Below are 288,358 nucleotides of genomic sequence, written 5' to 3' on the forward strand. Positions count from 1 at the left end.
CAGCTGAAAATGTGCCACAAAGATGCAGATGTGTACTAATCAAGTCTTGCATTATTTCCATAAAATAAAAATAAAGCACACCTAGCAAATAAAGAGGGCATATGCAATGCTAAAAAAAGTCCTTCAAAGCTGATGTCAACTATTATATGACACGGTCTGATTGTTCAGTTTAATACTGCATGTTAGCTAATGCAATGATTTGTTGCCTTTACATTGTAATTGTCCTGAGTCATTCTCATCCTTCTGTTTTCTCTATCCTCTCATACCTATCTCCTCATTCTTGAACTTTTTCTTCTTAAATATATTTAGCTAAAACCATTAAATACTAGAAAATTCGGGTTGCTGAAATTTTTATTATAATTGGCTATATTCTATTCGCATATTTAAAAACTCAATTTAGGCTTCAATATTTTAGAACTGATTTACCCAAAGTGAGGATAGAGGAATAAAAATGAAACATCAAATTTTGCTTTAAAAGAAGACAAGAGATGATAATGTTCTTAGATATTCTTTTAGTGTATAATATATATAGTTAAGATAGTTCAGGTATGGGGCGCCTGGGTGGCACAGTGGGTCGAGTGTCTGCCTTCGGCTCAGGTTATGATCCCAGGGTCCTGGGATCGAGCCCAGTGTCAGGCTCCTTGCCCAGGGGAGAGCCTGCTTCTCCCTCTCCTCCCTGCTCATGCTCTGTCACTATCTCTGTCTCTCTCTCTCTCAAATAAATAAATAAGATCTTTAATTTAAAAAAAGGTAGTTTAGGTAAATGCCAGAAATTTATGGTCTGTTATTTTAAACTATATTTTAAGAAGTCTGAACAGTATTTTACAACTTTTGTCTTCAGATATCATATTTTATTGACTGTTACTTTCTTTACCAATCTCCTTTTAGTTTTTCATAAAAACTCTAACTTAGCAATGTGATTTATGTGTGCATTTTCAGAAATACAGGTTATTTCATAAGCTGAGAATATGTGAAATAATGACCATACAGTTAGGCAATATTTATAGTATACAGAGTCTGAAGCTAAAATACCATAATTAGCAGAATTTTAATTGCTGGGATTGTAAAAGAAAGAGAAGAAATCTGTGCTACAGAATATCCTCAGCCCCACAATTACCTAAAGCACGACTGACGAAATTCTAAGAGGAGAAAACAACATACAAGTCCATCTCCATAGTTAATTAGATATTCAAAGGAGTCACATTCACTCTTTCAGGCCAATGGGGGAATGATGCAACTAATTCAAGGAATTACTGTCCATCCTAATGGACTAAATGGGCAGGGGGGAGGTTATATTTCCTCTGCTTTGTATTACCAGGAAGTTTTAGCTAGAGTGCAAATCTATCCAGAACAGAAAACTTGTATCATTATGTTTTAGGTAGGCTGGAGGCAACAAGAATTTTTTTTCTGAAGGCAAAAAAGTGATGTCAGATGCAAAATTATTGTTGGATTTAATGAGCTGAGATGACCTTAGGAAGGAGAAATTAACAGTTTCCGGGACCCAAAGAACATCTACCTCTAAAAAGCTGAACTATGTAAGTGTTCACTGAGTATGCTCCTCTCCATCACCACTCACCATTACGCTTGTTTTGACACCAGCCATGGATTAAACGATTGACCTTTGAAAACCCATGGTTATTTGAAAGCTGAGGTTTCTGTCTTATTAATGCCAATTTACCTAATCTTAGATGAGATAGGGGGAAAAACTGGCTTTGCATATAAAAGCTACATTAGCTAGAACATTTGCATGTTTATGTCTGAGTATAGGCATCTATCAAGGATTCAAACCAAAGTGGAACAAGAAGAGTATTTAAATCATGCATGGATCTTAGAGACAGAGAGAGACATCTACTGGTCCATTTATTACCAATCCCAAGCACCTCCCCCTCCAGTGTAATTAATGTAACGTTTTCTCTCTTTACAGCTGACAGCCAAGAGCATAATTAGAGTCTAATAAAACACGGAAAAGTCACAAATGCAAAGTGGAATAAACAGTAAACAGTGAGGGAGGCGAGGATTGGGGAATGTGACGGCTGGGTAATGCCTCAGATAAACTGTGTGCACATTGACACTGTCACGCTCTCGGCAGCCCCAAGTGTGCTGGTAGCCTGGTGCAGACAGACAGCTTGAATTAATCCCAAGAGGAGCGCATGACAGGCGAGTGAAGCAGACAATTAGAATGAAGGAGGAAATTGGAAATGGCAAAGGTGTGAACATATGTCAAATTACAACTAAATGATAAATTACAATTCTGTCATTGGAATAAGCGATAATTAAGAAAGATTTCAGCTCTCCCTCTTGAAAAAAAAAAATAAGAGAGAATCACATTCCCCCCCGCCCCGCCCCGCCCCAGTTTAGGTTTGTTGGTTGAATTGTTTCCATCCATCTCACACATGGGGCTGGATCTTCCTGACTTTGGGGCTGCATTATTTGTGTACATTAAGGATAATTCTTTTCTTTCCTCTTCCCCATTTTCCAGACTGGCAGAATGATAGTGTCAGAATGAACAGGAAGCTGATAGTATCTGATATAAAAACCTGCACTGAGGTTTAAAAAAAAAATGAGGCTTGCTGCTGAATGTGCTGCCGTGCTCTAATTATTTTAAACAAGCACTGCACAGTCCAGCTGACAATTAGGAAAGTCTGCTTTATGGCTTGGGGGATTCGCATGAAACCTCATAATCACTGTATACACGTCCTTTTCGTTTAGACAGTAATGAATGTGGGTGGGGTTTCTTGGCAGTTTTCGGCCACTTAACCACAATTTAAAACAGCTGTGTAATTATCATGAGTTTTTTGAATCCAACGTCCAATTCCAATTTAGAGTTTGTAACACCTGTGGTTTGTTACCACCGCCAGGACCAAGGCAAGGGACTGACAGAAGCAAAAGTGCAGAGCTGGCGCAGGAAGCCCTGGAGATGGCTCATCGTCCCACGGGGCCTCTACGTGCCAAGACACGGCTGAGGAAGACATCGTCACAAAGGCAAATCTCGCATGTAAACATGAGGGGCCGTGTGCAAGGAGCTGATCTTCAGCAGAGTCAAGACAACGTAGACTAGTCTTCAACTCCTAAAAAAGCAGACATGTTGGAGAGTTATATCATCCTTACAAACTATGAAAAAGGTGGGAGGGGGGCCGAGCATGCCCATGGAAAGGGTCATACAGGTCCTGTACCCAAGGGGACAGTCTTTGATTATTTAGCATATCTCAAAGCAGATGCAATTTCGTTTGATGATCAGTTCCCTATTATTTAGTGAGTACTTACGCATTAATTTTAGAAATGCAACGACATTAATAGTATTAATAGTAGTAGTAATTTACATGAGGATTTGGATTGAATTAAATTTTTTAACATGTAAGTGAAACATCCGCCACATGTTATTTATAAGATAACTCTGAATTTTCTGTGCATTAGTGATGTTTTTGAAAGTGCTTGTAACACGAAATAGTTATAGTTCTACACTCACAGAACAATGACTAAGTACAATTATCTAGTGTCTGAAAAGGAAGATTGAAATAATGAAAGCTCCTCTTAGAACAAATGCAAATATTTACATCATTTCTTTCTCACCCTCCTTCTAGGGCAAAAAAGGAGACAAATATCCAAAAAGCTAAATAAAATTCTCCAACAGAGAGGTCAGAGGGTCCAGTGATCTTCCGGAATAAATCAATCTCTAACTGCTGTGGCCAGATATTGTAGTTCAAGGCCTTGAGAGCTTAATTGGGGAAATATGTTAAAAGTTAAAGGGCCAGAGTCATGTTAATTACATGAGGTTTTTCTTGTAGAAAAGCTGCCCAACACAATCCCACCCTCCTTCTTTCTTAGACAGGGGTATGATCCCACACCACACTTCTGTAATTTGACAAGGTTTATTTTAAAAGCAATTTATTTGTAGTCATGTGTATGCTTCACAAGTAATAGAGCCTAATGTGTTCATTTATTATATTCTTAGTACAGTTTGGATTAAGAAGTCTCTGACACTGCATGCCAGAACTTCAGAAGGGTTTAAATATGGAACAAATTAAGGGCTGAGTTTCAATTCTTCCTTCTTTTGAAAAGTAAGGGGTGAGAAAAAAATGAATTATAATTGTTGCTTCAATTCTGTTTCCTTCTAGAAATAAGAGTTCTTTTATGGAAACATGAATATAGGAGAGTAGCCAGAAAAAATCTTGGACTTTTACTCTAACCAGAGAAAAATGTTCATAAAATATAATCGGGCAAAAATATCGTTAGATATTTATTATAAACAACCTAATAGATTAATTAATAATCTATATAATAAAAGTTGAATGGATAATGACATCAGTCCTCATATTTGGTATTTTGTAAATATAGAGACAAGCAAATATGAGTATTAGAAATCATTTTCCAGGGGTGCCTGGGTGGCTCAGCCATTAAGCGTCTGCCTTCGGCTCAGGTCATGATCCGTGGGTCCTGGGATCAAGCCCCACATCGGGCTCCCTGCTCTGCAGGAGGCCTGCTTCTCCCTCTCCCGCTCCCCCTGCTTGTGTTCCCTCCCTTGCTGTGTCTCTCTCTCTGTCAAATAAATAAAATCTTTAAAAGAAAAATAAAGAAATCATTTTCCAGCTATATAATGTTCCACATTTAACTTATATTTAAGATACATTTTTTACATTCTACTAAAGCTGAATAGCTTTGAAGTTAATAGTAGAGCACCAACTTCTTCCATGAAATAATGTGGTATATAAAGTTGGTTCCTGGATATTATGATTTTTTTAAATAACAGGTTAAATCCTCATATTTGCCACATCAGTTAACTTTCCAAAAAGAAGACTTTAATAACCATAAGAGGATATGGAAATTATTTGATTGGCAAAGGACATGTTGATTTAATATATACTTTGCATATGGAGAACACTTTTCAGAAGATTCTCAACCTATGGTACACATAAGCTTGGGGTGGGTGGGCACAGAAACCTGCATTTTGGACAAGCATCTCATGTAGCTTTCATGTGAACTTGGACTCTGACAGAAAGCTTCTATGTTGCTTAGGCCCAGGAAAGTTCTTAGCACCAGAGTGAATACTAGAACAAGATAGCTGGCAATAGAGACCGGTTTTCTGATCTCCTATCAACCTCCTTTATGAAATTATATTGAAATTATATTCTTGAACAAGTTACTAATATATAAATTAAAGTGACCAAATCATGTTCCTAATTTCTAAGTTCAATTCTATGCTTGAAATTAGGAAGATTTGACAATGATGATTATTGTACATTATTTTCCCTATAGGTTTCAATGTTAGGGCTTTAGCAATTTAGAAACACATATTAAGAGTCATAAGCACAGCGCTAATTTTAGTCTATATGGAATACTGAAGAGTAGTGAAATATGGAATTATGTAAGGAAATTTTACTAAGAATTAGGTCAAGAGTATCTATAGTTCATAATATATTCATTCAAATACACGGTTTTCCTGAAATATTAAGCCCTTTTAATTTTTAAACTTTCCCTGTACAAATTTTGGTACAGTTGCATATTTAACAGTTATACATTCAGGTAATGATACTTTAGATATAAATGCACGCTGAACACATTCTGAGTGTCATGGTGAAAAATTATTCAGTGGCCAATAGTCAATGACATAAACATGGTAAAACATTCCACAAATCTAATCTCAGGATATCTGACTAGAGCCTTATTTAAAATTTAAAGAGTATAATACAAATAATACAAAATTATATAATACATAATATACATAATACATAATACAAAAAATATATAAGTATTAGTCTCTGTCCCTGGATTCTGCCACAGAGCTCCTAAAATTCTTATAATTTTCTAAGTGTTGAAAATATTAGGAGAATTTTTGTTCTAATATTTGTTCTTTGACCCTGGTTCCTGACACAGTTCCTAAATCCCTTAGAATTTCCTGGGTGATACCAGTATCTTTTGTTCTAATGTAGTGACTCTTGATGGGCTTCTGGATGGAGGCTAGTCACCAGAAATATCAAGCCATGAGTAGAAGCTTGGAATTTTTAGTCCCACCCCCCATTTTCCAGAGGGGGACAAAGGGCTGGAAATGGAGTTAATGATCTATCATGCCTATATGATAAGGCCTCCATTAAAAAAAAATCTCCAAGATATAGGGTTCAGAGAGTTCATGGACTGGTGAACGTGTGGAGATGCCAGGAGAGAGCCATGCCCAGAGAGGGCATGGAAGCTTTGTGCTCTTACCCACACACCTTGCCCTAGGCATCTCTTCCATCTGGATGTTCAACTGTATCCTTTATCATATGCTTTTATAACAAAGTGATAAATAGTAAAAACTTTTTGCTGAGTTCTTTGAGCCACCGCAGCAAAGTAATCAAAGTCAAGAAAGGGGCTGTTGCAACCTCCAATCTACAACCAGTCAGTCAGAAGCACAGGTAATGACCCAAACCTGTGATTGATATCTGAAGTGGGGAGTGCAATCTTATGCACTGAGTCTTAACCTGTATAGTGTCAAATCCCACAGGTTAAGGGCTCAGTCCTAGGTAGATAGCATCTGAGTTGAGTTAAATTGTGGGACACCTAGCTGGTATTGCAGAATTACTTGATGTGGGAAAAACCCACACAGATCTGGTGTCAGAATTGTTGTGAATGTAGTAGTCATGTAAGAGTAAAGGAGAAACCCAGGAGATATACATGTTTTCTCAACAGACTACTTTGGGAAAATGTTAATGAATTTCCACTTTCAGTCTTGATGGATTAACTTGACTAGAGACAATAGAAAATCAAAGACACTGAAAGAGGAGCTTTATTTATTTATTATTTTTAAAGATTTTATTTATTTATTTGACAGAGAGAGAGAGAGAGTACAAGCAGGCAGAGGGAGAGGGAGGTAGAGGGAGAGGGAGAAGAAGGCTCCCTTCTGAGCACGGAGCTTAACATGGGGTTTGATCCCAGGACCTTGAGATCATGACCTGAGCTATAGGCAGATGCTTAACCAACTGAGCCACCCAGGCACCCTGAAAGAAGAGCTTCAAAGTACTGAAATGAAAAATAATTTTGAGGCCATATTTTATATCCAGCAAAATATTCAAAAACTCAGGTCAGATTTTTCACAGAAACAAAAACTGAGAGCATCAGTGACTAGGAGAACTGCACTGTTAGAAATATAAAAGAAAGTATTTGGGGTGCCTGGGTGGCTCAGTTGGTTAAGCTTCTAACTCTTGGTTTCTGCTCAGGTCATAATCTTAGGGTCGTGGGATCAAGTCCTGCATCGGGTTCCACTCTCAGCAGGAGGGAGTCGGCTTGAGGATTCTCTCTCTCCCTCTGACCCTCCCCCACTCTCTCTTAAATAAATAAATAAATAAAATCTTTAATTAAAAAAATATATAGGGCACCTATGTGGCTCAGTCAGTTAAGCGTCTGCCTTTGGCTCACGTCATGATCGGAGGGAGCTCCTTGCTCAGTGGGGAGCCTGCTTCTCCCTCTCCTCCCTGCTCTTGTTCTCTCTCTCACTATCTCTGTCTCTGTCTCTCAAATAAATAAATAAATCTTTTTTAAAAAGTAAAATGTATAACACTGCATTTTTTAAAACTAATAATCTTTTTTTTTCTTTAGTAATCTCTACACCCAACTGGGGCTCGAACTCATGACCCTGAGATCAAGAGTCACAAGCCCTTCTGACTGAGCCAGCTAGGAACCCCATCTTGCATTTTGATAATAGTAAAATATACAGACATGTGATAGTCAAAGGATGAAGGAGAAATGAAATCATAATGCATATTGTTATATAGTATATAAAAATATAATAAAATTTTCTTACCATGAAGAATACTGTGATAAATCAGAGTTTTAATTTCTAGGGTAAAAGTAAAATGATAATGCAAAAATAAAAACAAAGGAGAAATTAAAAGAAACACCTGGAAAGATTTTATTAACTAAAAAAGAAAACAGGAAGTGAAATGGACAACTAGAAATAGCAAGAAAATTGGGGTGCCTGGGCAGCTCAGTTATTAAGCGTCTGCCTTCAGCTCAGGTCTTGATCCCAGGGTCCTGGGATCGAGCCGTGCATCGTGCTCCCTGCTCCGCGGGAAGCCTGCCTCTCCCTATCCCACTCCCCCTGCTTGTGTTCCCTCTCTAGCTGTCTCTCTCTTTCTGTCAAATAAATAAATAAAATCTTAAAAAAATAAAATATCAAGAAAATAGACCTGAATCCAAACAGATGAACAATTATATTAAATATAAATGGATTAGAGCCTTCAATTCAAAGGCAAAGATTGTCAGACCTAATTTGTTTGTTTGTTTGTTTTTTATAAGAAATGAAGCTTAAATACAAATACAAAGATAGGTTGGAAGCAAAATAGTGGAAACATTACTATGAGGATAATAAGCAAAAGAAAAACTAGGGTTGCTATATTAATACATGTAAAATACACTTTAAAACAGGAAGTTATTATCAAAGGGAGAGATCAAACATCTCATTAAAGAGCAGTCCATGAGAAAGAACATAACATTTCTAACTGTGTATGAAACCCAATAACATAGTTGGAGAATTTAACACCATTGTCTTTGTAATTGATAGAACAAGTTAAACATTATTAACAATATTGGAAATTTGGACAATACTACCAGCAACTTGACCTAATTGATATTACATTACATTACAACCAGTAACTGCAGAATACATATATTTTTAAGTGTGTATGGAATGTTCTAACTGGTAGATCCTGTGCTGGCTCACAAAACAAATATTAGCAAATTTCAAAACATTGAACTGCTTTTATTCAATTCCATTGAATAAAATAGTAAATATGTCATTTATGCAAAATAGAATTAAATCAGAAACAAGTAACAACAAGATATTTGGAAAAACTTCAATATTTAGAAATTAAATCACATATTAATAAATAAATGAATCAAAGAAGTAATCAAAAAAAAAAAAAAAACATTCCCCCAAGATCAGTAAAAAGGCCTGGATTTTTGTTTTGTCACTTCCAATTCAACATGAAGATCCTAACCAGGGCAAAAATGCAAGAAAAATAAATAAAAATCATAAATACTAGAAAAGAAAAAGTTAAACTTTTTTTTAAGATTTTATTTATTTATTTGACACAGAGAGAGAGAGAGACAGCAAGAGAGGGAATACAAGCAGGGAGAGTGGGAGAGGGAGAACTCCCCGCCGAGCAGGGAGCCTGATGCGGGGCTCGATCCCAGGATCCTGGGATCATGACCTGAGCCGAAGGCAGACACTTAACAACTGAGCCACCCAGACTCCCCTAAACATTTTTTATTCACACACAAGATGGTCATTGCAAGAAACAACGTACATTAGTTTTGTAGGAAATGCTAAGAAACACACAAAAATACTGCTAGAACTAATAAGTAAGTTTTGCAAGGTTGGAAATGCAAGATCAAGATTTCAAAATTGTATTTGGAGAATTAAATTTTGTGATTTCTTATAAAATCAAAAGATATATGTATAACCCCTCTACTGAAAATCCTGTGAGACCTAAACTAATGGAGAGATAAACCATTTTTATGAATTGGAAGACTTAATATTGTTTTTTTTAACATAAGTGTTTTTTTTATTTTTTTTTAAGATTTTATTTATTTATTTGACAGAGAGAGAGAGCGGGCGCATGCGCGAGAGCAGGAACACAGCAGGGGGAGTGGAGGAGGGAGAAACAGGCTTCCTGCTGAGCAGGGAGGCCGATGAGGGGCTCAATCCCAGGACTCTGGGATCATGACCTGAGCCGAAGGCAGACGCGCAACGACTGAGCCACCCAGGTGCCCCGAAGACTTAATATTGTTAAGATAACAATTTTCTCTAAGTAGATTTGTAGATTAAATGCAATCTCCATCAAAGTCCCAAAAAGTTTGTTAATGTGTGTGTGTAAACTGACAAGTTATTTCTAAGATTCACAAAGAAATACAAAGTTCCTGAAGTAGCCTGGAAAATCTTGAAAAGAAGAACAAAGTTGGAGTACACACACTGTCTAATTCCAAGTCTTATTATAGAGCTACAGTTATCAACCAACATGATACTGATGTGACAATATATAAACTAGATCAACTGAACGGAATATAGAGAACAGAATTAGATTCACATATATAGAATTAGATTCACAAGGTCCCAAGGTAATTCAACGAGAAAAGGAAAGTCTTTTCAACAAAGGGTGATGGAAAAGAAATAGATTAACATATTGAAAAGAATGAGTATCCACACCTACCTCATCCCACAGACAAAAATTAATTCAAGTTATCATAGGCCTGTATATAAATGCTGAAACTCATTGGAGAATATCTTTGTGATTTCTTAAATAGGACAAAGACTTCTTACTATCAATTGAAAAATTGATGAAATGGACTTCATCAAAAATTGAAACATGTGCTCATTGAAAAAAAAATCACCGTTACGAAAAATAAAATATTTGTAAAATATAAACCTGGCAAGAGATTTTTGTCCAGAATATATAACAAACTTTTACAAACGAATAATAAAAAGGACAGACCATCCATTAAAAAATAGAAAACTGATTTTGAACTGACATTTCTAAACAGAAGAGATAAGAATGACTATTAGTACATGAAAAAGATGCTCAGCATCATCAGCTGTCCTTAGTTAAGGACAAAATAAGATATATTCCACACTCATTAGATCGACCAATATGAAAGTAGACTGACAAACTTAATTTTGGTGAGAATATAGTGCAACTGGCACTCTCAGTCATTGATTCTGGGAATGTGGAAACTGGTGGTTTCTTATATAGTTAAATACATACCTACTTCATTACCCAGAAATTCCATTCCTGAGTAATTACACAAAAGAAGTGAACTTATACTCGCAAAAAGATTTATAATGTTTAGAACAGCTTCATTCATAGTATTAGGAAACTAAACAAACAAACAAAAAAACCAAAAATCCAAATGTCTATCATAGAGGAATTAAAAAACCAAAATGTGGTGTATTTATATGTTGGAATACCAATCAATAATTAAAAAGTACTACTGATATGTACAAAATCATTTATGTATTTCAAAAAGATTATGTTGCACAAAAGAACTTCCCCTCCCTCAAAAAAATTGCATGCTATTTGATTCTAATTTTTAGAAGGCAAAAACAGGCAAAATATAGCTTTGATGTTAGAAAACAAAAGAGTAGTTACCTTTGAGATAGGGGTGCAAATTAAATGGAATGGGACATCAGTGAACTGGATATTATAAAAGTTTACCTTTATTAGAATGGTAGTCATAGAAGTTTGTAAAACCTCACTGAATCATACCCTTAAGATCTATGTATTTCACAGTGTATAAATTTTACCTCAAATTATAAATCAGGGCTTAAACAGGGCCATTGTTAATTAGAAAGTCTCTGTCACATATATGCAATAGATAATGAGTCTACTTCTTCCTGGAGTTTTAAATGTTCCCCTGAATACAATCAGGCACTTTGGACAAAGCAATTAACTCTTTCTGGTTACTGAGTGCTGGTCAATAAATTGCTGTTGATTTGCTCTACTCTATCATACGGATATAGTATTTTGCTTACTGGCCTGTTAACAAGACTGTGACTGTTATGAACATAGCAGTAAGACATCATTTTACATAGTAACAATCATAACACCTAAGAGTTGCAATAGAATCCTGTTTAAATGAATACAATTACAATATCAACTTTTTAAAAATAACAAACCGCTTAAACACCCTAGCCATAACACTTATTTGTTTTGCTTTTCTGATGTACATATTAAATATGTACACCAGAAATATCACTGTACAAGTGATATTTATAAAATAAATAAAAGATATCTTGTTTGGCAAGAAAATTCTCTACAGTGTCACCATTGGAAATGAATCTATACATGATGGATATTTTGATTAAGATTTCACTCGTTTTTCTCTTCTTACTAGAACACAGAGTAGACATTTATGATTAATTGAATGAAATTAAATAGTATTATAATCAGAGAAATAAATATAAATATAAGAGAGAAAGGAGGAGGGAAGGAAAAGAGGCAGATAAATATTTACTATAAGTCCTAAAAGTTGTCAGTGTTTGGTTTTAAAATACTTTTACTTTGGTTATCTCAGAATTGCAATAAATGAAGAAATGGTATTAGCTTGTTTGCAAAGAGCTCAGTTGTAGCATTAAAGCTGACAATTATTTATAAATGCTGTTTTGCCTAACTGACTTAGCAATGGCTGTACGCGCAGCTACTTGACAGAGATTCAAGGACTATGTTCATACCGACTGACCGGAAACCAAACATTTTATAACCTCTACCTCAACCATGTTATTGTCACATAAATCAAAAAATATCCTTGCTACTCTCCTGTGAAAAACAACCTGATTAATTCTTGGACCCACTGCTAAACACAAATATTGAAAAGAATACTTGTTAAAGTGTAATAAGAATTTTTGAAAAGAGATAAAGATGTATCAAACACATTATGGTATAAAGATATAATAGTATTTTTCAAGAAAGAGTTAAAGTCTTAAAAATATGCGTATTTAAAACAATTTACAGATCAGTATTTTTTGTTATTACCAAACAAAACTTAAACTATATCTACAAATGTAAGCTGGTATAGCCACTCTGGAAAACAGTATGGAAGTTCCTTAAGAAGTTAAAGATAGAGCTACCCTATAACCCAGCAATTGCCCTACTGGGTCTTTACCCCAAAGATACAAATGTGTGATCCGAAGGGGTACTTGCACCCCAATGTTTATAGCAGCAATGTCCACAATAGCCAAACTATGGAAAGAACCCAGATGTCCATCGACAGAAGAATGGATGAAGAAGATGTGGTATATATATATGTGTGTGTTCATCTGTTCATACACAATGGAATATTACAATGGAATACACACACACACACACACACACACACAATGGAATATTACTCAGCCATCAGAAAGGATGAAATCTTACCATTTACATTGACATGGATGGAACTAGAGGGCATTATGCTGAGCAAAATTAGTCAATCAGAGAAAGACAATTATATGGTTTCACTCATATGTGGAATATAAGAAACAGTGCAGAGGATCATAAGGGAAGGGAAGGAAAACAGAATGGGAAGAAATCAGAGAGGGAGACAAACCATGAAAGACTTAAGTATAGGAAACAAACAGAGTTGCTGGAGGGGAGGGGGGATGGGGTAATAGGGTGATGGGCATTAAGGAAGGCACGTGATATGATGAGCACTGGGTGTTATATGCACTGATGATTAACTGAACTCTACATTTAAAACTAATGATGTACTATATGTTGGCTAATTGAATTTAAATTTTAAAAAAGTAAAATAAATAAACAAAAATAAAATAAATTATATCTACAGAGAGGAAATAAGCAATAGAGTTCAACAAGACAGTAACTTTTTTTTATTTTAAAGAGATCTGGATTAAAATATAGCAATTTTAATATTTCTTTGAGCTATTTAAAATAGAAATATACCTACACAAAATATACCTTTCCATATCTTTCACCTTAATTAATTGACTTTTTTTAAGGTAAGTTTTAGGTTGCAGAAAAATTAAGCAGAAAGTACACAGATTTTGATAGAACCTCTCACCCACCCTCCTACACACAGTTTCCCTGTTATTCCCTGTTATTAACATCTTTCATTAGAGTGGTACATTTCTTACTGTTGATGAGCCAATATCGTAAATTATTATTGACTAAAGTCCATAGTTGACATTAAAGTTCACTTTTTGAGTTATATAGTTCTATTGATTTTGACAAATGCATAATATCATATGCCCACCATTACAGTATCACACAGAATAGTTTCACTGCCCTAAAAATTTCCTGTGCTCTACCTATCTCTGCCCCTTTTAGTCTTCTACTCTAAGCCCTGGCAACCACTAACCTTTTCACTATTTCTATAGTTTTTCTTTTTCTGGAATATTATATATTTGGAATCATACTATATGTAGCTTTTTCAGACCTGCTTATTTTCATTTAGCAATATCCATTTAAAGTTCCCCCATATCTTTTTGTAGCTTAGTAGCTCATTTTTTTTTTAATTTTTATTTAAGTTCCAGTTAGTTAACATACAGCGCCATATTGGTTTCAGGAGTGGAATTCAGCGTTTCATCACTTACACACAACACCCAGTGCTCATCACATCAATTGCCCTCTTTAAAACGCATTCACCCATTTAGCCCATCCCCCACCCACCTCCCCCTATCACTCCTCAGTTTGTTCTCTATTGTTAAGAGTCTCTTATGGTTTGTTTTGCTCTTTCTTTTTCCCCCCTCTTATATGTTCATCTGTTTTGTTTTTTAAATTCCACATATGAGTGAAATCATACAGTGTTTTTCTTTCTCTGATTTATTTCACTTCATAATACATTCTAAATCCATGCACTCTGTTGCAAATGGTGATTTCATTCTTTTTGATGGCTGAATCGTATTCCAAATATACATACATATATATATGTGTACAATTTGGAATCATACAGTATGTACCTTTTTTGGACTGGTACATACTGTACAATTTGGAATCATACAGTATGTACCTTTTTTGGACTGGTACATACTGTACGATTTGGAATCATATAGTATGTACCTTTTTTGGACTGGCTTCTTTCATTTAGCAATATGCATTCAAAGTTCTTCCATGTCTTTTTGTAGCTTAATAGCTCATTTCTTTATTTTCTTAATTTTTAAAACATTTTAAATTTAATATATATATGTGTGTGTGTGTGTGTGTGTGTGTGTACCAAATCTTTATCCATTCATCAGTCAATGGACATTTGGACTCTTTCCATAGTTTGGTTATTGTTGATAATGCTGCTATAAACATCGGGGTGCATGTACCCCTTCAAATCTGTATTTTTGTATCCTTTGGATAAATACCTAGTAGTGAAATTCCTAGATCATGGGATAGTTCTATTTTTAACATTTTGAGGAAACTGCAAACTGTTTTCCAGAGAGGCTGTGCCAGTTTGCATTCCCACCAACAGTGCAAGAGGCCTCCCCCTTCTCTGCAAACTCTCCAACACCTGTTTTTCTTATGTTGTTAATTTTAGCCATTCTGACAGGTGTGAGGCAGTATCTCATCATGGTTTTGATTTGCATTTCTCTGATGATGAGTGATGTTGTGTATCCTTTCATGTGTCTGTTAGCAGTTCATTTCTTTCTATCACTCAACAATATTCAATTTCATAGATATCCTATAGTTCATCCACTCACCTATTTAAGGACATATTCTAATATTTTGGCAATTATAAATAAAGCTATTCTAAACATTCATGTTTAAGTTTTTGTGTAGACATACATTGTCAACTTAATTGGGTGAATACCAAGAAGTATGATTGCTGAGTCATATAGTAAGGCCATCTTCAACTTTGTAAAAGGCAGCCAGTCTTTCAAAATGGTTACACCATTTGGCAATCTTACCAACAATGAATGAGAGTTCCTTTTGCTCCACATTCTAGGTAGCATTTGGTGGTGTTGATGTTTTGGATTTTAGCCAACTTGATATGTATGTATGGTATTGGTATCTCATTGATGTTTTATTTTATATCTCCCTAATGACGTAGGATGTTGAGCACCTTGTCATATGTTTGTCCTATGTATATCTTCTTTGATGAGATGTCTGTTCAGAATTTTGCCCATTTATTAATTCAGTTGATTGATTTCTTATTGTTGATTTTTAAATGTTCCTTGCATATTTTATACAGCAGTTATTTATCAGATAAGTGTTTTTAATATTCTCCCAATGTGTAGATTGTCTCGATTTTCTTACTAGTAGGATGGAATAACTACTGCCAAACTTTTTGTATGTTGGACCAGAAACCAGAAGTCTCTACATATCATTTACTCTTTTTCAGCTTTACTGGGGTATAATTGACAAATAAAATTATAAGATATATAAAGTATGCAAATGATGATTCAATATACATACATATTGTGAAAGGATTTCCCCAATAGAATTAGCAAACATATCCATCACCTCACATGTTTCCCTTTGAGTGTGTGAGAGAGCACTTAAGTTCTACTCTCCTAGAAAATGTCAATTACACAATACGGTGTTATTGACTATACTATTGTCAGTGCAAAATGAACAAACCTTTTAAAACTTTAAAGAGAAAGGAAAAAAGTTTGATTTGAGCCAGGTTAGGACAGCTGTTTGGAATACATAATCTTCACAAAGAAGAGAGTGCTCCAGGGAAGGAACGTTTAGTGCAAGGCAAATATGATTTATACATAAAGAGTTACAAGTCATCATGACAAAGGACATTCCAGAAAGTCACAGACTTTATTGTATGATATTAGTATGTGCAAGGCTGTACAACTTAAGCTTATGGAAACCAGGGAGTTTCTTTTTCATTTTTCTCATCTTTATGTTTGCAATGCTCCTTTTTGGTTATTTATTTATTTTTTTAACAAAGCAGACATACAATGTCCAGAGCAGAAATGGAGCCCGTACTTAGAGGTTTTGTGGAGTCATTTTGACCTTGGTAAATATGGAAGTATAGTTTCTCTTGGAGCCCAGGAGCAGGGCCCACAAACATTAAAAGTTGGAAATTTCCTTTATTACCATACATGTTATATGTTATATCTTCAGACGTTATACTCATTTTAAAACTGAAAGCTTGTATCCTCTTACCAACCTCTCCCTGTTTCTCCCACTCCCAGCTCCTGGTAACCAGCATTCTACTTTCTGTTTTTATGTGTCTGACTTCCTTCATTAATATTTTAGATTCCACATATAAATGACACTATGAAATAGCTGTCTGTGTCTGGCTTATTTCACATACCTTATTGCCCTCCAGATTCATCCATGTGTTTACATAATGGCAGATTTTCCTTCATTTTTATGGTTGAATAATATCCCATGGCATATATAAAGACAGTATATATATAAGACACATTTTATTCATCCATCCATCCATCCACCTATCCACTGATGGACACTTAGGGTATTTCCATTCCATGGCTATTGTGAATAATGCTGCTACAAACTTGAGAGTACTGATATCTCCTCAAAATAATGATTTCCTTTTCTTTGAATATGTACTCAGAAGTGGGATTGCTGGATCATATAGTAGTTGTATTTTTAATCTCTTTAAAAACCTCCCTATTTTTTCCATAGTAGCTGTACAAGTTTACATTCTCACCAACAGTGCACAAGTGTTCCCTTTTCTCCAGGTCCTCACCAGCACTTGTTATTTCTTGTGTGTGTGTGTGTGTGTGTGTGTGTTTAATAATAACAATTCTAACAAGAATAAGGTGATATCTCATTATGGTTTTGATTTGTATCTTTTTAATAATTAGTGATATTGAAAATCTTTTCATGCACTTGTTGGCCATTTGTATGTCTTTAGGAAAATCTTTTGTCCATTTTTAAATTAGATTATTAATTTTTTTGCTGTTGAGTTGAATGGGTTTCTTGTATACTTGGTACTAACTCCTTATTGGATATGTGGTTTGCAAATATTTTTTCCATTCCATAGGTTGCCCTTCCCACATATCTTTTTTGATGTACTTTTTCAACTTTAAACTTTTAGAACCATCTAATTGTATTTTTTAAAATTTTTATTTAAATTCTAGGTAGTTAGCATACAGTGTAATATTACTTTCAGGTATACAATATAGTGATTCAACAATTCAGCACAACACCCAGTGCTCATCACAACAAAATGCAGTCATTAATCCCCATGACCTATTTAACCCATTCCACCACCCACCTCCACCCTGTAACCATCAGTTTGTTCTCTATTGTTAAGAGTCTGGGTTTTTGTTTGTTTGTTTGTTTTGCTTCTCTTTTTCCCTCTTTGCTCATTTGTTTTGTTTCTTAAATTCCACATATGAGTTGAATCATATGGTATTTGTCTTTCTCTATTTCCCTTAGCATTATACTCTTTAGCTTCATGCATGTTGTTGCAAATTGCAAGATTTCATTCTTTGTGATGGCTGAGTAATACTCCAGTGTGTGTGTGTGTGTGTGTGTGTGTGTGTGTGTGTCTGTGTGTGTGTGTGTGTATTTATATATATATATATATACATACACCACATCTTCTTCATCCATTTATCAGTCAATGGACTCTTGAGCTGTTTCATAATTTGGTTATTATAGATAATGCTGCTGTAAATCAGAGTGTATGTATCCTTTCAAATTGTATTTTTTATTCTTTGTGTAAATACTTAATATTGCAATTGCTGGATTGTAGGGTAGTTCTATTTCTAACTTTTGGAAAAACCTCCATATGTTTTCCAGAGTGGCTGCCCCAATTTGTATTCCCACCAATAGTGCAAGAGGGTTCCTTTTTCTCCAGGTCCTCGCCAACACCTGTTGTTTCTTTGTTGTTGATTTTAGCCATCCGGACTAGTATGAGATGATATCTCATTGTAGTTTTGTTTTGTATTTCCCTGATGATGAGTGATGTTGAGCATCTTTTCATGTGTCTGTGACCACATGGATGTCTTCTTGAAAAAATGTTCGTGTCTTCTGCCCATTTTTTAATGGGATTATTCGTTTTCTAGATGTGGGGTTTTATAAGTTCTTTTTTTTAAAAGATTTTATTTATTTACTTATTTATTTGAGAGAGAGAATGAGAGAGAGAGAGCATGAGAGGGGGGAGGGTTAGAGGGAGAAGCAGACTCCCCACTGAGCAGGGACCCCAAAATGGGATTCGATCCCGGGACTCCAGGATCATGACCTGAGCCGAAGGCAGTCGCTTAACCAACTGAGCCACCCAGGTGCCCTATAAGTTCTTTATATATGTTGGATACCAACCATTTATTGGATAAGTCATTTGCAAATATCTTCTCCCATTCCACAGGTTGCCTTTTAGTTTTATTGCCTATTTCCTTCACTGTGTGGAAGATTTTTATTTTGATGAAGTCCCAATAGCTTATTTTTGCTTTTGTTTCCCTTGCCTCAAGAGACATATTTAGAAGGAAGTTGGTATGACTGATATCAAAGAAGTTACTCCCTGTGTTCTCCTCTAGGATTTCTATGGTTTCAGGTCTCACATTTAGATCTTTCATCCATTTTGAATTTATTTTTGTGTTTGGTGTAAGGCAGTGGTTGTTTCATTCTTTTGCATGTTGCTGTCCAGTTTTCCCAACAGAATTTGTTGAAGAGACTGTCTTTTTCTGATTTAATATTCTTCCCTGCTTTGTTGAAGATTAGTTGACCATATATTTCTGGTTTTATTTCTGGGTTTTCTATTCTGGTCTATTGATCTACCTGTCAATTTTTGTGCCAGTACCATACTGTTTTGATCACTACAGCTTTGTAATATAACTTGAAGTCCAGAATTATGATCCTTCCATCTTTCCTTTCTTTTTCAAGGTTGCTTTGGCTATTTGGGGTCTTTTGTAGTTCCATACAAATTTTAGGATTGTTTGTTCTAGCTCTCTGAAAAATGCTGTTTTTTTTTTTTTTAAGAAATAAATCTTTTTTAAAAAAAGAATTTATTTACTTACTTAATTGACACAGAGAGAGAGAGAGAGACAGCGAGAGAGGGAACACAAGCAGGGGGAGTGGGAGAGGAAGAAGCAGGCTTCCTACCGAGCAGGGAGCCTGATGCGGGGCTCGAGCCCACAACCCTGGGATCATGACCTGAGCCGAAGGCAGTTCCTTAACCAACTGAGCCACCCAGGCGCCTCACTGGTGGTATTTTGATAGGAGTTACATTACATATGTAGATTGTTTTGAGTATTATACACATTTAACAATGTCTTTCCATTTCTTTTTTTTAATTTTTTATTGTTATGTTAATCACCATACATTACATCATTAGTTCTTGATGTAGTGTTCCATGATTCATTGTTTGTGCATAACACCCAGTGCTCCACGCAGAACGTGCCCTCTTTAATACCCATCACCAGGCTAGCCCATCCCCCCACCTCCTCCCCTCTAGAACCCTCAGTTTGTTTTTGAGAGTCCATCGTCTCTCATGGTTCATCTCCCCCTCCGACTTACCCCCCTTCATTCTTCCCCTCCTACTATCTTCTTCTTTTTCTTTTTTCTTAACATATCTTGCATTGTTTCAGAAGTACAGATCTGTGATTCAACAGTCTTGCACAATTCACAGCGCTCACCATAGCACATACCCTCCCCAATGTCTATCACCCAGCCACCCCATCCCTCCCACCCCCACCACTCAGCAACACTCAGTTTGATGTGTTTCAACATCTCAGTTTCCTGAGATTAAGAATTCCTCATATCAGTGAGGTCATATGATACGTGCTTTTCTCTGATTGACTTATTTCACTCAGCATAACACCCTCCAGTTCCATCCACATCATTGCAAATGGCAAGATCTCACTCCTTTTGATGGCTGCATAATATTCCATTGTGTATATATACCACATCTTCTTTATCCATTCATCTGTCGATGGACATCTTGGTTCTTTCCACAGTTTGGCTATTGTGGACATTGCTGCTATAAACATTGGGGTGCACGTACCCCTTCGGATCCCTACATTTGTATCTTTGTGGTAAATAATTGCACCCAAAACCATAAGATACCTAGGAATAAATTTAACCAAAGAGGCAAAGGATCTGTACTCAGAAAACTATAAAATACTCATGAAAGAAATTGAAGAAGACACAAAGAATTGGAAAAACGTTCCATGCTCATGGATTGGAAGAACAAACATTGTGAAGATGCCAGTGCTACCTAGAGCAATCTACACATTCAATGCAATCCCCATCAAAATACCATCCACCTTTTTCAAAGAAATGGAACAAATAATCCTAAAATTTGTATGGAACCAGAAGAGACCCCGAATAGCCAGAGGAATATTGAAAAAGAAAAGCAAAGCTGGTGGCATCACAATTCCGGACTTCCAGCTCTATTACAAAGCTGTCATCATCAAGACAGTATGGTACTGGCACAAAAGCAGACACATAGATCAGTGGAACAGAATAGAGAGCCCAGAAATGGACCCTCAACTCTATGGTCAACTCATCTTTGACAAAGCAGGAAAGAATGTCCAATGGAAAAAAAACAGTCTCTTCAACAAATGCTGTTGGGAAAATTGGACAGCCATGTGCAGAAGAATGAAACTGGACCATTTCCTTACACCACACACAAAAATAGACTCCAAATGGTTGAAAGACCTAAACGGAGACAGGAGTCCATCAAAATCCTAAAGGAGAACACAGGCAGCAACCTCTTCGACCTCAGCCGCAGCAACTTCTTCCTAGAAACGTCGCCAAAGGCAAGGGAAGCCAGGGCAAAAATGAACTATTGGGATTTCATGAAGATAAAAAGCTTTTGCACAGCAAAAGAAGCAGTCCACAAAACCAAAAGACAACCAACAGAATGGGAGGAAATATTTGCAAATGAAATATCAGATAAAGGGCTAGTATCCAAAATCTATAAAGAACTTATCAAACTCAACACCCAAAGAACAAATAATCCAATCAAGAAATGGGCAGAAGACATGAACAGACATCTTTCCAAAGAAGACATCCAAATGGCCAACAGATACATGAAAAAGTGCTCAACATCGCTCGGCATCAGGGGAATCCAAATCAAAACCTCAATGTGATACCACCTCACACCCGTCAGTATGGCTAAAATTAACAAGTCAGGAAATGACAGATGTTGGCGGGGATGCGGAGAAAGGGGAACCCTCCTACACTGTTGGTGGGAATGCAAGCTGGTGCAACCACTCTGGAAAACAGTATGGAGGTTCCTCAAACAGTTGAAAATAGAGCTACCATACGATCCAGCAATTGTCTTTCCATTTCTTTGTGTCATCTTCAATTTCTTTCATCAATGTTTTATGATTTTCAGAGTACCAGTCTTTTACCTCTTTGGTTAGGTTTATTCCTAGGTATCTCATGATTTTTGTGCAATTGCAAGGGGGATTGATTCCTTAATTTGCCTTTCTGCTGCTTCATTATTGGTGTATGGAAATGCAACAGATTTCTGTATATTGGTTTTGTCTCCTGCAACTTCACTGAATTTGTGTAACCTTTCCAGCAGTTTTTTGGTAGAGTCTTTCAGGTTTCCTATATAGAGTATCAGGTCATCTCCAAATAGTGAAATGTTACTTCTTCCTTGTTGATTTGAATGTCTTTTATATCTTTTTTTGTCTGATTACTGAGACTAGGACTTCCAGTACTATGTTAAATAACAATGGTGAGAGTGGACAGCCCCATCTTGTTCCTGACCATAGAGGAAAAGCTCTCAGTTTTTCCCTATTGAGGATGATATTAGCTGTAAGCTTGTCATATATGGCCTTTGTTATGTTGAGGTATGTTCCCTCTAAATCTCCTTTGTTGAGGGTTTTTATCATGAATGTATGTGGTGTTTTGTCAAATGCTTTCTCTTCATCTATTGAAAGGATCATATGGTTCTTATACTTTCTTTTATTAATGTGGTATATCACGTTGATTGATTTGTGACTATTGAACCACACTTGCAACACAGGAACAAATTCCACTTTATCGTGGTGAGTGATTTTTTTTTTAAGATTTTATTTATTTATTTGAGAGAGAGAGGATGAGAGATAGAGAGCACGAGAGGGAAGAGGGTCAGAGGTAGAAGCAGACTCCCTGCTGAGCAGGGAGCCCGATGCGGGACTCGATCCCGGGACTCCAGGATCATGACCTGAGCCGAAGGCAGTCGCTTAACCAACTGAGCCACCCAGGCGCCCCCGTGGTGAGTGATTTTTTAAACGTAGTGCTGGGTTTGGTTTGCTAATATTTTTTTAAAGATTTTTATTTATTTATTTATTTGACACACAGAGAGAAAGAAAGCATGAGTGGGGGAGGGGCAGAGGGAGAGGCAGGCTCCCCGCTGAGCAGTGGGACTCCATCCCAGGGCCCTGGAATCATGACCTGAGCCGAAGGCAGATGCTTAACCAACTGAGCCACCCAGGCACCCCAGGTTTGCTAATATTTTATTCAGAATTTTGCATCTGTGTTCCACAGGGATATTGGCCTTTTTTAGTAGTCTTTATCTGGTTTTGGAATCAGAGTAACACTGGCCTCATAGAATGGATGAATTTGAAAGTTTTTCTTTCCCTTCTAGTTTTATAATAGTTTGAGAAGAATAGGTATTAATTCTTCTTTAAATGTTTGGTAGAAAAATGGCAATAAATATATATCTATCAATAATTACTTTGAATGTAAATGGACTAAATGCTCCAATCAAAAGGCATAGGGTGTCAGAATGGATAAATAAAACAAGAGCCATCTATATGCTGCTTACAAGAGACTTATTTTAGATCTAAAGTCACCTGCAGATTGAAAGTGAGGGGATGGAGAAACATTTATCATGCAAATAGATGTCAAAAGAAAGCTGAAGTAGCAGAACTTCTACGGGACAAACGGGACTTTAAAACAAAGACTGTGAAAAGAGACAAAGAAGGGCATTATATAATCATAAAGGAGACAATCCAATGAGAAGATATTCCAATTATCCAACTCCCAACATAGGAGTGCCCCAAATACATAAAACAATTAATAGCAAACATAAAGGAACTGATTGATAATAACATAATAATAGTAGACTTTAACACCCCACTTATATCAATGGACAGATCATCTAAGCAGAAAAATCAACAAGGAAACAATGGCTTTGAATAACACACTGGACCAGATGGACTTAACAGATATATTTAGAACATTTCATCCTAAAACAGCAGAATACACATTCTTTTCAAGTGCACATGGAATATTCTCTAGAATAGAGCACATATTAGGTCACAAAACAGACCTGAACAAATAGAAAAAGGTTAAAATCATACCAAGCACCTTTTCTGCTCACAACACTAGGAAACTAGAAGTCAACCACAAGAAAAAATTTGGAAAGCTCACAAATACATAGAGGTTAAACAACATGTTAGTAAACTATGAATGGGTCACCCAGGAAATTAAAGGAAAACTTTTAAAAATACATGGAAACAAATGATAATGAAAACACGATGATCTAAAACCTCTGGGATGCAGCAAAAGTTGTCCTAAGAAGGAAGTATATAGCAACACAGGCCTATCTCAAGAAGCAAGAAAAATCTCAAATAAGCAGCCTAACCTTACACCTAAAGAGCTAGAAGAAGAACAACAAATGAAGCCTAAAACCAGCAGAGGGAAGGTAATAATAGAGATTAGAGCAAAAATAAATGATATAAACTTTAAAAAAAATTGAGCAGATCAATGAAACCAGGAACTGATTCTTTGAAAAAATTTAATAAAATTGATAAACTTTAGCCAGACTTATCACAAAAAAAGAGAAAGGACCCAAATAAATAAATAATCACACATATAGAAAACTATATGCCAACAAATTGGACAACCCGGAAGAGATGGACAAATTCCTAGAAATAAATAAACTACCAAAACTGAAACAGGAAGAAATAGAAAATTGAACAGACTGATAACCAGCAAAGAAATTGTAATCAAAAATCTCCCAACAAACCGAAGTCCAGGGCCAGATGGCTTCACAGGAGAATACTACCAGCTAATTATATTAAATATATTTACAAGAGTGATTTGTAAATTATTGGAGTCATTTGAGGGCTTGAAGTTACCTAATATTGATTAGACAGCAAGAGGAAAAAACACAAGAACTCTGAAAAATCAGAAATCATGAAAGAAATATATAGAATTTTTTTTAAAGATTTTATTTATTTGACAGGGAGAGACACAGTGAGAGAGGGAACACAAGCAGGGGGAGTGGGAGAGGGAGAAGCCGGCCTCCTGCGGAGCAGGTAGCCCGATGTGGGGCTCCATCCCAGGACCCCAGCATCATGACCTGAGCCGAAGGCAGATGCTTAACGACTGAGCCACTCAGGCGCCCCATGAAAGAAATACATAAAGGAGCAAGTGGAGATCCACAATCAGGAGACAATACGGAAAGATTTGAAGGAAAAATGTAAGCCACAGGTGTAAAGTTAAAGGAATAAATTACTGGTGAAAAAAGAGAACATCTATGTTTGCGGTGTATTTAAGGACTATTAATTCAGAAAAAAGTAGTGGCACCTATAGTTTTCCTACAATATGTCTCTCTTACTTGTTCTTTTTGTCAAAGACAGCTGACCCAACAGTTTTAGAGACATAAATTACTAACTGGAAAAATTCCTGAATCAAAAATGACCTTGACAATTCTACCAAACAGCAAGTTCAGTTGGACATGTTCTAATGTTTAAGAGCTTTGGCTCTGGATTCTGGATGTGAAACTCAGTTCTCACACTATATTAGTTGGGATACTTATTGGATCGCTGAGAGAGTAAGAAAGAGGGGGAACTCTGAATACAAAAGCATAAGCAGGCAGTTTAGACAGCTTAGTTCTCTTTCATGTGAAAGTCTGGGCAAGCCGTCCCAGTCTAGCATTGCAGGCTGATACTATTGGGCTTTCAGCCTCCCTGCGTCATGTTGCTTTGTCACACTGAGCGCAGAGCTTTCAAACATGTGGCAAGTAAGTTCCAGTCCCTTTATAGATAAGACCCAGAAGTTGCAAACAACATAGTTTGACTCAAAACTATTAACAAAAATGTATTATCATGGCATCACTAACTGCAAGAGAGGATGGGAAATGTGGTACCTTGCTGGCATTTAAAACCCTGTAGCTAATTCAAACTTAGGTTTTTTATTACCAAACGGAGAACGGAAGACAGAATAATGGGGAGCAAACTCGCAGTCTCCAAAACACCACTTAACTTATTGTATGACAATAAGTATAACATTTAACCTCTTGACTCAGTTTCCTCATCTGTAGAATAGGAATTCTGATCAAACACACACCACAGAGTTTTACTAAACACTGAGGAGGTGTCTGGCAATGGGTTGGGTGCCAGAGGACGTTGGTTATTAATATTCATTTGTAGGCTTCATTCGAACAGTTAATAGAAGCCTCAGTGGACATTTCCCTCCATCCTCCACTACTAATATAAGGACAAATGTTTTCCCAGGTGACATTTCCCATTGACATCACTGTTTCTGCTGATTTTTATTGGCTAAAATACTTTCATTCATACTTTTAAAAATGAATCTGTAGGTTCTTCTTTTTTTACCTATGATTTAAGGATAATAGCATTTAGATCCAGCCTCTCTCAGATTCTTACATGTTCCTAGAAAAATATTTGTGTAGACCCACCAAATAATCCCTATGCCAAGAATTTACACTAATGTAACTCGACACTAAAAAAAAAAAAAATTAACATGACCAAACTATGGAAGCTGAAGCTATTATATTTATATATTTTAAAATTTTTAATTCAGCATTGAGATCAGTTAAATCACAATTTCCAACAAGCATATTTAGCCCATAGAAATAAGTTTTCTTTCTTTGGGAAATTATAATCATGTTTAATTACCATTCATTTTATTATCTCATTTAAGATTTGCATAGGACACTAAAAATATGCCAAGTATTTCAAATACAATTTTTACTTGAGTGATGACTATTAAAATTATCCCAATACAAGCCTCAAATCACAACAATGTCATGTCTTCAGTGACAACGATTCACTTACAAATATTCCCTGCGCTCTGACAGAATTCATTACTCTAACCAATAATAACTGGTCCATATTCGATTGCATCACTGTACAGAATATAAGCCATCTTTGTACATTGTCTCAGGCCTTTGTGGTTTTACTGAAAAGTATATTGAGGTTCCATTGTGAAAAGTAAATCTATGAAATAAACCACAATTGATACACACTTGAATTTGTATATATAATTTCCAACTTAATTCAGAAAGCTGCTTTTTTTTTCCTGTAAAGACCCGTCCTTCCCTCTCAGTCCATCATCCATTTTCTAGAGATGCCAATATAGGAACTTAAAGGAAAACCCAACACAGCAGAGTATTTTACTTTCTAAATCCAGGTCTCAAACTCAGAAAACAAACTATTACAGCAAGTTAGAAATGCAAAGGTAAATAGATGGTAACTTCTAGGTTATAAATAAGCGAATGTATAACTGTGGCAAATGGTGCACCTTCTTTATTCTACTTTGCTGCGAGATGCCTTATCTAGTGCGGCACCATTCTGCTTACAGTTGAAGAAAATTCTGTACCTGATATTGACCTTTTAAAGAAACCAAGGACAGTCTTTTTCACAGATTAAAAGACCATAAAAGTGCTAGTTCTGCCATTGCCAGAAGCACTAACCGAACCTCTAAAGAGAATTATTTGCCAAAAGGAAGAACAAAAAATGGATCTAGACAAGTTTCTATAATATGCACCATCCTTAACAAGGGAGCTAGAAAAGAAAGCATATCGAATCAGTTATTAGGTAGCAGGAATTAACACGAAAGGCCTGATGTGTTCTGAGTCAGGCAATGTTGTGTTATGGTTTTACCTTAAAAATTTTTCTTATGTGTAGTCAGCAGGACTCTGGCCTTTTAACTTTTAACATGCTTCTGCAGTTAAGCTGCTCTGCTCTACACTCAAATAGCTGTCCACAGCTGCTGCAAATTGATTTATCCCCAGATAATGGCTGCCACTGATGACCAAAATGTCACTGTGAAACTCTTTAGCAATTTAAGGTGTGTTTGGCCTAATATAACCTGATTTTAACCCTATTTTTAAATGTATTAATATCTACACAGATTCTTAAGGGAATGTTCAAGTTGTATTTAATATTCAACTTATTTTTTTTCACCTAAGAGTGGCTGGAAGTTTTTCTTTTTGTTTTTTCTTTTAGCAAAGCTTATGACATAGCCCTCGAAGACTATAGAAACCACAAGAAAGATACCATGGTGTCTGGAGCCGAAAACATCCAGGTTATAGACAATGCCAGAGCTAGATTTTGGCAGAGAACACCAATTCAGATCACATTTGAGACTTAGCAAGCATCACAAAGGTCCTCACAGTACCAGTAAAATAGGCTAATCACAATGAATCTGGACTAAAGCAAAACAAAAATTATGTAACTATTCTTTATAAACTTTAAACATTACAAATATATCACAGACCTGTGTGTACAAGAGGTGAGTGGTGGTGGAAATTTATGAACAAACTGGTATTTTTGAAAGTATGAACATATATATTATTTTTTTCATTTCTCACAAAGTAGAATACTTTCAGCTCAGGTTGATCTCAGTATATGGGTCTTAAGGAATCTTTACTGAAGAGATTTTTCTCATATACACAATCACGTGCAAAGTGGAATCAAATTGATTAAATGTTTATCACTTAGACCATTTCAGGTCTCAAGGAACTTGTTTATGAACTATTCACATATGACTGATTTGGGTCCAATGAGGACTTTCTAAGTAAGATGTAACATGTAACTGAAGATATTAATCCAACTTGGTAAGAGGGAAATTCAATATAGACATCAAAATCTCTCTGTGAGAGTTTTCAATAACATTTACTACAATTTCCTGCTTCTGTTTTTAGGCAACAATTTATAGGCTACCATAAAGAATTTAACTATTAACTACCGAAAATATAAGACAAGGTCATTAGAGTATTACTAACACTTAATTCACAAAATCACTAAGCAATATTTAGTGCAACATGCATTAAAGAAAAGTATTATGTCCGACCTATATGTATAAACCAACATTTTTTTTTATTTCTAGGTGTCCCTAAATAATGGTTTCTGGGTGTCCCTAAAATATTACTGGCTGATCCAGTTTTATACATAGGTGGAATTCAACTGCTATTAATGCCAAACTAATTTTTTGTCAGAAAGATCGCTTTTGTCAAGAATCTTCTCTTTTTTTCACATGTGCATGCTTGCAGTCTTCAGAAGATGAGAATGGCGGTATCATCAAAACATTCTACTGTAGAAAAATTGTAGCAATTCCCTAAAAGCACTGAATTAATTATTTCAGAACTATTTAATATAGACTATTGCTACATAGAGAGTGTCTCAAATATAAGATGAATGACTTGCCAGCTGATAAGACCTATAGAAATTCCTAATCCCCATAATAGTAAAAAATAACCACCAGGTTTCAGTCACTTCAGTAAATAAAAAATGTAAAAGGCAGGTATAAATGAAAGAAATATCTGCAGTGATAGATGTAAAGTAGAGAGAAAATTAGGTCACTAAATAGAGACGTGTAATAAATCATGTGATGTCATATGTAGAAGAGATTCAGTGTTTACTGAAAAATGATTTTTAAATGGAAAGTTCATATACAAAGCATTAGTTTTCATCTGTGAAAAATAAGTGATTCTGTCATAATTAACACATTTACATGAAGAGCAGATTATAAGTCATTTGGTGGGCATGACTATTCACAAATATCGTGTGCATTGAATTACAGGCTATATATCATAATGAAGAAAGGCACATTTCTAAGAATCAGGCACATTTCAAAATATAGACAGCTGGACAGAAGAAACTCATACACCTGGGGGAAGAAAGGATTTCTATAGATAATCTAAAGGTTTGTTTGTTAGTACTCCCAGATAGCTTGGAGGCCACAAATAATTGATTGTGGGTTTAATTGGGTAATTGCTTCGTTTGAATTTCAATATGTTGAGAAGTAAATCACTGTATGTTTTGTTATACATACAAAAATCTTTTTTTTTCCATTTGGATTATAAACTAACACGAACCTCTCATCAATCAGTGATCAACAACACCTTTTACAGAAAGATAAGGTCTTTAACTTTTAAAGTAATTAATTCGTTTCACTCTATAAAGACCATTTCACTTCATTTTTGGAAGCCAATTCACTAAAATCAGGAATTGGGTGGAATTTTGATAGAGGAGTCACGTAAGTACAAAAAAAATGGTTTTAATGTTTCACTTGGAATTACACTCTTTCCTTTGTTACCCAAGTAACGTTTAATTGAAGCAAATGGAAGGAAGTTTGCCTATGAAAAACAGTAAAATCTCAACTGTGTTTTGTCACATTGTTTTTTCCTCCTCTGGCTTATAAAAGGGCAGGCCTAGAAAAATCCCTTGTTTCCTGTTCATTTAACAAACATATTCACCTCGAAAATGACTCCATCCCCCCCCCTCGCCATTTGTGTTTCCCAAGATGGCAGAGTTCATGCACATGAGCATCGACACCTGAGAGTGACAGGGGCTGATGTGTGTCTTCTCGCGGACGCAGTGCTCATGGTCATGAGGGAATGGATGTGTAATGCTGTGCTGATACCAGCCAAGTAATATAATGTGGTGCCGTTAGGAACATTATTCATAGTTGATGAACACATACCTTTTCTAGTGAAACACATACATTTCAGAAAGAAATGCATAGATCATTTACTGAAGCACATTTATTATAGCAAAATGTGTACCTCAACTAATGAAACACATAGATCATAGAGTAAAATGATTATACGTATATTGAGAAGATTTAACCATTTATGGATGTTTTGGGGACCAAACAGTTTGGGTTAGCAGGCCAGAGCTGAATGTACAAATAACAAACTAAACATTTTTATGGATTACATTTTTATTAATATTTTGTATTTCACTTGCCATTGAAAACAAAGGAATTCTATGAGTCTTTTAGCTCTTCAGTTTCTTCCACAATTACTAATGTACAATTAACAGGATTTATATCTTTTAACATCCTTTGGTATGTTAACCAGCACTAAACATGAGTAACAGTGAGAAATTGAAATATGATGTTTAGGGAAGGCAGGGGGTATTTGGGGGTGCCAATTTATTGCTCCCATTCAAATAAAATTGAGCACTTGCATTTTGACACAATTGTATTCCAGGACGAGCAGCACATCTCGACACAATCTACCTTTATCTGCAGTAACAAATGCCAAGAAAAGCCAGAAATAGGATGTGAGTCAGTGCCCCTGCCCCTCCAGGGTCAGCAATAAACTATCAATTCCCACTGTATAAATTCAGTTAGCTCAGGCTCTCCATTGCCCTGAGGAATAGAGTGGGTCAAACACTTTGTTTATGACTAAGGAATCCCTCAGTACACCGGGCTTTGACCATAACCCTAACTCACCAGTGCTACAAATGGATGTGAATTCCAGGCCCTTGCTTTAGTGAGAACATAATTCATGTGGATGAACATTGCACTGAGAAACCTTGTGAAATTGATCTGATTTGTATCATTGTTCTGTATTGTGTGTGAAAGTCTGTCTTTGCTTGAGCTTCTGTTAAAACCTCACAGAATGGCCTCTACCAGCTCGTGACTTTCCTTTAAAAAGCAAAACTAAGTTAAAGAATTCTCTTCTCCATTTTGCTTCTCTTTCATCCTATTAATACATGCGTGAACAAAGGTACAGAGAAGTAGAGGGGAAAAAAAAAGTCAAATGTGAAAAATGATCCCCAAGGGAAGGTAAGCAAAGTCTTTATATATGCATAATTTAAAATAAATATTTTTGTTTTTCATTATTCAGTGCAATGAATCAATCCCAATTTCAATTGCTTATCTACATTTAGAGCGAACCAATCTTAATTTCATCTCTTTCTTTTTAGGATCTTCTTGAGATTCAGGACAATCTTCATTTTAGAACGAGACGTTGCCCTTTTGCTATTTGTAGCTGGCTTTAGAACTGACATCCTTTCCAACATTGACTTGAGAATTCAGCTGTAGATGTGCACTGTACTTGAAAGTTTTTATTTTTGAATGTAGTTAGAGTACATTATCATTCAATATTGCATTTATTATTTGTTTGTTTGTTTAGTCCCCTTGCTTCCTAGTGTGCCACCTCGATTCCTTGGGCACAAGAGGTGTAGGAGATAAAATTGGGTTAAATGGAATATTCAACGTAATGCACAATGGATTTTTCACCGAGTTACTCTACTTTTCCTTAAGTTATAGGAGCTCATTTCATTATTCAGTGAACCCTCCAGTGACCCTGGGATTTCACTATATAATTTATGTTTCCTGATACAATTCAACAGTGTAATCTTATGATTTATGTGCTTCATTTATAATTTGATCATCTCAGTATAATGCATGTTTTTCTACATGATTTATGTACTTTATCCCATAATATATGTGTTTCCCTGTATGATATATGCATTCATCAGCTATGTATTATGGCCCTGGTGGCACATTCCTAGAAAAGAAGGTAGAATACCCCAGCCTGAGGGTAAGTCCTGAGGTTAATTGCAATCAATTCACCTTCCACACAATTACACTTCCATCTGCAGGAGCTTGTGAAGTGAGCATGCTTAACACGGCAGCAGCAGGGAGGCAAGTATGCCCGTTTCTTTTTTTCCCTAGATCTGAGAAAAAGCAAATTTCAGCAGCAGATTAGGGAATCAGAGTCCCTCATTTCAGTTTTCTCTGAAAAAAAAATTCAGGCATTATTAATCACATTTCCATCTTCCTGATGTACCCTGATTCAAGCCATAACAAACAGACTTTTACAGAAAGACAGGCAACAACTAAACTTTCATTTCAAATAATCAGTTTTTAAAAATAATTATTATTTAAAAATCATATTGAAACAACTTACAGAAAATTCTCCACAAACCATTCTTTCAAAAGAATGTTCATGGAACCCATTCATTTAACAAACATCACTGGGTTCTAACTACGTCAGGCATTTTCACTTTTTTTTTTTTAAGATTTTTATTTATTTATTTGAGAGAGAGAGAGCACAAGGGGTTGGGGGGGAGGCAGAGGGAGAAGCAGGCTCCCTTCAGGGAGCCCAACGTGGGGTTCCATCCCAGGACCCTGGGATCATGACCTGAGCCGAAGGCAGACACTTAACCAACTGAGCCACCCAGGCGCCCTGACATTTTCACTTTCTGAAGTCTTCTCTTTTACATTGACTCATCCATTCATTTATTCAACAAATATGTGTTAAGCACTAAATTTGTTTCAGGCAAATATAAAACAGATCAAAATCCCTGTCTTCATAAAGTTTGCATTCTATGCGGAAAGACAAACCATAAACAAAACAAGTAAGCAAAGCAAATAATATAGTAGATTTTTTTAAAGATTTTTTTTTATTTATTTGAGAAAGAGAGCACTAGAGAGCATGAATGGGATGGGTGGTGAGGTGCAGAGGGAGAGGGAGAAGCAGACTTCCTGCTGAGCAGGGAGGCTGGCTCGGGTCTTGATCCCAGGACCCCAAAATTATGACCTGAGATGAAAGCAGACACTTAACTGAGCCACCCAGGTGCCCCATAATATAGTAGCTTAGAATATGACATGTGACATACACCAAAATAAAGCATGGAATAAGAGCTCTTAATTGGGGTGGAAATATTTTTAATATTAAGTAAGGTACTTGATAAAAGCCTTACTGAGAATGAGACATTTGGACAAACCTGGAAGGAGATGAGGGAGACAGCTGTGTGTGTATCTCAGGAAACAGCATGTGCAAAGAGGAGACCATGAGGTTTCAATGTAACTGCTATGATCTAGAAAGAATGAGGTCCATGTGACTATAAGAGAGTGAGCAGGGGGAAAGGTGGGGAAGATGTGTGTATGCAGGTGTCAGTTAACAAAAAGAACATACAGGACCTTGTAGACCATTGGAAGTATTTTGGATTTTACTTTGAGCAAGTAGGAAGAACTGGGAAGGAAAACAGAGGAATAATATGAACCGACTTCTGTTTTGAAAGGATTATTCTGGATGCCATGCAGACATGTCTATAGGCAAGGAAGGAAATGTGGGACAAGGGGAGAGCAGTTAGGGGCTACTGCAATAGGCCAGGATACGGATGATAATGGGATGGTTTATGGTGATAGTAGTGGAGATGGAAAAGTAGTCGCATCAGATTCTAGATATATTTTGAAGTTAAACTGACAGACTTTCTGAGAGAATAGATGGGGAATGTAAAAAAAAGAAGTCAACTTACAAGCAAACAAAAGAGGAAATTAAAGCAAATATTTGAGTATTTATGAATATATTTGCTTCACTTGTAAAATAAATAAATGGGGACTGGGTTACATGGTTATTCCCATGGCAAATGATATTGGTAACTAGAGAATGACTAACCAACTCATTTAGGCTCACCTTTTCTTGATACAGACTCACACCATCTGAAGTCATTTTCATGTCTTTGTTCCATAAGCATCACATGCTTCACATCCCAGTCTGGATGTACTCTCCAAACAGGTTGATTTTTATTATTATTATTTGATGGTTATTTTTAACTCAAGAATACAAGTAAAGAAAAATAGAATGGGTAAAAATAAAACTGGTTATTATGACTATTAGTCTGGTAAATTGATATTATTAAAATAATTCTGTCCATATTTTGTGCTTTTATTTTATCAGCACATACCTCAAAAAGCAATAACTTATGATATGAATAAGATTATGTTCCAGTCTACAGGGCGCCTGGGTGGCTCAGGGGTTAAGCGTCTGCCTTCGGCTCAGGTCATGATCCCAAGGTCCTGGGATCGAGTCCCACATATGCAGGAAGCCTGCTTCTCCCTCTCCCACTCCCCCTGCTTGTGTTCCCTCTCTCGCTGTGTCTCTCTCTGTCAAATAAATAAATCAAATCTTAAAAAAAAAAGATTATATTCCAGTCTTCAATGACAGCACAATAGTAAATAGACATATAAAGGGAATTATGTTAATTTTTTTCTACCTAAAGTTGAATGCTATTTACTTAAGAAATTAAAAATATTTTCAATATATTTGTATACAGATGCTTCTTAAACCGCAAGTGACATTTATTTTTTGGCCAAGAAATAAACCAAAAATAATGATATCTAATTTGACATTTTCATCTAAGTCAAATTTATTTTCAGGCCAATTATAAATTCTACTGATGCCACTATTGATTCCTACACTCTAAAGATAATATCAAAATCAAACATTTCCTAAGTCTGAAAAAGTTAATTCTATAAATGTTTCAAATCTGGACTCCAAATATGAAATTCTCATCTTCACAAAGGCTATACTCAGCATTTTAGTATCTATGAATAGATTTGAGAAAAGGAAAGGATGAGAAAAATCTTGGCCAATGTTTCAGTAAGTCATAAAATTAAGCAGAACATGTCTTGACTAAGACAATCACTTATTAGAAAACAGACTTTAAAAAGCAAAGTTACTAATCACTGCTGTCTGGGGTATCCTTTAAAATTATAGGTTCTTTGATTCAAAAAAATCAATTTCCACATGTTTCTAATGATAAAAATAGTTTTCTTAAACTTTGGAGGGTTGTGAATTTTAAAAGTGAAACGTATTACTAATAGGGTTCCAAAAGCATTTCCCAATATTAAATAAAATACTCAAATCCAATTATAAGCTATCCAAAGGATGATCATCATTTTAAACTAATTATTAAAGTTACATTAATTAGTATGTTAAAAATGGAATAACAACCAAAACAAATTATGTAATATATGGTGATTAACATAACAATAAAAAATGAATGAAAAAAATGGAATAACAGATAACAGGTAAGAATATACTAAAATACTCATCATTTCTCTGTTTCCTTTTATTGCCCAATATAAAAGTGTGCTTTAATGTAATTTGAAAGGATAGTTCTATAACTGTTGTGTGTATGTGTGAAACCATTATAACTAAGGTTTTGAGGATTCCTGGTTTTGCTAGATCTGAGGATGTAATTTCTGGGGCCCAGGCCTTACCCCACCCGTTCTACATGACCTGGGGCACATCATCAACCTCTCTGCTTCTTTACTTATAAAATAACAAAAAAACATGGGGCACCTGGGTGGCTCAGTCATTAAGCTTCTGCCTTGGGCTCAGGTCATGATTCCAGAGTCCTGGGATCGAGTCCCACATCGGGCTCCCTGCTCAGCAGGGAGGCTTCTCCCTCTCCCACTCCCCCTGCATGTGTTCCCTCTCTCTCTGTGTCTCTTTCTGTCAAATAAATAAATAAAATCTTTAAAAATATGAAATAACAAAAAAACAAAGACAAAACATAAAATGTAGTTTATACAGACAGGAAGTGATTTAATGGAAAATCCTTGTGCTCCTTCACCAAGGAAGATAATTAATAAATCTACAAAGAAAGGGTAAGGCATCCAAGTTTCCATTCAACAAATAGAATTTGAGCACTTATTGTTTACTAATTACCGTGTCAGTTTTTCAAGGGGTCCAAAAATGAATCCCTACTCATAAATAAGAATCACATACCAGGGGGTATAGTTGTTTTAAGACAGCGTGTTAAAAGCTATGACAAATAGGGAGGGTGCTGGAGGGTATGAAATGAAGGCACCAAGTCAGCTTGATCATGTGGGAGTGAAAAGAAGAATTTCATGACACTTCCTGGAAACAGTGGCCCTGGGAAGGAGACATAAGGTTGATAAGGGCCGACTCAGAAGAAATGAAGTGCATTCTAATAAAGGGAATTAAAAAAGTAGAGGCTCAGAGGTTATTAAAAAGCGAGGGCTTTAAATGCCTAAATGATCGAACAGTTGTTAGGAATTAACCTGGAAGGGTAGACAGATCAAATTCCAGAGGATTTGGATTTTATCCTGGAGGGGGCAGTTTTCCATCCCTTGTGCTCAGATACATGGACGAGCTGCCAATCGGTTACACCTGTGATCATTCCAGCTTCCACATGGCGGGAGGGACCTGAGTTAGCCAGCTGCTCGGCATGAGTCACCTCAGACCTTGAACTGCTATGCCTATTTTTCTCACTATATTCTATAAAAATGATCATTTCCTGTAACATTGTGACATGTAAAAGTTAGGAATCTCACTATAATCCTAGGCTTTAAATAGTTCCTGCCAAGAGGTAAATCTGTTTTAATCAGACCTTTCTGCTCAGAGAAATACTCTCCCTACTAGCCAAGGACTAAATCTCTCCCTGTTGCTAGAGAGAACGCAGGGGCAGCAGAACACGGACCCTGGCTGAGGATTCAGTCTGTGCCCAGAAACTCCACAGCTGCAAGGCCACACAGCCATCTCTGGGGTAATGAGGGAAGCTGGCAACCAGAATTCTGCACAGCCCATTGGAAGGTAGCAAGGCCTCCATGGCAATGCCTCTCATAAGAACTGGGCATTCAATGGGAACTTAGAACAAATGCATCTGCTAAGAAATAGCAATGAGGGGCATGAAATAACAAAGATCATCCCAGCACAAATCAGCATGGTGCAATCAGAAGAGGCCCCGGAGGACTCAGAGAGCTTGAGGAAAGGAGAAATCTAGATGAGCCAGGACAGAAACCCATCTCTCAGATCTCTCAAAGGCTTTCTTCAGTTCTCAGGGGTGAGTAACTGTGTATTCATATTGTATTCAATTAATGTGAGTTAACAAACACTTTTATAGTATTTACAAGGTTCCAAAAGCTGTTTTAAGTTTTCGTTTTTGTTTATTTTACAAATTTATTTACACCTCAAAACAACCCAGTGTGAGGTAGGACCAATAGAGTCTACAGTTATCCTGATTTTACAAATGAAGAAACTACAATTCAGAGAGGTTAATAAAAGTTCCAAGATCTTTTGGATCTTTTGGACCCAGGGCACCTGGGTGGCACAGTTGGTTAAGTGTCCAACTCTTGGTTTCCACTCAGATCATGATCTAGGGATTGTGAGATCCATCCCCACGTTGGGCTCCACACTCAGTGCAGAGTCTGCTTGAGATTCTCTCTCTCTCTTCCCCTCTGCCCCTCCTGCTCATGTTATCTCTCTATAAAATAAATAAATAAATCTTTAAAAAACAGTTCCAAGATCACACTGCTATAAAGTGTTAAAGATTCCACCCCCCAATTTGGCTCCAAATTCTTAACAACTAAGCTCTTAGTTGTTAGCTCTTAGAGCTTCACTGACTATAATCTGTGATTGTAACATAACATGTCATAACATACCATCATGATAACATCATATATAATTCGACACACATATGTTTAGGTGTACAAAATCTATATAGCTTTTGTTTTCCGGTGTTGATTCCATCTTTTTGCTCCCCAAAATGAATTTTTACATAGCAATAGAGAAAATGTCCTAAAATAATAATAATAATAATAAATAACAACAACAACAATAATAATAATAATAATACAGATCACGCATTACCTCGCATGAAATCCTTCTGCGGTTTCCCACTGCCCTTAAAATAAAATCCACAGTTGCTATGGTGGCTTACAAAATAATCCTCCCATCCCAAACTCTATCTCCCATCCTATAACTCTCCTTTTATGACTCAAAGCCCTCCTGTTCACTTGTTTTCTTTCTTCTCCAGACTCTGGTGATTGGCTCCTTATCATTCAGATCACTCCTCTCATGACTTTCCTCAGAGAACTATTCCTTGACCACTCCATCTAAGGTAGATCCTGCCCAGACCTTTTGTGGTGTCATCTTGTTTTATTGCCTTCAAACTGGACCATTCCACAAATCTCTTTTTTTATTTGTTTAATTTTATTACTATCTCCCATGTCCTAGTAGAATATTACCACAATGAAGACAGGCACTTTTCATGCTGTTCACTTCAGTTTGAGGCATGCAGATATCTGAAACAGTATGGCATTACCCAGATAACTGGTGCTCTGTACATTTTGAATAAATAAATAAATAAATGGATTATCCAAGAAAATAGATGAGCTAAAAGCTTCCATTCAGTCAGTTATAAAATTCTGTTTACCTTCTGAAGAAAAAGCCAGTCTAATGGCTAGCAAAAATCAGTGATTTATGAGATTTCCTAATCTTTAGCGAACCAATATAACATAATGCACAGAACTTTGAAGTCAAACGGACCTGCTTAGAATCCTGACATCTTTAATTACAAGCTTTATGAACTTGGGTAAATGATTTGATCTAGTTATGCCGTAGTTTCCTCAAATTTTTTTTTTTTTTAAAGATTTTATTTATTTATTTGACAGAGAGAGAGAGACAGCGAGAGCAGGAACACAAGCAGGGGGAGTGGGAGAGGGAGAAGCAGGCTTCCTGCAGAGCAAGGAGCCCGATGTGGGACTCGATCCCAGGACCCTGAGATCATGACCTGAGCCGAAGGCAGACGCTTAACGACTGAGCCACCCAGGCGCCCCAGTTTCCTCCAATTTAAAACTAGAATAGTCATAGTATTACCACATAGCACTGTATGTAGTCTAAATAAAATCACATATATAAAACTCTTACCATAAAACCTGGTACTCAATACATGTTAACTCTTATTATTACCATTATAAAGAAATTAAAATAAAAAATCCCCCTTTCACATTGAATCAATGAATAAAAAATGAACAACCAGCACTGAAGATTTCAAAGTAAGAATACATATATACCTGAGTCGTTCACTTATTTGTCTAAAATATTATTTATTAATTATTTTGGTTAAGATAAAGGAAAAAAAGTGTTTTGCCACACTATCACTTGACACCTTCTCTGAAAATGTGGAATAGGAATGAAAAAAATAATTGCTTAATTTCAAATAATGAGAATTATAATCTAACCAGATTATAATTTTTTGGGCAATGTTAAAATGAGAAGGAAAATAAATTTATTTATTTTTTTTTTATTTTCAGTTAGCAGTAAATATGTAAAAATTAGCCAACATTTTATTTTGGCAAAAACTATGAAATCCATTTTATAAAATTTCCAACATATTCCTATTTGACATATTTAACACAGCAATACACAATTATAAAAATACAAGAGGCAATACACAATGTATAATACTAATGTCATGCACCCCAATTCTATTTGTTGATCTAATGGCAACTGTATGTATGGCATTGTTTTGGTGACATTGCAGTCATATAAATGGGGTACACACTTTGTATAAAGTATTAGTTACCCCATCTAAGTAAAGTGACATACTGTGATACTATTTAGCTGTTTTAATAATAACATTTAATAGCTATTATTATTAATAATAATGTAATGTTCAGAAAACATAGAAATTACGCTTCTATGGCCAATAGCCAACAGACTTGGAGGTTCTTTTCTAATCTGTGTTACCAACTGCTTGTATTCTTTTCCATAAACATCTAATTGAGCAGTTGTCCAATCCTATATAATAGGACTAGAATTTTGTCTGACAATTTTCTGAACTCTCTCTTTTTCAGCTTGGAATCAATTGCCACCCCTCTCCCATCCCCCCAAACCAAACCAAAGCAAACCAAACATTTCTTAGTTAATTCTCCCCAAACCAAAATCTTAGATGAATTGCAAGAAGAAAATCCCAGGGTATTGAATGTGAAATATGCATTGATTGATAGTTTTCTAGGTCTTTTTATAAGAAGTAAATGCAAGGAACTATTTATTTTTCAGTATAAGCAATAATAATAACTATAATTCTTATGTGATTGTACTTAGGAAACTCATCAAAGCAAACCTCATCAAAGTCAGGTGGCAAAGATCTCAATTTCGGTATAATGACTAAGGTCTAGCTGGTCTGGTGGCTTTCTCTGTTAGAATACATATTATTTGTATTTCTGTAGTTACAAGAAGGAAATTTTTAGAGTAAGTTAAGATTTCAAAATTGAAATAGGAACTGGCTTAGAGTAGACTGTACACTTTCCTGTGGTTATTAGTCTATTTGGGGAAACCCATGACATAAAACTGAGTAGGCTAGCTGTGTCTGTAGCACGAAATTCCAACGGTCCATCTAGGAGGCACAGTAATGAATGAATACAAGGGGTCCCCAGCCTTTTTCAACATTTTATGACTGAGGGACCTTACCTTCAACTTATTCCTTGACTCTGGGATGCATGATCTTGCTCATCACAAGATGAAATGCTACTAAGAAGGAGTCTTCCCACGTGGAAATTTTTGTTTCCAACTTAAAATCCCCAAATTGCATATAAAATGTTCTGAAGGAAAGAAGAAAGAAAGAAGAAAGAAAGAAAGAAAGAAAGAAAGAAAGAAAGAAAGAAAGAAAGAAAGAAAGAAAAAGAAAAGAAAGAAAGAAGAAAGAAAGAAAAAAAGAAAGAAAGAGAAAGAAAGAAAGCAAGAAAGGAAAGCATGTGTTTAATTTCTTCTAGAAAAGAAGCAAACTGGAGGGGGAAAATGAAATAAATTAGTCTGGAAGATGACAGTTATCAAACAAGCTATGAAGACTCTCAATTATAAAGCCCACTTTGCTCCTCCTGGACTTCCCATGCTGGCAGCTCTGTGGAGCTTAGGTTACTCTAAAAGCATCTAGATTTTCTTTCATCGATCAGATTGCCCTCTTTTCCTTTCTAGTTTTCATCTGATTAGAAGTGAATGTAAAAAAGAAGTTTTATGGAGGCAGCCCAGAAAGGGGGCAAAAAAAATTTAAAAGCCTCAAGCAAACAAACTGTTAAACTGTAAGCAACGATATACAACACTGCTCTCTTTACACGAGGCTTGGGAGACATTTTACTGAACTGTCTGTGAAAGAGCTATGTAAAGCTAGGGGATTGAGGGAGTTGAAGTGAGAAGGCACAAAATTGTAATGCTTCCCAGAGTGGTCGAGCTCAGCTCCATCCCCCAAGGCGCCTCTCCCTCCCCCTTCCCCCATCCTTCTCTAATGAGAACACATTAAGCCTTTCTCAATGCCCTGATGTGCTCTTACACTGCAGAATCCTTGCATTGCAATGCACAATGCAGTCCAAGGATTTCTAACATTATAAAGAGAGAGAAAATGCTTTCTAGACAGCTCATCCAACCCCTCCCCAGCGCTCAGCAGGGATTTAAGTGTGTCTACTTCTACTGAAAGTAAATGCATATTTTTGCCCCCAACTAAAAGGGACTTTTTCCCCCCTTTCCTGCTCACAAAGGCATCTGTATATTCTCTCTGCATCTTACCCTTACACTGTGGACATTGTCAGAATTTGGAATTGTAGACCACACACACATAGTTTATGCTCTTGGTTTATAATACCTTCACATTTTATTTCCTTACGCAATTGCCCATTATTTTTAAGCTCTTCATGGAGATAAAGAAACTATTTAACCCAGGCAGGCAAACGGGAAGCCCAACTTAATTTTAGGAATAACCACATCACTTAATTTCTATTTTATTTTTATACCCTTAGCTATGTAAGGATCAGGGATTACACTCTCAAAAAATCATCCAAAGAATTCTACCACCCTGCTTCTTTTGACTTAGGTGAAGTTTTCATATACATGATTAAAATTAGGGTGCCTGTTCCTTCAGGATTGCCAAGATTACATAGAATATTAAGTGAATAAAAACTCTGAATTTTCTCCCCCTGGGAAAATGCTTTCCAAACACCTGCATTCCGCTGTTGCTAAGCCTAAGGATAGTTTCTGAGTCACCCAGCAGACACTACAAATGATGGCCAGCAGAATGAAGCCTTTGGTCTGAACAGGGGTTAAATGCTGGTCGGAAACCAAAGGAGCTCACAAACCCTGCCAGTGGCCGAGGCCCCTCCCCTGCTGGCAGAGTTTCACCAACATTTGTAATAAAAATAAATGCAACATAGTGACGGCTTTAATAGGAGGAAGCTTTAGGAAACTGGTGGAGGGAGGCTGCGTCAGGGTTTCTCGTTTTCATTTTTTTAGGTGATTCTTTTGTTGTGGTCGTTCCCAGGAATTTAACAGGTAACCTCTCCCATGAGCAATTCGTCTACTAAAACAAGCTCAGAGCTGCAAGTGGAAGAAATGTTCAATTTTTAAACTTTCATCAGGACAGATAGCTAGCAGGGCTGGGTGCCAGATGGGATTATATGACAGAGAGATATGTACTGTGGACTCAGGGTGAAAAATGGAATGTAAATTGTTAAGTGACACCTGGGCAGTGGAACTCCAGTCCAATTCTGGAGATCAACCATCGATACTTGTACTTTCCTGGCCCTGGACTAATGTTAGCTTGTTTCTGAGGGAAAATGTGCCCCTCCCCCTGCAGGCAAAAATGAACAGCTTCATCAGTCTCCGACTGCCTACCTCACACACAGACGCAGGGGCAGTTCAGAACAGAGCGCAAGGCAGAATGGAGGGACACCTTAAAGACAGAGCTGCTGGATGAATGACTGGTTATTTTTGTTTCGTTTTTGCTTTTTTTTTTGCCAAACATGTTTTGGTCTCTGTGCCCCAAGTATAATTTCTATCTAATATCATGCCTTCAAGTCACCTGATATTTATGGACTCACATCCATGTACAAGGAACTTAAGAAACGTGCTGACAACTGGGAATGGTGGGTGATACCATAGGCTGGGTCTCCTGGTCATCCACGTGGGGGGTTGGATTTTACCCAGCGCTGTGATAAAGGCGCTCACTCCCACACAGGTCTCTGGGTTTCTCCGCAGATATGCATCCAGTCCTGAGTGTGTCCTTGCTTTATTTCAGGCTTCTTTCAGGCTCCTAGGTTCAAGATTGCCTGCTTCTCTTTTTCTAACCAGGAGACCTCTCCCTCAGCCCAAGCGCATGCCCAGACTGACAGTCATTTATTCTAGAAGTTGGTAGAGCCTGCAGAGTTCCTGAATAAGGGAGTGGCCACTGCCGCCAAGGAAGAGGGATACTTGACCGAAGACCTGATTTAGTCTTTCTTTGGTCAAAGTCTACCTTGGACTTTTTTAATCGGTGATCATGTACCCTGTCATCAGCACCTGCAAAAATAACTTAATTATACCAAACGTGCTATTTTTGTGTGATAGCAGTTTAAAATTCAACCAACTTCGTGGAGTGAATACGCACACATACACTCTCTTGTTTTCCGAAGGAAGGAACTTGTAACTTTATATAGGGTACCATTCCTTTTGTTTTGTCAACTAGCTAGCTGATCCAGTTCCCTCTGGAATTTCTACACCTGTTTCCTTTAATCTGAGTGTTTTGGTACAATCTCTTCAGACCATAGTGGTTTGAGTGAGAGGCTCTCGGGTTTTTCAGCACCCAGGTACTTCTTAATCTTATAATTTCTCTAGTAGCTAAGAGGAAGCATTGTTTGTTCTTTCAGTATACTTGTAATTCCACAAAGAAACTAAAGTAGGAAGTAAAATGTTTTCGGCTAAGTCTGGTTTTGAGGCAACAAGATAGCCAAGCATTTCTGACAGGGGGCATTTGCCCACAGCAGATCTTCATGCAACTTCCCAAGTTTTTAAAATTGTGTTTGAGATTTCATTTCTCTTATTTCTCTCCCTTTCCAAACTTAGTGGCTCTCTTTTACGGCTTGCGCTCAGCTTGAACATATCAGAAAATAAAATAAAAATTAACGTATATCATTGGAGACAGTCCTGCAAAATGAATCTGAACGTTTGACACATTTTAGTTAGATAATCTGACAGGCAAAATTTCAGGTTTTAATTTGATACTTTAATTATTCCTTATTGGTAAAACAAATCTTTATTACTAAAAACAAAACTCAAATTCACCTTTTCCTTGTAATTATTGTTATATTTTCAAGGATAAGTCATGATTGCTCATCCCCACACTTTTCTTCTTTTCCTTTTTTTTTTTTTCAGTCTTTTATGCTTGTTTGGGATGCCAGAGAAAATAAGTTGGATTCAAAAGGCGCTTCACAGATGTAGTTATTTTTTTCCCCCGATTATTAGTAATCATGGGAACTTTTTATAGAACACCTACAATTTAAATGCAGTCTAGAGGAAGACAATACGCCTTTGTGTCTGTTGAGTGAAACCTCCTATTTCCCTTTGTTGTCTGATGTATTTCACCCTTCTGTCAAAGTGTGTCCCCTCTAACCTTGCCTTTCCCACTGCTGGCATCTCTCCAGTCTCCAAAATGCCCGTTTGACTCTCCTCTGACACCTTCATCGGATACAGTCACAACACTTCTTTGCATAATGAGCAGGCATTCCCTACCCATCAGAAAGGTAATTAAAAAAATGTTTAGATTTTTGTTTTCATAGACGTAACAGTATAAATGCAACTTCTGCTCAATTAAGCCCCAGTGTCAGAGACTGGAGGGGAGGGGGCGGGGAGAGGGAGGGATGGTTGTTTTAATAAGACCAGGTTTTATGCTTATATCTTAAAACTGGAGATACAGGTTTGTGATCTTCCCTCCCCCACGGAAAGAAATCTTTAAATAAAGATGTCTTCATCTGAATTGACCACCGTTTATAAAAGCAAATCTGGTCGGTGCTCTGCTGCTTATGCTCAAGGAACATTCCTCCCCATTACAACGGCATTTGCACATTTATAGGAGGAATAAAGAAAAAGATGCATGATACATGTGAAGGAGCCTTCTCTCTGCCATCCAGAGAAAGAAGAACTAAAAGGATTATAAAAGTTCAGATTAAAATGATATAAAATCTAGCATTTGGCTCCAACACTAGTGCCTTGGTCCTCGGAAGCTAATCTGTATGCACTCTGTGACCTCCTCGCAGCGAACCCTGCTAAATATATTATTCCCACGGGGGCTTTCACTGCTGCTTGGTGTCAGAAATCAATATGTATGAGGCGCGTGGATGGGAATTTCTAATAGATCTGCCTGGCCCTGTGCTGCTTTTCAATATCTGCCTTGGACTATTAGTGCCGGCTCGGCGCCCGTGAAATAACCGAGATAATCTTTTAAGGTGCACTGTTAAGGTGGAACCTAAATGTTGCCGTTGCAATTAAAACAAAAATTATATTCATAAATCCTTCAGGGCTGTGGAACCTTGTGTAGTCACTCCAGAAGGCTGATGAGAAACAAGATGGAATGTAAGGCTTTCAGGAGCGAAATGTTCTTTTTAACTTCGATTTAGAGTTGGGAGAAAGGTATTGTATTTAAAGGCTAAGGATGTGTTATTTGGGGAAGGGTAGCAGGTCACAAATGAACTTGAGAAAGCTCAGAGTTCTGTAACCCGATTGTGTTTATTTCTTTACTATACGTAAAAGAGAAAACACAAGAGTCATAATATATTGAAGGCCAAGTCATTTTTCCTGCATTAGATGAGAGCACATTTGGATATAGTCCTTTTCCATATAATTTATTCACACTAAAATTATTGCATGAGTGATTTTTCTTTCTTTCGGATAACTGCACAAATTAATGTTGTCACCATCGTGCAGTGATATCATGCCATTATTCATATTTACATCTGTACAGGTATTTGGAGATAAAAGTGGGCAAGAAAGTGGTTCATTAAAGTTCCACGGTCCCCACCCTCATTGATGAATATCCTCCTTTCTTCAGACACAGCGGCCTTAGCACAGTGCAAAGAGGCTTAGGTCTGAGCTGTGCATGGGGCACACAGCGCCAGTCTCTTGATTCTGGTAGTTTCCCTCTTTGTTTTCAGGCTAGTGCTCAGAGGAAGCTGTTCCAGCTCAATGCACAGAGATGCAACACACAGAAGCAAGGAGCTAAGGTGCTTCATCATTATTATTAGTAGTAGTATCGTTATTAGCATGAATGGGGAAGAGGGAGGTGGTCTGTAACCCACATACACATTCCTCTGGCAGTTCACACCGCAAGGCTGGGTTCAAATCCCTGTGAGGTGTGGCACCAAGAGAGGCCTCACCCAAGCGCATCGTTTTTTTGGCCACCTTTAGCTCTGTTGCCTTGTGAGGTTGTCAGCCTACCAAAGGTTGAGGAACTGGTAGAACTCTTTTTTTTTTCTTTTCTTTTCTTCTTTTCCTGCACAGTTCACTTCACACAGCACAATCCACCTGACAACCCTCCACAACCGCTCTGACTGCTTGTCGGGCCTTTCTCTGGATTGTGTGTGAGGCCATAGCGTAGGATCAGGGATGTGTGGCTCCACACTGGAAATACCAAAAAGGAAGCATAAGGCTGGTAACCCTCAGGTCATTAGGAAGCTGCCTTTAAAAAAATGTCCCAATCTGGTTACGCTTTATTTATAGTCATATTGAAGCAATTGTTTGGAAAAAAAATGGGGTGTGGAGGCGCATGTGACCCACTCTCCTTAAAAAAATTTTTTTTCCAGGGCTCCTGGGTGGCTCAGTCGTTAAGCGTCTGCCTTCGGCTCAGGTCATGATGCCGGGGTCCTGGGATCGAGCCCCGCATCGGGCTCCCTGCTCAGAGGGGAGCCTGCTTCTCCCTCTCCCACTCCCCCTGCTTGTGTTCCCCTCTCTCGCTGTGTCTCTCTCTGTCAAATAAATAAAATCTTTAAAAAAATAATAATCTTTCTACTTATCTATTGAACTAAAATATTTTAGTAGAAATTGAATTTATTAAGCTCTGAATATACTCCTCAGCACAAGTTTCCTAGGCAGCATATAAGAAAACTCTCTTTGAGACAGTTTCTCTTGCACGCTTATTTTGTTTTAGAGATGCCAACTGACAGGTACATTTTTATGTGACCTGTAACTGCACTTCAGAATTATTGAAGAAAAAAGTCCAAAGCACAAGAAACCAAACCACTCTTTGATTTCTTTGTTGAAGAAATGGAATCCTATGTACTAACTGTATTTAAAATATCCCTAGAACCCAGAAATAAAATGTAAATGTTTATAAAGTGTAGTCCCATTTAGAGCCACTTCTTTTTTCTCCATCATCCAGCGTGGAGAAGCCAAGGCAACCAACTTAGATTTCAGCTGGGTATATAACACAACAGTTGTGATCTAACGTGAGAAATCCCCAGCAGTTTAATCTGTCTTAAGTCCTTCCCCCTCCAAATCCCTCCCTCTCGACCCTTCAATTACAGATTGTGAAAACAAACAATCTTATGTGTTTTCTGCATCTCCCAGGGAGGTGTAATGTGGTGAAGTGGTGGCTATAAGCATTCAGCAAGAGTAAGGGGAATTATGACGGAGTTTTAGAAATGAGGACTTCTAACAATTTTTTTTAAAAGGTGGGGCAGGAGGATAAAACCAACCACCCAGGCAGTAGTGTTGAACTGTCTGTTTCTAAACTGGCTGAATTAAGAGTAACGATCCCTAAGAAATTTCACTAAAGGTAAAGTCAGGGTAAAAAAGAATCATTTTTGAAGGCAACTTCCTATCGATATATTATTGGCTTCTAAACCTAAGCCAAGTGAAGCACATAGTAAAATAAACGATAGCCAATAACCAATATTTGATAAAAGAACACAGAATAACAACAAGTAATAACCAAACGTGTGATAAAAATGAGCAGAGGCATAAGAATGTTTATGACAAGAAGAACAAGTGATAATATTTCTTGGTTCATATTCTTGCCCTGTAGTTGGAAAAAAACACCCTGCTGATGAATTTGCATCATCTTTTTTTTTTTTTTTTTTGGTATGTCACCACAATTATACCTAACGTGGAATACCTGTAGGGTTATACTGTATAACATCCTTATCCTCATTAAATATCAATTATTTCTACAACAGCTGGAACTCAATGTGAAATAACTAGTGAAATCTCTCATGGATCTGTCCATCTAGCCAAGAAAATGAAGAATTTTTCCTTTCATAGATTCTCCTACATAGTAGTTAAAATACCCAAACCTTTATTTTACAGTCAACATCACTGATATAAATTTCGCCACCCAGCCAAATAAGAATAATATACATTCAACCGTCCCTGCTCCTCCTGGGACTAGAGACAATTCAAAACATACTGTCAGACCAATATACAAGAAGTTTGAGTTCACCTCATAAAAGGGAAATTTCATATCTTGACATTTTGTGCAAATCTAGAAAAAGGGCTTTGTTCCACAAGTTTTGTGCTCTTCCTTCCAATGAGATAGAAATATCCTACCTAGAGATTTAAAATGCAAAGTTATTTATTCTGGTCTGCAATAGTTCTGTTTATTTCTTTCCCATTTTTCTCAGTATTTTGGTTCATAAGAATACAGTATGAGACTAAATAGATCACAAGCACAAGGAAGAAGGAAGAGTAGAAGAAAGAGAAGTAAAAGGTAAATGGGTTGCCTCTCCCTATGAAAATATAAACTGCTTGAGGACATTGAGCCCAGCATCTTGACCATTTCCATGGATCCAACTAGAAAGCTCTTTGGGTACCTTTAAGTCTCTGTCAGTGTGACAGGCTCTACAAATAAAATGACTAGTAGGGTTCATTGCCCACATAGAGTTTATACTCTAAAAGAGGACAGTGACCTGCAAACAATATTTAAAATTTTAAGGGCAGGGGCCGGGGAGAATGGGGGCGCAGGGGGAGGCACCTGGCTGGGGTTTTAAGTTCGAGCGCCATGTTGGGTGTAGAGATAACTTAAAAATAAAATCTTTAAAAAATAACGAAATAAAATATTACATGTGAAGTTCAACGTTTCCTCTCGTTCTATGAAGTCTGGCTTTCAGCGTGTTTGACTCACCAACGGCCCCCGTGCACAGTCGTGCTGGAACATATAATTAGTCAATCAGTCAATGTCCAGTCAGGAAGAAGAAGGTATTTCCTGGAGAGAGGAATTTAATGTCAGGAACTCATTAAAGGGAGTTAGAAGAGCTGTAAGAGCTAAAAGAAGAAAGTTGGGGCTGGTGAAAGAATACAGAGAAGAGGATTACCCAGACACCAGGGAGCTGCCCTTGCCCCCAGGCTGAAGCCAGGAGCCTGTGCTCACCACTGCTCTAACCCTGTTGGAGCTGCATCCCATCTGCAGCAAGAGGCCCAGGAGCATGCACGTGTGCTCATGCCCCTGGGGGTGCTGCTGCTTCTGCTGTAAGAAGCCATTGTTGGAGCAGGTGCTTGTGTCCTCTGCTGTGCGCCACCACCGTGGGAGCTGGCTCCTGGGGCTGGGAATGGAAGGGGCAAGCTTCCTTTTTTCTTTTGTCTTCCAAATTCCTACTAAGGTCTCCCATTGGCAGAACCTAACTAGAAGCGACTGACAAGGGAGTCTAGAAGAGCAGTTTGTAGGCTTTTAGCCTGCTGGGATACAAAGGAGAACAGGAAGGGTGGAAATGAAGCTGAGAAGCACGAGGCGAGTAATTGGCACAGAAGCCTTGCAAATAACATTTGTCGAATGCACAATAGACATATATGAAATGTGCAAACGTGATAGAGAAAAGACTGGTAACTCAGCCTAGAATCCTGTTTGACTCCAGCAATTTCCACATGTTTTTGGCAGCAAAACCATTATTTTTTTTAATGAAATTTTAAAGAAGCACGAATATACATGAAGTGTCCAAAGCAGGCACGTAATTTACAAGCTCCGTAGACATTATAATACAAGTTACTAAGAAGGTGTTGAGAATAACTAAAGCTGTTTTGATAAAGAAAAACTTTTCATACAAGGGATTCTAGATGACACTTGCCGTCAGAATCCAAACACTGCCAGATCAATTTTAGGAGATTTTCTGAAGCATCTCTACAGAAGTCTAGAGTTTCAAAGAACATTTAAAAATCTCTGTTTTAATCAAAACTGTACATTTGATAGATATTCCCAAATTAAAAGTTATTAAAAAGCCCATAGCACTAACACTATTTCACTAAAGTGAATCTGAATTTTAATATATTTCATCAAAACAAATATATTTATACCCAGATGATATTTAGTTTGTTAAAACTTAATGATTGCATGCAGTAAAAGCTTTGAAATAAAAAGTCCCATAGTAGGGAGTCAATAAATTTTATTTATCTACAACATTTAGAATACTTCATCTCTCTTTATAGGACCTGATAAGATAAAGAGTCTGGCTTTGCCCACATCACTCCTCTGCTCAAATAATTCCAATATTTTTCCACAAGATAAAGCAATAAATGCCCAGCTGGCCTAGAATTCAAGAACTTCTAGTGTCTGAAATGAAGTCATATTCCAATCCAATCTGTCAAGATTTATTTACTTGAATCCTCTACTCCAAGTTATTGGTCTCTGCCTATTATTCACATTGTTTTCCTTTTCTCCTTCAATTAAGTCATTCTTTTTAGCAAAGTGTTCTCCTTATTTACCAGAACACCCCCCAAAAATCCACACCTAAATAGACTGTGGTGGCTTTCACTGGAATTTGTCATCTAACTTGTGTGTGTTTTTAAAAAAATTTGAATTGGATTTGAGAGTACTTTTTACCAAAATTCAAATTCAAGTCAACTTTAAAACACACACACACACACACACACACTCACACACACTCACACACACTCACACACACTCATACAATGACAAAGCCATGAAGCCATAAAGGCAATCATGGTGTCTATTTCACTCACAAGCACCGATTACATAGTTTACTACTTAGTATTTGAATTAATAAAATGAATTTTTTTCTTAAGTTCCAGACTTTCTAAAATTTATAACTTGTAATTACTCTACATGGATGGGCCTCTGTGTCTCTCTCCCTCACCATGGACAGACAACAAAAACTAATCAAGACACTTTTTTTACACTGAATTCAGGATTACTTTCGTAAACCTCCTCAACACAGTAGCTCCAAGCTACCATTATTCACCATCAGAATGGGACAGGAGATAATTATTTGCTACCTATTGACACCCAGTTGGTCTTCTGGTATGGCAATTAATGTTTTCATTTAACACTTAATGTTAGTTTAACATTTTGCCCACCAACTGGAGTATAATTTCTGTGAAGACAAGGACCAAATCCATCTCCCCAGCCTACGCAGGGCTCCACACATACTGGTAAATAAATATTTGTTTAAAATTTGTTAGAGGGGTGCCTGGGTGGCTCTGTCATTAGGCGTCTGCCTTCAGCTCAGATCGAGCCCCACATCGGGCTCCCTGCTCAGCGGGAGGCCTGCTTCTCCCTCTCCTGCTCCCCCTGCTTGTGTTCCCTCTCTCGCTGTCTCTCTCGCTCTGTCAAATAAATAAATAATCTTAAAAAAATAAAATAAAATTTGTTAGAAATTCCAAGGTATTCTGATTCATTTCTACAATGTTACCATACCCATGAGGGTGCTCAGGAGAGGCTAAAAATTATGTTAAAAATGTTCCCATTACTGAATGTGTGGCTTCTATAGAGCATGTTCAGTTGAAATTCCTGACACAAACCTCCTGAGGATCATAGTCAAATATAAGCCCATTTGGAATGGTCGTAAACTCTCCCGCTGCTCCTCCCCCTTTACCTCTAAGCTATTCTACAGTTTGAGATTTCTTTCCATGTGGATAAAACGTAGCAGTGAAAGACAGCATTCTTTTCCTGCAAAAGTCACACACATGTTGCCCAGTGTTGCAGCTGATGATGTGATCAGCCTTATAAAAATCAGGCTTATAAAGATAAGCCTTCATCAAACTAAGCTATAACTAATTATTAATATAAACAGTGAGGCAGGGGAGAGTGATATGAAGTTTTCCTGCCTTTTACTCACAAAGATCAGACATAGGATTGGGTATGACTGGTACAAACCCAATCACACTGTCACCAAACAAAACACTATCGTTTAGCTTTGCATCTAGGACTCCCCCATTTTTGCAGGAACCACAAGACAATAGCAGGGCACTATGACCGAAGAACTCTATTCCCATATGCACTGGAAATGGCACATCTCTCTTAGAAAAAAATCCAATCTTTCTTTTGAATCATCTTTCCAGGCTGTCTCAAAAAAAAAAAAAAAAAAAAAAAAAAACCTGGAAGAAAAGGGTTGACTTACGAGTGTGGAACAGAATATTTCTCCAATATTCTTTCCTTCGTAGAAATAATGAATTTGATAGCAGTTAAAGTATCAAGATGAATCCAGCCAGGATCCTTCCAGCAAACTCTCATTCATCGTGGCTGTTTTTTCTATCATATCTTCTTGTAGCTAGATAATCCCTTTCCCATTTCAGTTCAAAGAGGTTTATGCATACTACCTCATTAACTTCACAAAGGGCTGTGGGAGCTGGGGAGCTGGTCCGTCAACCAATACAAGACCTGGGAACAGGTTGTCAAGTGTTAAGCCATGCAACTGAGTTCATAAACCAAGATTTCTGATGGTTTCTTTTTCCTCTTACCTCTGTTAATGACTCCATAGGTTCTCATATAAATGTATTGTCAACAGTCAAAATTAAACAGGAAGTGGACCAATTCTCTGGGAATTATCTTTATCTTAATTCTCTAGGAATTACCTTTATCTAGGAATTATAATATACCCTCAACCAGGATAATTCCAGCAAGAATAATTTGAATTAACTAGCTACTTTGGCCTAGCTTTTTACCAAATAAAGTGAGATAAGTAGCAACAAGTCAATATCAAACTGGCTATTTATCTACATGAATTTACCAGATAACTGCTCAGTCCTCGAGATGACTTCTCTTGGGTGATTCAAACATTTTGAGACATATTTTCATCTGTAATTAATCTTTATACTTGATACAGTCTCTTTACTTCATTAGTTAAGCTCAATATCAGGGAAAAAACTTTCTGACAGATTCATAAATATTCAGAAATATAATATCAGGAAATAAATATGTTTCCAAAGTTTTATATATATATATATATAGAGAGAGAGAGAGAGGGAGAGATCTATATCTCTATCTAAATATGTTTTAATTTATATATATGTATTATATATGCATACATATATATGGGGAGAGAGAGAGATCTATATCATCTATCTATCTATATCTATATGTGTATATATAGAGAGAGAAAACACTGGAAACATACCATAAGGAAGAATCCCACGCAGGCCCATAGAGAGATAGAATATGTGTCTGAGCTTACTTGCTAAGGTTATGAACCATATTATTAGAATATTGGCTATGGCACAACTATAAAATGGAAGAAGTGAGCTTTAACCAAATTCCTGCACCGTGTGTATTAACTTCCCTAGATACCCTCTAGTACACTTAATTTTTTTTTTCCCACTCCACTGAAATAGTCAATCAGATCTAAGTGAGTGAATCACTCCATTTGGACGAGTAATGAATATGCATCAACTGGGCTCTGTAATAAGTACAACATGGGGACCAGAAGTTGAGGGATACAATGTACTACAGCCATCAAAGAGTTTGAATCTTGAGTTCATCATCTATATCTCCACTTTTCAACCTATCTCTGCTCCTTGTCTTAACAAATACTATTATCATTACCTATTCAGTTGGCTCAAGCTTGAAACTAGTGACTCCCCTCTCTTCCTCATGGTCCCTCACACATGGTAAAGTCCTAATTATGATGCCTCTTTATCAGTTCTGGAATCAACCTTACTGCCATTACCCACATTTGCCATTGTCTACATTAGAATCTGAATTGTTTAGCTTTAAGCTGCCTCACCTCTTTCCAATCCATCTTAATAGCTGTATACTAAGATGTCAACTCAAAGTCCAAATATGATATTGCCATACTTCACCTCGAAATTTTTCTCTAGCATTGCATTTTCTTTAGGGTGAAGTGTAAACATGGAATAAAATGTCCTTCATTATGTCCTATTTTGACTCTCCAACCTTGTCATTTTTTATTGTACTACCCCCACGGATGGCAAAGGCTGCCCTATGTTCATGAAAACCCATTTAGGTTTCAACTGTTCGCAGAGCTAGACTACATGTCCCAACATCTTTTACAATTAGTGGTACCCATATGACCAAAGTCTGACCAGTGGAATGTGAGTAGGAATGATATGTCTCTTCTGCATCAGAGTAGTTAAGACATGGGTGTGTCTTTCCCATGGTGTCTTTTTTCCCTCTGTCTGCTAAGTGAGGACTTAGAAAAAGGTAGGCATATAAGACAAGGGAAGCGTGGATCCCTGAATTATTACATTGGAAACTGCCCAACCAGGAACACTGGAAGTGAATTAGAAATTGTGGTTTCTCTTTAATGGCAATTAGCATCCTCTCAGTTTCCACGTAATTCCATCAACTGACCCCAGCTACCTACTTCTCCTGGAAATGTTTCAGGTGCTCACTCAGTTCCAGGTTTGGCACATGCTATTGAGCATCTAGAAATCTCTGCCCTCCCTGCTCCTTACATTTCTCTCACTCCTGATCATCTGTCAGTTTTCAGATTAAACTCCACTTCTGAAAGCTACCTCTCCCAGAGGCCGTATCTGTACTAAAGTGTGATCTCATAACATCTCGTACCTACCTTATTTAAGCACTTACTAAACACACAGTATTGTAATTGACTTTTTATCTCTCTCTTCCACTAGATCTAGCGAGGTACCCTCTCAAAAAGCAGGTCTGTGACTTGTTCACTGTTGTGTATTTAGCAGCTTACATAGGGTCTGATATAGTAAGCATTTATCTTTGAATCAATAAATGATTATCCTGTTTGTTTTCATTCAGTTCACAAAAATGCATTGACACCTTATATGCTAGGCTCTATACTAGACAAAGTGGATATAGTGGTGAACAAAATAATTAAAGTCCCTGCCCTCATAGAGCTTAATGGATAGTGGGCAGAAGATACCAATTGTGAGAAATGCCAAGTAGGAAAATTATACAGCAAATAGGAGTGTCAAGGGTGGGAGGACTAATTTGGCTTATATAGTAGACCTTCCATGGCCTTGAATTCTGAAATACAGTTTGCTCTTATTCTGTGGGCAAATTGCCTCCATTATGATTTGTGAGTGAGAGAACAATGTCAGTATGACACAGAAGTTGCATTGGTTCAGGCACAGTTTTTTTCCCTAGTGTGTTGATATTTTGTTCCTCCAAGTTCTCGCACAGCTGAACCCAGCAGGAGTGCACAGGAGTATCAAACAGAGCATGATGGCCATTCACCCCATGCTCTTGGTCTTAGCTCAGTCTGGCCACATGTTCTGTCTTGGAAATAGTATTGCATGTTTTCCCTGATGGGTGTGCATTTTCTCATTCTCTCTATAACTCAGCAACCTCAACATTTTGTTAAAATCCTTTCTTGTAAGCCTCTGACTTTCGAAATTTCTTAATTTCATGGAACTACCAAAGTTTTAAGTGGTCTATCCCAAACCCATCCTCCTGTGCACCCTGCTAATCTTCTGTGAATGTTATGAAACACATGGGTTTTCAGAGATGGGTTTTTCACATGGGTTTTTCTATGTTCCAGCAGAAATCCCCCTACCTGGTGTTCCAGCAGAAATCCCCCTACCTCCCTTCCTTCTTAAACTGCTTCTGTGGAGCTTCCTCTGGAAGTTAATAGGTGCTCTGCTCTTCTTGCCATACACCAAACATTGGGCTTGTCATTTGGTTCCATCTGTGTACAGAAAACCTGTCCAAATCTACTTGTCTAACTGTGAACTTGGCCTCTCCACCCAACTTGGTAAGAGTTTTCTGTACAAGACATTTCAAACTGTATGTACTGTCACTAACAGAAATGAAATGTGGAGAAGACAATTCAGCTTATCATCTTGCAGTGGCAGAGCTCTGTGCCTGGTTTCTTTGTCACACTGGGTAATGCCACTATATCAGCAGCTAGCCACGCAGGAAATCTTGGAGTAATTGTCAACTCATCATTGTCCTTTGTTCTATAAGATCCATTTTCTCCAGCTCTTGCTGTAATTGTACTTATACTCCCCAAATATGGTTCTTCACTCTGCTTTTACTTTAGTCCCTTATTACATGTTTCCTATTAAAATCCTCTCATCATCAGACTTTGTGTGTCCAGTTACAGTGTAACACAGGAAAATGAATGAGTTCTGGGGCCAGACAGTCCTGCAGCAAAACTTTGCTTTGTGGGACCTATGGCAGATTATTCGACCTGTCTGAATCTCTATTTTCTCACATGCAGAGTGGGAATAATAATGCATATAGTGCGCAATTCTTATGATATTTGAATGACTACATATACATTAAAATGCACATGTCAAAAACCTTAAATAATCAGATTAAAAATAATTGGACAAGTCTTTGCTAAAAAAATAAAGACAATATTATATTTAAAAACAAGCTGTTAAGAAATTGGCTGAATGCTCAGTAGAAAAATAGAAGATATGAATTGATACCTAAAAGACTAAATAGAAGATACTAAAATTAGGGAAATCATACTAATAACCAGACACATGCCAATAAAATATCTATGAGATACTATTTTATTATAAAATCAGTGAAGAATAAAATAAGAAAACCCAATATTGTGATAAAGGTCTATTAAGCAGAGACCTTAACTATTAGGAGTTTAATTAGTACACACTGTCTTGAAATCATTTTTGCAAAATTTATCAGAGCATTTGCTTTTCTAAAATTTTGACTTAGTAAATACCTTTCCAGAAAGTTCATACCACTGGCATTCTTAGAATTCTCTTTTCCTGGGAGAAAACATAAAATAAAATATAGGGCAATCTTGCCAAGAAATTATGATATATGGGGTCATATAGCTAAAATAATTTCTTGGCTAGTACCCTTTGAAAATGAGAGCATTTTAAATAGACAGCATGCCTTGGTCCCACTTTATGTGATAGGTTTACTATGTACAAATCAATTAGAATCTAACTATGAGATGTTCATGCATTTATATGCATGAAACAAACTCACTTTGTTTAGCAGATAATCAGGAGAATACTGTTCAAATATGTACTTTTAAGCTAGGTTACCAGATGTGTAACAAAAGAAGAAAATGTCCCTTATGTCTGCCCTCACACCTTTTTTGCTGCAATATTCTCAAACTTTTAACATCTAGAATGTTTGCTATTCTTTTACTTTCACTTTTTTTTCAATTTTTCTTTCAGTGATTTAAAATTTTAAGCCAATTATCTTTGCTAATCCATCTCATTTCCTAGGGTAGCCCCATTCCAAGAGTTCTTTGAATCCATTACCAGTTTGATCTACTGAATTTTTACTACCCATAATCCACTCACGTTCCCTTTCCCCTCAACGAGCTTAGATTCCATGTTACATCATTAAAAACACTACGTTACATAAACTCCCTTGCTCCATCTATCTCTTCACAGTTCTTTCCTGCTAAATCTAACTCCCTGTTTACATTAGATTCCACACCTCTGGTGAACATGGATGGTAGAAAACTCACAGCCATCTTGACAGGTTTTACTTTTGATCAATGACCACAGACTTCAAGTGAGGCTTCACCTTGCCTGAAAAGCCTAGTACATTTTCCCAGTCAATTTACATTCCTTTTCTCTGAAACTACTTGTCTTCATTTTCCCTCCTTTTTCTTCCAATCATCAACACCTCTTCACTCCCTGAATTTCAGATTATGACTTTGTTCCCTATACTAAGAAAATAGAAGCAGTTGGAAAAGAGCTTCCTTATCCTCCCCCTACTAAATCTGCAACTAATTTGATGATGAAGGATTCATTTTTTTTTCCTCAGCAGCAGAGTGGAGCAGGCCCACATGATGAGTCTACTTTTATTCAATCTGTTTTCTTAAAGTTTACTTCAAGTCTTCGGCAAAATACTCAGAAATTGGCATTAGGACATGGCATTAGTATAAATGCTTTCCTGATTAACTCGTTTCCTTTAGTAAATCATGAATCTATCCAATGGTTTCTGTGAAAGTCAGCCATAAAGTATTATATCACGGTACCATCTACCTAATACGAATATTCGAGTGTATGGGTCATGTTGCATAATGCATAGCATTAACATTAATCTAAGGACTCTTATCTCTGCATTTTTCCTTCACAAAGTCTTTCCAATTCATAGCCTTAGATTATGATTCAGGAAACGACTAGAGAGATGTGAAGCAGGAACCTGGTACAAATGCCCTCTTCGGTTTCCAAATTAGTTTCAAGATCTATACCCTTATGTAATGCTTAACTGTGAAGCTGTGGCAGGATAGACCAGTCTTTAGAGCCCTGGTGCTTTCAGCGCCGCCCGCATGTGGTGCATGTGGGAGACAGTCACAGGAGAGTTGAGGAAAGCCTCCCGTGGCAGTCAGGGTAAGTAGAGAAAATATAAAGTAAGTTCAGGTGAGGAAAATAAAAGCATAAACAGGTTAAACAGATGAAATTTGAAACACAGCTTCAACCATGTAAAATAAATAAAGTGGCATTCCTCAACATAAAATGTCTTCAACAAGGGCACATTATAAAGGACAGACAGACATTTTCATCACTAGAGCCATTTTTTTATGGCTCCCCAGAGTCCTTTGTCTATATTTTCTCCTATTTATTTCTTGCCTTATGTTTATAAATATTGCTAAAATAAAACAATAAGAAGGCGGTAGGATATGCTGGAAAAGAGAAAAAAAAAGGTTTGGATTCTAGCCTCATTGGTACTAGTGTGTGGTGTTGTGACCCTTAGCTTAACTATCTAAGACAGAGTTTCTTCATTTGTGAAATTAGGAAAATAAGATGTCTATAACCTCGCTATGTGGTACACATCTAATAAGTTATATGAGAAATTGACTACAGATATGCTTAGCCTACTCTGAAGACTATATACCTCTATTTTTAAGTCATTACATAAACGTTGCTCATTCTGTCAAGCTCCTTCTCCCGAGTGTTCCCAACCATTACTGTAGCAGCAGCTACATTTCTTGCGTTGATGCTTAAATCTCTATCGTGGGTCCAGAGCCCTCTTGTGCACACTCCAGTTTCTACATGTGTGTCCCACAAAAAGCTCAACCGCAAAGCGAGCTTTCTTTATTATTTTATCCCAAAGCATACCTTTCCCTTTCACTGCAAGTCTCACGAAATGGTGCTACCAACCACCAAGCCAGAAGCCTGGTGATCATCCGAGGACTCTTTATTTTTTTAAGATTTATTTATTTATTTATTTATTTATTTATTTATTTATTTTAGAGAGGGCCCCGCGGAGGGGCAAAGGGAGAGAGAATCTTAAGCTGACTTGGCACTGAGCCTGATGGGAGCTCCATCTAAGGACACCGAGATCACGACTCTGAGATCATGACCCAAGCGGAAACCAAGAGTCTGTCGCTTAACCGACTGCACCACCTAGGCACCCCTAGGGTTCTCTTTTTCTTCCGCCTCCATTCCCAATACATGGGCCAGTTTTATCAGTACTATCTATTTAACATTTCTTTGTGTTGTTAGTGTTTGAATTAGTCTCTTGCTTCTTCCCTGCTTCTATCCCTCTCTGCGTCTCTAGTTGTGTTCTCCTTCAAATGAGTTTCACTATCACCGAAGCGCTCTGTCTGAAGACAAAATTCATTTTTCCACTTTGTAGGATACAAACTTCTGTGGCTCCCTATGACATACACGATGAGGTCCAAATTCCTTAGTGTGGTGTATTAGCTCCTCTAAGATCCTCAGACTCTTCTAGACTCTCATGCTCCTGTGAGCTCTGGTGATCAGGAGTTTGCAGTGGTGTGCACAGGATAACTTCCCAGGCTTTCCTGCTTCGCTAGCTCTGTTCCTTCATCCGAGAATGGCCTTTCTGCCCCAGCCACAGCCCAGCCCTTTCATCAACCCGTTGATAACCAGCTCGTCTTTCCGGGTACCACTCAAGCATTACTTCAAAAAGCCCTTTCCGATACCCTCTTCCCAGACAGTACCAATCACTTTCTCTTCTGTATCTTATATCGACTTCTATCACATGTCCTATAATTCCCAATTCATGTGTTTACAGGGTTGGCTCCGTTTCTACAGTTCTCGTTCCTTAAAGGCAACAACTGTATCTAATTCCTTGTGGTGTACTCGAAGTCTATGTCGGTCAGCTCGGAACACAGATGCTACACTCCAAGTTTGTAATTTGAGGAGTGCCCAGTAATGAGACTTATTTCAAGGGGTGTGGCAGGAACCTGGGGGACCGATAATGGCTACTTCAGGACTGGGAAGCTAACTTAGACGAAAGCCAGACTGGAGGACGGGGGCGGGGTAGCAATTACAGAACCCAGAGTGGGTAGTTCTCTGGAGAGGTCTCCTGGCCCAAGAGCTGTGGCCTTGGCTACAGGGATACCGTCAGTCAGAAGCAAATCCCACAGGGAGAGGACTGCGGTAATAAATCCTTCCTCTTCAGTGTCCTTCCTACCTGCCAGTGTCTCCTATATTCTGAACCCAACCCCGAAGCCGGAGGGAAATGAAGCCCATTGATGAAGTCTGTACAGTTAGCTTTTGCGGCGGCTCGGAGCACACTAGAACAACTGAGAAAAAGTATATAGTGCAGGGTTTAAAGAGGTTGACAGATGCGAATTGCTTGAAAAAGTGTATCTTGAGTGAAAATTCATGTGCCTTTGTACAACTTGCACGCAACGGACAGTGAAGAGTTAAACACGAATGCTCCGAAATAGCAATTCTGCCAGCTTTATACAGGATTATGTTGTGCAGCCACTTAGCTGCTTCAGCAGAGAAATGCTTTAAAGGGAAAGAACAGGAAGCACTGGAGAGAAAGGTTTTGTCCTATTTCCTGGGGGGAGAAATGTATTCCTGGGGGTGTTACCCAGAAGGTGGTCCTTTCGGGCAAAATGGGGATGTTTATGGAGCATAGGTGCAAAAAAATTAGGAAAGCCTGCATATCACCGCAAATAAACAAGCGACATAACAAGAGTGATGTCTGAATGAGACTGCCATCAGCACGGGGATAAAGAGAAGTGAGTTTTGGTGATAGGTGGAGAGAAAAGGCAGCCATGTGACTAGAAAGGAAGGAGAAAACAGAGAAATGAAGTGAGATAATAAGGATTTACTGCAAGGAAAGTGGGCAGTGGTACCAGCAGGAAAATGAGGTATCTGCCGAAGGAATCTGTAAATCTCCCACAAAACTCATAACAACTGTGAGAGCCTTGGAATAGCATGTCTGCTAGCTGGGAAAGATTGTCCAAGAAATGACAGCCTGCTCAGCCTGCTCAGCCAGCAGGATCTGCAAGGACAGTGGAGGCTCTTCAAGAAGACAAGGAAATCAGATCAAAAGAGGAGAAGCTCTGGACCCGGGCCGTCCAAATATGAACTGGTGCATTTTCAACAGTTAGAGATATTTTTCATTGACTGTACACGTACAGATTAATTCTTTGCTGAACTATCATTTTTACATTCTGTGTATATGGAACCAGTTTCAAACACCTCAGGTGATTAAGGATCTAGTCATATGATGTCAAAATATCCTGCCCAGGTATTGGTGTATGACAGAAATGCATGACTTCATAGCGGCCAGCAAGGAGAAATTCTATGAGGCAGTGTGACACAATACTTAAGGACGTGGACTTCACATCAGGCAGATCTTTAGGCTAATTCTTGCTCTACCAACGAACAGTTATGTTAACTTGGTTTCGGTCTTAGTTTCCTCTTCTGTACAATGAGGATAGTGCTAGACCCTTCTCTACAGGTTTCTTATGGAGATTAGAAGAGTTACGGCATTTTAAGTTATACATAGCTAATGGACGTTAACACAATGCCTGGAACGTATTGTATGTTCAAATCCTAAACCATTATTACGTCTAATGGAGCCGACTTTTACTCGATTTGCATGAGGTTGAAAGGAAACTTATAAAAATTATTACATTTTGAAGATTGTAAAATAGCACACAAGTTTAAGATGCCATCATTATTACATATAATTATTTACAGCTTCGGGGAGTTGCTCTAAAATAGATTTTGAAAGTAGCAATTTGTAGTACCTCAAAATGCCACACCTATATTGGATTGTTGGATATAACATAGCTTTACAGTTATAGTGATAGATTCATGCAAAATATTATTTTATGAATCAACTATATGTTAATCACTATAATGCCATAGTGTCCCAGTTTTTTAAATCATATTTTTCTTGATTTATATGGTTTTAACAAATAACACAGAGAAACATACCATATTCCTATCATCTAAATCCTAGTCTCAAGAGTTATTCCACTTTACAAATAAAGCAACTATGTGCGTTTAACACATAGTGGGTGCTTCATATTGAAATTTTCCTGACTAAATGAGATGAGGTTTGATCAAAATTATGGTATAAGTCAGGAGTCAAACACATGAAATAAAATCCTAATGGTTAATCATTTTTAGTAAAATGAAAGTCTTTATAAATATAACCAATATATCTAGCTAAAACATGAACAGGTTTTAAATAGTGAATTAATGAGTTTGAGCCAAGAAAAACATTGTAACACCCTCCCTATTCGCTCACCACACTTCCCAACCACTTCCTCCCATGAATGAAAATTGCAGGGAAGCCAAAGTCCATTCTCGCTGGTTTTATTTATCATTGTGGAATTTATTTGCCATAACTTAAAAATGATGATTTTTGAGTTGAAACATTGTTTTTTTTCCCCTATTCATTTCTATTTTCTCTTGATTCATTGTAGAAAAACAGTTTAAAAACAACATGTTTTTCACTAGGAGAAAAAGCAAAGGAATGGATTGATGATGGAGTCCTTCCTAGAAGTCATGGAGACTGTAGTGTGCCCAGAACTGCGAACTAGTTCTTGTGAAAAGTTGTAAGAAGAAGAATATGATATTTAATTTTCATTAACCTAAAATTTGTTGAGCACTTACTACTCTGTTAGATACTTTTCCCCCTCTCTGTTAGATATTTTTGAATGCTTTACATGTATGGTTTCATTTTTTTTAAAGATTTACTTATTTATCTGAGAGAGAAAGAGCAAGCTAGCCAGGAAGAGGGGCAGAGGGAGAGAATCTTTCAAGCAGACCCAGCATTGAGCTCAGAGCCCAGGGTGGGGCTCGATCCCATGACCCATGAGATCATGACCTGAGCTTAAACCAAGAGTCAGACGCTTAACTGACTGAGCCACTCAGGTGCCCCTATATGGCTTCTTTTGAAGTTCATAACAACCGTAAGAGATTTCCAAGCTTACATGTGGAGTGCCTAGGCACAGAAAGGATGAAATCCTTGACTAGGATCATATAGCCAGTTACTAAGTGATAGAACCAAGATTTACACCTAGGCTGTCTTCCTCCAGAGTCCATACTCTAAACCACAATCCTGTGTTGCACAGAAAATGTATTCTGGCTAAAATATAAACAAATCTGATTTTTTTTTTAAACCTAAAGTACATAATTCTGTTGCTTTACACCACCATGTTCTTGCTTATGCTGCCAAGCCTGTCCCTCTGTTTTCTTTCCTTGTCTGACTGCTGTTCATCCTCCCAGACTCAGCTTGGTCACAGCCTCCTTTAAGACTTCCTTGGGACAAACAAAAGGCATCTGCTCTGTGCTCCCAAGTAAACCATTGCATAACTGCACTAGAATTCTTTATTCATTGCTTCTCTGACAGTTCTCACGGCTACCTTGTGTCAGGCTCTGTGCTGGGTATATGTATCATTTAAAACTGGTTGTTTTAAGAATCTCTATCTTTGAAGGCAAGCCTTATTCAATTTTGCATCTCCCGAGCCTGGTAAAATGGATGGCACATAGAGTGCTTAATATTTTTTTAACCAAAATAAAGATTAATATGCTGTATTTAGTTACATCAATATCAATGATCCATAACAACAGATAAGGCTTGTTGAAGACGAAGAAAATGTAAGTAGAGATTCAGACAGGATTGCAAACCTTTGCTATAACCAGCTTCCAATAATTTGTTCCACTAACATGTTCAACATTTTAAGTGCTTCTATGTGTCAAGCCCTGTGTTAGGTACTGAAAAGAATATGTATATCAAAAAAGAATAAGGTTTATTGCCAGCTCACAAGAAGCACATGGTCTACTGGGAAAGGATAGAGTATGGACCAGGGCATTTAAAATGAATGTGATAATGACGGCTTTAATAAAGTTAGAAAAAGAAAGCACTTTGGACTGGAATGATAAGGAGTGCTCCCAAGAAGAGAAGGCATCCAAATTACAACTTGAATTATACAGAATTCCAATTAATAGCAAGAAGATCCTAAACAGAAACATTGTAGAGGAATAATATTTTGAGATATTACCTAAGATTTGCCTCTTGAAATTGTATTTCCTTTGACTCTTTGACTCCTTCTTTATTCCTCCTCTCTTATTAAGGGAGAGATAGGATATCACAATATACAAAGAAAAACCTTTGATTAAAAAAAAAAAAAAACCCAAAACCAAAACCAAAACAAAAAACAAAAAAACCTTTTAATCTCAAAAGGCAAGCCTTTTTGCAGTGAAAGAAACTAAGCCCTGAACCTTTTAAGGCATAAAGTTTATGCCATAAACAAGGAATAAAGAACCAGACCTCCCCACTCAGACTACATAAAGATTCCACAGAGTGAGAAAAATGGAAGATAACCCGAAAGGAAGCTCGGGCTTAAATTCAACATGTTAGGTTCCTGGAAAGGGCCCTGAACTCTGCCACCACCACCACCGCCCCCTGCTTCAACTTTGGAAGGTATAATTAAACACGTAGGATTGAGATACCAGAAACAGGATTGGATATAATCAAACCCAAGGATAGGAACAGTAAGAGCCAGCCTTGATCAGGCACTTAATAGGGCCAGGCATTATTCTTACCAAATTTTGAGTCATAACCAGCTTAAGAGGGATTTGCCATTATAGTATCACCATTTTACAGATGGCACAACCAGGTCACAGAGAGTTTAAGTAATTTATCCAAGTTCATGCAATTGGAAATGGCAGAGTTGGTGTTTGAATCCCCGCAGTCTGATTCTAAATAGTGCTTATAACCATCATGCTATCTAGGGAGACACAGAATTACCTAAGATTTAGTTTCTAACACCAGCTAGGATTAGGGATGGACTTGAAAACAACAAGTTCAGTTACAGAAAAAGAAAGAAAGTTGCATTTTCTGGAATGACTGAACTGTGAACATCATTATCATCATAATGGCAGCTTTCATGTGAATGATCTCTTTTAATTCTTCCAGTGGCTATATGAGTGCAACCATTATTACCAATTTAAAGATGAACAAGTGGGCAATTATATATATTAACTTGGCCAAGTTACCATAGTTAGTAGGTGGCCCATCAGTATTTGAACTCATGCAGTCTGACTCCCAAATCCATGTTCCCAATCATGCCATCCATTTATTCAGGAAATGGCTACTGTGATGCTCATGAAAATGCTTAGATCTCCTGCTATAGGATACGTGAATGACCGAGGCCCCAACGCCGTCCCTCTAGGTCTTCCTCCACATTCACTCTAATGTTACACCTGCTGGTTGCTCTTATCCGTGACCGAGCATGGCAAGGTAACACGTGGGACTTCTCCAATGTGGACTTTGGTTCAAGAACTACCACTAGCCTAACCAAATCTTTATTAGAACTGTCCTGTGGTCTGAGATTCTTCCTACCTAATTCCCCATCCTGCCTGTGTTCTGCCACAGCTGTTAAACCTGTATCATGAGGCAATGCTTACCCTCACTGATTGCTGCTCCTTTCCCCAATGTCTCTTGCATCTCTAACCTTCTTTTGACATCTGCTTCTCTGCAGATCCCAGCTGTACAAGTGTAGATCTACTGTACTGAGAGGGTCCAATAAAATGAGTGGTAAGATGGGGATTTAGATACAGCTTATCTTAACCACTGAGTCTGAATGGAAGGTGGTTAAGAGAAAGTCCCTGGTACAAGGCCCAATTGCTAAAGATTTCACTGGGTGATGATCTGTCTTTCAGGTATAATGGTTCAGGAATTTGAAAGACGGTAGAGTTGGCTGGTTACTGCTAAATTGTATTGACATTGACACCCTACAAATGGTGAGGCACCAAGGACAATTAACAAGTAGTTAATAAGTATGAAAGCCAGAGAGACTCTTGGTAATCAACAAAAAGCTTTTGACTCCTGGAATGGAAGAGCAGAACACTAAACAGCAGATCAAACATTTGATAGAGTCACAGAGTTCCAGAGACCTTAGAATGCTCAGAAAAAGCAGATCTGTAATACCAAATTCAGGGTCCTGGTTGGGAAAACCAGGGATCTTGAAATATGGGATGAGAGCACACAGATGGATGTTCTTGAGCATGTTGGCTTTGCATGGACCCTTAGAGCTTGCAGAGGTGGCCGACAGCTCTGCCCCCCACCCCCCCCACCCCCGCCATGGTAGAAGAGGCTACAGAGGCCACTATTCGGCAAGGTAGCAGGTGTCTCCTAAGGACCTAGTGTCAGCACTTCTCCTGGCTTCTAGGACCATGACTAAGGTTAAATCCCAGAATTACCCAGCTGAGTGTTGCTTGATAAGGGAGGAAAAAGACTATATTCAAATGTATTTGTAAGAATTAGCAGGTACCAGCAAGAGCCCGGAAAGTAGCCCTGGGGTTGCATTTAGAAAGCGCTTGATCAAGAGGGCCAGAATATAAGACTGGATAAGGAAGAGTTCATTGACTTGGGGAAAGGGATGCTTTCTTCAGACTTAACTTTCTCCAGATTTAGCATTCTGACAAAGGCCCTCAGGGAATGGGCAAATTCACTGCTTGCATGGATCAGCCTAAGTAGATCTTTCTTGGAACTGTGTGGCCATCCAACATTCATTCCACCCAGCCTTCAGTCCTGCACTGTCTCACACAAGCATCACACACCCTTTGTGTCCTGAAGGTTCTCTCACCTTCTCCTGCTCCTTCCCATAATAAATTTCTTGCACCTATAATCCTGTTGTATTGTCTGCTTCTGGACAGACTTAGACTAACACAAAAAGGAAACACAGCCATAGGTTTTATTGGAGCAAAAATAGAAAACGAGGTTGAAAACTAAGGTCTGGATCGGATCATGCACCTAAAAAACCAGGCTGAGAAATCGTGTCTTAATCCCCCAGTGAAGTGCCATAGTAAGTAAACTGATGAAGATTTATAGTAAGCATTTAACATAAACCAATGGGTTTATGGGTATAATAATTCGGGACTTAGGGTGAGAAAAGAAAAAAGGATTAGGAATCAAACATTTGAAAAATCATTTAATGTTTTTTTAAATGTGAGGTCATAATGCATCTATGCTTTGTGTGGATGGGTGGGGTAATTATATTAAAATGCTTGACTAAGAAAAAGGCAAATAATAGAAGATCAGTAGGTTCCCCTTTTCATTTTGCCTTGGAGCTATCCTAGAAACCCAAAGGCTGGGTTAGGAGGCTCTGTCATTCACCCTTAGCAGATCTCTGGTAAAATAAGAGACACGACAGCGTCCATTTAAGAAAGTGCTACCTGATTAAATATGAAAGGTTACTATCTCTACAAATGAATGCATTTCATTTACAAATGAATCATCACATGTACTATTGACATCTGATAAAAAAATCATTAAGTTATTAAAAAGAACTCTGTCACCAGATGAAACAGTGCTTCCAGGACTGAGGTGGGGGAGGAGGGAGACCTCAACAGAGTAGGTTTCTGTCAAAGTTGCTCAGGATTGTTTAGTTTTGTTCTCAGTACTTCCCGCTTTTTGAAATACTTTCTTCTTAGAAAACAGAAAATAATTTGTAAGGATATCAGTCATTCCTTTAAAAAAGTAAAAAGATTTTAATGGACTCCTGTCTCACATTTAGGTCTTTCAACCATTTTGAGTCTATTTTTTCTGTGTGGTGTAACATAATAAAATTAAATTAAATTTTTTTAAAAAAGCAAAAAGAACTAAAATAAATGTCATGCTGATATTGTCAGCATCTAATATACTTGAGGCTTATTGAAATGTATGTTTGGAGTCTACTTTAACTGTATACTTTTTTTCAGTTGGAAGCTTTTGAAAAATGTAGTATTTTATGTAACTGCATACGTTTGTGACCTATTGGTGACATTAACTCTAAAGAGTTACCTTTTTATGAATGACCTGAGAAGAGGATCCATTTAGAGAAGTTGACTTTCTCACCCTAAAGAAGAGATATGCAAATACGTGATTGAACATAAACATATGGTAAATATTATAGAACAATAAAAATGGTAGTAGTTATATTTGAACTATCTACTATCAAATGACATAAGAATACTTTCTGTCAACTAATCAGTTAGACTTTGAAATATGTGAATTTACCAATGCTATCAATGTTGTAGACATAAATGTCTTGCTTTTAGGATGAATACCACCATTTTAAAAAAATGGTGTTTATTATATGTGAGCATGTATTCTACTAATGACTCAAGAATAATAAATAATTTGAAAATTCATAAATATGGATAAAGACTCATTATTAAGCCTAACCATTTATTTTAAATAAGATGTTCCAATTAGATTGAAAGCATTCATTGTCATAAATAAAAGAAAGCATAATTAAATTTCCTACAAGCATATTTAAATGTCACACTTCTCAGATTTTACAGCAGTGCTCCTGGATCAAACTTTTCATGTTGATATCTGTAATAAAGATTTTTTTCACAAATAAATATCAATTTTTAGTCCAAAAAATTATCTTACTAGTCAAATATAAAGAGAACCCTAATTCAGGATTTTATAAATTATTCTTTCTTAACATTAGCTATTTTAGGTGTTTGATATTTATACATCTATATTTTAATCTCTACATGTTTATATCAACATAGAAGGTCAAATTATCCAAAATTTTATCATTCTTTTCTTCTATTCCAGATTGGAGAGCAAGAAGAAAAACATATATGTATAAGAATCAAATATAGGCTGTATAAAGCAAACATATATTTAATTACGCGAAGATTTTTTTCCATGTTGAATGTTTCATGTTTCCCTGTTAATGAATAATGAGAATTGATTGTAACTAAAAACCTAGTAACAGGCATAGCTGAATCTGTGTGTTTAGGAGATCTTGTTAGATGTCTTTTTCTCTGTCTCCAATCTAGGCTTGAATCTGTTTAGTTTCATTTTCAGGAAGATTCCCACTCTTGGGAAGGAGCAACATGGTCACCAGCAGTTTCAGTCATACCATATCCCATTTTGGCAACCTTAGCAGAAAAAAATATTTCACTTTCTGCAGTGGTTTCTGAGAGAGAGAAAGAGAGGCCCAGAGAGAATCCTGGTTTTACTAGACATGTGTCTTGTCACTATCCCTGAATCACCAGTCCATATGTTTATTAATCAAGATGGGCTCGTGTACTCCCTTCCTCAGCCCCAAAGCTACAAGTGTGGAGTCAGTCTACCTGAACCACAGAGACAGAGAGGAGAGGAGGATCTCTCACGTGTTGGCAACAAAGAGAGTATGGATTCGAACACTTAGGAATACTGCCTGTTTCTCTCACAAGATTATAGGCCCCTCTCTCTTACTGTGTACTTCTTCCTTCTCTAGCTAAGAGATTAAAGTGCAGGCAATGATGAGAGTTTCTATTTCTCCATGTAGTGGACAGTTATTTCATTTACCTGCCCTGCATTTACTCCCCCATTTTGTGGTTTTGACTCCACTTTTCCTCTGACACAGATCCTCCTCTCCTCTCAGTAAAGTTTAGAGTGCTACATTTCCTAGTTCTCCGTATTCCTAAGTGGAAAGTCCTGTATGCAGGATTTACACTTTCCTTTTCAACAGAGAGCAAGCATATTAAGCTGTCACTACGACTCATGGTACAGTTTCTTCAAATGTGCCATCTTTGTTTTCATACCAATGTTCTTACAATCATTTAAGTGTTTTATGATGTATGGTTTTACTATTTGATAAAATAATAGCACAAAATGGGAAATGTGGCTCTGCTGTTCCTAGGAACAGCAAATATGACTTTTGTCATGAGCGTAAAGTAATTGAGCCCGAGATGAAAAACATTTAGTAGGCTGAAACTAGTACACCTTTGGCTTCAGTCATACTCATTGTACTCATTGGGCCAAATCTAGTTGAGATGTAGCTTCAGTGATGAGGCAGCAAATACAATTAAGGAATTTGTGTGAAATGCACGTTAAAGTTGGTGGCTAAAATCTGATCTGTATTTTGAGATTTTGTGATCTTGTCTGACTTCTCTGAAACAAATCATCTCATACATAAGCCTATAGCTAATCAATATTTGCACACATTTCTGTAAAGCAATGGGGTTACTCATGGAGACCCACAGACATAATGTTGTTGCGTGTGCCTGTGTGTTGTATGTGTGTGTTTGTGCATATACATGACTAATTAATAAAAATGGATCTTTCAAGTTAACCAAATAGAGTTATCACACAATTATACAGAAATTAATTATCCTATTAGGATTCCAGTGAACATCTCTGTTTCTCTGCCTCTTCCCTCCTGCTTCTTCCTTGCCCATTAACCCTTCGATAAAACATCATTTGGCAGACACTAGTCATCATTTCCTTTTCTTTTCTCTCTCCTTTCCTCTCTTTCTCTTACTTTCTCTTCCTTCTCTTTCCCCTTATTTAGTCCTTCCTTGCTACTCTTCTTTCATTCATTTTCTTTTCCTTGTCCAATGTCACCTTTTTGTTTATGGCAGTCACGCTCTGATTTGCCCTGGAGAACTGCTATTCTTTTATTCTCAGTAAATGTAGTTAGAAAAGTCTATCTCCATTCATTTGAGATCTTAAGCATAGCCTAAGGTTAAGCAAAACTTGTATATTGCATTTGCATAAGGTTACCAAAACTTCTCTGCTTAACAGTGACGGGCTAAGTGTGGGGCACATAATCTAACTTAGGCCAACTGAATCTGCCAAGAAATTCTTGGGTTTTTGCTGGACATGTCTGGAAAGAAAAGTTTTCCCTATGCAAGAATTCCTAGCAACGAAAAATAAACATTTAGAGGTAGTAGAGGCCACAAAAACAGATGAGGCCTCAGAAGAAAGCTGACAGAAGAAAGGAGTACTATGGAGGAAGAGAGAATAAGATAAAACAGTGTGATCCTTGCTTTAGTCTTCTCAGGACCTTTCAATTTGCTGAGATAATATATTCCTTATTATTTAAGCCATTGTGAGCAGTTACACTTTCTACTTTCTTTAAGGAGTAGATGACTCTGAAATAAAAGATTATGAACAGTGCCATTCTCAGAAACAGGAACTTCATTTACTCTTCTAGAAAACAGGAAGGCTAATTATATTGAATCTAATCACCTGATTTGGTGGTTCTAAGCAACTCAAGCAAAGACTGAGAAAGTTGGGAATAAGGTTATGCAGACATGCATACATTAGTTTTGTTATATTATCTGTTATTTATTTGTCTCTCCTTTTCCTATCCAGCTCTGCTGTACATTCTAATTTGACTGTGAGCATAAAGCAAGAAGTGACACAGTTTACTTCCTCTTAATGCCTTAGGATTTCCATTGAAATGTCTTCTCAAATTATAACCCATTATTTAAAAACCTGTCTACCCGCTAGTCTCTGAATTTAACCAGTAAGTAGTGTAGAAGAAGTCATTTTTTACTTACCTTTCTTTATAGAAGTAAGTAGATAAGACAATCGCCTACTATACAAGTAGCAAAATGATCAAAAAGGGCTATTCAGGGACACCCCGATGGCACCAAAGAGCTTCACTGCCTTAAAGTTCACAGAATAAGACATAGTAACTTCATGCCGTGAATAAAATGCAAATTTATCTTCCAATTCCAATTGATATTCTAGAGTTTACTATTGGTGGCAGCTGTAGGGACAATTAAAGAATTCTAATTAAAGTTAGTTGAAGCGGATGAAGCCTATACCAGATTCTTCCATCTGATGCAGTTTCTAACTCTTAACGACAGAAAAGGATCAACAGTCATTTTAAATCTAAATCAGGAGCAGGTTTATTTACCTATTACAAGCCACTTCCACTAATAACATAAGGAATGCATACATAGATTATGTAATGGAGGATGGAAATGTACAACATTGGCAGCATGCATGATGATTACTGACAAGAATTAATCAGCATTCCTCATGCCATACACAATGCAGTTAGAATAGAAACAGCAAATCTGTTCAAGTAATGCAAACAAGCTGCATAAAAGGCTAAACAAGTAAAAGTATATCATCAGCCATGACTCAAATTACATCTTTAAATTGTGTGCCAGCTTACTTCAAATTGGCCATTTAAGAACTCAGTCTCTGACAGACTTTATAAACTGGAAAGCACTACATCTTCTCAGGTCCACAGTTTTGTTATGGTGTGGGAAATACATTTAATAATTCAGCCTGTAAATTAGCCCGTACTTGATACAACAGATAGAGTGATGTGGATCTTTATGTGATGTTTCTCTTAGTGATGAAATCGGTTGGTAAACCTCGGAAATTCTATATCCTCAGTGACAATGTTGCCCACGCTCCCTAAAGAAAGTATAGATTGTGGTCGTATTGCTGAATTATTTTCAATTTTTTTTTTATTCATGACATTTCATAAAAGCCTCAACATTCTCTACCAAACTGTGAAATCAAGCATTTCAGTTTTTGTTGTAGTCATTGCTCATTTCTTTTTTTGTTCTGGATATATTGAGGTTCCTCAGGACTTTAATGGACTGAAATAATTACCATTCAGTTCTTTCAGATTTGGAGCTACTCATTGTTTAGTCCTCAGAACTCTGGCAGAAAGGATTCAATGGAAAACTTCTGGTATGTAGAAATTTCTGTCAAATGGTAGGTTTGAAACTGAAACTCTAGTCTAAGGAGATCCTGGTACAAAATGCTTTCTCTTGCATACAAAATACAAAGACACACTTCTCTCTTAACCACTCTCCCTGCAATTCATTTAGGCTATGAATGAAAACATGCATGACTAACTCTGTGATTAATCAATGGTAAATAACAAAAATAGTACGTATTTGAAATTTCCATTCTAATATTTTTGTACTAATGAGCCGACTTCTTCCCTTGTGAAGGAAAGTTTGGGCAAATTTGAAAATCTTATTTCTGTCTCATGACTAGGAGTCAACCAAATAATCTCAGTTCTCAGTTTGTGGTTTTAACATCTATGCACTTTCTGTTCAAACATTTTGGTCCCTGAGGTGTTAAATAAGAGATCCTAATTTCATCTCCTTTAATGGAATCACTAACAAAAATTTAAGAACACAAAGATAAATTACGTTCGACCAAGTATAGTAAAACTGTGCTTATTTTTTTATTGCACTAATTCTGGTCAACATCAAACTCTGAACTTGATGTATTTCTCTTTGTGTTATGAGAAAAGTCATAATGTAATGATGGCATTAGAATGTGTACAGATAAACATAACCAGTGAGTGCAAGCTTCTGTGTGCAATGGAGATGGCATAAATTGAGGGGGATGAAGGCTAAAGACTGGGTTAATTCAAGGTTAAAAGAACATGGGTCACCGGGAAGAGGGGGAAATGAAAGAATGTATCTGCAGAATTTGTCCTTGGGTTTCCATTTCTTCTCTACCTCGGTCAGTGTGGGAGATTGGCACCAATCCAATCATGGCTACAATACAGGTCAAGTACCACTGTGACAGGTGAGTCCAAGATCTCCGTCCTTGTCCTTACCTTCCCTTACCTACCCGGAGTTTAATAATCTCATTTAGGCTCATTATTTCCCTTTAACGATTTATTTACTTGATAGAGACAGAAAGCGCATGCACACATATGTGCACGCACGCGGAGGGGCAGAGGGAGAGGGAGAGAATCAGCAGACTCCCTGCTGAGTGTGGAGCCTGAAGCAGGGCTCATTCCCAGGACCCGGAGATCATGACCTCAGCTGAAATCAAGGGTCAGATGCTTAACCGACAGAGCCACGCAGGTGTCCCGAGGGTCATTACTTTTAAATACCACCTAGAAGCCCATCCTATAACCCTACCTTGAACTCCAAGCCCATGCCAGTTGTATGCTTGACACCTTTATTTGAATGTCTTGAGAAACGGCTTAAACTTAATAGGACCAAAACCAAAATTCAGTCTTCCCCATCTCAGTAAATTGCAACTTCACTTTTCCAGTTATTCACATCAGAAGCCCTGGCGTTATTATTAATTTTTCTTATTTACATACCTAAAGCCCTACCTGTCTACAAATTCTATTTCCTATAATCCAAACTAAATGCTGAATTCAACTGCTTTTTACAACCTATTTTACAACCTGTTTACTTCTTTGTTTTGACAGAATGTAAATAAATTCTATGAGGACAGGGATTTTTGTCTTATTTGCATATGCATATATTCTAGTTGCCTGAATGACTGACGAGCACATGGTAAATGTGTAATGTATATTTACTGAATGAATTAATTCATTAATAATTCCTAGGAAGAGTTACAAGTTACTTTAAGGACCTATAATAGGTGAATTTGACATAGTCACAAGAATTAGAACTTCCTTTTTAAAAGTGAAGCTTTAGTTAAGTTCTGAGTAATGGAGAGGCATTATCCAGGAGAATAAAGAAGAAAGAACATTCTAAATATTAAAAACAATGTGGGGAGGAGCGGAGCAAGATGGCGGAGGAGTAGGAGCCCTGGATTTCGTCTGGTCTCAGGAATTCAGCTGAATAGGGATCAAACCATTCTGAACACCTACAACTCAACAGGAGATCGAAGATAAGAATAATAACAACTCTCTGAACAGAAAAGCGACCATTTTCTGGAAGGTAGGACGCGCAGAGAAGTGAATCCGAGGCGATATTCGGGAGGATAGACGGCGGGGGAGGGGGCCTCCGTCGGCCACTTCTGGCAAGTGCTAGAGCCGCGGAGCACAAAATCGTAACTTTTAGAAGCCGGCCCCACTGAGGGACGTGGCTCCAGTGGCTAAGCTGGGGGTGGAACCCTCGCAGGACAGTGTGGTCTCAGGACCCTCGGGGTCACAGAAAGACCGGGGGTGCCTGAGTGCGGCAGAGCTCCCAGGTATCGGAGCGGGGAAGCCAGCTGCAGAGACGGAGCCGAGGCGCGGGCTCTCAGCTCGGGGTGGCCATAAACTGTGATCCGCGGCCCAGTTGGGCCACTGCTCCTCCAGCAGGGACCCAACAGGCGGCAGATCCGGGGAGACTCCCCTTCCTCCCCCGGGAGGAGCGGCGCGGGAGCGCACCGCAGGGATCTGCTGGGTTTGGAGACACCACACGGGGTCGGGTGCCAGACATAGAAATGCTCGATCACAGGCCGGGTGAGCACGGAGTGCGGCCGGAGACCGGGGACATGAGAGTGACTGCTTTTCTCTGGGGGTGCACCGAGGAGCGGTTCCCCAAGTTCTCAGCTCCTCCGGGCGGAGATTGGGAGGCCATCATTTTCACCCTGGTCCTCCAAAGCAGTACTGAGAGCTTGCAGGGAACAAAAGCTCCTGAGATCAAACCCGAGCAGCTTGCATAGCCTGGACTCACAAGGGCAGGGCAATTCAGCCTCCGGCAAAGACATTTGGGAACCATGGCAACAGGCCCCTCCCCCAGAAGATCAGCACGAACAGCCAGCAAGCCAAGACCAAGTTTACCCATCAAGGAGAATGGGAGAACTCCAGCGCTTGGGGAATACTGCACATAGAATTCATGACTTTTTTACCATAATTCATTAGTTTTTCAAAGTTAATTTTTTTAACTGTTTTTTTTTTTGAATTTTTCTTTTTCCCTTTTTCAAACAACATCTTATCAATCACTTTTCTTAAAAAAAACTTTTTATTTTTCATTTTTAGAGTCATATTTTTATCCCTTCATAGTAGTTACCCTTATTTTTGGCATATATATATATATAAGTGGTTCTCTCTTTAAAATTTTGAGATAAATTTCTTCTAACAGATCAAAATATACCCTAAATCACTAGTGTATGGCTTTGTTCTATTCTCCTGCCTGATCACATTCTCTCCCTTTTTTTTCTTTTTTTTTCTTTTTAAATCTTCTTTCTTTTTAAAAAACAACTTCTTATCAATTCCTTTTATAAAATTTCTTATAATTTTCATCTTTACAGTCATCTTCCATTCCTTCATTGTATCAACCCTTATTTTGTACATATATAAGTCTTTCTTCCTTTAAAATTTTAGCAGGCACTTTCTTCTAACAGACTAAAACATGCCCAAAAGCTAGTGTGTGGCACTGATCTATGCACTAGCCTGATCGTATTTGATCATATTCTGTTTTTTTTTGTTTTGTTTTGTTCTGTTTTTGTTTGTTTTTATCTTTTTCTTTTCCCTTTTTTTTCCTCTTCTTTCTTTCCCTTTCTTGTCCCCTGGTTTCAGGTCTTTTCTGATTTGTATAGAGTATATTTGCTGGAGACATTGTTAACCTGTTAGCATTCTGTTGTCTCATTCATCTATTCTCCTGTGGACAAAATGACAAGACAAAAAAAAAAAAATCACCTCAGCAAAAAGAACAAGAGGTAGTACCGTCTGCCAGGGACCTACTCAATAGGACATTAGTACGATGTCGGACCTAGAGCTCAGAATCATGACTTTAAAGATACTAGCTGGGCTTGAAAAAAGCGTGGAAGTTATTAGAGAAACCCTTTCTGGAGAAATAAAAGAACTAAAATCTAACCAAGTCAAAAGCAAAAAGGCTATTAATGAGGTGCAATCAAAAATGGGGGCACTAACTGCTAGGATAAATGAGGCAGAAGAAAGAATCAGTGATGTAGAAGACCAAATAATGGAAAATAAAGGGGCTGAGAAAAAGAGAGAGAAACAACTACAGGATCACGAGGGCAGAATTCGAGAGAGAAGCGATATGAGAAGATGAAACAATATTAGAATAATTGGGATCCCAGAAGAAGAAGAGAGAGAGGGGCAGAAGGCATATTGGAGCAAATAATAGCAGAGAACTTCCCTAATGTGGGGAAAGAAACAGGCATCAAAATCGAGGAGGCACAGAGAACCCCTCTCAAAATCAATAAAAATAGGTCAACACCCCGACATCTAATAGTAAAACTTACGATGGGGCGCCTGGGTGGCTCAGTTGGTTAAGCGACTGCCTTTGGCTCAGGTCATGATCCTGGAGTCCCGGGATCGAGTCCCGCATCGGGCTCCCTGCTCAGCGGGGAGTCTGCTTCTCCCTCTGACCCTCTTCCCTCTCGTGCTCTCTATCTCTCATTCTCTCTCTCAAATAAATAAATAAAATCTTAAAAAAAAATAAACAAAACTTACGAGTCTCAGAAACAATGAGAAAATCCTGAAAGCAGCTCGGGAGAAGAGATATGTAACCTACAATGGTAGAAACATTAGATTGGCAACAGACCTATCCACAGAGACCTGGCAGGCCAGAAAGGACTGGCATGAGATCTTCAGAGCACTAAATGAGAAAAATATGTAGCCAAGAATACTATATGCAGCTAGGCTCTCATTGAAAATAGAAGGAGAGATAAAAAGCTTCCAGGACAAACAAAAACTAAACGAATTTGCAAACACAAAACCAGCCCTACAAGAAATATTGAAAGAGGTCCTCTAAGCAAAAAGAGAGCCTAAAAGCAGCATAGATCAGAAAGGAACACAGACAATATACAATAACAGTCACCTTACAGGCAATACAATGGCACTAAATTCATACCTTTCAATAGTTACCCTGAATGTAAATGGGCTCAATGCCCCAATCAAAAGACACAGGCTATCAGATTGGATTAAAAAACAAGACCCATCAATATGCTGTCTGCAAGAGACTCATTTTAGACCCAAAGACACCCCCAGATTGAAAGTGAGGGGGTGGAAAACCATTTACCATGCTAATGGACACCAAAAGAAAGCTGGGGTGGCAATCCTTACATCAGACAAATTAGATTTTAAAACAAAGACTGTAATAAGAGATGAAGAAGGACACTATATCCTACTTAAAGGGTCTATCCAACAAGAAGATCCAACAATTGTAAATATCTATGCCCCTAACATGGGAGCAGCCAATTATATAAAGCAATTAATAACAAAAGCAAAGAAACACATTGACAACAATACAATAATAGTGGGGGACTTTAACACCCCCCTAACTGAAATGGACAGATCATCTGACCAAAAGATCAACAAGGAAATAAAGACTTTAAATGAAACACTGGACCAAATGGACTTTACAGACATATGCAGAACATTCCATCCCAAAGCAACGGAATACACATTCTTCTCTAGTGCCCATGGAACATTCTCCAGAATTGATCACATCCTAGGTCACAAATCAGGTCTCAACCGGTACCAAAAGATTGGGAACATTCCCTGCATATTTTCAGAGCACAGTGCTTTGAAACTAGAACTCAATCACAAGAGGAAAGTCGGAAAGAACTCAAATACATGGAGGCTAAAGAGCATCCTACTAAAGAAAGAATGGGTCCACCAGGAAATTAAAGAAGAATTAAACAAATTCATGGAAACCAATGAAAATGAAAACACAACTGTTCAAAATCTTTGGGATACCAGCAAAGGCAGTCCTGAGAGGAAAGTATATAGCAATACAAGCCTTTCTCAAGAAACAAGAAAGGTCTCAAATACACAACCTAACCCTACACCTAAAGGAGCTGGAGAAAAAACAACAAATAAAACCTAAACGCAGCAGGAGAAGAGAAAGAATAAAGATCAGAGCAGAAATCAATGAAATAGAAACCAAAAGAACAGTAGAACAGATCAACGAAACTAGGAGCTGGTTCTTTGAAAGAATTAACAAGATTGATAAACCCCTGACCAGACTTATCAAAAAGAAAAGAGAAATGACCCAAATCAACAAAATCATGAATGAAAGAGGAGAGCTTACAACCAACACCAAAGAAATACACACAATTATAAGAACATATTATGAGCAACTCTCTGCCAGCAAATTAGATAACCTGGAAGAAATGGGTGCATTCCTAGAGATGTATCAACTACCAAAACTGAACCAGGAAGAAAGAGAAAACCTGAACAGACCTATAACCACTAAGGGAATTGAAGCAGTCATCAAAAATCTCCCAACAAACAAAAGCCCAGGGCCAGATGGCTTCCCAGGGGAATTCTATCAGACATTTAAAGAAGAATTAATACCTATTCTCCTGAAACTGTGCCAAAAAATAGAAATGGAAGGAAAACTTCCAAACTCATTTTATGAGGCCAGCATTACCTTGATCCCCAAACCAGACAAAGACCCCATCAAAAAGGAGAATTAAAGACCAATATCCTTGATGAACATGGATGCAAAAATTCTCACCAAAATCCTAGACAATAGGATCCAACAGTACATTAAAAGGATTATTCACCATGACCAAGTGGGATTTATCCCTGGGCTGCAAGGCTGGTTCAACATCCGCAAATCAATTAACATGATACAATACATTAACAAAAGAAAGAACAAGAATCATATGATCCTCTCAATAGATGCAGAAAAAGCATTTGACAAAGTACAGCATCCTTTCTTGATTGAAACTCTTCAGAGAATAGGGATAGAGGATACATACCTCAATATCATAAAAGCCATCTATGAAAAACCTACAGCGAATATCATTCTCAATGGGGAAAAGCTGAGAGCTTTTCCCCTAAGGTCAGGAACGCGGCAGGGATGTCCACTCTCACCACTGCTATTCAACATAGTATTAGAAGTCCTAGCCACAGCAATCAGACAACGAAAAGAAATCAAAGGCATCCAAATTGGCAAAGAGGAAGTCAAACTCTCACTCTTTGCAGATGATATGATACTGTATGTGGAAAACCCAAAAGACTCCACCCCAAAACTGCTAGAACTCATACAGGAATTCAGTCAAGTAGCAGGATATAAAATCAATGCACAGAAATCAGTGGCATTCCTATACACCACCAAGACAGAAGAGAGACAAATCAAGGAGTCGATCCCATTTACAATTGCACCCAAAACCATAAGATACCTAGGAATAAATTTAAGCAAAGAGGCAAAGGATCTGTACTCAGAAAACTATAAAATACTCATGAAAGAAATTGAAGAAGACACAAAGAAATGGAAAATCGGTCCATGCTCATGGATTGGAAGAACAAACATTGTGAAGATGTCAATGCTACCTAGAGCAATCCACACATTCAATGCAATCCCCATCAAAATACCATCCACCTTTTTCAAAGAAATGGAACAAATAATCCTCAAATTTGTATGGAACCAGAAGAGACCCCGAATAGCCAGAGGAATCTTGAAAAAGAAAAGCAAAGCTGGTGGCATCACAATTCCGGACTTCCAGCTCTATTACAAAGCTGTCATCATCAAGACAGTATGGTACTGGTACAAAAGCAGACACATAGATCAATGGAACAGAATAGAGAGCCCAGAAATGGACCCTCAACTCTATGGTCAACTCATCTCTGACAAAGCAGGAAAGAATGTCCAATGGAATAAAGACAGTCTCTTCAACAAATGCTGTTGGGAAAATTGGACAGCCACGTGCAGAAGAATGAAACTGGACCATTTCCTTACACCACACACAAAAATAGACTCCAAATGGTTGAAAGACCTAAACGGAGACAGGAGTCCATCAAAATCCTAATGGAGAACACAGGCAGCAACCTCTTCGACCTCAGCCGCAGCAACTTCTTCCTAGAAACGTCGCCAAAGGCAAGGGAAGCCAGGGCAAAAATGAACTATTGGGATTTCATGAAGATAAAATGCTCTTGCACAGCAAAAGAAACAGTCCACAAAACCAAAAGACAACCGACAGAATGGGAGGAAATATTTGCAAATGACATATCAGATAAAGGGGTAGTATCCAAAATCTATAAAGAACTTATCAAACTCAACACCCAAAGAACAAATAATCCAATCAAGAAATGGGCAGAAGACATGAACAGACATTTTTCCAAAGAAGACATCCAAATGGCCAACAGACACATGAAAAAGTGCTCAACATCGCTCGGCATCAGGGAAATCCGAATCAAAACCTCAATGAGATACCACCTCACCTCACACCCATCCGAATGGCTAAAATTAACAACTCAGGAAACGACAGATGTTGGCAGGGATGTGGAGAAAGGGGAACCGTCCTACACTGTTGGTGGGAATGCAAGCTGGTGCAACCACTCTGGAAAACAGTATGGAGGTTCCTCAAACAGTTGAAAATAGAGCTACCATACGATCCAGCAATTGCAATACAGGGTATGTACCAGAAAGATACAAATGTAGGGATCTGAAGGGGTACGTGCACCCCAGTGTTTATAGCGGCAATGTCCACAATAGCCAAACTGTGGAAAGAGCCAAGATGTCCATGGACAGATGAATGGATAAAGAAGATGTGGTATATATACACAATGGAATATTATGCAGCCATCAAAAGGAATGAGATCTTGCCATTTGCAACGACGTGGATGGAACGGGAGGGTGTTGTGCTGAGTGAAATAAGTCAATCAGAGAAAGACATGTATCATATGACCTCACTGATATGAGGAATTCTTAATCTCAGGAAATAAACTGAGGGTTGCTGGAGTGGTGGGGGGGTGGGAGGGATGGGGTGGCTGGGTGATATACATTGGGGAGGGTATGTGCTATGGTGAGCACTGTGAATTGTACAAGACTGATGAATCACGGATCTGTATTTCTGAAACAATTAATGTAATATATGTTAAGAAAAAAAAAAGAAGAAAAGATAGCAGGAGGGGAAGAATGAAGTGGAGTAAGTCGGAGGGGGAGACGAACCAGTAGAGATGATGGACTCTGAGAAAGAAACTGAGGGTTCTAGAGGGGAGGGGGATGGGGGGGTGGGTTAGCCTGGTGATGGGTATTAAAGAGGGCACATTCTGCGTGGAGCACTGGGTGTTATGCACAAAGAATGAATCATGGAACACATCAAAAACTAATGATGTAATGTATGGTGATAAACATAATAAAAAATTATTAAAAAAAAAAACAATGTGGACAAAATGTCTTGAGGTGGGAAGAAAAACCCATCTTGCAAGTGTAAGGATTAAAATAAAAAGTTGAAGCAGCTGGAGTATAAAGAGAAAAAGAGATGACATGAGATTGCAGAGCCAGATCACAAGATCCTCACAGATGACATTTAGGTTTTTATTCTAAGAGTAATGAGAAATTACTGACAATAGCATGGAATCACATGAACTCTGTGTGTGATTTACTCACTTCATGTTTCCATGTCATATTTGGTAATCCTCAGAGTATTTCAGACTCTTCTATTATTATTATATTTGCTATGGTAGTCAGTGATCTTTGTTTATTACTAGTGCAATTTCTCTGGGTGCCACAAACCACACCCATATAGGACAGTGAACTTCATAGATGAATGTTGAGTGTGTTCTGACCCCTCCATTTGCCACCCATCCCCGCATCTCTCTCCCTCTCCTTGGGTCTCCCTATTCCCCGAGACATATTGAAATTAGGCCAGTCAATAACCCTACAATGGCCTCTAAGTGTTCAACTGAAAGGAAGAGTCACATGTCTCTCACTTTAAGTCAAGAACTAAAAATGATTAAGCTTAGTGAGGAAGGCCTATCAAAAGCTGAGACAGGCTGAAAGCTGGACCTCTTGCACCAGTCAAATAAGTTAGTGAAGGCAAAGGAAATATTCTTTTTTTTAATTTTTTATTGTTATGTTAATCACCATACATTACATCATTAGTTTTTGATGTAGTGTTCCATGATTCATTCTTTGTGCATAACACCCAGTGCTCCGTGCAGAATGTGCCCTCCTTGATACCCATCACCAGGCTAACCCATCCCCCCACCCCCTCCCCTCTAGAACCCTCAGTTTGTTTTTCAGAGTCCATCGTCTCTCATGGTTTGTCTCCCCCTCCGATTCCCCCCTTCATTCTTCCCCTCCTGCTATCTTCTTTTTTTTTTCTTAACATATATTGCATTACTTGTTTCAGAGGTACAGTTCTGTGATTCAACAGTCTTGCACAATTCACAGCAGTCACCATAGCACATACCCTCCCCAATATCTATCACCCAGCCACCCCATCCCTCTCACCGCCCCCACTCCAGCAACCCTCAGTTTGTTTCCTGATATTAAGAATTCAAAGGAAATATTCTTGAAGAAAATTAAAAGTGCTATTCCAGTGAACACATGAATGCTAAGAAAGTGAAACATTCTTATTGTTGATATGGAGAAAGTTTGAATGGTCTGGATAGATCAAACCAGCTACAACATTCCCTTAAGCCAAAACCTAATCCAGAACACAGCTCTCACTCTCTTCAATTCTATAAAGACTGAAAGATGTGAGGAAACTGCAGAAGTTGGAAGCTAGCAGAGGTTGGGTCATGGGATTTAAGGAAAGAAGCCATTTCCATAACATCAAAGTAAAGTAAAGCAGCAAGTGCTGACGTAGAAGCTGCAGTAAGTTATCTGGAAGATCTAGCTATGATCATTAAAGAAGGTGGCTACACTAAACAGCAGATTTTCAATGTAGATGAAACGGTATTCTGTTGGAAGAAGATGCCATCTAGGAATTTCATAGCTAGAGAGGAGAAGTCAATGCCTGACTTCAAGGCTTTAAAGGACAGACTAACTTCCTTATTAGGGTCTAATGCAGCTGGTGACTATAGGTTGAAGCCAATGCTCATTTACCATCCCTGAAATCCTTGGGCTCTTAAAAATTATGCTAAATCTACTCTATTTGTGTTCTATAAATGGAACAATAAAGCCTGGATGAAAGCACATCTGTTTACAACATTGTTTTAAGCCCACACTTATTCAGGAAGAAGTTTCCTTTAAAAATATTACTGCTCAGTGACAATGTACCTTGTCACTCGAGAGTTCTGACGGAGATGTACGATGAGATTCATGTTCTTTTCATGCCTTTTAACACAACATGCATCCTGTAGCCCAGGGATCAAGGAGTAATTTCAACTTTCAAGTCTTTTTATTGAAGAAATACAGTTTGTGAGGGCATAGCTGCCACAGATAGATAGTGATTCCTCTGATGGAACGGAGCAAAGCAAACTGAAAACCTTCTGGAGAGGATTCACCATTCTAGATGCCATTAAGAACAGTTGTGATTTATGGGAAGAGGTTAAATATTAACATAAACAGGAGTTTAGAAGAAGTTGATCCTAACCCCAATAGATGACTTTAAGGGGTTCAAAACGTCAGCAGGAAAAAGTAACTGCAGATGTAGGGGAAACAGCAAGAGAACTAGAGTTAGAAGTAGAGCCTGAAGATGGGATTAAATTGCTGCAATCTCAGGATAAAAATGGATGAGGAGCTGCTTCTTATGGATGAACAAAGAAAGTGGTCTCTTGAGATGGAATCTATTTCTGGTGAAGATGCTGTGAAGACTGTTGAAATGACAACAAAGGATTTAGAATAGTACATAAACCTTGCTGATAAAGCGGCAGCAGGATTTGAGACAACTGTCTCTAATACAGAGGTCTACTGTAGGTAAAATGTTTCATACACCATTGTTTGCTACAGAGAAATTGTTCATGAAAGAAGAATCCATTCAGCAAACTTCATTGTTGTCTTATTTTAAGAAATTGCCACAGCCACCCCGACCTTTGGCAACCACCACCCTGATCAGTCAGCAGCCATCAATATGGAGGCAAGACCCTCCACCAGCAAAAAGATTACAACTCGTTGAAAGCTCAGATGATGGTTAGCATATTTTAGCAATAAACTATTTTTTAATTAAGGAATGAACATTTTTTTTGACGTATTGCTATCCCACACTTAACAGACCACAGCACAGTCTAAACATCTTTTAAATGCACTGAGAAACCAAATTTGTTTGGCTCGACTTATTGCGATATTTGCTTTATGGTGGTCTGGAACTAAACCCACAATACCTTCAAGGTATTCCTGCCATCCCAATGAGAAATGACAGCAACTTGGACTAGGTTGGTAGTATCTCTCAGGTCTTTTGAACTTTGTCTTTTTCTTTCTTTCAATTCCAATCTCTTTGGCTCACTACTGTACCCTCGGGTTTTACATCCCAAGGATGTTCGAGCCTTGCCCCTTCTCAACTGGGAAGAATGTGAAGTTCAAGAGCTTCACTCTATCTCTTCTTGCCACTCCTCTACATGATGCCTGCTCCATTCACATTTTCCACTGTTTTTACTTATTTGTATATTTATTTCAACCATTTGATTGAGTTCCATGGTGATGGTAAATGTGTCAGGAATCATGTTTTATTCATCTTGATATTCCCAGTAGCTGGCACATTGAAGATACACAATAATACTTGTTGAATAGATGAGGAATTAAATCAATTGCTGGTTTGCCAACACAAAAAAATATTCCCAATATTCTTCTTACTGCCGCTCTGTAGACATCATGAATTTTGGGGTGGATAAAGGCATTTCCATATGGTCAAAATATATAAGCTATGGATTAAGTCATCCATTAGCTGTTGGATGTGTACTTCATCCTCAAATATACATACATATAAGTAACTGAATAGTATACAAATATACCTACAATGTTAAAATTATGTAAAGATTAATAATGCATTTGGGGAGCAAACTGTATACATAATTTTCCATACGGTCCCTTAAATGACTCAAAGTAGGACATAGTGAACTGAAGGAAGAGAACCTAAAAAGCCCAAAAGATTCCACGTAGGTTCTCCGAACTTTCCAATTCCCAGACAATAGGTTAAATATTATAAGATGCTCAGTCATCAAATTCAATTGCAACGGCACAACAGTGACCAAATCTTAGCCACGAAAAATGTTTAATAACCCACACTGATCCTTAGTTATTGTGGGGCATGATTTAAACTCTGCTGACTAAACACACACACATACACACACACACACACACACACACACACACTGAGATCAATCTAGCTACACCCATACACACATATTAATTCAATATTAATAAATAAAATTACAAATATCAATAAAATTTATAAATAAAATCATAAAGCAGTTCATGCAAACATGAGACAAGCTCTCAAAGGATACAATGGATACAGACTTTCAGCTACATGTTTTATGATGGTATCAAAACACTACGGTTTAACTGTATGCTTTTCCACCTTCCCTTCCACTTGTGCGGTTTTCCTGAAGCCATATGATTTTAGATAGATCACTTTTTAGAAAAGTCATAAGCAGATCATAATTCAAACCAGGCAATCAGATTCTCCTACCACCTAAATACTGAAGAGGTCATGTCATGCAGTCCTCTATTAAAAATGCTTTACATGCAGTATTTATACAGGATTAAGAGTAGCATTTAAAAGTACTGTTCTTGGAAAGAGGTCTGTATACTGTTTCCAATTTGTGATATTATAACACCTGTTAACCAGAATGATTTTTGTCATAAATAGTATTTATAAACAGAGCATTGATTTAGACTAAAAAGATAGTTTGGTTGATGTTTAAATATATATATATGCCTTAAAATTGGCCCAAAAACTGAATTGCGAAGGACACAAGACAGATCTTAAGCCAAGATATTAAAAGAAAGATTAGAAATAAAATCTCCAAATACGAATAAATTTCTTAGGTAACTATGCTACTTATATAGTGTATGCAAATAAAACCTTAAATTTGTGTTCATTGTGTTTACTTCAAACAACATTTTTTCACCACTAAAAAGAGACAAAATAAAGACGAGTAGAAATAAAATGGAGAATAGCTTCTGCATAAAACATGCGAATAAAAACTCTTGCCAATAAACAAATTGAAAAAATACATGATTTTTGCAGAAACCATATGAAATTATCGGACTCAATGTCTAAATAAGGTATAGAACTCGTCCCCTCTCCCTTCTTGGTTAATTCAAACTATTCTGAATTATTCTTATCACTACAAATGAACCTCCAAGTACTTGTATACTTGAAGATTTCAAATAAGGAAAGTTAACTTCTATGAAAATCCAATTCTGTATTTTTGCCCTATTGTTGCTTATACCACAATATAATAAACATAGCAACTCACCTGAAAAAATTGCTGAGGATCCAGGAACTCCCATAATTCAAGTTACCTAATTCTTCTTTCTCAGACTATGTAATCTAATTCTGTTGCCATGGCCAAGACATTTTATGTTTGTGATATTATACTAAGAGAACACATCCTGAAATTTCTAAAATTTATAAAAATCTTCTAATGTGGTATGATTTTCTGTGGACATGGACTCTCTCAATTGTCTGAAGTCCTGGGTTTGCAATCATATTAAAGATTTCCAAGATATAAAATTGTGTTCTACGTTTCTTGTAGGTTATGAGGCATCAAAAAAATGAGAGCTTTGTTCTGAGAAGCAGTGAAGTAAGTAAGGGTTAAGCACTTTCACCACCAAGTAATAAGCGGCATGGTTGGACCACAGTATTCCATAATAAAAAAAGTGACACAATAAAAATTTAATCTCAGAGAATTGCTGGGAGGGGCTGAAGATAGAATTCCAGTGTTGCTCATTTCTTCATGCACTTGAAGGCTTTCAAGTATTACCACCAGGACGTTTCATTCATGGAACAAGGCTTTCATGGGATGCTTTCTCCTGGCACACTTAAGATGGAGAAGGAAGGAGACAAGTTTGGATACATTCATTTCTTCCTCTATTTTGGTGACCTTTTAAAGCTTTCAACAAAGAATATATCCTTTAGAAATGTGAAAAGAACCGTGTTCTTCTTTTTTTCTTGTCTTTAAATATATGAGAAAGACAAAATCTATGAGAAAAACAAAATGAACAAAACTGGCATATTTTATGAAAGATTTATATACAGTATTCATTCTGCTGACATAAGGGCAAGTGTAGAATTATAAACTTTTTTAAATCATAAACAAAATTAGATTTTCAGGATATGTTCATAACTTCAATTCCCACAAATAAAAATTTGTTCATGGAAAAATAGAGATATTTTGAATACTAAAGTCCTTTATTCAACATCACAGAAATTTCACAAAAACAACTTTACTGGGCAAATTGAATGTGTTTTTTTTTTTAGGGTTTTTTTTTTTTTTACAGTTTTGTACATGCCCCATAAGTAATTTTCTTTAATAAATACACTGTTTTCCAAAACTGCTTTTTTATAATTGCACAAGCATACATACACCTTTACACAAATATCTATTAGAAAATTTAATAGATGACTGCACAGTTCAGAATAGGAGAACGTTGTGAAAGGAGTACATTTTGTGGCCCATGTTCCTGAACTATCTGACTTCCTTGTCATTGTGAAAATGGAATCCCTCCTCACATAGTAGCTGTCTTTTATTCACTAGGAATACAGATCTCAGTGTGAAACTGCCAAATTTAATAAAAACAAAATCTGAAACATTTAGCTGTTACATGAGAACCAACTGTTTGATATCACTGTGAATCTAACCATGATCAAAGACCCACTACAGCTTTTTGCTGAACGTGTTTGACCCTGAATAGTGTGCTCATTTAACTGCTTTCCTTTTTTTCATTATTTGATTACAGATACTATCGGCTTAAAGACTTTATATGCTTTAGCATTAATTGTACAACTTACATGCCAGGGGTTCTAAATGAAAGGAAGGGAATATTCCTTTCTGTTAGTGACTGCTTAATACTAATTCACGGGAAGCCCATCATCTCTTGCTCCCTATAAATGTGTTTAGAAGTAGGAAGTTGGGTGTTGGGGAATCAAGCAACCAGGAGATGTTTTTGTATACTCTTACACTGGAGAAAGATTTTACTGTTTTCTTTCCTAAGGATGGATACTTTTCTTGTTTGTAAATATGCCTCCTCTTGTACACAGGCAGGCAAAATCCATCAGAAAGCCACTTTGGTCTGAAGGCCTGGAAAGAGGGAGGTTTGCATTATGAGGGTCTTGTAATGTTTAGGGTGCTGAGTGACAGCTGACAAGGAAATTGGTTCACTGCACTTCGTACTAACACCCCTCGTATTTTCCAGCTCTCCCCAGCTGCTGACAGAATGTGGCATCTCCTTGTCTACGCCTCGAGAAGGTAAGAATCCTGTGTATGTTGACCTCCCTTACAAAGCTTTTAATGTGGCTTCTCTGATATGTAATTTTTAAGTTGTATAGTCCGCCACCATCTATATTCTGATTGTTATCTTCTGATTTTTCTTGGTACTGAATGTGATACGTACAGTGAACAATTTTCAAAAGTTACATTGCATTGGTATTTTAGAATCATGAAAAATGTAAACCTTTAAATCACTCCCTTGAGGTTATAATGATATGCTTTACAAGTTCTCAGTATACGGACTTACGGAGAAGAGAACCAAAGGGAGACTGGAAGAGTAACATCTTTCTTCAACATCACCAACGAGAACTTTATATGTACCCTACATTATATAAAGAGTTTTACCAAAAACATAAAAATTGGGTGGTGTAAAAGAACAATGTCAAGAACAAAAACATATAAAAGAATTAAAGAAAAGCTGTACTTTTCCATTTCAATAATCAACAGATTTTCTTTCATTAAAAAAAATTGAATTGACATGTAAAACACCACATTTTACAATATACAGGTTCATTAGTTCTTTAAGAAAACAAACAAAAACACATCAAGACACGCAATACTAGCATGTATTTTAGACTCTCAGTACATTGTCATGAGATCTTTACATGTTACTGTATGCCTAATGCAGCTTGAATTGACGTTTGCTTCAATTCTGTAGTAACAATCATCATTTTCCAAAAAGCAAGGCAAACTTACCATTCAAGTGTGAAAGTAAGTTTTCGCTTACTTGTAATTAATTAGCACACTGGCTTAAAAAATAAGTCAAATCAAATCAAAGTGGACAAGAAAGAACTCATATAGTTCTCATTGGTCCCACAGCAGAAACAGAAATTCTAACTAGAAACCCTCAAAGGAATTATACATCAAGCAGAAAGCTATCTCAGAATTAACATACAGCACATTTTAGCTTGCGATTATTTAATGATCTTCTTGAAACATGGATAGGTGTAATATAGAATCAGTTTTCCTTAAAAAGCCCATTTGACTGTAACTGGAGGCCTTGCGTTCCCACTCTAGCCAGGTTCAGTCACTTGCTTTTCACATTGGAGTGTGCAGGTACCTTCTCCACCCTCCCACCCGGACTCATGATGAAATGCTCCTTCCGTGTTTTTTAAAATCTCCTGTCATATTATTTCCCATTCACAACTACAACTAGCCTTTTAAAATTATTAATCTGCTAGTCTTTCTAAAACTTTACAGCCCTTTTCATCACCCTTTCTCAAGTTATTTTTCTTTGCATAATCCATCTTGCTAACATTTTTCAGCAGACTAGTGGATGTCACAGGCTAAAAGAGCTGGCTAGTGGATAAAAAACAAAAGTTACAGTAACATGGCAACTTCGATACTCCATGTATTTTTGCTAAACTCTATTTTATTCCTGAAGATGAAAACTGTCTTTATGATCTGGCAAGAAAAAGAAAATGATATAAACTTCCTAGGTATCATGTTATCACAGATAATATCTGTCCTATTGGGACAGCCTTAGGAACCTTGACTGCCATAAGAAAACCAAATCCTACATGAAAATATAGCACAGATCCTATGAAGCATTAGCTCCTTTGTGTTTGGGGCTGTTTGCACTTATGGAATTCCACAGAATGTGGCCCTGCCTTCTCAGGAATGAAAGCGTCAAGTGACAAAAATGGGAACGGGAGCAACGGAACATTCCACTGAGGGCCTAGGGGAAGGCCACTGGTCCAACTGGGAGGCTATGAGAAAGGAAGCGAAAAAGAGATTTAAAAGCCTCACCTTTATGAATGTGTTTAATTCTTTTTAACTTAAAAATATATCTAGTCATGCCTCAATGCGGGAGGTCTTTATGTATTCAAATTTTAAAACAAACTACCCATTTCATAACATACATTGAATTAAAACATTTGGGTACATTTTATTAAGTGTTTTTTTTCCTACCAAAAAAAAAGCAAAATATAAACAAACAAAAAATACATATACCCCATGTTGAGCTGAGAAAAAAAAAAGTCAATCATGAATTTCTCCCCCTAAGATATGATACTTTTCTCTGTATCCTAGAAAACACTGTTTTTTTTTTTTAATTTATACAACTGATTCTGCATGTTCCCAACTACTCTGAGTACTCCGCCTTACAGTGCAACCCAAGACAAGTCAACTACACTAAGTATTTGGGAGGTATACCCTTCTGTACAGCTTGTTTGTAAGCAATGCAAGTGCATAACCACTACTCTAATATAGTGCTCAAAAGATTAATTGAAACTTTCATAACATCTTCCCCTCTTATAACAATACAACTGAAGGTAATTGCTAGATGCATCATAATCTTTTAGTCTTGTAAAACTTGGCATCAAGTCTCTACGGAAAGATGCATGGCAAAACATGCCCCTGCTGTTGCTGCTTCTAGAAACAACTGGCAAAAAATATTTAAAGCTAAAATTTATTGCTCCAGATTTAACTCGCAGAACCATACTGTTGTGTACAAACTGTTAATCTCCATAGATGCTCAGACATGATTGTCTCCTTGTGTCTAAACACACAAAATACAAGCTGCTATCTGTACAGTTTACAGTACTGAAACACATATATTTGAAAATGAAGTATAGATATGTACTTTGTAAAGATACATGATTTTACAGCAGGGGTTTACCCAAACTTATTTTTTACAGCCACTTTCAAAATAGACAACAACTTCACTAGTATAGCTAAATTACATCAAAGAAAGAATCAGTGTATTGAAAGTAAATAGACTGGCCAATTCCCCAAGCTCCTGGATTATTTTTATATGTCTTTTTTCTTTTCTTTTCCTTTTTTTTTTTTTTTTTGGAAGAAACCCCTATACATAAAATGAAAATAATATCTGGATATTTTCTTCAGTGGTGGACTAAGCAGTTTCTTAAAACAAGACATTAGTTTGCCCTTCACTTCCAAATGCCTTGAAAATAAGATACACTACTGCTTTAAAAGAACCATCGGAATGCTTCAGCGCTGGGAACAGGTGTTCTCTATAAAAAAAGAGCAAGAAAACAAGTTAAGCTTTCTTTCTATGCCAATATAAAATTAGATTTTTCTCCTTTACACTTCAGCAATATTTTTAGTCAGCAATACACAACATAATGACTTGTATATTTCAACATTTAATAAAAAAAAGAAATGTTCAGTCTTAGAACATTACAAAAATTAGGATGTTGACTTTAACGCTAATTTACTGAATATAATGATTAAAACACATTAGTCTAAAAAATACAGGGAACAAAGCCTAGAACATGGATAACCATCAGAATAAAGGGGGAGGTTCAAACTATTAGCCAGTAGTAGCAAGTCCAGCCAGAAAATCTGTATCTGCTGCATACATATGCATCCTATATAAGGTGGATATTTAGAGAATTCAGAGAGGTAATTTCTTTATTCTGGGGAATTTCATTTATGACAGGACAACAAATATTACATTGATATTAATTCTATCATTTAACAACTCCTAATGCTAAACATTCCTACAAATAATCTAATGAGAACTATACTGACAATATATGCTACTATTTGAAAGTCTGCATTTTCAACAAATTAATGTCATATGTATGAAACAAACTTATACTAGCCAATTATACTCAGTGGAGCATAACTATCTTTTTGCGCCATAAAAAGACTGTAGTTTTCTAAAGGAGTAGTAAGTTAGCACCAGAAGTATGAGCAACCATTTTAACTAAATGCTTAGTTACGGTGGGGTGTTTTTTTTTTTTTTTTTTTTTTGGTGGTTGTTTTTTGGTCAGAAAAACGGTAAAGTATTGAATATTATACTATACTTGTATTCTTTAAAAAACAGAATCACATGAGAACATATTGAAGGTACATAAAAAACAATAAGCTAAATTTTCCTATAGGGGCAAATGAAAGAGGGTTGATTTTATTTCCTTAGACCAGTCCAACAATCCTGTGTAGAATAAAGATGTCTGCCAAGAATAAGTAAGTAAGTTGGTATATTGAATGTTACTAAATTACTGGGTAGGTAGAGAGCACGAACACACACACATACCTCTTATAAACACATCTTAAGACAGTGTTATAGCACTTGAATTTCATATTTCAGAAAATACATGAAAAATTCTACTCTAAGTACTCTTTAATGATTGAGGTTAGCTTTATTTCCTTTCTCACATTTGACTTATTTGGTTCACACAGTCCTAGTGTAACAATGTCATCTAAAAATAAAAGTGTATTAGTTGGTTAAAAATGTCCATGAAATTTAAATGGAAAAAAATAACCATTTTGGAAAGCAAAGCTACTTTTCATTATTTGCACTAAAAAGAATTTTTAAAAACTTGTCCTCGCAGTCAATAAATTTCAAAAGAATGTGTAAGAACAAACTAATGATTTTTTTTTAAAGTAAAATCTACTCCCAGTGTAAGTCTCAAACTCATGACCCCGAGATGAAGAGTTTCATGCTCTCCCAACTGAGGCAGCCAGGCACCTGAAACCAATGATTCTAATGCAAGTTTGTATAATGTATATACAAAAATATTTAACTTGTGAAGTATTCTCTAAAAATGCAAACAAGAAAGTCCATTATTCCTGCATAAATAGTACTTATTAATATTTTACTCTTTACTCCTCATGGTACAACGTTTTCTTCTCTCCAGCTCACTATGAATACCTGAAGTCCCATCATTTGATTTGGTTGATGAGAAAAACCCCTTTAGCATTTTCCAAAATTAACTTTTGAATGATAAATGTAATTGTATATGCTCATTACATTTATTTAGTCATTATTAAAGGAAGTATATGAAGTAATAAACAACATATTCATTCTAATATTCATGCTTTACACACACACACACACACACACACACACACACAAGCAGTAAATGAAAACTTAGACGTTTATACCAGATGCTAAGCTTGCTGCCTGATGCCAACTAAGAATAAATTTTATATAAGTATGCATACTTATATAAATGTAGTCATTTTTAACAAGATAAGTTAGATCCAAACATATCCATGCAATTACAGATTCACATATGAAAAATAAACATGTGCATATATATTCATATATATTCACATTTACATGTATAGAATATGACATAGAGATGCCAATTTACTTTCAGATGCCAACTGGAAACAAGACTGTAAGTATATACTTAGATAATCTTGTATCTTGATAAACATATATGTTTATGAAGATAAACATAAAAATGTATGGAGTACATTTTTTAAATGAGGTGAACTCCTTATGTCTTGGATACATTTTGAAATCTCTTTTCCAACTCTTTGCTCTTCCTGTGCCCCTTTCCATTACTCAATTTTATTTGCAATATTTAGAAAAAGCAAGCTTCATAAAATGCCACCTGAGAGCAAAGGTGACTGTTGTGAGGAGAAAGAAAAACACTTCTCAATGCTTGTTAGCACCAAAAATTAATTAGATAGTGCAAATATGAGAAAAGCAGAGAACTGGTTTTCTTTACTAATACAACCTGTGACAAAATATAGCACTGTGATGTGTGCGTATTATTATGCATACATTGAGGCCAGTATGTAGCTCCATATATAAAGATACAGTCTACCGCTGCAGGGGAAGGGTGAAGATAAGCAGGGAAGCATCTTTTAAAAAATATTTCTCCCTTATATCAAGATTTTTGAGGACATGAAGCCTAGAGATGATTTGTTGGGAAATCACCTAAAATGTGTGAGAAAACAGGAAAACCACTAGTGCATTAATTAGAACAAATTATCAAGGCATTCACCAGAAGCTTGAAGTCAGGTTTCTCTAAATTTTATTCCAGGGTTAAAAAAGTAACAAAACTCCTTAGTGTTCCATAGGCCACACAAAACAGAAGATGTATGCCCAACCTCCTGCCCAATTTTCACTGGGCTCAGTGGAAATTTACTTTACGCCTGGACTGAGTTCTTTTTGGTCAAGATGGGGAAAACAACATTGTTTGCGTTCACCCATAAAATACTGGTTAAATAATAGGTTTTTTTATTAAGTCTGTACTAATTTGGGGACATATCTTCTCTATCCCTGCCAACTAATGAGGTCATCTTTGTTAGAGGACTTTTATTTCAAATGGTGTGGGGGCTCAGCACACCAACGTGGAGGATTAAGCACCCTGACCAGCTACCTTAGGGTTATATAAATTCAACAGTCCCAGCTGGGGAATCACACTCTTGATGAGATTACAGTGACTTTCTGGATCTCCATGATGCTTGCAGGAAATCATTATCCTGAGTGACAGGAAAGCCAGATTCCCCAGGAAGAGAAGGGGGTGGGGAGGTAAAGAATAGAATGGAGTTGATCAGCATTGTTGAAGGCAGCCTTCACTGCTCATGCAGGTGCAAACACTGACATACAGCAGCCTGCTCCCAGGAGACCTGTGGAGAAACCCCGCAGCCCTCAGTTCTCCTTCCCGTATTGCTGTAAAGCATGGTTTTCCAGAGCATTCATCCCTACAAAAGCCAGAGCTGTATAAGGAAGACCTTAAACTAATGAGCTTAAAAGCATGACTTCTGTTTCCCTCCTAAATAACTTTAAAAAGCAATGACATTTCCCTGTATAAGATATATAAGAATTTTGTATAAGGTATATAAGAATGATATAATCCAAGCCCAAGTACAGTTTACACATACTTTTTAAAAAATGAAGACAAAAGTTATCAATATGTCTCCAGCAGAGGTATATTTAATTTTTGTTAAATCAACAATGAAGAAATAATTAAACAACCTAAAATAAATAAAAATCCCCAAAGCTGCCACCTAAAGAATTTGGGTATTTTTCTTTTTTGGTGCCTGCCAAGCAGGTGGTATCTTCAGGTTGAGGATGCATCTACACACTCTTGTGTAAAATATGGCAAGTCGAATAAAAATTCACCTTCTGAAGGCTGCAAAACGGTATCTACATTTCCCTCTATATAAAGATAGGTGGGATTGGCTATTCATATTTAGATACAATATGTAAAGCGTGGCACTAAACAAAACTCATTTTAATAAAGCCAGACATGAACTTTCAAAGGGCAAATTAAAGACAACTCGATGCTGAAATCTTCTTCAGAAAGTATAAGGCTATGCAAATTGAGATAATGATGACATTAGAAAATTCTGTAACTAAAGTTAAATATATCTTTCCAATATTTCTTCATATACTTTCTAATCCAAAAGTCGTGGTGATTTCCCCTAGGCCTTCAGAATTCTACTGTGAAACAGGATGCTTCTAATACAATGATTTCCAAGCTGCAGTCAGTACTTTGGGCTACCATTATTCTTAAGCTAATCAAAAATAATTCCCGGTTTTCCCCTTTACTATTAAAGAAACGGAAGTCATCCAATCATTTTCTGATTCTCATGTAATGATGTGAGGTATGCTTTTTCCAATCAAAAGCAAAGCAATGTCAATCTGTAGTTAGCCAATACAGCTTCTTTCAAACTCTTCTGAAATAGTGTTTTCCTGTGAGGAGTCCCCTATAAGTTTCTTAGGCTCCAATCATCTAAGACCTTGAAATTGGAGCACCTCACAGCATTTGATTGACCTCTTCACGCTAGAACTTGAAAACCTCAATGAACCACTGAAATTTCACAATAGAAAGTACGTGAGTATTACAAAAGATAATAGTAGGTATCATTGTTTGCCTTTAGATAATTGATTATATTTTGTTTTGGCTTCACATGAAACTTTAAAAATTTGGAGTATTTTGCATGAACAACAACAACAAAAGATTCCTGATGGTGAAAAAAACTACTTGTTTTTTTTCCTGATTTGATTCCCAAAGAATGCTAAAACATCAAGTTATATAGGTTCTCAATTTTTTTACTGACAAAACTTCAAAACCTACTTGGAGAAATGGAAAATTGTATTATATATACAATATTGTGACTGTGAATACACACATTAATACAAATCTTTGGATGATTAATAATTATGATCTAAAATGATACCTAGGAAATGTTAGAGACACCCCAAAATGCTTTTAGCAGAAATATTTACTATATCCTATTTATAATTAATATACTTTAGAAACCATAGATCGGTACTCCACTAATTTTACTAGAATTATTAGCAAGCACAAGTATAGAATAGATCAGTAAATCCGAGAGAACAATTAATTTATGATATATGATGATCTCACAGTCCAATAATTTATTATAATAAAAAACAACTTTATATTTTAATACCTCAATTAAAAATATATAAATTAATATAAACACTTTCCACTTTTTAGATTACAACTTACTTTCTTTTTCTGTCCTATTGTAATATATATGTCATATACATTATGTAATATATAACATGTGTGCAGATATCACATATGTCACATATATTGCACATATATCACATATGTGATATGTATCAGATTAATTCTTCTCATAATTCAGATTCATTAATCATATAATTGTATAAGTATTTGGATACTCACATTTTATTTTGGCCATTATCCAGATGTAAACTAAAAATATCTATCAAAATTACCACTAACTGGAATATTAGACCCCTCTCTAAAAGACAGAAAGTACCAAATAGGTAACTGCATAACTTTTACGACCCAGTTTTTTGGAGGCCTTAAATATTAAGATTATAAGAACTCTACTTTTTGGGTTTTCAAATTGACATGTATGGCCAGGATTTCTCTGATTAATGGTGGAGAACTGGCAATGGCTTTCTCATTAGTATCCATTCTCTGTGGGCTGTTCCTCCTGCTACTCTTCCCACTTTGCCAATAGAGAGCTCCTCCTCCTCCTCCCCCTCCTAGATGAATACCACCCCCCTCACCATCACTACTGTGATGGCATGATTTTAGGCGATGATAGCATGACTTGAGACGATAAACCTAGCTAACATTTACCGACAGAAAGATGAGTTTATATATTACGTTATACAGATGCTAAGTCAGGTCAATGTACTGGTAGAGCCAGTTAGGAAAACAACTGTCTAAAGGAGAATGTGTGTGTCTAAAGGGTAGGAATGGGTTGGTAGGAAGGAAAGTAATAGCTTACCGCTGCCGCCGTGATTTACCTGAGTCCGAAAGTGGCCAAAAAACGTGCCCACCTTTGTCCCTAGTATCTAATGAACTACTTTATTTAGGCAATTTTTGTTATTAATGCTATGTAGGATTATATTTCAACTAATTTTGGTAAGAACACTTCAAATCACATCATTCTAACAAATAAGTAAATTTATTGTATGATAAATGAGTTGTTTAGTGATTAAAATGTTCTTGGACATATAGAAATAAACTGTAATGGGATGATACCAGGCTAAGCAGAAAGAGGAAAATTGTTCAATGATCCACCAATTAAAAAGGTGTTTTTGAAAAATTATTTTATACAATATTTTTAACCCTATGTTAAAGTTCTTGGAGGGAGTGTGAAAGGAAGTTAAATTGAGATTAAAAGGCAAAAATTAGATTAATAACGTCAATACTGTCAAGAATGATTAGAACAGAGTCAATTCTATTTATATGTTCCATATGTTTATATTTAATTTATGACTATATACACAAATATATATGGTTTTATGATAAATGAATCTTCATCAATCTACCTACCTACCTACCTATTACCTATCTGGCAGAGACAGAAGTTAGATAATTCTATCTCCCCTCAAAGTCACTCCACTAATCCTGTTTAATGCAACAATGCCTTTAGGTGAGATCATTGCTAATCAGCTATTGAAAAACCACCAGCATTCTTTTTGTGATAAAGTTGTTGGACAATTTTGGGAAAATTTTGGTTAATTTTAAAGCAGACAGTGAACTGTCTTGTTCTTTTAACTGAAGAGAAGAAGAAATATTCTTGTAAAATGTGAGGAAATGGGAGGTCATAACAAATATTAAGAGATGACATTTTAAAATTATCAAAGCTATGATTTGGACAGTCTCTAACATGTATTCAAATTAAATACAATAGTTAGACCAAACCTCCATAAGAAATTCAAATTACAGTGCTTCTCTTTGCATTATTATAGATCTGAGAATTTGAGAAATATTCATTTTTTATATTATATAAAAAGTGAAAATAACTTAAATAAAAATTTTTCTCTTAGGCTAAGTTCCTTAGCATCTTGGATGTAGTCACTGGACTTCATTTGGTTTAGAATCCTCTATGACAAAATTCCAACCACTTCCATAGACCCAGCTCAGAAACCAAAGCAGGTTTTATGTTCATGAATTTCTTAGAGGAATTTAGAGTAAATTCCAAACATTTCAGTCATTAAGATGTTATCATCAAAATAATGTACTTCATTAAAAACTTTAATTCTGAAAATAACATGTAGCTTTTGCAGTATTTCTTAAATTTTTTTTTTTAAATAATTGTAATTCAATGTAATTGCCATTACACCAAATGTTCAAATTCACAATCACTCTGAGTTTTTGGTCTCTCTCATTTTTTTTTCTTTTTAAATAATAAAATTAAAAGGTATATAATCAACAATTATTATAATTTAACTTTATCAAGTTATTACATGTCACCTAGCTCTTTAGAAATATATTTTGGTTAATTTCCCTCATTAAGAGGATATATACTCTTAAGCATTCTATGCTACCATGATATCAGCATATCTTGTGCTAGAGCAAGTTCTCAAATATTTAGATTCAAATTTCTCCTCAGAGAATTTCCACATACTACTTCTTTTTCTATGAGTATTTTGTACCCCATCTTTGTGCAAACATAGCCACCTTCCCAAAGTTAACTAACTAGCAGAGTCAATTAATAAGCCTAACTTTTCAAGCATAGAATTTATAAGATGTAGTGATTAATCATCTTTCTTCCATTTTTCTGAAGTCTTTTCTGTAAGTGCATTCTGTATTTTCCAGGAAATTATATAACCACTTAAAAAGTAGAGATATTTTGGAACAATTAGTTGTTTATAGGACGGCCTCTATCTCCCTAAACACCATCGCTAATTTGGAGCATTAGTTTTCTCACCTTGGCTTTTCTATGTTTCTAACTGAAGACCCGAGTGAATTACTCTTAAAGAGAAATGAGAAGGGGGTAGGGGTGGGAACTAGTTTCCATGAAACTACTTTTTCCACTATGGTAAATGAAAAGAAACAATGTTGAAGAGTTCTAGTAGGTCTAAACCCAGACACATGGCATCTTGCCAAAAATTTTGAGCCTTTGTTTCTACCAATTTCTTATTTAAACCAGACTCAAGAAGATGACCTAGCACATGACAATCCTTTCTACCAATATGCTCCTTTCTCATTTCTCTTGGATCTGTAACATTACACTCTGCCTGACCTTCTTCCCTCCCTCTCTTCCTTCTTTCTTATTCAGGTCAAACAAGGATTTCCACTACTCTGTAAAAATATACTTGAAATAACAAGTCATACTGTAGATTCTCAGTATGTTCAAATGTTCAAGGCAAGTATTCTTTTTTTTTTCTTATTCCGTGAACAATTCTACTAACAGAAAAAACTTACCACATAATCACATGGGGTAACCAGGTAGAGATCATCAAAAGCAACCTGTATTTCTTATCTAGGTCTGGGAAGAACTAAGCCAAGGATGCATCAAGGAATCCCAGGGCTTTTAATGAGACTGCTCCCAGAGCAATTATATCATTTTAATTCAATTATGTCATTTTACATGTGTCCACTTCTTGGATTGAAAGTTAAAAATGTAAGTAGGGAACTAAGTATCTTGGATGAAGGACTAAGATATAGAGTTAGGGATTTAGATGGGTATTGCAAAAGGCAGAAAATGAAGAAAAGTTTAAGTTTCTTAAACAAGTGTCTGTGTGTGTGTGTAAACATATATGTATGTATATATCTACAGAGCTTACCACAAATCTTAGAAAATAACGGTTTCTACCTAAAGATTAGTCAAACTGAATTGAATTTATCAAGGGTTATGTGCTTAGTAACATACCATGTATTCATGAACATACAGCATAGGTACAGACCTGCCTAGAAGTAAAGACACACTATTTATAGAAATACATTTAAATTTTACTCTTTATCTTGTTAACATTGTTCCATTTACAAATATAATTTCTTTCCTCACTACAGACTCATTCAATAGTGTTGTTGCTGTCACTAAACTAGTGTTTTTCAAACTTTTTTGACTGCAACCAACACTTAGAAATACATTTTACATAGCAGCCTAGTACATGCATACACATACATTTATGTATACATACAAACTGAAACAGAAGTTTAACAATATGCACTCTTACTATATGTGCTGCACTCATATATTTTATATTCTACTCTGTTCTGTTCTACTTTCTGAAAATCCTTGTGGTAAGCCAACACATGGACCACTAATGTTCTGTCACGTGCAGTTTGAAAAACACAGCTCTACGCCACACAAATAACATATTCATGTGAAGAGAATCACATGAGGAAAATCCAAAAACCACTCCACTTCATAATGAATTTAACTCTATATAGCAGCCCTACTTAAAAGATCCAATCTGTATTCCCTTTGGGACAGAAAAGGTCAGTGTTCTCTATTTTGTTTTTCATGGATGAAAATTAGAGCACACAATGTATTTAATGTTTACTAGAAGATTCCACATCTTCTCACTTCTCATCCCTCTACATACAACCGAGAATTTTAGCTCTTTCCTTATTCTTGATTCCATTAAAACCATCACTGGTCTCATTTAACCTACACACAAGAACACTTCCCATAGACAAATCTTTCCCCACCAGTTACGTTCCTGCCACTGATTCACCAGCACCCATAATCATCATTTCCACACAATTAAATTTATATAGTCTATCTTTCTTTTAAAATGTATTTCATCTCTTTTCACTCTGTAAGGTTTTGGAGAAAATATATCTTCTCTGGAATTTGCTGGATTTGCTGAAATACACAGAGATGCCCATGAGTCTTCATGATCTATAAACATATGCCCCTTTTCCCTCTGGTCCTCCTTTTGAGTCTATCAATCATCTAAGTTTTGGGTTTTATTGTTTTTTGTTTTTTTAAGTCTTTGGGCAAGAAACAGCACTTTCAGCAGAGGTTTCCCCAGTTTGATACTTGTTCACGTTCTCAAGAATGTCCTCTAAAGGATGAATTTAGATGCAAAGGAGATCCAAATGGGATCCCATTTTCCACCCATCTTGGAAGCATTCTCTTTTAGTTACACTTTGGAATTATTCTACCAAATGTTTCAAAGACATAAGTAAAAATAATAACATCAGCTATAACACAATCTGTTTTCCCTGTCTCTGATTCAGCTGCCACTCCACTGAACTTGAGCTTCAGCTCTGACTCCCGAACCAGATACATTGAGTGAAGTCATAAAAATATTATCTTCCCTCTTTTTATAGTTTCCACTCTCTGCAAAACTTCTGTATCTGCTGAAGGAAAGCAGACATCCATATCCTGTCTTGACAAAGTTCCTTCTAGATACTGCATTGCATCCTGACTTGAATATTCCTTTCTCCTTGGTTTTTAATTCTTTCTGGATTAGTATGCTAAATCTTTTAGGGCTTATCACTGTTTTTTTTTTTTTTCCCAAAAAACCATTAGCCTTTTCTATTATTGCTCACTAACTTTCTTCATTTCATAAATACCCTCTCCTTATTAAAAAAGAAAGCTCTGCATAGTTACTTTACTTTTTATCTCAAAATGTGTATCTACCTGTTTTATTCCCCACACACCTATCTTCCAAAACAAAAGTAACTCTAAAATTTTCCAATATTTATTAAATATGTTCTCCAACTAGAATTCATATACATTTAACCATTTCTTTCTTACAATGATTTTCTTAAACTAATTCACATTTAGAATAACTCCCCATGTCTGTCCAAATAAGAAAATAGTAGCCAAAGGAAGGTGTTGTGTTAAAGTCAATCTCTCTCTTTCTCTCAAATGTTATAGAAATTAATGGCAGTGGTGTGTCTTTGGTGAGGAAGGAGGAAGAGCATTAATTTATTTAACCTGGCTCACCACACTGACTGACTTGATTAGGTAATTTGTGCACTTTTCCTGGGCATTTGACAATGCAAGTACAAGAACAAGGAAAACTCGTTTATCAGGTTTATCTCTTTCCAAGTGAAATCAAGGCAGATATTTGGTGAACTGGATGATTAAGCAAAAATTCAGAAAACACAAACCACAACATAGTCTACCTGTGCTTTAATTTCTGAAAACTGTAAGTAACCTGTTGGTGGACGGAATTATCTGTAAACATAATTGTCTTATTCTCTACTTTTCATCGAGGACTTTAACATAGGAATGAGAAATTGCATAGCCTCTTTCATTATACAAAGTACACTCACCTACATACAATATCAAAAAGTTGTAAGCTAACGGATACTATTATCCCCATTCTATAGATGAGGAAACAAAGTTCAGAGAAGTTATGCTGATGTACCTAATTTCAACTGTAAGTTACCTGATACTCAGCTCTTCCCATAACCCATCATCAGAATGTGGCCATATGGCCTAAATGTAATTAATTATAAAAGAAATGAAAAGCCAAGAAACTAGGAGTACTTTCCTAATATAATTTATATTTGGTTTTATATCAGCCAAAGAAATACATCTTTAGTGTTACTTTTTTTTAAAAAAGAATTTTTGCTTTGCCATTTGCTATTAAGAAATGTAATGTGAAATAAATGCATTAAATATTAAGAAAAAGTAAAACAGAACAAATTTAACAGGCTCGCTCTCATACCTGGCTTTGGATTCTTATGCTGTTAAAATAAATTAAGAGAAAGCCCTGAAGTTTCACAGAGGAAAAAAATATTTCTCATAATGTTTTAGAGTAGAAGTTAACAAGCCTGCTGGGATCCTTTTAGCCCCTGCAGAGCTAAGTCTTCAACATTATTAAATGGCTGTCGCATCTGAAGTATGGTGCAACATAACTCAATAAACAACAGAAAACATATGATGCTGAATGGAGGGAGGCTTTTCGATTACTGGGCAGAATAATTCAATATCAGGACAGGTGTTTGTATGCGATGGAACAAGATATGACTGAAGCATAAACCATCCCTGTGCCCCTCCCCTAAAATTTTGAAACTCTTAAGGATAATAGCATAATGCCAGATGAAGAACTACGTTAAGAATGAGCAGAAACACTGCAACACAAGGAACAAAATTAATGCATATGTAGAATCTTCAAAATTTACACTGATGACAATAAAAAATATCCTTGAAAACAAGTTTTTGTAAAAAATGGTATTTTCTAGAGTGTTCTATGGCCCCTACCAAGATCATCTACAGTCTAATCAGTGACTGAAAATCATACATAAAAATGAAAAATTTTACCATTATTTTGGGTTCAGTTTTGCTTTTTAAAGATTAACTTAAAAATAAAGGAAAGCTAAAAGAGAAGTAGTCCTTTATCCAACTTAGATATTTACGTGGGGCTTCCTTTCAACAAATGTTGAATTTAACTTATTAATTTGATTAGATATTTTTATGCAATGAACACATTAGATTAACATTCTGTATAATGTGAGGAAAAATACATGTAAAAAAATGGAAGCATATCCACTCGTGAAATTTATTGGATAGTGGGACATTTTGTTACGCTTTTTCAAAGCAAAATTAAAAGCTGAGTTGTTTCCTGGTAAAAATGAACTATGTATTCAGATAATCTAACCAACTGAGTTCAAACAGTTCTAAGCAACAACTACTTCAAAAGAGTTTTTAAAAACACACTTCTACAGATGCAAATAATTTCATGTTTTACTCGTGTATCCAGAAAGAATATTCCACAGGGTTGCCAGGATCACCCTCCCCATAGATCCTCAGTCTCCAACCTGGCAAACTAGAGCCAATGTGGATGAAACACCCACCCTTCTTCCACTCCTTTCCAGTTTTAGTCTTACAGACTAGTTGATTAATTTGTTCTGTATTTGCCAATCTGCAAGTCTGACTATAGAAAACCCCTAACTGTTCACCCAGGGAATCAAGGGACTAACCAAAATAGGCAGCAATATTGCAGTCATCAATTCAGCAAAAAGTCTAAAAAGTCAAGTAACTTTTATTTTCCTAATCACTAGACACACCTTTCATTCTTATTTAAAATGTACGATATTTTTCTCTGATTAGTCTAAAAGTTGTTATTGTTGATTTGTTCTGATTGGCTGATTATTTGTTTGTATTTTGTTTGAATGACAGTTGAATTTCAAACAAACATTCTTAGAGGATAACTTACATATGGATTTTAATTACTTTTATTTTACTATTCCTAATTGCCATGCAAAAGATTGCTTAGAATTTACATGATATTTGCATGGGTGGGGGTATTATTTTCATTTAGGAATTATTAAAAATGTATGGTCCTTTTAAAAACAACTTTGACTAGGGCGCCTGGGTGGCTCAGTTGGTTAAGCGACTGCCTTCGGCTCAGGTCATGATCCTGGAGTTCCGGGATCGAGTCCCGTGTCAGGGTCCCTGCTCGGCAGGGAGTCTGCTTCTCCCTCTGACCCTCTTCCCTCTTGTGCTCTCTATCTCTCATTCTCTCTCTATCAAATAAAAAAATAAAATCTTAAAAAAAATAAAAAATAAAAACAACTTTGACTACCTTGTATTAAATGTAGTGATAGAAGGAAAATCTCTCTGGACTTGTATTACAGCTTGATGTCTTGACTACAAATCTACTTGATTTTAGTCAAAGCTAAACTTTTCTGAACTTTTTTCTTATCATTTATGAAACTCAGGATCTTTTTTCCTACATTATTTCTATACTACACTCTAGTGTTAATATACTATGATTTTGTTTGAATTGATTGACAACTTTCCTCTTTCCCTTTGAGAGTTACATATTTGCATTTTGAGAATAAAACAAAAATTTACATTTTTATACTGGCATGTTTTTGAGTTTTAAAACTAAAAATTGAGAACTCATTTTTAAATCGTGATATAAAATGACAAACTGGTGGATGTTTCAATTTAAGATATGAAACATCTGTGTTTACCTTTACATTTTTTTTTAAAGTCACCAAACTTCAAAAACTTACAACATGTTCAATTATTGACCGGTTTCATTAACTATATAGATGCTAAGTTTGAAGGACACATCTATTTTACATATGGGTCTACAAATAAATTTCTTTGGAAGCAAGTACCATCTTCCTTGTAGACAATGCTGTGTCCAGAATTTTACGACTGCCCTTTGTGTGGTGGGGGCCCTTAGAACTTAAGAGCATATATAAAGAAATGTGTCCCTCCTTCCCCAAAACACTTTTCAAAAAATCAAGTTATCAAGTTTGGGGCAATATTTGGGTGTTTCCCACCAAACCCCTTAGTAGCTCAACCTAACTTGTTGGCCTGTATATTCAGTAGATAAATGTTTTGAATGAGAGAAAAGTTTTAAAAGAAAAGAAAGAGATTGAGATTGTTCTCTTCCTTGAGGTTTCAGTTTCTCTTCACTATAGCCCCTTCACTATAAGGTATCCTTTTAAAGTCCTTCCCTCCAGCTTGTGGTGGCAGCATGTAACTTAGAGCTGAGAGCCAAGGGTGGGGGCAGGGAAATCTCCTGAGGTGCTGCTTACTAATGTAATTCCATAAATCAGCTAATGGGAGAGAAACCAGATCTGTGTGGTCTCTAATGCTGTCCCACAGAGATCAATCATGTCACCTGAACAATGTTCAGGGACTAAGAGGCTGGGGTTGCCCGTGGGACAATTCTATCCCTTGAGCCATACCGGGTTGGGATATTTTAAAAAGTCAGATCTTCATATCAGAAATGTAACTGCTGCGAATATGAAAACTAAGGATTGATTACCTATGCATGAGACAAAGTGCTATTATGTAACTTATTATCATAATGCATAAGCACATGTTTATTAAAATCTCTCAGTTCAATATTGATCATTTAGGATGCAAGTTTTTAAAATAAGTTTTGTTGCAGAAAGGGCATACAGTATTTGTAATAACTGCTTTGAATAATTAGTGACATTTTTAATGTAGTAATTGATTAAATGAACAGTGTTCTATGCAAATATACAGTGCACAGTATCAGAAAAACTAAATTTGTTTTATGTGCATTGTTATCTTATGGAATATTATCAAGGGGCTGATTTTATAAATATATTTCCAAGGCATTAAGATGCTCTTAACATGAGACTAAGCAGGAAAATGTGAAAATAAGTAAGGCTGTTTTAAAAGGAATGCCAGAGGGGAGGCTTCAAAAAAAATGTGGGCAAGAATCCCAACACATCCATGTGAGTCTGTCTTAATTTCAGTTTACTCACCCTGAAAATCTGATTAAACCTCCAGCCTTTGGGATGAGAATAAGTCAAAGGAAAGAAGGACACATGAGGTTTGAAATGATAAATAAGAATATAACTAATGATTATAATGCAAATATTAATCAGTATCCACAATTTAATGCCAACAAATACTATTGCTGACCTTAAACCTGAAGTCCACAGGTATTATCCAAAATGAATCCCCAAATCATTATCCTCAGCTAGGGAGTCTATCCAATCTCTAAAACATCTCCACAGATGATGATAACTTACAAGGAACCAAATTAGAGAAGGAAGCAGGTCAGCAGGGGACTTTTCACCAACCAGCAAACACTGCTCCAGCTTTGGTTCAGTCATGTAAACCCTGTCACTCTGACATGCATCCAGCTGCTTCCCTACAACCACAACTGTGTGGTTGCACATGTGGCTAAGGCTGCCATTGCCTTTCTAAAATAACCTAGAGAGAATCTTAGCCAATTAAAAAAATGAAACAAAACCACCCCCCCCCAAAAAAAAACTTTTTCTTTCCACCAAATAGCATTCTACTAACAATCTTAGCCTTGAGCCATGACCCATTCTCTGGTAGGAAGGGGTATGTTTCTAGGAAAACATCTTCAAAGAGCTCTACAAAGACAGAAATGTGTTTCCCTTCTCACCCACACCCCATTTTCTGAAGATCAACAGAACTTTTATGCACTTGGATTAAAAAAAAAGAAGAAGAAAAGGTAATACTATGGGATCATATGTGATCAAAATGTCTAAGGAATTTAAGCATCACAACAAGTTTGTGGGAAAACTATCCAAAGGAGGAAAAAAAAGGAAATTTGTGAAGTTTGTCTAGACTGATAAATCAGCATAGAAACTTGTGCAGAAAACCTATTGGTACCCACACTAAGCTCCTTCAGAGGGGTTATTTACTAAATAAATCAGAATTATTCAGTGGTCTTACCCACTACATAACCTAAATCAAGATGCAGAGGAGTGCCATGGATCTAGCTGAAGATGTGGCCTACTAGCAATAAGAAATCTGTAATTCTAGATACTATATAGTTCAAGTGGAAAAATAAAAGCCATCTAGTCCTTATCAACTGGGCATTAACAGGAAATTTTAGTATGAACTGAATTTTAATTTCCCATGGGCCTTAGAGACCTAGAGGTAAGTTACAACAAACCAATCCAGAAAACAGAATTCAAAAACTAAAAACGAATTTTTGCCACCTAACAAAAAACAGGGACCTGCATTTTTATAATTGCTGTTATCTTTGTTCAAGCAGAGTTGTCAAAAGACATGTAATAAATAACCCTGGAGTAAAGTCAAACTTTGGACAAAGAGATGGGTTTTCTTAAAAAGAGGAATATATGTAATATTTTGATGGAACTGATCATAATCAATAATGATATCAATATAATACTGTTTTTTTTGAATCCCAAAATGCTTTTTGCTTTGTATATTAATAAAACTTAAACAAATCTATTATCTTATTTGTGTTCAAACCTCCAACAAAATTCTTTAACTTTCCTTTTTTTTTTTTTCATCCTTTCAAAGACCAGTCCTTCGGGGAGGAAACTCCTTTAAGCAGTGCTCACAATTTTTAAAAAGAATGTGCAAGTGCCCCTCTGATGATAACTTGTGAGGGCCAGTCTCATTCTATCATCCAGCCCATAGAATACTCCCAAATGCTAAATCCACCACTTAAATTCTCAAGTATATATGAACATCCTGCCACCTACTCTGTAAATGATATCAAGGGACTAAATATGATTACTTGTCCATACATCTTTGCTGAACATGCCACTAAAATCATTTACCTATGATTGTACATTTTTCCCTTTTTGTTTTGATCACGTTACCATATGAAATTTCCATCAAACACATCACTCTTTGTATTTAACATAATTAAAAGCCTAATTTGACAATTACTTTAGTGACAATCAGTACACTGTCTGATTTAAGGACATATAGGAAAAAGAAATTATTATTGACCATCTAGGGTATCAATCAAAACTGTGTTTGGTTTATAGAAGAATTTTGTGACCACAAAATGATTACTTTGTCAAATGCAGAGCCCAAAGGAAATATTCTTTGGTAACCAAATTTTAGTAATCATTTGTGAGACTATGTAAAACAATTCTTAAATAAAATTGCCATCACCTGTCTGAAATGAACTAATTTGTCCCTTGATTCTAAGTCACATCCCCTTAAAAATTGCAGGTGGTGTTCGGCTTTCTATATTATTTCTGCTTTCTCAAAAAATACCAGATATGCAGAAATGGGAAACAGAAACATTTTTATCATGGTGAAGAGAAAAATTATTCTAGAAGGGGGTAGAACACCCTTTTGAATCCATGTTATTTCAGCTTCAAAGATAACTCTGTGTGGGTGTTTTAATGGAAACACAGGCTTGTGTGCCACAAATGGTGTTCTCACTGTTATAACTGGGCCACTAATAAGTCTCTTAGCCAATAAAACTATATAAAATGTGATGTGTCCAATCCTTTGGGCAGAGATGCTTTTAAAACTAATACTAAGAGGGAGGGGGCATATTAAACCGCGAAGGGGCATTTTTGAGCATACTGAATGTGAAACTTCTGATTTTTTAAACCAATTACATTAGTTTACCACCGCAGATAGGAGGAGCGCACCCCCCATCTGGAGGCCAGTTCCACGCGAAGTGCAGCTGGGGAGGGTGGTTGAGAGGCCGAGCCCTCGCAACCACCTGCAACTGTATCTTACAGCCTGAATGAAGCTTCAGGAAAGGGGTACTGCATCTTCAAGCCAGACAAGAAGCCCTGAAGGGGAGAAGAGAGGGGAGTGAGGAGGGAAGGGGGGAGACTGGGAAACAAGAAATCATCTCCTCTGACCTCTAGCGAAGTGCCAGGTTTTTTCTTTAGCTCTTCACATTTTCTAAATTTGCAGATCTGGTGTCCCGTTTTGCGGTTCCTGCAACTGCTGCAGACGCCACAGTTGATGAGCCTCTTGCAGGGCACGCAGACCCCACACCTTTTCCTCTTCTTCTTGGCCGGGTTGGCTCCGCTAGCTCCCCCTGAGGAGGACGAGGAGGAGGAGGAATGATTCTGCGGGCAGTCTGCCAGATTGGCAATTTGAAACGCACTGTCTGTGACGGCTGCTGAGGCTGCTGCGGGGGAGTGAAGGGCTGTCATGACGATGACCCCTGGAGGTAATGAGATGCCCCCTAAAGCCGGGATAGCGGAAAAAGTCCCCACGCGCTCGGGGAGATTCATTATCTCTGCTTCAGCAGCGCCGCATTTGAGCTTGTTCATGCATTCCCCCGCCAAAGGTCTGCAGTGTTCAGGGGATAAGGTGGAGAGGAAATTAGTATTTGCCATTTGCAACGACGGCTCTGGCGGGCAGCCAGCTTTCCCCAGCCTCTGGGAGTCGTTTCGGTGGTGCATGCTGGTCCTGCTGCCGCCGCCGCCGCCGCCGCCGCCGCCGCCGCCGCCACCGCCACCACCACCGCCGGCGGGGAGGATTGCCGAGGAGGAGGCGGAGGAGGAGGCGGCGGCGGAGGAGGATTTCCTGCCGCCCCCGCCGCCCCCGCCACCGCCCCCGCCGCCCCCGCCGCCGCCGCCGCCCCCGCCGCCGCCCCCGCCCCCGCCGCTGCCCCAGAGCATGGCGGTGGCGGCGGCGGCGGTGGCCGCGTTGTCGCAGTTCCAGGGGGACATGCCGATGCGCGCGGCGGCCGCGGCGGCGGCGGCGCTGCTGGGGAAGATGGGGGTGGTGATGCGCGCGATCTTGGCCGCCTGCGGGAAGGCGCCCCCGTTGGTCTTGTAGAAGGAGGTGGCAAAGGAGCGGTAGCGCTCCATCTCCGAGTTGTAATCCACAAGGCTGTTCAGGGCCCCCTCGGGCAGGTGGCTTTCCTTGGGCAAGCCCGGGGCCTCCGGGCTCGGCCCGGGCTCCACGCAGACATTGGTGTTCATGGTGCAGGGGGGGAAGAAGGGGTGCAGGGTGGAAGTGGGGACCGCCTGGTCCGACACCTGGGTGGGAAAGGGGGGAAGGTGGGGGGGAGGGAAGGGGGTGATGGTGGTGTTGGGGTGGGGGCCGAGGCGGGAGGGGAAAGTGGGTCCGGACGGGGAGAGCAAGGTGAGGACTGCTTTATTCCTCTCTGGGGCGCATTTCCACGGACGGTGAATTCCCAGGCAGCGTCTTCCTTAGCATTATCCTCCAACTGTTACAACTAAAATAAAGAAAGTCATTCCAACGAGCTGCACGAGGAAAAAGATGAAAAATAAATAAACAGCCTCCCTCACTACCCCACCGCAGACACTGAGAGCTCCCACATTCTTCGTCAGGTCGTTTGCATGACAATCATCAAGACGTGACCCCCCCCATTCCCCCCACGCCCCCCCCCCACGCTCTCAACCCACTCCCTCCCTCCCCACAGCACACCACAGCTCCTCCCCCCTATTCTCATAACCCTCCAGAGAAAATGTATTAATAGCCAGGATACCCGGGGAAAGAGGAAAGACGGGGGTGACAAATGCCGAGGGAAAAGGGCAATTGGAGTGCTAAAGACATGCAAATCAGGGGTGGGAGGGCGATACTACCTATAAGCAGAGGGCATTTAAACATTATGAAATGTGTGAACAAGTGCTGCCTGGGCATGCAAATGCTGTAAAGTAGAAAACAGCAATGGCCCTATGAGGAAAATGAACAGGAAATTAGCAAATGAAGTACTGAGAAAGTCTACAATACATCCGAGTATAAACTGTAAGCAAACACAATACAACTGAGAGCTAAGAGACTGCCCACATACAATCTGAACTAAAGAGGCAGGGAAAAAAGAACTACCAGCTGCCACAGTGTCCTTCTGTGTCTGCGGTCATTAGTTTGAATCCCAGCACAGCTGGCTCTGTTAGGGTCTTAATTCAATGGACCAAGGACAGGTCTCAATTGTACAAGCCATTTGGTGGTGGGGCTTGGTGGGAGTAAGAGGGTGGTGTTCTACTTGTTTAAAAGAAAGAAAGAAAGAAAAGAAAGATGGACTAGTTACAAATTTTTTAAAATAATACAAACAATGTCACCGGTTTTAAACCAAGTGCCTGCAGCCTCTGTAAGAATATTCCCAATAATTCCTAATGGAGACTCCTGTCTCTTCCCAAGACAAGAGGAAAGCATGGGACTTTTTTCTTTTCTTTCTTTCTTTTTCTTTTTCTTTTTTTTTTTTTTAAGGCTCTCTCATAGTCACCGGTTTTTACATTGAGTAAAAGATGGGGGGAGGAAGGGAGATCCCTTAAGGTGTTGTTTACCTGAAGAAATAACCATTAAAAAGATTTTCTTTCTTTTGCTCTTTTTAAAAGGAAAGTTTCATGTTAACTGGGTATTTGCATTCATCCCTTTGCTTACAGGCCATTATTATGCTTTGGGAAGAGGTATTTTAGTTGTTTATCACAGAGGAAGAGGTACATCTCAGCCTTTTAAGAAGTAACGCAAAGACATAAAGTGTATATTAACCTAAAAAAAAACAGTTTCTTTGTTTCCAGATTTTTTGGGGGGTAGAATATCTTTTTGTGACATCTTTTGAAGCCCACATATTGGTCTGGAATATGGAGTTCAGGGAATTCTAAATGGGGGCCCAGTAGTCTCAGTCTCAAATATTCAGTTCGAAATGGATATCAATTATAGTAATTATGCTTATAATTAGATTAATGAACCATGTATGCCCAAACTCCAAGTGCAAAAACTTCAAGACCTGCTGATGAGGTGCCCTAAAAAGAGGGGTTTACGTAAACAAATCCCTATTAGGCAAACTAAATCAAGATAAGGAACCTCACCCCAGGCTGGATTAGAAGCTAGCAGGCATCTTTCAATCACAGCAAGTCCCTAATCACTCAGGAACCACCTCTGTGGTTTCGCATTAAGGAAAACTGCTCCCTTCAGAGGTCTGATGGCAATACAAAGGGTGCCCCCAAAATGCTCCTGGCTAAATATTCTTGATGCTTGGAAGGGGGTAGGGGAAGACATGGCAAGAATATGCATATAGCTTCAGTTTCTGCGAATCACATTGTAACTGCAAGACCATAATAACTGCTACTCAGTAAAAACTAGTTATGCCAACCATGCATTAGCTACCACATTGAGTGGAGGGGGAAAAAATTCAGTATTTTAGTCTTTTGACCTTGTTCCAAATAAATAAATAATTTAATGTCCCTTTTCCAGAGTATTAGAGTGCTGTTTGCAAACAGAAGCTTTCCTTGCTTTTCTTATTGCCATCACCTCCCCCTTCCTCCCTCAAGGTTTAATGCCACCAGAAACTGTAGAAAATGATTGTGCCCAGTATCCAGGTCATTATTGTTTAATCAATGCATCTCTGGAGCATGAAAAAGGTACCTAAGCCACAGCTATTGTTTGGATTTTCTTTAAAAAACAAAATAAAACACACACAAATAACTGTAGTCCTATTCCGAAGCTAAATTAGACAACCATACTTCATGATCCTGTTTTGCCTTTAAACAATGTGACTGTACATGCCTAATATTGTATGTCTGGTCTACCAGAGACATAGAGATCAAAGGTCATATTTAACATTCAGGAGGAGGGGCGGGTGCAGATTAATTAATAAATTAATACAGCGACGCCTTTTATTGCTGGAGTCCAGCATTAATAATCTACTTTTACAATCCCAACGGACAGCAAACATTTAAGAGAAAAAAAGCCAGAGAAAGAGAAAGAACAATCACTTACCAGTCTCTTTTTATTTGGGGAGCCTTAGAATTTGCAGACGCTGCTAGTCTGCCTTTAATTAGTTGCACATCACCCCCTAACACAAAGAAACACAAATCCAGATGTGTCTTGGCAGCTCCCAATTACAACTTTAATACTTGTAAACAAACTGTTGGGGGGGGGATAAATAAATATGCGGATCAAAAAAAAATACCTGTAAATGGCTTTTTTTTTTTCTTGTTGCAGAGAGAAGGAGGAGGAGATGGTGTTAGTGGTGGGGGTGGAAGGAGGAGGAGGGGGGAGAGGAAAGAGCCGAGTGTGAGTGTATGTGTGAGAGCGCGGGGCTGTTCTCGGTGGTCTCTCCTCTCCCAGCGCGTTGCTCTCCGTCCGTCTCCAGTCGCTGTGTGCGAGGGAGGGAGGGAGCCGGGGAGTCTCTCTCTCTCTCTCTCTCTCTCCCCTCTCTCTCTCTCTCTCACCCTCCCCCCTTCCCTCTCTGTTTGTGTGTGTGCGTGTGTGTGGTTGCTGGGGGAGGGGAGCGCGAGAGAAAGGCGAGGGAGGAGGTGTAGAGGCTGGGGGCGGGGGCGGGGGGGGTGATTGGCGCCGAGGTGAGGAGGACGCAGGGACGTGGACACCTACTGATGATTGGCTGCAAATTACACGGGGAACAAGAGGCGCACGCGGGCCAGCGCTCCCCTTCACAAATCCTCTCCTCGGCGGAGGAGCCACGTTTCCCTGCTGGCCTGCCGTTCGCCCTCCCTCCGGGCGCCCGGCTCTTCTGCTCAGCCGCCCAGCACAGAGGGCCGTTGATTATTTTCTTTTGCTCTCAGAGATAATTGTTTGGAAGGGATGGAAAGAGGGCGTTTCCGCCACTCTCTCTCTCTGCGTGTGTGTGTGTGTGTGTGTGCGCGCGCGCGCGGGTGTGCGGGTGTGTGTGTAAATAAACTTGTCTGGGTTTTCTGGCTGGGTTGAGAAAAGGAGTACAAGAAACAGAAAAGGTCGCGTTTGTTTGAAGAATGCTCTTAGTTCGTACCCTATCGCATGGCTTTTAAGTAATTTTCCTGGTGTACCCAGAAAGACTTAAAAAAAAAAAATCATATCACTTGGGTCTTTAAAGTAAGGGAAAACGGATCAGTGTTCTGGTTGTCCGGATCTTTTAAATATTATTATGCCAGAATGTGAAAAAATTGGGGATGTGATGCTTGACCGATCTCAAAATCAATCTCAATCCCTCTCTCTCTCTCTCTTCTCTTTCTCCCCTCCCTCCTCTCTTCTTCTCTTCATTTCTCCTCTCTCTCTCTCTTCCAATCCCCTTCTTTTCTGTGCCATCTGGTACTTTCAAGTATTAACTCAGATTTTTAACGTTCTGCCCTATTTTTAATTTCAAACTTTACTTAAAAACTACTCTTATATCTGCATTAATTGATTTCATACTAGTATGAATTCTTGACGCTTGAGAAAAATTGTTTAATAATTGACAGATAAATCTTTTACTACAGGTCACGTATAAATAAAACTCATAAATGCAGCTGTGAATTAACTTTTTCACTGCTGCCTTCAAGAAAATGAGATATTCCTGGATTCATACTATCCTACTATTGAAATGAAGTACGCTCTAGTGGAAATGGTTATGAAATAATATATAAAATGGGTATCTTTTTTGATAATAATTTCCTAAGAGTGGCTTAGAAGCTACAGAAGTAGAAAAGAAATTAGACTGACTAAATTGGTAATATAAAGTCTTGTATTAAAATTAAAACTATATTCTAGAATAATGCAGTAGTTCCAGAGAAGGAGGAAAAGTATAATGAGTTGTCTCTTTTATTATGACAAAATGCTGAAAAGACATTTTAAACCATTTTGTATTTGAATTTTCAAAAGATTGACCTTGACCATATCAAGATTGTGTCTTTTTTTTCCTAATCTTTTTTCTTTTTTGAGCTGAGCATCATAGGAAATTGATCAGCAAAATGTAGGTGCTTTTTAATGAGTGAAAACATACTGTAAAGCTGATAGATTCTTAAACATCTTTTCAAGATATTTATAATGCCAGTCCAATGATAGAAGTTTTGAAGTTTGTAAATGAACAATTTTTAAAATCAAAACACCATGCTTTCTCATGCCAAATTTGCTTTCCTTTTCAGAATACACCAAGCTCACTTTCAAAATGAAAACCTAAGCAAATAAGGAAATAAGCTTTAAGTTCCAAAGAATTTTTTTTTCTAACTCACAAAGGAGAAACTCCAGAATATTTAATCTTAATTAATAAGAGATACTATTAATGACCCATTTATATCAGATCTTTACTGATCTGCAGATATTTTATTTTGTCCTTGCAATGACTCTCTGAAGTAATTATTTCCATTTTTACAAATAAGTAAATTGAGGCCCATAGAAATTAGACAACCTAGATCGAGTCATAGAGTTAGTATGGGCGCCTGGGTGGCTCAGTCGTTAATCGTCTGCCTTTGGCTCAGGTCATGATCCCAGGGTCCTGGGATCCAGCCCCGCATCCGGCTCTCTGCTCGGGAAGCCTGCTTCTCCCTCTCCCACTCCCCCTGCTTGTGTTCCCTCTCTCGCTGTGTGTCTCTCTGTCAAATAAATAAAGTCTTTAAAATAAATAAATAAATGAATAAATAAATAAATAATGTTAGTATGTAACAAGGCTAAAATTTGTACCCAGTCCGGTCTATTTCCAAAGCCTTATGCTTCTAACCTTTATCCTAGTTTCATGATTGGGAATTAATTAATCAATAAACCCTCTCTGCATACTAGAAACTTAGCTTTAATTATGAGCATAGGTCCCTTATTAATATGACATTAATTGCACGTATAGAACAAATTATAAAATATACCTCATGGCCCTAATGGTACATCATTTTCTTTCCTTAGGGAATTGATTACATCCTTAGCCAAATGTGATAAAGAGAAATATCTCTTTTCTGGTCTACCTCTTATCCATTATTATTATTATTATTAATAACAATAATAATAGTTTTGCCACTTGCATATCTGCCATGTTTCACACTACTCCTTGTCCTATGTTGCCTGCTCCAGATGATGTGTCAGGGTTTTTGCAACAATTGCTGAGAACACTTGATTCTATGTTAACTCTCCTTCGGAATCCACGGTTCTGTAAGTACTAAAACTTAAGGTTTGTTCCCTCTGCAAAATGTCTGCTACAGCTTGCAATTACCTGGAAGTGGTTTGTGCCTTTACTCTGCTTTATGTGTTTTGTGATCTGAAGTAGGAGTACAGGGGCTTCATTTATATCTTCATGGGAAAATGCAAAATTCCACCTTGAGTATCACCTGAAAAAGTATCCTCTACTCTTCAAACATTTTGTAATGTGCTATGAAATGTCTTTAAAGCATTGCTGCTTTCCATCATGCTCATGATCAGTATCATCATCATTATCCCAGAATCTCTAAAAAGGTAGCTTATCTGTTGTGACAAAATAGATTCCAAAATGTATCAGCACAAAGACCATAGGAGTCTATTTTTTGCTCATGAAACAGCCCAGGATGGGAATTTCAGATCAGAAGACCACTCTCCTCTATGAGTGATTCATGGTTCCAGTTTGCTTCCATCTTGGGACTTTGCGGTCCCCAAAGGACCGCTCATCAACTACATCAAGCAAGCAGAAGGGCATGGAGGAGGCCCAATCCCTTCTTAAAGCCCTTGGTCTTGAAGTGACCCACAGAGCTGCAATTCACAGGCAATTGTCAAGAATTGTCACATATCACAACCAGCTGCAAAGACTGCTGGGCAGTCACTTCCTAGATGTAACTCTATTACTGTGGAGTAGAGAAACAATTTTGGTGGATAGCTGGCAGTTTCCCCCACAGAGTAACAGTGGACAGAGAATAACCTGCTGGAGAGGTTAAATAGACCACACAGCCCTGAACTGACCTTAAGATTCCTCTTCCCCTAAGAGCATTTTTGCTGATTACCACCCCTAGAGATTACCATTAAGAGCAGTCTTAATGACTTTGGGGAAAGTTTGGCAACTACGAATAAATTGCATTGCTTAAATACCTGTAGGACAGCCAAAGCATGGTTAGAATATTCAAACAAGAATTCACTAAAGAATAAAGAAAGCTTAAGTAACACAAGCAGAAGAAATACCATAAATATAAAATAAACCGACTTGGAGATAAATCTTAGGCATTAGCAGCTCACTTGCTGGTGTTTTCAAAACCTGGAGGTAACATTTAACCCCCCAACCAGTAATGTGTTCCCCATGAACCACACAAAATACCCACCATCCAGGTTAGGAAAGTTATGTGGAGCTCTCTCACCTAACATTCTAGGACCCACCTTCCCAAATGGTGTTAGCAGTCTCTGAGGACTGCCTCTTTCCATAGTAATTCACACTGTAAGTAATAATAATACAATAGTCACATCCTTCATAGAAGAAATATACCAATAACACAAATAGGGAATAATTTCTTTAACTCTTCTTTGGAGCTACCTGGGAATTTTATTTATCTGTCTCCTTTACCAAAAGTTGAGATCCTTGATATCAGGAATTGTGTCTAGTTCAGTTTTGTGTCCTAGCTCGTACAAGCTTGACACATGGTAGGTTCCTAACATTCTGTTTATGCACTCTGAAGGAAAGCGGCATACAGAAAACATGGAAGTAAGTTCCCCACTCTTTGTAGGATAAAAATGCAGGTTTCATACAATGGCATTCAGAGCCCTTCTCCAATTTGCCCTACTTTTTTTTTTTTAAGATTTTTTATTTATTTGAGACAGAGAATGAGATAGAGAGAGAGAGCATGAGAGGGGGGAGGACCAGAGGGAGAAGCAGACTCCCCGCTGAGCAGGGAGCCCAACACGGGACTTGATCCAGGAACTCCAGGATCATGACCTGAGCCGAAGGCAGTCGCCTAACCAACTGAGCCACCCAGGTGCCCTTGCCCTACCTTTTGAATCTCATCACTTATTATAAGTTGCAAGAACTCCCTACCCCAGCATATCCACTTCTCCCAGACAGTGTTGTTCACTTTACCATGACCTTAAAAAATCAAAAACCAAAACAAAAATCTTTACTTAAAGAATCATAAGCTAAGAGGAAGTACTGTCATTTACATAAAAGAGACTTTTCCTTGTAGTGAATTACTATACTATAATGAAATAACATTTTTAAATCCTGTAGTGAACATTTTCCAGAAAATTTTTAGAGATGTTCTTGGTGACTCAACAAGTGGAATTTGATAATATTAGCTCTTAAAATCAATATTCTGCACACCTGGTATTTTCTTTCACTTTTAATTAAATATCGATACATCATTATCACAATGCTGACCTTCATATTTGAAGCTGATACTCTTAACCTGCCAACAACAGGTCATGTGCTTTAAGCTGTTTTCCAGCAATAATAAATTTGTCTCAAGCTATCTACACTCTCTGGCCTTGTCTTTCTAATGACTAACAGGATGAATTTATGAAATGGCTGGCCACTGTTAAGGATAAAATCTGTGACTGTTGAGGATAATGAAAATAATGGGTTCACAGGGTTAAGCCCATTACGTTGGCCTCATTAGCACCATATTCAAATCAACCACACTAATCAAGGACACACATTCACCTATTTTTACATACAGTCTGGACACTAGACAGATATGTACCAAATACTATTCTGGTTGTTCATTTTTAGAATTGTTCTTCACAAGGCCTAATTTGGTCTAGGCCCATTCTTATTTCTTCATGGCACTCCTTCTCGTTATGTAAATTCTCATTTCTATAAAATTACATCTTTGATATGCCCCTGTAGTATAATAGTTATCCACACACACAGAATCCTGTACAAATGAAATAATAATAGGCTAGGAAGGGAAGTCTCCAGAAGAACACTTCCTCTGTAGCCTCCCTAACTGGCTTGGTTTTGCTAAGGTATCGGCTTCCTTGTACTTTGCCATGACTATTTCATGTGTTTTCTTCATTGGATTATTAAAAAAAAAACACGAGCAATAATGTCACAGACATTTTTTCAAAGTATTCACTTGTGAAGGAAATAATGGATCAATTTTGGTACAAAACACCAAGTCCTGGTAAGTAGCTTACGGATGCTAACAGATCTAAATGTAGATTTGCAATTTGAGCCCCAAGTTGCTCAGCAGGGTCTCTCTTTTTCTGTCTGGAAGTCTCAAGGCCCCCTTCATTGGCCTTTCTCCCAGGAAAATTTGCTTTAGACATGGAGCTGTGTGCTTTCTTGAAAGCGTATTTCTCCAGATAGATGAGTAATGATAAAGTCACATGAAGTCTGGAAATCTTGTGAAATTGGCAAGTGTGAGCTGACCAGAAAACACTTCCCGCACCTCTGTCAACAAGCACTCTGTGTCACAGCAGTCCATGCTTCCTGACAGGGGGTCCACAACGTGGCAGCGTGGGCTCCTTCTGCTTTCAGCCATTCTCTTCTGCACTCGAGTCTCACCTGCCAGGATTTACAGGACACCGGAAAACAAGTAACAGAGTCTCCTTTCTCTTACTCCTCTCCTGACTCTCACCCCAAACCTCAAACCCAGTACCTCGGATGACCAACGTTCTCCTTAGCTCGAAGACAAGAGGTGGGCTTTTGTTTAAAATGAATTTATTTGCAGAAGCTGGACATGTTGTAAATAGGCTTGTGAATCTTCAAGTTACCTGACAGGACTTGCCCAATTATTTAAAACAAAAAAATCTCCAAGAATTTTAATAATAAAGCTATTTCTAAAATTTACTTTTTAGAGACATACAATTAGGCTTAGGACAGTCATGCTTCTTAAGCTCTATCGCATCTTGAAATTAAGTTTATTTTAAACCATTTTCTATTAAACAATGTTCATTGAAATCACCATTTTTGAATGTGACAGTTTTAAATACAATAAAGACATTTTTCATAACAAGTTTTTGATTTTTTTTCTCCTGAACTCAGAAATTTTGACTTCCAGTGTAACCTGGATATCCCTACTTGCAAAAACACAGGCGTCTGATATTGCTGTCACTATTATATTTTAAATTAAAACCATTTTTTTATTCTTGATTTTTTAAAATGTCTGTTTCCATTGTTTAGTTTATCTTCAGTTAACCCTTTTCAAAATAAAGGATTATTATCTTTCTTTGTTGAGAGGAAGAATTCAGGATAATGTCCCTGAGTTGTTAATGTTTAGTCCAGGAAGGGTTTTTTTGTTTTTCGTTTTTTGTTTTTTGTTTTTTCCAATGCTGATCTTTGTTATGCCGTAGTTATAGCAACAAGAAGAGTTCCTTCTGTCTGTCTGTGGTGTTCTCTTTCCAAACTAATGACAGTCTTTTCTATGCTGTTGTATAGTATGGAGAATGCTTTATGTGCATCAATTTCTTGATTTATTGATGTGTTTAGTGAAACCAGGAATTCAAATGGCAATATTTTAAATAAATGAAATTAATTTAAATGGAATTTGCATATTATATATATTTGTGGGGTTTGGCTCATTCATTTAGATATTTTTCCATTTTGTCTTTAAGCTTCCTTCATCAGCTTGCAGTTTAACTTCTCAAAGATCAAGTTTATTTATCCTATCATTATATCCTTAATGTAAACATGGAGAAAGAGAAAGAGAGATTGGAAGAGAGAGCTAGGGAAGCCATCCTTAGGGGAGTAATGTGTTGTGAGAACATGTGGTTTGTCTGCCAAACTGGGCCACACAATCTCACTATGACCTTGGCCATTCTAAGTCTCATTTTACTGATCTGAAATATCAGTTTAATTATAGTAATTACCTATCTCACAGGGTTTGTGAGGTTTAATTAATGTTAGCAGAGTGTTGGAGCTATTTAGTAGAACAGTACTATAAAAGGCAAACTACCTGAAAATCACAACTCCCTCCTCCCCACATGGTACTTAATTTTCTACACTCTTTTTTCTTTTTTCTTCAGACTTAATATCACATTATTGTTTTTTCCCTCCCCTCCCTATCTCTATCAATGGTCTTTCCTACTTGGGACTTGCCTTGGATGAAGCACATGGTCTCTGTTCCCTTTCTCTCTGTTGTCTATCTCCTCCAAGAGCTGAGACATCCCTGAGCCCAACAGGATCAGGAGAACTGCAGTAGGTGAGTAAGCAGCTGTGGCTGTGCACTGGCCTCAAGTCAGAGTCACAGACACCCCCCCCCAACAATTTGAATTTGGGCCTCAAACACCTTTTGCTTGGATTCATGGTCTTAGCCAAGTTAGACCTCCAATCTTTTTCCAAATATTGGGAGATCTGAAAACCCCGTGTCTACATTTCCTTCTGGAAATAGTATCTGGAGCTGTGATTAGATATGGGGTCTCTAGTTTGTCTCCCTATTCTCTAACACTTGCCCCGCTAAACATTGGAATGTGCAACTCAGGGCCTTGGAGTACATTTGTGCTAGCTGTTCACTGCACAACAATGCCTGGCCAAATGGACAAGTAGGGGCTGGAATCCAGCCCATTGTGCTGCTTGCCAAGCCATGTTCTAGTGGGTCTAATTTGCACAAAGGCATTCTAGGGACCAGAAGTGGCCTTGTCAGTTTCCCAGCTATAAGTCAATTAAATTACAACAGTGACAGGGGCGCCTGGGTAGCTCAGTCAGTTGAGCGTCTGACTCGATTTCGGCTCAGGTCATGATCTCAGGGTTGTGGGATCGAGCCCTTCGTCTGGCTCTGTGCTTAGTGGGGAGTCTGCTTGGGATTCTCTCTCTCCCTCTCTTGCCACTCCTCCCCCCCAAAAAAAAATACCCAGCAACTGCCAGACTGCCACAGTGACCTTAATTAGTATTAAAAAATTAACATCCCGTCTGAAATTATACCCCGCAAGACTATATGAAGCTTAAAATCATATTCAGTTTTATCTTTCACCCCTGCCCCGCTTCTTTTGTGGACTCATTTGTACCTAAAACACATTCCATCATGAACTACTTTTAAAATGGGATGTAAACAGAATGAAAATTTTAGTTGTGTTAACTCACTCTGGCTGAAATAGGAATTATATTTAAATAAAAATTAAGAAAATGATTAAAAGTGTAATATATATTGGATAGTGGTAATAATGATATTTCTTTCTTTGGGGACAACCGCTCTTTGAAAGAGGAACCACTTGTTTACACCCTATTCTCTGTTAATTGCTAACATTTTGTAATGGTAGCAGTGCTTGAAAGAGCAGCTGTTTTTAACTATTAGTAACTTGACTCTCTTAAAATGATGATGATTTGATGGCATTTCCTTTTGAAAGTTTCTAATTTTAGAGCTTATTCTATTCCCTGCAATGTTTGCTACCCTATATTAGTGAAAAAGAAATGTTAGCCAATGGCAGCACTAATTGATTTGCACTCCTTTCTTTACCAAATTTCAGGAGTCCAAAATTTGAACAAGGTCCAATGATAGCTAACCTCTAGATATTTTCCTGTCCACTAATCTATTTGCAAAAGAAACCCAGATATGTATATCCTTCCTTTATACACAACATAATAGAACTTTATTCTTCCACCGTAGAGAGAAGCAAGGTTTTCAGATTTCTACTCACTAAATGTAAGAGAAAATTACTCATACTGGTTTGAATGATGAGGTCCCAGATAGGGCAGGCTTCAGGCGTGGAACAATCAGTGTGTTATGGGTGGTTCAGCTTCTTTCCATCTCTTCCCTCAATCATCCCCATCACCTTGGCTCTTCCCTCAGGCAGGTTTCCCTCACAGTTACTGCTACAGCAGTTCCAATCATCATTTCCAGGCATTAAAAGATTTCAAGGAAAGAAAAGGACTGTCTTTTTGTGTCTACATCTTCAGAGCAATAAAATCTAGAAGCACTAAGGCTGACTTCTGCTAAAATCTCATTAGCCCAAATTAGGTCACATGCCCACACCTACACCAAACTCTCTCAAAAAGAATGAGATTGACTCAGTCTTACAAGTACCTACGATCCCTGGAGCTAGCGATATCATCCTGAAGCACATGACCGTGTGGAGGATAAGAAATATCTAAACATAATCATGGTTCAATTGAGAAAGAGGAAGAAGGAGGTGGGGCCTGGGTAGATGCTGGTGGGACGAGTATCAGCGTCTGCTGTTGCCCTTATATAACGCCATCACTTCGTTTCTGTTCTCTTGGAAAAGCTAACCATCCCTAAATCTCATGAATCATGCCAGATTATAGATGATAAGAAGAAGTCAGCTTATGGATGTCAGCATTTTATCATGAGTGAATAAGTGAATTATAATTCCAGTTATGACTGTCTGTAAGTAGAGCTTGTTCTTAGCAACACGGCTTTCTTAGCAAAGTTTTGTCAACCTATCGCTACTCTCATCTTTGTCTCAGAACTTCTGTGCTGTCCTATACAAATCAGGGCATATCGAATCTTCAGATACAACGGGTAGGGTTTAAAACTCTGGATATGCGGAGAAAGCAGAGACAGTGAAGAAGTTAAAATAAATTAAGAGAAGTGGTAACATTTTTAAGGTACAGCACATCAATTTCCATAACTAAATCCATCATAAATAATTTCCTTTTTTACCTTCTGCTGGCCATTAAAACCGTTTCTTTAACATATTTGCAAGGTATAAGAAGCAAAATAAATAGCCAGTCTTTAAAATTTCAAGTTGATCCCCAAACTGACTCAAATTTGCAAAAATCTGGCATAATTTAAAAGTAAATAAATAGAAGCAACACTTAGCAGAAGGTTCCTAACATAAACAAAGCTGTGCACGTTTTGTTTATTTATGGGATCCATGCAAAGTGTCATATTCATTTAAAAATATTCAGCACAAGAGTGATTGATTTAAAAAATTGAATAGAATTAAGGAGTCTAAGCATCCCTTAAACCTAAAAGTTTGGAAAAGGAAGACTGACTAGTTCTTGTAATATTATACTTGGGAAAACATTTTTCCCCTTTACGTCTGTTCAGAGTTTTTTAAAAGGATGATTGTGAGAAAGATAGCCACCATTTCTCAATAGTGCATATAAATTGGGAGTGACAAACTCCACCCTTCATATAACACTTGAATGCTGCTCCAGGTAAAGTATTGAAATATAAGTGTGAACTCTCCTATATTAGTATTTTTCATTCAATGAACTTTTACGATGCTCCCAAAAGACAAAACACTTTAAAATACTTAACCTTGTGGAACTCAGTTCTACTGTCGTCTCCGTATTCAGCTGATGGTTATTCACTCTTCCTTTCCAGCCTGAATTATTCCCTATCGTATTTTCATTGAATAAACATTCCTTAACCACCAGTTATGTGACCAGTGTCGTGTGAAGTACTGAGGGAATGAAAAACAGCCCTGGAGAAACTAATAGTCTAACAGAGAATACTTAGACAAGGAGAAAACACACACACACACACACACACACACACACACACACATCTAATGACGATCATCCCACTTCTTTTTTCGCAAGAAGAATTTAAGTGAACAGGTAAAATGTAAAACAGATTCTGACAACTTCTATATTGAAAAGGTAAATAGAGGGCAATGGCAGCAAACAGGAATGACTGGACAATTTGAGGGTTGGGATGCTCTTCAGAAAGACCTCACAAAGAAGTCTTCTCTGAATTGAAATGACTAACAAATGGAGAAGAGGAGAAAGAACATTCAGTGTAAAGGAAATAGTGTAAGCAAAAGCTGAGGGAACACAGCACATAATCAGAGCCCACAAATGGCATGTTGTTGAATGTGGCTTACATAAAGGGTCTCCCAAGAAGAGAAAAAGTGATGGGTAATGAAACCCTGGAAGAAGAATAGGGTCAAATGGCATAAAATCTTTAACGTTATCCTGAGGAAAAAAGACTTTTCTCATGGTAAAAAAAAAAAGCCACTAAATGTTTTGAGTACAGGACATTTACTATTAGCAGTTTTGTTAGTTTGTTTTTAACGTCCCTCTGACTTCCATTGGAGAAGATGATTTGGAGTGAGGAGAGATATCGTGTCCCTTGAGGGCATTTTATTTATTTTATTTATTTTTAAGATTTATTTATTTATTTGAGAGAGAGAGTGAGAGGGAGAGAGAGAGAGCAGGGGGAGGGGCAGTGAAAGGCAGAGAAAGCCCCAAGCAGACCCCCTGCTGACCATGGAGCCCAACACACAGCTGGATCCCAGGACCCTGAGATCATGACCTGAGCTGAAATCAAGAGTGGGCCCATTAACCCACTGAGCCACCCAGGTGCCCCCTTTGAGGGCATTTTAGATTCAGATTCCTGCCACAGAATAGAACAGGAAGGAGACCACGTAGAAAATTTTTGGAATGCCTAGATTTTATTTAAGGGACAGATAAGTTTCAGAAGACAAGTAAGGTGACTCAGAAAGAGTCATCAGGAAAGGAGATAGTAACAGGAAATCCCAAAAGGAAGGGTATTCCTAAATTGCTAAGTGGTCCACAGAAATAATGATGCTGAATAATCCAAAAAACCTTGAAAGAAGTGGCCAAGGGGCAATCCAAGGGTTGTATTCAGAGCAGTTTTATTTTCATCATTAATTGGTTTGGGAAGAGAAGGCAGATTCCTTTTACTATTACTGCTCTGAGCGCAACCCCACAATTGGTGTCTGCTCACTCATGTGCCAAAATCATGGTTATTTTATAATTTATTTTATGGGAAACTATTATTTATATGATATGGAAAAACAGAAACTAGAGGTGCCTGCTAATATATTGGAGCTTGTCCCATACAGAGGCCAACAAATTTGGCAATAAGAAGGACTTTTTGCATTTGAGAGAAGAGTTTCAAAGGCTTTGTGGTTACATGATAACCATGTAGTTAAGACCATCTTTTTTCTAGGGACACCTGGGTGGCTCAGTCGGTTAAGTGTTGGCCTTCGGCTCAGGTCATAGTCTCGGGGTCCTGGGATCGAGCCCCGAGTCGGGAGTCGGGCTCTGCCTTCAGAGGGGAGTCTGCTTCTCCCTCTCCCTTTCCCTCTCTCTCTCTCTCTCTCCAACAAATAAATAAAATTAAAAAAAAAAAAAGGACCATCTGTTTTCTAGTCTCCACACCTTCATCAAGATAATGAAGAGAGGTTCATAGATTCCAACCTTTGTGTCCTTCCTAATATTCGCCTCCTTGTCAGAACTTATCAGGATCATCAGGACTCATATCCAATGCACTTTATCACTACTTTGGTCAGTCACAATGAGAAACCCTGATTCCCAGGAGAGTTCATTTTCCACATTCTCATTTCCATATAGCTCTGCACATCCACATTTCAGTAGCTGTCTGTCTGTCTCCTGAGACTGATTGTCTATTAGCAAACCCCCACCCTCATGTCCTCAACAACCTCTCTGAAAGCTCTCGTCATTTTCTTGCTCCTGCTGAAATGTGGTTCCTTTAGAGACACTGCAGGCCCTGCAGCTCTCACACATGGTGAACTAGGGAAGGTTCATCCTTGCTCTTCATTGCCACTTATGGACTACTAGTCTATGCTCTCCAATGCCTCCCTTCCCTGCTTTAATATTAATGCCATCACACCACACCATCTACTTCTGGTTCTTTTTAAGTGGCTCAGTTGGTTAAGCAACTGCCTTCAGCTCAGGTCATGATCCTGGAGTCCCGGGATTGAGTCCCACATCGGGCTCCCTGCTCAGCAGGGAGTCTGCTTCTCCCTCGGACCCTCTTCCCTCTCGTGCTCTCTATCTCTCATTCTCTCTCTCTCAAATAAATAAATAAAATCTAAAAAAATAAAAATCATCTTAAGGACTTTGAGGTTCACCTCAATCTTTGACAAATTTATCTTTAGCTCCTGGCTCACTCTACCACAGGTCTTTCCTTGATTCTGAGGGATTTCAGTATTCAGGTATATAATTCTCCAAGGACTCTTTCTGCCTCGCCATCCCCCTCCAATGATGGTTTCTTTCACCTTACCTCAGTCACTGACCTCTATGGTCACACAGACCCTAGATCCACTGTCTACTTGTCACCTTCTGACTTTCTAGATCCTCAAATCCTCGGTTCCCAAATATCTTTCAACCTCCTTCTCATCAGACCTCCAATCTATTGATCCTACTACCACCATTTCCCTTACCCATCATGGCCTTCACTTCCTTCCATACTCAGCTTAGTCAATCATTATAAGCACTCCCTTGTGAACGTTCTCAACTTTCCATGAGCAATCATTTTGAATACTCTTTCATATATCTTAATCCACTGGCTTTCTTCTTGCGAAACTTGCTAAGCAAAATCCTTACCCTTGTTAAACACAGCTCTGTAACTCCTTCGTTCCTGTACCTGAATAGCTGAATGTGGCTGTTTGATACCATGATTGATAAGAAATATATATTTCTCATGTGAACAACAAGAATATATTTCTCATATGTATTTGGTCTTTGTCTACATACAGTTCCTGGCTCACCAGTCCTAAAACCCTTGGAATTTCCTAAGTATTGAGAGTGATAAATGTGTCTTTTGTTATATTAATGAAGGTGACTTTTAGACCCCATCCAAGGGTGGAGGCTGGTTGCCAGGAGGACCAACCACATGATTAGAAGTTTGGAACATTTAGTCCCCCACCCCCAACACAATTCTGACCTCTGGGGAGGTGAGAGGGGCTGGAGGTTGAATCAGCCAATGGTCAATGACTTAGTCAATCATGACTATGCAATGAAGCCTTCATAAAAACCCAAAATGGTTCAGAAAGCTTCTGGGTTGGTGAACACATGGAGATTGGGACAAGTGGTGTGCCCTCAGAGGGTATGAAGGCCCTTGCTTTATACTTCACCCTATATATCTTTTCATTTGGCTGTTGATTTGTGTCCTTTATTATATTCTTTAACAAACTGGTACACATAAGTGTTTCCCTGAATTCTGTAAGCCACTTCAGCAAATTAAAAGAACCTCAGGAGGAAGTCACTGGAACCTCCTATCTGAGGCTCAGGTAACGGCCTGGGGCTTGTGAAGTGGTGGTAGGAGGGACAGATTTGTACAACTGGACCCTTAACCTATGGAATCTGATGCTATCTCCAAGCAGAAAGTGTTAGTATTAAGTGGAATTTAATTCTCAGACACCCTGGTGATGTCCAAGAATTGCTTTGTATTGTGTTGCCAGGGGACAACCCCCCTACCCCAATACTTGAACTGAAATTGGGAAGAGTTGGTGTCAGTAGAGGCTGGGAAAAAAAATGTACAAATCTCTGTCTCACTTTAACTTCATGGCAATTAGTCATAAGTGGGCATTTAATGTTGCAAAACAATTATGCTACTTTTACTCTTCCTCTTTCCTCTGTTTCATATTCTTCTCAAACCCTGAACACCAATTCCCTATTTTTTATTTCAGTTCTCTGCTTTCATTGAGTTCATGAAAACTATAAGAATAAAAATCTATGAGCTCCCACCATCACATCTACTCATCTTCTAGAAAGAGTACACAGACATTTTTCCTTTCCTCTTAGTGGAATAAACTCTAAGTGTTCCTATTTGAAGTCAAACCCTCTGCATTTTCACTAATCTATTTGCTCTGGCCCCACCTCAGAACCTCATTCCTGAAGTTTTCCCCTCTCTTGAATCATTAAATTATTTCTCTCAATTGTACTATTTCCATTAGTATACACATATATACATATATAATATGTATATATAGTACATATATGTATCTACGTATACATATATGTGTGTCTGTGTATACATAGACACACATATATGTATATGTGTATATTCCCATTTTAACCCCATTCCTCGTTCTACCTAGAGCTCATTCATCTTTTGATAGAAAATTTCTTGAAAGAATCACATATATACAATGTTACAGATTCCCTCTTTCTTTTACCTGTGAAACTGACTCCAGTCAGTCTTTTGTCAAGATTTCCAATGACTTGTGCCTTGTTAAATCCAAGATCAATTTCAGTCTTCCTCTTTTTTGACCCATCAAAAGCATTTGGTATTTTCTTCACATGGCTTTTAGGAAACCAGTCTCCTGGTTTACCTTCTACCTTGATAACCTCTTAGCCCTGAAGTGACCCAAGGTCTACTCTTTAGAATGCTTTGCTTATCTATGTACACTCACACCCTTGCTTATCCCAGCCAACCTCATGGTTTTAAATTTCATCTATATCCCAAAGACTCTACTATGTAAATCTCCAACAGGCATAGTCATGATGGACTTTTATATCTAATTTTTTGAAAAGTCCATCTAAATTTCTAAAATTGAACACCTCTCTCTAATGCCACCAAAACTGACCCTCAGTCAGTTAATGGCAACTACATCACTCCAGTTGCTCAGATCAGAAATCTGGTGTCATTCTTGACTCCTCTTTATCTGTCATATATCCCTACTATCAAAATATATTAAGCAACAACAACAACAACATACCACTTCTTACCACCTCAATGGCTAACACTCTGGTTCCTACCGCTAGCATCTCTCAGCCAGAGACCCTCATGACTGGTCTTCTCGTTTCCCCCTTCTCTCCTACAGTCTATTAATCAATACTGTAGCTACAGTGATCTTATTAAAACAAAAGCCAAATTTTTTCATACCACTGTGTGAAAATCTCAGTGGCTTCCTACTTCCCTCAGAGTAAAGGCCAAAGTCCTTATAGTGGCTAAAAAGGGCCTATGTAATCTGGCTCCTTTTTACCTTTCTACCTCATTTCCTCCATGTTTATTATTTTTTTTAATTTATTTTTTTAAAGATTATTTATTTATTTATTTGACAGAGAGATGAAGGCACTGGTAGGCAGAGAGGCAGGCAGAGGGAGAGGCAGGCTCCCCGCTGAGCAGGGAGCCCGATGAGGGACTCAATCGCAGGACCCTGGGATCATGACCTGAGCTGAAGGCAGCCGCTTAACTGACTGAGCCACCCAGGTGCCCCCTCCTCCGTGTTTAATTACTCCAGTCTCCTTGCTATTCCTGGATCAGCTCAGATTTGCTCTGCCTTGAGACCAGGCAGTGTTCCCTTTGCTTGGCTTACTCTTCTCTAGCATCCATGTGGATTGTTCATTTCCTTTCTTCCTTCCTGCTTTTACTCAGATGACTCCTTCTCAGTAAGGACTTACCTGGCTACTCTTTAAAAATATCATCCTACACCCTGACACTCCCTATTCTCCTTTCCTACTTGTGATGGTTAATTTTATGTGTCAGGGCGCCTGGGTGGCTCAGTTGGTTAAGCGACTGCCTTCGGCTCGGGTCATGATCCTGGAGTCCCGGGATGGAGTCCCGCATCCGGCTCCCTGCTCGGCAGGGAGTCTGCTTCTCCCTCTGACCCTCTTCCCTCTCGTGCTCTCTATCTCTCATTCTCCCTCTCTCAAATAAATAAATAAAATCTTAAAAAAAATAAAAATAAAATAATTTTATGTGTCAACCTGGCAGATCCATATGTATATGGTATATGCCTAGATACATGGTTAAATGTCATTTCTTGGTGTGTCTATGAGAGTGTTTCTGGATGAAATTAGCGTTTGAATCTTTATGCTGAGTAAAACATATTGCGCTCCCCAGTATGAGTGGACCTCATTCAATCCACTGAAGTCCTGTATAGAACAAAAAGGCAGAGGAATAGAAAATTGGCTCTCTGCCAGATTGTTTTCAAGTGGGGACGTCACCCTTTAGACTCAGACTATGAATTTACCCCATCAGTTTTCATGGTTCACAGGCCTTCAGACCTGGGCTGGAACTATACTACTTGCTGTCCTGGGTCTCTAGCTTGCAGATGGCAGATTGTGGGACTTCTCAGCCTCCATAATAGTGTGAGCCAATTCTTTATTATATCTATATCTGTCCATTTCTCTGGAGAATTCTGACTAATACACTACTTGATTTTCTGTGATAGTATTTATCACCCCTTAACAGTATATAAACAACATATACTCAAAAACTGTCTCTCCTCACAGAAGGTAAGCTATATGGGAAGAGGGAAATTGTTCAATGCTGTGAATAATGTAGGGCATGCAATAGTAACTCAGTTTTTTTTGTTTTTGTTTGTTTTTTGTTTTTGTTTTTGTTTTGAGAGAGAGTGTGTGTGTGTGTGTGAGTGAGCAGGGTGGGGGAAGGAGCAGAGGGAGAAGAAGAGAATCCTAAGCATGCTCCACACCCAGCACAGAGCCCAACACAGGGCTCCATCTCATGACACTGAGGTCATGACCTGAGCCAAAATCAAGAGTTGGATGCTTATATATATGAACCACATCACACTACATAAAAAACTAATGATGTATTATATGTTGGTTAATTGAACATAATAATAATAATAATAATAATAATAATAATAAAAAGAGTTGGATGTTTAACTGACTGAGCCACCCAGGTGCCCCAATAGTAACTCAATTTTTAAAAGTATGAATAGAAGAGAGTAATATAAAATATACAAGAGAAGGAATAATTATAAAGTTAACAATGGAAATTTAAGAATTGGATCAGAAAACCAAATGATAGAACCAGCCTTGGGAAAAAGTAGAAACAATAGTCTTCTGAAAAAAAGGAGCAAAGAGGGAAGAAGTAAAGAGAAGAAATAAGGGACTATAAAGGCAGTGTAGGGGATTAAAGAGATTTCAATTTTGACTACCTCTAGTTTTCATTAATGCAGTAATCATCTAGTAAAAATGAGGGAGTGAAGGTGGATGCAATGCGTAAAATCAGTGGTAATATTTGCAACATTAACTCCAGGAAGCATGGAGTAGAGTCCAAGATTTAACAGAGTATCTAGAATATATTAAATGTTCAGTGAATATCAGTTGACTTTAATTAAGTAAGCTAAAGAAGAGTAAATTGGTTAATAGCAATATTAACACTTGACCCTGAAATGAATAAGATCATACCTTTGCAGTGGATTTTTAGCTTCTCAGGAGGAGAATAGAGGGAATGTGTGTTTGGATTGATATAGAATAAATGATTGCCATGGTGAGTGTGGCTAAATTTAATGAAGATGATAGAATTAAGAGTCCTACAAAGAATGTACATGAGACGGTTTTTATATTTTAACAAATAGTAGAAACAAGCATAGAATTGTTCCTAGTATTTCTTTATTATCCTTTAATGTCCATAGGATCTGTGGTAATGCTCCCTCTTTCATTTCTGATTTTAGTCCTGATATTAGTGTCCTTTCTTTTTCTCTTGGCCTAACTGGAGGCTTATCAATTTTACTGATCTTTTCAAAGAACCAAATTTTGGTTTTACTGATTTTTCTCTATTGATTTCCTGTTTTTATTTTCATTGATTTTTGCACTAATTCTTAGTACTGGCATACTTTGGAGATATTGCAGGGTAGTTCCAGACCACCACAATAAAGCCAATATCACAATACAGCAAGTCAATTTTTTGACTTACACTGCCCATAAAAGTTATGTTTACACTATACTGTAGTCTATTAAGAGTGCAATAGCATTGTCTAAAAAACAATGTACATACCTTAATTAAAAAATATTTCACTGCTAAAAAATGCTAACCATCATCTGAGCTTTCAGCAAGTCATACATAATCTTTTTGCTTGTGGAGACTCTTCCTTCTATGTTGTTGGCTGCTGGCTTATTAGGGTGGCGGTTGCCAAAGGTTGGAGTGGCTGTGGAAATTCCTTAAAATAAGACAACAATGAAGTTTATTGTGTTGATTGACTCTTTCAATTGAACACTTAGAGGCCCACTGTAGGTTCTTAATTGGCCTAATTTCAATATTACTGTGTCTCTGGGAATAGGGAGCCCTGAGGAGAGGGAAAGAGACAAGGGAACAGCTGGTCTGCAGAACAATCAGAACATACTCAAAATTTATTAAGTTTGCTGTAATGAATGGGTGAGGTTTGTGTGCCTCGAGACAATGACAATAGTAACATCAAAAATCACTGATTAAAAATCACTGTAACAAATATAGTAAGTTTGAAATATTGTGAGAATTACCAAAATCTGACAGAGAGACATGAAGTGAGCAAATGCTGTTGGAAAAATGGCACCAATGAACTTACTTGACTCAGAGTTGTCACAAACCTTCAATTTGTAAAAAATGTAGTATCTGTGAAGCACAATTAAGTGAAGCACAATAAAATGAGGTATGCCTGTATTTCTTTTATTCTGCTTACTTTGGGTTTAATGTGCTTTTCTTTCCCCAGTTTTCTAAGGTGGAAACTTAGGTTATGGGTTATAGATATTTCTTCTTGTCTTACATATGCATTCAATGCTATAAATTTCCCTCTAAGCACTGCTTTTGCTGCATTCCACAAATTTTGATAATTTGTGCTTTCATTTTCATTTAGTTAAAAATATTTTTTAATGTCCTCTTGAGATTTCTTTGACTGGGGTGTTATTTAGACAGATGCCATTTAATCTCCATGTACTCTGGTATTTTCCAGTTATCTGTTATTGATTTTGCCACTTTGATTTTTTTCTCATAATTACTTTGTTTTCCCCTATAAAATTTATCAAAAACTTTCCTATTGAAATGTGTTACATTGCCTAAATTTTATCTTCATTCCTCTAGTGAGAGTATGGCTATAATCCTAAGCTGAAGTCCTCTTCCACAGTCACTCTCAGCTAAGAAAGCAGCTTCACTTAGGGTTATGTCCTTGCTAGGGGGCAGTGCACTGAACTTGACCGGTCAGTTCAAGAAGCCTAATGATCTGTACCCCATGTCTCAGATTGGGACAACTGTAAAGGGTCAGCCAAACTCTACAACTCACTGTAAGTTAGGCTAGCTGAGTTCCTTGCAGCAACTACATCACAGTTCAGCTTCCTCTTCTGCTCAGTCCTTTTCTCATCTCTCACAGTGGTCATTCCTGGGACCCAATATTCCTCTGCACACAATGCCAGAGTCTCATAAAATTGAGCCAATCAATTGTACTGGAATTGATTCTAAGGGGCAAAGTCTAAAATGAGATGTTTAGAATTGGATCACCAGCAAGTGGGTTGCAATAACAACTTCCTCAGTAGGAGTTGATTAAACATTGTTAAGTTCAATGGTACATAACTGGGAAGAGATAGATATTGAATGGAATTCACTGGCAGATATAATTTCTTAGGAGTTTGAGAATCTCAAAAATAATAATTTTAAAGACTTTGGAATTTGATGGTTATGTCTGGGGGTCATTGATAGATTGGAAGCATGGAAAATCTGAGGGTGATTATAAGTAACAGTATGAAATTCAGAGGGTGTCCTGTGGCCAGTGAAGAGTGAAAACTGAAGATTCAGTATCTAATTAAAGAGGAGTAGAGCTTCCTAGAAAGTACATTCCTCTGCTCCAGGAGATCTGTTATGTCAGGTCAGGTCCTGGATTCAGAAGGAGTAGAACTGTGGAACCTGGGATGTGGATATCTGGGTTGTAAAATTTTTTCCAATTTCCAGATACTCCTGAACCCTTTTAGACTATTAAAATGATATACTGCTCCTTATGAATTGATGGTCTAGCCTAAGTTGCTTGAGCTGTCTTCCCTGCAAGACCAAATGTGCTCTTCTCAGGATATGCTCCTACCTCACCCCCACCCTCTCCTATCACTAAGCCAATAACGATGGTTAAATACAACCTAACCCATTTGAGGAAGTGCTGAGTTGGCTAACACAGCAAGAGGATTGTGAGCTGAAGGAAAAGCTAGCCAATATATACTGGCTGGATCCCAGAGGGTACATGTGGGATTACATTCAGAGGATGCTGGATAAAAGAGAGTTTATTGATGTGAGAGCACTCTCCCAGGTTACAGGATTTAAAACACATGCAAAGTCCCTGGGAGAGGGGCAAACAAAGTAGTGGGAGGGCTCCCAGAAGCTTAGAGAAAGTGATGGATTATACTGTGCAGGTAGAAGTGCTAGAATTACTGTAGCTTAGAGTTGTAGAGGGATCAAAGGGTTTACAGAAGTAGGCATGCCCGAGTGGTTACACTAAATAGGTCAGAAAACCTACTAGATCACTATGATTCATGGGAGAAAATTCCACTAACTAAAGGAGTAAGGAATGTGCTAGTGAGAGAAGCATGGGCATTGCTGAGATAGATGTTCAGTGGTACCTGTCCTCTAGAGGCCAGGGATGACAGTAGGAGATGCTGTTAATAACTGGGCTCACTGACAGCAATGATACTCAAAGGATTTCTAGTTAATAGAGGCAAGGTGGCAGTGCCGAAACTGTCAGAAACTAATTGGGACAATTATTATAACGAACGGCAACATCAGACTGGTGGCCAGGAGAGGACCTGCAGAGAGCTACAGAGGTGGGTCTCTGGGTAAGATATATACACAACCAATAAAGGTACTGCTCAACGTGTATAGCCGAAATAAAGGATGGATGATCAGGAGGCTGAATGCAGTTACCTTAATAAAAAATGTGTTAATCTTTTACCCAGATTCCAGATGTGAGCCAGTTTTCAGACCTAAAAATTATTGATTATAGGAGAGACTTATACCTCAGAGGGGAAAAAACTTCCAAACCATGGCAAGGGTATACAGTAACAACTCTCCAGTCCCTCCCTGAAGGACCATGCCACTTACTTGGGTAATTTTACACTGAAGTGAGAGGTAAGAGCCCAAACCTTTCAAGATCTCTTGACACAGGGTCCAAGTTGCTATAGCTACCTGGAAGACCACAGCATCATTGTGGCCTCCTGTTTGGGGCAGGAGTCAAGTCCCTAGCATGGCTCACAGCGGGTTCACAGGAACTACTGGGTTTATAGACTCACTTGGCCTCTGAATGCACTATTGAAATAGTCATACTTAGCATTTGAAAATACCCCACACTGGCTGCTTGGCTTATAGGTTAAAAACCATCATAGTGGGAAAGACAAAGGCAAAGTGTCTGAAACTTGCCCCTCACAATGGTCGTGGATGTATTTATATTGAAACCAGGGGAGAATAAGCAGATTATTTCCATTACTAAAGATGTAATGAGTTCAGGATTAGTGACCCACATTATATCTCCACTTAACTCACCAGTTGGGCCCCTACAAAACCAGATAGATCCTGGGTTTGCAGTGGACTACTTACTGAAAAGTCAGCCTAGAAAAAATCTCAAGTGCAGTTTCTTTGCTAGATGTGGCATCTCTGCCCAAGTTAGTTAATAACATGTCAGGCACATGTTATTATATAGTATGTAATCTGGCCAGAAAATCCTTTTCTGTATCTTCAGAAAAGAGGCCAAGAAACCATTTTTATTCACTTCAAATGGGCAAAGTATACTTTCATAGTCTTAATTTAGCACTGTGTTAATTCTCCTGCCCTAAATCAAGATACAGTCTGAAGGTACCTCAGCTATAGATTCTACTAGCCTTGTAGACATGTTCCCAGAGGGAGAATGCCTCCAAAAAAGCCCAGTGAGTGTTCTCCATCTTTAAGCTAGGGTTGTCAGTAGGTCACTTTGGGCTACTTGTGCCAATTCCCTTCTCCTCTCTTAACTGTTCTTTCCAAGAGTTTCTCCAAGACACCCCTGAATGAAAATCACAGAATCTGATAGTCTCTGTTTCCCTGATAACTGGCCTTCAACAACTTCAAAACTACCATAGAATTTACTCATTTATTGTTCTTATTGCTTATTTTCTCTCATTCTTATAGAATGTGAGATCCATGAAGGCCGGGTTTTGTTTTTTGTATTTTTTTTTTAAGATTTATTTAGTTATTTGAGAGACAGAGAGAAAGTGAAAGCACAAGTGTGAGGAACAGAGGGAGAAAGGAGAGAGAATCTCAAACAGACTCCGCACTCAGCATGGGCTTGACATCGAACTCAATCTCACAACCCTGAGATCACAACCTGAACCTAAATCAAGAATCAGATGCCTAACTGACTGGGCCACCCAGGCATCCTGAGGGTAGGAATTTTTGTTTGCTTTCCTTTTAGACACAACTCAACAACCTAGTACAGATCCTGGCTCATTGAAAGCATCCAAGAAATATTTGAATAATGCATGTTGTATATGAAGACTTAATTCATTAACTTTAACTTGTGGAGAGTGTGACTGGTTTTACAACTCCAAGGCTTCTAAAACCATCCTGTCTTTTAGAGCATCTTGCTATTTGACCTAAATTTTTTGAAATCTATTTTCTGAAAACTTAAGGCCTTATTTTAAGTATATCCAATGATCATAATTTGCTATTAGCTTTTAAATAGCAATTTTTTTTACCATTTATTTTTACTCCAAAAGCATAGAGAAGCACAATGGAAAGGTAATGTTATAACCCAGAGATAAATACTATTAGATGACCATCCTTTAATACTGCTAAGCACTACAAATATTTTAAGTTTACCTAACTAAGATATTGTCTCTTCTTTTTCTTATTATTAATATTTTTACCTTTTGTTTAGATTTGATTACTTGCACCACCCCCAGTTCAATCCCTTTCCTCAGCACCAAGGTTTGTATTCTACTTTTCTCCTTGTGTGTATAATCATTTATAAAATGCTTACACCTTTGAGTTTAGGCACGATTTGTTTCAGGTATTGTGGTGGCAAGAAGCAGTCCCTGAGATCCCCCTTCAACCAAGAGCTAGACGCTGGGAATGCTGCCATTGGATGCCCTCAGCACTCAGTTCCTCCAGGGATTGCTCCAGGGGCAGAGAGCTGCCTCAACCAAAATCACACCATTTTCTGAGCCCACCAAGTGACTGAGTATGACTTATGGGCCATTCTGGCCCAATGCAGGGACATTCTGATGGCCCATTTTAGTTCCAGACCTCCCTGCTGGATCAGCTGAGATTCTCATCAGGCCTATCTTTCAGTTCAGTTTCATCTTCTGCCCAGTCTTCTTTTCCCCTTCTCTTCCACAGGTGTTGATTCTAAACCACTTCCTAATAAGTACCCTAAAGTCTAAACTCTATCTGAGATTTTGTTTCCTGGAGAATCCAACCTGAGTAACAGATCCTATTATGTATTCATCTCTGCATCTTGCTTTTCTCCCTCACTCTAATCATGGATTCTGTCCCAGACAATTGACATACATCAAATGCTCTCTTTTGAATGACTATGTAATTTTCCAGGGTTTTCATGTATCACAATTTATTCAAGTCTCCACACAAGGGAACATTCTAGTAGTTTCCAAATTTTATTTTTAACCATACGTAAAGTACTGAAATAAATGTCCCTGTCACAGACCAATTTAAACTCAAAATTACATGATTACTTGCAAAGTTCCTATTACTTTCCTTCACTAATCATTTCTCCTTTATTTCTTTAATGAAGCCCACAGTGGTCTACTTGTTTTCTGAGAGTTCTAATATTATCAACACAGGTCAATAATTTAAGGAATTCATGGCTTATATCTATAGAATTAAAGTCTTCAAAATTTCTCAACCAGTCTTTTTCTAACTTTATGAAATATATGAAAACAATACCATCTATACTCCCACAAAAGTAATAATGCCAACCTTACTCTTGTCTTAATCTAATCTACATGAACTGAAGAAAATATTAAGACCTATAAATCCGCAGACTAGGTTGGAATACTGGCTATACAAAATACTCCATCTGATATCTAAGTATTCAAACTCTCTCAGCTCTCCTCATTTGTAAAAGGTACCTGCCCTATTGTGTTCTAGTGATCTGTAATCTTTACAGAACTGAAGATTCCAGAGGTCCACCTCTGGCAAAGTGTTTGCATGGAGAAGATAGTCTATAAATCATTATAATAATTTTCCTCATATTCTTGGGTTTCCATGCAGACATGTGTACATAAATGCTATACTCACATTTTTTGTACAAGTTATCTTTGAAAGAAATCCACCTTTGTTTTGCCTAATGAAACTAAAGAATACATTTCATGTGGACTTTGCGATATCTAATTAGATGAAGTTACCTCCTTTTAAAATTCCAGGTTCTCTGTATTTCCCAAGTAATCAGAGTGTAGTTCATTGGCCACATGAAAAAGCAGAAATGGATAGAACAAGTTTATGGACTTTATAAATTGAGCCACACTTTCAGTTTCAAAACAGCAACAAAACAAAACATAAACCATTATAGATTCAAGGAACCAGGTCCTATCTGAATGAGAGCTAATGCAGAAGCCTCAGCATGGAGTCAACCAGTGTCAGTTCGCCTTTCTGTTCCTGCATTAGGAGCTTGTTTCCTCAGCTGGGGATGCCCATGAGCCCTCCTTAGTGCTGCACAAAGAACATGGTGCTGCTTTTCTTCCCGGATGATCCTTCTGTTTATATAGCACAAGTAGTTCAAATTTTCTTTTACCTCCTATTTTATAACATATTCCTTAATTGGCAAAATTTTATTCTTGATTTTTATTCCCTCTGACCTTCTAGCTTTCTTCTTGGATTATTTCTTCCATCCTGTCTAGCAAGTCTACTAATCCAGGTATTTAGGAACATTGCTCATGATCTTTCATCTCTTCTTCAGGTGAAAGGTGATTCAACTGAACCCAGACTCTCTCACCTGTTGGAGATTAGGTGCTTAAACCATGAGTTGGAGAGTAGTGGATAGTGTTAGAAGCAGAAAATCTTCAAGTGAAAACAAAAGAGGAGCAAAAAATTCTCTTTCAAAGATAATCTTTCTACATTTTTACCCAAAGTTTGTGGCAGCAAAGAGCAAATCCATGGTGGAACCAACACTGAGAAAAGGCTCAAGCCCCATTTTGATATAGCACTTTTTGAAACATTCGAGCAAAAGCTGTTGCTGTCCTATGCTTTAGGTATTATAACAAAATAACATTTTAGGATGAGTTATTAGAAGATCTAATAATAAAATAAGAATTTGCTTAGGAAAATTTTATTAAATATATCTATAACATCTTTATGAAATCTTCTATTTAACAACCTGGGGTGTTACCTGTCCCCCTTTGAAACATGTAAAAATATGTGGGGGCATTTTGGATTCTCACAATGACTGGGGGTTATTACTTGCATATTGTTGGCAGTGATCGAGGATGGTATTATACCTGTGGATATTCCTACAAATTAAGCCCAATAATGAATCAGTTTTTGCAAAATGTCATTCATACCCCAACTAAGAAACCCTGCATAGATACAGATATGCTGCTAGGCTAATCATAACCTCACTGTTTTACATGTTACCTAGTAAAACACATAGTTACCCCTGCACCTATCACCTCTACTTTTGGCTACATAAATACATTGTATAGAATTCAAGCTGCTCTATTCAGTATCAGGGATAGAAAGTAAAAATAGACTCTTGCTAGGAAAAATCAGAAAAAAATAAAAAGCTTAGCAGATGGGGTCTTGCTCCTTTCTGGGATATATTTCTTATCAGCTGAAGACGCTTGTTTTTACAAAAGTATACACAACTAAGAAAAACAGCTGCTCAGATTCAGAGAACAGAGCTCACCTAGACCAAAGGTTTTTAAGTACACATGGATCCACATGTGCATACAAACATACAGGTAGCTACACACAAGTCATTATGCTAATTAGCAAAGGTCAAGACAGATTATGTTTATTAAAGGGAAAATTCTCTGACAAGGAGAGTTTTAATAAAAATGGAAGTGATAATCCATAGGAATGTTATTGTCAGGATACAGATACTGACAGCTAAAAAAGCATAATCATCATAGCAGTGTAAATATTAGGACTAGTGAAGATTTCCTACCTGGTAAGAACCTCTGCCGGCTGAAAATGTTTTGAGCTATTTGTAAAAGTGCTACTGTGCTCTTGTTAGTGAGATAGAGGTTTTGAGATTTATATCATGTGCAGAAAGTTATACCTACCTGGATAAACAGCTGTAATTTTTCTGACTAGCACTGGGTAAATTTTTGAAATGTAACAACTGAGGACAATCAGGACGATCCCCTGTTTTTGAGGTACATATTTGAGTAAGAGTACAAAAGTTTTTCTTTATAACATCTGATTCAACAGTTTTCTTAAAGATCTTATTGCAAAGTGACTAGTGAATTAGAAAGTTTACTTAATATCTGACTAATTCTCATCAAGAAAGATTTTGAGGGGCAACTCTTACTTTCAAGTCCACATAAATAGACAAAAGTGTCTCCTTGCTCCTAGGACCATATTCTAATCTCTCTGTATTAGTTTCTACATGCTAAAACTCTCAAAAATTATTTCCCTTTCCCCCCTCTTTGCACTAATAACTGAAAGGAAATACTGTTATATAGGTGAGTTTCTTTGCAAAAGTACAACCTGCATAGAATTTCATTAATATAGCCAACAATATTATAATCAGGTTCACAGCAGATAATCCCACTCTTACTGTTATGTTTTAAACTTTTAATGATATTTGAATTCTACCCCATGTTTAAATAAATGCCTAATATCTTTGGTCCAGTTTGAGGTTCAATTTAAAAAGAATCCATGAAACACTTTTGCAGAGACACAGAAAGTAATAATAAGGGGCAGGGATCATGGATAGGAATTGTAGTCCAATAGCACCAGGAGAAAGGCACTGGTCCCCAAAATCTAATTCTCTAGATCATCCATCGAGCAAAGGTATCTTTCTATTCTCACAATCTATATGCCATACAAAGCGTGTGTGAAATTTGAGCCTTCCTAGTTTTGGAATATTAGATATTATCAAAAGAGATGGGACTGGGACCATCAGTTAATATCATATGCTGCCCGGGAGTCAGGCAGAACTGCTCTCTCCCCTAGGCTGTACCACTTGCTGAGTTACTCTCCTCACCTTTCTAAACCTCATCTTTTTCAATGAAATTCATCATGTGAAAATGATGGCTTCTAATTCTAAAATTCTCTAGTGCTAAAAAAATCTTTACTTTCCTGAACTTTCTACAGAAGTTCCAATGGAAGCATAGAAAATAAAACACAGGGAGAGATGGATAGATTTAACCATTTAAATCAAACATCCTCTATGTTATATAAATAAGATAAAATATTTTCTATGCCAAAGATTATGAACAAAAGTATAAGGCAAGCTCCCCAAAAGAAAAATATTTATAAGGAACATGCTAAAGCATAGTATCTTCACATATGAAAAAACCTTACACAAATACAAAAGAAAATTATAAAATTCACATTTTAAAAAGTAAGTAGCTAACATAAAAATGAGTCACAAAAGTCAAAATTCATATGGTTGATAAACTTATGAATAAATGTACTAGGCTGCCTGAAAAGCCAACTGTTTTCCCATACCATGCATCCCCATCTTTCAAGACTTCTATAATTTCAATTTCTTCTCACCCTTCCTCCTGTACCCAGTCCACTTCTCAATTAATTATGTCTCTTCACTCTCCATTGAGGAAATAGAAGTAATCAGGCAAAAACTCCCTCAACACTACGGCATCAAATCTATAAACCTATCTGCATTTATTCCTATGTTCTCTATCTTCCCATCACAAGGATTGAACTGTAGCTAGCCTCTTTCTTAGCTGTAGTTACAAAGATACTGCATAACAAATCACCCTGAAATTCAACAGCTTAAAAAAATACTTATTTGTTATATCATTCACAAGACTGTTGTTTGGCTGGAGCTGTTCTGCCTCACTCTGCACATCTGTAGGGTGGCTGGGATGGCGCTGCTTCACCAGATTCATTCTGGGTCTGAGTGTGGAAGGACATTGGTTTCTCAGTAGAAACACTTAATGACAGAATCTGAAAGCTTACAGAGGGGAGAGTGGGAATACATGACACCTCTTATGACTAGGTTTGAACAAATATACTGTTACTTCTGCCCATATTGGTCAACACAAGTCACTTCTCTAAGTCTAATATAAATGTATTAGGGAAAGTGTGGTGTCTTTTTTTTTTTTTTTTAAGATTTATTTATTCACTTTAGAGAGAAGGAGAGAGAGAGAGAAACTTTAGCAGACTTTTTGCTGAGGTCGGAGCCCAATGCAGGGTTTGATCTCATGACCCTGAGATCATGACTTGAATTGAAACCAAGAGTCTGATGCTCACTGACTGGGTCACCAAGGGGCCCCAAACGTGTACTGTCTTTAAAGAAGGCACTATAAAGTCATATGGTAAAGGGTGTGAATATATCAAGATGCAAATAATTGAGAACAGAAAGGCAGTCTATCACAGTTAGACAGGAATTCAGAGGAGTGAACAAGAATGATATGATCTGGGCCGTTACAGAAAGTAGTCTACTGGGGAGACAGAAATTACAAGTAGAGAAGTGTGGGCTATAGATATATATTAGATTTGAGAATCTTAAGTACTTAGTGGATACCTGAAATCGCTTTGAGGATAAGTTTTACAAGAGAGAACCAGAATGAAGAAAGGAGAGATCCAAGGACAGAATCTCATATTCAAGAGATAACAGAGGATTAACATCTCTTGAAAGAGATTGAAAAGGAAGGTCCAGGGAGATAAAAATAAAACTGAAAGAAGTAAGTGAAACCAAGAAGGAAGTGACCTTCCAGAAGGTGAGTAATAAAGCAAAATCCTTCAAAGAGTTCAGGAAGGCTGTGGGCTGACAAGTGTCCACTTGATGTGGCCATTAAGTTGTTAGTGGTGTTGATGATGATGATGTCAGTGGGTGGTGAAGCCAGATGCTAGATTGAAGTGACTTGAGGAAGTAGAAATGGTGAATATGGTCTCCTAAGTTCCTAGGCTTAGTTATGAAGGGAATGAAAATGACAAGAAAGCTGAAAAGGCTTGAAGATATCAATAGAGAGAAAGAGACAAAGGGTAAAATAGAACATAAAGCCCTCCATAAACAGGCCATTGCTTTCTTTTCAACTCCTATATTCTTCTTTTTCCCCCTTTAAGTTCCTTAGTCACTTGAAATTTCTCAAATGGGTCATAGTTTTTTTTACTTGGATAAACCATTTTGTGTGTTTTTCCTGCTTGAAATAACTTTTCATGGTAAGGCATTCTCTTGTATTCCTGCTTGTCTTTACAGAGATAAGCAAAACAGTTATGAATACCTACTATGAGCTAAGCACTGTGTTCAGGGCATTAAATCAATTGCCTTAATGAATCATCACAGAAACTCTGTAATATTGGCATAATAATCTCCATTTTATAGGTGAAAAGCTGGACTTAGAAAGGTGTAATTGCTCAAATATACGTCTTGTATATAGTAAGTCAGAAATTTGAATTTTTGACTGTTTGACTCTAAAGCCTGTGTGCTAGTCTCAGCTTAATTAAGCACCCACTCCTTTGTAAAACATCCTCTGTCCCAGGGGTGTGATCTCTCCTACAAGCAGTAGGGCACACAGGAGGTTTTGCATCATAACAGATTAATGTTGATTTCACCCACTTTTGCAACACTGACATATCTTGCATATGTCAACTCTAGCAGTTATTACAACATATTGTAATATTAAAAATTATAAAGAGCACTGTCACAGGCAGCAAGGAGCCATACAAGATTTTGACTATTTAAGTAGAGAATGACTGACACTTAGTTGTGAGGGGAAACACTTATGCTAATAGGGAGGGTAAATTTGGAAGGGAAGAGACTGGAAGCAGACAGATAAACTGAGTAATAATATCTAAATCCAAATGAGAGAAGTGAGGACCTAACTAAAGGTATCATAGGGAGGCTAGAAGTGAGACGAAAAGATTGACGGAGGTTTTAAGAAGCAAAATCACTAGGACTTGGCTAGTTGGTTGGAGACAGAGTGATGACACATTTTTCTAGCTGAATGGATTGAATAGATTGAATGGATTGATGTATCTCAATGAAAATGGAAATATAGAAGAGAGAACAGATTTGAGGAGGAAGTGTGGAGCCAACTATGAAATATGTGTGAGACATGGAGGAGAGGAAGGAGAACACAACCAAGATCCTGAGTAGAAATACAACCAAGCCTGAGAAATTCTATATCCAATACTCATTTATCTATAGAAAGTTTTAGTTCCACATTATTATCTGTGGATTTTGACTCTGTTTGGCAACCAAACAAATTTCTATACAAGACTTCTCAACAGAACACTATTTCTCAAAGTTTCCCATGATGAAATAAAAAATATATTCTTCAAAAATATTTCATTTTGCTCTTCCCACAAGTGGCCTAAGGTGATTCCTAAAAACACTTTGCTATTCACTTAACCCAGAAAACTGCACAAAATCATGCAAATCAAGAGTTTCAAGTCTTTGTGTTCACTTAAAGAGCATCTGTGAAATTGCCCAGGCCATTGAGGGTATGCATCTGAAAAGCTGCCAAGTATCTGAAAAGTATCATTTTACAGAAGCTAACCCATCATTATAATGGTGGAGTTGGTATGTATGCCCATGCAACCAGTCAGGTGGGCACAGGGTCAGAGGCCCCAGGAGAGTGAAATTTACACATGCAGAGGAATACTGAACTTGATGGTTTAGATGTAGATTCTCTGATCACTGAGCACTTGTAAGTGAACTAAAACTCCCATGATGTGCCGCCCACTCAGACATCATGGGCAGATTAACCCATATATGATCTTGCCCTGACACATTGAGGTAATCTTATGAAAAAGAACAAATGGTTTCCAAGTCACAGGAACAGATTGCACAGAAGAAGATATCCCTGAAGAACTGAAGAAACAAAAGCTTACATCCTGTGAATAAATTCAACATGAAATAAATGCAAATAAAGGTAAAAATTATTTTAGTTAACAATTTTTTTTGCTATTTTTTGCTACTTTTTTCAATTTTTTCACTATTTTATTTTAGTTTGTGTTGATGAAATGTGATGTCTTTAATACCCACCAGCATCACTTGTACCCAGGGGTTTTGTAGTTCTATAATGACATAATAATCTGGGTAATTGTTCTTGGATTATTTTGGTATCTAAAAACTAAGGGAGGGCTTTAAGATATACTATGAACCACAGAAAATACATATTTGCTATTTGGTAAAGGAGAGAGCATAACATAATTGGCCAATATCACATCAGCATTTTCGGCAGTATAATGATGCCACATTCCACACAGGCATATTTATCACTTTCCTTATCTGGTGTTGACATTGTTTGCAATTTTTAAGTCCTATGGTGCTCTGTTGGAGTTTAGAAATTAAAAAAGAGGGAGGGGTAATATTAATGATTTTGTGATCTATTTCTATATCTTTTTGTCAGATACTATAATGTGACACAGAATACTAAAGCTCTTCTCTATTAAAGATGTTATTTTTCATCATACATATCTTAGAACTTTTCTCCTTCATGGAAATTAGTTCAAACGGTTAAGTTGTATTGAGGAGAGTTAAAAAAAAGTGAAATTATCTCTGCCAAAGTTTCAGCAATAAGTTTGGTCATTAGTGCTCTCTAGTGGAGCAAGGATTTTGTGCTTACATCTTCAGACCTCTCTGAAAGAGCTGTGTTTTCCAGCAAATCTTATACATTGCTCAGCATGGCCTGATGCTCATGGTCTTACAGGCTGTACTATGGTGCTTGAGTGTGGAATCACAAGGTATTAGCAGGGAGTTTTTAGTCATTCTGTACTTTGAAATTACTTCATTTTTATCAAATCTGTTTTGAAAGTGATGTTTCATTCTGTTACACCGTTAAAGGCCATGCATATACACATTCTATTCATGCTTTAGGAAACACTGAAACAATGCAACTTTAAGCACCAGATCTTATTGTTTCAGTATCCTGGATATCTCCTTCTAGTATTCTTAAATTAATTGTATTCTAAATTTATTACATCATAGACATTTATTATTCAAATTATACAGACACACCTTGCTTTATTGAGCTCTGCTTTTAATGTGCTTCACAGATAATGCATATTTTACAAATCAAAGGTATGTGGCAACCCTACATAAAGCAAGTCTATTTCTGCAATTTTTCCAAGAGCATTCACTCAGTTCCTTTCTCTGTCACATTTTGGTAATTCTCACAATATTTCAAACTTTTTCATTATTATTATATTTGTTATGGTGATCAGTGTTGAGTGATCTTTGATGTTACTATTATTGTTTTGGGTGCCACCAACTGAACCCACATAGATAGCAAACTTAATAAATGTTGAGTGTGTTCTGACTACTCCCCAGACCATCCATTCCCCCATCTCTCTCCCTCTCCTTGGGCCTCTCTATTCCCTGAGTCACAACAATATTAAAATTAGACCAATTAATAACCCTACGTGTTCAAGTGAAAGAGTTACATGTCCCTCACTTTAAATCAAAAACCAAAAATGATTAAGTTTAGTGAAGAAGGCATGTCAAAGCTAAGACAAGACCTCTTGCACCAAACAGCCAAATAAGTTAGTGAAGGCAAAGGAAATGTTCTTGAAGGAAATTAAAAGTGCTATTCCAGTGAACAGAGGAAGGATAAGAAAGTAAAAGAGGCTTATTGATGATATGGAGAAAATTTCAGTGGTCTGAATAGAAGATCAAATCAGCCACAACATTCCCTTAAATCAAAGCCAAATCCAGAGCAAAGCCCTAACTCTCTTCAATCTGTGAAGGCTGAGAGAGGTGAGGAGGTTGCAGAAGACAAGTTGGAAGCTAGCAGAGGTTAGTTCATGAAGTTTAAGGAAAGAAGACTCTCCATAACATAAAAGTACAAGGTGAAGCAGCAAGTACTGATGTAGAAGCTGCATCAAGTTATTCAGAAGCTCTAGCTAAGGTAATTAATGAAGGTGGCTACACTAAACAACAGATTTCAATGCAGACAAAACAGACTTCTAGTAGATAGAAGATGTCAGTTAAGGCTTTCATAGCTAGACAGGAGAAGTCAAGTCCTGGCTTCAAAGCTTCAAAGAGCAGGTTGATTCTTATTAGTGGCTAGTGCAGCTGGCAACTTTATGCTCATTGACAATTTATGTTCATATATGCTTATTTACCACTGATGCTCATTTGCCATTATGAAAATCCTTGGGCCCTTAAGAATTATGCTAAATCTACTCTGTCTGTGCTCTATAAATGGAACAACAAAGTCTGGATAACAACGCATCTGTTTACAATATGATTTACTGACTATTTTAAGCCCCTTTCAGACCTATTGCTTAGACCAAAAAAAAAAAAATCATTTCAAAATATTACTGCTCATTGACAATGCACCTGTTCACCCAAGAGTTCTGATGAAGGTGTACAACAAGATTCATGTTGTTTTCATGACTGCTAACACATCCATTCTGCAGCCCAGGGATCAAGGAGTAATTTCAAATTTCAAGTCTTCTTATTGAAGAAATACAGTTCATAAGGGCATAGCTGCCATTGATAGTGATTTCTCTGATGGATCCATACAAAGCAAATTGAAAACCTCTGGAAAGGATTCACTATTATATGCCGTTAAGATTTTGTGATTCATGGGAAGAAGTCATAATATTAACACAAACAGGAATTTAGAAACTTTAATTCCAACCCTCATGGTGGTTTTGAGGGTTTTAAGACTGGAACAAGTAACTGCAGATGTGGTGGAAATAGCAGGAGAACTAGAATTAGAAGTGGAGCTTGAAGAGGAGCTAAGATGGCAGAGTAGTAGGAGGACCCTATGGTTGCCTGGTCCCTCAAACTCAGCTAGATAAATATCAAATCATTCTGAACACCCAAGAAATCAATCCAAGGACTGACAGCAGAACAAACTGCACAACTAGAGGGAGAGAAGAGGCCACATTATGGAAGTTAGGAGGTATGGAGAAGTGATTTGGGGGAGAGGCAGATCACGGGTGCTGCGATAGGGATGGAGCCCTGGTCATAGAGAGATGAGAGAGTGCAGTGCATAGGGGATTGAACAAGGAAAACACTTCCCAAAAGCCACTGACTGGGAAAACCACTGGGGCTGATTTTTGTGAGTTTTTACAACCAGCAAGGCTCCAAGACTGGAGTTTAGAGGTCTACAGCATGGCTGGTGTGGATCCCTGCAGGTGCTGCAGTACTCCTGTGGAAAAGGAGGGCAAAGGACCAGTGAGCAGATGGCACAATCTGAGGATTCCCTGGGATGCACTGGGAGAGACAGTTCCCCCTTCTTAAAGTGCATCTGAGAAAGGTGGCATTGCCTCTCTGGGGACAGAGGAGCCAGTGGGTGCCATTTCTCTCCTCCATCCCTCAGCATAAACTAACTTCAGTAAGTAGCACAGTACCAAGAATGGTGGCCTAAATCCCTTACCCCAAGCCCCACCCCACTGCATTCTGCAGGTGCTGCCTTTCTCAGGCAAGTGTGCCTGAGAATCAGTGCAGCAGGCCCCTCCCCTAGAAGACCAGCACAAACATCCCCCCCGTAAAATGCACCACGTCTACTGACCATAGAGTGCTGCAAAGCTTCAGCTCTAGTGGAAACAGCATCAGATTTATTATTTTATTTTATTTTTGAATTAAAAAACTCATTTTTTTAAAAAAAGATTTTATTTATTTATTTGAGAGAGAGAGAGAATATGAGGAGGAGCAGGGGGAGAGGGACAAGCAGACTCCATGTTAAGCACAGAGCTGGACACAGAGTTCAATCTCATGATCCTGAGATGATGATCTGAGCAAAAATCAAGAGTTAGATGCTTAACTGACTGAACCACCCATGCACCCCACAAAAGGTCTCTTTTATCAAGCAGGCCGGAGCACACCTAGTTAAAACATGCCACACTCTGGCCAAGGTCCAAACACTCCCCACTGCAGGCAAGGAGAAACTCTACAGAGGACTGATCTGAGGAAAAGAGCAGCCAAAACACAGCAGCAGAGTGCACACAGCATATACCAGAGACACTTCCTGAAGTGTCAGGCCGTGGACAGTATATGACCTCTTCTTTATAAAGCCATCACTCTCAAGAGCAGGAAACATAATGGGCTTTCCTAACACAGAGAAGAAGACAAAGACCTAGACAAAATACCAAGATAAAAGAATTCATCCCAAAAGAAAGAACAAGAAAAGTTCACGGGATCTAATTGAAACAGATACAAGTAATATGCTTGATCCAGAATTTAAAGCAACAATCATAAGGAGACTAGCTGGGCTTGAGAAAAGCACAGAAGACACCAGGGAGTCCCTTACTGCAGAGATAAAAGACCTAAGAACTAGTCAGATGGAAAAAAAATGCTACAACTGAGATGTGAAACCCACTGGATGTAATGACTACAAGTATGGAAGAAGTAGAGGAATGAATAAGTGATATAGAAGATAAAATTATGGAAAATAATGAAGCTGAAAAGAAGAGGGAAAGAAAAATATTAGATCACAAATACAGACTTAGGGAACTCAGTGACTCCATAAAGCATAATAACATTTGTATCATAGGAGTCCCAGAAGAAGAGAGAGAAAAGGAGCAGAAGGTTTATTTGAGAAAATTATAAATGAAAACTTACCTAATCTGGGAGAGGAAACAGACATCCAAATGCAGGAGGCACAGAGAACTCCCATCAAAATCAACAAAAGCAGGCCAACATTAAGACACATTGTAGTTAAATTTGCAGAATACAGAGATAAACAATCCTAAAAGCAGCAAGACAAAAGAAGTCCCTAACTTACAAGGGAAGACAAAGGTTAGCAGCAGATCTCTCCACAGAAACTTGGAAGGTCAGAAGAAAGTGGCATAATATATTCAATGTGCTGAATGGGAAAAATATCCAGCAAGGCTGTCATTCAGAATAGAAGGAGAGATAAAGAGTTTCCCAGACAAATAGAAACTAAAGGAGTTTGTGATCATTAAACCAGCCCTGAAAGAAATATTAAAGGGATTCTCTGAGTGGGAAAGAAAGACCAAAAGCAACAAAGACTAGAAAGGAACAGAGAAAATCTCCAGAAACCACAACTTAACAGGTAATACAATGGCACTAGAGTCATATCTATCAATAATCACTCTGAATGTAAGTGGACTAAACGTACCAATCAAATACATAGTGTGTCAGAATGGATAAACAACAACAACAACAAGACCCATCTATATGCTGCCTACAAGAGACTCATTTTATTTTATTTTATTTACTTTATTTTAAAGATTTTTATTTATTTATTCATGAGAGACAGAGAGAGAGAGAGAGAGGCAGAGGGAGAAGCAGGCTCCCAAGGAGCAGGGAGCCCAATGCGGGACTCGATCCCAGGACTCTGGGATCATGACCTGAGCCGAAAGCAGACGCTTAACGATCTGAGCCACCCAGATGCCCCAAGAGACTCATTTTAGACCTAAAGACACCTGCAGATTGAAATGACGGGATGAAGAACCATTTATCACACTAATGAAAGCCAGAGTAGCCATACTTGTATCAGACAAACTAGGTTTTAAACCAAAAAACTTTAACAAGAGATGAAGAAGGGCGCCTGGATGGCTCAGATGGTTAAGTGTCTGCCTTTGGCTCAAGTCATGATCCCAGGGTCCTGGGATCGAGTCCCACATCAGGCTCCCTGCTCCTTGGGAGCCTGCTTCTCTCTCTCTCTCTCTCTCTCTCTCTCTCTCTCTCTGTCTCTCTCTCTCTCTGTCTCTCATGAATAAATAAATAAAATCTTTAAAAAAAGAGAGAGAGAGATGAAAAAGGGGACTATATCATAATAAAGGGGTCCACCCAACAAGAAGATCTAACAATTGTAAATATTTATGCCCCCAACTTGGGAGCATCCAAATATATAAAACAATTAATAACAAACATAAAGGAACTCATTGATAACAATGCAATGATAGTAGGGAACTTTAATACCCAACTTACCTCAATGGACATATCATCTAAGCAGAAAATCAACAAGGAAACAATGGCTTTGAATGACACACTGGGCCAGGTGGACTTAACAGATATATTCAGAACATTTCACCCTAAAACAGCAGAGAACACATTCTTTTCAAGTGTACATGGTACATTCTCTAGAGAAGATCACATACAGGTAACAAATCAGGCCTCAACAAGTACACAAAGATTGAGATCATACCATGCATATTTTCTGACCACAATGCTATGAAACTTCAAATCAACCATAAGAAAAAATTTGAAAAGACTGCAAATACATGGAGGTTAAGGAACATTCTACCAAAGAAGGACAATGTGGAAATTAAAGAAGAAATTAAAAACAAAATGCATGGAAACAAATGATAATGAAAACCTGATGGTCTAAAACCTTTGGGATGCAGCAAAAGCAGTCATAAGAGGGAATTTTATATCAATAAAGTCCTATCTCAAGAAGCAAGAAAAATCTCAAATATCCAACCTAACCTTACACATAAAGGAACTAGAAAAAGAACAATAAATGAAGCCTAAAACCAGAAGTAGGGAAATAATAAAGATTAGAGCAGAAGTAAATGATATAGAAACAAACAAACAAACAAAAAACCCAGTAGAACAGATCAATGAAACCAGGATCTGTCTCTTTGAAAGAATTGACACAATTGATAAACCCATAGCCAGACTTATTAAAAAGAAAAGAGAAAGGACCCCAATAAATAAAATCACAAATGAAAGAGGAGAGATCACAACATACACCACAGAAATAAAATAATTATAGAGTATTATGAGCAATTATATGCCAATGAATTGGGCAATCTGGAAGAAATGGATAAATTCCTAGAGACATATAAAATACCAAAACTGAAACAGGAAGAAATAGAAAACGTGAACAGACTGAATAGATAACCAGCAAAGAAATTGAATCAGTAATCAAAAATCTCCCAACAAACAGAACTCCAGGGTGAGATGGCTTCCCAGGGGAATTCTACCAAGCATTTAAAGAAAAGTTAATACCTAGTCTTCTCAAATTGTTCCCAAAAATTAGAAATGGAAGGAAAACTTCCAAACTCATTTTACAAGGCCAGCATTACCTTAATTCCAAAACCAGACAAAGACCTCGCTAAAAAAGAATTACAGGCCAATATCCTTGATGAACATGGATGCAAAAATTCTCACCAAAATACTAGCCAATAGGATCCAACAGTACATTGAAAGAATCATTCACTACGATCAAGTGTGATTTATTCCTGGGCTGCAAGGGTGGTCCGATATTTGTAAATCAATCAATATGATACATCACATTAGTAAAAGAAAGAATAAGAACTATATGATTCTCTCAATAGATGCAGAAAAAGCATTTAACAAAGTACAGCATCCATTTTTGATAAAAACCCTCCACAAAGTAGGGATAGAGGTAACATATCTCAACATCATCAAGGCCATATACAAAACACCCACAGCTAATATCATCTTCAATGGTGAAAAACAGAGCTTTTCCTCTAGGCTCAGGAACAAGAATAGGGATATCCACTCTTACCAATGTTATTTAACATAATAGTGGAAGTCTTAGGCTTAGCAATCAGACAACAAAAAGAAATAGAAGACACCCAAATTGACAGGAAAAAAGTAAAACTTTCACTATTTGCAGACAACATGATATTCTATGTAGAAAACCATAAAGAATCCACCAAAAAATTGCTACAACTGATACACAAATTCAGTAAAGTCACAAGATACAAAATCAATGTACAGAAATCTGTTGTATTTCTATACACCGATAATGAAAGAGGAGAAAGAGAAATCAAGGAATCAATCCCATTTACAATTGCACCAAAAACCATAAGAGTCCTAGGAATAAACTGAACCAAAGAGGTAAAAGATCTCTACTCTGAAAACTATAGAACCCGTATGAAAGAAATTGTAGATGACACAAAGAAATGGAAAAACATTCCATGCTCATGGATTGGAAGAAAAAAACATCGTTAAAATGTCTATTTTACCCAAAGCAATCTACACATTTAATGCAATCCCTCTCAAAATACTACCAACATTTTTCACAACACTAGAACAAACAATCCTAAAATTTGTATGGAACCACAAAACACAAAGAATAGCCAAAGCAACCCCGAAAAAGCAATGCAAAGCTGTAGGCATCATAGTTCTGGACCTCAAGCTATATTACAAAGCTGTAGTGATCAAGACAGTATGGTACTGGCACAAAACAGACACATAGATCAATGGAACAGAGTAAAAAACCTGAAAATGACCCAAAATTACATGGTCAAGTAATCTTCAATAAAGCAGGAAAGAATATCCAATGGAAAAAGGTAGTCTCTTCAACAAATGGTATTGGGAAAACTGGACCGCCACATGCAGAAGAATGAAACTGGACCACTTTCTTACACCATGCATAAAAATAAATTCAAAATGGTTGAAAGACCTAAATGTGAGACAGGAAACCATCAAAATCCTAGAGAACACAGGCAGCAATTTCTTTGACATTGGCCATAACAACTTCTTACTAGATATGTCTATGGAGGCAAGGGGTACAAAAACAAAAATGAGCTATCAGGACTTCATCAAGATAAAAACCTTCTGCAGAATGAAGGAAACAATCAACAAAATCAAAAGACAGCCTTGGAATGGGAGATGTTTGCAAATGACATATCTGATAAAGGGATACTAATATCCAAAATCTATAAAGAACTCATCAAACTCAATACCCCAAAACAAATAATCCAGTTAAGAAATGAGCAGAAGACATGAGTAGACATTTTTCCAAAAAAGACATACAGATAGCTAACAGACACATGAAAAGATGCTCAACATCACTCATCATCAGGGAAATAACAAATCAAAACTACAATGAGATATCACCTCACACATGTCAGAATGGCTAAAATCAACAACACGGGAACCAACAGATATTGATGAGGATGCGGAGGAAGAGCAACCCTCTTACACTGTTGGTGGGAATGTAAACTGGTGCAGCCACTCTGGAAATCAGTATGGAGGTTCCACAAAAAGCTAAAAATAGAACTACCCTATGATCCAGCATTTGTACTACCAGGTATTTATTTACCCAAGGGATACAAAAATATTGATTTGAAGGGGCATATGCACCCTGATGTTTATAGCGGCATTATCAACAAGAGCCAAACTATGGAAAGAGCCCAAGTCTCCATTCATTGATGAATGGATATAGAAGAGGTGGTGTATATACAATGGAATATTATCCATCAAAAAGATGAAATCTTGTCATTTCCAGTGACATGGATGGAGCTAGAGAGTATTATGCTAAGCAAAATAAGTCAGAGAACAAATACCATATGATTTCACTCATATGTGGAATTTAAGAAACAAAACAGATGAACATGGGGGGAAAAAGGAGACAAATCTAAAACAGACTCTTAACTATAGAGAACAAACTGAGGGTTGTTGGAGGGGAGGTGGGCAGAGGGATGGGTTAAATGGGTGATGGGTATTAAGTAGGGCACTTGTGATGAGCACTGGGTGTTGTATGTAAGTGATAAATCACAAAATCATACTACTGAAACTAATAATACACTCTATATTAACTAACTGGAATTTAAATAAAAATAAAAGAAAAAGAAATGATAAAAAATGTAGAACTTGAAGATATGACTGAATTGCTGCAATCTTATGATAAAATTAAATGGACAAGGAGTTGTTTCTTATGTATGAGCAAAGCAAGTGGTTTCTTGAGAAGGAGACTACTCCTGGTGAAGATGTACAAAGATTGTTGAAATGACAACAAAGAATTTAGAATATTATATTAACTTAGTCAATAAAAGAGCAGTAGGGTTTAAAAGGACTTCAATTTTGGAAGCAATTCTACCTTGGGTAAAGTGCTATCAAACAGTACCGCATCTTACAGAGAAAGTGTTCATGAAAGGAAAAGTCAATTGATGCAACAAGCTTCACTGTTATCTTATTTTAAGAAATTGCCACAGCCACCCCTCCTTCAGCAACCTCCACCCTGATCAGTGAACCCCCAATACCATAGCAGCAAGATTCTCTGCAAGCAAAAAGATTACAATGCATTGAAAGCTTAGATGATGGTTAGCATTTCTTTACAATGAAGTTATTTTAAAATTAAGGTATGTATGTTGGTTTTTTTAGACATAATAATATTGCACACTTAATAAGCTACAGTATAATATACACATAACTTTTATATGTACTGGAAAACCAAAAAAAATTAATTTGACTCTCTTTATTCCAATATTTGCTTTATTGTGGTGGCCTGGAACTAAATCCACTATATCTCTGAGATATAGCTGTAAATAAGCAAAAAGCATAATGGGAAAGAAAGAATAATTTCTGAGTCCAAATTAATTAAATTGATTTGCCAATGATGTTTCTTAGATTAATCTGAGTCTGAACTGAGAGGAAAATATCTAAATCCTTTCTGGCAAGTGAACACTGAGAAAATTTATTCAGAAGAATACCTTTGGTACTAATTTAACCGAAGTGCTCAAATTTTCCCAAATTGACATCTGTTGAATACCCAAATTCAGAACATTGGTGAAAACTTCAAATGAATGGTATGAATACAAATGTATCAAGGTGGTTTGTTTGTTTGCATTAGAGAAGAGAGGGTGAGTAGAAAGGGCGGGGAGGAGCAGAGGGAGAGGGAGAATCTTAAGCAGGCTCCACACATGGTGGGGTTCAATCTCATGGACCCTGAGATCCTGATCTGAGCAGAAATCAAGAGTCAGATGCTTAACCGACTGAGCCACCCAGGTGCCCCATAAGGTGGTTTTTGAAATGTAAAAACTTCTTTGTATGGCCAAATCCCAATACAAACATATTGTAGAAAATTTTGATCATGTACACATCATAAAGCCAACTGGTGAATTTTCATTTACTGAACAAATTTTGATGCTTAAATAGTCAACCCACTACTGTAGAGAGTAGTGTCTCTATATCTATCTATGTCTGCCTGTACAGAAAATAAATGTAATGAGTAAGAATGTAAGAAACTGAACTGGTTCAAAATTTATATAGATAGAAACATAGATACATACATACAAATACCCATGAATGAAAGAAAGAAAGAGAGAGAGAGAAAGTAAGAAAAGAAAGAAAGAAAGAAAGAAAAAGAAATGAAAGAAAGAAAGAAAAAGAAAGAAAGAAAGAAAGAAGAAAGAAGAAGAAAGAAAGAAAGAAAGAAAAGAAAGAAAGAAAGAAGAAGAAAGAAAGAAAGAAGAAAAGAAAGAAAGAAGAAAGAAAGAAAGAGAAAAAAAAGAAAGAAAGAAAAGAAAGAAAGAAGAAGAAAGAAAAGAAAGAAAAAAAAGAAAGAAAAGAAAAAAAAGAAAGAAAGAAAGAAAGAAAGAAAGAGAAAGAAAAAGAAAGAAAGAAAAAAGAAAGAAAAAAAAGAAGAAAGAAAGAAAGAAAGAAAGAAAGAAAGAAAAGAAAGAAGAAAGAAAGAAAAGAAAGAAAGAAAGAAAAGAAAGTTTCAGCTGGTCTAGCTTCTCACACTTTCATTTGTTACATTTATTTTCCATATCCCTATTTCTATCAGAGCTTCTAGTAACAGCTCTTACCTCTGAGCAGTAATGCAACAGTGCAAGTCTACCCTTTTTCTCACCAGTGCCTTTTCCTATCACTAAGAAGGTACTTTAGTCCTTCATTTTGGACAAAAAGTTGTATTCTGTAGAACAAAGTTTATAAAATAGAAAAGCAATGGATTTGAAAGACAAGACAGAGGTTGAACAGGAAAGAGATGATGGTTGGAGAACTAAGAAACAGGACAAAGTAGAAAAGGTGGAGGTGCGGCTTTGGCTGAACATTTCAAAAGACAGAGCCAGCACAGAGCAGGGTGGCGCAAAGGAAGAGAGTGTAGCCTGAGTGTGGTGAAACAGAGGAGGGCTGTTTATAGGAACACTGTCTAACATGGAAGGATATCACTTTAAAAAATTCATTTCTTCCCAACATTAGCTGACAAGACCAAGTATCCTGAACCTTGGACCTCTAGTGATCTCTATTTTTTCACAAGCCTCATATCAAGGTACTTCTGCCTATTTAAATAACAATCCTCACCTAAAGGCCAGCTTCACTGTATAAATAGCATGCAAAAGCAGTTCCTATGGTGCTATATTTCAAATGACAGAATGGCTAGAGTACTTTGCCAACTACCATGGTTTTATTTAATCAATGCATTCTACACTTCAACTCAGAATATCCCATGCTATTGTTTCTATAGTTTTCAGACCTTGTATTTTACCCTACCCACATCTGCAAATTTACAATAAAAAATTATCTATGGGAACATGGTTCAGATCAATGGTCAGGTCATACTACAGACTATCTTAAAGAACCATTAATAGGAGTTGAACTCCTGGAGAGCTTGTTCTTAGTGAGAAATTTTCCTGGATCTCCTCTAGCTTACTCAGCCATATTAAAACACTGATGACAGAAAAGTATTAATTTTGTGGCTTTCACCTACAATTCCTGCCACCTGGAAGGATTTTTTTCCCCCATTGGTCTACATAGGACCAGGCAGGATTCTGTACTCCATGGGGAGCCCCTCACCTAATAACTATGAGCATCGAATATTACCTTGATAGAAAAGTGTTTTCCATCTTGTTCCAAAAAGAATTTAATAAAGTTTCATACATCTAAGTACTATGATTTATGGCAGCCAATGCTGGGACAGATTCTTCTAGCACCTAGTGAACTTAAGGGATATACTTACCAACAAGTGGACCTGGGACCTGGCTTCAGTTCTGGGTACCATCCCTGACTCACTGTTTACTTCTAGCACTGCCTCTGATGACTAGGAGAGAGAAGCTATGCTAGAAGCAGGAGGTACCTCAAAAATACACATGAAAAAGAAATGCTGTGGAACATCAAAATCATGTTAGGGCGAGAAGAATGGTATCTAGAACCCTATCTAGAGGAATGATATATAGAACCCTATGATTAATTTTCTTCTTTAGGCATTCATCTTAGTTTCCTCCTGTATCAAATGGTTTGGGGTGGGGGGGGGGATTGCTTTAAATGGCTCTTGACAGTGTTCTTTCTGCCTACTCTTGAGTCTCCTTGTGTCATGAATTGAGCTCTTTTGCCTGTGGCTCATCTGCTTCTTACATTTCACACTACACAGATTTCTGCCTCTGCCCAGTTCCCCTCTCATGGAAGATGTAAGAGTACTTTTTTGAGAAAGATTGTGGCAATTTAGGATAGATTGTTTGGAAACATAAATGATAGTAAGCACAATTGAAGTAGGTAAAATAAAAAACTAGGCATTAAAATATATAATTGGATGATAGAAACTATAGTTGCTTATATTATACAAGAAAGCACTGGTGAATTTTTATGATTTTCCTAAGGTTGTATGGTTGCATCCTAATTGGAAAGTTGGTAGGCAAATATGTATAAGTATAATATAAGTGTAAACTTAGAATTGTTGAAATAGTAGCTATAAGATATATTGACAGAGGTTTGATAACAGCCAGCATATTGTTGTTAATATATTAGATATTCCGCTACACTCAATAGAGTGGTAGAGCTTATTGATATTGCTGTTTCATTAAGCAGAAATATCTCAAGGATGTGTGTACAGAATATGAATAAGTATTTGGGATTGGAGAAGAAATAAAACAAATGAAGTTTTGAGGGAAGCACAGTAAAGCCATTTATGCTTCTGATGATTAAGTTCTACATACATAAGGAACTGGGGTTTCATTGGCCATGACATAAATTCAGAAATTGGCATTTCTGTTCACACGAATGGGACAATAATCTCAGTGATAGATTATACTCATGCAATTAATTAATGCAACTTGTTAAATGTATGAAGATGAATGCTTATCTGAGTTTCAAATATAACAACAACAATATCAGTAACAGTAACAAAGATCCTATCATCACTTTTTCCCAGGGATCTTTAAATACTTGATTATAACATAATTTCCTGTTAACATATACATGCAATGTGAATGTGAAAATTCTTCTGAGTTAACTATTCCTTGCCTCAAAACCTCAAAAGCCATCCTCTGATTTGAAGAAAAGCAGAATTGAGCTGTAATTAAATTCTAACGTTTTTGTGATCTGTGTAAATGTTATTGTGAAGGAACAATTCCCAGAGATGAAGACATACCTAAGAAAAGAGATGCCTGATGAGGTTGGAGGCTCAGGTAGTCTGGTGATAATAACAAATGACAGAAGGATCCCCTTAAGAGAAAAGAGGGACAGTCAGGAGGAAAAGGGGAGGTGGGGAAGAAGGAAGTATCCAGATGTTGGCTATATTGGGGCATTCTAGTTAGGGGGGCAGAGGAAGATGCTCAGTAGCGTAAGTGAAGCTAATCAGGCATTCAGTTGGCAAAGCCCTGAAAATTGCAATGGCTCAGATGTTAAGTGGTTAGAAATAGATCATTATAGACCTGAAGTGGTCGAGAGGGGAGCGTGTAGTACCCAGACAGAACAGAAGTGGGGAAAGTCTAACCTGAATTGCCACAGTCTCTCTCCAAAAAAGGCTCTTATATTTCTATGATGTGGGAACTGGACAGAGGCAGAAACTTTGGACATGCAACATAAGAACCAGATAAGCTTACTTCGTGAAGGAAGGAGACTCAAGAGTAGGCAGAAAAAGCGGCTGCCAGGAGCCCTTTCAAGCAATTACCCATATCATTTGTTACAAAGGTAGTGACAGAAGGAGATCGAGTTGTCAGACTGGGTCTAGAAATAGAAGTAAAGTAAATTAGGAAAGAGCAAGAATACAGGGAAAGAGTCTGGAATATATTTAATAAATATAGGTCAACAGAAATGATTACCCTGAGAATATGGATATGGATATAATTATAAAGATAGAATTTTACTTAACTCTCTATAGGATATGACCAAGGTATGGTGATTTGCTTATGATGTTATGCTAATTATATCTATAGCTTTTCTTTGTCAAAAAATGAAGTCTCTTTTTGATTATGAAAGTAAAATATGTTCATTGGAGGGCGCCTGAGTGGCTCAGTTGGTTAAGCGACTGCCTTCGGCTCAGGTCATGATCCTGGAGTCCCGGGATCGAGTCCCGCATCGGGCTCCCTGCTCGGCAGGGAGTCTGCTTCTCCCTCTGACCCTCCCCCCTTTCATGTGCTCTCTCTCTCTCTCATTCTTTCTCTCAAATAAATAAATAAAATCTTTAAAAAAAATATGTTCATTGGAAAAACTTTGAAAAATATGTAAACACTTAAAAAAAAATCAAACTTGCCTGGAACACTGGTATACTATTCAGATATAAAGGCTGTATGCATTTTGCTATATTTCCTTCCTATCTTTTTTTATACTTTTTTTTTCTGAATTGAGAGCATACTGATTACAAGTTTATATTCTTTTTTAAAATTATTATATAATGAATTTCTCATGTTATCAAAGCCTCTTTTTAAAAATAGCCTCTTTTAAAAATTTTTCTAATGGATCATGATTCTTCATGCTATGGATACACAAAATTTTCTTTTTCTTTTTCTTTTTGTAAAGCTAAGCTCAACCCCACCAATTTTTGCTTTTAGGAAAGTTACTACTATAAAATCATTTCGTATATGTATATTTCAAACTATAACTTTCTTTTGAATTCCAAATGATTCTCAGATGTTAAATTATTGCATCAAAAAGAGGAAATTTTTTAAAATTTAAAATACATTTTCAAATTGTCTTGGGAGGAAAATCAGTTTCTAGTTCACTATAGCCCTCGTTTTAAAATTATTATTATTCTAATCAATCATATTAACCCTATTAATAGTTTATTCAAGTATTTAATTATTATTAAATTTAATAAAATTATTAAATTTACATTTATTTTTATTTTACTTTGACAGTTTGAAAGATATTAAATTCTAATGGTAAATCTGTATTGCTTAATAAAATTGAATATTTTCTCTAAGTTTATGAGCTTTTTAATTATTTTTTTGTGTGCTGTTTAGTTACTTTATTATTACATGGTAAGGACATTAATTCCTTCAAGCTCTATTCATGATAAATAATATTTACCATGTGTGTCTCTTTTTAAATTGTATTTATAGTTTTATACCATTGAGAAATTTAAATTTTTATGTGATCTGGTCTGGTTTCCTTGTGCTTTTTCCCCATTGTTTTTAAATTTAGAAATTTTGAATTTAGAAAATCATCACTCAGACCCACGGTAAAAAAATATACACTTATATTTTCTTACGAATTTCATTTTCTTTTTTCTTTCCCCCCCTTTTTTTAAGAGAGGGAGAAAGGGGGGAGGGACAGAAGGAGAGAGAGAATCTTAAGCAGGCTCTTCACCCAGTGCAGAGCCCAATGCGGGGCTCGATCCCACAACCCTGAGATCATGACCTGAGCTGAAATCAAGAGTCAGACACTTAACTGGCTGAGCCACCTAGGTGCCTTTTCTTATGAATTTCAATTCTCTGATTTTTTAAAAAAATATTTAACTATGGAAAACTAAAATGTATTATGGTATAAACCATAATTTAAAATATTTTTTATATTTTCTGTTCATTCATTTATAAATATTTATTTGAAGTGATGGGGTGGTGCCTGGGTGGCTCAGTCATTAAGCATCTGCCTTTGGCTCAGGTCATGATCCCAGGGTCCTGGGATTGAGCCCTGCATCACGCTCCCTGCTCCACGGGGAGCCTGCTTCTCCCGCTCCCACTCCCTCTGCTTGTGTTCCCTTTCTAGCTGTGTCTCTCCCTGTCAAATAAATAAATAAAACCTTAAAAAACTAAATAAAGTGAAAGGGTGTCAGGCTCTATAGTTAAACTCTTAGGATATCAGTGAACAAAAGAGCAATGATCTTTGCCCTAAGGGAGCTTACATTCTAGTCAGGGGGTGGAGATACATATAATCTCTTTATATAAATATAAATATAATATATATACACATTATCTATCATCTATCTATCTATCTATCATCTATCTATCTCTCTATCATCTATGTAATTTTTGTTCCTCAATGTTTAATGCTATGAAGTAGGAAGTAGAAAGCGAAATCAACAACTAGTATTAGATGCAGAAGGATGGCCTGGGCGTTCTAGAGGAGACAAGAAGGTAGGGAATTGTCACATGGGGCGGGTGGCAGAGTAAAGAAACTAGGTAAGTACTGTATGATTTCCTAGCAGTCTGGAGATCCTACTTGAGCTTAGTAAAAATTAATGTGAAGAAAAAGCATTCAGCATGATTTTAAGCTTTTCTCCAACCACATTCAACTGCATAGGTGCAAGTGTAAAGCAGGCAGGGTTGAATTTATTCAGGTCTGTGTTTTTTTCCTCACAAGGAAAGCCAAAAAGGGGCGAGGGAGCAGAAGGTGTATATATAAGGGGATGATGATGATGGAATTGAAGATACTAAAAAGGAAAGTGAAGGATTCAAGGGAACAAAGGGCTATTAAAGTAACAGGATCAGTCAGTTGGACTGGGGTACTGGAAGAGTTGGAAATGTAAGACATGGAGGTTATCAAGGGGTTGCAGTTATTGGCAGTGAAGGGAAACTGGCATGACCCTGAGCGTGCATGCCTCCTTAAATTTTGTACTTGCCTCACCTTAATCTCATCCTTGCTGAAATACTGAAATGGTCTAAAAATAAGAAGATGTTATTGGCTAGAATAATAAACTGAGATAGATTGTTGAAAGGTAGAAAGAATGTCCTGAAGAATAGCAGTAAAATGAGGGATAGAGGATGATGTGCTGTGATGACCTGTGTTAACTCAGAAAGAAGGGGAGCAGCGAGAAGGAGGAACTCCACCTTTAGACCCAGTAGGTTGATCCCAAAAAAAGGAAGTACAGCCCACTGAAAACAGAAACGTAGCAGTAGTATTCAATGTTCATAACACTGGAAACTGGCCCTTGAGCTCCCATAGCTACCATCTGTCTCATCCTGATCTCTTTTTGTCTCTGCAATCTGCTGTCTGCTCTAGATTTTCCAGCTTGGCAAACCAATCGTTCAGTTTCTCTGGCTCTCTACTGTTTCTCTTCATTTCCCAGCTGATGGCTTAATTTCCCCTCTGGCCTACCACTTGTTTTGGAAAATGCTTCTTTGCCTTGGCTCAGAGACCTGCTTCGTGTATGTGCCTCAGTAGTCCTGTAGGATGTATGCAGGAATCATGGGACGTACACCACTCTCCTCTGTTTAAATACAGCTAGCAAGAAAGCACACTAATGGGGCAATTTTAATAAAATGATCCTGATTTCAATCACAGTAGAAAATTATATAAGTTGATCTACTGTCCATTTGCCTCATAAAATTTTGCAGTGAGGAAATAGCAAAAAACTAAAATTCTACATTGGTTTCTCAAAAATAAAAATCACTGGACTCTGATTTTCAATCAATTGCTTTAAAGATTCCTGCTCAAATTATGTCTCTTCAACTTCAAGCCAAAGGAAGCATTCAAAATCTCATTTATTATGTAATAGATATTTATATTTATTAGAGATATTATAAAGATATTTAATATTTCAATATCTAGTCAATGTGGTTCCAGGTTTTTTGTTTGTTTGTTTTTTATCATTTTTATACTTCAGAAAGTCCCATATATCATTAAGGTATATGATTTACAGTTAATTACAATGCTCTTTTACTATTGGGCTCTGGATAAGAAACATATCTTCTCTGTCACATACATACCTTTGTCACATACCTTGCTCTGATATTTATTCACTTTGGTTTCTATACAGTAGACTCTCTTGTCCTATCTCCACTTACCAAAACACTGGTAACCAACATTCCATTCCTCTATAAAACAACCAATGTTCTTGACTGATCAGCCACCATCCCATAGCCTTGAGCGCTCCTATACCCTCCAACTGAGTTACAGGTTTACCAGGAGTTAGTTGAGTTTGCCGCCAAAGTTATTTTTATTACGTTTCACTTGTCACTTTAAATTTAAATAAATATTTTGTAAACCATTTAAGTATGTGTGAGAGAAATAAATGAAAAACCCCAATTTATTTCTATGAAAATTAAATTGAATGCTTTGAAAGTTTTGGTAAAGTTAAGTTATACATTATAGTTGAATTAGATGTGGACAGAAACAGTCTGTAAAAGTTTGAGAAAACTTTTATTTTCTAAGGGCTTTAAGTTTAATTCCACTTTATAGAATTCACAACTGAGAGATTATAAATGATGTCTCATGAGTGTAATTTATTGAACTAAACTCTTTGACCTATATGCAAGTGTAATGGAAAAGTGTGCCCTTATATGCTTTACCTTAAAATAAACTTGAAAACTATGTGTCATACTTCATGAATCCCCATTTCAGTCTATATTTGAAATGAGATCAACTAAAGTTTCTAATAACATTGGATAGGATGGTGTCTACTCTACATTCCCCTCTATACTATAGTCTTCCTGAAACCAAAATTCAAATCTGCTTCATCTGATTCCAAATCCTTTGTTTTTAACAACTATGGTAACATTATTCAACTCTTGCGTAACTTTTCATATCTTCAAACAAAGGATAAAATAAAAAAAAACCTTTAGTTTTGTAATTACCTTATAGCCAAAACCCAGTATTTCTCCTTTTCAAAGCCAAGTTCCTCAACAGAATGAACGATGATTTCTTCCTCCACTCCACGCACTCCTCAAGCTACAGCAGCCAAGGATCTGGCAAACAACTCTGGTAAAAGCCTGGGGCTGCTGTTGAAAGGTCCACCCAAGACCCTTTCAATTAGACTTTCCCAGTGGATTCTTTTCATCCCCTGTCTTATTTGATTGCACCAGAGTATTTGAAACTATTAGCTGTTCCCTTCATCTTCATATTATCTCCTTTCTTGGCAATTCCTCCTCTATCTGTTTTTTCTCATTCTCTTTTGCAGGTCTGCTTTTCATATGCTTACTTCTTATAGGATTTGTCAATGGTTCTCTCATGTCCCTTTCTTTAATTTTTGATTATAAAAGTAAAATATGGCCATGATAGCATATTAGATATTAAACATTACCTTGAAAGTAACATAAAATTTACAATCATGGATAATTATGGCACCTAGCAATTACTACTGCCATCATACTGATATTTTTTCCTGCCTTCTCTGTGCCTAATAGATTTGACAGAAGTGAAATGATAGCCACATTTTATTTTTTCTACATTTTCATTAAATATTATTTTATACATTTTCTAACTGGTAGTGTTAAGTATTTTTAAATGTGATTTTTTAAATTGTTGGATAACATTAAAATATATGGATTTGTGTTGGTTCATTTAAGCATTTTACTTCCCCCATTATTTGACATTTAACTTGCTTGTTTATATAAACATATTTTAACTCCAAATAAGAATTTTAACTTTCTGTTAAAGTTTAATTTATTCACCTTTACTGTCATAACTAATAACATTTTTTTCAATAAAGGTAAGAGTGGTTTTTCTAAGCACTTACATATTAGAGAATGTGTAACTGCTGTATTCCTCACAAATAGTTAACTATTTGACTTGCCATAGAATTCTTAAGTCATATTTTTGCCCTATGAAACTGAATATTTCAGATTATGTTCTGGAATTTAGTACTGTGAAACAGAAATATCCAGCCACCATGTTTTATTTTTTACAGGTGTCTTTTTTTCCCCCATCTGTTGTTTACAAGGATTTTTCCTTATCCACAAACTTAGCAATTTTTACTAAACTATGTCTAGAATTGATTGTTCAGAATTAACTTCAGTTGAGTACTTTGGTAGAATAACTTCATCAAGGGCCAGCAGTGAAAAGTAATCACACATTGGCATCTTTTTCTTAAGATATAAAACAAGAATTTTCAACACATTCTTAGTGCAGAACTGCTCAACTATAGAACAGTAGTATTAAATGTGTGATGCTGATAAACTTATAGACTTATGTAGCAATATAAACTTATAGAGATTTTGGCAAGTATTTAGATAGGTACATCATTCAATTCTGCCCCAGGAGTTATTTGCTCATTTTTATGTTTCCTAGTTTAATATATTTGTATGTGACAGAATGATTTAGAAGAACATTTAGGCACATCATTCAATTTGATCCCCATCACAACTATGAGAAGGAAGTTTGGTTATTATTTTCCTATCTTATGGATCAGGGAAAAGATGCTCAGAGCAGTTCAGAAACTCCCCAGTTTATCCAACTATTAAGTCCTGGAGTAAGATTTGTAGGCCAGGTCTTCTGATTCCAAATACTGTTTGTTATGCCTATTATGTTGAATTTTTTTACAGAATTTATGTAATTATGAACCCAAGAGATGGAGGAACAGCCTCCATGAGCTGGAGTAAGACACTGGTGTCAGTGTCAGTATATGTGGAAAAGTTTCATTCTATCCATCTGAGAGTCTACCATCTTGGATTGATTAAACTGGCCCATAAGGAATTTTCCTTTCTTCAGGAAACCCATTTGAAATATAAGATTTCCAAGAAAAGTCAAGCCATAATTTTCCTTAAGGACAAATCTTGAGCATGTACTAGAACATACAGAAGAAAAGAACAACGAGTGTGAGAAATGTACGATGATGAAGCTAAAAAGGAAAGAGGTGCTCATCAAAAAAGAACAGGCTAACACACTTTATTCATTTCACTATATAACCTGGTAATACTTCTGTTTGAAAGTACTATAATATTCTAAATGTCTTATAACTCACATATTTTGCAGTTATCAACTCATATGAAGTATGTCCTTCACATTTAAATATATTTCTAATTTCATAGGCATTATAATATAAACCCTAAAATATATATTTCAGCAGATTTTTCTATTAAAATTTGTAACATCACTAAAAATTAGTATATATGTGCACATATATAGTGTACACATTATTTAGAACTTTAAAATTATTTAAAAGTAGGGCACATTATATTGTAACAACTATGTAAATTTTGTACCACATGAAAGTTAATACATCTGCTACTTTATTACTGTGAGGTACACATTTTATTTAAGTTGTGGTGTAGTAAAGGGTTTCTTCACTTTCAGGTTACTTTACTTGTACTTTCTTCCTAATGATAATTTTCAAGGACTTTGAAGGATCTGAGACTCCGCTGTACTTTTCTGGGTAACAAGCTAGCTTGCCATAGTTCCATGAATGCTGTCCCACACTCATGCAGTTCTGGGATAGAGATAAAGGACTTTCTTACTCATAGCAATAGCAACAGTCAGAGTAACAACATTTTCTTGTCCTGGTTCTTCAAGCTCCATTTGCCACAGGATAATGCTAATGGGGCCAGGTGACAACTTCATACTCAATAGGTTACATTACAGAAGAACTTTGAACTTAGAGGTCCTGAATGCTTTATGATGGGAAGATATCATGTCTGCCCTCTACTCTGGAGGAAGGCATTATATCTAATTCCCAAGGATGTTTGCTATACAAAAAATCCTTAAAAGGTGGTCCAGAACAAAGGGTAGTTAGTACTTTACTCCCAAGATGTGCAGAAATGCAAGACGCTCAAGACACCCAATAATCATTTGCAATATGTTTAGTACTTTGTGATAATTTCTGAGTATATAAAATAAATACTAGGGCGCCTGGGTGGCTCAGTTGGTTAAGCGACTGCCTTCAGCTCAGGTCATGATCCTGGAGTCCCGGGATCGAGTCTCGGGCTCCCTGCTCAGCAGGGAGTCTGCTTCTCCCTCGGACCCTCTTCCCTCTCATGCTCTCTATCTCTCATTCTCTCTCTCTCAAATAAATAAATAAAATCTTTAAAAATAAAATAAAATAAAATAAAATAAATACTAAACTACATATTCACGTTAACCTTATTGGGATACACGACCTCCCTTTTCTCTTACAGCTTTAATATTTTATGTCTAGTGACAATACCTGCCTATGTTTTAAGATTTTGAACCAGTTTTTTAGCTTTCCAAATACATAAAGCATATAAGTAAATGAAGCCAATTTTTGGCATTTTTAGAGCTACCTTGTGCTGTATTTTGTTCTTGCCATGGAGTCTTGCAAAAAATAGTTTAGTGTTTTTAAAGAATCAATCTCCAAATAAATAGGTCAAGCATCTATCTCAGTCAAAATGCAAAAAAAAAAAAAAAGTCAAGATAAGAAAATAGCACTTGGAAGAATGGAAGAATTAGAATTATATTCATGAAATTTATATCAAATTTTTTTTGAAATTCACACATTCTCATTATATGAAAACATACGCAATATTACCTTATGCTTTTTGAAAATCATGGACAATATTGTTTGTTAAGCAAAATTAAAATTCATATGCAATAAATAAATCAGTTTGCTACTGATATGCACACACATACACACATAATAGGTATGATTATTTAGGATGTTTACATCTCCAAAAAAGAAAAATAAAAAAACCCCACCATCATACCATTATGAAACAAATGTGGCCCATCTATCTCTCTCTCTTTCTAAAATACATAGTATATTATATCTATAGTACACATAATAAATAGGTTATATGTAATATTTTAGTATGGACAACTTGTTTTTAGTATTTTAGATTCTCATATTTTGATAATACATGATTATGTAGCATATGTTTAATTGAAAAATCCTGCTTTTCATTCTGCTTTTAAGAGTCATTAAATACATTCATGTTCTGTTAAAATGAAAACATTTGAGAGGGGCTTGTGGAAAGCTGCAGACGAGAGGCTAGACAATCCTTCCTCAAAAAATAGATCTATCCACTCTTCAAGAATGATGCAAATGCTCGTTATCGCTTAGATACCTGCCAAGCGATTGAAATCCCTCTAATTGCAAGGACCCTAAATGTAGCTTATTGCCTTCCTTCCCCATCTCCTGACTTCTCTGGGTCATTTCATTCACACCTCTCTTTCAAGCCATCTGGGATCCCTGGTACAGCTGAGTTTTAATGCCGAACACCTGGCCTGACAGTGTTTGCTGCTCTCTTTCACCTGCTAGCCCAGCCCTTTGTTCCTCCCCAAGATTGAATGAGTACTGCAAGTCCTGTCAAGCATGCACACACAGCAGCTCCCCTTGCGTTCAACCTCTTCCTCTGGTCCTTAAGTCTGGTAAATCCTTTTATTATTTTGCCTTTCCCATATAGCTGTTCCATCTACTTTGTGATCTTCAGGAACCAAAAATCCACATGAGAATTAAATCTAGATAAATGTGACACCTCTAAAACACCAGAGAGGTGGGGAGGAAAGCGTAAGTGAAGGAAATCACATAAAAAACTCCCTGCTCTTGCTACGAAATAGTTATAAATCATCTGAGTTTGCACTCAAATTTAAAAATTCAAAAGCTATGGGATTTGAAAAAAATGTGTCATCAGTACTTAGAGAAATATCGAATAGCTCCTCCACAAAGCAGATAAACCCAACTTACCGCCCAAGCCTTGGTTTTTCATTCTTTGTCTAGTACCTCCCGGGATTCATATCCCACCTCTGGAGCTCCTCCTACACACAAAGCTCCTTTTACACTTCCAAAAATAATTTCTGATCTGACATTCCCAGTGATATTGAGTCTACACCTCAACTTCCATCTGTTTCCCACTCTCAATTTCTATAGACTATACAACTAAGAATATGGTACTTGGCTTAGCAATCATTCTTCTTAATTATTCAGAAGTCTTTCCAAACTTTAGCCTTTTCCAAGTTTCTTCTTTCAGTCAATACAGACAACTTTCCCAGTTTAACTCAGACACAATTATACTTCTCAGAGGCTTCTGTTAAAACGATATCACTCACTTCTGGGCTCAATAAAACAAATGTGATTTAAAATTTTTGAAGCTTGAACAACTGAGAGCAAGCAGGGTCCAGGGATTCATTTGGTGTAGGACTGACTCCGAGGTGTGTAAACACTCATGGCCTTCTTCAAATGTGTAACGAGTAAAAACATTTTTAAAAATGGGTAGGGGAATTTCAAAATATGGAAAAAGTATTTTCCATTCTAATTGTATAGGATAAAAGAAAAAGAATAAAAAAATCCTAGAGCTTTATTGATTAAAACCCAAAGAAGTGAATAAGCCAGAATGTCACAGAATCTTATGGTAATCGTTTAGTCAAATTAGAATATTTCCATAGAAAACTATGGGGAAGCCAGCTTTGGGAATGAGGTAAGCAGAGTAATTTTAAATTATATAGAAATCATGAGGATATGGGTCCTATTACAGAGGGGCTCAGAACCGATTAGGCAAGCCTTAGTTTTTGAGGTTTTTTTTTTAAGATTTTATTTATTTGAGAGAGAGAGAGAGAGAGAAACAGCATGAGAGGGGAAATGGTCAGAGGGAGAAGCCGGCTTCCCGCGGAGCAGGGAGCCCGATGTGGGGCTCGATCCCAGGACCCTGGGACCATGACTGGAGCCGAAGGCAGGCGCTTAACGACTGAGCCACCCAGGCGCCCCAAGTCTTAGTTTTTGATGACTTATTCTTGATAAACCAATTCCAGAGAGATTTTGTCACAAGGTACAGGGGTCAAGGGAGTACCGACTCAGTCAGGCGGCTGCGGAGAAATGTTAAACTCTGATTCTTTCCCCTCCTCTTGCTCTGTACACCTGCTCCTGGGGTCCTGCCTGCTGTCCCTCCTGTTCCACGTCCCACTGCTTGCCAGAAATAAACCAGTTTTCATAATTAAGTGAAAAATCAGAATTAATTAATCTACTAGTGATACAGTTCTGAGAAATCAGGTAATATGTTTAAAAACTGAAAGAGGGAGAAGAGGGAAATTCTAATCTAAAATTTGAGGAAGAGAGAGGAACATTTCCAAATATAATCTCTGTGTGTACTATGGCCTTTGTTGGATAAAATATCGGATAAGGATTATTGGTGGTGAAAGTGACTTATAATTCACCAGAACATACACTGGGGACAGTATGAGAAACAAAACTTGCCGTCTCATGTATGTCTGGTATATAAACTTAGTTAACTTGAGATTTTAAACTAAGGAAGTGAAAAACAGAACTGAACTTTTGTGAGATAAGGCCATATGTGGAAAGTGGAAGTAGAATGATTCTTGGCTTAAAAGATAAAGATGGGGGTGGGGGGAGCACAGTGGCATAGAATACCAAGGGCCTCTATAACTGTAGAGAGGCCCATGGGAAGCTATGGGGGAATTTAAATGAAAGACAAAGGAGACATGAATGTAAGTATACTATAGGTCACCCAGTTGAGACTAGAAAATGTCACAGAGTGAAAAAAAATGTTGAAACAAGATATATGAATATGTTTTAGCTAATGGTAGAGGAACTTTGGGCGGAGGATTTCAGTAGCATGTTTCAGGAATCCTTTTATTGTCTCTGTTCTGATGGACATTTTTATCAGTGATTTGGAAGAGACCATAAATGACAAGTGGATATATCTGCAGTAAGAACAAAGTAGGCAAGGATCCCAATAACTGGTTTATCAATTTTTCAGTTCTGCAACTTGTCCCTCATTTTTCTCTCACTACTTATCTTGATCTTCCTATATTTCTTCTTTTCTTCCTTTCCATACAAAATTCCTAACAATTTTTTATACCCATGACAATGTTTCCTCAACAGTATTGACATCTCAGATCTCTGATTACCACCTCTGTGATCCCACCAGAACGATCCTTGCTAATGTCCTTATAATGGTGTCCTAGTCATCAGATATAATGGACTTTATCAGCCTCTTTGGTATTCACCTCCTTGGACAAATTGATCCTTGTTATATTCTAGTCACCTCCTTTGGGTCCTTCTCCGATCACCTTCCAACACTGCCGTTCCTTGCAGTCTCCCTTTGTCTTCTCACATTCTGCTGCTCTGAGGGCAAGCTCATATACTTTCATGATTGAAACAAATATCTGTAGCAATTATCTACTGTGAGTTTCAGGCCAAATATCTCCTTCTGAACACTCTAGAGGAAACTAGAGTTCAACAAAACTAATACAATAAAACTAATTATTTCCTTCTACATGAAGCCTAACCCTCTCCTCCAGAAGGCACTGACTCAGAAAAAAAGAATGAGAAAACACACAGTTACACATATACTAACTTCATGTTCTATGTCCTGTGATGGGGTAGGAGTTAGTTGACTATGGGCTTAACCAGCTATCATATGTGTAGCCAACAAAAAAGGCAAGTTATTGATTGCAGGTTACTTTTATTCTTATAAAGTCATCGTTAAAATATCATCATTTTGAAGAAACGTAAAATACCCACTCCAAATTCTTAGTGCATTATTTGCATTATTCTTACTTTCATTATGTCACAAACTTATCTTTCCCCATTGTATCATTCTTACTCCAAGGATAGAAAGTCTGTATTCTATAAAAGACACCTTCCTGTATTAGAAAAGTACAAATTATTTCTACATAAAAAAAATTGCATGTTTAGTTTTTCAAGGAAAACAATGTATCTTAATTTAAAAATAGATGCTCTTAAAATGATACATTTAATTCTTCCTCCTGACATTTGGATGATATGAACATACATGCATTATTATTTTGGGGGGACCATAAAATGTTCCTCTACAACTAAACAAAACCTCCTTTTTCCTCTTGTATGCAACCTTTTAAAGTAGGACAGAGAAGAAGCTGGTTTGCCAGATTCCAAACACATGAAAACCATTGCACCTAAATTTAGAATTTTTAAAAATCTTTTTCCATATTCCAATTTGGCTTTGAAAAAATTTGAATTCTTCAGCTGCACTTTAAAAGTTATTCCTTCTTTCTAGTTCTAGGCTCAGGAACATGGTAACACTGCTTGTTTGTATAGCACTTTATGTCATTATATGTGTTAAGTCTGATCCTACAGAGGAAGCGGGTTGTTATAAAGTCCCCCAAGGTTCATTGGATTTGATACAAGGAGTAGAATAGCAGAGCAAGAAGAAGAAAAATTATTTTATCCCATTCATGGATGATATAGAAGAAATAGTTCCTCCTGTGGGTTCTCTTGGCCTATATACTATGAGCGTAGAAGCATAGATATAAGAAGACTGGGAATAATTTGTTGACCACAAATAAACAGTAACCCTTATTTTCAATGTTCTAGCCATAGTTTTTCCCACTCAAAAACATGCATGAGTTCAGTTACCCGAAAGTCTTTCTCCTCTTATATCATTTAGCTATTGCTGTGTAGTGACCCTCCCTATTCCTCCCCACTCCAAAACAAAAAAAAAAAGAAACTCAATAGCTTAAAACAATAAACATTTATTATTTTTCATGAGTCTATAAGTCAGCAGGCTGGTTTTTCTGGCCTTAGTTGGGCTCCCCCGTGCACCTGTGGTCAGCCGCAGGTCAAGGACATAGCTCCGGTGGTCAAGGCTGGGCTCTCTCACATAATCGATTGTCTGTAAGCTAGTCTAGGTCATTGATCTTCCATCAGGCTAGGCCAAACTTAGGGTGCAGTCAGGGTTCCAAGAGCAGAAGTGTATACAAGTCCCCTGAAGTCTAGGCTTAGAAAAGATACACCTTCATTTCTGCCTCATTCTTAGACCAGATTCAAGGGATGGAAAATAGACCCCACTTAGGAGTTGCAAAGTCACATTGTAAAGAGATTTGTTCCAGGTATTACTGTAGCATAACAACATCCCCCAAAACACAGTTGCTTAAAACAACCATTTGATGTTTCTCACAAATTCTATGCATCAAGAATTTAGATGGAATGTAGGTGGCTCATCTCTACTCCATTATGTCTAGAAAGACTTGAAACCTAGAAGGGATTTGGCACCTGGAGGCTGGAGTCACCTGAAGGTTCATCACTCACATGTCTGGGACCTGAGCTAAGGTGACTTGAAGACTAAGAGGGCTAAATGGGGAGCCTGTGTGTGGTGCCTCTATGTGGTTTGTTTTCCTCAGAGTATGGCAGTCAAAAGGTAATCTCTTTACATGGTAGTTCAGGGCTCCAGACCCAGAGCTACAAGGCAGAGGCTGCATTGCCTTTTAGGACACAGCCCTGGAAGTCATACAGAAAATATCCCACCATACTTTATTAGTCAGGGCAATCACAAGCCTTCCCTGACTCAAGGGGAGAGGAATTAGCATCCAACTCTTGATAAGAGAGTACACCAAGACCCCATTGTAGATGATTATGTAGGATAAGAGATACTGTTTTAGTCACCTTAGAAAAATGCACTCTGCTGAAATCTGCATTTTAGCTACATCAATTCACATTCCCCCAACGAGCAAAATACACTCACCCCTTACCCCAAAACCTGCATTATGGCATTAGCTTGAAATCCAGTGGCTCATTATCTAAATCAGGTCCCACTATGGATGAGGCTTCTTAAGTGTAATCCCTTGAGTACAGCTCCTAAAATACAGTTTCTCTAGTTCTCTCTAATTCTGAAAATCTTTCAACTAAAGAGGCTCCCACTCAGGCTACTGTGGAACAATGCTCTTAACATTCATAGGAACCCTAATTTTTAATAGAAACCTTCTGGTAGGCATGCCCTTAAGTCCATGGAAAGATTTATTTCTGTTAGAAAGGCCTATGAAGTGTGACTGTTAATCTTCCTGAGGTCTTAATAAAGGGTTTTATCATCAACCCTTGGCTTTATCTTGACCCTACTAGTTGAAACAGTTATGAGCCCAGTGTACCTCTTGATGAAAGAGTGGTGAGATTACATTATAGAAGAACAAATGATAGAGGAGATATTGTTGCAACCATCTTTGGAAACCAGAACCTGCCATAAAAGGGATACCAGGAGGTCATTAACTGGATGGGATATCAATGTAATTAATCTACCAGACCCTGCCTATAAAGTTATTCATCCAGTTTTTGGACAAATATTTAAAGTATCTTCTATGTTTTGGGTGCATTTCTGAGCATTAACAATGAACAAAACAGATATTCTACCATCATAGCTCTTCACATTTTCATTGAGGGTCAGACAATAAATAATAAGCATAATATATAGTATATTAGATAGTGGTGCATTCAAAGAGGAAGAAGAAAAAAGTGTAGGGAGATAGAAAGTACATGTCATGGATTACAAGTTTATATAGAAATACCAGGGAAGGTCACATTGAGAAGCTAATCTCTGAGTAAAGACTTAAAGGAGGTCAGACAGTGAGCAATAAGGATACTGAGGAAAGAGGCCTGCAGGTAGAAGGTATAGTAGGTGCAAAGTTTCTAAAGCAGTAGTGTGCCTGCTAAGTGTTGAAGGAATAGCAATAGAGTGAGCAAGGGGTTGAAAATGAGGTCACAGCAGTAATGTGGGCCAGGTCATGTAGGGGCCTATTGGCTATTGTGAGTAATCAGACATTTACTCCAAGAGAGATGAGAAACAATAATGGATTTGTAGCTCATGAATGAAATGAACAAACTCCCTTTTATCAGAATCACTCTGGCTCCTTTGTTGAAAATAGATTAAAGAAGGCAAGAACAGAGCAGGAAAATTGGTTAGGAAACTGTGGAATTAACACAGATTAATGGGCTAAAGTGGTAGTGGTGGTGGTGAGTTGTTGTCTGATTCTGCATATAGTTTGAAGGTAGGGACAACAGGACCTGATGAGGCAGTGAACGTGGAGTATAAGAAAACATTGAGGATAATGCCAAGATTCTTGGCTTGAACAATGGGGTGGATTTACTGGGGAGAGAAGCTGGGAAAGTATGAGAGGGGAAGAAAGCTAGGTGCCTGAATATTCTGCTGGGGTTTAAGAGGAGCATCTGACTCACAAATTGGTTCTTCTTTGCCAGACCAAGAATACCTGTGAGTTGTTTGTTTAACAATCAAAGACATACATAAATGAATTCTATCCTGTGACAAAAGGGGAAACCTTCTTGTCACTCAGTGCTATATCAAACAAGACTGCTCAGGAGTGATTCAGACAGATTATGTCTTTCCAAAACTTCAACAATTCCCTTGTGAATGGCTTCCACATAGCTAAAATTTCCACCTAGACTCCCATCCTTTTTACCTTGAATATTTTCAGCTTCCAAACAGCTAGGGTTCTTAAGATGTCAAAAAGCTTTCTCAGCGAACATAGCATTGCCATAAATGGGACACTTTGAGGTATAAATGCTGAAAGGGACAACTCCTCTTTAATTGCATTGATTACTATCAGTTGCCATACAGTTGCTTTCCCTATCTGCTAACCAATCCCAAAGCACACTTATCCTAGACAAAGGCAAAAATTAAACTCAAAAGGCTGACAGTTTCAGCTGCTAACAATAGTCATTAATTAACCATTTTGCAGAAGATCTAACTATTCATTGAATCTTTATTGTTATTACCAATACATTTACTGAGCACCTACCAAGTGCTAAGGGTCCGAAAATGGTATAAAACTCAGCCACTGCTGTTGCTTGGATTACAATCCACTAAAACACACATAAAATTTTCAGGTTTCTAAACACTTGTTTAAGGTTCTGGTGTGTACCTAACTGTAATAAGGGGAGAGAAAGGAAACCAAAGGCAAGATAGGAAAAACAGATGAAAAGACCGTTCACTATATTTGCATGAAGAAATGTTTACCTAAAGGCTTCTAAGTGATGTTTTGATGAAAATGGTTTATCTATTTATCTCACTTAACTACGAGTGAGAACTTTTCTTTGAAATTTGTTGCTGCTTATGTCTTTCTAAAAAGGTTACTTTTGATATGCAGAAATGCCATTAATGCATTTTCTAATGGCAGAAACAGAAGCAAAGAGTGATATAAGAAGCAGTAGAAGGAGGAAGAATAAGAGCACATGAAGGTAGGGATTATGATTGTAAATTCCCAGGATTCAGAATGGAGATTGACACATGTCATTAACATTGTAGCAGATGCTCTATAGTAAATATTTCCTAGAAGAATGGATGGATGGATGGGTGGATGGATGAATGGATAGATGAAGATGTGAATACACTGAATGAAGACATTGAAAATTGCAGTGATGAAATCCAGGTCAAAAATCTTCATTTGGGATTTAGGATGTGGACTTTTCCTTTAATTAGTTAGTGACAGAGCTATGAATCTTGCTCTCTGATTCATAACATCCTCATCTCTTTAAGAAGGTGACGATATTTAAGATCATTTCTAGGTCTAAAATACTTTCGTAACAATGATGATTTTTAAGTTTTTGAGCCATATATTCAGCCACAGTTCATCTCTGAACCAGTAATTTGGGAATCTATTTTTAATATTAATTTTAACTTACTGTAAATATTAATTAGATATTTGGATTTAACAATTCCACATGATAAGCATCATTATGTGCCTCATTATACAGATGAGGAAACTGAGGTAGCATGTAAGTAATTTGCCCAGTGTTATAGAGGAGTGCATAACAGACCTGGGACTCTGGATCACATCTGTCTGACTCTGATTCCAAGGTCCTTAACTGTTGTCTATTTGTTATTCTACACAGCTTCTTTCATAAGAATGTTTTTTTGTTTGAAGTGTCCATTACTTGGGAACAGATGCAAATTTGCTTCCTTACAGCTAAGGAGGTCATCAGTGTTGCTGCTGTGCTGGGCACAGGATTAGGACCAGAAAGTGCCATCAAGCATGAAACACGGCAAGGATAAATATCCTGTGTCAGTGTGTTCAGGAGTCAGCCAGCCATGAGGAAAGGAGACAGATAATAGGACACAAGGCCCTAAGAATATAAGGCATTTTGGAGGGATTGAGGAGGAAGACAGTTTGAAATCCTGGAGAAGTGGGCAGAAATCAGAGAATATATCAAAGTAGAAAGGTCATGACAACAAGCAGGAGAGCAGACATCGTATAGAGTCCGTCGACCTTAATCACTGAAGCATATCCCTCCTCTGAGATTTTTTTACTACTGTTGCATGTAGTAGGCACGAATTCGGGATTGCTGGTCTAGGCACAGCACGAAGAAGCAGAATTGGCAGCTCTGGGCGATGGGGACAGGGGATCAGTAGCAGCTGCTGGTGAGCAGCTCCTGACACCTTAGCATGCCTTCTTTAGCTCTTGAGAGTTTTTCACTATCTGTTCAGTACCTTTTGGGAGGGGGAATTGGTTTTGCAGCATATATCGTAGCTTCCCAGCTGGAAGAGTGCAATTATGGAATACTGGAGTCTACCACAGCTGACAGGCTCTTTTTTTTTTTTTTCCCCTGTCAGGAAAAAGTGACTCATAGCAACCATATATTGGTGTCATACACATGACTCTCTCTCCCTGCTCCTCTGACCCCTCCCCACACACACTTACTGTTGGCGTAAATCTACTTTTGTAATTCTACATTGCAAGTCGCTGCTATTTGCAAGACACTGTGGTAGGTGGAGGATATGAAAAGATAAATGAGATATTATTTCTACCTCTGAGGAGTTCATAGTCTCTATGAAAGAGAGATACATAAGCCAATAATCATAGCTAACAGGTATGGAGTACTGTAATGAGGTATGGAGTACTTATAACAGGGCGGGTGCTATTACATTTATTGGAAGTACTAACTCATTTAATCCTCAAAGCCACCCTATGAGGCAGGAGCTGTTTTATCCTCACTTTACAGATAAAGAAACAGGCATGGAGGGGGGAAATAAATCAGTCAAGGTCACTCAACTAGTAAGAGTCAGAAGCATGATTTGAAAGCAAACAATATGGCTCCAGAGCCTGGTCTTGAAAGATAATGACTGTCTTCTTACAAACAAAAAATTACCAAATTCAGTTATAAGGGCAAGAAGGAAGACCTGCGGAAGAGGCAAGCCGATTAAGTGAAAAACGCAGATTTGGAGCAAGTGGCCTTAGGTGGGGCTTTCTTAGTTGTTGTATGTCTTTGGACGCATTCCTCAATTTCTCTGGGTCTCAAGTTATTCGTTGAGAGAATGATACCTACTTTTGGGTGTTATTGTAAAGATAATAAGACACTGAAAATACCTACCACAGTCCCTGGCGCATATTAGGTCCCAAGCAGTGATGCTTGCAATTGTGGTGGTGGTGGTCGTGGTTTTGTTATCAGTGTGATGAGGTATGAACGCATTGTGGGTACACAAAAGAAATAACGACTGACTCTGCCTGAGTGAGCAGGGAAGGTGGTTTCAAGGCAAACCTGTGAGGTTTGCCAAGGGAGGTGGCATTTGAACTGCGTCTTGAAGGATCAGCAGAAATGTTCTAGGCAGATAAAGGGAAGAAAAGCATTCTAATCAGAGGGAACAACATGTGTATAACATGTGTGGAGAATATCAAGTTTTTGCGTGTGGGTAATTTATGGTCTGTGTGTATGTGTATATGTGTGTGTGTGTGTGTGTGTGTGTGTGTGTGTGTGTCTGTGTGTATTGGGAGAGAGTGGCTGGAGACAACACGAAAGATTTGGAAGACACAAATCACAAAAGGCCTTGTAAATCATTGAATTTAGCCCCAAAGCCACAAAACCCTGAAGGTTGTATGAGAATTAACTCAGCAGTTTCCTAGATCCCCCTAAACTATTTTTTTTAAAGATTTTATTTATTTATTTGCCAGAGAGAGACACAGTGAGAGAGGGAACACAAGCAAGGGGAGAGGGAGAGGGAGAAGCAGGCTTCCCGCGGAGCAGGGAGCCCGATGCGGGGCTCGATCCCAGGACCCGGGGATCACGACCTGAGCCGAAGGCAGACGCTTAACGACTGAGCCACCCAGGCGCCCCTAAACTATTTTTTTAATAGTGTGTTGTCTTTTCTTCCTCCTAAATATTTTTAAGACATGTTAAAACTGCTCCACAACATAGGAATACGGTGTTCTGGGATTGGGAAGACTTTGTTCCATTTTACCCAGAGTTATGAAATGTTCCTCTCTACCTACTACAGCTCATTGAACAAATCAGCCAGCTACAGAGGTGGGTGATAAAGAACAAATGTTTCAAGAATGTTCCCTTTAGTTACTTGTTGCAACTGTGGTCTTTACTGATCACCCTACTTTTGACTCAGACATAAATGTCAAAACCTCAATGTCCTCAAATTGGATAAGAACCCATTTTTTGGTTGTTGTTAAAATATTTTTTAAAAGATTTTATTTATTTATTTATTTATTTATTTATTTATTTATTTATTTGAGAGAGAGAGGCACAAGAGAATGCACGAGAAGGGCGGGAGGGGTAGAGGGAGGCAGAGAAGCAGGCTTCCCGCCGAGCAGGGAGCCCAATGTCTGGGCTGTATCCCAGGACCCTGGGATCATGACCTGAGCCAAAGGCAGATGCTTAATGGACTGAACCACTCAAGTGCCTGGTTATTAAAATTAATTCTTCCTGAGTAGGGTAAGACTCCTGCCTCTGTAACTGTTGCACACACTTGACATCTGTATTTCCCAGGATTAAAACAAAACAAATAGCATGCCAAAAAGAAATACATGAGTAAGATACTAACTTTTGGAAACAACGTTGAGTAAAATAAGCATATAAGTTTTTCAAAGAATGAAGGAGTGGAAAAATTTTGAGCTTTCATCAGAGGGATAATCTCAACAGCACTGGTTTTGTAGCCACACCTAAAAACCGGTGAGAAAAACATCACCTCCTCTCATGGCCAAGGTAGCACTGTCCAAACTCCTTTTGGACAACTATTTATCCAGCTGTTCAGCAGTTACTGGTATTATAACTGATTCTTACTACATTACCTTCCTTTTGCCACATGACCCCTGGAATACATAGTAAATAGCTATATAACATGTTACAGCTACTTTTTTACCCTTCTGTCACAGATATCATCATAGTTGTTGTTTTTATGAAATACTAGATAATCTGGAGTATTCCAAGGAATGCCTAGCACTTTGTTTTTGTTTACTGTTTTGTTTGGTTTTTGTTTTATGCTTAGCACTTTGAATGAATGGGGTTTTACTGTCCTATTCTTTAGTGAAGAAATTTATTACATACTGTCCTTTGCACTTACTTTTCTTGGGTTTGCAGACTATAACATTAATTATTTTAATCTTTTCTCAGAAGTTCATCAGGCTAACTCCTTAATTATTTTTATTGCCCATCTCATTTCAGAGGTATTTAATTGTTTTCTTATATTTGGGTGTATTGATAAACACCAGATTGTTTTCAATATTTAAATATTGGTCTCATCAGAAATATAGAGAGAAACAGTGTTTTCCTCCAATTGTAAAGAGAACATTTAACAGAGCTAGTCCTCAAATATTATATTAGCTTTTGCCCCCATTACATTATTACCAAAGTCAAATCTTTTGTAAATAGATGTTAAATTCTTTCTATATGTTATCTATGCCTTATGTTTCCTTTCATAGAATGACTTTCTTAAAAAATTATGCCATTTCATTCATCTGATTTTTCAAAGTAAAAGGTCATTTTTACTCATATATACTCTTTCAAAATCATTTACCCATGTTGTCATTCTGCATGCTAACGGCACCCTCAATTTAAGTATCATCTGCAAATTTCATGAACATATTGTTTACTCCCATTTCCAGGTGATTAATGTAGATATAAAACATGACTATACCTAACATCAATCCTTTCGTGACTTGGTTGGATATTTCTTCAAAATAAAATATTATTCATCATTACTCCTCATTTACAGTTCTTCTATCAATTTTCTTTTCTGGTGGCACCAGAATATTCAACACAACTTAATTTTAAGATTCTATCTCAGATTACTAAAATCAAATATGTTCTGCCTGCTGCATTTCTCACATTCATAAATAATTCTGTAAAAACTGTAGACACCCTCATTGGCCTGTAAAATTAATTTACAAATCCAAGTTATCCTTGGAACATGAAACTGTCATCTTGGAGGGGTTTAGAAGTCTACGAAGTAGTTCTAGAGCTTTATAACACTGCTGGTCTTCTAAAAGTCAGCCTGAGAAGTGCCATTTATATTTCATTTTCCAATATTAATTCCTAGGCAACTAAGTCATACTTGTGTTTTTGTGTGTGTGATATGAATATGAAGATACCTCAGTAGAATTCAGTTGGCTTTCCAATTCATTCTAATTTTATGTGCCTTCTACTTTGAATGATTATGGGAAATGTTTTTTTCTGGTTGAGGCAGATGTAAAAAGGGAAATGTGTATTAGTTATTCACAGTATATTTTTTTCCATAACAGAATTGATATTCAGACAGTAATCTCTAGTAGCCTTGTTTTGTTTTGTTTTTTTTTTTTTCAGTTGGCCTCCATTTTCGTTAGTTGCACACAGAATGGTAATTGATCTTTTTTTTCCCCATCTCCCTTGTAGTCAAGAAATTAAAATTGTCCAAATCATAGGCCACATAAAAATGATAATTTAAATGAAAATGTCTCGTTTAAAGCTGCCGAGAAGTTTTAAATACATAAATTGAGTCACATGATAATGAAGTAATTTTTATAATAACAAAATATATTTTTTTTAACTAAATACTCTCACGTCGTCAGGAAGTCTTACCATTACACATGAAAACGTTTGGCCCTGTGGTAGTTATTTTCCTCCTCCTCAGGCTGATCAGGCTAACCAATCACGCTAATTTTTCCCCTTCCTAGAGACGGGGAGGACTAAGGCGATGGTGACTAGTGAGAGAGCAGGAGAGACTTGCTGCAGGTTCCGGGAAAGTAGTCCCTGTCAGGAATTCAGGATCTCCTCTCTTCACTCTTGACCTCTCCTCACCCCCCCGACACTCCCCTGCCCCAAGCCACATGAATAGGCAGAAAACCCAGATTACCACTAGCAGCAAATTTGCCACAATAGGGAAACCACCTGAGAATGGAATCTGAGTGTGGGCAGCCAAGTAGATAGAAAGAACCTGGTCCTTGCGGCCTCACAGAACCAGTGAAAAACCCAGGATCGACCTGGAACAACAGCACAGACTTGCTCTAAAGAGTCTAGACAACTCTCTAGACTTGCTCATTTATAAACACACAAATGCCCTTTCTTTATGTCTTATCCAAAAAGGATTTGACATTATGCATATACTTTGTAAGCTTAAATTATGTGTTCAAATGCAAGAAAAATGAAAATTCAGCCTTTATATGAGTTGGATTTTATTTATGAGCTTTGAAAGGCCAGGTACTCTAGTACTCACTGGATTATCCATCTTGGGTACCGACTGAAATAATAAATGAGAGGGGGGAAAAACAAAATATCACATACTTAATTTCTGAGGTAACTAAAACTGTGGTTGTTGTGTTTGTTATAATAATAATAGTTATGATTTTACCTATATCACAACCCCAATATGGAATCTTTTTCATCCCTAAAACTTCTCTATGTATTCTCCAAAAACGATATGTTCTCTTGGAACCTTCCTCTGTCTCCCAGTATCTGTATTTATATCTTTGTCAGTACAGTAACAATATACATGTTGGAAGGCATCTATTGGTATATCCTGAACTAGAATCCCAGTTTCCTTTAACAACCAAACTTTTCTTTCATAGAAGTGTGTTGGCCTTATCAGCGAAGTCTCTTAGTCAAAGCATTTATTTGCTATTGTACATACAACCAGAGTTAAATTATGCAATCACATCACTCTGGCATCTAAACAATAAAGCAGGTGGTTATCAGGCATTCAGGACAACCATACACCAAGAATTCCACAGGAAGACAAATAAGAAGATTACCCTAGGAGGTAGAATGAATAATGATCAATAATGAATGATAATAATCAAGCAGTGTCTAAATTAGTCTAGCTGACCTGGGTTGGAATTCTATTCTGCTCCTTCTCAGTTATGTGACCTTGGAAATTTCCTTAACCCACCTGGGATTCAGGTTTCTCTTCAGTAAAATGAGGAGAATAATACTGACTTTGCAATATCGGTGTTATAATTAGCCATCACAATACAGGGCCTGATACATAGTAGGCATTCCGTAAACGGTAGCTATTACTATTGTACGTATTCTTCTATCTTACCTGACATAACTCTTAAGGTTAGAGAAAGTATTCTCATGTCATATGAAAATGCAATTTAAATTAAGAAACCAAATAGTGTTTTCTCAATACTACTGCATTGAAACAAGAAGAGAAATAAGTGGGAAAGTTGCTACTCCTCTGAAAAGACATTAAAAGGGGTACCTTCTCACCCCATAACAGACGTGTCAAGCTGAAATCTTTACAGGGATCAGGGAAGACAATATAAATGATGAAAGCAGATGAGTATCCAGGTCTGTGCTTGCTTGCCTTCAGATACCTAGGTCTTTTTCTTGCTCTGCTCTGTGTCAGGGGAGGGTTCACCCCTGTAGGGTACACTCCCAGGCTCTTGAGTAAGTTGGCTCTCTGCAGGGTGGAGTCAACGGTAGAAGACTGGAGTGCAAGATAAAGAAGGAAGTCAAGTTCTTCCTGCCCTTCCTTTCTCTGCTTCTCATAGTTTCTCCCAGCCACCACATCTCCTGTGGGTTCCAGTACCCTTCCACGGAGCCAAAGGATCCTGGGCTCCTGCAACCCTGTCTCCTTTTTCTCTATGGCCAAGTGGTAGTAGTCGCTCCTTGCTGTGTCCATCTCTGATTCTCTCTTCTCTCCTCCATTACCTGTGTCACTAGTTCCCTATGTTACAATTTGGGTTTCCGTATTCCTGTTTAGACTCTATCTCATGGAATCCATAAGCTTCAATACAAGAATAACTGATGAGATTCCAGGAAATGGTCGGAACCTTCTGGTCACCTGTTCTTCACCTGTGGGCTGATTGGTGCATTGCAGGAACATGGGCACAGTGTAGTCAAACCCTATGAATTTTTTAAAGAGGCTGAACGTTCACATTTTTATGGAAAATCTGCTATTTAGAACACATTGGCAGCTAATTCAATATTTATAAAGACTGCAGTCCTAATTAAACACCTCTGCAGGCCCCCTATAACTTGAAGGTTGGAAATGTGTAACTTCCACTTATTACTACTTATCTAACAGTGTGTTACTCCTTTCTCAGTATCAGGTCTTCTTCCAGGTCTATGTACACTCTAAGAAATACCATGGCCATTCTGAAAAAAAAAAAAAACTGTTAAGGTAATGTTAGGTGCTCTAAACCCCAAATTTTAGTGTCTTAACACAATAAAAAATGTCTTTCTCATTCGCGTAAATGGTTTGGTACCCTTGTTCCCTTTCAGCAGAGGCTTTTCCCTACTCAGTGATCCAGGGTTAGAGCCCCACCATTTCTTGGGGCCTTCAAGTCCTCTGCATCCAGCTGGCAGATGGGGAAGAGAGGGTGGAGAAGGTGTGCCCACTGTCTAACCATTCTGGGCCTACATTTCTTCGGGGAGAACTAGCCATGTGGCCACACATAAATGAATGTCGCCTTGGCTGGGCGGCTGTTTCCAGGCCCTGGTATTATATATTCTAGGGAGAGCACGTGACTTTCAACGGTCCAGGCAGCTGACACTGCCACATCCCCACTGTCTGGCTATAAGGCAGTATATACAACTGTGAATGGGAGCTTCACATAAGAGGCAATCCATACCGATAAGTATGCTATCTAAACAGAAGGAAAAAGGATAATCAAGATTTCTTCACTAGTATTGTAAAGAAAAAGAAAAAACCCAGGAAAAGAGCTAGATAGACATATAAAATCCTCATTATAGCACAGTTTAGTGAATATTACCATCTTGATTAGACCAATGTGAAATCTGAGGCCTGGAAACATTTCAAGTAACTTGACCAGAGAATCACAACCAATAATTATGGTCACTGTAGCACATTCTAGTGTGGAATTCCCTCAGAAGTTGCTTTTAGATGGGTTTCATCCTATTGCAATAAGTTACTTTTAAATGGTGTTTTATCCTATTGAGATGAAGTAACTTTTGTTGCCTTCCATGGAGACAAAACAGAATAGGAAAAATATCTTGCAGAGAGGCAGAAGAGTACAGTCAGAGTTTCTTATCATATATGATTGAGTCCTTGGGTTGAACTAGCCCCACAAATAATTAGGTTATTCATTTAATGAACTGAGGGAACTGCAGTTGTCATAATTTTCTAGGGAAAATGTGGGGGGAGCTGTGACTTAGTGACTTGGTGCTATGGAACATGCTGATTTGTGATCTGGAATTAATCAACACTGAAAATGAAGCACTACCGAGCTGCTGAAATTATACATTGATTATTTCAAGAAACATTTTCAAGTGCCTACGCTATATACTCACCATGGTAGATGCAAGAATACAGAATGAATAGTAACTACTATTAATTGAATACCTACTCTGAGCCAAGTGCTTCTACATACATTATCAAATGTTATCTTTACTATGATACTTCGATGGTAAGTGATACTATCCACAAGTTTTATTTCCTTTTTGTACTTTCCCATTTATACATAGCTGGTTTGAAGAAGATCTGACTTAAAGTCACAGCAGACTGACTCTAAAATTTGTTTCTTTCTGTTGTGATATCTGCACTCTTACTGGCTTATGGCAAATGTACAATGCATGTGACTGAATCAGTTACATTTTGGTGGAGGTGGGGGACAAGTGAACAGTTATAAAGCAGTGAAGGAAATACTGTGGCAATGGGTATATTTTAATGCTCCACCCTTGTGTTTATACAATAGCTAATTCAATGGTTTACAGTTCTACCACACGAGTTTTCTTTCTTAGTCATACCCCCAAGGCCACTTTTTACAATTTCTAGGAAGCGGATGCTCAGGAAAGGTCTTGAACAAAGTGGCTGTGTACCATGAATGAAGATGATGAGCTCATCTTTGATACTTGCAGCTGATATAAATTTGAAGGAGATTTAATGTTTAGAATTATTTTCAAATATGTGGCAATAGTTAGATATAAGCTGAGGGTTTATGTATGTGAACTTATATTTGTGAATCCAGAACAACCTGAAAACTGAACTTTACCTTGTGAGACTTCAAAATGAAAAAATATATATATATTTTTAGTGCATTTTATACTACCTCCTCTTTCCACATTGTTTCACTTTTTAAAAATGTTTGGTCTTTCTACTGGGAGAAATTGAAAAATGAGTTTAATAATAACAACCAACACCTACAGACTGTATTCTTACCTTGGGTAAAGCACTTGATTTCAGTGTTTGCATACATTGCCTCATTTAATACAGCAAACCTCGATGAAGCTACTATCATCATCCCCAGTTTACAGAGTGTGAAACTGAGGAAGAGGCTACATACCTTGCCCGAGGTCACACAGAGTCCAGGTTGTAGAGCTGCAGTTCACATGGAGGTACTTGGGTGCCACGCTTCCCTGTTCTTAACCCTGTCACCCCACTGCCTCTTCACAGAGGGCCAGACATGCATTACTGTATACAAAGCACTTGTGGGGGCTATGCCACCTGTCCTGAGTGACTTATAATCTAATTGGAGAGCCACAACATACCACCATCTAAATTTATATCCACGTTGAATTTATTTTAAGGAAGTACCATAAAAACAGACTCTGAATTAATATTGTTGACTGAATAGTTAAGAAAAATCAGAGAAAGGGGAAGTGGACCAATTAATTTTTATTGCCAGTATTTACAAACATGGAATATACTTTGATTTGTGCAAGTTGCATAACAGTTCAATGAAATACTGTTAGCATCCCCATTTTACAGTGAGAGACTAAGTCACATGTCCAAACCCATGTAGCTGTGAGATGAGCAGAGTAAGGCAGTTGTACTCAAAGTGTGTTCCATGGACAAATAGCATCATCATCCACCTGGGAGTTTTGTCAGAAATGCAAATTTCCAGGCCTGACCCAGACCTATTGAATCAGATTTCTGGGACTATTACTTAATAATTAATCTAATCTGGGATTATCAATTAGTAATTAATCTAATCATGACATAGGGACCAGAGAGAGACAATACCTCAGGATTGGAAGGTTAATTAGGAGCTTATTATCGTGTACCTAGGTTCTTGGCCAAAAACTGTAGTCATGGAAATGGAAAGGAAAGGATAGTTTGATGGGGATTTAGGCTGCTAAAACCACCCCCCAATCTGCTCCCTCTCTAACCACCCCCCCCCCCCACAAAAACCCACTCTTTTGTCATTTCCTAGGCATACTTTTGGATCTTGGGGCACTTTCCAGCACAACATAGGACTTGTTTTCAACAATCTGGAATTGAAATAATTTTTCTAGGATGAGGCCCTGATATAGTTCTGAGATACGGAATCTTATATTGTCCTTGAGGTCTGGTTGAAATAGTGACCCCTCTAAGTCAGACTGTGAAGATTCTGGGAAAGGGAATCCAACTAGCTCAGCTCAGCTCCCAGCCTATGCTCTTCAGTTTTTCACTTCTATTCCCTTCCGTCTTAGCCTGGTGAAATAATCCCCCAAATATCCTATCATGGACAGCTACAGAACTGTCACTGCAGTCCAGGCTGCTGAAAGAAACTTAACCAAAGATTTCAATGGAAGAACAGAATTATTTATGTCTTGTAACCACTGTGCTTGCACACACACACAGGTGTGGTGTGTGAGAGTCAGAGAGAGACAGAGAGCACATAGTTTATCCAACATAAATATGTGGGCTTCTTTTTCCTCAAATGGAAGCATAAAGAATTTCTAGAATTCTGAAGGCCAGCCATCACCTGTTGATCTTAAAATGACACTATATTTTCTATAAACATTGCCTCTTTTCTCAAGTTATCTGTTTACTTTCACCCTGCTTTTTATCCTTTCTTTAGGAAAGGATGGTGTTAAAAAGCCATCAGGTAAAATAAAGGGTTTTAATGCCGAAATCTTTGTATCAGAGAATTTACATTTTGTAAGAACACCCTCAGGGGATTTCAACTTCTTCCTTTAAAAAAGTTAAATGGATCCATTTCAGATACGCACGTCCAGCTTCATGGTCTAATGTGGCCAGATTGCCCATAGCTTCAATTTAAAGCACAGATTTCTGGTGAATATACATCAACACTTTTCCAGTATTGGCTGAGAATGAGAATCTCCAAAGAATCTGACTTGAGTTATTAGTAATGAATAACTTAAATGTCTCACCCCCAGATAGATGGATTCTGCTAATGTTTTCATGTATTTGACGCTTTCTAAACATACACATATTTCCAGGTAATAACACTAATTTTCTATTAAGAAATATTATCATGTATTTCTATAAGAAATATTTTATTTAGTTAGTTAGTTTTAAAGATTTTATTCATTTATTTGACAGAGAGAGTGAGAGAGCACAAGCAGGGGGAACAGTAGAGGGAGAGAGAGAATCAGGCTCCCCGTGGAGCAGGGAGTCTGATGCGGGGCTCCATCCCAGGACCCTGAGGGCATGACCTGAGCTGAAGGCAGACGCTTAACCATCTGAGCCACCCAGGCGCCCCTCTATAAGAAATATTTTAGTTGTGTGATAAAAGAAAAATTGCCCCTGAAGGCCAAATGCCAAAGCATGCTATCATAAATAGTAATATTAGTTCTCTAAAAATAAAACTTGATTCTGTATAATTTAATATGTGTCAAAATTCAATGTGCTTGAATTTTTTTAAAGATTTACTTATTTATTTTAGAGAGAGAGTGTGTGAGCTTGGGGAGGAGCAGAGGGAAAGGGAGAGGATCTTAAGCGGGCTTCCCGTTGAGCACAGAGCCCGACTTGGAGCTCAATCTCATGACCCTGAGATCATAACTGGGCTGAAATCAAGAGTCAGATGATTAACCCACTGAGCCACCCAGGCACCACCATTCCCTCTTAAAACTGCATTTGCTGCATCCACTACATTTTGGTATGTTGTGTCTGCATTTATTACTTTTTTATTTTATTTTAATTTTTTATTGTTATGTTAATCACCATATATTACATCATTTGTTTTTGATGTAGTGTTCCATGATTCATTGTTTGTGCATAACACCCAGTGCTCCACGCAGAATGTGCCCTCTTTAATACCCATCACCAGGCTGAACCCAACCCCCCCACCCTCCTCCCCTCTAGAACCCTCAGTTTGTTTTTCAGAGACCATCATCTCTCATGATTCGTCTCCCCCTCCGACTTACTCCCGTTCATTCTTCCCCTCCTGCTATCTCTTCTTTTTCTTTTTCTTAACATATGTTGCATTATTTGTTTCAGAAGTACAGATCTGTGATTCAACAGTCTTGTACAATTCACAGCGCTCACCATAGCACATACCCTCCCCAATGTCTATCACCCAGCCACCCCCCCCCCCCCCCCCCCTCACCCACTCCAGCAACACTGTTTGTTTCCTGAGATTAAGAATTCCTCATATCAGTGAGGCCATATGATACATGTCTTTCTCTGATTGACTTATTTCACTCAGCATAACACCCTCCAGTTCCATCCATGTCGTGGCAAATGGCAAGATCTCATTCCTTTTGATGGCTGCATAATATCCCATTGTGTATATATACCACATCTTCTTTATCCATTCATCTGTCGATGGACATCTTGGCTCTTTCCACAGTTTGGCTATTGTGGACGTTGCTGCTATAAACATTGGGGTGCATGTACCCTTCGGATCCCTACATTTGTATCTTTGAGGTAAATACCCAGTAGTGCAATTGCTGGATCGTAGGGTAGCTCTATTTTCAAATGTTTGAGGAACCTCCATACTGTTTTCCAGAGTGGCTGCACCAGCTTGCATTCCCCACAACAGTGTAGGAAGGTTCCCCTTTCTCCACATCCCAGCCAACATCTGTTTCCTGACTTGTTAATTTTAGCCATTCTAACTGGTGTGAGGTGGTATCTCATTGAGGTTTTGATTGGGATTTCCCTGATGCTGAGCGATGTTGAGCACTTTTTCATGTATCTGTTGGCCATTTGGATGTCTTCTTTGGAAAAATATCTGTTCATGTCTTCTGCCCATTTCTTGATTGGATTATTTGTTCTTTGGGTGTTGAGTTTGATAAGTTCTTTATAGATTTTGGATACTAGCCCTTTATCTGTTATGTCATTTGCAAATATTTTCTCCCATTCTGTCGGTTTTCTTTTGGTTTTGTGGACTGTTTCTTTTGCTGTGCAAAAGCTTTTTTATCTTGATGAAATCCCAATAGTTCATTTTTGCCCTTGCTTCCCTTGCCTTTGGCGATGTTCTAGGAAGAAGTTGCTGCGGCTGAGGTTGAAGAGGTTGCTTCCTGGGTTCTCCTTTAGGATTTTGATGGAATCCTGTCTCACGTTTAGGTCTTTCAACCATTTGGAGTCTATTTTTGTGTGTGGTGTAAGGAAATGGTCCAGTTTCATTTTTCTGCATGTGGCTGTCCAATTTTCCAACACCATTTTTGAAGGGACTGTCTTTTTTCCATTGGACATTCTTTCCTACTTTGTCAAAGATGAGTTGACCATAGAGTTGAGGGTCCATTTCTGGGCTCTCTATTTTGTTCCATTGATCAATGTGTCTGTTTTTGTGCCAGTACCATACTGTCTTGATGATGACAGCTTTGTAATAGAGCTGGAAGTCTGGAATTGTGATGCCGCGAACTTTACTTTTCTTTTTCAAGATTCCTCTGGCTATTCGGGGTCTCTTCTGGTTCCATACAAATTTTAGGATTATTTGTTCCATTTCTTTGAAAAAGTGGATGGTATTTTGATGGGGATTGCATTGAATGTGTAGATTGCTCTAGGTAGCATTGACATCTTCACAATGTTTGTTCTTCCAATCCATGAGCATGGAACGTTTTTCCATTTCTTTGTGTTTTCCTTCAATTTCTTTCATGAGTATTTCATGGTTTTCTGACTACAGATCCTTTGCCTCTTTGGTTAAATTTATTCCTAGCTATTCCATACCTATCTTATGGTTTTGGGTGCAATTGTAAATGGGATCGACTCCTTAATTTCTCTCTCTTCTGCCTTGTTGTTGGTGTATAGGAATGCCACTGATTTCTGTGCATTGATTTTATATCCTGCTACTTTACTGAATTCCTGTATGAGTTCTAGCAGTTTTGGGGTGGAGTCTTTTGGGTTTTCCACATACAGTATCATATCATCTGCAAAGAGTGAGAGTTTGACTTCCTCTTGCTGATTTGGATGCCTTTGATTTCTTTTTGTTGTCTGATTGCTGTGGCTAGGACTTCTAATACTATGTTGAATACCAGTGGTGATAGTGGACATCCCTGCCGCGTTCCTGACCTTAGGGGAAAAGTTTTCCCCATTGAGAATGATATTCACTGTAGGTTTTTCATAGATGGCTTTTATGATATTGAGGTTTGTACCCTCTATCCCTATACTCTGAAGAGTTTTGATCAAGAAAGATGCTGTACATTGTCAAATGCTTTTTCTGCATCTATTGAGAGGCTCATATGATTCTTGTTCTTTCTTTTGTTATGTATTGTATCACGTTGATTGATTTGCGGATGTTGAACCAACCTTGCAGCCCAGGGATAAATCCCACGTGGTCATAGTGAATAATCCTTTTAATGTACTTTTGGATCCTATTGGCTAGTATTTTGGTGAGAATTTTTGCATCCATGTTCATCAAGGATATTGGTCTGTAATTCTCCTTTTTGATGGGGTCTTTGTCTGGTTTGGGGATCAAGGTAATGGTAGCCTCATAAAATGAGTTTGGAAGTTTTCCTTCTATTTCTATTTTTTTTTGGAACAGTTTCAGGAGAATAGGTATTAATTCTTCTTTAAATGTCTGATAGAATTCCCCTGGGAAGCCATCTGGCCCTGGGCTTTTGTTTCCTGGGAGATTTTTGATGACTGCTTCAATCCCTTAGTGGTTATAGGTCTGTTCAGGTTTTCTCTTTCTTCCTGGTTCAGTTTTGGTAGTTGATACATCTCTAGGAATGCACCCATTTCTTCCAGGTTATCTAATTTGCTGGCATAGAGTTGCTCATAATATGTTCTTATAATTGTGTGTATTTCTTTGGTGTTGGTTGTGATCTCTCCTCTTTCATTCATGATTTTGTTGATTTGGGTCATTTCTCTTTTCTTTTTGATCAGTCTGGCCAGGGGGTTTATCAATCTTGTTAATTCTTTCAAAGAACCAGCTCCTAGTTTCGTTGATCTGTTCTACTGTTCTTTTGGTTTCTAGTTCATTGATTTCTGCTCTGATCTTTATGATTTCTCTTCTCCTGCTGGGTTTAGGCTTTATTGGCCGTTCTTTCTCCAGCTCCTTTAGGTGTAGGGTTAGGGTGTGTATTTGAGACCTTTCTTGTTTCTTGAGAAAGATTTGTATTGCTATATACTTTCCTCTCAGGACTGCCTTTGCTGTATCCCCAAAGATTTTGAACAGTTGTGTTTTCATTTTCATTGGTTTCCCGTGAATTTTCTTAATTCTTCTTTAATTTCCTGGTTGACCCATTCATTCTTTTGTAGGATGCTCTTTAGCCTCCATGTATTTGAGTTCTTCCGACTTTCCTCTTGTGATTGAGTTCTAGTTTCAAAGCATTGTGGTCTGAAAATAGGCAGGGAATAATCCCAATCTTTTGGTACTGGTTGAGACCTGATTTGTGACCTAGGATGTGATCAGTTCTGGAGAATGTTCCATGGGCAACTAGAGAAGAATGTGTATTCTGTTGCTTTGGGATGGAATGTTCTGAATATGTCTGTGAAGTCCATTTGGTCCCTTGTGTCATTTAAAGTCTTTATTTCCTTGTTGATCTTTTTCTTAGATGATCTGTCCATTTCAGTCAGGGGAATGTTAAAGTCCCCCACTATTATTTTATTGTTGTCAATGTGTTTCTTTGCTTTTGCTATTAATTGCCTTAGATAATTGGCTGCTCCCATGTTAGGGGCATAGATATTTACAACTGTTTGATCTTCTTGTTGGATAGACCCCTTTAAGTAGGATATAGTGTCCTTCTTCATCTCTTATTACAGTCTTTGTTTTAAAATCTAATTTGTCTGATAAAGGATTGCCACCCCAGCTTTCTTTTGGTGTCCATTAGCATGGTAAATGGTTTTCCACCCCCTCACTTTCAATCTGGGGGTGTCTTTGGGTCTAAAATGAGTCTCTTGCAGACAGCATATTGATGGGTCTTGTTTTTTTAATCCAATCTGATAGCCTGTGTCTTTTGATTGGGGCATTGAGCCCATTTACATTCAGGGTAACTATTGAAAGGTATGAATTTAGTGCCATTGTATTGCCTGTAAGGTGACTGTTGCTGTATCTTGTCTGTGTTCCTTTCTGGTCTATGCTGCTTTTAGGCTCTCTCTTTGCTTAGCGGACCTCTTTCAATATTTCTTGTAGGGCTGGTTTCATGTTTGCAAATTCCTTTAGTTTTTGTTTGTCCTGGAAGCTTTTTATCTCTCCTTCAATTTTCAATGAGAGCCTAGCTGGATATAGTATTCTTGGCTGCATATTTTTCTCATTTAGTGCTCTGAAGATATCATGTCAGTCCTTTCTGGCCTGCCAGGTCTCTGTGGATAGGTCTGTTGCCAATATAATATTTCTACCATTGTAGGTTACATATCTCTTCTCCTGAGCTGCTTTCAGGATTTTCTCTTTGTCTCTGAGACTCGTAAGTTTTACTATTAGATGTCGGGGTGTTGACCTATTTTTACTGATTTTGAGAGGGGTTCTCTGTGCCTCCTGGATTTTGATGCCTGTTTCCTTCCTCACATTAGGGAAGTTCTCTGCTATTATTTACTCCAATCTACCTTCTGCTCCTCTCTCTCTTTCTTCTTCTTCTGGGATCCCAATTATTGTAATATTGTTTCGTCTTATCATATTGCTTATCTCTCGAATTCTGCCCCCGTGATCCTGTAGTTTTTTCTCTCTCTTTTTCTCAGCCTCTTTATTTTCCATCATTTGGTCTTCTATATCGCTGATTCTCTCTTCTGCCTCATTTATCCTAACAGTTAGTGTCCCCATTTTTGATTGCACCCATTAATAGCCTTTTTGATTTCGACTTGGTTAGATTTTAGTTCTTTTATTTCTCCAGAAAGGGTTTCTCTAATAACTTCCACACTTTTTTCAAGCCCAGCTAGTTTCTTTAAAGTCATGATTCTGAACTCTAGGCCCGACATCGTACTAATGTCTGTATTGAGTAGGTCCCTGGCTGACGGTACTACCTCTTGTTCTTTTTGTTGAGGTGACTTTTTTCGTCTTGTCATTTTGTCCAGAGGAGAATTAATGAATGAGAGAACAAAATGCTAACAGGTTAAACAACGTCCCCCGCAAATATACTCTATACAAATCAGAAAAGACCTGAAACCAGGGGAAAAGAAAGGGAAAGAAAGAAAAAAAAAGAGAAAAAAAAAACAGAACAATACAAAATAACCAGAATATGATCAAATATGATCAGGCTAGTGCATAGATCAGTGCCACACACTAGATTTTGGGCGTATTTTGGTCTGTTAGAAAAAAGTGCCTCGTAAAATTTTAAAGGAAGAAAGACTTATATATGTACAAAATAAAGGTTGATACAATGAAGGGATGGAAGATGACTGTAAAGATGAAAATTATAAAAGATTTTATAAAAGGAATTGATAAGAAGTTGTTTGAGAAAAGAAAGAAGATTTAAAAAAAGAAGAAGAAAAAAAAGGGAGAGAATGTGATCAGGCAGGAGACTAGAACAAAGCCATACACTAGTGATTTAGGGTATATTTTGATTTGTTAGAAGAAACTGTATCTCAAAATTTTAAAGAGAGAACAACTTATATATATATATGCCAAAAATAAGGGTAACTACTATGAAGGGATAAAATATTACTCTAAAAATGAAAAATAAAAAATGTTTTTTAAAAAGGGATTGATAAGATGTTGGTTGAAAAAGGGAAAAAGAAAAATTAAAAAAAAAACAGTTAAAAAAGTTAACTTTGAAAAAATAATGAATCATGGTAAAAAAAAAAAAAGCCATGAATTCTATGTGCAGTATTCCCCTAGCGCTGGAGTTCTCCCGTTCTCCTTGCTAAGTAAACTTGGTCTTGGCTTGCTGGCAGTTTGTGCTGATTTTCTGGGTGAGGGGCCTGTTGCCGTGGTTCCCAAATGTCTTTGCCGGAGGCTGAATTGCCCCGCCCTTGTGAGTCCCGGCTAAGCAAGCTGCTCGGGTTTGCTATCAGGAGCTTTTGTTCCCTGCAAGCTCTGGTACAGCTTTGGAGGACCAGGGTGAAAATGATGGCCTCCCAATCTCCACCCGGAGGAGCTGAGAACTCAGGGCCCCCGCTCCTCAGTGCTCCCCCAGAGAAAAGCAGTCACTCCCGTCTCCCTGGTCTCTGGCTGCACTCTGTGCTCACCCGGCCTGTGACCGAGCATTTCTATCTCTGGCACCCGACCCCGTGTGGAGTCTCCAAACCCAGCAGATCCCTGCGGTGCGCTCCTGCACCGCCCCTCCCCAGGGAGGAAAGGGAGTCTCCCTGGCTCTGCCGCTTGTTGGGTCCCTGCTGGAGGAGCAGTGGCCCGACTGGGCCGCGGATCATGGTTTATGGCCACCCCGAGCTGAGAGCCCGCGCCTCGGCTCTGTCTCTGCAGCCGGCTTCCCCGCTCCGATACCTGGGAGCTCTGTCGCACTCAGGCACCCCCGGTTTTTCTGTGACCCCGAGGGTCCTGAGACCACACTGTCCTGCGAGGGTTCCACCCCCCGCTTGGCCACTGGAGTGACGTCCCTTAGTGGAGTCGACTTCTAAAAGTTCCAATTTTGTGCTCCGTGGCTCTATCACTTGCCAGAAGCGGCCGACGGAGGCCCCCTCCCCCGCCGTCTATCCTCCCAAATATCGCCTCGGATTCACTTCTCCACACGTCCTACCTTCCAGTAAGTGGTTGCTTCTCCGTTCAGAGATTTGTTGCTACTCTCTTCTTCGATCTCCTGTTGAGTTCGTAGGTGTTCAGAATGGTTTGATCCCTATTCAGCTGAATTCCTGAGACCAGACGAAATCCAGGTCTCCTACTCCTCCGCCATCTTGCTCCACCCCCCTGTTGTGTCTGCATTTAAAATAGTTTTAAATTCTATGTATTTATGAACTTTCCAGTTTTCCTCCTGTTACTGATTCTTAGTTTCATACTCTTTTAGTCAGAAAAGATACTTGGTATGATTCCAATATTCTTAAATTTCATAAGGCTTGCTTTGGAACCTAGCATATAATCTTTCCTGGATAATGTTCTAGGTGCAATTGAGAAGAAGATTTATTCTGGTAATATTGGATATAATGTTCTGTATATGTTTCTTAGGTTCATTTGCTCTAAAATATAGTTGAAGTCCAATGTTTTCTTATTGATTTTCTATCTGGATATCATTCCATTGTTGAAAGTGGGGTATGGAAGTACCCTACTATTATTGTATTATTATTTCTCTTTACAAATTGTTAGTATTTGTTTAATATATTTAAGCACTCAGTGCGCATATATACTTAACAGTTATTATATCCTGTTGATGAACTGATCAGTTAGCATTGTATAATGACCATCTCTGTCTCGTTAGAGTTTTTGGCTTATTTTATCTAAAATCAGTATAACTACCCCCACTTTCTTTTTGTTTCCACTTACATCCTTTGCTTTGAATCTGTGTGTCCTTAAAGTTGAAGTGAATCCCCTTTAGGCAGCATATAGTGTATCTTTTTAAAAATATCCATCCAGCCACTCTATGCCTTTTGATTGGAGAATTTAATACATTTATATTTAGAGAAATTATTGATATTAATAATGATCAGTTGAAATTGATTATTACTAATGTCATCATGTTGTTTTCTGGGAGTTTCATAGTTCCCTTATTTCTTCCTCTCTTGCTGCCTTCCTGTGTAAATTGATGATTTCCCATAGTGGCATGCTTTGAGTCTCCTTTCCTCATTTTTTGTGCATCTACTGTAAGTTCCTGCTTTGTAGTTATCAGGCTTATATAAAACATCTTCCAGATATAAATTCTATTTTATGTTAATAATTAATTACATACAAAAAACTATTCTTTTACCACCTTTTTACAGTTTTGATGTCATAATTTATCTTTTATATTGTATATTCATTAACAAGTTATTATAACTATTTTACAGTATTACATATTACAGTATTATAGTATTCTGATTTTGACTATATACTTACCTTTACTGTATGTTTTATATTTTCATATGTTTTCATGTTGCTAATTAGCATCCTTTTATTTTAGCTTGAAGAATCTTTTCAGCATTTCTTGTAAGGCATTTCTAGCGGTGATGAACTCCCTTAGCTTTAGTTTGTTTGGAAAAGTCTTTATCTGATCTTTATCTCTCCTTCCTTTTTTTTTTTTTTTTCCCACATTTTATTTTTAAGTAATCTCTACACCCAGCATGGAGGTCAAACTTACAACCCTGAGATCAAGAGTCACAAGCGCTACTGACTGAGCCAACCAGGCCCCTATCCCCTTCATTTCTGAAGAACAACTTTGCTGGATAGAGGGCTCTTGGTTGGCAGTTTGTTTTTCCTCTTTAAATACTTTGAATATATCATTCCACTCTATTCTGGCTCATAAAATTTCTTCTGAGAAAAACATGTATAGCCTTATAAGGGCTCCCTTGTAAGTTACAAACTTCTTTTATCTTGATACTGTTAAGATTCTTTGTTTTTTATTTTTGACAGTTTTATTATAATATGTCTTGGAGAGGATTTCTTTAGGTTGATTTTGTTTGGTGACCTATGAGCTTTATGAACTTGGGTATCCAAAAATCTCTCCCCAGATTTGGGTAGTTCTCAGACATTATTTAAATAAGTTATCTTCTTTCTTCTCTCTCTCTTCTGGGACTCCAATAATTCAGATTGTTTCTTTTGGTGGTATCCCATAGGCCATGTAAGATTTCTTTACTCTTTTTCATTTTTGTTGTTCTTCTGCTCTGACTAGATAATGTCAAAGGTCTTGTTTTCTATTCACATTTATTCTGCTAATCCATTCTTTTTGTTGATGCTCTCTCTTGCATTTTTCATTTCATGCATTGTATTCTTTAGCTCCAGAATTTCTGTTTGTTTCTTTTTTATGATTTCTGTCTCTTTAAGATTTTCATTTTGTTTGGGTATTGTTTTCCTGATTTTGTTGAATAATCTTTCTGTGTTTTCGTGTAGCTCATTGAATTTACTTAAAACAACTACTGTCAATTATTTATCAGGTAAATTGCAGATTTCCATATCTTTGAGTTTGGTTCCGAGGAGATTATTGTGATTCTTCGGTGGTGACATGTTGCCTTGATTTTTCATTTTCCTTGAAGTCTTGTAATGTCTTTGTATTTGAAGAAGCAATCACCTCCTCCAGTCTTTATTAACTGACTTTGGGAGAAAAATACCTTCTATCAGCCCTACTAGGGATTCTTATGCTCTCTCAGACTTTCCATGGATATGCCTGCTCCATACTTCTTGCTTCCTCTTGGAACAGAATTCTTAAGCATGTACGCCTTCTCTAGATCCTGTGATGTACCCAGGCCACATGCTGACAAGCTTCCCTGTTGCTTTCCCAATGGCAGAGAAAAAACTCAATTTTGTGGTCTCTCCCTGGTCTGCAAATTTGGGCTGATTTTCTATGTGTGCTCACTAGTTATCTGTATAAGCTCATTCTTGTTGCCACTGGGAATATGCACAGAGAGCCAGCCATAGGGTGGGAGTGCTTGTGGGTGAGGCATGCAGAATGCCGGGATGCCCATTGTACAGTTGGGGGAATCTGGGCAAGGCATTCCACTTGATGTTCTCTCATGATGCAGTTAGTACGATTTATGTTCCTTTAATGCTCTTCAGGAGTACTATCTGCTGCTCTCCCACCCAAACCTTAGAAATCTGAATGGGGTAAGAGAGTCTCTTTGGCAGCATCCCACACAGCTGGGGAAGCCTAGAACTCACTCACACACTCTTCCCTATGGGAGAAATCATGGGCTGAGAAGATTTCTCTTGGCACTGAGCACCTTGAGGGAGGGGTCATGTGAGTCAAGTCAAACAATTCCTTATATAGATCTAAACTTATATTTGGTGTGTCCAACGGTGTGCTGGAACTTCTTTCCTGGAACCTGGACTTTCATAAAGGCTCTCTCATCTGTAGGTGACTGTCTAAAATAGTGTTTTCCAGGGGCTTCCAGATCATGGCCAAGAGGAGCTGGAGCTAGTTCACTGGCCACTTTGGTGTCCCCAGCTAAGACCAATGTCTATCTGCCTATTATCCAATGTAAGGTTGCATGAGACTTCTCCTAGGTGCCTTGTTGTATGATGCTGGGTCCCACAGATCCCACAAAGACATATCTGTTCATGGATGGATGCCAAATTATTGTTGTTGAAGAGCATATGATGAAGGACATCTTATTCAGCCATGTAGCTAATATTACTCCCTTAATGTCTCATTTTGAAGTAATTTTCAAATAATTGGGTGTCTTAGTCTGCTTGGGATGCTATAACATAATATCATAGACTGCGTAGCTTAAATAACAGACATTTATTTCTCTCACTTATGGAGGTTCTGAGGCCCAATAGCAAGATGGGCTGGTTGATTCAGTGACTGGTAACAGACCTCTTCTTGGTTTGCAGTATGCTGCCTTCTTGCCTTCTGACATTTTGGAGACAGGGAGAGCTCTGGTCTCTTCCTCTCCTTATAAGGGCACTACTCCCATCATGGTGGTTCCACCCTCATGAGCTTATCTAAACCTAGTTATATCCCAAAGACCCCAGTTCCAAATTCTATCACTTTGCAGATTAGGACTTCAACATATGAATTTTGCAGCCACACAGACATTCAGTCCATACCACAAGGAAAAAACATCAGCCATCACCACATACTCATAATGCTTTCTAGAAGATAATGTGGGTTTTGTTGTTGTTGTTTCCCAGAGGACATTGTTAGTCTACTTCATTCTAGAGTTCTTCAGCACATGACACTGCAAACTAAGGTCATCTGAATATGGAAAAGGGTTTAGCAGGGTTAGGATAAACAGAAAAGGAGTCAGAAACTAAAATGGGTAGTTTCATTGGCAGGTAGATGGCTGTACTAGCAGATATACTCTTTCCTGCTCATACTGTTCTATGTTTTTCCTCCTTTGTGAGTATTGATACCTTATATATCAGTTACATAGTGCCACACTAATGCTGTTTAACAAACCACTCCAAAATTCAGTGGCTTAAAAGAACAATAATCTGTTCTCATACATATACGCAGGTCAGCTGGGGATCAACTAATCTAGATTGAATCCAGCTAGGTGGCTCTGCTTCAAGGTATAGGTCTGGTTGGGCTTGGTTCACTCAGTTAATTCTGGCTAACAGGGCAGCAGGGATATTCTTCTGTGGAGATGGCAGATATACAAAGATGGCAAGTACAGAAATAACAACGCCCCTTCTGCTCTAGGCTCAGAATGAGCACACTGCCACTATTCTCCACATGCAAATAGATAAAGCAAGATACATGGCTAATGTCAAAATCAAGGCAAAAGAAAGAGCATTATGCTCCAGATGAGGTCGTAAAAGAATATGGATGTAGAAAAGGATGAAAAACTGAAGACAAAATTTCAATCTACCACAGTCTACACTCTGGCCACAACTACTCCTCTGCAAATCCTCCTCCATGTAAAAACAAAACAACAAAAACAAAAACCAAAGCACCTTCTGCCCAGAACCTGTAAAAATCTTATGCCACCTGTTAGTCACAAAGCCTAGTATCTTGTAATCAACATCAGTCCAGATGAGGTCCTTTTTGATCTGGAAATCTGTGAGTTAAAATGGCCAGTTGTTTTTCCCAAAACACAACGCACACTGATGGAACAGAGAAAGAATAATTGCAGTAAGCCTTCCCATTTGAAAAAGGGAAGAGTGAAGAATGAGATTTGGTAGACATTGGTCTATAATGATTTTGAGATCCCATTGGGAAAATGTTGCTAGGCACCGTCTTCTAGAGGTAGGTGTGATCTTTGATAAAAATCCCAATTCTGCTTCCAGGGAGTGGTTCCTTAGACCATTATTCTCCTGGTTTGTTGTTCTACCCACTTGGCTATCCTTTCCCCAATTACCTTTTTTGGCCATTTCTAAAAAGAACTTTGTCTCAAATGTTATTTACAGAAGCTGAGCAGCTTTCTCAAACTCTTTCCTGCTTGTAGACTGTTGGAATCCAGAGGTCTTACATTTCCAGCAGGCCCAGTCTCCCTCAGTCCTGGATTTCAGTACTTTTGCCAAATTTCTCAAAAATATTGTGGGTCCTCTGGGGTTTTTTTTCAGTATATTTCATGGGCCCAAAAAAGCAGTCACAATTTTCTCTAATGTGCACTTCTCTTTCTATTCTTAATCTTGGAGACATTAAGCTTCTGTGGAACTATGCCTGTAAACTTTCATAACATGACTATTTTCCCCAAAATACTTTATGTTTTTTTTTTTTTTGGTAAAAAAATTGCTCCTGAGGATCAAAAACCAAAGTATTCTATCAAAAGTAAAATATTAACCTTCTAAAATATATGACCTGATTCTTTTGTATAATTCAAAATGTGTATGTTAAAAATTAAGTTCACCAGATTCATATAAAATTGTTATTAATGTTAGTGTTTTATATGTCATAAATAAACAGTTGAAAAAAATCAGGCTCTTTTATCTGGAAAGCCTTTCTTTAGATGCTCTTTTTTATAGCTGGAAGAGTTCTTTTAAGCAGCTCCTTAATTCTCTCAGATATCTTAACAAATGGTGTGAAAGCCAAACTCTGTTTCATTCTATGACTCAAGACTGTATACTAATATTGATCTAATTTTCTCTCCCATCCTATATCTTAATCTGAGAATCTTTGGCTGGAGAAGCTGAAGATGAGGAATAGTTTAATTTTCAAAGCCAGTAATCTCTGGATTTATAACATTCTGCTTACAAACTGGTAAATTCTTTTCTGATCTCCTCTCTTTTTGTAGAAATAGATTACAGTTGACTTTTGAACAACACAGGTTCGAACAGCATGGGTCCACTCATAATGTGGATTTTTAAGAAATCAATACAATACTGTAAATGTATTTTCTTTCCTTATGATTTCCTTAATATTTTTTTCTAGCTTACCTTATATTAAGAATATAGCATATAATATATATAACATACAAAATATGTGTCAGTTGAGGGTTTATGTTATTGGTAAGGCTTCTGGTCAAAAGTAGGTTATTAGTAGTTAAATTCTGAGGGAGTCAAAAGTTATACATGGATTTTCAACTGTGCAGGGGTTCAGCACACCTACCCCCTGCATTGTTCGAGGACCATCTGTATATGCAGCTAAAAGAAACCAGCTCACACTTTTTATATTTTGCTTAGAAACTATCTTGCCCAAGTCGACAAATTGGTGAGGTACAATTTTTATTTTCCAAGTCATAGCAGGTTAAAGTTTAACTAAATATCTTGCTTCTTCACTATATGCCATTGTTTTCCAGATATAAATCTCCAAATATATTTCAATTTCTTTACCATTTTCCCAACCTTCACCCACTGCTCAGTCCCAAATTCAATGGCACATACTTTGTTTTAGTTATAGCTGCACCCCATTTCCAGTACCAAGTTTGTATCAGTTAGTTATTGCTACAATGAGGCTTCTAAACAAACAATTCCAATGCTCAGAGACTAAAACAAAGGAATCATTTAAATTCAGAGATGTGAGTTTGATGATCTGGGTTGGGCTTGGCTGGGTGGCTCTTACATTAAGCTGCAAGTCCAGCTAAACCTGGTTGCTTATTCAGGTCTATTCCACATATGATCATTCCAAGACCCTGGCTGAAAGAATAATAGCTACCTGGGGAAGCTTTTCTTACGATGGTGGCAACAGTGCAAACAGAAGAGTGAAACACTTGAGGCCCTTAAGGTCTACTCTTGGAATTGGCACTTTGTCACTTCTTTCCCCATATGCCATTGACCAAACATGTCCTATAGCTAAGCCTAAAGCTCAGTAGCAAAGAATTATATACTACTCTTGATGAGACCATGCCAAAACATCCATGCAGGGAAGGACTGGGTTTCAAGATACCTCATTTTGAGTGTCACAAATAGTTCTGACTGCCACCCGACAGATAATTTCAAGAATTATAAGTGGTTCCAGCAGAAAGAGCATTTGCTTCTTTATTGCTAAATCCTTACTACTAGAATTATAATCAGCTGCTACACCATTATTTTATAGCTTCTAGTTTAACACTGGTGAATAAGTATTCGTTATTGCCAATGCACTCTGAAAAATACCTTTCATTTCCTACTCATTTTCATGGTGGAAACTCTAATTTGGATGAACAGGATACTATGGGCTCATGATGAAAGATCATTTCCTATCTTCTCATTGTCACAATATTGGAACTGACACTAGATCCTCAAAATGTTCATCTTATCTGCAGTCACTTAGATGGAAGACCTGATAAGTCCTAGGTCACCCCCATAAATGCTCCCATATTTTGAGAGGATGGAGAACTCTATATTCCTATTGCTCTTGAAACTGAAACCAGCCTTGATCTGAGAGCCCCATTTACGCCATTCATTGGATTGGAATCTTGACGATCTTTGCCAAATGGCCTGTGGAACAAATTTTCTCATCTTCCCCTTTAGTATTTGATAATTTTTGCTCTGCCATCCTGCACCAACATCCAGCAACTCACAAAGAAATAATAGAAGGCATTCAACATATGGGGTATCATCTAACAATGTATTTTTGTGGACTTATTCAGGTACAGTGATCTACACATCTATATTTTGGTCAACATGTTTATATTACCATAAGACAGTTGCAAAGGGGCTACTCAACTTGAAAATGGTGCAATTAATAAGCAAGTCTTTCCTGGTCCAACTCTGTCACCATGGGTTTTGTTACTTAATCCAAATTATCTAATTATTTGGGCTTAGAAGATACTTTAAATGATAAAAGGAAAATAAGTAGAATAAATTTAACAAAAGATGTATAAATCCTCTGTACTGAAAAGCACAAAAATCTGCCAAGAGAAAGTGAAGAAGATGGAAATGAATGGAGAAATGTAAAAGATTTATAGACTGAAAGACTCAATATTTTTAAGATATCACTTCTTCCCAGATGGATTGATAATATTTGCTCTCTCTGCAATTTGGTATGTCTTCTTACTTTGTAAATAACATTTCTGATTTTCTCTAAACTGATGTGTTGGTAGTTTTTCAAATGAGCCACCAACGATGCTCTAGTAACAAAGATAATAGCAAATTCAGCTGTCTCTGAAAGTTTTTTTCTCATTTCTATCCCTACAGGGGGTAGTAATAGTAACCTACCTCATGGAATTTCTGTGAATTAAATTAAATGAAATAATGCAAGCTACTTAGCATAGTCCATGGTACATAATGAGAATTTAATAAATCTGTATTATCTAACGGGAAAGAGAGTAATAGATGTAAATGGGAGATGGACACAAACAATGCTTTGGTGCCTCATAAAATTGGCTGTGAAATTATTAAACAATATCAGTTTCAGGGCCTCAGACACAGAAAATTTATTTATACAAATACAAAAAAAAAAAAAGACTACTTTGGAGAAAAGTGAGCCACTTACCTAAAGCACAAAGTTAGGATTCAATCCAACAAGAAGAACTACTGTGACTGATAAGGAATGAGGGATATATTTTAGAACTTATTGAACTGTGACAACTGGTAATAACATCTTTGAAAAAGTATTGTCTCTGTGTCTGGTAGGACTGGCTGAAGCATAGGATGTAAGCAGGGTAAACATATAAGATAAAAAGCTGGGCATGAAGTGGGTGGAAAGCAAAGGCAAATTGGAATCTGAAAGAATAAAGAGGAACCAATAAGACAAACTGTAAACTGCCCATAGCTATCTCTCATTGCATCTAAACCAACAACGATCTATGCTTATCTATATTCTGGCCAATATATCTATATTACCATAACAGGGTTGCAAAGGGGCTACCTAACTTGAAAATTTTGCCATGTGGTACCCTGTATATAAAGTTTGCACACTTGACTTCAAAGTTGTGTATGTTCCTGGCCTGGGTCTCAGAGAAGCTGAAGGAGAACATCCAGCAAAAGTCAAAGGACCTGCAGACCCTGCTGCTGGAAATCAACAAAGTAAATCTGTAAATCAAAGACAATGTATGTAAATTGCAGCCATTTGGGGTTTTGTGCTGACCTTCCAAACATACTAGCTGATGTTTCACTTCCATCTTTCAAATCTTGCATAAATTTTCTTGTAGCCAATCCTAACTTGAAACTACACAGGGAAGAGAATTCTGGGAAATATATTTCAACTTAGCTAAATTGTCATTTACAAAACCATCACAAATGGATAGAGAATTATAGACTTCAATTATTTTTCAATAAGACCATTTTTCAACCCCTGTGGTAAATTATCATGTCTCGTTTTAATCATTGAAAATTAAATCTTGTGACAAAGATTTAAGAATAAATGCTTTGCATGAGTTTGAGATATTAAGAACTATCATATATTGACAAATATAAAAGAGAAGTTAACTTTCATTTTATTATGTATCAGGTATATTTCTCAACACATTTCACATTATAATCCTCACAACTGCATTGTAGATTTTTCTCAATTTACTATAATTTTCATTTAAAAACTAGGCTCAGAGGTGAAATAAGTTCCAAAGAACCCAGAATTCAGGCTGAAACTTGAATCTGAACATGGGACTTTAATATCAAGATCATGCATTTTCTACTGGATTACAGTGAGAAAGAAGAGGATACTGTGGTTAAAAACGTTAAGGAAAAAAGATATCAAGAATTGTCTACAAGCTTGAACAAGTTAGTGATAGGTATGTGGAAGCAATGATAATTAGATGGCTTTAAAATGACTCATTTTAAAAAGGCATTCCACCCAAAGAGAAAGTTGAAATGTAGGGTGATCTTCACATATATGAAAGAGCCTTACTTGTAGGATTTCATGGTTGTCAAAAAGGTGATGACTGTGATTAACAGGAGATACCAACTCATACATGCAAAGGATAGAAGTTCTCTTGATGCCGGTAAAAGATATGTAATTTATTACAAGCAGACAGCAATACAAGCCAGATAAAACACTGCCACACTCAGAGAGACAAGCCAAGCCCTCTAACTCAAGTCCATGAAACAGCCTTTCTACTTGCATACTAACTAATCTGAGTAAGGATTCTGTCACATCCTTCAAACAGACTTGATTTGTCATTCTTGAAGGTTTTGTAACCTCTGGCTATTTCTAGGTGTTATTCAAACTCTGGCTATGTGCTTGACTCCTCACCAGGTTCAAGAAGTTTGTAAAAACCTCAGCACATGTCTGAGTTAAATTTTTCCAGGCATAGCATGTTCCTAGCTTGCCCAGGTTTCAAACTTGCCCATGATCCATTCTGCTAGAAGAGTTTCCATATCCAAAAATGAGTGGGTAGAAAAGAGGAAATGATCTTAAACTCTGAAACTAGAGGTCTAACTTAGATATAAAAAGACATTTTATGATAGTGAGACTTTTAAGAGACAGGAATGAGGATTATAGAATCTATGACATAAGTCTTTTTAGATAGAACAGGCCCTTTTCTCTCTAGTCTGCTTTAACTTCTCCAAATCCCTTCCAAAATTTTATTCATTTACTTATTTAATCATTCATTTAAAAGAAAGTTATTGAATGCTCACCATATATCAGGTACTGTGTTGATGTCAAAAAGCAGAAGACTTGACTAACTATGTTTCAGGAAGAGAATATAAAAACCTTTCCAGGTATACACCAAATAAAATTATCAGACTTCTACACATGACATTTGTTCCATCAGAACACATCTGTAATTTGATACTTCTGCTTCTTTTGTAACATATCTTTTCTCTATAAGAAATTTTCATACATTTATGTGTAATTTCTTTGTTGCCTGCAAAGGTGGAGTCCATGTGGATTAAGACTTGGCTACCACAATATTAAGTGTATCAGCAAATTATTCATAGAGAAAGGAGTTTCAACATTACTGGGACAATTTAGAAATTTTTCTTCGTAAATGCCTCAGACATTTTGATTAGCAATCTGCTACTATTAATTTTTAAATTTTCTGTTCAAGCAAAACGTAGCAGTCAGGTTTCTCACTACTCACTCTAGTAGTATGGAAATTTCCTGCTTTGAAATTTTCCCCATGAAATTTATAAATATTTGCACACGGTTTATAACAATTACATCAAGAACAAAGAGCAATCTTTCAACAGTTTAAGACAAATGCTCTTAATCATTTTAACTATTTTTTAGTAATTTTTTCCACATGCCTAAATATACATTGAAAAATTTCTTGAGTTTGCAGTTTTAAATATTAACTATTGACTTCTTACTTTGGAAGATGAAAATCTATCTCCTTTATATCACCTACAACTTTTCTCTCCACATGCACTTCTGTGTGCACATACATCTCTCCTTATATCAACTTCCCAATAGCCATATAACAATTTTTGGTCGAAGTAATCTTCAATTTTAACATTAAAGCTATGTAAATAGCATCATAGTTCAGCTGTATAATATCATAATGATCCCATGTACATTCTTTTATTTCTACTTTCCCCCCTTGTCTTCTTTCTTACTTTTCTTTCTCTGCATACTGCTCTCTTGTTAAAGATTCCAGTTAAAAATTCCATTTTCTCACACGCCAGATCTGCCTCCTACTTCATTTATACCCTTCTGTTGGTAAACACAGATTCTTGTAACTTCCTAAGAGCAAATGGGAGGCAAATTTCTTGAGATTTTGCTTATCTGATGCTGTCTTTATTATTACACTTATATTTGATTGAAAATTCAACTGAATATGAGAATTCTATATATTCCCTTTTAAAATGATTTCCCTGGGATGCCCGCATGGCTTAGTTTGTTAGGCATCTGACTTCAGCCCAGGTCATGATCTCAGGCTCCTGGGATGGAGAGCAACATTGGACTCCACACTCAGTGGGGAGTCTGCTTGAGATTCTCTCTCCCCCACTGCCTCCCCCTGCTCATGCCTTTTCTTTCTCTCTTAATAAAAATTTTAAAATAAAATAAAACAAAACAAAACAAAATAAAATGATTTCCCTCAGGGTTTTGAAGGCATTTCTACTTTTTCCCCCTAGTTTCCAGAGTTAGTTTTAAGAAGTCTGATACTACTGTGATTCCCAAACCTTTTATGAAATCTGTTTTTTGTTTTTTCTCATAAAGTTCTACTTCTACTATTTATTTATTTATTTGAGAGAAAGAGAGAGAGCACATGAGTGTGGGAGAGGCAGAGGGGTAGAGAGAGAGATAGAGAGAGAGAGAGAGAGAGAGAGAGAATCCCAGGCAGACTTCACACCCAGCATGGAGCCAGATATGGGGCTATATCTCACCACCCTGAGATCATGACCTGAGCCAAAGTCAAGAGTTTGAAGCTTCACCGACTGAGCCACCCAGGTGCCCCTCTCATAAAGTTTTTAGAATCATCTTTTTGGGCCAGTTATGTGCCAAGATCTTCTTAACAGTCCCTTTCAATCTGAAAATTATCTTCCTAAGTTCTGGAAAATATTTTAATATAATGTATTTGATAATTTTCTATCCTTATTTTTTTTTTCCCTGCTGTTCCCTTTTCAACCCCTATTTTTTGAATGTTCATCTCCTACAGTGAACTCCTAATTTTATTCTGTATCTTTTCCCATTTGGGGAGAGATTTGCTAAACTCCATAATTTAATACTCTAGATGCTTTGTCCCTGTGGTTATTTCCAAGAGTACTCTTATGTTCTTCTCCCATTTAAAATAGCCTCCTCTTCTTATTTCAAGGTCACAGCATCTTCACCATTTATTTGAACACATCAATTACAAAATTTAAAAATTTCTCCTCTGAACTGTTTCATGATTCTTCAAACCTTTTTTGTCATTGGTTTACTTGTGCTCTGTCTTCCACCTTATGAGACTTTTTTTGCCTTCATGTTTCTGGGGTACTTAGCTTTCTGTTGATATTTCAGTTAGGGTGCTAAGAAGTTGGATGCTCTTCTTTCACAGCCTGGGCTTATTTACTGGTTCTCTGCAATGTAAGGTGCCTGGACCATTATGCTCAATACTTCTAGAATATCTTCTATCAAAAGGAATGCTTTACTTTCTTGTCTGGGGGATGTGGTCTAGCTACCCCTGTTCTCAGATTCAAGTAGGGAAGGAGTCTCATTCAGAATGTAGATTTTCATTTAATCTCACTGTTTTCAGCATAAGACTCTCCACCTTCTTTGGTACAGTCTCATCGGAGATTAAACCTTTGGTGTGCAACCACTCTGGAAGTTGTTATGTGACCTGGCTTCTAGGGATGGAAATGTAAAGTATACTATATAACCCTTGTAGCAGAACCATGCCTGTCCACATAAGTGCAAGGTATTTTTAAGCAGAATTGCAATTGACTCAATCTCCCAACTTGGGAAATAATGTCCTTGAACAGCTCAGCATGGGCAATTGCAAGTTCTAATAGAACAACATATAAGGAAGTTGCTAAATTAATATAAAATAATATCAGTAAATTTTAGAATTATATAGTGCAATGCACATCAAATCACAAAAATACCAAATTTTTTACAAATTACCCTAAATCCCTCATGATGCCTTCCAATTCTATTTCTATGATCTCTGTAGTCCTACATCATCCTGCAATCCTACTCAGTTCCTGTAATCTCACTGGTTTTAGAGCTTCACACTTCATTCTTTCCTGCTAAGTCCTTTGGTGTCCCTCCCAGATATTGCTTTTCCTTAATTCCCAGGTGATTCCAGCTCTCCCTTTCTCTCATAACTTCCATCTTAATGAGGACGTTTCTTCATTCTCTGTCAGTATCATATTTATTAATATGTTTAAAAAAGAAAAATCTAAGAATACTCCTAGAAACAGAGGACAGAAATCCCTCTCAATTTCAAGACAGGACAGCGTTTAACCCAGATTCACTGCAGCTTCCCTTTCTGGTGAGGTTAGGTATGTTTTATGATAATCTAAAATTCCCTTTCTTCGGAAGTCTTCAAGCAGAGAGGTGGGCCAAGCATTAACCTATCTCTCCTCCTGAAATCTCTACCCTAGAGTTTGGTTGCTGATCCAATTAATGGTCCAGAGTACATAAGATAGGTAATTGCCAACCTACATCGTGGCTTCTGGTATTCTTTCAGGCCATTTGAAGTGCCCACTTAAGAAAGACTGTGAGTTCAAATCCTGCATAGAGAAAAACTTATAAACTTACTAAAGAGTACGGATTGGGAAAGCAAATAGGAAGTCTCTGTCTCTGTCCCTCTTTCTCTCTCTCTCTCACACATACACACACCCCTGCCTTTGGCAGTTAAAAGCATTCCAACCAAATGCTTCTTAGTAGCTCCCAGTTGCTATGAAGGTGTAAAGGAAGATAGCTGATCTCTAAAGTAACAAGGGACCAAGTCAAATAAAGCCTATAGGTTAAAGTCAACACTTTTACACTAAAGTGACACGGTATCTTGCACTGGCTCTGAAGTACAGCTGTCCCATAATCTCTATGACCAACAGCCTTAACCAAACAGGTTGTATTTAGAGCATCATAGTTCAAAACTTCCAGCCAAACTCTCAATTTGTTCTCCTGATAAAGCTTTGTTTGGAATTATATGAGTAAATGCTTAAAATACAGTAGAAATTGAGACAGAAAAGACAAGGAGTCTTTGAGAAAGAGACTTCTGTTTGTACCTGGGCTGGTGGGTGAAGGCCAGGATTTGGGGGTCATGCTTTTCCCTGATGTGTCTTTTAATTTAATTTAATTTAATTTTATTTTATTTTATTTTATTTTATGAGAGAGAGAGCATGCTTGCAGGAGGAGAAGAGAGAGGGGGAGAAAGAGGGAGAGAGAGAATGAGAGAATGAGAGAGAGAAAGAGAATATCACAGGCTCCACACTCAGCGTGGAGCCTAACGTGGGGCTTGATCTCACAACCCTGAGATCATGTCCTGAGCCGAAATCAAGAGTCAGATGCTTAACCAACTGAGCCACCCAGGTGCCCTCCCCCATGTGTCTTTAAATAGAACTAAGGCCCTGATCCTGAATATTTCAGATGTTAGGGTCTGTGGTGGTTTCCTCTCAGCAATGTGTTTCTGACTATGCAGGGTACAAATACAAATAATATATATTCTGCATACATATGTATTTCCTTCTTTCTCTCTTGCCTCCTCATTCATTCTTTCCATCTTTTCACTCTACCCCCCACTCAATGCCACATCTTCCATGGAAGAAACACAAGTACCTAGTGAGAAAAGTGCAGGATTTAAAATCAGAAGACTTATGAGCCCTCAATTTTTATCACTTGACAACTATGAAAATCAGAAGAATCACTGAACTTCTGTGAGCCTAATTCCCACTTTGTAAAATGGGAATAATCACCATACCATTTTAAGATCAGGGTTGAGGATGCATGAAAGCATCATGCACTATAAAGTGTTATTAATATTCTTCAGAGTTTGAAGGAAACAAGAATTTATAGGCATATGAATGGCAAAGGTACTAACCTGACCTCACTAAGGAACAGAGATGTCTACATTTAAGCTCATTTTTTTAAAATACAAACTTTTGGTTGGATTCTCTTCTAATTTTGATACAATGTGGAAAATGTCAGGCCCAGTGATATTTAATACTAACCAAATTTGGTAATGTTACAATAGCAAATAGTATGAAGATGCATTTTAATTACCGATTCTTTCCTTTAATTTATCAAAAAGAATATTAATTATAACAGCCAATGTTTCTTGAGTGCTTACTATATTCTAAGCGACTTGTGTGTATCATCTCATTAAACCATTATAATAGCCCTAACAGGTACTGTTTCCACTTTACTGATGAAGAAACTGAAGCACAAAAAAGCAATTACTCACCTTGTGGAGAAGCAACAGTGTCAGGGTTGGAACACAGACATCAGCCCCCAGAGTCTGCATTCATAACAAGTAGACTATACGACCTCCCCATTTGGGCACTACATACTGAGCGCATAGTTAATCAGTGAAAGTTGGAACGAAAAGATGCTAGACATGATTTAGTCTATCCTCCCCTCCCCCAGGTGGAGAAAAGGAGGCCGTCTCTTAGAACATTGCTAAAAGATTGTCATCCAGCCTCTGTCAAGCTGACATGTTCAAAATTCAGCTGGTCAGCCTGAGCCAGCTCCGGGTGGTATCAAAACAAGGTGAAGGAGGTTTCCTGGCAACTAGAAAAGCAACCTTGGCCCAACAAGCCCCGGTCCTCAATTTTTCTTTCCCTCAATTCCTCATTCACGTCTTTCCTTCCTTTCCCAGACGTCTTCCTCTTGCCTTCCACGAGATAAATAAAAAGAATTAGAGTTTGGTTTCTGAGGCCAGAAGTAAGTTACCTTTAGAACTTGATATCCTCTTGTTTGTTAGAATCCACCCCCCACCTCTATTTCTTAGATAGATGTAGGTCGCATGCTTTTTAAAAAGTAAATGAAAATCGCATTCCTTTCTGTTTAATTCTCATTTTGGAAAACGTGAGCATACCCTTTAAGAAAAGCTGTTCTGTGAAACTCGGGTCAAGGGTCCCGATTCCAAGTTCTAACTTCAGCTGGAAGCCTGGGACCCCACTTCCCTGGGCTCCCCTGAAGCAGCTGCAGGTGAGTAACAATGGAGTCAAGCACCAAGGACAAAAGAGGCACCTTCTTCCTGATGCTGTTTCTCTCACAGGTAAAATGAGAAATCAAATCCTCTCCTCTCCCTGCAGCACTGTCCTCTCTGAACATGACATTAACTTCCATAAACGAGCCTGGTGGTAAAGGGGTGATTAGCTAGATAGGCCTTAACAGCTGGGCTCCAGGAGATGGAAGCGAGGTGGAGGAGGGGCATTATCAGGCTCCGGGTCTCCTAGTTCTATCAACAGCGGCAGCGGCAGCAGATGAAAAGCTTCTAGAGGTGGGGGCAGGGGAGAGCCCAGATTGTAAACATCTCTTGCCTGTTGCCTAGAAGCAGTGGCAGCAAACAATCCAAAGACTGCTCCTAGGTTTTCAAAATTTCCTTTATACGCAGGGCTCTGTTTCTTTTTAAAATATGCGGCCATTTTATAAGGTCATCAGCACACATGCGACGTGTGCGTGTGTCCTAATAATTTCCTAGTCACCATGTGTAATGGCTTACCTAAAGTGCTCAATTATTGTTTAACAAAACCTTGTTAATGTTAGTACATTAATCCTGGGGCTTTTATAAGCCTTTTAATGACTACTCTATATTTAGGCACTCATATTTGTGAGAATCAACAGAAATAAAAAATACATGGCTTCGTTTATTGGGAAATTTGATAATTCCTGAATGATAGTTTTCTGAAACAAGCCATGATGAAGGACAGGAGTCATGTATTAGAAATTGGTTTAAAATGTGATAACGGAAACATTATAGGCTGTCTCTGCAGAAACGAACTATGAAATACCACACACACATACTGCAAGAAAAGGGCAGGGTAGTAATAGTGGGAGATTTTAATTACCTACGCATAGAACAGGATTACATCAAGTGGAGGAAGTAGGGCTGGATCTGGTGCAAAGCTGCTTTCTCATTTAATGTGTACGTCAATCCGAAAAGGGAGAAAAGTGGGCTACGTTTAGGATTAAATAATGCCTGGGACTCAAAGAAAAGATAGAATATGGAAAACAGTGATTAAATCTCATTAAGCCTATGATTTAATCCCAAATAGAAGCTAGAGGTGTTTAGAGACCACACAGAAATTTAGGAAGACAGAAAATAAAATACAGCATATAATCATTAATTCAAAAAGAGACAAGCCACTGAATTAAGGTCAGGGTAAATTGCAAGGAAGTGGTTTTTAAAAACACAGCATCATCCAGAATGCCAGTCCCACTAATAAGTGGTAAATTTGTTGAGCATTTTACAAGATCAAAGTGGAAAAGTAATGTCTCTAGAATGATGCAGCAAAGAAAAGGCTCCCCCTCCCTTTTTCAAGATCCAAAATTTTTAAAGGAATAGAAAATCAAATCCTCTATACTTTGGAAGGGAACTCTAAAAGGACCCAGGAGAGAAAAAGAGGCAAAGAAATTACCAAATCAGAGGACAAACCTCTTTTATGACATTAAAAGCACACAACCCAGCAAGGCATCCATAGGGCCATTAAGGGGATGAGTGGGAAGTCAGTGACAGATGAGGCTGCCGTTGCTGAGAGCCTGAATGAATTCTCTGCCTGCGTATTTACGAAAGAAGCTGAAGGTCACGTCCCGGAAACCGGGATACATTTTCTTGAGGGGAAAAGTGAAATGTTAAAAGGATTTTATGATCACACAAGAGCAGATAGTTGGGCAATTATAACTATTAAAAGTTGACAGGGCACAAGACCCAGATTAAGTATGTCACAGAAATCTGAAAGAAGTGCAAAGGAAACAGGAAATGCCTTCAGCAGCGTTTCTTGAGAGTATGCTCAGGAGAGTGAAGAATCAATCCAGCTGGGGACTCTTCTGGGACTAGGTGTTTAAAAGAAATCCTCGGCATCTTTAGATACCTAGCACCAACAACTGAGTCGAGGGTGCAAAGCGGATAGTGTTGATCCCTGTCTTGCAATCTATGGAAATACATCATCGAGTGAAGAGTTAACATTTGCTTGATAAATCACAAATGATAGGCATTTCCACCTAAATAGGGCATTTATGCACCATCCCACAAGGCAAAAAAAAAAAAAAAAAAAAAAAAAAGGATATAAGCACTGGTTCTAAATTTCTGAAGTTCCTTAGGATAGTGAGTTTCATCTGTAATCTAGCTGCATTAAATGAGGTAGTATAAAAGTAAAGGAGAGTAAATCCGAACTACCCTTAGACCCAGGGGCACCTGTGCATTGTGATATGGAAAGGAAGGATGGTGGGAGCGACCACCATTGCTACTTTCCTCATCACCTTCATCATCAACCTGACTATTAAACGCATACTTGCCTACCAGATACTCCAGCAAGGGAGCAGGCTGGTGGGGGTGTCTTTCTCTCACTCTTGCAGGGTCTGGATTTCACACTGATTCATCTCGTCCCTTTCCGTCATTATGTTACCAACTATCATGTCACCATATTACTTTTAAAAAACCAAAATAAAAATTTTCCACTTCTGAGGCTGTGCTTAGACAACTGCTCCATCCGACAGCCCCCAGCTGTGTTCTGATAAATCAATAAAAATAGTCACAGCACTGTGGAGTTAAAATCTGAAGGAAAAATGGCATTACTCAATGTTCCTTAATCACTTACAAATTGTATTTTCTTTTCCTTCCATCCTTCCTTCCTGCCTTCTTTCCTTCCTTGCTTGCTATGTTTCTTCTTACCTGCAAATATTTACTACATTTCTTTTCCAGACTGTAAGATTTAATATTAGGGCATGCAAACATGCATTATTGCCCTTGAATAATTCCCAGTGTTGTGGCAATATCAACAGTATGATGTAAGTGAAAACAGCACAAAGCCCAGGGTATCCAGAACCATTTAAGGAAGTATATAAGACAGCCCCAGGCTAGTCAAGGAGAGGGTGGGGTAGAGAAGGAAGCTATAGGTGTTAACCAAGTGAAGGAGACCTGAGAAAGGATACTGTAACCATAAATGGTGTATTTACAAGGGCTTGGAGGAGAAATAACACAGTGAACTACAAAATGACATGACTAGATTATTCCCTCATCTGAATTTTTATATTTCTTTTCTACCAAACCCTACCACACTAGCTACCTTTATTATTGAATTGAAGTTCTTATATCCTCTTAGAAAGAGAAGAACAAAAGCAGGAAACAGAACAAAGTGAGAGCTGGGTGATTTAGAAAAAAAGATACAATAAAAGTGCTCATAAATTTCAGAAATAGATGCACTTTTGTTTAAACTTTTAATTAATGACCTGGAAGGGCATAATATAAAAGTGAAATTTCTGTGGCATACCAATAAATATAAAATAAATAAATAAATAAATAAATAAATAAATACACAGATGGTGAAGAGAGGTAGCCATATTGACATGATTGAAAGCATCAGGCTCTCTGGACATAAAAGAGCAGAAATAGTTAATGTGAGAAAGAGGACAATCACATTGCTGGGGCTAGCCATCATAACATTGAATAAAAGATTGCACAGCAGAAAATATGGGACCAGAGTCATCATGGGGGCCATCGTAGGAAGGTCAACATGAAAATAACACTTCCTAATTCGTCTTACCAACCATCCCATTAGATTCAGGTGTAGAATTTAGTGATTCATCACTTATGCGCAACACTTAGTGCTCATCACAAGTGCCCTCCTTAATCCCCATCACCCATTAAACCCATCCCCCACCCACTTCCCCTCCAGCAACCCTCAGTTTGTTCTCTATTGTTAAGACTCTGTTCCTTGGGGGTGGCTGGGTGGCTCAGTCGTTAAGCGTCTGCCTTCGGCTCAGGTCATGGTCCCAGGGTCCTAGGATCAAGCCCTGCATCAGGCTCCCTGCTCCGTGGGGAGACTGCTTCTCCTTCTCCCACTCCTCCTGCTTGTGTTCCCTCTTGCTGTGTCTCTCTCTGTCAAATAAATAAATAAAATCTTCAAAAAGAAAAAAAGAGTCTGTTTCTTGGTTTGTATCTTTTTTTCTCCCCTATGTTCATTTTTTTAATTCCACATATGAGTGAAATCATATGCCAAACCATCCCATTAGAAACTAGTAAAATCATTCTTGCAGAATTACTCAACATCACCCCCTTCTAGTTCTAAAGCTCCATGGGACTAGAGACCTGAATATACACCCATTGTTCCTCATCTAGTACCTATAGCAGAGCTCTGCCAGGAAGTTGGCTTTCCACTGATCAGCTTGCTTTCTTTCTTCTCTTTCTTTCTTTCTTTCTTTTTTTCAAGATTTTATTTATTTATTTTGAGAGACAGAGAGTGAGTGGAGGGAGGGGCAGAGAGAGAGGGAGAGAATCTCAAGCAAATTCCATGCTCAGCGTGGAGCCTGATGTGGGGTTCTATCCCGTGACCCTGAGATCATGACCTGAGCTGAAATCAAGAGTTGGAAGTTCAAGCAACTGAGCCACCCAGGCACCCCAGCTTTAACTTTCTTACCATCTTCACCTGAGTGGATGGTGGAGTCACTGTGCTTACTCACTTTCCTCAATCTTAGCATCAGAAGCAGGATTCTCAGAAAATGGGAATTGTTTTCAGTAACACCAAGTCTCCTTTTTTCTTCCTGCTTCCACATGTTTGTTTAATCTGGTTTCCTTCTAACAATATATGAAGCCCTACATTTTGGAGAAACACCTCTAATCATTTCTCTATAGCACATGATGTGCCAACTCTACCTGGGTTATTTCCTATTAAGTAAGTCATCACTAATTGTAGAAGACAAATCTTTATCCCTAAGTAAGAGGAATTAAAAAGCAAATTGAGCAAGATAAAAGAAATTTGTCTGGACTGAGGTGGGGACTGGGAAGGGGCTGCTATGGGACTTACCAGAGGCCCTGTAAACATGACATTAAAAATATTGAACATCTAACACCACACTGCTATAATGCTAGAGTCTTGCACAAATTGGCCAATATTTAAATTTTAGTTGCTAGATCATAGAGTATCCATGCTTATAAATAAAAATATATGAAAGCAACTTATTTCATCTACCTGACTCAGAAAGTAGGCTCCTTACTGAAAAGAAAAAAGTGTTTGCATGCCACCTATGTTATTCCTCTGCTGGTTTGATTTCAAACCAGAAGTGGGTTATACCAAATAATACTAGATTTTTAGAAATCATATGTACTAAATGATTAATTAACAATTTGCAAATAAAATTAGGGTCTATGAGTCACTTTAATTTTCAGACAGGTAATCGAGGAACAAAAATATCAATTGATCAATACGTATATGTGATTAAGAACACTGAGCTGATTTCAGCAAATTGGAGCTCAGGTCAAAAACTACCTTTGACTTGCTTTCTGACCTTTGGCAAATCAGTTAAAATTCATCTTTACTCACATGCCACATCTTTAAAAATGAAGACTTTTATTTTTAAATCTCCCTAGCCACCCAAACAATTGCTGAAATTTAAGAGGTGAACATTAAAAATAAGTGCAATAAGTACCATATGACAAGCATTACTTTAAAATAATGCTATACATGGCAGAGCCCTGTAAATATTCGTGAAAGAAAGGAACATTTCTGGAAACAATACTTGGATAAATTAAGAAGTTGTTTCTCCTGGAAGGAATGGTAGCCTAAAGCCAAAATATAAGTGAAAATGTTTGAGATATTGACACATATCTAGGCATGGCTTCTGAAAGAAGGCTTTCCATTATGAGGGAAAACATTTCCCTATTGTCAACATCTCTTTCATGTCTCTCCCTTGTTTGCAGCCCTGGCTGCATTGCTGCTGATGCTAAGGCAAAGGCCAGAATGATGCTGTAGTAGGTGTATGTTAGTTTCTTCGAAAGAATGGTTTTCCATCAAGTGGCACACTCTCTGGGCATTCCAAAATCTCTTCCAAATTTAATGCACACTTTCTTTCCAGACACATTTTAGTCTGATTTTCTCAAGCAACAATAATTTATTTTTAGATATTGAATACTATATGTAAATTGTAATAAAAAAAAGGCAACTTGGTAGAAGACAAAAAGTATTTCAAAAATAATTTTATACATTCTCTATAATTTTTAGCATCTGGATATACATAGTCCATCTCCAACCTACAGCTCCAGATGTCAACTGTGTCTATGAACATTCCTATACAATTTACAGATATTTCTGAATTCAAAAAATATTAGAGAAATAATTTATAACCATATTCCTAAAAATAGCTAGGAATAGTCTGAGAAATATTTTTTAAAAGGTCCAAAGTTGAGATTAAGCCTGTTCATGTGGACAAAAATTGATTTTTGATAGCCCTCCTCCTTCCCCACAAAGATCATTTGGGTTGGATGCTATACTATTTTAAACATCATTTTAATTTTCATGTGGTATTTTCATAAAAGTACCTTGGGAATTAACCAAGCATATGTTGCCACTGTAGTATACTCAAAAATGTATAGAATATATGCTCAATCAGCTGTGTTTAGATATAATACCTATGATTACTCTGTAAGGTTCCATGGTACTGACTTTGTAAGCTCCCAATTTAAAAATTTATATCAAATTTTCCAAACTATGTAACTCTACCGTATTAGATAATGTCTAAAGTCCTTAAAAATATGCCACCACATGGGAAGTTTTCATGTTTGTCCAGTTTTAGAAAGACCCCAGAGTGAGGAAAGCTCAAGAGAGAGGCTAACAAAAGTTCTAGGAACGATGGTACCCTTCCTTGCTCTTGATCTAGGTCTCTATCTGACTGATGTATCAGAGTTCTCTTAGATTGACCCTGCAAGAAGGGCAGCAGAATTAGCAACTGATCTTGAAAACAAGGTGGAGGATGCCATTAGATAATATTTATTAATATGGGAAGTCATTTAAATGCATCGTCAAAATGGAAAAGGCAAATTATAAAACAGTACGCACAGCAACTCATCATTTTTGTGAGCAAGGAATAAAAAAATATTTAAGTACATATAAGCATGGATTAGTAAAGATTATCTCTAAGTGATGGAATTATTAAAGATCTTTGCTTTATATGTAATTTTAATATTACTACAACAAACAGTATTCTGTCAGAAATGGTATTTTTAACTTTAAAAATAAAATTTTTGTTCTCTCCTCTGAGATACTCTTTTAGCATGCAAATTTGATAGACGTAAATTTTCCTTCATGTTTCAAGCATATTTGTATGTAATGTATAGATTACATAAATAAATATATCTAGTTACTAATGACAGATTTACCTGTATATAAAATTAGCCATATCTTTTAACCTAATTATTCAATAGCAGCCGATTTTGCTGAGACCCTTAAGTTAATTTTATAACATGCTAACAATAGGCATATACTTTTGACTTTTTAAACTAATAGTTACTAGTTTGTAGTAACCAGAGATTAATCTAAGAGATTCTTAGAATCATAAAATCATTTGGGGCTGAAAGAGATCATTCAACTTAACCCATTATTTTTACAGATAAGGATGCTGAGGTTCAAAGACATTAAGAAATGACCCAAGGTCACTTATTTTGTTCACTGCAGCCACGTTTTCTGATGTTGAGTCCATTTAAGGTCATAGTGTATACAAAAGAGCCAGAAAGAATTTACTTTTTTCCTCTGAAATTGTTTGCTTTACTTTATTTGAAATTCTGAAGTTTTCTTTATTTAATTTTAAAGTACTTAGTTTATCCCTTTAAAAATGTGTCCTTTAATCTTAATAAATTGCTTCAAAGGCACTCCTGGTTGTAAAAATGTATATTAAATATAAAGCTATGGCTTTAAAAAAGTTTTGATTTTATGTTCTGATTCGATTTTGCTGATTTGTTGAATTTTCAAGAGCAGTTTTAAAGATTTCAATTTAAAGGTCAAGTGGTGTAAATGCATGTGTCTGACAGTCTTACATATGAATGGTTCAAAAATAACTTAGTGTTACACATAGTCACACACACAAACACACACGCATACATATAGTTACAACCATACATTTAGCTCATTTTATAAGAAGTGATATTGAGTATGATAATCTATTTTAACTGTTTTATATGAGGAATAACTTAAAACATTGATCACATTTAGGAAGCAATGTTGTATAAGGGAAGGGTTCTGGAGTCTTAAACACACGGAATTCCAGTCCACCCATCAATATTCAGACCTCGAGGTAAATGGTTCAACTTCTCTGAGCCTGTTTTCTTATTTGAAAGTGGGATTTAGATCTACCTAGAAGTATTTTTAAATGATAAGAAATCTTAATAAAGCCCCTAGGTTATTGAAGGACACATAGAAAACATTCAATACATTCATTGCACCTTATTTTTAATTTAAAGTTTATATAAAGAATGCATGAACAATATTCTCTTTGAATTCCAATTAATCTATAATTTCCTTCCATTCATACTCATTTGATTGTTCACCGTTATTATGACAGATTACAGTCTCATTTTATCCCATAGCTCGGGAGACCAAGAAAGTAGATTCCAGGAAAAAGCTGCTCTCCTCTGAGGAGAATAGGAACCTTCCAAAAAAGGATATACTATATATTTTATATTTAAGAAGTTCAATCATCTTCTTCCATGTGCAGAGATAGCCAGATTGTGAATGATTACAAAATATATCAAATTTATAAGGTTTCTTAAAAATTTGTTAGTCATCAGACTTTACATGAATGCAAACAATAAATATTGCTGAGGATACAGGTATGAACTGTTTTTATCTCTGAAGAAGTGTGAACAGCAAACTAAGGAAGACACAGCAGCTATCACTGATTATTTAAACGGCTGTTAAGGGGCACCTGGGTGGCTCAGTTGGTTAAGTGTCTGCCTTTGGCTCAGGTCATGATCCCGGAGTCCCAGGATTGAGCCCTGCGTCAGGCTCCCTGCTCTGCAGGGAGTGCTTCTCCCTCAACCTCTGCTCCTTCCCCTTCTCATGCTCTCTCTCTCTCTCTCTCTCTCTCCCCCTCTCTCAAATAAATAAATAATCTTTAAAAAAAAAAATGGCTGTCATGTTGTATCAGCCAGGTTGCCAGCAACAGATATGCGACTTTGAATGACAAGCAGAAAGCAAATTGTGGAGACTGTATTGGGTAAGCTGACAAAATCACTGGTAAGGCTACAGAACCAGGCTTGGACACTGGACATAAACAAGGACGGCTTAGTAGCAGCCAGGATCCCATCCCAAATTATCCCACAAAACCAGTCCAATGAGCACCCACTAGTGGACAAGGGACCCCACAGCTTGTACTGAACCCTGAACACCACCGCGGCTGCTCTCCCGCTTGGCCACCCTTAGAAACACAGCCCTGCAACTGCAACCGGGCCACAGTTCTGCTGCATGGTCTGTGGTTTCCCCCTGTCTTAGTCACTAGCACCAGATTAAAGGTTGAGCTAAGGGAGACTGGAAATAAATATTTCTGCCTCTGCTTCTCCCTTAGCCACCCTCCCCACCCCTCCGATTCACAAATCACTGAATTCTCTAAACACAGGAAGGGTTCAAATGGTGGGCAGCCAAAGAAATATACTAAATAATCCACTACATAAGTGGAAGGGGGAGGAGAATTTTCCCGAGTTCCTACAACAGAAAGTAGGACTAGGAAGTTACATGTGGGGTGGAGGAGAAAAAGAGGAGCTGGGGTTTGCAGATTTAAACATGATAAGAAATAAGGCAAAATTAGATTATTAAAGAATGAAATAATAACTCTAGAAAGGTAGGAACTCTATGCTACTAATGGAGTTCAAGTCAGAGCTATGTGGTCATCAGAAAAGAGTAATGTAAAAAAAGAAAATCCACAGTGGCAGTAAAAATTCCTATGATACTATCCTTCTGATGAGATTAGGATTCTGACTCAGGTTATGTTTTTTTGCCTGTTTCTACCATATCTTAGGTTATGGTTGGTTGCAAATATCTCCAGGGGCCTGGGACAGCCAGAGCTCCCACCTTCCTGTGCATCCTCAACCGACTTAGTAAACTCCCTGCCGATCCAGGGAGCTGAACAAATAGCATCTTTTATGTCTATTATAACATGGATATGACCAAGAAACTGATTCCAAGAAGATAAAGGTCACTATTTTTACAAACTTAACAATATATATTTCTGTGGTATATATATCTCTATATGAAATATACACATATATGATATGTGTCATGTGATACATATGATATATGTGATATGTAATATATATGTCATATTTCCTATTTAAAAGTAAAGGTGCTAGTGGGATAAATCTGCAAGCAGACAGTATAGATTGTAAATAACAATAAAGCTAACAGATCACCTACTAACATTTATACAAAAAGTACAATCAGACCCTTGACTTTTAGATGTGATTGGTATTTGCGAGGCTTCATAATTACTTATGCTTCTGAATTTGTTTATCAATAATAATGGCACTGCTCATAATAACATAGTTACTGCACTGTTAAGTGCTTCAGCACTGTTTTAAGTGCTTAAGTATATCATCTAATTTAATCATCACAGCAACACAGTAAGTTTTTTATCCTCATTAACAGATGAAGACATAGCCCTGAAGCTGTTATACATGCCGTCCAGCTTTGTAGAGCCAGCTAAACATAGAATCTGTGATGGAGTCTCTGACTCTAGCATCCCTGCTTTCAGTGATGCCCACTGGTTACCTGACACGTGTGCATCTTTTCTAATCACTATGTCCTAGTCTTTCTGGATTGCTTCTCAGCCACCAATAGCTGCTCTATTTCTTGACGTATAACTTCAGTATGTGCTCAAGGCATTATGTTGTCCACCTGCTTTCATCCACCTAGCAAATAAGTATGCAGTTTTATAGCTATCATTTATCTCTCAGTGCAGATCCCTCCCAACAGAAAACAGTGCAACGAGCCTCCCTTTAACACTGGGAGAGCAGCCTGGCTCCAGATCCTCTTGGTTGGATGTCCCTCATGCATAAGCCACAGAAAATGTGCATACGACATCTCTGGAAGCAGCCGGGGTGTAAAGTTGAACTTGAGAAATCCATGGGGGCAGGTTTCAGAGGAATCTGATGTTTAGCAATAGAAGATGGAACACTTAGCAATAGCACACAATTTTGCACAAACTACAGTTTTTAAATTTAAACTCACAGCAGTTTTAAAATTACTACTGTCAAACATCACAGGGCCCACTAGTAAGACAAACACTACTGTAGATGTCATCTCCTTCCACCCAATGCAAAAATCCACCCATGACACATGATTTTTACTTCTGCCTAAGTGCTTTCGGGAATGGAAAACTCTGTTCTATCTTATAGTGAATGAAGAGCTTCCTATTACTGTTGGCATTACGTTTTTCAGGCCTAGAAATCTGGATTTATCAGGTCACCGGGGAGATCAGAAAATAGAACCATACGACTGCTATTCTGGGCACTATCTTTCATTAGCAAGGTATCTGGAAACCAAATGAATAATCAGAAGGATGCTTTCTAAACTTGGAATAATAGGAAATAAAATTATATATTATTATGAAATTTTCCCCTCAAGTCATGAACTAAGTTTCATAAATTATTTCTGTCCAACTACAGAGAGAACATGTCTAATAATTGGGATGTACAAGGTCTCCTTCTCTCACACCCTGAGAAAATGCTGAATAAATTCAGTCTGATATCTCAAATAACCAGTTATTTTTTTCAGCCACCAAATCCAAAACCTCATGCCAAACAAAATTTTACCAGAGTTATAAAGAATGGGCTGGTGAGCAGGGGCATTGGCACATTGAAAACCCAGCAGCGGCTCTCTTTTCCAGACTGGGACTAATAGTAGGAGATGCTGTGACAAAACCAGCCTCCTTAGTAGCAAAGGGGATAGGATCCAGAATATCAGAGATTAGAGGGCAGCACTTAGCTTCAGAAGCAAAGTGGACAGATTTACTTTCAATGGCAGCAATATCAAAAGGGCAGTACGGGAGATGGGAGTGAGGTGTAGGGGTGGGGAGCCACTGATTTTCAGGAATTTACTGAGGTGGCTCATAGAATGTTTTTAGAGGCAAGGAAGATAAGCCACTAATGAGAGAACTGCTTAAAAAGAGATAAAAAATAAATGAGCAGAAGCCTGAGATCAGCTGTCCTCACTGAAAGTCACCATCCCTTACAGTTTCCAGATTCATACCAGTTCTAAAACCAAAACCTGTAACCAAAGGAGAGGTAAGATCTTCATGAATAAGGACCCTGAAACTATAGCGTGTATTCAGAAGCGTTTTCTCTTTTCCTTCTTAAAGGGGCCTATGGTCATTTACTCAAGTAACCATACACAGAGGAAAGAGCGTGAACTTGGCTCATGAATGGCATGCTCTGTGGGTACAAGCAGAACATGGATTGCTGTTGCACTGTAGTCCCTACTTAACAATCACCCCAAAGACAGCAATGAGGACATCTTCCCAAAGGACAGCTCTTTGGGCTTTATGTCTGCTCATCTACTTTGAGTGAAAAGAAAACTTGCCTGAGGTTACAGCCTCATGGACAGAGGTGACTGACTTAGCTTGCTGGTTGGAACCATGGAAGGGGAGATTCCACAATCAGGAACAGGCACTTCAAAGAAACAAGCAAGTACAAGTGACTGGACCTGTGGTTAAAAGCAAAACATGTTAGGAGCTCTGTACCACATATTAATTGTTCATAAAAAAAAAAAAAATCCACCGAAAAAGAGACCTGAAATAACTAAGGCATAAGATAATTTGGCCAGTAGATGTCAGCCAGCCTCTCTCCTTGGCCATCTCAGTGCTTGTAGAAGAGGCTTATGAATAGAGTAAGCACACGGAAAAGATGGGCCCAAGAGCACAGATTGCTTCTCACAAAGGTTGATCTAGCTACTGTTGCTCAGAAGGATCCAACCTGCCAGTGACAGAATTCAATGCTGAATTCCCCATATGATACCAAACAGAAATCTGGTGGCATGTTGATCATATTAGACCTTTTATATCCTAGAAAGGGCAATGTTCCATCATGACCTTGATTAACATGCATCTGGGAATGAGTTTTTCTTCCTTCCTAGAGTGCCACACAGCCAGCACTTTTCAAGGACTCACAGAGTGTTTGAGCAATTGACACGGGATCTCTCAAAATGTTGTCTTAAACCGAGGGACTCATTTTATGGCAAAGCAAGTGTGGCAATGGGCATACAACCATGAGATCCACTGCCCTTAATCACATATTATAACATTCAGAAGGTGCCATTCTGATAGTGTTGGAATGGTCTCCAGAAGTCTTATCAGAGGCACAGCTTGGAGGTGACAGGATGAGATGGTATTCTTCAAGATGAGGTACATACCTTACACCAATGATCATTATGTAGTACCACATACCAAATATATAGAATATTTGGGTCTAGGAAACGGGGAGTAGAAGTAGGAGTGGTCTTGTTAGCCATTCTCCTTACCTACTTAGGAAGTCTGGGCTCTTTGTCTCTTCACCTTTACACTCTGTAGGTCTAGAGTTCCGGGTTCCAAAGGGAGGGATGCTTCCACAAGGAACTCAGTAGGAGTCCCCCTGAACTTTATGCTGTAGCTACCATCTTAATGCTTTGGGCTCTTCATGTCAGTAAACCAGTAAGAAAAGAAAACAGAATCTCTGGCAGACATAACTGATCCTGAGCATAATGAAGAAGTAGGACTGAGGATAGGAAGGAATAAATTTGACACTTAAGTCATCCAACCATTAACATGCCCATGCCCAGTAATAATCTGAGAAGGTAACTGGAACTCAGACCCCTCCTGGCAACATGCCAGGCAAGCTGCTTAGACCAGCAGGATGAGGAAGATGATGAGTATCAATCCTAGATTCAGGACCAGTGGTGCAGGGAAAACCATAGTTTTTTCTATCAACACTTCTTATAAGTTTTTCCAGAAATTGTGACTGACCAGAAAATTTTGAGAAGCTGTGCCTGGATTGAGTAGACTTAATTGAGAAGCAAGTGAATTTAAGTGTTTCAATAGGTAGACTATAGTAAATGCCGCTGGTGACCCACTCTTCTTTACCAGCCACCCCTCCCGTCCCAGACGTGATACATCTTGATAGCTTCTGTGAGTGTTAGCTAATAAAAGCTCACAGCCATCCCTTTATTCAGGGAATGGTATTTGGTCAAACAGAAGCTACCACATCAAGCAGCTAGGGCCAACACGGGGGAGGGCAGACTAAACGGAAGAATAAGAGTTTTTCTTATGTAGCATGTAGTGTTGAAAAGTGCTTTCAGTGAAGAGATTACAATGTGAGCATGGGTGCAGAGAGTGTATTGAGTTCCTGAGTGACTGGAGCAGCAGTTCTCACTTCATTGCAGAGTCACGCTGATATGTGGGGTGGCATGATGTGAGGAACTTGTTACTAATAATATTAATGTGCTGAGGTGTGTGACTGATTCACTTACTGAAATAAATTAGAGAACATTCAAAGCTCTCTCTCAAATAATGCCAGTACCTCATTCCATGCTGATATCTTCTGTGTAGTAAAGATTTTGGCCTGGCCCAAAGAGAAGTCAGACCTTTGTGCCTGCCTCATAGGAAGTAACCTCTACATTTTTGGAACTTCCCAAGTGATAGGAATGTCTTTGTTATTCATGGTGGACCACTTCAACCACACCTGACAGATTATGCTAATGAGGTGACTCATGGTAGACCCCTAAGCTCATGTGATAGCAGGCCACCTTCTGGGGAAATGGGAGTGGTTGAAGATAAGAGTTCAATTATGTGGGCAGTCAAACAATCATGCCTATATTATGAGTCTCAATAAAGACTCGGTACCAAAGATTGGGAGAGCTTTCCAGGTTAGCAATACTTCTCGTGTATTATCACACATTGATCCCAGGAGGGTGATGCATCATATGCATCCTGAAGACAATGGAAGCTTTGCATTTGAATCCTCCCTATGTTTTTCTTCCTTTGACTGGTTTTAATTTACATCCTTTCCCTAGTAAGCCATGACTGTGAATATAAAAGATTTCAGTGAGTTCTGTAAGTCTTTCAAGTGAATTATCAAACCTGAGGGTAGTTTTGGGAGGCCCCTGAACTTGCAGTTGATGTTAGAAGTGGGAGTGGTCTTGTGCGGAATCTTCCCTCAGACTTTGTAGTTAGACCCTGAGTCCTTGCAGTCAGCATCAAAAGGCTTGGGCAGACCTGAAATCCAGAGGACTGTACCTTCAATTCCAGAGTTTGGCTAACTGTGGATATTTTCTTGATTGGAACAATAAAGTCAAAGTGTGCCACCTGGTAATTATACATAACCGTGGGTCGTGCATGAGCATGCCATCCAACCTGTGTGTCCTGCAGAAGAAGGATGTGTGTGGGTAGATGTATTAGTCACCAAAGTAGGTGTTTTCTAAACCAGTAATTCTTATTTTATATAGTAGTATTTGAAATGGACAGTCACATGGTCTGGTACAAATCTTATAATCTAGAAAAATCCTGATAGTTCACTGCAAATAACACAGTATTTGAAATCAGAGACTTAGGTTGCTCTTTCTAGCTATGTGGGTTTTAGCTCCTTGTTTAGTCACTGACTTTCAGTTTCTCTATATATGGAATGAGGACAAAATAAGGAATAATTTAGAGAATTATGAAGTTTGAATGGAAAATGCACAGCATAGGAAAGTACTTTATAAGCCTTAAAATGTTAATGATATTAGTAAATAAGAAGGATTTTGTTTCTTTTCTCCCATCAAACATTATGTGACTCAAAAATTTATTTATCCTTCTTCATACTTAGTTTCCTTGTCTGTAAATGATGAGATCACTTCCACTTCTCAGGGTTCATCTCAAGACAGATACTTTCATTATAATCTCTCTTTTATATATCAAAATCCTGATATGTTTTGTGCCCTTAAAAAAAAAATAACTTCCTTCCAAACCCAATGTTCCTGATAGAGAGAAGCAATCAAAATAAAAAATTGATCATTGGGTTTATAACTCTCTATTTGTCAAGACAAGCATCATAATTTTGGCCAAAAACATGCTCAATAGTGAGAGATGTATGTCGCCTAAGGGAGTGAAAAGTAATATAAAAATTTGCCAAGCAAGAACTTTCCAATTAACTATCAGTGGAAATATTAATTAACAAATTATATTCATACAATAACTATACAGTTTCACACATCGTTGGTTGTATTTAAAGAAATGTAAGTAATGAAATTGATACAATTTCAGTTTCTTGTTTCCTTAATTTCTTCATGGGAGCCAAATTGTTGCACTTTTCAGGGAAATAGGGGTTGTGGTGGAGAGTGTCTGCAATCCATCATTAGTGATTCTGAGAAAAAGATAGATTCATTCTTCCACTTAGCAACTCTTCTATATATTGTAGCTGAATACTCCTTTGAGATAAAGCCATTTTTTCCTCCAATTTCACCTTTTCTTTCTCCTAATTCAAACAGTTGAGACACTGCTTATTGCACTGAGGATTGTGTGTGGCAGGGTGGAAAGCAGCAAGAGTGGCTTTCTGCAAAAATAATTCTTCGCTTTTGTTTCCTAAAACTAAAGCTCTTTCAAACCTAAAAGGGATTTTCCACATTGAGAGGGGGTGGGGGACAAGGGAGGTCTCTTGTCCTGGACAGGCCAGGGCCTGGGGGAGCTTCCTGGCTGTACCCTGGTGGCAGCAAGGCCCAGAGGGCAATAGCTGTGGGTAATCAGGGGTCTCTAGCCTTGACCAAGAGTCTTGTTCCCCAAGCAGAGAAGCAGCAGAAGTTGGAACTGAAGGGCCCAAGTGGGCAGGAAAGTGGATGTCTGTGTGATGAATTACAAAATCATATGCAAGATTAGAAGGTTCCCCCACAAACCCCCTAATATGTTGTTACGGTGTATAAGTTTGATACAACCACAGAGAAGCCCCAAAGTTATTGCTACAGGGGACCAAGTGTCATACCAGACCAGCAGGAATTGAATTTGAAGTATTTTTTAAATGCCAACAAACAAACAAGAGATGCAGTATTTCTAGTAAACCTGGGTCTATACTCAATGTAAAATATAAAAGTGCTTAACTTTAAAAATTGTAGAAGTAAAATTAGCACCTAACTATTGTTTAGATTATACCTATTACCAAAGAGATGATGAAACCAAGAGCATCCTATTTAATCAATTTAAAACTCCAAATATTTGTCTGGACTAAATCCATGGGAAAAAAAAATCTTATTGGTTAACTATTTGACTAACTTTTAAATTTCCTGTTTTTTTCCTCTCATCACCTATCTTCTGATGTATAAGATACTGAAATTATCGAAATCTGAGCAGCCATAGAGAGAAGATACAGAAGCCAAAGACCTGGAGAACAAGCATTTAAATGGCCCCGGGTAAATAAAATTAATTGATAGATTAAATGTTGAATCAAAGGCTACTATTGGGTAGGAATTGTTTTTGTGCTTTTATTTTTTCCATATGCAGATATACATTAATACGTATTATACAGATATATATTTTCTCTTCCACTTAATGGAAAAATCACCTTCCTGTGCCTTTTCTTCAATGTTTTTACAGGTACATGCCTATCAACTCTTCCAGAAAACATCAAGGCAGTCACAGCCAGTCTGCCAGTCCTATGACCTAGAAAGATTCTTTTTTTTTAGCTTGAAGTTTCAAAGAGAGAGATGTTAAAATAGAAAGTGAATTTCTAAACTGGTATGAATACTAATCTGAGATGACCTGTCTTTCTTTTTTCCTCTGTAGACTATAAGATCTCATTTTTAAACCTATTCTTTATTTTTCATCCCTTTATTGTTTATTGTATCCCAGCTAACAGCCAGACACTATATATGTTCTAGGGATACAAATCTGGAAAAACCAGAGTTCTTTGAGTGCCCGCCCTCAAAGAACTCAAGTCTAGGGAGTAGGCAAAACTATGTAAACAACTAATTTTAGAGACTTGGCACAATCTGGTAACTGGTATAATGGAAATACGTTTAAAGTGCTGGGGGACCCCAGAGGAGAGCATATTCCCTTCTGCTCAGAAGAATGGGTGGCAAGGATGCATCAGAAAGGAATTCATAAAGAGGTTGTTGTCTGGGCTGATCCTTGAGGAATGTGGTTGGGAGGGGAGAGCATTCCAGGTATAAGAACTTGCATTAACAACAAAGCAAGGACATGGACATAAAGATGCCCATAAATCAGGAGATGTTGATGAAACAGGACATTTGTGTGAGATAGAGAAAGCAGGTAGAAAGACAGATGAATGAGGCAATATGAGGCATGAAAGATGGGAGATCAGGTCCAAAATTACTTTAAGCTTTATTTTTAACATTTACTTCTCACTGTATGTCTCCATATATTGGAGCAGTTGACACAGTCCAGATAAAGGAGAATGACTAGTTTGAAATTATTTAAACCAACCCATACTACTTCAAATAGCATTTTAAGAAGCCTGGCAAGGCAGACACAAAATTTTCCTTAGACCTTCTTTAGTATTAATGTGGGAAAGCATCACACTCTCAAAGCCTGGTCACTATTGAAAATGACTCAGTTATACAATCTTAACCAATTTTTGTTTTGATATGGTGTTTTGATTTCCATTGTTACCTCACACACATATCCCCATCTCCATAATCTATGTCATCCTTACTTCAAATATCATGGCTGAAATGGCTTTGGAAAGAATTTGCTGATGTAAGAATCTCTTGCCTTTCATTTTATACTAGAACTGTTAGAAAAGATGAATAGTTATATGTCTGTCTTGTGTCAGAAATTTGTTACACACACACATGCATGCACATGTGTGCACACAGGCGTAAGAGTACCACACCATACTTTCTTGTATTTTTCATTTCATCATACTTGTATTCATTCTTCTTTACCACTGAGTTGTAAGCTCTGTGAAGAAAATAGTCTTGCTTTATATTTGGGTCAGTTCCAAGGTGCCCAGAGCAGTACTGAACAGACTTATGGCATTCAGAATGTGTTTGCTGACTATCTGATACTTACCCATTCATCCAGCCTTTTTTGTTTATTTGCTTAACAAATTAATATAAGCAGAGATAAGTAAAGTTAATTTACAGGTTTGTTTGGGTAGTTTTGCTGTTTACTTATTATTGTTTTTGTTTTTTGTATTTCTCCACACCACCCCATCTCCCAAGAGTATACACTTCAAAAACACAAGCTGAGAGAGATGTGCAGGTAGAGGTATAAAAATGTATATAGGTGAAATTCTGACTTCCTATTCCTTTGTCTGGAAAAAAGTCAAATAGCCTTACTTTACTTATTTATGCACATACTAACCCAAAGTTCGGGTAAAGGAAAAATATACTGGTCTTTTCACATTCTCACTGGGACTTGAAAACCTACAGAAATCCCCCACAACACTCAGCAAATTTGCTGTGCCTGGCCTGGTTTGCAATGTTCTTAAGTGCTTTACCCTTTCTGAGTGCTTTGCAATAATTTATAAATAACTTTTTACAAAATCCTGAGGGAAAGGGAAGAAATACTATGGCTATTTTTTTTTTTTTTTAATTGCAAACAAGAAAGGAAGAAAGACGGTAGGAAGAGAAGGAAACAAGTTTATGGTGTCTACTGCCTTCCCTCATGTTTTTCTTTTCCGGCTTTACTTTCCTCCCTTGGTTCGTGACTTTTGAGAATATCAGTGCATATTGATGTAAAAACTATGTGCAGGGAAAGAAAAATCACCAGCGTGCTTCCCACTGCTGAGTGGCACAGGTTTTAAAGTAGCACACCTTATTGTAGGCTTTGAAGCCATGCAGCACAGAGGCCTAGTCTCTGAGCTGTGAAGTCTCGCATCCCACTTCTGCACTCTTCAATTCAGGGCCTCCCACATCCATTATTCTTTGGAAGAATAGTGCTCTTTCCTGGGTGATGCTCCTTTCACTTCCCATTGGAGTAGCTGCTGCTCTGTCCCCTGCCCTCCATACAACTCAGCAGAATGCCAAGGAGCACTTCAGGGGAGCTTTGTATTCCTTCCCTGCACCCCTCTTCTACCTTTGATCCAGATTCCCCCTGAGGTGATTTCCTGGCCTGCTCCCTCCTGTTTAATTCTTCCTGGATTCTCCAGTCCTTTTGCTCTTCCTGCTCTCTCTCAGAACACTGATTTCTGAAAAGCTTACACAGGACTTCACCCTCACCCTCATGCATCCATGATGTGACTCTTTGCTTGAGAGGTTCTCATGGTCTTTCTATAGACATGTAAGATACTAAAGCCCTAATTGGCCATTTTACCTCATTAACAGGCTTTCCTTTATCTGACATTATTCCACCATCCAAACTTACAGTTTATGTGCTGACCTGATGTCTACTCTCCCGTTTTAGAATGAAAAGAATTATGGGTTTAAGTATCAGGTTTTCTTTAGTAAAGAGAAGCATCATTTCTTGCTAACTAATACCAATGAGAATTTGTATTTGGAAGGGGAGGCTCTCAGGAAACTAAGGAGCATAGTGATAGTAGGGTGGAATCACTTCCTACACTCAGTGTCAGGCACTTATTTAAGATACAGGATTTACTTCATTCTTTTTCCCCCTTGTAGACAGTTGCTCTCAGGATATGAAAAAAAACAAAACAAAACAAAACAAAAAAAACTCTTTTATGCCTGACCTTAGGTCTAGATCAAGGAATGAATCACCACAGAGACTGCAGTCTTCTAGGGCCTCATGGTGCCACTGGGCATGGCTGGGTCATGTCATTTGGCTTCTATTTTATTAATCAGTGAACAATCTCAAACAGTAGTACAACTTGCAGCTCAGATTAGCACTTTGCCCTCATCTTTCCCCACTTACTAAACTCTATCCTTGTCGAATCATTCTTAATTCTGAAATTTATTCATGTATATGCATTCTTTCAACAACATATTGTCAAGTACTATGGTAGGTTGAATTTTTGGTCTTGATTCTTTATTATGCATCCTCATTGTTTTCATGTCCTCCGTGTGAGAGAAGGATTTTTTTTTATGCCCACTGACTTTGAACTTAGCCATGTGTCTTGCTTTGGACAATAGAAGATAATGATCATGACTTACATAGGACCTCGAATTGTGCTATTCTTTTGCCATTGCTGTGAAAAGAATAACCACTGTCCCTTCATCCAGTGGGCCTCAGAATATGGTATATGATACAGAGGTGCCCTAGCCAACCCACAGACCTACAGACTAAAGCAGCGCTCTCCCAGCTGATCCCAGATGCATGAATAAAAAATAAATATGGATTATTACAACCATTGGGTTTTGAGGTGGTTTATTATGCAGCACAACATAATTTTCTCACTAGCTGACTGATTAATAAAGGCTCTAAGCTAGGGACATGAGCCACAAAATCAGATAAAGGGTTTTAGCCTCCTCAGGTTCATAGTTTATTAACAAGGATAGATGTATAAACAAATAACTTATAGCAATAACATAAATTTTACAAAGAGGTGTGAAGAAGCATGTGGCAGCACAGAATTGAGAACATTCTGTCTTGACAGGTTGAAGGAAAATTGTCCATAGAAGAAAAAAAATTGGAACATTTGCGTAAAGAGGGGAGAGGAAGAGTGAGGGTGTTTTAGGTAAGAAACTATAGGTAAGGCAGGGAACCACTGGTTAAATTTGGCTCCTGTCGGTGACCAAAGGGGCCTCATCAGAGCTCTGTTAAGGGGTGCTCTTAAGCATTGATCTGTAAATGGTGCTGAAATTGGGCAAGTGTTCATAAGAACTGGAGGGCCAGTTAACAAGAAGGAGAGAGTCCTTGTATAACTGGGAAAATAGAAATTGATTTCATTGCTTCCAATGTAGACAGGGACCTCAAGTGGGGAAAGTAAATCCTCGCAATATTGACTTTATTGACCTTGGCTGTACTGAATGCATGTTGAACAACTGTTTGAAGATCATCAGTTAGAAGGGCTGCCAAATCATTTGGCAAAGAGGGACACAAAGTCTTGGTCTAGCCTTGGTCCTTAGAGATTATTTAACTCAACCTTTCGTCTCACAGATGGGACCACTAAGACTTAGAAGATCGAAATTTACCCAAAATAAAAATCTTAAAGCCAGAAACCTGGTCTGATCTCCTGATCTCTTTTCACCATACTATACTTCCTGCCTTAAATTTGCTACAGCATGCAAGAAATGGGAAAGTCTGCCCTGAGAGAAGGATTATAGTTGGAGCTAAGAATATGTATCACTTAAGAAAGAAGTAGGAGACTTAAGAGAAGAGTCCATCCATAGAGACATCTATAGCATCATGGCATCTTTTACAGGAATGTCGGTTGTTTAGATGGAGCTTTAGATGAAGACCTTCACAATGCCACTGCCCACGGTTTTGGGAAAGAGGCTTATGTTAGGGGTAGAAAGGGATGGGGTAGACATCGATGGGTACAGCTCCTAAGGAATACACCTAACCAAGAAGAAGCTACAACTGGGCTAACATCTTGGCCAAGTTCTAACAGAGTAGTAGGCAGTAGGATGCCTTCCTGTTGGATATAAGTGAAAAAGAAAACTGGACAAAATAAAAGGACACAACCTGGAAATATTAACTTTTGAGAGAGTCCAGAAGCTACAAAGGCACTACTCTGTGCTCTTCTCCTCTTGAGAATATCCAGTAACTTCTGTAAGTTTAAATATTTTAGTAAAAGAATCAGAGCCCCCTTCCATAGGCTAGAATCTATTCCTTTAGATGGTTTAGATTAAAAAAAAAAAATAGGAGCAGAGATCAGGTTTTTCCTAAACCATAAAATTCCCAGTGTTACCTATTATAGTGAGGGACACTTCATAAACAACCAATTAATATTAACTAGGGGTAAAGTGCCCCCAATATGCAACTTTGCCCTCCTGTTACTTCGCATTGTCATAAAGTAGATTACCAACATTTACCATACCGGTGCAGTGGAGCTGGTGCAGGTTCTGAACCCTCATCTCTAAATGAAAGCTGGAAGTTTAATTAAGTTCAGGTTTCAACTGAAATGAATGTAACATTGTGTATCAACTATACCAAAAAAAAAAAAAAAAAAAAGTCTAATTCACTCCAAGGGGACTGACCTTAGCTTTGGGTGAATTAATAAAAAGAGAAAATTATGAAGAACTGTTTTCAATACCCTAGAATGTTAACTTCAAAAAATGTTCTCTTTATGGAATATCAAGGTCAAGTGAAACATTTACTGTGACAAAAAGTGGAGGGAGGTAGGAGTATTTAAAAAATAGGTATTGATCACAAGCACCGTCCCCAGATCCAGAAATATCTCTAAGACTAAAGATGGGTTCATGATAAGCCTAATGAACACAATAGATAAACTGCTATATTTTAAACCTATTTATCCTTGAAACAACCACAGAAAGATTCACTCGCATCTTCTTTTTGTCCCTAAGCTCTGCTCCGTGTTCTGCTCTAACTCCCTTCATCATCCTGGCTCTCTCAATGATTGTTTCATTTCCCTTGCTCCAAGCCCCTTGCATTCCAACCCAACCACTTTCTCAGTAATTTTGAATCTATATTTTTAATATTTCCCTCACCCACTTTCTTCTTTCCATTCTCATTGCCTATATACCGGTACGGGTCCTAACAATTTCTCTTTAGATTTATTACAAGGGCTTCCTAACTGAAGTCTCCTTTTACACTAACTCATTTAAAATATGGTTAAAATATTTCTAAATAATACACTTCTCTGATCATGTCATTTCTTCTTCTTCCCTCAGATCTCTCAGTGTGACTTCTTTATGTTCCACAGCCTAATATTTAAAGCATTGAGGCTCTCACTGATCTCACTCTTAAGCTTATTTCTCACTTATTCTCTTCATAGACCCACAAGATAAGCTTTGTTAGGATATAAAGTTAAAAGTTAGAGGTTGTTGTTATTATTTCGGTCCTTCTGCTAAATGTGTTCTTCCCATCGTCTTTGTATATATATCCAAATACTAGTAATTCCCTAGGGCCCAGATCATTTGCTTTCCAAATGCTTCCTACAACTGGAAATAACTTCCACCTCAAAATTCAACAATGTTTCTCTGTGTTTCTGTGTCATTTGTTTTGGCTTATTAAATGTATTTCTCCTACTAGACTATAAGCTCCTAAAAGTAGACCTGTTTCTAATGAACACTGTATTTCTTAGACAAAATACTCCAGTGCCAATAATGTAGTAGGAATTCAATAAGAGTTTGCTTAATGTACAAATGAATAATCATGGCTAACCTTTTTATTTTTTGGAAGAGTGGGTACTCACTGGTGCATCGAAGTGTGGCTCTGTTCTCCATTTTTTTTAATAAAAAAACTAAAGTTCAAAGTGGTTACATAACTTGTCTAAAGTCACACAGTAAATGGCAAGACTACATTCTCAAATTTATGCCTCAAACATAGACCTCTCCCTCGAGTCCAATTCCGTATATCCAATTGACTTCTCCACATTTCCATATAGGTGTTTCATACTCTTCTCTTATTACAACTCTAATACCTGTCCCTTATAGTCCATTCTCTTCAATTTGGTCTAGACTATCATGACATTATATCCAGACAAATGAATTTCCTTAATAACTGACTCCCTTACCCCATACTTTTCTTAAATTCAATTTGTCCTACATTTCTTTCTAAATCACCACTGGTAATACTGTCACCATCTTGCTCCAGTATTTTCAATGGCTTTCTGCTCACTATGAAAATAAGCCCCATCTTCTTTGTCTGGCAACCAACAAATTGGTCCAAACATTCTTCAACTTGTAGCTTCCACACCAAACAAACTAGTCTTTTCATGGCATTTGAACATACCATGTGTATTTTTGCCCCTTTTCAGGAATTATGCACAAGGTCCTACTTCAATGAAACACCTTTTTTTTTTTTTAAGATTTTATTTATTTATTTGACACAGATCGAGAGAGAGAGCACAGGCAGGGGGAACGGCAGGCGGAAGGAGAGAGAGAAGAAGGCTCCCGGAGGAGCAGGGACCCCGATGTGGGGCTTGATCCCAAGACTCCAGGATCATGACCTGAGCCGAAGGCAGTCGCTTAACCAACTGAGCCACCCAGTTGCCTCCTGAAACACACTTCTTATCCCTATCTTTTGTCAAAGCCTAAAGTGACCATACAATTTGTCTTCCAAACCGGGATTCTATATCAAGTCTCATCTCTCCAAAAAATTTTCAGACTCCTTGGCCTTAAGTAATCACTTTCTCTTTTTAGAGCAATTTTGTGTCACAGCAAAGCAAACAAAAGTCAGAATTCTAAGACAAAGAGCTGAATCTCAGCTCCTCTACGTATGAACTGTGTCATCATGAGCAGGTCCCTTAAATCCTTAGGGATTCTGTTCTCATTTGCAAATGGGATTATTGCTGTCATTTCTTTTCTTCCCTATAGTAGGATGACACATCTACACCCTTTGCCTTGCAACTTTGTAGTGCCTTCCACTGTGGGTAGAATACACTTCTTTTTCCCACTGATGTTGGCTTTGGCCGTGTGACTTGATTTAGCTGATGGAAGGTTAAGAGATATGACATGAGCAAATGCTTTAGATGTGCTTTCATGGTTGCATTTGCCCTTGCGCTCCTATGATCCACTTTAAGGATAGCATGCCCCAGGAAGCCACTACTTCGTTATCCTGGGCCTCAGAATGACATATTTATGTAGAACTAAACTTAACTAGAGGCCTGGAGTCAAACATGACCACCCCCGCCCCCCCCGCCCCCCCTCCCCCCGCAAAGCTAGGCAAGCCCAGACAAGATCAGGAAACCAAAACCCACCTGCAGATCAAAGGTCAAGAGAAAAATGTTTGTAGCTGTAAACCACTAAGATTTAGAGGTTATTACATAGCCTTGTTTCAGCCCAAATTGATTGATATAACCATCTTACCTACTTTTGTGAAACTCAAATAATTTATTTACGTGAAAATGATTTTAGAAATTGCAAATCACAATTAAATGTTATTTATGATCATTGCTACTTGGTATTATGAATTCATTTTATGTACATATTTGTGTTTCCATGTCTAAATTACAAAATATTAGAGATATTTATATAATAATGAGGTCATTATTATATAAAAATGTTATATAACTATATAAGAAACAACTACATAAGATATTACATAAGAATAGTAATTATGTAAGAATTATGTAAGAAGTATAATTATTTCATGTTTTGCCAAAGTGTACTGCATAGCACTTTACATGTAGCAGATGCTGGGGAAATACTGTACTACTACTGTCATGCTCTTCCTCCTGAGTATAGTGTCTCTGTTTTTGTTCTTTTTGATCTTTACTTTATGACATTTTCATGAGGCAGTATAAGGTTTTCTTAAAAGGGTGGATTATCAAATCAAACAGATGGATTTGGAAATAGCCTCAAACTCTCATTATTTATGGCACCTTGGACAAGTTGCTTAAACCCTCAAAACTTTAAGTTCTTTGCTTATAAACCAAATAATAATAATAATGACAATAATAATAATAGCCTCTTCCTAAATTAATTTAAACTCAATAAAGTAAATCATTTAGCAAAGTGATTGTCACAATTTAAAGCATCCAATAAATAGTAGCTTTTATTATATTTATTATCCATATAGTAACTGTTTCTTTCTCCTCTCCAGAAATTTCTAAGCTGAATTCTAAGACAATTCCACATTCCCCAGACAAGTATAATTCTCTTTATGATCTTCTAAACAAACACACAGATGCATGCATGCACACATGCACATGCACCCCTCTTACCCACAGGATTTTCCATAATTAGGTTGAGGGAAGGTGACAGGAAAAAGTCATCTTGAAGGTCCTGTGTTCTCTCTTTGCTCTGTGGCCTTATTCAATGTTTCCAGTGCCCTAAAATAATTCACATCTCTATTTACCTAACTAATGCTTCATCAATCTTCAGATTTCTACTTAGAGGACACTACCAAGTCTAGGTTAGGCACCTCCTTTATAAAAGAGCTTTTATGAAATCCTAGTTGAGGGCACTTAAACAAGGAATTGAAATTGCTTTTTGACTTGTCAATCTTCCCAACTGTATGATAAGGTCTCCGAGGGCATAGGCTATGTGCGTTCACCAGTCCCTCTTCACCAGCCCGTAGCTCAGTCTTGACATGTATTAAGTACTTAAAGATGAAAAAAAAAGGAAGGAAGGGAAGAAAGGATGGAGAGACAGAGACAGAGTAAGAGAAGGAAGGAGGAAAGAAAGGAAAGGTTATTTTTATTTTCTTTCTTCCCAGAAAAGAATATTCAAAGAATAAGACAGTTACTATAATATCATCAAAACTCATTTTCTATCCAAATCTACATTTTGCTTCAAATCACATGTCAGTGTGTTCTCTTCCTCTCATCAGAGTAATAGGATATTTATTTTAAAATGCCAACTCATCATAAAACCTATTTGAGGCAAAATGGAACAAATGGACTAAGGTAGATTTACTGAAATCCCTATTCTTCTCCTCCTGCTTCTTTTTTTTTTTTAAAGCTCTGATCTGTTAAATAAAAAATCTCTAGCAAGAGACAAATATAGAACATTTATCACACCCACTTTTTAAAATTAAGAGCAAGAAACTTTAAGCATTATTCATTTAAAACACCTATGCTTCATATTTATGGATAGGGAGTAGGGATGAGACTAGATCTGGTTAGCAATGGGGGAAAAAGATCAAAATAGAGCAATAGAAAAAGAATGACAATACAAAGGGAAGAAGAAAGAGAAGACGTAATATTTGTTCAAAGCTCTTCAGCTGTTTCCATCCTAGGCTAAATGCTCTTCTCTGAGCACGAATAAGAATAAGATCCAACTGATTCTAAAGTATTCTCTGATACTAAGAAGCAGGACTAGAGTGATATTCCTCTGAAATTTGATGAAATCTAGGTGAAATTAACATATGGTCCTCAAATCAGCAATTCATCATCTTTGGCTAAAGGGATAATAGATCAGATGTTAATCAATAACATCAAGTAACAGATTTCATTTTTCTTAAGTAGACAAACGTTACATGACTTTTCTGTGCTGCCTTTCTTTTTTAATATTTTTTAATAACCACCCTCAAAACTCAAAGGATTCAAAGAAGGAGGGGCAAAAACAATTGGGAAAAAAGATCTCAGTAACTTTAACTGTCCACATGGGTCATAAAAAGGTATTTGCCTGAGGGAAAACCATCCAGTGCCTTGGCCATGAAATACACAGAAAATCACTAGTGTTGCGATGTTAATGTACATTAATTTCTGCTATATAGATGTGCTCGGCTCTCCTGATATATTTACTTTTCTGTTGTGTGCCTGGAAAACAGAAGTCTTTCAATAAATGTTAGCAAATGAAAAAAACAAGACTGAACGAATGATCTGATCTTTGATTAGGGCCAGAGCTGTTGCTGAATTCCCAACATGCACTCAAAGTTGATTCCCCTGGAAGGAGTGAAACTTAATGTAGACGGCCTCCCAGAGGAGGAGACGCAGTTCCTAGCCACCACCTGACTGCTAAGCCACTCGTCAGAACCGATGCTACAGCATCCAGTGCCAAGTGGATGGGGAAGGACCAACATACAGATGGCTGTCTGGACACATCACGGGATTGGATTCCCACCACAGCCCATTGTTATATTTATTGCTGACAATGTAATTAATTGGCTGTCTCCTTGTTTTTAAATTGGTCACCCTCCATGAACAGCTGTGCTGGGGGTTTGTACTAATCGTGCCTCTGACAGGAGTGAGTTCCACAGGCCAGCTCTGCAGCAGAGCCTCTGTGAGGTCATCCCTTTGCTGCTGGAAGGAAAACATGCTTCACTCTCTCTCCCCAGGGCCATTAACAGGCTTCCTCGTGCCCAGTAAACACACAGCATTTTTTTTTTCTGAGTGTTTCTCTTTCTGAAATATAATCCAATGAAAAGAAATCATTTCTCAGTTTCCTTTTCCAGTGAGAATTTCTTAAATATAGACTGAAATATCACCTTTAATAATCGCTATAGGAAAAGACTGCAAGAACTCCAGTAGGTATTACCCAAATTGCCAAATTAAAAGGGAGGCTAGGGGTCATGTGAGGGCATCAAAAAACTGGTTTAACACATCTCTGAGTCCAGCAATTATGTATTTTTATTTCTATGCCATGAAGAATGATTTTTATTTTGTTTACAGAATGATGAGGATTAGTTAAACGACACCTGCCGAGGATTTTGTATCAAAGAATTCTAAAGGTATTTTTACAGTGAGAATGCCTCATACATCAAGCACAGCTTCCCCGGGTAGTAACACAGGTCTGGAGTCATGGCATAGGCAACAGTCTTTCTACTGGTCTCATGCGCCTTTCTTCACCTGTAAAATGGGAGTCAGTGCATTTCACTGATCATACTTCTACCTGGCTGAGTAACCTCGGAAAGTCATGAGACAGCTCTGTTCCTTAGGGTTTAATTTATAAAATCAGAGGACAAACATAGTGAATCTCTAAAATTCTGTGACTTCACCTGGATATTGAAGCAAGTAAAAATTTTAATATATTTTCACATTAACAAAATACATGTGAATATACAATGTAAGGGACATGCATTAACTAAAAATGTAGATAACTCTTGACTTCTTTTTATTATCACAAATATCAGTGTCCATGATTTGACAGTTTGCTTATGAAAAAGTCTCTTACATTTTCCTTTTTCTAGTTTGCTAATTTTCCATTCTGGATTCCAAGGCAGGCCAAAGATTGCAATGAAATCAGGTTAAACATTGATCTTCTGCCCTGACATTGCATTAACTTTTCTAATAAACATCTTCACTGTGTCAACCAACACTGTGTTTACATATTGAGCCCAGCAGCCAATTGTCTTGTTTCCTTTAGATGCTTTTGAATTCCACAAGGAATCTTATCTGGAAGACTAGAATCATGCATCTGCCTCGCCTTTCAATTTTGTATTTCAGATTAACTGCTCCTTTTCCTTCACATTCTTAAGGCTTTCTAAGAAATTTCCTTCCCAATTCACTTGGTAAGTGCCTGCACTGGCTGTTATTCTTTAATGAATTCATGTCTTTTCTTTTATTTTTCCCATGCCTCCGGTGTTATCTGGAGTCAGGATTCTGAGCTCTGACCTCCCTCCTTGTCCTGCTGCCTGAGGAGAATGGAAGGCAGACACTCACACTTTAAATATTCTAGATCCAGCTTTGGCTGGGATGAGGCTAGGATTGGGGTGGAAATAAGCACTGCATTTTATTTTTTTATTATTTACAGCTTTCTGAAAATTAACTATTTCTGTTCGGATTCAGGGACTTAGTAAAAGTATGAACCAGTAGATGGGCCCTAAAGATCCCTGATTCAATACTCTATTTTTTAAATTCTATGAGAATATTTGTTTAGGGATTAGTTTTCATGTCTGCAAATTGAGCCCAGTGCTGCTTGCTTCACTAAAGCCACAGCCAAAAGCAACTACCAGAGAAGGCTGGGGGGAAATTGCTCCATGAAGTGGACTGAGTGATTTCCTCTCTCTCCAAATGTCAAAGAAAAACATCATAAAGTATGGGACTGAGTCTCCAAAGGACATTTAATACCTCATTCTTGGAGATATGGTCTAAAGTTTAAGGGTTGTAATTATTTGTCAGGTCGTAAAATGTACTCCATTATTCCCCCTATTTTAGCAAGAGTATCTAAGGACATCTGCCAAAATCTTGAATGTCTAGGAAAGCATCCTATGAACACATGCTGAACCAAAATATCAATCACAGAACAGAATAGCCACAGTGAAAGATTCATTAGACTAATTCCCACCATTAGCTAAGAGGGTATTTACACCAGATATTGTATTACATGCTTAACAAACATCTCATTGTGTTTCCTTATAATAGCTCTAGCAGGTACATGTTGTTATTCTTACTTTATGAACAGGAAAAAAGAAGTTCTGATAAACTAAGTAACTTCTCCAAAGTTGCACATCTACCACATTTACCAGAATTGCAATGCCCCTTACCATCCGCACTACGCAGAATAGCTACACCAGTAAAGAGCAGTAGAGAATAGGGATGCACATACAGTGGGAGCCTTCTCATAGCATCTCATGTATGCAGAGCTCTTCCTTCCAGGGGAGTTTTGATCCTGCCCTGAGAGTACCTCACTTAGACTTTATCAATACCTTCGATTCATTGTATTGGGATTTAAAGGTTCAGAGTTAGAAAGAGTAAAACAGAATGGATTTCTAAGTATTGACTTTTACTATCCTGCTTTGAACAAGTTACTAAATATCTCTCATCCTATTTTTTTCTGCCTCTTAATCCCCTTCACCGATTTCATACATTCCCCCACCTACCTCCTCTCTGGCAACCACCAGTTTATTTTCTGTATTTAAGACTCTGTTTTTCTGTTTGTTCATTTATTTCATTTTTTAGATTTCACATATAAGTGGAATCCTATGGTATTTATCTTTCTCTGTCTGACTTATTTCACTTAGTATAATACCCTCTAGGTCCATCTATATTGTTGCAAATGGCAATACCTCATTCTTTTCTATGACCGAGTAATATTCCATGACACACACACACACACACACACACACACACACACACACACACACACACACCACGTCTTCTTTATCCATTTATCTACTGATAGATACTTGTGCTGCTTCCATATATTGTCTGGAATTACTGAATCATCTGGTATTTCTATGTTTTAACTTTTTGAGGAAACTTCATACTGTTTTCCACAGTGGTTACACCAATTTATATTCCCAACAGTTTTTCACATTCTCATCAACACTTGTTCTTTCTTGTCTTTTTGATACTAACCATTCTGACTAGCATGAAGTGATATCTCAGTGTGGTTTTGATTTGCATCTCACCCTAATTTTTTATCTACAAATGAGAATAAACTATTCCCAATGTGTGAGTTTTAAAAAGGATAATAAAATCAGAGAACTTTGGAGTAATCCTTTGTACATATAGGCACTTAGAAAACTTTGCCTATTTTTCCCCCTCCCTTCTCCTTATGTATCAGTCTTGCTTAATGTACTATGGCTTTTTCAGAGCAGAGACCATTAAATATCACATTCACATATCCAGACAAAATGCTTAACAGATAGTTGCCCTTAATGACCTAAAATGACTGGAAGATATTGATAAATAATTTGTTTGCAACTTGAAGAGGTGTTATAAACTTTAGGTTTCAGAATATACATTTACTGTTTGTTTGTTTGTTTGTTTTAAACATGCATTCTTTCTTACATGTTATAGTCAGCCTCCTGGGCTCTCTAAAAGAGGGCTTTTCTGGCTTTCTTTGAATGTCAGGCCAAGAGGATTAGAACACCCCATAACATAGGCTACTTGGACAAAGGGCATGCTTCTGCTAATTGGTTGATTTTGCATTTCACAAATAATTTTACATGTTTAGTAGTTTATATTAAATCATTCATTCATTCACTAAACAAATATCCATTAATGTCTATATTAACCTAGTTTATAAATATAAATTGGACAAATATCTACCCTGGATATTTTTATGGTTTAGTGACATGAGACAGATGTATAAGCAAACTGAATTAAAATTGAGTGTGATAGGGGCAACTGGGTGGCTCAGATGGTTGAGCGTCTGCCTTCGGCTCAGGTCATGATCCCAGGGTCCTGGGATCGAGTCCCACATTGGGCTCCCTGCTCAGCGGGAAGCCTGCTCCTCCCTCTGCTTCTCTCTCTCTCTCTGTCCCTCTGTCTCTCATGAATAAATAAATAAAATCTTTAAAAAAAATAAAAAAAATAAAATTGAGGGTGATAACTTCCACAACATATATGAAAAAGGATTATGAGAACAAAGGGGACATAGTAATGTCCTAAAACTTTGTTTCACTTCTGTTACTGAAAGTGACATTTTTTAGCCACAATTACATTCCATTTTCTTTCCTACCCCACACTATTTTTCAGTAAACTTTATTTTTAGTTGTTTGTATTTTACTTCTTTTTTTAATTTATTTTTTATTGTTATGTTAATCACCTTCAGTAAACTTTTGAAAAAAATATTTTTAAAATAACTTATATTTAAGATTTTTTTGTGCTTCTTTTTGCTCTTTCTTTTAAACAACATAAAATTTTCAAGGAAACTTTTGACTTTTATGAAGTCACTAAATGCTCCTATTTTTCTTTCCACATTAAGTACAAAATGGCACTATGAAGAGGCTGCCTTCCAAAAGTTTTCTCCTTTACTTTCAAATACATAAAATGAAAAACATCTGTGTCCCCTAAGAAGCTATTTTGTTTAACTAGCATAAATATGTTAGCCAGGTATTTATCTGAAATTTCATTTGTCCTCCTCAGCTTAATATGTTTACTTCCATACTGACTTCTGTTTACCAGTTTTACAACTAATCAACTGTTTCCATTACATATGTTTTAATTATCTATTGCTGCATAGCAACCTACCCCAAAATGTAGTGACCTAACATTCCCTCACCATTCTGTAAGTTGATTGGACTCAGCTGGATGGTTTATCTGTTCCACATGATGTCAACCAGGTCTGTAGTCATCTGAGGGCTTGACTGGGCTGCAACATCCAAAGTGGCTCCCTCACATGGCTGGCAGTTCTTGCTAGCTGTTGGCAGAGAGAACTACTGGCAAGAAGGTCTCTTAAGTTTTCCTCCATATGATCTCTCTATGTGGCTGGTTTCTGAGAAGGAGTACCCCTCTCAGAAGGTGAATATTTCAAGAATAAAGAAGCAGAAGCTCACGGTCTCTTAATGCCTCTTCTTGGTTGCACTCTTGTCGATCAAAGGCCAGCCCAGATACAAGGAGAGGAGACACAAATGCTTCTTTTGATAGGAAATGTGGTTGAGAGAGAGGAGAAATTGGTGGTCATCTTTCAATATTGACTATAAAATATAAATACTACTTAACTTCTAGCACTTTCTTCACAAATGATTCCCTTCTCCATTTTACCACTGTACATTTTCCTTCTATATATAAGAATTTAAAAGTAGTGATCTCTTTCCCTATACTAACCTAAACACATAAGTTGACTGTGTTTGGTTTCTATCTTTGATGGATGTATCATATGATACTGAAGACCTGATGTTGTCTGTTAGACATTCAGTTCTAATCTCTAACTCCTTCTTTATCTTCTTCTTTGGAATTAAAGAGAAACTCTCAGACCTGAAATATACCAAGAGCTGGAATGGGCAGTTAGGAGGTGGGTAGTAAAATTTTCTTGCAAATATTACTTTTCTCTTTTAGCTCATATATTTTGAATTCTCAAAGATAAATATAAAATTATTCATTACATGTCTATCATAGTCTTAATTTTAAAAGCAAATATCCAAACTACCAAATTTAGCTAAGTATTTAGCTGAGTAAAACAATTATATGCAATATTAATGCACAGGAACTGGGAAGAAGGAATACGTTCTGGGTGTCCCTTCTCTTTTATTTGTTCACAAAAGACTACTGATTAAGAGTCATGGTAACTCAAGCATGAATGTCATTGGCATAAACCAGAAAACAAGATTCATAAAAAATTCTACCATGATAGTCAGTTAAAATAATTTAAAATGAAAGAACATATTTTGTATTTTATAGGAAGAAAGACATTCTTTCCATAGAGAAACATCTTAAAGAATCTTTCTGAAGCCTGAGAATCTCTGGGAGGGGATAAAATGCAATATTCCAGATCAGAACTAAAGATTCCAGCATGGAGGATGACCTCATATGGCCTTCTTGTCAAGTAATATGTAAAAACAAATGTTACAACTACAAATTCACATTAATGACGGGAAAATTTAACAAATGAAATTATATATTACTGATGGATCTCTTTGGAAAATTTGAATTTTCATGCCATTTTTTCATTTACTAGACAGTAGGATATTGGGTCATTAATTGTAAGAATACATAACAAGTAGTATTTCTATTGTGTAAGTTTTTCTTATAAGTAAATTAGACCTGAATATCCTTTAAATGGAAAATATTCTATGTTAACATATTGATACAACATTACGTGTGTGGAACCTAACATTATTAACATTACTAGAGTAGTAATTATAATTACAATTTTGTTACAAGTAGTTAAGAAAATGTATATTATTTTTTGTTTTTAGACATGCAACCCATGTAATAAGACAGTGTTAACGGTAACTACAAACTACCCAGCATTGATTTCTTATTGGCTTCAAGGAGGAGAATCTAGAAGAAGCTCAAAGCTGAAATCCAGGAGGTAAGAAGAAGGCAGCACAGTGAAAGGGAAGAACTTGATTTGATAAGACTGGCTGTTCAGCATTTGCTGTTACTAAACTATTTCAGTAGAGAGATTATGCTATTGGTGAGAACCAGTATGGCAAAATAATGAAGAGCATTAGATCTGAAGATTACCAAATCACTTACTAACTCTTAATGCCTCTTTGAATGTAAGATGGCCATAAAAATAGTGCTTACCTCATATTGTATATAAGGTGTATCAGTAAATATTGCCAAAATATTTGGGCTTTTAAAATAGCAACTGTAGAAACATAAATGGTTCTATATAACATACCATTAAAAAAAAAAGAAAAAAGAAAAAATCTCGGATGAAGCTGGGTGGGGGGGCATTTCCTACAAGGAACAAGGATAAGAAATATAGCAAATCTCTTCAGAAACCATGCAAGCAAAAAAGGAGCGTAGTGAAAAAATTTAAGTGTTGAAAGAAAAAATAACCAACCTAAAATTCTATATCCAGTAAAATTATTCTACAAAAGTGAAGGTGAAATAACAATGTTCTCAGAGGGAAATCTGAGAGAATTCATCTCTGATAGAAGAATAGTGCTTACCTCATAGTGTATGGGAAACAGGGAATTGACATGTACTGGACGATATGTTAAAAGATGTTCTTCAGGAGAAAGAAAATGATATAAACAAAAATCTCAACTCTACATAAAGAAAGAATGAATGTCAGAGAAAGAATAAATTAAATGTAAAATAATGTTTTTATTTTTCTTATTTGTAATTGTTTTATAAAAAAATCTTTGTTAAAGTAAGAATAATAATATAACAAGGTATTGGACAATATAACCTGTGAATAAATAAAATTAATGGCAGCAATGTCACAAGAAATGAGAGGGAATAATTGGAGTACTCTTTTGTAAGGTTTGTAAGTTATCACACTATACTTGAAGCCATACAGTGCTATTTGGAGGCGGAATTAAGTTGGTTAAAAAACAATTGCAATTGGCTACAAACTCCATGGCAACCGCTCAAAAATTCTAAAAGAAGTACAATAGATATACTAATAGAAGAGAGAAAATGGAATCATATAAAATGCTCAATTAAGATTAAAAAGGCAGAAAAAAGAGGAAAAAAAAGAATGAATGCAACAAATAGAAAATAGTTCCAATTATGACAAATATTTACCCAGGTATATCAATATTACTTTAAATATGAATGGTTTAAGAACACCAATTAAAAGATAGAGATTGTCAGAATATACATAAAAAAATACGGAGACCCATCTGTATGTTGTTACTAGAAACACACTTTAAGTATAAGAACTCATGTAAGTTAAAGGTAAAGGGCTAAGTATAACATATCTTGCTAACACTAATCAAAAGAAAGTTGGCATCTCTATTAATTTCAGACAAAGCAGATCTTAGGACAAGAATAATTATCAGGGATAAAGAGGAACACTACATAATGGTAAAAGGGTTAGTCTCTGACAAAACGTAACAATCTTTAATGTGATACACCTAACAACAGAGCATCAAAATACATGAGGGAAAACAAACAGAACTGAAAGGAGAAATACAAATCCACTGATATAGTTGGAGACTTCCACACCCCTCATTCAGTAAGATAGATCCCATGGGCAGAAAATCAATAAGGACCCAGTTGATCTGAACAGCACTCTCAGTCAACTTGATCTGACATTATAGAATATTCCATTCAATAAGAGCAGAATATACATTTTTGTCAAGCACACATGGAACATCATTAATATGGACCACATTCTAGGCCATGAAATACACCTTAGTAAATTTAAAAGAATAAAAGTCATACAAAATATGTTCTCAGATGACAATAAAATTATATTATAAATCCATAATAAGAAAAACATCAAATATTTTGAGATTAAATAAACATACTTCTAAATAACAAATGGGTCAGAGAATAAGTCTCTAGAGGCATTAAAAATATTTTGAACTAAATGAAAATACAACTTATCAAAATTTGTGGGATGCAGTGAAAGCATGTTTACAGGGAAATTTATAGCATGAAATGTATCAGAAAATCAGAATGGTCTAAAGTCAATAATATAAGCTACCACCTTAGGAAACCAGAGAAAGAGAGAAAATCAGAATGGTCTAAAGTCAATAATATAAGCTACCACCTTAGGAAACCAGAGAAAGAGAGAAATTTAGCCTCAGGCAAGCAGAAAAAAAGAAACAATATAAATAAAAACAGAAACTATTGAATATAAAGGAAACATTAGATAAAACCAATGAACCCAAAATCTGATTCTTTGAAAAGATTAATAAAACTGATAAAACTCTAGCCAAGCTAACCAGGAAGGGGGTGGGGAGAAGACACACAGTATCAATATGAAAAATGAGAAAGAAGTCATCACTATTGGTCTCATGGACAATAAAGGCATAAAAAAGGAATACTATGAAAAATTCTATGCATATAAATTTAATAAATTAATGAACAAATTCCTTGCAAGACACACACTACCAAAACCCACAATAAGGAGAAGCAAATGAGTATTTCTATGTCTATTAAATAAATTGAATAGATAATTACCTTTCAAAAAAAAAAAAACAATAAACACCTGTCCTAGATTATTTCACTGGTGAATTCTAACAAATATTTAAAGGGAAAAAAAAGAAATGATACCAATTCTTCACAATCTTTTCAAGTAAAGACAGTGAGTATTTCTTAAATCATCCTATGAGGCCAACATTTGCCCAATGCTAAAACTAGATAAAGACATCACAAGAAAGGCAAATCATATCAATATCTTTCATGAACATAGATGCCAAAATCCTCAGCAAAATATTGGAAAACTAAACCCAATAATGTATAAAAACGACCAAATGGGATTTTTTTTAGGTATGCAAGGATAGTTAAACATTAAAAAATCAATCGGTACAATCCACTATACCAACAGGCTTAAGATGAAAAACCATATGATTACATTAATTGTTGCAGAAAAAGCATTTGACAAAATCTAACACCAATTCATGATAAACACCCTCACCAAACTGGAAATAGAGGGGAAATTCCTCAATTTAATAAAGAACATTTACAGAAATACTAGCATCATACTTATGATTGAGATTTAGATACCTTCCCCCTGAGATCAGGAATAAGACAAAGATGCCCTTTCTCACCTCTCCTATTCAACATCATAGTGGAAATCCTAGTTATTGTAGTAAGATAATAAAATGAAATAATATATACAGATTGAACAGGAAGAAATAAAATTGTCTTTGTTCACAGATGGCATGATTTTCTATATAAAAAATGTCAAAGAATTGATCAAAAAATTATTAAAATTAATGAGTATAAAAAGGTCACAGAATACAAGGCCATTACACAAAGTTGCTTTTCTATATACAACGAGTATTTGAAACTATATATATAGTATAAAGCATGTAAAAAGTATATATATTACAATTATAGAAGGTACTAATTACTAACATCAGAAACAGAAAGATGGGTTTCTTTTACAGATTTTATTATAAAAAATAAAAGGATAATATAAACAACTTTGTATAAATAAGTTTTCTTAATTCAGAAAAAAAATTCAAGAAAATTAGCTATTTTTCAAAACAGCCAAAAAAAGAATTAGAAAATCAATTCAACAAATTGAAATGGGAACTAAAATCTTTCAAAAAATTTCAAAGAAATGTAAGAACCAGACAACTTCATAGTGATTTCTTCCAAACATTTTAAGAAAAATAGCAACCATCTATACAAACTAGTCCAGAGAAACAAAAACAAGAGCAAAACATAAGTAACTGTTCTCAAATCACTTTTCAAGGCCAATTAAAGCTTGATAACAAATGGTTAGTTCATTATAAGACGGAAATTTACAACCTAATATCTTTCATAAACATAATGTACAGCCTGAAAAAATCTGAGCAATTCAAATTCAAATGTCTATTAAAAGAATATTATAACGAAGTTACATTTATTCCAAAAAGCAAGGTTGCTTTAAATATTCTAAAATTAAAATAATTCACCATGTTCACAGAATAAAGAAGAAATATCATATGATGAACTCAATAGATGCAAAACAAACCACAAACATTTGAGGTTAGCACCATGATTAAAATATAGCAGCAAACTATAATTAGAAGAAAATTTATTTATATGATACAGGGTATTTATAAAACAATACCTACAGCAAGCCTCATACTAATGCTATCGTGTTTAAAGCTATCCTCTTAAGACTGGGAATAAGGTAAGGTGTATTCTATAACATCTTATATTCATCATTATATTGAAGGTCCCTACTAGTACAGGAAAGATAAAAACAAAAGAAAAAAGGAAGGGAGGGAGGGAGGAGGGAAAGAAAGAAAATGTTTAAGAGTAGAAAATGAAGAAATAAAACTAATTCAGTTTATCTAATAATATATAAAAATCCAAAAGTATATACAGCTTAATCATTAAAATCAGTAAGAGAATTTAGGAATGTCTTTGCACAGAAGGGCAATTTAAAGAAAATTAAAGGCATTTATATGTACCACCAATTAGAAGATAAAACTAATAACACTTAGAATAACATCAAAAAATCAAATACCTAGGAAATATAACAAAATATGTGACATTATCAACACAAAACCCAATAAAATATTGTGAGAAATACTAACACAACTTAAAATAATCAGAAGTTATACCATATTTTTGGATTGCAAGATTCAGTATTTAAAGATTTCAATTTTCTGCAAATTGATTTATCTGTTTAACGAACTCCTGTACAAATTCCAGCAGGTACTTTGTTTTTATAAAGTTGACAATCAAGATTTAACATTAATAGGAATGTAAATAGCCAAAACAATCTTGAAGAGGAATAAAGTTTGAAGACTCCATTGCTACATTAATATAAGGTACATGGTATTGGCACTTGGATAGACAAACCAAGAGAGCAAAATAGAAAGTTTAGAAATAGATTCTTCTTTATACCAACACTTGACTTAGGACAAATATGACTCAGTGCTGTAAAGAAAAGATGAGCTTTTCAATAAATAATTCTGGGTTAACTGTATATTTAGAAGAAAAAAATGATTCTTAACACATAATTCACACTACCACACAAAAATCACTTCCTGGTGGATTGTAGATATAAATTCATATGAGAGAAAATATAGCTTCTGGAAGATAACATAAGAGAATACCTTCATAACTTTGTAGCAGCAACAGATTTCTTCAGCAGAACACAAATATACTAACCATTAGGGAAAGTATTGACAAATTATATTACATTAAAATTTTGTGGGTTAGATAAAGTCTTTTTTTTAAATTACATACAAATAAAACATTAAAATTTTAAAAAAAATCCAGTTCCTCAAAGACAGTATTTATTCAAAGGCAACTCAAGGAGAAAATATTTGCCATACATATAACTGATAAAAGATTATATTAAGAATATTTAGAACACCTTACAAATTAATAAGAAAAAACAACACAATAAAAAACAAGCAAGCCTTTAAGAGTCATCTCATTAAGTAAGATATCGAAATGACTATTGGACACATGAGAAGGTATTTTACCTCATTAGTCACCAGAAAAATGCAAGTTAAAACCACAAGTATTATTGATAATGTTCTGTTTGTGGTTGTGGGTAGTTATTACAAATGTGTGTTCATTTTTGTGAAAATCCATCAAAGTGTGCATTTGTGATTTGTGTATTTTTGTAAGTATCTATTTCAGTAGAAATGTTTATTTATATAAGGGATAAATGAATGTGGTAGTTAGGAGAATTTGGCTGCTAGAGTTGGAAGAAAAAGCGAATTGGTACTTAACCTCATTTTCCACATTATTTCCTTTTCTCATTCTTCCTCCTTTCTTTTCTCTTTAACACATAATTTATAGTGGAAGTGTTTCAGTAGAAGGGTAGGCGATGGCATGAGGATTGGGTAGGACTGGGGACAGAAGCAGCAGAATGGAGTTTCCTTCCCCTCTAAACCCATTGCTTCTCATTTTAATTTTATGTTCCCTTTTACATAATACCAGAGCAGAAGGAGCTGGAGCATTGCAAATAGGAACTTAAAGTGGGAAGACCAAATTTTCCTTTGATTCTACCCAAGCTTGACCAATTATTCTTGCTGCTTGATGAGCACTGGAAAAGGTAAGAAGCAGGATTTTGGTTTGGGAAAGCACAATCAGTTATAGGATCCACTGCTGTAAAGGGGAAGAGTTAGAAAATACCTGGAAGGCAATGAATGAAAAAAACTAAACACCTATGAACATATCTGGGCTGTATATGATGGAAGCAGATAGTCCAACATGAAGATCACCGACTTTGGAGATAGACTACTGTTTGAATTCGATCTCATCCATTTACCGCATGACTTTGTGCAAGTTATTTATTCTCCCCTAAGCCTCATTTTCTCATCTGTAGTATGTATAAAATATCTATGCCTAATTCATAAGATTATTGTGATGATTAAATAAGCATTAGTCACATAAAATGCTTATTTTATATAATGGAATGTTATACATACATAAAATACATAACATATATATAATGGAATATTACTCAACCATAGAAAAGAATGAAATCTTGCCATTTGCAACAACATCGTTGGAGCTAGAGACTATAATACCAAGCGAAAAAAGTCTGTCAGAGAAAGACAAATACTGCGTGATTTCACTCATATGTGGAATTTAAGAAATAAAACATAAACATAGGGGAAAAAGAGGAAAACCAAGAAACAGACCCTTAACATAGAGAACAAACTGATGGTTACGGGGGGGGGGGGGGAGGTGGGGGGGGGTGGAAGGATGTGTGTGAAATAAGTGATTCCGGTTAAGGAGTGCACTTGTTGTGATGAGCTCCAGGTGATGTATGGAATTGTTGAATTGCTAAATTGTACATCTGAAACTAATATTACATTGTATGTTAACTAACTGCAATTTAAATAAAAACTAAAAAAAAAAAGACCCTTTTAAGTTAACAACGCTAAGGCCAACAATATCTTGCTGGTTAATGAGAACCCTCAATTTCACCTAACAGAGGTCCCTTCAGCTTTTATATTCACTAGGTTCATAAAATATGACCTGTTCCAGGTAATAAGTAATAAGACATTTTCGCTAATGGTAACTAACATTTCATCCCTTAACGTATCAGAGTCTCTATGAAAATCCTGATCCCTGGAATTTTGACATTGTTGCATATGCTGTAGGATTTCTTCTACCAACTTAAAGGTTTTGGCAACTGTAAATTGTAATGAGCACTTATTATATACCAGGTACCACATTAAGCTCCAATAATTCAGAGTTAAAAGATAAATCTGGTGTTCTCTGGTAAGACATAAACTAAGTAAGACATAAGACATTGTCTGGTGTTCTCTGGTAGGAGATGAATGCAATGTTGAATGATAATGTCTTATAACAGACAAAAGCCAAGGAAACTGGGGAAGCATACAGGAAGACTATCCAAACCAAACTAGCTGACTTGGGCAGAAGCATGACAAGGAAGGATGCCTGTAGAATGTGATGGCGAGGCCGAGTTTTAACAGATGAGCAGGAATTAACCAAGTTAGAAGAGGTGAAGTCATTTTAAGGAGCTTGTGTGGAGGCCCAGTGGTAGGAGAGAACATGTTACATTTAGGGAAATGCAAGTGTTTCTACAAGGCCACCTACTTGCATTTTGAATGATTGATGCTTAGATTTTTTTTAATTTAATATTTTACATACAAATTATTATGTGTCCATTTGTAGAGTTAAAACTGCATATGCTCTTATTGACCCATTATCAATAAAAAAAGAGAATTGATAGTACATGCATGTTTTCTAAGATCTACTAAATTCCATTGTGAACAGGAAGTGGAATGTTTTTAAGCCTTACTTTTGCATTTTGCCTAGTAACCATGATCCTAAACACCTGAGATATCCTAGGAGGCCAGGAAGGAATATTTATACTGCACTTCAGGAAAAGCAGCAATTAGCTCTTAGTCCCAGTTTGCCAGAGTGGGATCATATAAAACTTTTAATTCTGTCTTTCAGAAAAATGATAAGGTTGGAAGAAAGGGTCAAGGACCAGATGTAGGGACAAGTGATTTCTGTAATTATCTTGTTCTGTGACTCTGTATTTGATGCACTTTCATTAAGAAAATAAAAGCAATTTAACTCTGGTAAAGTTTGAATGATGTTAGGTACAAAAACTATAGACTGAAGTCTATTTTATCCTATGCATTCAAGGATTGTGTGAAATCCACCCAGAAAATTATAAATCTTATTCTATTTAAACACCATTCATCTGGAGTAATATTTACCTGTTTCTCATATCTGAGCATCTGAATTCTAACTATAATTTTTAATGTGAGTCCACCTGGTTTAAAGAAGTCTTTATAAATACCTACTTTTCAGACCCCTTTTTCAGGATTTATAAAAAAAAATCCTCAAATTATACAAGAATGAATAATTTCACACGAAATACATACTATAAAAACGATGTACAATTTATTAAGAGTAGTATATTTTCACAAAGTATTTGGTTAGATTTTCAAAAACAACAAACAGTATGCAAGGTGATTCTAGTGTTAACCTCCATGCCACTCACAATGGGGTACTGGTATCTCAAACCTAGTCTTGTCTGAATGTTTTGAGTCTATATGTGTGTGCCATGCCATATTGAATGGTGCTGAATTTCAGTCTCTGGCAAAAAGTACTCAAACTCCAGATTTCACCAAGAGTATTTCTATAGTTCTTGCCTGATCCACATAATGCTGAAATTTAAGGTGTATCTTATTTCAATATGCTCTGTAAAGTACCAACTATAGCTGCTTATTTCCTGGGGAAGACATCTCCTGTGCATTTTCTAATCTGTGCTATGGTGTTGTGTATGTGTTCACATAAGCACCTGAATTTTTGGCCGAGAGATGGTTTCAAATTGGCAATATAGCACCTGAAAATAGCTTCTTGCTGTGATAATTTTGGATTCTATCAAAGATACTCTTTCACTACCATTTCCTCTCATTCCAAACCCTACCATTGTACTAGTTCAATGTGTTAACATTTAAACTTTTGTGCCCACTATAAGCAGAACTCACTACACCCATATGAACTCTGTATTTATTAATTGAAGACAAAGCAGTTAATACCACATCTCACAAAAAAATATATAAGTCAATAATTTGTAATTTACAAAGTTACTCAAATTAGAATAAAATAGGTAAGTTGTAAATCAAAATACGCCATTTTGCATAGTTTACTTTAGCAACTTTGAGATAAATCTGCCTGAAATGTGTTTTAAGGATTTTGATTTTTCTAAACTTTCATTAGCAAAATTTGTGACCCATATTATTCTTCCCCAACCTCCTTTTGGACTATCAAAATACCTTTCCTATCTGATCACACAATCTACTGAGGTCATATAGAGACAATGGCATTTGTGTGAACTGACAGAGAAAGGAAGATGCTTGCGTGCTTTATTTTGTTTTAATATGAAAAGGGAGACTTTTAACACAAGTCCCTCCAACCTAGTAAAAATAATTTACATTATTTACTTTTATTGCCCTTATCAATAGATCCAATTGTATTTCTGTTTAGCTCTTTATTTTTCTTATTCACTTTCACCTACTTTTTACTTATTTCATTAAGCTTTTACTTATTTCATTAAGCTTTTAAAAATTACCTTATTTCTCTATGCTTACAAGACTTCTAAGGACATCTAACTGACAACTATATAGTGTCAAATCCAATTGTTCCTAGGAAATACAATGAACATGTCTGTCTCTATTCAAACAATTTAAAGTTATATACAATGACAGCTCTTATCTATAGAAATCATGGAATTCATCACTTGAAGGTGCTCTGAAAAATGCAAATGTGTTAATTGTCTACCTCTATTTTTCTATAAATTTTGTTCTGGGGGGACATATTTCATACTGCTTAAATCCCATACACTTGGACATAAACCAGAATAAAATGAAGGGGTGGATATGAATCTAGATAGCTGCTCTTTTAGTCCAGAGTGAAAGGCTACTTTCATGCCTCTTCAGGCAGGAAGCAAGAGCTATTCCATGAAAATTCATCCATACTCACCGTCCCACCCTGAACATGAAATACTAAGGTGGGTTTTAAATGATCAGAACAAGTCTATACTTTGCTTTGAAATCACGAACTTTGCCATTTTATAGATACAGTGGTCATCAGTACAAGAGAGCAGAATTTTGGGAAGGATAGCATAAAACATTTTAAAAATCACTTTCTTGTCTATATTAAATTCTATAAGAATACTTATGAATAAACAAGAAGTAACTTTTCCTTCATTTATCAAGAGCTGGCTCATGAGGAAAGGTAAAATACAGGATGTGGCGTATTCTAAAAACTAATCCTAAAAACTCATCTGAAAATGAGGATACTCTGGCCAAAAAACAATGAATAAATCACCTTCCTGGTAATGTAATTTTCACTTTAGGGAATCTTTAACTCTTGAGAGCTTCTTAACAGCACACTTTATTAATTTTTCTTTTATCGTAGTTTTCTATGACTAGTCTTCTTTCTTATTCCAGCTCCAACAAGTTCATAGAACAAATAGTAAAAGTCTTAGAGTAAATGTTTGAAACAAGGATCACCTTACTCTAGGGGCCAAGTCTATCTCACCAATTCTGGAATTACTGAAGGCCAGATCTGCTCTTTTCCCCAATTTCCAGCACTTGGTCTTTCTGACCCAGAAGCCTACTGGATACCTGTGAGAGAATAATTGATATTATAAAAAGAATTGTTCCCAGCTATTAAGAGGGCAACACCAGGCCCTTATTTAATTATAAATGTGTTTCATAAGCAATTATAAAGAAAAAAATTAATAAGGGAGTCAAAGAAGGAAGTGGTTCTTTCACATCAATGAAAATGCTTTGAGAATTCTAAGCTAGTATACACTCAATCTATAAATATTTTTATAGAATCCCCTATTATGTACCAAATATGGCACTAGGTGTTAGGAATATATCAATGAATGGATAGGACAAGGTTTCTGACCTCATTCAGTTTATGTTCTAGTGGGAAGGATGAACACTGAAAACGTATTTAAAAAATAATCATGTGTATAATCAAAGTATTAGAAATACTGCTAAGTTTGATAAATAAAATAATCAGTGGAAGGTAAGTATTCCAGGCAGGGACAAGTAGGTACAAAGACTCTGTGGTGGGAAATGGCTTCTCGGGTTAACATTAAGAGATGAGGTTGGAAGGATGAAGGGGAGTAAGTCGGAGGGGGAGATGAACCATTAGAGACGATGGACCCTGAAAAACAAACTGAGGGTTCTAGAGGGGAGGGGGGTGGGGGGATGGGTTAGCCTGGTGATGGGTATTAAAGAGGGCACGTTCTGCGTGGAGCACTGGGTGTTATGCACAAACAATGAATCATGGAACACTACATCCAAAACTAATGATGTAATGTATGGTGATTAACATAACAATACAAAATTATTAAAAACAAAAGAGATGAGGTTGGAGGCAAAGTATTCAACACCTTGTAGACCATGGTAAGGATTTGGATTTTATTCTGGGAGAAATAAGAATTCATTAAAGCATTTTTGGTAGAAGATTTCCAAGATGTGATTTAAATTTTTGAAAGACCACTTTGGCTGCTATGTGGAGAGAGGCAAGGGGGCAGCAGGGAGAATGGAGGCTATAATAGGATCCATGAGAAATAAGAGTTAAGAATGTCATCACAGAGACTAGAACACAACAATATATTCAAAATAGCATGTTTCTGTATGTTCCCATTTGAATACCAGATTCAAAAATCCCTATGAACATGTGGAATTATGTTTCTGCACTGTTTGTGCAGGTAAAAGATCGATGTGGCAGGTAAGTCCAAGAACAAGTCAGCCTTCTTTTGAAATCTTGGCAGTTTGGCTTGTCAGCTGGAGAAGTAACAGTATGAAATCAGTAGGAGTAAGTGAGTTTAGTGGATTTAAATCAAGTCACCATGTAAAGAGTTCTTAGAACTGCATTTTTAATTCCACCTAAAATGGCTACTTTGGGATACAGATTTCAGTCAAATAAACAGATAAGGCTAGGATGAAAAGAAGAACAGGACATGAAGTCAATGTGCAAGATATTTCAGGGCTAGCTGATCCTGATGATGACGCTTACTCTTTTACTGTCCATGCCCCCCTCCTCCCACCCCATCTTTTTACCCAACTTCCTGCCATTGACTCTGAATATGTCCTGCTGCTTGGTCTAGCCTGGTCTAGTCTGGTCTAGTCTGGCTCACTCTTCAACCTCACTGGACTCCAGGTATTTGAAAAGCACTATTGTTCTTCCATGAAGTCCCCACTTGGGCATTGTCTTTTACCTTTGATTTAAATGCAGATACTCCCATTAAATTGGGTGCTAATTCAACTAGACTTTGTGAATGAAGCATGGGTAACAGACCACAAGCAGCCTCATTTTAGCAAAGGTCCTAATAGCTTTCACAGCTCTAGAAAGTTGTCAGCTTCAACCGAGTGTGCTACTACATGTACAAAAAGGTAATGCTACGGCTGCTATTTGAGAGTGTGACAATGAAATACATGCTAGTTCCAGTCACTGAGAAAAATAATTATTAAAGTGTACACCATAGTGACCATAGATAGTATTATGTACTATGGGGGATTCAACAGTAAATGATTTGGTGTCTGCTCTCATCCCATATGCCCTGAGAACATGGCCTCATTAATTCCAGAAGGCCCCATTAAAAAGGTGGCTGTGCTCTGCAACCTTGTTTTCTCACCCATTAACAACAGCTCCCTGACCACGAGATGGCCTTTTTCATATAGGATTACATGACACCACTCTGACTCTCCTAAACATAGCTCACATAGTATAATAAGAAACAACTGGCTTTGGCCAAAAGAAACTCAGCTGCCACCAGCCTAAGTGATACTCTTTCTTGTCGCTAGGGAGTTACTATCTAGTTGGGGAATAAAAAATGTGCTTGCATGAAATAATCACTGAATAATTCTAGGCAACATAAAAGTAAGATCTCTTTGTCCATTGATTGAGGAAAGGACATCTCAAGTGAACTCTTATTTTTGCTAGCCTTATCATACGCTGCTAGTGAAGCTTAAATATTTCAAAAACTGTTTCATTCTTTAGGTCAAGTCTTTTGTTTTTCCCCTGAGGAAAGTCTAGAAAGATGCTTCTAGTAAAGCTCTCAGGACAGCTGTAGACAGGAACTCCAATACTCACTATGCTGCTCTTCCAAAAACAACCCCATTTTACTGTAAAGTGGACGTGGGCATCTGACCTCAGTAGTAAAACTTTGAAATTAGATATGATCATTGCCAATAAATCTATTTTGGTAAATGAACTTCTAATATGATCCCCTCACAAAGAGAAATGATACACATGTAAACAGAGGTATGTATAGATATAGAAACAGTGCCTACTGCATGTGAAGCCCCAACACTCCATCAGTAAATAGAAGAGACATACGTCCTGCCCATTCCACGAGGAGAAATGGTCATTAAATAAACACACAATTAATTATATAAGACTATCATGATACGTGCTTGAAGAAGAAATATAAGTGCTTTGAAAATGTATAACAATGTTTTGATCTAGTCTTGGGGACCTGAATTAGTTGTTAGGATTCCTTTTTAGCCCTAATCCATTAACTTCTTATCACTTACTTGAAAGTGTTCTGGACTTCCTATTAGCCAGTGGCTTCTGTAGCTTCCTCATTGGCAACAGAAAAGTTCTGCTAGTTTTCTGTAGGACTTTCACACTCTAACTTCTGGAAAACTATGTGAGACCAGTCACTGGAGGGACTATAATTAGGACCACAGTCCCCATACCCCCATGTTATTAGTGTATCTGGTTCAGCAGAACCAGCCACACCTCCCAAGTTATCTATCGCGATGAGGACACTTGTCTCTACATGGCTCTGTACATGGCCCACTGTCCTCCATCACTCTAAATCCTTGCCTTGTGCCTTCTGGGACTCATCATCTGTTACCATCTAATCCCTGTATCTTCAGCCTCTGCTCAGCATCCTCAATACCTTTGTCCTCTCACTGAAGCTTGATCCTCCCCAAGGTACAACTTTCCCTGAAGCCTTCTCAAGTGATGGCTTTTTTGTCTCTGACATCTTATGTCTTGCTGGGTTTTGCTCTTCATTGCTGACTCATGTATGGCCTCTGATAAAAGCATGCTTACACACACACACACACACACACACACACACACACACACACACAATGAAAACTCCTATCAGTTTCTACTACAAGCTAATAGCATTTATATAATGATTACGTGGATGTGATATAACCTTCACAATAACATATATCCCTAACTCTATTTTACAGATCCATTTGGAGACACTGGGATGTTAAGTTAATTGTCCAGTCAGCTAGAAAATATTAGAGCCAGGTTTGAACCCTGACAGTCCAGCTCTTAGAGCCCATCCTCTTAATTATGTCATACTGCCTCCCACCATTTGGTGCCATTGTCCTGTCTTCCCAGCCAGTGCCTCTTCTTCAGGGAAGATTTTAGCCCTAAAATCACTGTCATCAATCTTGGTGACTTCAACAGACACGGGGAAGGTCCTTTCAACACAAAGGCCCCACAGTCCCTTGATGTCATCCCCTCCATCATCGACCCTTTTCAGTGCCCACTAGGTCTTGTCATTACCAATGATGGCTCCTTCTAAATTTCCCCCAATGTGGTCACCATCTCTCAGATTTCCACTTCAAACCTCCAGGACCTCTACTCCCACAAGTTTTCTGCCTGATTTTCTCCTTGCCACTTGGATTCCATGTGTTATTCTTACAATCAGCCCCTTGCATGCACCTTCTATTTCTTTTCCCCTTTATGCCTCAGGCTTTCTTGCCTGATACAGCTCGAATCCACACTGAATCCAGTTCACCCTCTCTCACCTGCCTGTGCAGCTGAACTTGAAGAAAAATGCAGTCAGATTTACTTTAAATTTGCAAAGTTGCCTTTTTTTTTCTATGTGGATTTTTAATTTTTTTTCAATTTTTTTATTGTTATGTTAATCACCATACATTACATCATTAGTTTTGGATGTAGTGTTCCATGATTCATTGTTTTGCATAGCACCCAGTGCTCCATTCAGTATGTGCCCTCTTTAATACCCATCACCGGGCTAGATGATGGGTATTATACCTCAGCACCTCCTAGAAATTCTGTTTTACTGATTAGTTCTCTTTCCCAGTTCAGGGTAACAATTTTACCTACTGTCCTCCCTCCACAAACCTGAAGTATCACCTATTTAACCCTGCATAGGTAATAATCTTGCCTCTCGTTTCCTGGACAATGAGAATCCATAAAAAAAGACCATCCTTATCCTCCCACCTGCAAACCTCCAACTACCTGTGTCCGTGCTCATATACTCTGCCTCCCATCCTTTCTAAAGGGACGGCAGTCTAAGGCCATTTTCAACCATATTTTTTTCTATTTATAATATAATTCTTAGTACCATTTACAAACCAACTATATATACTGAAAATTTGAACAAAATAAAACCAAGTGAACCTGTATCCAACATTTTGTTTATTTGTTTGTTTGTTTAATTTTCAGCTTATCTACTGTTTCCTCTTGGGAACTATCCCAGTAGTTTTATTCTTCCCGGAGTAATTGTGTACATATCAACACGACTGATTGTAGAAATAAGTAATAGATGTAGTATCTTCACTTTCTTGCTGGATTCCCATAATGAATTCTGCATTTCTCAGCATACTGAGGTTTTAAATTATTAATCACGTACATAGTCCAAAACCACTCCATAACATACAACATATAATATAGAGAGAAAAAAGTATACCCTGGTGTCCAATGTTTCCGGTGACAATATAAACCAGAAGAGGAAACCTGAGCCATTTGTACATGTCACCCAAGATAAAAAGACGAAAACAACATTTAAAAAGTAAAGGGAGCCTAAGCAAACTTGTATGCATATACCTTCAGCATAGTTTGGTATGATCAATCACACATATATTTTCCTAATTTCCCATCCCATTCTTACAAAAGGAGGTATCAGCTGAGTTGTCTAGAACGATAGTTCATGACTGTTTAGGTTAATATTAACATCAGTTTTATAGTTTAGTATTGAAATATAACACTTGCTTCAAAAATTTAATTCTTACATCCTTGTGAAAGTATGAGAGAGGTAGATCAGACCCCTTGGTTACTTAGGTTATAAAACTTGGTATTAATGTTCATTATTTTCCCTTTCTACCTCTCATCTCTTCAATAGACTGGAGGGCACGCTGTCCTTAGAAAGCTTACAAGAAGCTTATAATCTACTTGGGGAGAAAGGACACATACATAAAACCTCAGATGGTGGCCTGAATATATAATTTAGTATGTATTTATACTCAGTGGGAAATGAATGTATTCCAAACTGAGAGATCTGGCATGAATTACCTGTATGCAATCAGTTATCAAACTTCTTTCATTCTTCAAAAAACCTTCTCCACAAATCATAATCTTGTTTTTAATTGTTTAACTACCCATGTCTTGATGTCATCACTCCCACAGGGATTACTACAACAGCTTCCTACCAAGCCTTTTTATCCTCCAATTCATGCTATAGTTCACTGCCAATATATAATTCCCTAAGCATTGTTTTTTTTTCTATGTGGATTTTTAATTTTTTTCCAATTTTTTATTGTTATGTTAATCACCATACATTACATCATTAGTTTTGGATGTAGTGTTCCATGATTCATTGTTTTTGCATAACACCCAGTGCTCCATTCAGTACGTGTCCTCTTTAATACCCATCACCGGGCTAACCCATCCTCCCACCCGCCTCCCCTCTAGAACCCTCAGTTTGTTTCTCAGAGTCCATCGTCTCTCATGGTTGGTCTCCCCCTCCGATTTCCCCCCCTTCATTTTTCCCCTCCTGCTATCTTCTTCTTCTTTTTCCTAAGCATTGCTTTTGCTACTCCCTGCTTGAAAACATTTTAGCTCTCCCTACATCAAAACTTGTGTAGTCTTAACTACTTTGCTCAACCTTTAAGACATGTCAGAATCTGTTCACATCCTTATTTCCTGAGAGGCACCCACTCCTCAGTCCAATCAGGTCAGTATCCTCACAATGAAACTATGGAAATCCATTGTATCTGAGCCCTCACAACTCTTCCCCCACTGAGGCAGCTTTCCTCACCTCTTCTGCCTCTGAAATTTTAGCCTCTCCTTCAAGGTCCAGCTAAGACCCATTATCTCCACGTTACCTTCTCACACTGTATCTCTTTGTCCCCTCTCCTCTATGCTTCTGTGATACCCATGGTATGTACCACATAGAATAGCACCTGCCTGCTGAATTTATGCAAAAGTTGATTCTTTCTAAATAGTAACTCCTAAAAGTCATCAACAGCATTTTGTACAAATTCTACAGCACCTGCACAGTCATGAATACATAGTTGGAATTTATTAGATAGATACCTAGTATGTTTATGACCCCTCTCTTTGCTAGTTCATATTTTCTAAAAAGAAATATATACCTAAATAAGTTAGTAAAAAAATTATATGTGTGGGTATGTAGTATAGATTTACAGCTTTTATTTAAAGGATATTTCTGGAACTTTAAAAAGAATCTAATAAGCACTTAAAATGAGACTTCTCTCTTTTTTTTTTTTTTTTTCCGAATTGTGAATCTGAGCAATATCCTGGGTCAGTACCAAGAGTAAAAGCTAAGGAAGGTATTATCTGGCCTCTGGATAATGGAGAATGTACTGCCCTGAAAACTTATGATTTACTTTGCATCTTAGACAAAGCTGGCCAGGTAAGGTTTCCTCTATCACAGTGCCTAGCACAAGCCTGGGGATATACGTGCTCAATAATTTCTTGTTCATTGATTGAATTTTTGGTAATTAGCTGAAGAGAAGATTCCATGTCTGAAATATGCTCATGATATCTTCAGGATTTAGATCTAGGTGGTATTTCCTAGGGCAATCCCTCATTTTAACTTCAAGAAGTGACGTAATTAATGGGAAGCTAATATTCTAATTACCCATTTTTAGATTTTACTACTATCTTGAGAGGTAGCAGGCCAAGGTCCTTGCTGCTGTACTTCTAGTAATTTTTTTGGATGACAAAAATTTTTAGAGGTAGAAACAGTTTTAGAAACCATTTATCCTAACCCATTCACTCTTCAGCGCGAGGATACAGACCCAGAGTAAACATAGATCAGGTCATTGAGGGAAGTCAAGGCAAGAATCAAGCTCTCTTAATCCAGTAACTACCTTATCTCCGTTTAAATAATAAAGGATGGCAAAATACCGTCAAATCCTGGGGCTGAATAGAACTTACAGATGGTTCATTATTCTTTGCTTTAACACTTCCAGTAATTGGCAAACAGCTCTTCCTACAATGGAAGGCCTCTAAAAATTAGAAATGTTCTTTGAAAGAGTAATTCTCAGTCTTATATTGAGTCAAAATCTGCCTTCGCACAACAACTCTGGATTCTAGCCTAGCCTTGGTTTCTTTTCTTTCTTTTTTTTTTTTTTTTTTTTTTTTTTTTATTACTAGCCTAGCCTTGGTTTCTTATGGAATAACAGCCATCCACTGTCTCTTCCATGAGGCAGATATTTCCAAACAAAACATGTGACTGGAAAGTTTCCCTTTCCCTGAGTTCTTCCAAACTTCCTTCTTATGGTATCACCTCCCTCTGTTTTGATAATAATCTTAGAATTTTGCCTTGGATGTGTTAGAATGCTTTCAGTTAAAGGTGATTAAAAAAAATCAATTTGGCTTAAAGAATAACTAAAGCTTCCAGCCTCAGGGCAATTTAAGCATAGTTTGGTCAGAGCTCTGAGTCTATTTTCCTTCGTTTGCTGTTCTCTGCCTTTATCTCCGTGTTAACTTTCTCCCCAAACTGACTTCCCTCATAGTTGTTGGATGCCTGCCAGCAACAATTAGTGCTGCATGATGCCTCATTCAGCAGGAGAGGCAAGTTGCTTCCCATTAACTGCTGGGAAAAAGAAAACACTGAGATTTACAACAATTGGCCACCCCTGAACCAATCCCTAAATGCCACACACTGATAAGCCTAGGCCTAGATTAATTAAACCAATTATAGTGAAAAGAAAGATGGAATTTTCCTGGGCAGCCTTAGCTAGTCATAGCCTACCCTTGAAGCTGAGGTAAAGTCAAGTCCAGTCAAACCTTACTGCATACTAGCATCAACAGGGCAGGTGGAATAGACACTGAAATAACCATATCTTCTGTCTGCTATGCCTGTAAGTGTATGTGATACTCAGGATGGGTCTGACTAAACTCTGAGTTCAGTGAAATATTAGGAATCAGTCTTATTGCCACTTCTCTCATTTTGGAAAATATTCCTCTATTAATGCAATCTTAGCTTGAATGTTTTTATTATTTTTTTAAGATTTTATTTATTTGAGAGAGAGAGAGAAAGCACAAGCAGGGAGAGGGGCAGGGGGAGAAGCAGGCTCCCCGCTGAGCAGGGAGCCCGATGTGGGACTCGATCCCAGGACCCTGGGATCATGACCTGAGCCAAAGGCAGATGCCTAACCGACTGAGCCACCCAGGTGCCACTCTTTTTTATTTTTTAAAGCTGGTGTAACTTTTGGAGTTTGTGGTTAACAAAAGGACTGCTTTATCTTTTAATTTTAATTTTTTTTATTTTTAAAAATATTGTATTTATTTATTTATTTATTTATTTAGTTGAGAGCGAGAGCAAGAGAGCACAAACAGGGGAGGGAGAAGGAGACTCCCCACTGAACAGGGAGCCCTGACAGGCTTTTCGCAGAGATCCCAGGACCCTGAGATCATGACCTGAGCTGAAGGCAGACTCTTAACCAACTGAGCCACACAGGTCTCAAATTCTTAATTTTTAAAAAATTTTGCTTTGTATTGCTTTGAAATGAACTTTTATAAACTCTAATATAACTGATTTTTTAAAAAGATTTTATTTATTTATTTTACAGAGAGACACACAGCGAGAGAGGGAACACAAGCAGGGGGAGTGGGAGAGGGAGAAGCAGGCTTCCCGCGGAGCAGGGAGCCCGATGTGGGGCCTGATCCCAGGACCCTGGGACCATAAGCCGAGCTGAAGGCAGACGCTTACCCTCTGAGCCATCCAGGTGCCCCTCTAATATAACTGATTTTAAAAGCCAAAACTTTACATGCATTTCTGTTGCTAAATCTCAAAATCCTGATATTTATGCCTTGTTCTATTTTCTAAAACATTTTAAATTTTGTTTCTATCCGTCAGTATATTAGCTTATTTCTTCAAGACTGATGTTTCTTCACCCAGATTAGATTTTAAAATGTGACCAAGACAAGGCCAAGGACAAAGCCATGAGGTACACACCATGAGAAACCCCCCTGCAAGCTAACACAAGATTACTAATTACATGCAGTTTTTCAACCAACTACACATCCATCTACCCTTACTATCATCCAGGCATATTTCTATACTACTTCACAAGGACATCCTGAATGACCTCATCAGATCCTCACCTAGCTACAAATACTGCCACCTCCCAACCTCCTGAAATCTCCCAGGTTACACAACCTATAGGAAACAAAATTAGGTTAATTTGGCAGGAATGTTTTTATTGCTTTCAGACTGGATCCTACAAATAGTTTCATTATTTTCTAAATACTCTCAATTCCTTGTTAGAATAATCCATTCTAAAATGCTATTAATGATCAACATTGCTGATCTAATAGTTGCTAAAATCTACCTTTTCATCCTTTGCAAGAATTGAGGTGATATTTGCTCAGATCACATCTCTTGGCACCACTCCCTTTCCTTATGATTTCTGTAGACTACTGCCAATCATTCTGTGATTGCATCTTTAAGTGCTTCAACACCCTGGAATGTAATTTGTCTATGGCTGCAAACTAGAATTCATTTAAATGTCTGGGTGGCTTTTTATAATCTCTTCTTTTTATTTTTTCTGGGACTTCAGTTCACTCTCAACTGTGTTTTTCTAACCGTTCTATTTTGATAATAACTTTTGCATAGTGGCAAGGACAGATAAAATAGGAGTGAAACGATTCCGTCTCCTGTCTGTATTTGCTAGCATCTCACCATCTTTTCTAAGCAGTAGGGAGATCTAGTCTACATTCATAATTATGATTCCTAGCCTTTACATAAGTCTTCTCCATTGGGAAAATTCCTCTTGTTCTCAACCTCTTTGTTATCTAACTTTTATTCGTTTATCAGATCTTAGAGAGAATCTCCCTGAGAAGCCTTCATTGATCCTCCACACCTAAACTAGGCACCTTTCCTATGTCCCATGACACCTCATGACAGTCTTCCATGGAATGTAGCACATTATATTGTAATTGCCTGTTATCATGTCTGCATTTCCCATTTAACTATAAGCTAGAAGGCAAGGATCTAATATTTTTGGCAGAGATTTTCAGAGAGCTTGATACTGAAGGGGTGCTTAGTCAATATTATTAACTATTAAATGAATTAAAAGGTACTTTTTGTTAGTTTTAGCATTTTTCCAGTTCTTGTATTTTTTTCCAAAATTTCTTTTACTGTCACATCACTGAACAAATTTCCTTGGTGGTCAAAACTAAATCAAAAGTAACAGTTTCTTCCAAGCTTTTCCCAGTAAAAAAGGATGGATCTTAGACTTCCAACAAGTTTAATGAACTTAAAATATTTCTTAAGAAGAAAGGAAAAAAATCTAGTATCCATGCATACTCAATCAGAAAACCATGGCTCATTATAAATTTATTTTTGAGTCCTATGGAGCACATTCCTACAAATGGGAACTTGTGAAAATCAAAGTGAGATGACCACCTTTTGCAAAGGCAAACTGAAATAAATTTCCTGGTTTAAGATTTCTTTAAACCCATTGCAATCATTAAGACAACTTAAACATTTTGAAAGCTTGGAAAATACATTTTTTATCAAATGTGCTTAGTGAATTTTACATAGTCTTTAGTTTTTCTGTTTTACCAAGGGTATTTCCTACTGATATGCTTTTCTTACAATAAACCTCGTTAACTTATCCAATTTGTCACGTGTCCAGTAGTTTATAAAATTTTAAAGCTAATGGTATAAAAATTCAAATAATGATATTTCATATTTATAAGAGCATCCTGGAATGAAGGAATAATGAAGACACAGTCAGCTTCTATTAAAAGTATAGGATTGAATGTTTAAGAAGTTACCTACCTATAGGAAGGTGGAATCATTTTGATTTTATCTGATTTTAAAATTTAAGTAGATGTGCTGCAGGTTGGTTCTTGAACAGGTGACAAAAATACCATGTTTTGTCACTTTTTTTTTTTCTCTTTAGCCCTGGATATGTAGCAATTGTCTTGATCTGCTGCCACAGATTGGCTGCTCCAGCATTTTTTCAAACTCTCTCGGGCTATGCCTACATGCTTGATGACAAACTGACCTGACCATAGTTTTAAATTGTACTAATCAGTCAAAGGCCATTTATAAGCAACTACCATTGATTGAGACCCAGAAGTATGTTTCTCTGATTAGGATTCAGAGAGAAAAATTGTTACTGATTGGTACAATTGAAAGTTATGGTACAAATTATTCTGCAGCAATTCTTTTTTTTTTAAGTTTTTTATTGTTATGTTAATCACCATACATTACATCATTAGTTTTGGATGTAGTGTTCCATGATTCATTGTTTGTGCATAACACCCAGTGCTCCACGCAGAACGTGCCCTTTTTAATACCCATCACCAGGCTAACCCATCCCCCCACCCCCCTCCCCTCTAGAACCCTCAGTTTGTTTTTCAGAGTCCATCATCTCTCATGGTTGGTCTCCCCCTCCGATTTCACCCCCTTCATTCTTCCCCGCCTACTATCTTCTTCTTTTTTTCCCCTTAACATATATTGCGTTATTTGTTTCAGAGGTACAGATCTGTGATTCAACAGTCTTGCACAATTCACAGCACTCGCCATAGCACATACCCTCCCCAATGTCTATCACCCAGCCACCCCATCCCTCCTGCCCCCCAAACACTCCAGCGACCCTCAGTTTGTTTCCTGAGATTAAGAATTCCTTGTATCAGTGAGGTCATATGATACATGTCTTTCTCTGATTGACTTATTTCACTCAGCATAACACCCTCCAGTTCCATCCTCGTCGTTGTAAATGGCAAAATCTCATTCCTTTTGATGGCTATTCTGCAGCAATTCTTTAGCTAAGTAATGATGAACCCTAAGAGAGAAGATTTAAAAATAAGTCATTTTTAATTTTTTAAAGTATTATTAATATATTTAGAATTCATTTTGTACCTGGTGCTAATATAGCCATGAATTATCTGTATTATCTGGGTAAATCACCTAACCTCTTGAGGTCTCAATTTTCCGTATAAAAAAATTAGGCTCTCTAAAAATTGCAATCTACAGAGTATGTAGTAGGGAGTTTTTAAGTTATTTCAATGTCAGAAAGCTCTTAGGAACTTTGTACTAAACCACAATAAAGATTCACAAGTTCACTGTAGTTTCTGATACATGAAAACCACTCAATAATTAATGAATTGGGGAATGAATAGGAGAATGAATGAAAAAAGTAAATTAATTAATAAAAATTAGATTAGCTTCTGTCTAAATTTACATCAACCCTATGGTCTAGTAATTATTTTTTGTTGCTCTGAAGTCCTATCATATATGCCTTTGACTATGGAAAAGTGAATCAAGTTACTTCTTAAATACAGTTTGAGGACTAAAATGTTTTTAATATTCAAAGTCATAGGTATTAATAAAAATGATCTTTGGTAGCAATAATATTAGAAAGCACTAAAAAAGGGAGAAAATAGTTCCACCTAAACAACTACTGTTAATCCTTTTCATTGTCTCTGTGACATTGATGAGAAGTTCTTGAACTTGTCCACAGGGCTAATTATCTATTATTTTCATCACCTTATGGGGCTTTGATCCTATCTGTGACTCAGCCTAAAATCTCAACTAACCCTTGAAGTAAATCAATAAAAATATTCTTGTTTATATACTGGTTACAACTAATATCTCATATAACCTCAATTTGACTTCATTTGAAGCAATGTTTTCCTCAACAATTCATTCATTCAAAATTGTAGAATCCAAGAGTGAAGCATACTTCTTCCCTCCAGGACAAGAGGACCCATCAAATGAGAAAAGGTAGTAAGTTTTTTGTAACTCTTTTACTTAGGTCATATTATTAGTCCTTCTCTTTATGAAAAGAAAAGAAAATAAAAGGTTTTTTCCTACTTTTTTGAAGTTTTGTATGAAAAATTAGTGCAACTTCTTTTGACTTACCCTGCATATATTCCTGAATTCATAAAAACTTGGCTCAGTCTTTATTTTCACTATAGCTGAGTAGGCAATAGGCTCTAATGTTGTTGTAATTCACTGGCATTCTCTGTTATAATGCCTTTATTGATCTGTTTCTGGGGATTTTTGCTTTTATTCATAGAAACAATTTCCTTGTATATCTGGACATTTTTTACTACATGCTAGACATTGTCTTTGAAAAATTATTTGCCAAATACTTTGGGGACTACAATAATGGTACCTTCCTCCAAGTGTTATGCTTGTGTTTGCTTGGGGTACTGCCAATTCAAGGCCAGAGATTACACAAAAAACTCATGACCTAGACTGTGTTATTCCAATGAGTCTCACTCTAAGGCGTGGCACTTTGAAATTTCTGCTCATTGTGGAGACAATCTCCTGTTTGAATCTTATAAGAGCTCTAAGCTTTGCTTCTGAGTGCTTAATTTCCTGAACATCTCATAACAAAAGTCTTTTTTTGTTTTGTTTTGTTTTTATCCCCTGGGATAATCAAATGCAGTTGGGGCAAAATAAGCTTCTTTTAACATTCTTCTGCACTAAATGCACAAATAGTAGAATTCTTATTCAGAAATAAAGCCTTTTTGTTTTTGACCTTTAGTTGATGCCTTTTGGTGTGTATACTCACAAACTGATTTTTTTTTTCTCTCTACAAGAGAATTGACATGAATCCTGGTTAGTTCAGGCTGCTATAATCAACTGTCTATGTACTATAGACCAAGTAGCTTATAAATGAAATTTATTTCTCACAGTTCTGGAGACTAGAGGTCTGAGATCAGAGTATCAGTATGGTCAGGTTCTGGTGAGAACCCTCTTTTGGGTTGCATACAATGGTAGATAATATGGAGCTTTCATCCTGAAAACCTATTTTTTTTTCCACTGCCTTTGTTTCACTCTTCTGAGAATGGAGACAGAATTATAGAACAGTTCAGCAACAATGTAGGTCCACAGTTTAGTCAATTTTCCTAAACAATAGTATTAAAGTCCCTCACTATATGGCTCGACCGAGAGCAGCCTTTGGAAAAAATTTCAGAATAACAAAAGCCTTTCTAATTAAACCGAAGCAGCACTTTTTTTTTTTAAGCACATTTTCGGTAATAAGCAGTAAGAAGGTACATTCCTTTTAAACAGCTTAATGAGATATAATTTACATGCCATAATATTCACTCATTTAAACTTCAATGATTTTTAGTATATTTATTGAGTTGTATACTATAATTACTATAATCTAATTTTAGAACATTTTCATTACCTCAAAAAGAAATCTGTACCCATTAGCATTCATTTCCAATTTGCCCTCACCCAACCTTTCCCCACCCCTAGCTCTAGGCAATCATTAATCTATTTTCTGTCTTCATAAAATTGCCTAGTCTAGACATTTCAAATAAATGGGACATATGCTATGTGGTCTTTTGTGACTGGCTTCCTTTACTTAGCATACTGTTTTTGAGGCCCATTCATGTTGTAGCATATATTAGTACTTCATTCCTTCCTATTGCACCATAATATTCCATTGTATACATACACCACGTTTAGTTTATTCATTCAGTTGTGGGAAATTTGTATTGTTTCAACTTTTTGGCTATTATAAATAATTCTTCTATAAATATCTGTGTACATGTTTAGATATTGATATGTTTTTGTTTCTTTTGAGTAAATACTTAAGAATGGAATTTGTGGGGTCATATAGTAACTCTATATTTAACATTTTCAGGAACTGCCAAACTGTTTTCCAATGTAGCTGCAACAATGAATATTCCCACCAGCCAAGTATGAGAGTTTCAATATCTTTGCATCCTCACCAACATTTATCAGTCTTTTTTTAATTGAAGTATAATTGGCATACAATATTATATTAGTTTCAGTACAACATATTGATTCAACAATTCTATATGTTACTTAATATTCACCACAATAAGTGTACTTACCATTTGTCACTATACGATATTATTACAGTATTATTGGCCATATTCCCTATGCTGTACTTTTCATCTCCATGATTTATTTATTGTGTAACTGGAAGCTTGTAACTCTTAATCCCCTTTATCTATTTCACCCATTCCCCAACCCACCCCTCCTCTGGCAAACATCAGTTGATTTTCTGTATTTAAGAGTCTGTTTCTGGGCTTTTTATTTGTTTGTTTTTTAGATGCCACATATAAGAGAAATTATGTGGTATTTGTCTTTATCTGACTTATTTCACTTAGCATAATACCCTCTAGGTCCATCCATGTTGCTGCCAATGGCAAGATCTCATTTTTTTTTATGACTAATATTCCAGTGTGTGTGTGTGTGTGTGTGTGTGTGTGTGTGTGTGTGTACACAGACCATGATGGGATAACTGGATACACACACACACACACACACACACACACACACACACACACACACCCCACATCTTGTTTATCCATTCACCTGTTGATGGACACTTAGGATGCTTCCATATTTTGGCCATCATAAATAATGCTGCAATAAACATGGGGTCTATGTATCTTTTTGAATTAGTGTTTTTGTTTTCTTTAGGTAAATACCTGGTAATGAAATTATTGGATCATATAGTTCTATTTTTAATTTTTTGAGGAAACTCCATTCAGTTTTTTTTTCTTTAATTTATTTGGCAGAGAGAGAGAGAGAGAGACAGCGAGAGAGGGAACACAAGCAGGGGGAGTGGGAGAGGGAGAAGCAAGCTTCCTGCTAAGCAGGGAGCCCAACGTGGGGCTTGCTCCCAGGACCCTGGGACCATGACCTGAGCCAAAGGCAGACGCTTAAGGACTGAGCCACCCAGGCGCCCCTCCATACTGTTTTTCACAGTAGTTGCACAATTTTACATTCCCACTGACAATGCAGTAGGGTTCCTTTTTCTCTGCATCCTTGCCAACACTTGTTATTTCTTGTCTTTTTGATACCAGCCATTCTGACTGATGTGAGATGATATCTCATGGTGGTTTTGATTTGCATTTCCCTGATGATTAGTGATGCTGAGCATCTTTTCATGTGTCTGTTGGCTATCTGTATGTCTTCTTTGGAGAAATGTCTGTTCATGTCTTCTGCCCATTTTTTAATTGGATTGTTTATTTTTTTGGTGTTAAGTTGTATAAGTTCTTTTTTTAAAATTTTTTTATTATGTTATGTTAATCACCATACATTACATCATTAGTTTTTGATGTAGTGTTCCATGATTCATTGTTTGTGTATAACACCCAGTGCTCCATTCAGTACATGCCCTCTTTAATACCCATCACTAGGCTAACCCATCCCCCCATCCCCCTCAGTTTGTTTCTCAGAGTCCATAGTCTCTCATGGTTCATCTCCCCCTCCGATTCCCCCCCTTCATTTTTCCCTTCCTGCTATCTTCTTTTTTTTTTAACATATAATGTATTATTTGTGTAAGTTCTTTTGTTAGTCTTTTAAAATTATAGTTATCAAGTGAGTTTTAAAGAGGTGTCTCATTGTGGTTTTGATTTGCATTTCTGTGAAGATTAATAATGTTGAGCATCTTAATTTGTTTATTGGATGTTCCTATATCTTCTTGAAGAAATATCCAAATCCCTTTCCCATTTTTAATTAGGTTATTTACCTTTTTTTATTGAGCTTTAAATGTTCTTCATATATTGTGGATACAATTCTCTTATCTGAAATAGGATTTGCAAATATTTTCTCTTTTTAATTTTTTGATGTCATTGAAGCATAGAAGTTTGAAATTTAGATTGATGCAGTCCAATTTATCACTTTTCTCTTTTTGCTTGTGCTTTTGATGTCATGGTTAAAGAAATCATTTTATAATCCAAAGTCACAGAGATTTGCTCATATGTTTTTTTCTAAGAATTTTATAGTTTTAACACTTACATTTAGGTATTTGACCCATTTTGAGTTAATCTTTGTGTATCATATTAGGTAGGGGTACAAATTCATTCCTGTGCATGTTGGTATCCACTTATCCCACCACTACCTGTTTAAAAGGCTACTGTTTTCCCCATTGAATTGCTTTGGCATCTTTGTCAGAATTGATCACAAATGTAAGGGTTAATTTGTAGACCCACAAATCTACTTCATTCATCCATATGTCTATTTTTATGTCAATACCACACTTCTTAATTGCAGTAGCTTTGTAATAAGTTTTGGAATTTAGAAATGTGAGCTCTACAACTTTTTTCTTCTGTTTCAAGGTTGTTTTGGCTATTCTTGGTCTCTTGCATTTACATAGGGATTTTAGAATCAGTTAGTTGGTGTACTCCTTTCAGAGGAACGTATATACGTTAGCTCAGATAAATTCAATTTTAATGTCATGCCTTTTCCAAAATATTTGTAATCAAATGTTTCATTTATTTCAACCTCCACCTTTCCATTGTCCTCTTCTTATTTTCCTTACATATTTAATTATGCTTGGATGTCTCCATTCTTAAAAAATCATTTCTTGACATTGCCTCATTCTTCACAGTCCAAATTCATGAAAAAATTGTCTCTATTTTTTTAAGATTTTATTTATTTATTTGACAGAGAGAGAGACAGAGAGGAAACACAAGCAGGGGGAGTGGGAGAGGGAGAAGCAGGCTTCCCAGGACCCTGGGATCATGTCCTGAGCCGAAGACAGACACTTAAGGACTGAGCCACCCAGGCACCCCAAGTAGTCTCTACTTTTACTTTTCTCTCTCTCTTAAAGCTATACAGAAAACAAGTTACCAATGACATTCTAATTGCCAAACAGAACAGTACAGTCCTTACTTTAAAATGTGTCTCCCATTCATCCTCTTCTCCATTTTCTGGCTCAATTAATTCAATTCCTCATTATTTTTTCTTTGGATTCCAGTAGGAACTCCCACTCTATATTTGTGTAAAATATAGAATTTATCACATCACTCCTATTCTTAAAAATCTTTCAGTGACTTCCCATTACCTGTAGAGTAATTTAGTCTACTTAGTTTGGTATTAATGGTGCTGTGAAAATCAGTCCAAGCTTATTTTTTTCAATATTAAGTCCAATGATACAATTGCTCCTTCAACAATCTTTATAATCTCTCTGTTGCCTTGCTTCTCAGATATACCACCAAATATACACCCCGCTGATTTAGCCATAAAGGACTTACTTATTGTAAACCTCACATTGCTTATGCATATGTATTTTCAGGAAAAACTTCCATTCTCTCATCTCCCCACAACTCAGTCTCATAAACTTGGGAAACTCTTACTTATCCTCTTAGGTCAGGCCAAATGTAATATCCTCACTGTAAGTCTCTTTAATCATTTGCTCTTCTCAAAGCAGATTTTATCACTACATTTGTCACCATATATTATTTATTTTACTGTTTTCTCTGCTAAAGTTTTCACTCTTTGAAGGTGAACACTAAATCTCATTCATCAGCATCCTCAGAAGTTTAACACAGACACTGCTACATTATTGATGATTAATGCAGTCTTCAATATAAATTTTATAAAATGTAAGTGGACTGACTGAACTATACTGCTTCCTGACTAATAGAAGTATTAGTCAGCAGTGTGCTTGAATTACATGGACCAACCCCCTAAACTTGCCAATAAGTAAGTAAGTAAGGCATGTCAATATGAAATTTGGAGAAACACATATGTGGTAGTCATTGTAACAACAACAAAAACAAAATAGAGAAACTGACTTATGTTTCTGAGAAAAGTAGTAGCTCTAATACGCTGGAAATAAAAACAACTGAAATGTTAAAATATATATTTAAAATTATAACTATATATCCTGTTCTTTCAAGACAGAAAAAAACTTTTCAAAATAAAAAACTAAATTAAAATTGTTATCTAGATAGTTTAAAAAAGCACTGAAACCATTTTTACCTTGGGGTAGATATTTACTCTTATTGAATCTTAGTTTCCATTTCTTTTCCTGCTTCACAGGACAGAAGGCACATAAAATAAAGCCTAGGACTTACCAAAGGCAAGAAATCTAAGAGGACACCTCTACCATACCTTAAGTGTGGACTGTACCAGAAAAAAAAAAAAAATCCCACACTATAAAATAAGACAGCAAAAATTCTCTGCCATTACTTTGTTGCTAGGTTCAGAAAAAAAATCTCCCTTGAGTATTCAGATAAACTCCTCATGCTGATTTGTAGCTGAATCCACTTGGTGACTCAACAAATTATACCTAATAATCTATTTAAGTACTTCCACATTAGTAGTGTTTCTAAGCACTGGAGAGGAGCCTGGGAAAGTTCTGTTTGAGTGAATACACCTCCCATCCAGACTTCAGAGGATTCCTACAGATAAACTTCCAAAATGAATTTGGATTCACAGTAAAAACTTTATGAAACAATACCCACAAATAATCACTAGTCTAATAAAAACAACAGATGATGGAGTGATTTTGTACCCAGAATATAAAATCATATGTTTAACATGTTTGAATAAATAAAATAGTAAAACTACAAAAATGCAAAGCAGATTGCAAAACAGCCAAATAAAACTTCCGGAAATAAGAAATGTGAAACAAAAAATTTCAATGGATAGGCTAAATAGTAAATTTAGTAAATAATAAATCTCATGGGAATTTAATGGGAAATGTAATAATTGGAAGTTAATGGGAAATGTAGTAATTGGAAGACAGAGCTGAAGAAATAATCTGTAACACAACATGGAAACACAGGGTTGGAAAATATGAAAGAAAGATATAGAGGATAACATGAATTTTTAGTAGACATTTAATTAAAGTACCACCACTTTTTTTAATTAGAAAGAATGAGGAAGGGATATTATTACAGAAAAAATATTTAAAACATGTTTATATTCATGGAAGAGTTGATAAGACCAAGCCAAAATTGAAGGGAAAGTCAGTTTTCCCAGAAGAAACCCCTAAAGTAAGGATTTATGAACAAGCAACTTAATAAGGCAATATTCTCTTGAGAGACCAGCAAGAGAATGGGGAGAGCAGGAGAGGAAAGGCAAGAAAGCCAAGCAAAAGTGTAATCTCAGGCAAAGACCTGCAGAATATAATAGAGTCAGCCTGATCCTGCAAGGGAACTCCTGAGTAAGTTATATTTCACTGTTGTCCAAAGGCAAGAAAGCTAAGCTGTCATACTAGGGCATCTGTCAGCCATTGGTCAAGAGCTACACAAAGAGAAACTAAATTCCCAGAGACTTCTAGAATCCTGCATATGTGCAAAAGGACCTCAATAGACAAAATTACAGTTCCCAAGGTATAGGCAAATTTCAAATTTGCTTAGTCAAAATAAATTTTGTACATGTTAAGCTCTCTTGGCTCTCATTTTCCCTTCAATTTTGGCTTGGTCTTATCAACTCTTCCATGAATATAAAAATGTTTTTAATATTTTGTCTGTAATTTAGCTGTCTACAATTAGAGGCTTGGTTCTAATAACCTAATCCAACATTATTTGTAATTGTAAGCCTCATCTTTATTCTCAACTTTCACTATTTTTTCAAGTGGTTTTTTTTGTATTTTATATATTGTTGGATGATGTTTTTCTAATCCATTATAAAGGTCTCTCTGTTTTGATAGTGAGTTTGACACATTTATATTTATTTTAATTGTTGCTAGCACTCTTTAATATCTTCATATTTGATTTTTTTCTATTACATATGTTCTATATATTATTTTAATTCTCCTCTCATATCTTCCATTAAACATACTAGGTTTCTTCTTTTTTTTTTTTTTAAAGATTTTATTTATTTATTTATTTGACAGAGAGAGACACAGTGAGAGAGGGAACACAAGCAGGGGGAGTGGGAGAGGGAGAAGCAGGCTTCCCGCGGAGCAGGGAGCCTGATGAGGGGCTTGATCCCAGGACCCTGGGATCATGACGTGAGCCCAAGGCAGACGCTTAATGACTGAGCCACCCAGGTGCCCCCCCCTTTTTTTAAGATTTATTTATTTGAGAGACAGAGCGAGAAAGAGAGAGCACGAGCAGGGTGAGGGACAAAGGAAGAAGCAGACTCCTGCTGAGTGGGGAGCCTGACATGGGGCCCGATCCCAGGACCCTAAGATCATGACCTGAGCCAAAGTCAGATGGTTGACCAACTGAGCCACCTAGGCGCCTCGAGATTTTTAACTTTAAACTCTGGGCTGAACTACTCTCTGTGTACGCCTTCTCACAGGAAACAACTTTACCTTTGGGGACACTCCTTTCCTCTTCTCTAGTTCTGGCAGTGATGGTGTGCAGGAGAAAATTCTCAGGAGCCAGCTACAATGTCAGATTCTGTGATCCATCCTCCACGCCTGTTCAGCAAGAATGCCATTCTGCTGTTTTCCCGCCAGCTAGTGCTGGGCTGGTGCTACTGTTTTGTGTGTGTGTGTGTGTGTGTGTGTGTGTGTGTGTGTGTGTGTGTGTGTGTGTGATTGTGTGTGTGTGTGTGTGTGTGTGTGTGTGTTTCTTCCTTACTATAAGCAATAATACATGCAGGGCAATGCAAGGAAAAGCAGGAATTATATCTGAAAATTTCCTCCCCTAATTTCTGTTGCCCTGCACACAGCTCTTTTCATACCTAGGCTGTTCTTTCTCTTCGTGCATGGAAACCAATCGTCTTATGTCTTCCTAAGAATTCTGTCTTTTCATTTTCATTTCTCAGAATCAACCGTACCATCACCTCTGTCACATCCACTGAATTATATACAGAGGAAGAAGCCAGCAATGCCTATTTAATTTGTCAAAAGCTGGGCGGGGGTCCAATTATTTTATTTTACCCTATAACAAAGACCAATTTTACCGCTGCACCTCCCTCTTCAACAACTATATTTTTTGGCTATCTGTTACAAACTAATTCAGTTCCACAGGATTCTATGTACCTAGCACAATGTATTGGGTAAAAAAGTATATGCCATGATCCCAAACTTCTAAGAGAACTTCCTATTTTTCTGGGGAAGTCAATTTCCTTACATAAATCTCTGGGGTGTAACAAAGTTGTCAAACTTGTATATTGAAAATTCCTGAATTTAATATGATAAAGCCTCTCAATATTATACATTTGGGGTAATAAGTATATAAGTAATAAGGGTTCAATCAATGACTCCTCTGAATAAATAGGAGCAGATAAGTAAGAAAGATAGAGCATCATGAGTTTTCTTGCTTTTTGACACAAGTGCTGTTAAGTAGTCCACAGTATTTTCTTTGAGAGTGGAGGACAAACCTAACACTGACCTTGAACTGTTTTCTGGCTCTCCAGAATACATTATGAAATAATGTATAAAAACATGTAATAATGCTTCTCTCTGGCAGATTTTTAATTACAGATAAAGTATTCCTATATAAAGAAAACTCTTGTATCAGATTTATTTTCATATGTTTACAAATACTCATTTTAAAATCAACTCTGAAACTGTTACCTTGATAGTTCCAATGTCATGGCAGAGTTGTCTGCCGACATTGACTATCATTAACTTGAATTGTTGTAAATTACCTCTCCCATTCAGAAGTGACATATCTAAAATCAGACTTTTTCCCCCCCTCTTACTTGCAATATTATTATTTTATTTTTAGCCTTTCAATATTTGAAGCCATCTATTTCGCCACTGAAGAAGAAATTCTTCAAGGATTAATTGAATAAACAATTTGGTGAAAACTTCTGGGAAAGTGCCATGAAAGACAAATCATAATAGGTGGTTGCAACAAGCAGAAAATCTCTTTAAGAAAAGGCTTTAAGGAGGGCACGTACTGCATGGAGCACTGGGTGATATATGAAAACAATGAATCGTGGATCACTACATCAAAAACTAATGATGTATTGTATGGTAACTAACAAAACATAATAAAATAAAATAAAATTTAAAAAAATAAATAAATAGACATTGGGAAGGGTATGTGCTCTGTGAATTGTGTAAGACCGTTGAATCACAGACCTGTACCTCTGAAACAAATAATACATTATATGTTTAAAAAAATAAAAGAAGATAGTAGGAAGGGAAAAATAAAGCTGGGCAAATCGGAGGGGTAGACAAACCATGAGAGACTATGGACTCTGAGAAACAGACTGAGGGTTCTGAAGAGGAGGAGGGTGGGGGGATGGGTTAGCCTGGTGATGGGTATTAAAGAGGGCATGTATTGAATGGAGCACTGGGTGTTATACGCAAACAATGAATCATGGAACACTACATCAAAAACTAATGATGTAATGTATGGTGATTAACATAACATAATAAAATAAAATTGGAAAAAAAAAAGAAAAAGCTTTCAGTAGACTCTAAGAGTTAGAATCTCCTATAGGTTTTGCAAATAACAGTAATGGTTGCAAATCAAGGGCCTGACTTTAGGTACAGAAAGCTTAGTCCAGGTGGTAACTGGCACAAAGGGTCTGCCCTAAATGAAATTGCAAAGTAAGTAAAATTCATCTCAGTGCACACACAGCATCTTTCTCTTTCACCTCTTCCTCTGAATGCTCCCACAGGCTTGAAGCTTTCCTCTTCACTGAAAACTCAAATTCATTTAATCATGTGTTCTTTCAGTGAACAATTCGTAAGACTCAAGTGCCAGATGCTAGAATTATTAAGACATACAAGGCATAAAGTATACACTTAATAACTCATAGTTTAATGGGGAGGAAGATGCAAAATGAATGCAATCCAATGTGATGAATACAATAATTAGAATTAGATACTATGTATAAACTTGACTTACAGAAGAAAGTTGTCAACTTCATTTATAAAGTTCAGGGAAGGTTTTGAATTAAGACACTTGAACTGGGTCTTAAACCATTAGGTGTAGGGATAAGATTAGAGGTAAGTGTTCCACAAGAATTAACTATGTGCAAAAGCAGAAAAAGTGATAGCAAATTTCTTTACATTGAGGTGAAATTGCTAGGATAAAAGACAAAATTTTAGGTCTGAGGAATAAATCCCTAAAATGTGAATTTTCAGAACTTGAGAAATTAGGAATATTATTTGACTTTGCAGAGAAACTTTCCTAGAAACCCAGACAAATGATAGTTATTCTGCTTACTCTTAAATTTTTATTAGTCTTGGGGAGCCTGGGTGGCTCAGTTGGTTAAGCAGCTGCCTTCAGCTCAGGTCATGATCCCAGGGTCCTGGGATGGAGCCTGGCATCAGGCTCCCTGCTCAGTGGGAAGCCTGCTTCTCCCTCTCCCACTCCCTCTGCCTGCTGCTCCCCCTGCTTGTGTTCCCTCTCTCTCTGTCTCTCTGTCAAATAAATAAATAAAATCTTAAAAAAAATTTTTTTATTAGTCTTACTCCATATCAGGCTTTACAGTTTGACTTCCTCCTTCCCTCTTGATCTATTTTTTTTGTTTCCCAGCATATTACACACACACACACACACACACACACACACACACATACACACATACACACACACACACACACACACGGTCATTCACTCATTCTCACACATACATTCACACATGCATAGTAAGCATCACCTAAAAGGGATGATAGTACTATAGAATATATCATTCTTTCAAGCTGAAAAGAGTGTTTGGTCAAAATGTTTGCTAGCCATCATGCTAATAGCAAAATGTCTAATCAGATTGTTTTTCTACTTTGATTCATGGCCAGACTCAGATAAAGGCCAGAAGGAGTTAAAGTAGAAATGCTTTGAACAGCCTGAAAATAACAGGCCTGACTGAACATCGTAGGTAAACCCCAAAGATGTTGAGAATCTGTGGCTCCTCTCCTTTGTGGCTCTGTGATGTTGCCATGCCCCCTCACATCCAGTTATCCACAAACATTTCCTCACACCCAGTCAATGCTACTTTGCAGATTTTTGCCAAGTAACATCAGATGTGCCAGTTTATTCTTTGTTACAATTCTCCCTGTTTTGCTGTTGGAGACACCTAGATTTTCTTTCTATCTACAGCCATATTTTACCATCTCCTCTGGAGACTATATCCTTTATGAAGTTCTTGGTAATGCACCCATATTGGCTGGTTCATTGTAGACCTTAAAAAAATAGAGAAATTTTGCAGTTGCAGAGTGTTTAGTATAAAACTAAGTGAATCTCTCCCTTATTCACACTGGCACCCTCAGCAGTCTGTATCGAGCTGCCTGTGCTTTGACAGAAAATTTGTTGACCTGTATGTTACACAGATGGGCTAAAAGACAATCCATTCACACCTGGAAATGAAATTGATTATACATCTGAATCAAAAGAGTAAATTCTGAACATATCACTGTGCAAGACAACAAGATATGAAGAAGCCTACCCAGATCAAATTAAAACAATTTTAAAAATCAACTAAAATTGATTTTGGTAAATTACTGAACCCCAAAATCATCTAAGCCATGGCCCTAACTTTGGGTAACCAGCATCCCAGGTAGATAAGCTAATAATCTTTTCAAGTTAGGTCATTTCACAATTTTGAATCACTTTATTTGATGTCTTAATGGCATTGTTTAAAAGCCTTCATCATAGCAGACATATAGAAATCTATTTTGAGGCAGTACACAAAGAAGTTTCTAGGGCTGCAAGAAACATTTAAAATTATGGACTAATTTTAAACAAATAAACTCCCACCCACTGGATAATGAGCTAGATATGGATAATAGAAGATGCGTTGATAGTATACAAAATACTATCTCTTATTCTTCTGTGAAGATCAATTTTGTTTTTAAAGCTTAGAAATTACAAATTAGTATTCTAAAATTGCACCAAGGGAATACAGCAGACAATCCTTCTTTTACATTCCTAGCCTACCAGTGGCCACTGAAAAGGAAATATTCTTATGGTCTACACCATCTCAAAGAGGGGACAATGACAGCTAACACTGATACAGCCTCCACTGTCTTCTCAACCTGGGAGAGTGTGTGGAGCATAGGAAGTCCTCTTAGCATCTAGTGAAATTGGAAACATGGGACATACCATATAATAGTCTATATCTAAGAGGCTATAGCATATTCAAGTGCAGGAGAAATTCAGTATTTACAAACTATAACTTTCCACTATTAAAAACAAATGTTTGAGATAGTAACATTTCCAAGCCTCTTTCCCCTCATCAAGTGTTGTATTTATGACATAGAAAGGTGAGTTTTCTTTTAGTCTAATCATCATTTTAAAAAAATTCCCAAATTGGGGGCGCCTGGGTGGCTCAGTCGATTGTGTCTACCTTTGGCTCAGGTGATGATCCCAGGGTCCTGGGATCGAGCCCTGGGTCAGGCTCCCTGTTGAGTGGGGAGTCTGCTTCTCCCTCTGCTTTTGCTCCTCCCCTCCACTTGTGCTTTGTCTCTGGTGCTCTCTTTCTCTTAAAAAAATAAAATAAAATTCCCAAACTGGAAGGGGGCGGGTCCAAGATGGCAACATAGGAAGACTCTGAACTCACCTCCTCCACAGAACATACCAAAGTATAATTATTTATAGGGCAATTCTTCTTGAAGAAGAACTGAGGGCTAACTGAACAGCTTCTGTACAACAAAATATAGAATGCAAAAGAGAACAGCAAGAGAGACAGAGACACAGCAGCAAAGGAAACCCCACCCCTGATGCTGCAAACTGCAGTGGAGAGGGATAGTACTCAGGGACCAGGAGCAGATTTGTCTGTCCTTGGGCACGGAAAAAAAAAACATGGTTTAAAAAAGCAGCTAACATATAAAAAAGCCAGGCATAGAACTCTATCAAATGGCAGAATAGCTGCTAGAATTCTCTCTGGTTGGGAGGAGCAGATGGACATGGTCTATGCTCCCCTTCCACCTTGAAAATACAGACCAGTGCAAAATCCAGGTGCCCTAACTGGCCTGCTGCCTCAGTGCCCCGGGCCTCTAGCCCACACCAGCCCCAGCCATACCACCTAGGTGGCCACAAGGTGGTACACTCTGGGATGTCCCTGGTTAGTGCTCACCATAGCTCCAGCCATTGCACCACAGTGATAGACACAAAGCACCCCGGAACAATTCAGGCCCAGATCACTTTGGCTTCAGATGGCTTTGCTAGGGCACCCCTAGCAAAGAGCACTTTGGAACCTCCCAGCTGATGTCTACTTCAGATTGAGCCACCCTGCCAGGGTGCCCTTTACATAGAGCACTCCAGTACATCTCTACTGGCACTAGTCTCAGCTCTAGTCACCAAGCCAGGGTGCCCTCACGCTGAGTACCCCAGAATACTTTGGCAGCGCTCATTTCAGCTTCAGATATCCTGTCTAGTCACTCTTAGTGTGAAGAGCCCCAGGACACCCAGGCTTGCAGGCACTTAGGCTTTAGCTGTCCTGCTAGGGCACATTTTGCACAGAGAGCCCAGGTACCACAGCAGCTCATGACCACTTTAGATTTAGCCATCCTACCAAGGTGTCCCCCTGTGCAAAGCACCCCAGGACACCTCAGTTCCAGCTGCCTCTCCAGAGTACCCTTTGTGCATAGAGCCCTGGGATCCCACAGCTTGCACCTACTTCAGCGTTAGCTATCCTGCCAAAGCACCCTCTGCACAGAGAGCCCAGGAACCTCTTGGCTCACATACTACCTCAACTCCAACTGCCCTACCAGGGCACTCCCTGCACAGAGTGCCCCAGGACACCCCAGTTTACACCCACTTCAGCTTCTGCTATCTTGCCAGGGTACCTTCAAGCACACAGAAACCTGGGACATAGTGGTTTGCACCCACTTCAATTTTAGCTCTCCTGCCAGGGTACCTACTGCAGAGACAGCCTGGGGATCCCCTGGCTTGCACCCACTTCAGCTCCAGTTGTCTCTGTGCAGAGAGCCCTGGATACCCCAGATAGTGCCCACTTCGGCTTCAGCTATCTTGCCAAGATGCCTCTGCACGTAGAGCCTTGGCGCACCTCAGCTTGCATCCACTTAAACTTCAGCTGTCCTGCCAGGGCACTTGCTGCACAGAAAACCCCAGGAAATTCTGGCCCACACCAGCCACAGGTCCCGTCAGGCAGCAAAAGTCACCAAACATATACAGTCTACATAGGAGATGACCATACACAAGACCATTCCTTCAAGTTTATGAAAAGTAGCTGTTTTGCCTAATCCATAGAAACAAACACAGAAAGTCAAGTAAAATGAGGAAACAGGAATATGCTTTAAAAGAAAAAGACAAAACCTTCAGAAAAACAAATAAATGAAACAGAGATAAGCAATATGCCTGATAAATAATTTAAAGTAATGATTATAAAGATGCTCCTCAGGATGGGGGCACTTGGGTGGCTCAGTCGGTTAAGTGTCTGACTCTTGATTTCAGATCAGGTCATGATGTCAGGGTCGTGAGGCTGAGCTTCACATCAAGGTCTGCACTCAGGAGTTTGCTTGAGATTCTCTCACTCCTTCCCCCACCCTCCTCTCTCTCTCTCTCTCTCTAAGATAAATGAATAAATCTTTTTTTTTTTAAAGATGATCATCAGGCTGGAAAGAAGATTGGAAGAACTCAGTGAGACCTTCAGTAAAGAGATATTAAATATAAAAAAAACCAATGCTGAAGAGTACAATAACTGAAATTTAAAAATACATGAGAGGGATTCAAAAGTAGATTAGTGGTTACAGAAGAATGTATAGTGATCTGGAAGATAGGGTAATGAAAAGCACCCAAGCTGAACAGCAAAAAGAGAAAAGGACTTAAAAAATGAGGACAGGTTAAGGGGTCTGTTGGACAAAAGTAAACAAACACTTATATTATAGGGTCTTG

At 37.4% G+C, this 288,358-nt stretch overlaps 1 protein-coding gene and 1 long non-coding RNA gene across 3 annotated transcripts; one reads left to right on the forward strand and one right to left on the reverse strand.

Annotated features, from left to right (window-relative positions):
• Positions 1 to 87,519: 87,519 nt before the first annotated feature.
• CXXC4 (CXXC finger protein 4) lies at positions 87,520 to 213,032 on the reverse strand. Of its 2 annotated transcripts, XM_027597433.2 has the most exons (4): positions 113,632 to 113,800; positions 113,439 to 113,514; positions 109,598 to 110,931; positions 87,520 to 91,591 (listed from the first exon to the last, which is right to left on the reverse strand). In XM_027597433.2, exons 3-4 carry the CDS (start codon positions 110,672 to 110,674, stop codon positions 91,547 to 91,549), a joined length of 1,122 nt encoding a protein of 373 aa, XP_027453234.1. In that variant the 5' UTR covers positions 110,675 to 110,931; positions 113,439 to 113,514; positions 113,632 to 113,800; the 3' UTR covers positions 87,520 to 91,546. The 2 variants fall into 2 exon arrangements, with proteins under 2 accessions (XP_027453234.1, XP_027453235.1); XM_027597434.2 differs by lacking the exons at positions 113,439 to 113,514; positions 113,632 to 113,800 and adding an exon at positions 212,933 to 213,032 and having other exon boundaries at positions 90,508 to 91,591.
• Positions 213,033 to 230,770: 17,738 nt separating this feature from the next.
• LOC113924162 lies at positions 230,771 to 254,824 on the forward strand. Its single transcript, XR_003520557.1, has 4 exons — positions 230,771 to 230,858; positions 247,509 to 247,559; positions 248,464 to 248,579; positions 254,573 to 254,824. It is a non-coding gene; the product is annotated as an uncharacterized LOC113924162 (long non-coding RNA).
• The last annotated feature ends 33,534 nt before the right edge of the window (positions 254,825 to 288,358 follow it).

Source organism: Zalophus californianus, chromosome 2 (genome assembly GCF_009762305.2).
Source record: "Zalophus californianus isolate mZalCal1 chromosome 2, mZalCal1.pri.v2, whole genome shotgun sequence".
Taxonomy (NCBI): Eukaryota; Metazoa; Chordata; class Mammalia; order Carnivora; family Otariidae; genus Zalophus; species Zalophus californianus.

Coding starts and splice junctions, on each gene's coding strand:
- CXXC4 (XM_027597433.2), bottom strand. CDS start 110,674: ATGAACACCAATGTCTGCGTGGAGCCCGGGCCGAGCCCGGAGGCCCCG. Junction 91,592..109,597: donor AACCTGGCACTTCGCTAGAG/GTCAGAGGAGAT, acceptor CTTTTTTTATAG/AGAACACCTGTTCCCAGCGC.